The 288,358-nt window shown below is 44.1% G+C and overlaps 3 protein-coding genes, 2 long non-coding RNA genes and 1 other non-coding gene across 15 annotated transcripts; 2 read left to right on the top strand and 4 right to left on the bottom strand.

Annotated features, from left to right (window-relative positions):
• Positions 1–11,037: 11,037 nt before the first annotated feature.
• On the bottom strand, positions 11,038–25,906 carry LOC122237080. Its single transcript, XR_006215290.1, has 3 exons — positions 25,533–25,906; positions 24,995–25,176; positions 11,038–11,183 (listed from the first exon to the last, which is right to left on the bottom strand). It is a non-coding gene; the product is annotated as an uncharacterized LOC122237080 (long non-coding RNA).
• A 28,315-nt stretch (positions 25,907–54,221) lies between these two features.
• Positions 54,222–62,160, top strand: CA3H2orf50 (chromosome A3 C2orf50 homolog). The gene is made up of 4 exons (XM_042982498.1): positions 54,222–54,496; positions 57,918–57,957; positions 59,964–60,190; positions 61,833–62,160. Exons 1-3 carry the CDS (start codon positions 54,267–54,269, stop codon positions 60,153–60,155), a joined length of 462 nt encoding a protein of 153 aa, XP_042838432.1. The 5' UTR covers positions 54,222–54,266; the 3' UTR covers positions 60,156–60,190; positions 61,833–62,160.
• Positions 62,161–68,888: 6,728 nt separating this feature from the next.
• LOC107179503 lies at positions 68,889–71,493 on the bottom strand. 5 transcript variants are annotated; one of them, XR_006216022.1, is made up of 5 exons: positions 71,125–71,493; positions 70,956–70,998; positions 70,491–70,681; positions 69,291–69,399; positions 68,889–69,195 (listed from the first exon to the last, which is right to left on the bottom strand). It is a non-coding gene; the product is annotated as an uncharacterized LOC107179503 (long non-coding RNA). The 5 variants fall into 5 exon arrangements; XR_006216021.1 differs by having other exon boundaries at positions 69,291–69,319; XR_006216018.1 differs by having other exon boundaries at positions 68,889–69,399.
• A 77-nt stretch (positions 71,494–71,570) lies between these two features.
• On the top strand, positions 71,571–85,999 carry SLC66A3 (solute carrier family 66 member 3). Of its 4 annotated transcripts, XM_042982496.1 has the most exons (9): positions 72,288–72,460; positions 73,128–73,440; positions 74,841–74,908; positions 77,282–77,364; positions 77,466–77,535; positions 79,568–79,625; positions 81,690–81,810; positions 83,867–83,908; positions 85,293–85,999. In XM_042982496.1, coding segments are annotated over exons 1-9 (849 nt in total). In that variant the 5' UTR covers positions 72,288–72,458; the 3' UTR covers positions 85,385–85,999. The 4 variants fall into 4 exon arrangements, with proteins under 4 accessions (XP_042838429.1, XP_042838428.1, XP_042838430.1 ...); XM_042982494.1 differs by lacking the exon at positions 73,128–73,440 and having other exon boundaries at positions 71,799–72,460; XM_042982493.1 differs by lacking the exon at positions 72,288–72,460 and having other exon boundaries at positions 72,974–73,440.
• Positions 86,000–87,570: 1,571 nt separating this feature from the next.
• On the bottom strand, positions 87,571–224,955 carry ROCK2 (Rho associated coiled-coil containing protein kinase 2). 3 transcript variants are annotated; one of them, XM_042982491.1, is made up of 33 exons: positions 224,795–224,955; positions 168,083–168,164; positions 167,027–167,127; positions 154,011–154,148; positions 142,428–142,688; positions 133,606–133,750; positions 131,618–131,756; positions 127,718–127,809; positions 126,770–126,929; positions 124,779–124,839; positions 124,170–124,181; positions 122,783–122,862; positions 122,578–122,626; positions 121,841–121,976; positions 121,643–121,734; positions 121,157–121,403; positions 120,692–120,798; positions 117,871–118,030; positions 115,105–115,265; positions 113,827–114,011; positions 110,387–110,456; positions 109,342–109,445; positions 108,994–109,180; positions 106,715–106,808; positions 106,519–106,613; positions 105,591–105,770; positions 105,243–105,411; positions 102,836–102,906; positions 101,796–101,884; positions 101,321–101,399; positions 99,928–100,189; positions 99,627–99,840; positions 87,571–91,015 (listed from the first exon to the last, which is right to left on the bottom strand). In XM_042982491.1, the coding sequence occupies exons 1-33, from the start codon at positions 224,933–224,935 to the stop codon at positions 91,012–91,014; spliced, it is 4,167 nt and encodes a 1,388-aa protein (XP_042838425.1). In that variant the 5' UTR covers positions 224,936–224,955; the 3' UTR covers positions 87,571–91,011. The 3 variants fall into 3 exon arrangements, with proteins under 3 accessions (XP_042838425.1, XP_042838424.1, XP_042838426.1); XM_042982490.1 differs by having other exon boundaries at positions 87,571–91,011; XM_042982492.1 differs by lacking the exon at positions 224,795–224,955 and adding an exon at positions 169,392–169,534 and having other exon boundaries at positions 87,571–91,011.
• Positions 199,375–199,478, bottom strand: LOC122237470. Its single transcript, XR_006216084.1, has one exon. It is a non-coding gene; the product is annotated as a U6 spliceosomal RNA (small nuclear RNA).
• Positions 224,956–288,358: the final 63,403 nt, after the last annotated feature.

The following is a 288,358-nucleotide window of genomic DNA, read 5'->3' as shown; positions in this document are numbered from 1 at the left end:
GACAGTCAACACAGCAGCAGCTCAAGGGTGTCTCCCAAACCCAGGGTGGGGTGGTTACTTAGCAGTTACCTAGTCCAGAGTACTTACCTAGTCCGATCCCCCCAAACCCCGGAAGGTGGAGTCACCATCCTGCTTCTAAAGAGAGCAGGGAAGGGGGTGGGCGAGGACAGGGCCGGGTCCCGCTGTCCGGGAAGAGAGTGGGCTTTATCGCCGGAGACGGGAGGAGGTGCCTGGCCCGGAGGACTGAGCAGCACCAGAGGCTGCCCCAGAGAGGCCAGCGTGGGATGGGGTCGACAGTGAAAGCAGACACTGGCCTGCTGGGCCCCCACCATGGCTGAGCTAATGGGAAAGGCACGGGCGCCGTGGAGTTAGTCCCCAAAGCAGAGGACGCTTGAGGGCACCTGAGTCCTCCAGACTCAGAGGTTGAAGCCCTGACGCCCCTGTGACTGTGTTTGGAGAAAGGACTTTTAGAAGGTAATTAAGGTACCGATGCCTGGGTGGCTCAGTCGGTTAAGCATCTTGATTTCAGCTCAGGTCATGATCTCACGGTTTGTGAGTTCGAGCCTCCAATCGGGCTCTGTGCGGACATTGGGGAGCCTGCTTGGGATTGTCTCTCTCTCCCTCTCCGCCCCTCCCCTGCTTGTGCATTCTCTCTCCCTCTCTCAAAATAAATACATAAACTTAAAAAAAGAAGGTAACTGGGGCGCCTGGGTGGCGCAGTCGGTTGAGCGTCCGACTTCGGCCAGGTCACGATCTCGCGGTCTGTGAGTTCGAGCCCCGCGTCGGGCTCTGGGCTGATGGCTCGGAGCCTGGAGCCTGTTTCCAATTCTGTGTGTCTCCCTCTCTCTCTGCCCCTTCCCCGTTCATGCTCTGTCTCTCTCTGTCCCAAAAATAAATAAAAAACGTTGAAAAAAAAATTAAAAAAAAAAAAAAAAAGAAGGTAACTAACATCAAGGGTAATGAAGTCAGAAGGGTGGGCTCCTAACCTAGTAGGATTGGTGGCTTTGTAAGAGGAGGAACAGAGAGAGATTTCTCTGTCTCTCCCTCTCCACGTGCATGTTCTGGAGAGGCCATGGGGAGACACAGGGAGAAGGTCGCCATCTGGAAGCCAGATAGAGAGTGCTCACCGGAAATGGAATCCACCAGCACCTTGAATTTGAACATGCAGCTTCCAGAACTATCTGTTGTGTAAGCCCCCCAGCCTGTGGTGTTTTGTTATAACAGCCCGAGCCAACCAAGACCTCGGTGCAGACAGGGCTGCTTCACAGAGACACATCCGAGCCGCCCCGGGGCTTGCTGGGCAACCAGAGAAAGCTTCCTGGGGGAGGAGGGCCTTGGCTGAGAAATGGGGATGGAGAAAGGACGGGGGGTAGGGGGGTGGGGAGACCTCCCCAGGAAAATGGTGATTGAAGAGGCAAAGCCATCTTCCGAAAATATGTTCTGGAAAGATGCTGTGCTCTTTTCTGTGGTTAAAATTCCACGTTGTGTCAAGAAGATTTATGTTTCCATCTTAAAAAAAGAATCATGCCAGGCATTTTAAAAAAACCTCTTAAAAATAGAAAAATGAGGCGAAACGAGTGGTTGGAGAAGTAGAAGTGTGAAGCTGATGTGTTTACTGCTTTAGGCCAGAGGAAGAGTTGAGGGGGGTGGTTCGTGGGTCTCCCCTTCTTCCCGCCCCGAACCCACACACCGGAGGTGTGGTGCATGCACCTGCTGTGAAGAAGGCCTGCCCGGAGCGCAATGAGTAAGCAGCGAACCCATTTTCTCGGGTCTGGAACGTGCCTGTTGCTGAGGGAACCAGTTCCGAAAAGAAGGGAATCTGAAGTGAATGCCTTGTCTCCTCTGTTTTGCCCCAAAGTGACTGTCAGAGCTGGCTTCGCAGAGACGAGTAGAGTCTGGTTTGATTCCAAGTTAGGAGACATCCAAAGTTGCAGCCAAGTACGATCAAAGAGGCCAGTGTCTGAGCAAAACCCCAGACGGGTGTGTGGGATCCCCGTGCAAAGCAGGACTGAGGCCGGAGGGCCCTGAAGAGGGGCGACTGACCTTGGGGTCAAGGGTGGCACTGTCCCAGAAGGCCCGCGGGGTGGGAGGGTTCCCAGGCAAGCACGACGCAGACCCCTGGGGCCCTCCCGTGCGGCAGAGGATGGGGCAGCGGTGAAGAACCAGACAGAGAGCAGGTGTCCGTGTGGACACAGAGCGCCGAGTACCCGGGGCCCCGACCTGCCCTAACTCCCCTGGTACCTAGAAGCTACCCAGGAAGAAGGAGGAGGCCCCAGACTGACCAAACCTAGGTATCTGCCACTTCTGGCGAATGGCACTCTAAGTTTAAATTATAAATAACAGAATAAAAAGGAAGATTTATTTCTTGAAGACCGCTATCGGCTACATTTCATTTCGTGCAGCAAATTTTATTCTAAGTTCCTACCGTGGGAAGAAGCACATTTGGAAAGAAGGAAGATAACTCGCCCGTGGGTCTATTTCCTGCCCCAGAATCGGGTAACGAGACCAAGGAAAGGATTTGTTTCCGGAAAATGAGTAACAGAAGGTGAGGGTAGAAATGTGCGCGACTAAAGCCTCCTGATGGCCTCCTGGGTGCCATCCGGGTGCCCAGGGCTCCACAAGAACTCTGCACCTGACTCTCCCTGGCCAGGAAGTGCCTCCGGGTCACAGCCCCACCTCCCTTGCCCGGTAGACCTTTGCAGGTGGAGGCTGTTTGCTCCTCTCTCCGCGTTGACTGCAAAGTCAGCCTTCACTGAGTGAGTGTTCACTGTGTTTGGGGAAAGGGAACGCATGTAACGAAACAGCAGAAAACAGCATCACAGGTGTTTAAAAGGAGAAAGAAAACTGAAGCCTGTGTCCCTTGAATACCACCTGCCATAAGTTCACTCCCACAGGTATTTATATTAATTTGGGGCGCCTGGGTGGCCCAGGGGTTAAGCGGCCGACTCTTGATTTCAGCTCGGGTCATGATCTCATGGGTTCGTGAGATCGAGCCCCGCATGGTCTCTGTGCTGGGTTTCTCTCTCCCTCTCTGCCCCTCAGCCCTGCTTGCCTGCTCTCTCTCTCAAAATGAATAAAGAAACATTAAATATATATATATATATTCTTTCAATATACCCAACACCCTAAGGTAGATACATTAATTGCATTTTGCAGATGAGGAAACACGCCCAGGGAGGTTAAGTGGTTTTCCCAAAGTCACTCAGCTGGTAAACGGCAGAGAAATTCTTTGAACCCAAAGGTGTCTTGCTCTAAAAACCTTTGCTCTCCCCACTAAATTGGTTGCCCGTGACAACTGTGAAGGAGTGTCTGTGGGGCGAAGGGCCACTCACCTCCTCTTTGAAAGTCACACCCCCTTTTACAGGCCTTACTCATGGAATCGCACCCACCGAGCGTCTTGCTTGTGTAAGGTGCCCACCGCAGGTGCTGGGGGCGGGGGGGGGGGGGACAGTGGCGCCAGGCACACAGCCCCGCCTTCTGCTGCTTGTCTGGGACACCCGGGGCCCTGGGGCGGTGGGAGGATGTGGGAGAAGCCCCCTGACTCAATCACAAGTCCCAGAGCTTAACTTGAAACCCGTCAAGTAGGATCCGGTTCAATTAGCATAAAAGCAAATTAGCAATTACCAAGCTGTCAAGTCACAGCAGAGGCTCAGGAATTTCAACAACTATCAAGACATCATTTAAAAATATTTAATTCCACTTACATCATTCCAGCTGGGGAATCAGATTGCTTTTGCTTGGTTAGAGGTGTTCTTTGGGGAAAAGCATTAAAAGTTCCCAAAGATTTCTCCCCCCGCATAATGAGCAGACACGCGGAGAGCTGTGTAGACACGTTAGAGATTTACATGGAATAACAAAGCATATCACCCAGCTTTCTGGAGACAGTGTAAACTTTAAATAAGATTGAAAATCCATCATACCTATGTTTATCAGCTAATTAACAACATTTGCTGTCAGTGCCGTCTAATGCTACAACGCCTCAGGATCGTCCCTTTCTGCACTTAAACTTCTGAATCAGGCTTCCATGGACAGGTAGTCACAGGTCCTGGTTCTGTGAGGGCGAGCAGCTCTCTCTGAGGGTGTGTCCCCAGCATCCCTCTCTCTGAAGATGTTCCCAGCATCCTTCTCTCTGAGGGTGTTCCCAGCATCCTTCTCTCTGAGAGTGTGTCCACAGCACCCCTGTCTCTACAAGGGTATGGTCCCAGCATCCCTCTCTCTCTGATGGTGTCTCCCCAACATCTACAGACAGCAACCCTGTGAGATAGAAATTATTATCCCCATTTTACAGGTGAAGAAACCGAGGCATGGGATGTTTAAAGAACTTGACCAAGTAGTAGAAGCCATATCCAGACATAATGGCTGCAGATCTAGGAAGTACTTGGATGAAAAAGCCAACCTCAAAAGGTTATATACCGTCAGGCTCCATTCGGCAACGTTCTTGAAATGACAAAATTCTAGAAAGGAAAACAGATTAGTTGTTGCCAGGGGTTGGGTCGGGGTGCAGGGAGGAGGGAGGGGGGTGTCCTTATAGGACAGCGACAGGAGGGATCGTTGTAGTGTTGGAACCATGCTGTATCTTGACTATGGTGTCAGAGCTGCGGACCTTCACACGTGATAAGGTTGCACAGAACTAAACATGCACAGAATCGAGTACGTGTGAAACCGAGGTATCTGAATCAGAGGCACGGGTCTATGTCAGTATCATGGCGGTGCTATTGGACTCGGTTCTGAAAGATGCACCCATTAGAGGAAAACGGGTAAAGGAAACGCGGGATCTCGCTGTGCTGTTTCTTAGAATAACCTATAAATGTATAATCATCTCAAAATCAAAACTTCAAGTTTAAAAAATAGCATTTATAAAAAGTGCATGGGGACACCCATCAAATGTAGTATAGCTCTAAGAGGCTGTGCTGTGATGTGCAGAATTTGTAGTTGTTTCCATCTATCTAACAACATTTGTTTTTTAGAGAATGAACAACTGGGGTGGGGGGAGGGCGGAGGGAGAGAGAGAGAGAAGTTTAAGCAGGTTCCATGCTTAGTGTGGAGCCTGATGTAGGCTCGATCCTCTGACCCTGAGATCACGACCTGAGCCCAAATCAGGAATCAGACTCTCAACCGACTGAGCCACCCAGGCACCCCTTCTCTAACAACTTTCATGAATTCTATTTTAAGGTTTTATACATGCTGTGAACTTCCACTAAAAAAGGTATAATAAAAATAAATGCGTTTTGGCTTAAAAAAAAAAAAAGTGCTCAGAAATTTAGAGGAACGATTCCCTTCTTGCTGAAAGAATGATGAGGACGATGTTTGAGTTCGGTCTTGAAGGATAAGGATAAGGTGTGCCTTGACAGATCAGGTGAAAAGGAAGAATGTTCCATGGCGAAAGGACAGAAGCCAAGTTCAGACAATTCAAGACAAATACAGTTTGGGTTTTCGAGAACTGGTCCCATTCAGACAGGAAGCACAGTCCCAATCCGTACTTGCTTAATCTTCAACAATGTTGATTTTTTTTTCAGTTTTGGGGTAAAGTTACATTCAGTTTTTGTTTTCCTTTTGAACGTTTTTTTTCTACTTCCTTAAAAATTGCGTGTCTCCCCCTGCGCTTGTCCTCTCAATGCCCTGTTCTCGGCTGTCGAGGAGACTCTGCTCGTGGTGATGGAAAAACCATGGCTCGACAACCAAAAGACCTCAGTTCAAATCACTATTCCATCCCTCACTTGGGAGCTATCATCCATCCCACAAGTATCTGGACTTCAGTTTCCTCTTTTGTAAAGTGGAGATTATATTACCTACTTTGTAGGGTTGTTATGACCACCCAGCAGCATGGTACACGTCAAAGTGCATTGCCAATGGCAAAATGCTAAAGAGATGTGAATTGCTAATATTGACAAACTCATTCACACGAAGGTATGCATTACTGATAACAGCTTCGTACCCTGCTCTTTGAGGACAATCACTGTGGGAGACAGTACAGGCTTGGAGAAAGGCAGACCCGATCCAGATTCCCGATATGCCACTGCATCAGGGGGACCTCATCCCCTTGTGCAAACCCTCTCACGTTTCAGTTTCCTGATCTGTGAACAGGAGTAAGAGAACCTCACAGGGTTGTCGTAAGAATGAAATTGTGACAAGTAAGCAACATACATTAAGTTCAGCGAGATAATTTCTATAAAGTACGTAAAATATATGTCATTCACTATTACTATTATTATTAATATTTCAAAGGAGTGTCTTTTCAAGTGATGGGAAGGTAACCCCTGGGCTTGGCTTAGATGCATTCTACTGCCCAACCCACGCTCTTCCCGCCCCGACCTCACCTCGGTTTCAGCCGTCCATCTTCCTCCATGGTCCTAAAATGCCCACCTCACTCCTTGTGCAGAGGCCTCCTCAGTCATCTCTCGCTTAGTGAAGCTCATTCTCTAGTAGATTCTGCCGGAAAGCATTAGGGTGCAGCGTTCCCCAAGTTCTTGTCCGTTTTGAAAACTGTCTGACAGGGGCGCCTGGGTGGCTCAGTCGGTTAAGCATCCGACTTTGGTTCGGGTCGTGATCTCACGGTTTGTGAGTTCGAGCCCCAGGTCGGGCTCTGTGCTGACAGCTCGGAGCCTGGAGCTGCTTCGGATTCTGTGTCTCCCTCTCTCTCTGCCCCTCCCCCACCCACACTCTGTCTCTCTCTCTCAAAAATAAACCAAAAAATTTTTTTTAATTTTTTCTTGGATTATCATTTTGAATATTAGCTCTGTCTGTCTCATTTTATTTCTTTCCTTGGGGATTCCAGTAACACGGATGTAATTCCCTCCTTGACTGTCCTTCCCACAACTTACTCTCTAATCTTAGTTGTTTCCATCTTCTTAAAAAATTTTTTTTAATGTTTATTTATTTCTGAGACAGAGAGAGACAGAGCATGAGTGGGGGAGGAGCAGAGAGAGAGGGAGACACAGAATCAGAAACAGGCTCCAGGCTCCCAGCTGTCAGCACAGAGCCCGATGCGGGGCTCAAACTCATGAACCGTGAGATCATGACCTGAGCTCAAGTCTGGTGCTCAACCGACTGAGCCACCCAGGCGCCCCTCTCCAATTTTTTTCCTGAACTCAGTCGCCCTTTTCTTGATCTCTTCCTAGTTGTTGTTGTTTACATCTTTCTTCTTAGTTTTTGAACTTCTGATTCACCGTGGTTTTATCCTCAAATGCATCTTTGAGTATATTTAATTCTGTTCGAACTGTCCTCTGGTCTGGGGCGCTGCTAACACCGGGTGGACCCATCGATCTTTTTCGTATCGGTGCCTGTGGCGTCGGTGTTTTGCTGGACTCCGGGCTGAACTTCACTCTGTCCTGTCAGCGGGAAAGTCCAGGGGCTCGAGTGGATGTTTTTGTTTGGTTCGTTCGGCAGCGAGGGCAGTGTTTGCATATTCTCCCACGTGTGGCTCATTTTTCTTGCAGGACCCCAAACGTTCTCCTCTTGTTCCTGCCCCCCTCCAGCACCCAGTTTTTAAAAGACTCCTTCCTCTCTCCCTCCCTATTTGCCTTTCTAGCCTCAGAAGCTGGCTTTTATTATTTATTTAATGTTTTCTGCGTTTTGGGGGGGGGAGGGGCAGAGAGAGTGGGGACAGAGGATCCGAAGCGGGCTTGGTGCTGAGAGCAAAGAGCCCGACGCGGGGCTCGAACTCATGAACCGCGAGATCGGGACCCGAGCCGAACTCGGACACTTAACTGAGCCACCCAGGCACCCCTAGAAGCTGGCGTTTTTAAAGACAGCTCCTTCGAACTACACGTCGTTTTAAGTCCCTTCCTGGAGTCTGTGTCCTGATCTATCCAAATACAGTCTTCATGTTTTCATATTTAGGGTCCAGTTTGTCTTTGTGACGATGGCTGTGGACCAGCTTCAGGCTCCTCACCAGCACCGCTCTTCTCTCCTGCTTCTGTTTTTCCTGGTTTGACTTCACTTTCTTTTTTTTAAATGGTTATATATTCTTGAGACAGAGAGAGAGAGAGAGAGAGTGACAGAGCGCAAGCAGGGGAAGGGCAGAGAGAGGGGGAGACGCAGAATCCGAGGCAGGCTCCAGGCTCTGACCTGTCAGCACAGAGCCCGACGCGGGGCTCGAACCCCCAAGCTGTGAGATCATGACCTGAGCCAAAGTCGGAAGCTTAACCAACTGAGCTACCCAGGCGCCCTTGGACTTCACTTTCTACAAAGCCTGAGGTCGGGTGAAGATAGGGCAAGAACATGAGAAATTGTATTATTGGATTCGGTGGATTTTTTCTCTCGTAACTTATTTGGAAGAATGGGCATTCTCTGCCTTCGAATTTTTCTGACAGTGAACATACATACAGATTTTTCCCCAGAGCATTAGAAATGAGGAAAGACTCCCGAATTCCTTTCAAGAATCAAGTGTAACATTGGTACCTGTGCCTGATAAAGACGGGAGGAATATAAGATCGCTACGAACCAATATCACTCGTGAGTATCAGTGCAAAAATGCTAAATAAACTATTAGCCGGAAACATCCAAATACCACGTTAAGAAAACACTTAAGAAATGAACAAGCGGATTTCATCCCAGCAATGCAATATTTACAACATGTGGGGCTACACAGATTAACTACAGGGCTCAGTCGTATGGCATCTGCCAAGGCATCGTGAATATATAGAAAATCAGCTTGCCAAATGAAAGGAGGAATATGAATTATACATCCAAAAACCCACCCAGACAGCATGCAAAGCTTTTAGGAGACAATATTTGTCAAAAGTTGAGTTAGCGAACACATCGAAACGCACTTAAGGCAGGGTTTTGACTCTCGCTGGATGAGTTTCAAACACCTTTGGGTCCATATTAACGCTGCCTCCTTCTCTGAGCTGTGTTCAGATATAGATGTTGTCGTCCTCTTCCAGCAAGGACGGGGCCAACCGTTCTAAGGTGCCCCCTCCCCGGGCCCCGGCCTCCTGTGAGCCACATGTTCTCCTGAACTGAGCCACGTGTCCATAGACTAAGCTACCACGGTGGGACCTTCAGTCCTCCTCCCTCCTGTCTCATCTGGCTCACCCTGGTTTCCAACGAAAATGGCTCTAACAGTAGGAAAAGGCTAGTCCTACATTCTAGGCCCTGCTGTGCTTAGTAGGTGAGAGATTTTAAACAAAACACAGAATGGTCTACCTCCGCTTCCTCGTCTGTAAAATAGATCTTCATCCTTCACGGGGTTGTCGTAAGGCTGAAATGATCTAGTCCTTTGAAAGGAAGAAAGAACCACACGCAGAAAAGCACAAACATGCAAGTACATGGTCCTTGTTGCCTAAGGGGGACAGGGTGGCTGTCATTGTAAGCTTTGGGCCAGGAAGTCTGCCAATTACTACAGTTTAATCAAGAATACATCCTGGGGCGCCTGGGTGGCTCAGTCGGTTAAGCGTCCGACTTCGGCTCAGGTCATGATCTCACGGTCCGTGGGTTCGAGCCCCTCGTCGGGGTCTCTGCTGATGGCTCAGAGCCTGGAGCCTGCTTTGGATTCTGTGTCTCCCCCTCTCTCTGCCCCTCCCCTGCTCATGCTCTGTCTCTCTCTGTCTCAAAAATAAATAAAAACATTAAAAAAAAGAAGAATACATCCTAATCCCCCCCCCCATCTAAATTTACAGTTTAACAATAACTACTTTAGCCAGGAGGCTCTAACTGCTTTCATTCAATGAAATAAAATGAATGTCTCATTTCGCTCGTTCTTTCACACAGAGAAAATTCCTATCAACAATTACAGGAAGAAATCACGTGACAGAGACAGTTCTCCGGTGACTAATCTTGTGGAATACCTGTCTGTCTCCTCCTCGGGTTCCAGAACAATCTACCCACTGAGAACAAAGCCGACTGACATGCTCTTCCCCACGCAGAGAATGCACAGGCTGGTTCCCAAGGCTTGACCACCCACCATTTCTCCAACAAACAAAAGCCTGACAATTTGTGCAGTGCTCTTTCTTTCTTTCTTTCTTTCCTTCTTTCTTTCTTTCTTAGGTCAAAATACCAAGTAAAGATCAAAGACATTTGAATTTGAAATATACAAATCCTTGACATTTCGGATCGGGATCTCTGCCTGGGACCACAAAAGAACATTCAAGTCTTCTGACATATTTGTAGCACGGGGTAGGCTCCCTCGACCCTCGAAATCCCTGTCAAAAGAGGTGTGCATAACGCAAACCCGCCCGTGACCTGGTGGTTACAACACCAGATTACAACAGAGTCTCTTCAACAACTTCGTTTATTTAAAAAAAAAAAAAAAAAAAAAGTTTTGGGGGCGCCTGGGTGGCTCAGTCAGTTGAGCATCTGACTCTTGGTTTGTGCTCAGGTCACGATCTCATGGTTCACGAGTTTGAGCCCCGCATCAGGCCGTGCACTGGGATTCTCTCTCTCCTTCTCTCTCTGCCCTCCCCTACTCGTGCTGCCTTCTCTGCCTCTCTCGAAATAAATAAATAAATAAACTTAACCAAAAAAAAAAAAAAAAGTTTACTGAACTCCCATTATGTGGCAGGCACCACACTATGTCTCAGCTGCCCAGTGCAGAACACCCAGATGGGGTCCCTGCCTGCGGGGATCTGACCATCCAGCCTGACAGACTCAGGCATTAATCCAATAACTAGACAAGCGCCTCGCTCTCCCGAGGTGAGGGTGTCGAGGAAGGCTTCACGGTCTTCTTGGTTGCAAAATGGCTGCAGCTGTCTGGGCATCACACCCAAATCTCACAAGGGCTGGAAGAGGTTCCCTTCGGCCAGACTTGTTTCTCATACCTGTGTCAAAGCCAGTCACGGAAAAGAAGGAGACCTCCGTGACAGGACTGCACCTTCCTCTAATGCCATGGTGGCATCGAGGCAGAACCGGCCAAGATGAGGGAGAGAGAGATTTTGAATGACAAGCCAACTGCCCACTTCCCCCTACTGGGTTCCAGGCACTTCTTTTTTTCCTCCTTGTACCGTTTCATTTTTAGTCACTGTAAGCAAGGACTTTGAATGCCAACCGCACAGTCATTACAAAGGACTTTTGCTGCACCAAGAGAACAGGCGTGCCCTGTGGAGTTTATTACAATGGATTTCCATTCCATTTCATTTGTTTAGTAGAAAAGTCATATTCAAAACTCACATTTTCCTCCCCTCTGGGGGCCTCCACTGTTCAGATTCATACCATCAACAAGCAGTCCTAAAAGCCCTTCGGATAATCTAAATGAAAAGGAGAACAAGAAAGATTTCTGTGTTGTTTGTCTGTAATATCCTAGGGCAAGACTTGAATTTGTTTATTTGGAACAATACTGCAGCTTGCAAAGCCTATGAAAACTCTCAGTGCTATAAAAACATCTAGTAAATGCAGCTCTTAAAAACAAAATTAGTACAGGAACAGAGTTTCTTTGTTATTCTGTAGCTTTAAAAACACTAACAGATAAAGTTAATGTGATATCTTTAACTTAAAAGCATTAGATGGTTTTAGTATCTGGGCTTCAGCAGATGATGTTTCATGGAATTCGCAAATACGGTGACCACAGTCCATTTTATGAGAGTACTTTTTTAAAGTTGATTTATTTTGAGAGAGAGAGAGAGAGTACAAGCAGGGGAGGGGCAGAAAGAGAGGGAGAGAGGGAGAGAATCCCGAGCGGAGCCTCTGTCAGTGCAGAGCCCCACTGCAGGGCTCGAACCCACGAACTGTGAGATCGTGACCTGAGCTGAAATCAAGAGTCGGACACTCAACTCGGAGTCACCCAGATGCCCCAATATAAGAGCACCTTTTGTGTGTGAAGATGCCTTACCCAAGGACGCTCCCACCCCTCCCCCTGTTTATAAAGTGTTGCTTTTAATTTCCCGATGAACACCCTCCCACCCTCCCCTAAGCCCCCATCCCACCCCCACTCTCGTCCCCAAGACTCACACATGACTCCTCTGGACATCGTACCTGGTCTCTTAGCTCCGTTCCTTTGCCTAAGATCTCCCTCTGTCTAAAGTACCCCCCCACGTCGCCACTCCCTTCCTTGCTCAGATAATTCAGCCCATCCTGCTTCTTAGTCTCCGGGAACATGTCCTCAGTGCCCGCACCCACCGCCATCGACCGTGTGCTGGGACACTCGGCGAGTCCTCTTTGCCCCACATGACCCCGCATTGCACTACTACTCTGATAAAGCCAGCTTCGCCACGGACACTGCCCTGGGCCCCACGCTTTAGGGGTGCTGCTCTGACCTTCCCCAGCTACCCCTCCCCGTGGGTCAAGGCCAAGGAGATGCGCCCACCTGGAGCCCAGACCCCCCCCGACCCAGATGGTGCTCTAGGTGCCCAGGCTTCTGGGAACTCCCACTCAAATGACCCCAAGTATGCTTTGGGCCACCCTCCCAAAGGGGACACAGGCTGGTGGGCACACAGGCTCCTGGGGCCAAGGACGAGCCAGGCAGTGGCCGTTGGAGAGGCTGGAGGCAGCTGAGGCTCCTGACTCCCGGGCATGGGGAGAGAAGAGACGGGCAGACCTTGGCGTTGGGCTGGGGCTGGAGGTCATCGTACGGCCGCCTTTCCACACGAAACCCCGATTCACTCAGGAATTCTAAAAGCATTCCTTGCCTTCCAGGTACTCGTGTCAAGGCAGGAGAAGGGGTTCTGCTTCCTCTACCACCTCATAGTAGACGGACGGGCCACCGGCATCCTCTTGTGCCCCCGGCCTGCCCTACAAGCCTTAGGGGCAGGTCTGTGACAAGTCCCCTTGCGTGATGCCCGGTATGATGGGCCCCTGGGAGGGTTGTTGGTGTGGGTTGCCCTCCAGACTTCGGGGGATTGGCTGAGGTAACATTTACCTCCTGGAGTAGCCAGGTGGCCTTCCCCAGGGGAGACCAGCCCCCACCCTCCAAAACATTCTCTCGAGAACTTCGTTCTTCTCAACAGCGTTGACAAAGTAGCCTGAGTTCCAACAGCTTGGTGTTTAATATCAATTGTTTCTGTTTGAAATTTGCCTCGCGGTAACACTTAGGTTTCAGTTTTTGTGACGATAGTTGATTCTGAGGGAATTCAGTCTGCCACAATAGCTTCGATGGAAGATTTCTTGCGGTGCCATAGAATCCGCTGCCTGCTGAATGTGGGCATCGCGCGCTGTGCCCGCCGGGAGACGCGGCTGGTGGTCACCTTTTTGTAACTTGCAACACTCTGGACCAGGGGCTCCCAAGCGCCCGACAGACACAGAACCACAACAGAAGACGACAGAAACAGAAACACAACAGAGACTACACAGAACCACAAAAAATCGGTCTGGGGCAGGCACAGGGATCTGGGTCGGCCAGGATTTTGTGAGTTTGGGTTTTGTTTCGTTTTGGTTTTCTAGCTTCCCGGGCGATTCCAGGGGACTTTGTGTGGCGGTCCCTGCCCCAAACTAGCAAGGGGCCCGGGTTTCAATTCCGCAGACCCTCATCACATGCCAGGCCCTGTACCATTTGGTTGCACGCGTGACCTTCTTTTGAACCTTCCTGGCCATCCTGTGAGATAGGAACCCTTCATTCTCCTCTCCAACAGAGGAGAAAACGGAGCTAGGGGAAGGCTGAGTGGTTCTCAAGATCACAAGCCGAGTTCATGGTGAATCTAGGGCTTAACTAAAGACTTCTGGCTCCAAGGCCAGCGGCCTTCCGCGGGAGCACCAGCCAACGGCAGCCTTGAGAAATCGCTCAGCCCGCACTGCGTTAGCAAAAAGGTTTATGGCCCAGCTTTCTCTTCGGAGACGTCAGTTTGTCAGGATAATTCCCGGTCGCTGTGCATTCTCCACATTTAAGAAAAAAGCCTGGCAGCAGCACTTAGAAGTTCAGGTGGCTCCCGCCACGATGAAATCAGGGCTGGCCAAGGGAACCATGGCGTTTCTAAAGACGTCGGTCTCTGAGGCCATAATGGGCCATTAGTGAAGGGAAAAGCTCTCAGTCCCCTGACAACGCCGTTTAATGCAAGAACACGAGAAAGCTTTTACAGCTTCAAGAGCAAACGCACGAGGTTTCGCTTTTTCAAACGCGGTTCCCCCATGAAAGCTCTGCCCTCAGAACGGTCCCCAAAGGGTATTTCTTGCCAGTAATTTTGCAGTCGTAACGGCATCGGCTTGTTTCCTACGGTTGTTTTCAGAAAAAACTGGTGCACGGATCCTGTTTGTTCAAAGGTCCCTTGAGAGATGAAATCTGCTTTTAGGGATTGTTGCCATCCATCCCCCAAATAGCCTCTTCTCTCTGGCAGAAGGAACTGGGGACTCGCCCATCTTTCTTCCTGTCTCCTTATCGCCCTCTCTCCTCCCTCCCTGAAGGCCCGTTGTTCTGCACTCCAAGCACAAAGCACCCCTCTCCATTCTTCTTTGACGTGACCGTGACCCTGACCGTTTTCTCCGACCTCTTTTCTTCCTAAATATGCCGGTTTCTTGGCCGCTCTGATATTTCTGTGGAGCGATCGGAAGGGTCGTGAGGAGTAAAGTTTAGCGCGAAGCCTGAAGATGTCTTTGGGGCTCCCCCTTTTTTCCCATAAACACAAGCTCTTTGCTTGGATAAACATCTCTGGGTAGCTATATGGCTTTATACACAATGTTTACAAACTGTATAACTAGTCCTACACTATGCTTCTAAATATATATGTATATGATTATATCATATTCGTAATTAATATATAATATAATATTTAATATCATGCATACCTATATTTGAAGGGTATTGATTTGTATACACTTTTTTACACAACCACATTTCTGCATTACCTTTGTTTATACAGATTTTGGGGGGGTTCTTTTGGGTTTTTCAGCGATAACATGTGACAATAATGATCATTTTACCTCTTCCTTTCTACTGTGTTTGCCTCATTTCTCTTTCTCATCTAATTGGCATCAGCTATTTAACAATGTTAAATAATAGTGTGATACAAAGAACTTTCAGAAAATTCACCGTATGTCAGGCCACAAAGAAAATCTTAGTAAACTTCAAAGAATGGAAATTGTACAAGCAACATCCTCCGATCATAATACGACAAAAGTTGTGATGTCAGCAATACAATAAACAAAAAAATCTCTTCTACCTGGAATTAAGATGCATACTATTAAACAATCCTGAGGGCAAACAGAACCTACAAGATGAATTTACCCAGCTTCTTGAAAATAAAATGGACTGAAAACATATCAGTACCGATGGGATATGCAAAAGCAATTATCCAGGGAAAATGTATAGTATTAATGTCACATAAATAGAGTGCTACTCTGGATGACAGAGTAAGCTAAAAGAAAACAGAAGAAAAAATAAGGATAAAGCAATTTAAGGAGTTAAAAAAAGAAAAACAGTGGAAGTAATAATAAAAAATCTGGCTCTGAAGGTGAAAACCCTCAAAAAAAAGACAAATCATCAGCTAACCTAACCAGGAAAGAACTAAGCCATACACCTGATGAGTCTACTCCGAAAAGCACAGCCCCATCTCACTAGTGAACGTCAATGCAACGCCCTTAACTAGAAAATTAACAGAGAGAATCTAACAGCTTTTTACAAAACATTTGTAATCCAAAACTCGTTCATGTAGAAAACCCAATAAAATAGGAATTAAAAGATATCTCCTTGGGTGCCTGGGAGGCTCAGTCAGTTAAACATCCGACTTCGGCTCAGGTCATGATCTCGCGGTACGTGAGTTCGAGCCCCACGTCAGGCTCTGTGCTGACAGCTCAGAGCCTGGAGCCTGCTTTGGATTCTGTGTCTCCCTCTCTCTCTGCCCCTCCCCTGCTCATGCTCTGCCCCTCTCTCCTTCAAAAATAAACATTTAAAAAAACATATCTTCTTAACATGATTTCACATATATAATATATATATAACGTATTATGTATAATATATATGATATATTATATGTAATATATATATATGATCCAACATTGCATTAAATGGAAAACACTTGAAGATTTTCACTAAAGTGAGGAACAAGTCAAGGATTTGTCAAGGAACAAGACAAGACAGTGTTTAACACTGTATTGGAGTATTAGCCAATGCAATTAGGCAAGAAAAAAACAAGAAGAGGCATAAGAATTAGGGAAAAAAAAAGGTAAAATTCTCACTATCCACAAATGATGCGATTTTATCAGTGGAAAACCCCCAAACAGCAATGGAAATACTGTTACAAACAATACAATTCAGTTAAGTAGCAAGGTACAAAACGAACATAGAAAAATTGATAGCTTTCATACGTAAGAACAGCAACCACTTTAAAACATACTTCATTCATATCTAAAGCATTCATTCATTCAAGTCTACAGCCTTTGTCACAGTTTGTGTTCTCTGGGAAGCAGCTGCCAGGATGGAGTCAGAGTGCAGAAAGTTGAAAGTGAAGGAGGCTGTGTGGGAAAGGAAGAGCCCTCGGACCCCTCATCTGTGAGAGTCCCCACCAGCCCAGCAGGAGATCTGGAGTTAGCGTCATCCTGTGTTGGTCAGAAGAGTAGCCAGGCTATTCGAGTGGCCTGACTCAGCCGATGGCCAGGGCCCCCCTGAAAACATAACCGGCACAAGAGGTGGACTCAGATATTTTGTGATGTATAATAAGAAATATATATTTGGCCGTCTTCCTATTTCTGGCAGAGCTCCGATGAAACCCTAGGAATTTCCTAAGTGATGAGAGCCACAAAGTGTCTTTTGTAATGTTAACGAGGTGACTTTTGGCCCCACTGAGGGATCTGGCTGGTTGCCAGGCCCTTTCCAATCCATGGGATTGGAAGGTTGGAGGCTTCAAGCCCACTGCCTGACCTCCAGGGACAGGAGAGGAATATTGCAAATGTCATTATCAGAGGAACTGACAGCCAATGATTTAACCAATCATGGCTATGAAATGAAAACTCTACAAAATCCCCAAAAGGATGGGGTTCAAAGAGCTTCTGGGTTGGGGAACACATGGAGATTTGGGGAGAGTGGCACCCTAGAGAAGGCATGGAAGCTTTGCACCCCTTTCCCATGCTCTGTGCTTGATGCACCTCGTCCCTCTGTCCGTTCCTGAGTCATATCCTTTTATAATAAACCAGTAGTCCAATAAGTACAATGTTTCTCTGAGTTCTGCTAATTAATCGAACAAATTAATCCAACCCAAGAGAAAGTCATGGGAGACTCCCATCTGTAGAAACTCCCACCTGATCTGTTGATCAGATGCCCATATGACAACCCAGACTTGCTACCTGTAGAAGAAGTAGGGGCAGTGGCAGGTGGGGAGTGCAGTCTGGTGGGACTGAGTCCTTAACCTCTGGTGTCTGACACTATCTCCAGGTAGGGAGTGTCAGAACTGCGTTGAACTGTAGGACAACCCGCTGGCGTGAGAGAATTGCTCGGTGCTGGGAGAAAACCCACACACGCATTGGAATTGGGTGCAGCATCTTGTCCTGGAAAAAGTACCTGCTGGAGACTGTCAGCTCACCGCCTGCTTCTCACTGGAGAGACATTGAGCGGCGTGTTTCTGTGTCTTCCGGAACATCCAAAACCTACATGGGAAACAACACTAGAAAGCCCTCTCGAGACAACAAAAGAATGCGAACAAATAGAAAGACATCCTTTGTTCTGACAAGGAAACTCAACAGCATAAAGATGTTAGTTCTCCCGAAATTAAGTTAGAGGTGGAAATGCAGTCCAATAAAAATATCATCAGGGTTTTGGTTTGTTTGTTTGCTGGAGCTGAACAAGTTGATTACGAAGTTCATTTGGAAAAACAAACAAGCAAGCAAAAAACAAGCGAGTTTTAAAAAGTGCGATTTATCGGAGGAGAGAAGGAATAGGAAGGACAGAGAGACCAGGTTTAGGTGTCAGTCTTCCCTGAATCTGCGTGTTTTATAGATTTGATGTAAATATTTTGCGTATTTTGAAACAATAATACACTTTACAAGGCAATCCCTTAAAATAAGGGCAAAATAAAACAGATGACCCTCTCCATGTCTCTGCATGTGACCCAACCCCATAGAGAACACTATTCCAAGTGACTTTAAAGCATAGCATCTTGATTTTACCCACCAAGGGGGATATAGCCTCTGAACAAAACAAACACCCCCGCCGAAGAGGGCTTAAACCGATTTTTTGCTATTCATATCATTGGTCATAGTTTTGTAGCATTACTCTGAAACTATTGCGTGTGCATTTGTGGCATAAAAAAAAAAAAAAAAAGCATTAGGTTCAAGTCACTGAAACTGGAATTTTTGGAGTGGGAGAAGGAAGTGCAGTGTAAAGTCAACAAGCCTAACAAAAACTGCGTGAAGTCTGCAATTTGCTAGTGAGGGCCACTAACAAACATGAAAACAATGACTAATCCAGAAAGAAGATGCTCCCCCAGCTCCCAGTTGTGGTCACTAACACCATTTCTTTTTATTTATCTGTTTATTTATTTTTGTTTTGAGAGAGAGAGAGAGTGCATGAGCAGGGGAGAGGGGCAGAGAGAAGGAGAGAGAGAGAATCCCAATCAGGCTTCGTGTTCAGTGCAGAACCTGACATGGGGCTCGGTCCCACGACCTGGGATCACGATCTGAGCTGAGGTCAAGAGTCAGACGCTCAACCAACTGAGCCACCCAGGCGCCCCAATACCATTTCTCACTAAAAGGAAGCCAGGCCTCCTCGGAGGAATAACTGATTCCAGGCCTGGGACAGGCAGTGTGATGGAGAGCCCAGAACATATTCACACCAGAGGCAAGGAGTTGTCAAAGATTACTAGAGTCATGGTGAATGAATTACGGGTAAAGAGAATCCCACAGCCCAAAATTGGATAATTTGAGCATTAGCAAGGTTAGTCATTTCAAAAGAGCAAAACATACCAAATATGTCTAAAATAGTGAGTTCATAATGACAGGAAAAGCAAAACGTAAAATTCCTCATTGGTCACCTTTGGGGAATACTAAGAAACCAACTCTGTTTGGAAAACTGGCAGATTAAGAGACAGAGTCAAGCATTTATCCTACTGTTCCCATATGAAATGTACCTTGGGATAGCCAAAGAGTTGATGAAGGGAATATTCTTTCCACTGAAGGAAGCCAGCTTAAGAAGAAATGGTAGAGTTAGAATATTAACACTTAGCAACCTCTGAGGAATTAATAGTTGTCAGCAATAATCATCGAAGTTTGCTGACATCACAAAAAGAGACCGCCAGATACTATGTGCCTCCCGATGGAAATACGTAGCTCATCTATGAAGTAGGATTTCCCCCCCAAATTAAACCTAAGACCGATGAAATCTTTAGATCTAACTACCAATTTACGAGAAAAACAGTGGACAGGGGAACATGTCAAATGACACCATGGAGATGTAATCAGCGAAATGCATACCACGGGATATTGAACGGGACAAACAGTTGGATTTCCTCACAATAACAAAGAGTGGGGGTGAGGTGGTAGCAGGGCACAAGCCCAGATGACGAGAGTCCTAAATTCTTACGCTGAGAGTTCTGTCAGCCACTCTCAATGTACAGTTTTATTTTCTTATATGTTGAGTTTAAACAGCCTTTGGATTTTCTGTTCTTTAAAAATTTTGTAGCCTTGTCTTGTGAAGTCATCTGGACCTTGCATTATTTGTTTTGGAGGTAGTTTTTTGACTTTTTTTTTTTTTCATGCCACGTTAATTGATATGTTTTAGGTTTTAGGTTTTCTAGTAATTTCTAGTAATTTCTAGTAATTTTACCCCCCAACTCAGCTTTTGGATTTAATTGCCATTCTTATGTGTTTCCTGGTTCCTTTTATTTCTGCTTTTATCTTTATTCACTCCTTTCTGTTTTCTTTAGGATTATTTTGTTTTTATTTTGCTACTCGTCTGTCTTGAAAGTTTAACTTGGAAGCAGGACAAGGCACATCGGGGCTGCCTGTTTCAGAAGACAAAAGGACGCACGTTAACCGGGGGGCTGGCCAGGAGCCTCCGGCTTGCGTCAGCTGTGACATTCACAGAAGAGCAAATTCCGGGGGCGCCTGGGCGGCTCAGGTGTGTACGCATCCGACTCTCCGCACAGGTCACGATCTCAGTTTCATGAGTTCGGGCCCTGCGTCTGAGTCTGTGCTGGCAGCTCAGAGCCTACTTGGCATTGTCTCTGTCTCTCTCCCGCTCTCTCTGCCCCTCCCCAGTGCTCGCTCTCTCTCAAAATAAATAAGCTAAAAACAAAGAAAAAAACAAATTCTGGCTGCAGGCATGCGACTGAAACAGAGAGAGGAAGCGGAGGGACAATCATTCTGGTTCTAGCAAGTCAGGGCTATTAAGCAGCTCGTTCAGCGCGCGAGCGGCTGCCACGAGGTTGTACGTTTCAGATCAGTTTGCAGGGGACATAACTCGCGCCTGCGCAGATGCACTCTCGGATCAGGACGGAGGGGCAGGGACTCAGAAGCAGACGCCCTTCCTGGGAGATGGGCCGCCTCCGATAGGTCACGTGGCTCAAGGACTCCCTGATGGCCACCTGGCCACCCCCCACCCCCTGAAATGCCTGCACGGGGTTCCCCGGCTCGCGTGGCCGCTCCACATTCCGGCCTTTCTTCTCCCACGGGCCAGACTCCTTCTGTCTTTCACCCTGAGCCGGTGTCTGCTTCTCCGGGTTCCCAAACTAACCCCAGAGGTGCGAGGGCTGCTGCAAGAAAACAGGCAGTCAGGCAACCCCTCGGGGGTGGGAGAGTTACTCCTTAGACTGGATTCGAAGCGGGGGGAATGTTAAGACTGGCAAGCAAGAGTTCATGGACGGGGACACTATCTGGAGACACACAGGATTGTCTAGAGACACACAAGGGCCCTTGCCAGGGGATGTTAGGGTCCAGAGTCATAGGGACCCGGTGGTGACTGGACCACTAGAAGCCAGGAGGCCGCAATTCCCATGACCAGCAAGGCCCCTGGCTTCCTTCTTTGTGGTAAAAGACAGTACACAGTTTACCTTCCCCTCAGAGGGGATATCCAGGCCTCCCCCTGACCCATTAATGGGCCCGATGACTTCCCTGAAGGGGCCTTGGCCCTGAACCGGCACCGAGTGTGTCTGTAGGCATCTCTCCCAGCAAAGAGCTGAGGGGACAGTTAGCAGAGCTGGGTGCCCACGGGGGCGAGATCGACAGGCAGCCAACACCGCTGAACATTTACGTCCAATAAAACACGAGAATGAGGGAGCCAGGGGCTGAGGGCGGCCACCCTAATTTTAAAAATTATGGCCCCTTGGTCTGTTCCCCGGACCCGAACCAAATGTTCAGATCCCAGACCTACTAAGTAAGTGGCCAGTGCCCTCGGGGAAGGTCCCCAGGACGTCGTGGCAGATTTTGCCTCGATGGTGCCCCGAGTCCTTCCCCGTGGGGACCTGCAGCTCCTCACTCGGGTGGCTGTAGGCTGGGAAGGGAGACTCAGCAGACATGTTGAGGATGATGGGACATGGGGCCTGAGTTGACTCGGATCCCCAAAGATCCACCCTGTTAGAGTAGGGGCCTGTGTGAGCCACGTAACAAACAGGGTCCCGAGCAATACAGCTCACAGAGGCCCTAGGGGATCCACGTGCCCTCCCTGCAGTCACTTCCCTTATCGAGGTGCCCCAACTGACCGTGACCCAAACTCACCACCTGCCCTCCACACCTGCTGCTCCTGGATGCCTATCCGAGACCACCACTGTCTACCTGGTCACCCAAGCCATGGTGGGATGGCACCTGGGCCCTCCGGGTCTCTCCTCAAACCCCAAAAGGGACACTAAGCCCGTACAGCCCACGCATCCCGCAGACTCTCCCAAACCAGGGATGGCCCTCGGGGCCAGGCCTGCTTTGCTAAAGCAAGGCAGAGACGAGTGAAAGCAATGAATCGACGAAACACCTAGTCGATCACGGAGACCCTCCCTGTACAGCTGTTCGTCTCAGAGAGGGGCAGCTTTGTCGGTGCCTGGTTTTTAACCCAAGGTGATGTCACACAACATTCAGACAATGACCACATATGGCGTCAAACCCCTGCACTGGCGAGGCTTCTCCTTTTTACATGTCAGGCCTATTCAGGACAGGAGTTGCCTTCCTGGGGCAGACTGGGTGGGAGGTCTGCCCACACCCACGGAGAGTGGCCAGGGGCGCCTTCTGGACGCAGCTTCCTGAGCAGAATGTCCTCATTCGAAGCAGGTTCCATGGGCCATCCTCTCTCTCTGTTCTTTAGTAAGAACGTTAAAAAACACCCAGGCAAATTCTGGGCAGAGTGATTTCTCAGAGGGATTTTGTAAGTAGTACACGTTCTGGAAATGGATAATTTATCTTCTAGAAAGGGGCACCCAAAGCTTCCTGTCACTTAATGACAGCAGACAGCCCTCCCATTTGCTTCCCAGACGGAAAAAGAAAACAAGTCGTGAAATCGAGTGTCACTGCTGGGGTGCCCTGGTCCTATGAAGGGGGTCCCCGGCCCGGCCCCGCCCAGGACAGGCCCTCCAACATTCTGGACCCCCAGCCTCCCTGGAGCCCCGAGGGTGAAGGCAGTTGCAAAAGGAACCTTTTCCTGTTTGATCTTCTAATGGTTTCCGTTGGTTTCTAAGAAAGCTAGTGATACGTGTGGCTTTTCTGTATGCGGGCATTCTAACGAATTCCCTTACCGGCGCAGTAGTTTTGAGCTGATTCTCTTGAGGATTTTGTGTGTCTCCATCCGTGAGCAAATAACGATAATGTCATCTCCCCTTTGTCAGCGGCTGTGCATCTTAATTCCGCTTTCCGCTTCTCAACAACTGTTGTAGATCCCTCGAGTTGTTGGGAATGATGAAAAGGGGGCTGAGCGGCTACCGGTGGATGGGTTTGGAAACAGGAAGTAGCTGGGAGCGTTTGAGGTAAAGAATTAGCTAACACTTCAGTTCTTCCTGAACACTTCGGTCCAAAGCCCGTAAGCGGTGCTATCAGGCAGGTGGCCCTGCGAGGGCCAGAAGGAACTGCAGGCCCAGGGTAAGAAGTCAGGGGCCGGTCACAGAGAAAAGGGGGTCTTTGAGGCCTGGCGGAAGCAGCCTGCTTGGAGCCCAAGAGTGTGAAGAAGGTCTTCAGACAAGGAGATGGCCCAATACCAGTGTCGGAACCAGAGCCGAGTGAGGGGATGTCCACGTAATGGGGGTGGCATGAGATATCAGAACCCAAGCGAGGTCAGGGGGCGTCCCCACGGAGGGAGGGCCAGGAGGCAGCCCAGCTCAATGGGTTGGAGCCCAGGCAAGGTGGACACGGAGAAGGACATCCATGGCGGGTACAGCCTGGGCAGGGTGTCCAGCAGGGTGAGGAGACCTGCCGGGCGATCTCCTGGCACAGGATCGGAGAGGGGAGCATCTGCTTAGGGGAGGAGGCAGTGCCAGTGAGAAGAGATTGGTTACGTTGCTCTAATAGGTAAACACATAAGGATAACGGGAGGCCAGTCTTCTGTCGTAGAAGTTGAGTTTACAAATTTGGAAAGAGGGAAACCTAAAGTGAGCCCTAGGGGGTTGAATTGCATTGGAAAGTATCTGTGTGAACTTGGGGTTTGGAGATAGATGATAGATAGATAGATAGATAGATAGATAATAGATAGATAGATGATAGATAATAGATGATTGATAGATAGATAGATAGATAGATGATAGATGATAGGTAGATACATGATTGATAGATAGATAGATGATAGATAGATGATAGATGATAGGTAGATAGATAGATGATTGATAGATGACAGATAGGTAGATAGATAGATAATATTAGGGGTGAAGATGTCATTCGACTCTGCTTTCCCTTCCTGATTTGCAGTCACACTAACTCATGCACGTACGTAGGTTTTGAGTCTGCATGTTGTTTTTCTTTTAAAGTGGGTAATACCATGTAATCTTGTTTACAACTGGCGTTTTCCACTTCAGAATATCTTGGAGGCCAACCATCCGGGTCAACAGAAACAAATCTAGGGTGCCTGGGTGGCTCAGTCAGTTGAGCGTCCAGCTCTCGCTCTCAGCTTCGGTCATGATCCCAAGGTCGTGAGATCGAGCCTCACTGTCAGGCGCCACACGGGGCATGAGGCCTACTTTAAAAAAGGGGGTGTCTGGGTGGCTCAGTTGGTTGAGCGTCCAACTCTTGATTTCAGCTCAGGTCATGATGTCAGGGTCCCGAGATTGAGCCCCCCCCCCACCCTGGGCTCCGTGTTGGGCATGGAGGCTGCTTAAGATTCTCTCTCTCTCCTTCCCCCCCTCTCCCCCCCCATCTCTAAAACAAACAAACAAATAAAATCCGTATTTTAAAAAAAGCAGGGTGTTGGCACCTGGGTGGCTCAGTCAGTCAAGCATCCGACTTCGGCTCAGGTCGTGATCCCCCAGTTTGTGAGATCGAGCCCCGAGTGGGGCTCTGAGATAACAGCGTGGAGCCTGCTTGGAATTTTTCCCTCTCCCTCTCTCTCTGCCCTTGTCCGCTGCTCTTTCCCTATTTCTCTCTGTAGAAGTTTTCCAAACAAGGAATATATACCTAAATATCTTCAAACTTCTATGGCCTTAAGGAAGAACCACTTGAGAGCTGGAAATCCCTGAAAGTGTACGTGTCACTAACGAGCCGTCCCCGCATCCCCGAGGAAAAACTCGGGCTTTTATTTTCAAGTGCAGAACACCAGCGTCCAGCTGGACCTGCTGACGAGCCCCGTGGTGGGACTGTCGCCGTTCAGCTGTGCCGGGGCCCCCGCACCGACACCCCTTCTCGATAAAGGACAAATACAGAAAAACCCCAGGGCAAAGCGCAGGCCCGTGGGAGGCCCGCAGGTGTCATTACGGCCCCCGCTGCGCCCTTCTCGCCGGAGGAAGTGTGTGCTGTGGCCTGTTTTATTCAAAGAGGCATCTCTCTCTGCTATTGTCTGGGGTTGGCAGCTCTTTCTTCTAACAAATAGCCCAGCTGTTTCCCTTCCCAACTGTCTCCCTCTGACAGCACAGACGGTGGGGGATCCTGCCCCCGGAAGGCTATTTTGCGGGCGGCCACAGAGAGCAGTGGACAGAGCTCCCGAAGTCGCATCCAGGAGCAGAGAGGTGATGGCCCTGCTCTGCTTTAGGCTGGCCCAGGGCCCCTTCGGGTCCCTCACGGCCCCTCCTGGGGACCCCGGACTTCTCACCTGAGCGCCTGGCAGGGTGGCTTCGAGGGTGACGATGTCCTGTGGGCCCCGTCTCCCTTCTCGCCGGGGTGGGCGGGACGAGGTGGCCCAGCCGGAAGGGGAGGGGACCCGAGGGTCAGTGAGAGATGGCATCCGAGGCGGCCAGGGAGAAACTCCAGAGGAACGGAACGGGGCAGGCAAGTCTTGGGTGAAAACGGAAGACAGAGAAGGGGAGCAGGGTTTCAGGAAAAGCTGGAACAGGCAGATACGTGAAGAACGAGAGGGAACCCAACGCTGTGGGCCAGAGTACCCGGAGCCAGCTGTGTGGGTCAGCTGGCCAAAGCAAAACACAAGGCCACGGGGTCACCTCTGCCAGCCCCCATTCACCAGGCCAGTGTACTTCACCCCCGCCCCCCCCCCCCCAGCTTGAGCGAGGCTGCCCTGGGGCACCGTCCTGGTGCAAAAAGACTTGCCCGTGGGCGTCACCTCGCCCAGAAATGCCTGTGGGCTGCCCCTCCCCTCCTCCCCTCACCCAGACACCCCTTCACCAATGACTGACCTATATGGGGACACAAAAGGCCGGGGCGCTTCAGCCCTTCTTCCTCTCTTTCTCCTTTTCTGCTGCTTTGACGGTGGACATAATGGCTGGAGCTCCAGCAGCCAGTTGAGGCTGTGAGGCTGCCTTGCGATTAGAGGTGATGCGCAGCAAAACAGAAGACGGAAGGAGCTCGATGACTTCGTGCCATCACCACACCAGCCCTGGGTTACCTCATGTCTTAGCCCGTTTGAGCTGCTCTAACACACTACCAAAAACTAAGTGACTTGTAAATAAAAATTTATTTATTTATCTCTCATAGTTCTGAAGCCTGGGAAGTCCAAGGTCAAGGTGCCCAGAGATTTGGTGTCTGGTGAGAGTCTGCTGTCTGGTGTATAAACAACTGTCTTCTTGCTGTGCCCTCACATGGCAGAAAGGGCTATGGAACTTTCTGGAACTCTATTATAAGGTCATAAGACCATTCCTGTGGGCCCCACCTTCATGACCTAAGCACCTTCCAAAGGTGTCACCTCCCAATAAAATCAGGGGCACCTGGGTGGCTCAGTCGGTTAAGCATCCGACTCGTGATTTTGGCTCGGGGCGTGATCTCATGGTTGGTGGGATCGAGCCCTGCATTGGGCTCTGTGCTGACCATGTGGAGCCTGCTTGGGATTCTTTCTCTCCCTCTCTCTGCCCCTCCCTCCCCCACATAAAATAAACTTTATTTTCAAAAGAAGAACATAATATCAGCCATCACCATCTCAGTAAGTTAAATATTTCAAGAGCAAAAAGGATTACGTTAATTTATTTATTTTGAGAAAGAGAGAGAGAGAGAGAGCAGGAGCAGGGGGCAGAGAGAGAGGGAGAGAGAGGGAGAGAGAGAATCCCAAGGAGGCCCTGTACGGTCAGCACAGAGCCCAATACGGGGTTCAACCCACACACCGCGAGATCCTGACCTGAGCTGAGACCAAGAGTCGGACGCGTAACCGACCGAGCCACCCAGGCGCCCCTTAAGGGTGAAAAGGGTCTCTCTGGCCCAAATATTGATGATCCCAAGTGTTGCGTGGAAATGAGCACCAGTCTGGTCGCACGGGGGGCTGACTGCTCTCCCCCAGACCCACTGCCCCCTTTTCTGCTCCCTGTTTCTCAGCATCTTGGTGTTTCACAAAATCCAAGGAATAACTCGCTCTTGGCTTCTCCCGTGTTTTCCCCGCAAACCCCTCCGTGCACCCGTGGCTCGTGAACCCGGAGTCAAAGAGGATTGGTGGAAAAGGAGGGGTCCACCACGTCCTCGGGTGCAGGCGGCCCAGAGGCCTGGCCTCACGCCCCACAGTGATGGCTGGGCAGGGCCCAGGGCTGAGTGGGACCCGTGTGGCCGAGCAGGGCCGCTTGGACCCTTCCCAAAGCCGGCCTAGTGGAATATACAGAACGACGGAATTCTGATAGATGCCATGACACAGATGGACTTTAGAAACATTTAGAGAAATAAGCCAGACACAGAAAGACAAACGCTCTAGGGTTCTCAACGGAAGTACTCAGAGCAGACGAGTTCATAGAGGCAGGAAATACAGTAGAGGTTGCCAGGGGCTGGGGGGAGGAGGAAGGGAGGGCTATCGTCTGATGGGGACTGAGTTTGAGATGATAAAAAGTTCCAGGTATAGATAATAATGATGGTTACACAGCAACAGGGATGTTTTGAACGCCACTGAATTTAATCACTTACAAATGGTTACATTGATGATAAAATATTTCACCGCAACTTAAGAAAGATACCCAGGGGCGCCTGGGTGGCGTAGTCGGTTAAGCATCCAACTCTTGACTTTTTTTTTTAATGTTTATTTATTTTTGAGACAGAGAGAGAGCGTGTGGGCAGGGGAGGGGCAGAGAGAGAGAGAGGGAGACACAGAATCTGAAGCAAGCTCCAGGCTCTGAGCTGTCAGCACAGAGCCTGATGCGGGGCTCGAACTCATGAGCCATGAGATCATGACCTGAGCCGAAGTCGGACGCTCAGCCAACCGAGCCACCCAGGAGACCCTCGACTCTTGACTTTGACTTGGGTCATGATCTCACGATTTGTGTGTCATTGAGCCCTGCGTTGGGCTCTGTGCTGACGGCACGGAGCCTGCTTGGGATTCTTTCTCCCTCTCTCTCTGCCCCTCCCCTGCTTGCTCTCTCTCTCAAAATAAATAAACTTCAAAAAAAATTTTTTTTTCATACCTACTGGTCCAGGAACAGGTGCTTAGTCTTGGCATCAGAAATGGGGCGAGGGGTCGGAAGGGGGGAGAACGGTGTGCTGGGCTGGGAGGGCCAAGTCTGGGCTCATCACACGGCTTCCGGGGGACCTAGAGAAGCTGCACCTGGGTCTTTACCGTTGACCAAACTTGGCCTCCGGGTGCCCCCAGCACTGCCGAGGTACTTACAGTTCACCCAACAGGGCCATCCTCCACAGATTAGGCAAATGAGCACCCCGGCCTGTTCCTCCGCCCCCAGCAGTGACAAATGATCATTACTAAGGAGGAAAGCATGGTCCATTTGTCATTTCTGACATGAGAAGTCCAGAAGGTCCTGGTGACCGTGGAGTCCCCTTCCTCCAGGATGTGAGAGGCCATTTACCAAGCCTGTGCGGGATCTTTTATAGCCGTTCAATTTACACGAAGCCAGCACAGCCTGGGGACCGAAGCAATATAATTTTAACACTTAATTACTTCGCTTCCTCATTGACAAGACAGCTGCATCCGATGCAATTTGTCATTTCATTAGGCAATAAATATTGAAAACAGCAAATAAACCAATGTGTGCAAGCACAGCTCGACAGCCCGTGGGCTGACGCAGAGGGGACGGCGGCATTAGGGACCCTGCACCCTTCTTCCTCGAGATCAGATGCAACCGCATGTTTGGGTCCCATCGGCCACCATTTCCTACCACGGGTACATGATTTGGGGCAATTTTGACCCCACACTGCCGGTTCTTTCGTTTGAAGACACGAAGCCACCTTTCTTGGGTCCCTGACAGACAACCCATTGAAAAGGCAGAATTGTTTCCCCGCCCCACCTGCCGCAGGACTTTGTAACGCTCGGGGCATCTCCCGGCCACGTGGGAGGCAGAATTTCGAGGGAGGAGAGAATGGGGGGGGACTCTGGACACCAAGGAGGGAGAGTGATGACCTGGTGTGGAGGAGGCCGGGCTGGGAAGGATCAGGAGAGGAGTGATGGCTGATGGACGGTCATTCCGGACCAGGGGGACCACGAATATCAAGGGGGGGGGGGACCCATGGCCTGGCCTGGACAGCAAGGAGCCCCAACCAGAGCAGACGTACCGCTGGGGACCAGGTCGCTGTGAGCTGATCTCACAGGGTTTCAAAGCTCTCCAGGGACAAGGCCTGGACCGGGACCCTCTCCCTCTTTCACACACACACACACACACACACACACACACACACTCCGATACCCAGCTCTATTCACTCTCACAGCTCTTTGGGGTGACGGCGACAGGAAGAGCCCCTGACCCCCTCCCACCAGCTTCCTGTAGGCTGAGGAAGCAGGGCCAGCAAATGGTCAGCTCTCTCTGCCCCTCTACCCTGTTCAAGTTCTCTCTAAAAAGAAATAAATAAATTTAAAATAAAATGAAATAAAAGAACTTGTTTAAAAAAAACAACCCATTGACCCTGTGTTACCCATATTCTTATTATCCCATTTAACTCGGAAACAGCCATGTGAGGTAGGTGCCTTTAGCTCCGCCTGCCCAAGGTGACCCAGCCAATAAGTGAGGCGGTGGAGACTTGAACCCGGATCTGTATGTTTTTTCCCTTAGCAGAGCCAGCAAAGCCAGCGGCAGTATCACTTCTCCTCTTAAGCCTTCAACCCGTAGAGTGACAAACTTTCTTCAGACTTAGTGCTCCCTCCAACCCTCCACCCAAAGTCAGCTCACAGATCTGGTAGTAGTCATTTACACTTTAGTGAGAATTTAAGTCTCCGTGCTACTTGTCCCAGAAGCAATTTGCTGGTTCCAGCTCCGCTGCAATGGGAATTGTCTTAGACAGCTTGGTCTCCCGTAACAAAACACCATTATGGAGGCTAGAGGTCCAAGATCAGGGTGCCAGGACGGTCAGGCTCTGGTGAGACCTCTTTGTGGTTGGTAGATGAGTGCCTTCTTGCTAAATCCTCCTACGGCTGAGAAGGAGGGGCCCTCTGGTCTCTTCCTCTCATAAGACTCTCATCCCATCGTGAGGCCTCACCCTCATGATCTCGTCTAACCTAACCACCTCCCGAAGGCCCCAGCTCCGAATGCCAGCACTTTGGGGGTCTGGTCTGACTTGGGCTCAGGTCACGATCTCTTGGTTCACACGTTCGAGCCCCACACGGGGCTCCCTGCTGTCAGTGCAGAACCCACTGTATCAGACAGATCCTCTGTCTCCTCTCTCTGCCCCCGCCCCCGCTTGTGAGCGCTCTCAAAAACGAATAAACCTTTTAAAAAAACTTTTCTCAACTTTCTCTTTTATAGGTACACATGTAAGTTTTTACAAAAATGCTGAAGTGGAAACATATCAATCGTACCGATCATACTTTGTTGTATTGGTGGGTTTCTTTCTTTCTTTCTTTCTTCCTTTCTTTTTTTTTTTTTTCTTTTTACTTTTGGCTTCCTGCCCGCCCGCCCCCCTACCACCTTTCCCCACCACTGTTTCTCTGGAAAACCCAGCCTAAGACTGACTTGAGAACCCAGATTAATATACCCACAAACCCAAGTTGAGAACTTAGCGTGTATACATCCAGAGTATGATAGGAGAAGATAGGATTCAGTAGGCAGAGAGGGAAAGATTAGGGCCCGGGGTCCCTGGGTGGGGAAAACACCTATTTAGGAACAATGCTGGGAGTGTCTGACCACACTCAGGTGTAAGGTCCCTCTTAAGAATGCAGGGGCGCCTGGGTGGCTCCATTGGTTAAGCGTCCAACTTCAGCTCAGGTCGGGATCTCACAGTTCATGAGTTCAAGCCCCACGTCGGGCTCTGTGCTGACAGCTCAGAGCCTGGAGCCTACTTGGGATTCTGTGTCTCCTTCTCTGCCCCTTCCCTGCTCGTGCTCGGTCTCTTGCTCTCTCTCAAAAATAAATATTTTAAAAATTAAAAAAAAAAGAATGTAACAGACCCCACCTACTCCCCCTCTGGGTTCCCCTCAGGAGTTTGACAAAAGACCTAAGTGAGGCCATAGGCCACCCCTCATTCAATGGACACGGGCCAACCAGGAATGGACAACCCAGCACTCAGAGCTATCCGGCCAATAGGGGTAGGACCTGGGAAGGAACAAAGGGGAAGGGAAGGGGGACGCTGGCCAGAACCTTACAAAACAAGGACCCTTGTCCAGAGTCACGGGCATTCACTTTCCAAAGTCCCCTCTCTGTAAAAAGAGCTTTCGTACTACTCTCCCTTTCTAATCTTACATTCTAATAAACCTTTGCCTCCTGCTCATTGTATGCCCACCTCTCCATTCTTCGAAGCAGTGAGACGACAAATCCCGGGGACTGTGGTCAACAATCCTGCCACAATAGTTTCCTCCCCACCCGTGTAATCCCTTCCAAATCAACACACACGAAAGCCAGCATGCTCACTGGAGGTAAATTAGGAAATTTCTCAGAAAAAGGCTCTAAAAATTCAATCAAGTCTACTCCGTCTCTAACACCCCCCCCCCGTTCTTCTATCCTGTCCAACCCCACCATGTCCCCCAGGAAAAGACCCCTCCTCATCCCATCTGCAGCCCGTCTCTGACCTGTCTCCTCAGAATCACCCACCCAGCCCCGCAGCTCTTACCAAGCCCCGGCACACCTTCTCGACGCTCCCAAGGAAACTTCTGCCCGTTCTCCAAACACCAAATCATACTGAGGCATAACTTCTTATTTAATGCTTTCTTTTCTTTTAAATAACCAAATGGAAGTTTCGAGACAGCAGGAACCACGCCTCTCTCGGTCAACACCGATTTATCAGGCGGTGGAGGGGAGAAACAGGAGGGTCTGGACAATGGAGTCAGGGGACTCCGTCCGTGAGGGCGATTTCCACCTGGGAGCTCTGGCAAGATTATCCTGTCCTCACTGCCGTCGATCCCCGCGCGTGGGGACTGGGTGAAGCGGTCTCTAATCACAAGGAACGTCTGTCAAGAAGCTAAGTCTGAATTTAAGCCTCTTTAAAGATACGTGTGATTCCTAACTTGTATTAACTGCTGTGCGGACAGAAGGCTGGAAATACTTGCAAAACCAAATCCATGATTCAGGATGATAGCAAGCAAGAGTTTGGAAATCAGTGGCCTGGGTCATTCCTCGAAAATACTAGAAATTGAAATGATTGATCTGTTACCCAAAAAAGCACCCCAGAAAGAACACGGAGCCAAGCAGGAAGCCATCCTGAATTCAGAAATGTCCCCCCCCGCCCCGCCCCCATCAAGGAACGAGGAATCACTGTCCCTCATGACTGATTTTACAGCCCCTGCTTGAAAATTCCTGTGCAAAAGAGGACTCAGCAGTAGACCTGTTCTCCTGGAAGCCGGAGGCTGAGACCCACAGGAAGATAGAAACACAAATCAGCCGGGAACGTGATCAAAATCATCCTGGCTTTCAGACGAAGAGAAAGATTGGAGCACATCTTGGAGATTTGGCAGAAATGACTCTTAGCGCGAAAACCTTTGAAACAGACCCACATGATTGCAGGTGTCATGGAGGAAAAACCAGACGTTGTCTAATCCTGGGTTTTCTCATTCCGTGGAGTTTGCAACTTTCATTTTACGTAAGCTATTCTGCAGTTCTCTAGGGCGTAACTCAGATCTACTTTCTATGCTTGCCTCGGGTTTCTTTCTACATTGTGTCCATCCTTTTGTATCGATTGCCTTCGTCCATGTGAGCTGCATTCACTCAAACACTGTGAGTCAGGGGGCTTATAAACAACTGACGTGTATCTCTCCCAGTTCTGGGTGCTGGGAAGTCCACGATCAAGGCCCAATTTCTGATTCATAGATAATCTTTTCCTTACGTGAGGAGTGGTAGAAGGAGCCAGCGAGCTCTCTGGGGCCCCGGTTGTAAGGGCACTAATCCATTAAAGGCCCCAGCCCTCCGTACCACCACCCTGGGATTTAGGACTTCAACAGATGAATTCAGGGGTGGGAGGCAATGCAAACATTCGGTCTATAGCACGGGTTAATGCCCTGGGCTTTGGGATCATTTCTTTTTATGTCTATTTTATTTTTTGAGAGCAAAGCACCAGTGGGGGAGGGGCAGAGTGAAAGGGGAAGAGAAGATCCAAAGAGGGCTCTGTGCTCATAGCGGCGAGCCCGACACAGGGCTCGAACTCACGAACCACGAGATCATGACCTGAGCCAAAGTCAGATGCTCAACGGACTGAGCCACCCAGACACCCCAGGATCATTTTTGCTAAGTGATTACCTCTAATGTCTAAATCAAATCTTAATCCCTAAAATACCCCCTAAGGTATCTGAGATCGGTCTGGACACACCTAGACAGAGAACATTGTCTAAATTTATCGACTCCAACATCATTTCCACAAGACCCTTTTCAAAACTTACTAATGAAATGGCAAAACGTTAACATCAGTTTCAGCTAGCCCGCCTAACATCCAGCATGTTGTGGAAGAAAGAGTGTTCGATGTTTGCAAATAGGTGCAAATATCAAACTAGATTGTCTTTATCTGTGAAACTCTTTGAAATGTACAATGAATGGGAAGGCACTTTGCTGTTGACAAACCCCAGATGTTCCTCTCTGGTTTTTTGTTTTTTGTTGTTTTTTTTTTTTCCATTGCTCTATAAAAACTGATGGATTCCGAAATCTTCAAAATATATCTTAGTGCACAGGGGAGCCCCCAAATGGAGTAAACCTTAGCTATAAGACTGATGGTTCCACCATATTCGTTTTGCTGCTTCTTGTCCCCTCTCCCGCTCACGTCTGCATCATTATAATTTTCCTTAGTAAGTGCGTCTGACTCATCTCTCACCTAGCGGTACTTTTTAAAATTGTCCCCGCACAGAAGAACCTCTCAGATGCGTAATTAAGGAAATTACAAGCTTGTATTTGTTCAGTAATGGTTTTTCAGCTCTGTAGAAGGGTAAGGTAGCCCATAATGAATTCAACATTCCCAGGCATCTCTTCGACAATTACCAAAGAAATGAATCGAATTTACCATGGCATCCTTTGGAGCTGCATACACAGAAAAGAGACAGCTGGTCTGTGTTACACAGCACAGAATCCCCGGCACAAAATCTTGGGACAGTGCAGAGCACATAGAAGGCTGACATTTGAGGGGAACGAGGTAGAATTTCAAGGGCTTGATAATAACAAATTTTAGGGGCACCTGGGTGGCTCAGCCGGTTACGCGTCTGACTTTGGCTCAGGTCATGATCTTGTGGTTCATGCTGACAGCTCAGAGCCTGGTGCCTGCTTCAGATTCTGTGTCTCCCTCTCTCTCTCTCAAAAATAAACATTAAAAAATTTTTTTCTTAATTTTTTGCAATGTTTATTTGCTTTAATGTTTATTTATTTTTGAGAGAGAGAGAGCATGAGCAGGGGAGGGGCAGAGAGAGAGGGAGACACAGAATCCAAAGCAGGTTCCAGGCTCTGAGCTGTCTGCACAGAGCCTGACGCAGGGCTCGAACCCACGGACCACGAGATCCTGACCTGAGCTGAAGTTGGACGCCCAACTGACTGAGCTACCCAGGTGCCCCTAAAATTTTTTTTAATAAATAAGTAAATTAAATAATAATGAATTTTAAAGCACATTTCCCCCCATATAACTCGGTGTGAACCTCTCCCTTAGGAAAAGATTGCAAAACTGTGCTTGTAACTGATGAGCTCTACAGACACATTTTTTTAAATGTTTATTTTTGAGAGAGAGAGAGAGGGAGAGCATGCACGAGAGAGCGGGGAGGGGCAGAGAGAGAGGAGGGCAGAGGATCTGAAGCGGGCTCTGCACTGACAACAGAGAACCCGACGTGGGGCTTGAACGTAACAAACCACAAGATCATGACCTGAGCCAAAGTCGGATTCACAACCGACTGAGCCACCCAGGCACCGCAGTCCCGTGTTTATTTTTGTAACAGGAATGATCCAGAAAACAAGATTTCACCATGCTTCCTTGTCCACCTCCCCTGAAACGTCCGTTGTCTGTAATTTGGCCAAAATACGTAATACTGAAAATTCCAGCAAGTTCAATGTTACCATGTCTTTTCCCTCCTTGACTGATGGACCCTCTGCCAGCATCTCCTCCATTTAGTTAAAAAAAATTTTTTTTTATTGTGGCAAAATACACATAACATCACATTTACCTTCTTAACCATATGTAAGTGTATAATTCAATTAAGTGTATAATTCAAGGAGAGAGAGAATCCCAAGCGGGGCTCCTTGATGGCAACATGGAGCCCGACTCGGGGCTCGAACTCACGAACCGTGAGACCACGCCCTGAGCCGACCTCAAGAGTCAGACAATTAACCCACTGAGCCCACCCAGGTGGCCCCAGTATTTGTCTTTTTGTGACCGGCTTGTTTCACTCGGCATAATGTCCTCAAAATTCATCCACATCGCACTGCGTGGCAGAAACTCCCTCCTTTTGAAGGCTGCATAATATCCCACAGTAGGCACATGTCACCTTTTGTTCATCCACGAGGATGGGTGGTAGTTGGAGGGTTGGGAGGGTGAGGACTGAGTGCTCCCGGGCACGGGGTGAAGAAAGTGTTCTAGTCAGCGGTTGTGATGGTTGCCCAGCCTTGTGAATTTACTCAAACCCACTGAATCGTCCGCTTGAAACGGGTGAGGCTTACGGCGTGGATATTACAGCTCAACTGAAATAGGGCGACTGTCCCGGCCGGCCAGCTTGCACCAGCCGGGAAGGGCTCTCCTGGGGGTGTGGGGCCCAGGGAGAGAAGGATCAGGAATGGAACGGGATTCCAACTGCCCATAAGTAAGGACATGTTCCCCCTACCCCCACATCCGAGCCTGTCACTCGGTGCCCATCGCCCTCGAGGCACACACCTCTTCAGACAGGTCCTGCCCTCCCTGTACCTGAATAACCACCAGGTGGTGACGACAGCTTCTATGCTCCGGCTCTGCTGGTAGCCGGGCACCTGTCCATCTCGAAGTCCGGTTCCAGACCCGAGCCTCGGCTTCCCCGGCAGATGTTAGAAGTGCAAGATCTCAAGCCCCGCGTGAGACCTGCTGAGTCAGAATCTGATTTTAACGGGAATCCCCAGGTGACATGAGCCTCCTTCATCCTCCTAAGCCTTTAGCTTCTTAGGGTTAAAAAAAGGGGGATTCATTTCCCATTTATTCTTTTTTTTTTAATATGAAAGTTACTGTCAAATCGGTTTTCATACAACACCCAGCACTCATCCCAACAGGTGCCGTCCTCAATGCCTATCACCCCATTTCCTGTTTATTCTAACGCAGTATCATATTACCATAAGAAAGCTTCTGGGTAAGAGGCTTGCCTACGTGTGTGTGTGTGTGTGTGTGTGTTTGCATGCACAGATGAACACCTAGCAGGGGTCCCGGCCACTACAGAGAAAAGCAGTTCTCAAATGAATGGCTGTTCAGATGAATGATTTGCGAAGACCTAACATTTATTGAACACCTGTTAAGTGCCGGGTTCTGGGCTAGGGGATTTCACGCACATGACCTTTCTTAATCCCCATGCAAACCCTCTGAGCAGGCTGCTTCTACCAGATTTCCAGGTGGTTGCAAATCCATGAACAAACAGGAGCATTTGCTGGGTCTAACGGCACCCTTACCAACCGAGGAGCTGGGAGAAATGACAACTCAATTAAACTAACAGATGATTATCCTTTGGAGTGGAAATATTTCTTCTGGAACTCACCTAAGTGGGATTTATCCATTGCATATTGCAGTCGGACACGTCGACCACGATCTTCTTCTGGAACGTGATTAGGATACACGTGTCCGCTTTTTCCCACGACACCAAGAGAGGGCATTTTCCTTCCTGTCTTTGTGAGTAAACCTCAGCCTCATTTTCTGACCCACTAAGGTAACATTTACAAGTGTAATTCTTTCCGGGCCCCACACACTGCCTTTTCCATCCAAGAGCCGGGCAAAACGGCTCAGAATAATCCAGAAACAGAAACCTATTCTCTCTAGTCGTGTTGTTAGCAAGCCAGCCAGCATGTAGACTGCAAACCTTGGTTACTGAGCGAGAGAGATCGTCACCGCTGAATGAGGAGAGAGCCCACACGGTCCCAAATCCCTGAGTCGAGGGGGAGGGTGCGCGCTGCCTTGCCGTCCCCTTCGGCGACTCCACAGAGGTGGGGGTGGTGAATGATCTCGGGTGACCGGATGAGGGCACTTGGGACATCCCCAAGCATTCCAGCACCTGAGCCCACAGAGCCTTCACAGAGAAGACACCCCATCTGCTGTGTGCCCTCAGCCAAGTGACTCCAACTTGTGGCTCCAATGTCCCCTGGCCACCCAGTGCTGTGTGATCACCGCGACAGCTACCAATGCTTTTGCCAGGCACTGTACTGAGCTTCTAAACTCCAGAAGCACCGGGAGAAACACCAGTGTTCTTAGACGCATCCATCAGAATCACCCGGAGCAGGGCGCCTGGGTGGCTCAGTTGGTTAAGCGTCCGACTTCAGCTCAGGTCACGATCTCGCGGTCCGTGAGTTCGAGCCCCGCATCAGGCTCTGGGCTGATGGCTCGGAGCCTGGAGCCTGCTTCCGATTCTGTGTCTCCCTCTCTCTCTGCCCCTCCCCCGTTCATGCTCTGTCTCTCTCTGTCTCAAAAATAAATAAACGTTTAAAAAAAAAAAAAAAAAAGAATCACCCACCCAGAGGATCTCTTAAAACACAGATTAGTGACCCCCCTGCCCCCGTGACATGGCTGCCAGACTTAGGAAATGAAAATACAGGATACTGACTTACACTTGAATTTGAGCTAGGCAACAAATATCGTTTAATGTGTGTGTGGCCCCAATATTGGATGAGTAGTATTCACCGTCTGTCCGAGATTCAAATTTGCCTGGATGCCTCCTAATTTATCTGGCAACCTCACCCCCCAGGGTTTCTGAATCAGCAGGTGGTGCTTGAGAATCTGCGTTTTCCAGAAGTTTTCAGGTGACGCTGCTGGCCTGCGGGCCACACTTGGGGAACCCCCGAGGAAGGTAATGTTTTTATCCCCATTTTACAGGGGAGTAGAATGAGGCACAGGGAGGTTCAGCAACTGCTCCAGGGCCAGACAGCCGTGACTGGGCCCTGACAGCCTGGCTTCAGGTCTGCTCATCGGCCACCTGGTGGGTTGTTTCTTCACACACTCGCTCCCTTAACTCTGTTCTCCACACAGACCAGCGTAATTCTTCTAAAACTGAAGCCGCATCACGTCCCTCCTTTGCTCAAAACCCTACAGTGGCTCCCATCTTCCCCTGAGTAATAGCCATGTCCTTACTGTGGCCCCCGAGGGTATCCGATGTGGCCCTGCCTTCCTCTCCGATCTTATTATCCTTACACTGGCCTCCCTGCTGATCTTTGGACACTTCAGGCAGACTCCTGCCTCAGGGCCTTTGCACTTCCTGTTCCCGCTGCTTGAATACTTTTCCTTAACCCATCTCTCCCGGGTCTGCGCTGCAACGTCCTTCGTTGGAATCTTCCCCGATTACCCCACCTAAGACAGCACCTCCGTCTTCGTTCTCTATCCCTTCGTCCTGTCGTATTTCTTTTTTTAGGAAGGCTCCACGCCCAGAGAGGGGTTTGAACTCACCACCTTGAGATTAAGAGTCTCACGCTCTACGACAGAGCCAGCCAGGCCCCCCCCCCGCCCCGCCCTGACAGATTCCTTTACCGCACTTACGACCACCTAACTTTTTGCGTGGATCCGTCATTGCCCAACCCGCCATCGCCAAGAAACGATGCCGACGTGTTATAAAAAACAGAGTTAGGCATTTTATGCAAAATCGTCATTTGACGTCGCTATCAGAAATGTCTGAAAAACACCAGTCGTCATCGGCTTTGGGGCATAAACACGGAACTCAAGTATCAGGCATACGTCCCGGCCCCACGGACAAAAAAGGCCGTCTTCTTCATACGCAACCGCTTGCTCGGAACGTGTTAATCCACATGCATTGGTTGCCAGCGGCAGCTCAACGTTCAAGCCGAGGCCTAGAATTAAAACGTCTCCACTTTTCTTTAGCCAGTGGTAGTTCTAATTATAGCATTCGGGCGAGCATGCATATTTATTTTACTCATCTCTAGTCCTGGCTTATAATTACGAGCTGGTGCATTGTACCTTGGGAAAGGGGGCGACGCGTTGTTACAGTGCTTTCTGGGGCTGCATGTGATTAGAGCAGGGCGGTTAAGGAAGTTGGGGCGTTATTCATTCCTGTAATTATGCCGTCTTCTTACATCTAGTGTGTGTGGCCAGGGCTGTCACACACACACACAGGGAATGAACCCGCGAGTCTGTGTCCCACGGGAGGAGCACGCGAGCCACCTGCCCCCAGTTCCGGTCCTCCCCCTGCCCTAACTGCCCGGTGAGGTCAGAGAAGCCCTCCGAGGGGCTCACGATACCGCATTTGTGAGGCTTTATCTGACCTGCCGGTAGAGCAAAACGCAGGTGCTCAATAAATATTTGTAAAATGAAGGAAATGTGTCAATAAATGAAATCATTAAAGAAAAGCACTCAGCCCCATTTTGAACGTTCCTTTCTTTCTTTTTTTTTAATTAATTTATTTTTTTTTAGTGCTTATTTATTTCTGAGAGAGAGAGAGACAGAGGGAGAGAATCCCAGGCCGTAAGTGCAGAGCCCGATGGGGGGGCTCGAACTCACGAACTGTGAGATCGTGACCTGAGCCAAAACCAAGAGTCTTACTCTTAACCGACTGAGCCCCCTGGGGGCCCCTGAGTGTTCGTTTCTGACAGCATATCTCTTATGACAGCGCCCCAGAGTAGTCGTGATCCTACTATAGAGGCACAAGATTCAAATCCTGCTGCGTTTAGCGCCTCACTGCATGATCCCGCACAAATTACTGAATCTCTCTGGGCCTCAGTTTGCCTACCTGTCAAATGGGATGCGATGACGTTCACTTCACACGGCTACTGGGAGAAACGAGGGAGGTGATGCGTGTCGAGCATATGGTGTCAGATGTTCAACGGATTCTGTGATTCTGTGGCCTTACTTGTGCCCTCCCCCACTCTACCGACGCAGTCACTCAAAGCCGTTCGGAGGGCAACAATGAGCCTAGCCGGGTGGATTCTGGTTCCGGTCACACTGAGGGCCATGGTCAGTCTTACAACTGTCCTCGTTTCTTCCGCTCCCATATCCTCACCAACGTCTGTCATCTCCTGGCCAGGGCTCAGCTAGGAGGGGTGGTTCGATGCTGCCCTATAAGAAGAGCAGGGCTGGTCAGTGTTCCCCAGGCCACAGCTCTGAGAGACGGCCCTCGTGGCCGTGGGGCTGGCCACCCGGTCACACTGTCCTAGAAACCCAGGGGAGCACGCAGACCCGCATAGACCAGCCATCCACCCCCACACCTCTTCTTTCCCCCATTAACTCCAGACACACACAGGATTCTCCCCCAACTGCCTTTTAGTGGCCCTGACCTCCAACATGCCTCAAGGTAACCAGCACTTCCTGTCATAAAGAGCATTTCTGGATTGACTTCCCAAATTTGATCTCCGTGAGTTTATCACAATAATCCAAATACTAGCATTGTGTGAAATGAGCGTCATTCGGGGCTTCACAGAAAAGTAGAGAACAGTGTTTCTCAAGGAGTGTTTCTCACGGCCCCCGTGGGAACTAGTTTGTGTTTTCATTTGACGCAGATATGGGGGCGCCTGGGTGGCTCAGTCGGTTGAGCGTCCGACCTCGGCTCGGGTCATGATCTCACGGTACGTGGGTTCGAGTCCCGCGTCGGGCTCTGTGCTGACAGCTCAGAGGCTGGAGCCTGCTTTGGATTCTGTGTCTCCCTCTCTCTCTGCCCCTCCCCTGCTCTGTCTCTGTCTCTGTCTCTGTCTCTGTCTCTCTCTCTCTCAAACAACAACAACAAACTTTCATTCCATGAAGTTCTGCAAACATCAGGGTGTGGCAGCTCTGGGTCAATCGGGTACCGCCCCCCCCCCCCCCCCACCTGAGGACGGCTGCTGGTTCACACATACCTTCCTACTTCCTCACCACACGCCCACCACAGACTAGACCCTGACGTCAGGAGCCAAGGGCTCGACCTTGGGGAGCTCTCAGTCTAGGGGTGCAGGCTCAGTTCGCGTGCTGGGTAGGGGAGAAGTGTTCTCATTTCTTTCTCGCCTCAAATCCTGTCCCCTAACAGCTGTCTCGGCCTCAAGGCCGGGGCCCGAGAAGGTCCCACTTCGGGAAAGAGAAAGATGTGGGACAGAGGCACCCTCAGCTGCCAGTGGGAAGGTTCCGGCGAGGTGGGTGCAGGGGGAAGGGACAGAGGCAGGTGTGTGGGCAGGGGCCACCCCGCGGCTTGGCATTAGGAAGGCTCGCCGGGCGCTGTGTGCGGGCTGGGTGAATGCTGCAGGGTGAGGAAGAGACAGGGGCCCTGGCCGAAGAAGTCGTGCCCCCAAACGTGGCCCAGGCTCTGAACACGATCCAAAAAAGCAGCCTTGGGCGTCCCTCACAGTGAAGGCGCCATCAGGAACGGCCCAGGAGGTGAGGTCCTGGGAGGACCACGCTGCTCCGTGGGGACCCTCCGAGGCACGACCTCGTCCTGAGCCAAAGCGACTCTCATCTGCGAATAAGGGGAAATTCCACGTCAAAAATGCGCTGCAGGCTGTCAGTCCCTCGCCTTCCTTCTGGAATTCAGCATCAGAGCCTCCAACAGCTGTGTGCCTGCCCAACTAAAATATTAAAAGAAATGTATTTGTGTTACAGAATTCCTGTGCTTTGCCAGACTCACGTTGTACATTTTTGCGACCATTTTCTGGGCTCCCCGGAAGGCTAAGAAATACACCCAGAAGGAGAGCCTAGCCGAGGGGCCGCAACAGCACTACCGATTGGCATACCCAGCACAACGAATCCGAATCCGAGGCTGCCTCTTGTCCTCACGCCTCTGTCCTTGTAAAATCACCTTCCGGTTGAAAAGAAAAAAAGCGCACGGGAGCCCGACCCTGAGCCAACGGTGCCTGCCTGTCTACACCGAGAACTCCCCCGTGAGGACAGGAATCAGAACTCTCATCGGCCGGGCCCCCTCTGTCTGGCTTTACTTTGTCCATGTGGCTATAGCTGAAGTTGTGACTTGGGGTTACCACGCAGTTGAACCACTCCCCTATTTTGCAGATGGGAACACTGACGCAGAAGAGGCAGGTGCTTTGTACACAGCAAGCAATACAAGCAAATTAAAATAAACTATTTTTAAAAGATCGATGAGTGCATAGGTTCATGTCAGGTGAATAATTAAATTCCACAGGTGATAAAGCCAGCTGGAACCAGCTTCCCCAAGTCCTGCTCGGGCCATGCCACAGCATCTGATGTGTCCGGGGGCCGTGGGATTCGTGAAGGCGTGGCCTGGGGAAAGGAAGGTCCCCTGCCCCTCCCTTTCTTGCTCTGAAGGTTTCTCCCAAGTCCTATGCATTCCTCATGGGGGCTTAGTTTTTAAATCAACTCCGTCCTTAAACTTCACCAGATGCCCTGACTGATCTACTATTTAACTTCAACTGGGATCCACACATTCTGTTACCAGACTTCTCACGTCATAGGAAAGGCAATTTTCCAATGAGAAAGAGAGGGTAAAAATGTTTCCGGTCGCGCTAATTTTACATTTTCCGAACTAGCTTATGGCCCAGGAAAGTCAAAGAGCTACAAGGCCCCATCACAGATCAACCGCGAAACCAGGCAAGGAAGAAAGAGGTCAGTGGTGGATGTAACTAGACTGTATTATACTAAGCAAAATAAGTCAAAGACAGACACCATATGATTTCACTCATATGTGGTATTTAAGAAACAAAACAGATGAACATATGGGAGGGGGAAAAACAGAGAGGGAAGCAAACCATAAGAGATTCTTAAATACAGAGAACAAACTGTTGATGGAGGGGAGGGGAGTGGGGGGATGGGCTAAATGGGTCCCGGGCGTTTGGGATGATGTTGTACGCAAGTGTTGAATCACTGAATTCAACTCCTGAAACCAGGATTGCCGTGTGTTAACTAACTAGAATTTAAATATACATTTGAGAAGAAAAAAAAAAAGAGTGGTGGAAAGAATTAAGATTTTTACAGAAATAGAAACTAATGAATTGACCAAAAGAGCTTCAGTAAAGGAAACACCAAAGGAAGTATTTCAAAAAGAAGAAAATTAAACCTAGAAGAAGGACTGAAATGAGCAAAGATAGCAAATATGCCAGGAAAGCAAAACCAGCGCTGAGTAAATAAAAGTTATAGTTAATTTGAGGAGAAATAAAGACAAGGTGGAACTCAAATACCACGCAAAAATAACACGTAAAATCGGACGAGTGATTATAGTGAAAACATTCTAAAATTTGTATATTTTATGGGGCGCCTGCGTGGCTCAGTCAGTTAAGCATCTGACTCTTGATTTCGGCTCAGGTCATGATCTCACAGTTCACGGGTTCGAGCCCTGCCTCGGGCTCTGTGATAACAGTGCAGAGCATGCTTAGGATCTGTCTCTCTCCCTTCCTGTCTCTCTCATCAAAATAAATCAATCAACTTAAAAAATAAACAAAATAAAATTTATGTCTTTTGTAGCAAATGTTTGGGTGAAGGATAGAAGAACGGCAGAACTTTACAAACTGAGTTAAATACATACGTTAAGGACAACCACTAAAAAAAAAATTTTTTAAGGCAATTTTCCAAGAGCTAAAGAAGAGAAATAGCATTTATTTCAAAGTAATAGAAGAAATGGAAATTTTAAAAATCAGGCTAAACAGAAAGTAGGAAGTAAGACTGTGGGGGAAAAAATCAAAATATCAATAATTACAATAAAAATGGACTAAACTTGCTAGTTAAAAGACAGAATCTGTCAGACTGGATTTTTTGCTTTAGGACAGCCGTATGCTGTTTATAAAAGACTTACCTAAAACATAAGTGCTCGCATTTAAAATAAACGGATGGGGAAAGACATCACAGGCAAATATTTATCAAAAGAAAATGAGTATAGTTATATTAATAGGAAAAAAAAGACCATGTGCTTCATAAGACAGCAGACTTATCATCTCATGATGAAAAGCACACCAGAATGGTCTAACAGTCTTGAGTGTTACACATCTAACAACACAGCCTCAAAACAGAGAAAAACCTGACCTTTTTGGGCCCTCTTTCCTCATTCACAGAAAGAAAATCAAACACGCTGGAGAACCAGCGTTGTGAGGGGTCGGGGAACTGGCGCACGGGAGTCATTAGAGCAGACAGTGCTGCCTAGAGTAGGTGGCCATTGTCAGGGAGACACCCACCTTGCACGGAGGGACAGGGTAGACACATTACAGCTTCTGGAAGCTTCTGGAACACTCTAGGTCCAGAGGTCCTTTGAGAAGTTGATGAAACCGACAGATCTTCTCTGTACCCTAAAACTGCACCTACAGAAAACATCACAAATAATTTCAGGGGTACTGAAGGACACTCCTGAGATTTTTCAGGTTTCTGAGATAAGGACAGGAAAGTGACGCTCCTTGAGACCATGCCGCGGAAGGAATGTCCAGAGATGGGGGGGGGGGGGGGTCTCATCTTAGGGAAGAGGTCTGAGAGCCATCCTCAATTACAGAGAGGGCCATCATGAGTCTTGCTCTCAGCAGGTCTAGGGGGCAGAATTGAGACCAGTCCGTGAAGCTGACTGTGGCAGTGAAGCTTTCTTAGAGCGAGCTCAGGCTCGTTCTAAGAAAGGCATTGCCGAGAAATGCACAGGGCATGTCATAAGGTGTGGAGCTCTCGATGCAAATGGCCCAACAGCGGTAAGGAGAGGATGCTACAGAAGGAACCGCCACCTCCAGAGGGATGCCGGACCCCAAGACCTCAAACTCCCCTTCCAATCCCTTAGAATCCTATGGAGCCGACGCGAAAGGATCAGGTGTGGGGATAGCCCCGCCTCCTCGCTTCCTTCCACAACTGTTTACTAAGCACCCCACACATGCCAGGCAGCACTGTAGCTGGAGATGGACCTCTGGCATTTTGCCTTTAGTGAAGGAAACAGACAATGAACAAAATGACTTGAGAGTGGTAAATGAAAGCCGACAGGGGGGGAGGCAGAGACTATCAGAGAGCTGGGTGGGAGCTCGCGATTAGGCGGTCACGAAGGGAACGATTTTTGAGCTGCGACTGAATGACAAGAGCGAGCCAAGCACAGCAGAGAGCGTTCCGGAATAGAACAGCGTGCAGACACAAGGGGTGGGGGGCAGCTTGGTGGAGCGGGAGCACAGGTGGGACACAGGTGCAGTCATGAGGCTGTGGGAAAGTTCTGTTTTGGTGTGTACTGGGAAGAATGAGCCTGTGTTGGCTGAAATGAAACCCAGGCTTTGATCGCTGAGATCTGTATAATCACTGAGAGAGTGAAAATTAGCCCTGCTGGCTGGCAAACTGAGATAAACAAGTTTTCCAATGGGACACAGATGAAGCCAACAGAACAAAGGAAACAAAGAAACCCAGGCGAGGCCATGTTGCAGCTGCAGAAATGACTAACACTCTCCCTCGAATCGCCCGGCACAAGGCTCCTTTCCAAGACTTGAGTTCCTCCGTGGGAGCGCCCCCTTGCTGCAGCAAGCCACATACACCCACCACGGGGACTCCGGGGGTGTTCTTGTATCTATCTAGGGGGCTGCAATGTAACCAGAACCGTATTGACCAGCATTGTTCTTACTAGCCCGAGGGCAGTTTGCTAAGAACCTTATAAAGAATTTGTGACATTTCATGTTGCCTTAACCCTCTGCGGTGACCGCTATTATTACCTCCTTCTTCCCAGGAAATGGCACTGAGGCTTAGCAAGAAAACTAGAAAATAGCCAAGGGGGATTTAGACCAAGCCCACCCCCACAAGGGAGCTGTATTTCCACGGCTGCACATGAGCAAAGCTACTCTCAGCATTTGAGGGTTGGTGAGGGCGAGAGCTGGCGCTCCGATCCAGGTCTGACCCCTAAGTGCTTGCTCTTAACCAACATATTTTACCACCTTTCAGGGCAGAAAGCCAGTGAGTGAATTTCAGCCCTCATGCAAAATGCAACTGGCCTCCCCATCTCCGATTTCGAGTGCACTTGGTCCCAGAAATGTACAAGATGCAAAAGCAAATACATTCTCCTTCCCTGGAGGCACTAACCCCTCCACCAGGGAGGGCCCCAGAGTGCACACGCACCACTGGTGTTGGGGATCGGGAGCAAACATCTTTCTTCCAGTGCACAGCTGTGACACTTTAAGGGGCTTCCTCAGGTCCCGGCTGAGTTTGCGGTCTCCTGAGGACCCCTCCTGCTTTACAGATTCCCCACCAGTTTGTGGAACCCACGTGTGAGAGGCAGCTGTTGGCCTCTACCGGAATCAAAACAGGGCTACTATCGGCTAAACGATCAGCAAGAAATTGTGCACGAAATAGCCTCCTGCCCACGTTGGTTTTGCAGCCCGAAAGCTAACTCCCCCACCGTTTGCTTCAAATATTACTTCCTGTTCCGAACCACTGTCAGATCGTCTCCTTTAACAAGGCTTCCCTGCCTCCCTGGGTTAGAAGAGAACAGATTTCCACCTGAGCAGTGAGGGAGGGGCGACAGGAAGAACTCGGGCCCCAGGAGGACTTGATGGGGGATCGTTTCCAAGCTGCTCGACTTTCCAGTTTTGAGAGAGCGGACAAGCCCTCTGAGCCCATCCCCGCCTCCCTCCCGTTAGAACTGATGTACAGACGCCTGTCCTCCTATTTTCCCTCCTGCTTTGCAAACCCAGAACGGGGACACCTGTGAGTCGGTCCTCTTCCCCAGCCTTTGTCCTGGGAGGTGACAGCTCACTGCGGCCCTTGGGGATCTGCTCCTCATGCGTCCAAGCTGCAGGGCTCAGGCATTTCACCAGAAGGCCGCAGAGGCAGACCCGGAACCTGGCCAACAGCCAGAGCACGGTGGCCAACGGCTAGGCGTGAGGCTGAACCCAACGAGAGTCCCCTCGGCCGATGTGCAGCGAGCCCACGGAAACCACCACCCAGTGTCGCAGTGAGGAATGACGGGCTAAGTGTCGGTCTGGCCCCACCCGGGAAACTGGGAGCCAGTGCTCTCAAGTCCCGAACTCCCTGACGGCTTCCAAGTGAGGGTTTTTTCAAGGGCAACACCTGAGAAGGTGGGCGCCGTTGACTGGAGCCCCGTGAGGTCGTGTTAGAAAAACTTGTGTTGCTGCTTCATCCGGGCCCCTGGAGGTGATTCCCTGTCAGGAGATTTGCAGTGTGAAAAATGCCTCCATTCCTCACGTTGGGGGTGTCACCAGGTACGTCTGGTGACTATCTTTGCGGTAACGCGGATTCACTACGTGTCCTACGGGCTCCCATGAATGACAAGCAAGAGTCCCTATCTCTTGGGCTTAGGCCTACACGTCCCCCCAGTCGGGCCGCGGGGTGCTAGGACCTGACGAGATGGGTGCCGGCTTCAGTGGACCTGTGTTCCTCTGACTCTGAATTCCCACCGTCCCATCCGAACGCTCGGGACTTGTTTCCTCATCTGTAAAACAGAGAAGGGAAGACCCGTGTCTATTACGCAGGGCTCTCTAGAGAAAAAGATGTACAATTTAGACACGCAGAGTTAGGGAGATCGATGGCCAGATACATACAGATAGATCTGTTGTAAGGAGCTGGCCCACACGATCACAGAGGCTGACAAGTCCCCAGAGACGAGTAGGTGAGCTGGAGACCCACGAGAGCCGATGGCGTTAAGTTCAAGTCCAGCAGCAGTCAGGCAGGAAGAGTTCTTCTCCTCCTTCTTTCTTCCTTCTTCCTTTCTTCTCCTTCTTCTTCTTTTTCTCCCCTCCTCCTCCCCCCTCCTCCTCCCCCCTCTGTCTTCCTCTTCTCCCCTCCCCCCCTCCTCCTCTTCCCCCTTCTTCTTCTTCTTCTTCTTCTTCTTCTTTTTAGAGTTCTTCTTGCTCCGAGTTTTTGTTCTATGCAGGTCTTCCGGTAACTGGATGAGGTGCACAGGTAGAGTGATCTGTTTTACTCGGGCTGCAGATTCAGATGAGCTTGTTCTTAGGAGGCGAGCTGCCAGGTGGTGGTTGTGCTTCGCTGGACTTTAATCCTCGGTCTCTCCCTCCTCGGCCACTTCCACGTTCTAGACCGGATCCTCCCCCTGGAAGAACGAACTGAGCACGGACACTCGGCGTGGATGTGCCCCGCACGTCCGAGTTGGCAGGGCCGCTCACGTCCACCCTCCCATCCTGCCCTCACCAGCAGGACCAGGTCGGGGCGGAAGACGGTGGCTCGTCCACGGTCTCCCGGGGGTGGGGCTGGAGCTGGGACGGAGGTCTGGCGGACACAAGTCCCACGCTCTGTACCTGGCCAGGTGCTCCCAGCTCCCAGTCTCTCACCTGGGAGACCGTCGGGAGCAGCTGGAGGAGCTCGGGGGAGCCCGGGGGCAGGGGTGAGGTCTGGCAGAGCAGGCTCCTGGGGCTCAGACCTGCTGGGTCAGTCACGGGGGGCTCCGAAAGCCAAGGGCAAGGCAGCTGACCTGCTGTTAGAGTGTAGTACATCCCCTTGATTTGCAAAAAGCTCCTGTTCTCGTAACTCCCAATCCTATAAACCACTGGAACCACAGAGCTTGGGCTGAAGGGATCCTAACACCATCTGCTTCAGGCCCCCGCAGACCTCATCTGGGCCAGTAATCAGCCTCTAAGCACTGGTTCCGTTGTTAAATATCGAGATCCCGAGGGGTGGGGGAGAGGGGAAAGAGGGTGATGGGCATCGAGGAGGGCCCTTGTTGGGATGAGCCCTGGGTGTTGTACGGAAACCAATTGGACAATAAATTATATTTTAAAAAATAAAATAAAATTTAGCTCGAATTTAAAAAAATCGAGATTCCTTCATACCAACTAGTAAATAGCTGCCCCCGATCCGCCCCCCTCCCCGTCCCCACGACTCCCCTCTCACCTCTCACTCCTGCACACCTGCAGGCCTGGAGGCAGCCTCCAGTCCTTTCTGGCTGGTGCCTGGGCCGCACCTGTGGTTGACCATTTGGGTATCACCCCCCCCCCCCACCTCCACTCAGAGCCACTGCTGCCTGAGGGCTCCTTGTCAAGCACGGGCTTCCCCCAGGGCCACTGCTGAATTCCTTCAGGGACCCCTTCTCTGGACATCACATTCATTTCCATAGTATCTCGCCTGGCTTCTCACAGGGTCTGGGATAACAGAACAGGAGGAGGGAACCGCAGAGTTGAGAGCGGACGGAGGAGGCAAAGCTACATGCTGCCCCCTGCTGCCCAAGATGTGCATTGCAATCACCTCCAATTCAACTGCTTCCTCCTAAAATGCATTCAGCTGCCCATTAGTGGGAAATTACAGAATAAAGAAAATAAAGACGATGTCCCCGGAATATTTTTTCCAGTGCTTAAAGTGCCCCCAACTTCCAGGGATCCAGAGTCTTCAGAATATAAACCACTGAGTTTATAGGTAAAACTGTTTATGTGGGATGCTTTTCCTCTGCAAATATTAATTTAGGAAGAGATCAGAAATGGCAGTCAGCAGGGGCCCTGGTCCTGGCACCTCATTTCCTGCCCATGGAACCAGTAGGGGACATGGTTTCCTGAGCACACAGGCTCTGCACCAAATCCAGATATGATCAACCACCCCTAGGAGGCAGTTATACTCCGGTGAGAAATGCAGACATATTCTCCGACCTGAAGTGCTATGCAATTATTATTATTTAAGTAGGCTTCGTGCCCAATGCAGATCCCAACGTGGATCTTGAACTCACAACCCTGAGATCATGACCTGAGTTGAGATCAAGAGTCAGATGCTTCATCCACTGAGCCACCCAGGCTCCCTGACAATTATTATCGTTAACGTAAATGTCTATCAAGGAATATTTATATTACCTCCCAGAGCCTAGGTTGGTATAGAGTGCCTAACTGCTGAAAATTATCAAGGATGTTCGTGGGGAAAATGGGGACTAGTTAAGTGTTAGAAAGCGAAATCACGAAAGTGCAAAATAGTTAACACAGTGTGGCTGAGACCACTGTCCTCAAGAAAGGCCTGCTTGCAAGATTGGCCCTTCACTGGTATCTGGGAACCCAGATTTTGGGAGGGTTCCCTCCATTCCCTGATAATAGGCTCCCTATGCCTACGCTGTGCTACGATATTCCTGCTGAGAACCTGCTTTCCTTCTGGGAATCTGGAATTTGGGGACGTGCTACACGAGGTGCCTATGTGACTTGCCCCCAGTGAAAGCCCGGGGAGCTGACTCTCTAAGGAACCTACCTGGTCGACAATCTTTGACACACACGTTGCCACAATTCATTGCTGGGCGGTGTGGCCCAAGTGACTCCACAGGAGAGGGTTTAGAAGCTTTTGCCTGGTTTCCTCTGGACTTCGTCTCATGTGCCTTTCTCTTTCCTGATTCGACTTCCTTTCCTCTGGCCAAAATAAATCAGAGCCATGAGCACCGCCATATGCTGAGTCCTGGGAGTCCTCCCAGCAAATCATCGACCTGGGGGTGGTCTCAGAGACCCCTATCGACACCCAGCTTCCAGTTCTGGCGGGACCAGCAAAGCTGACACACTCATGCCTGGCTGGAGAGCAACATTGCCCTGTATACTGCGTGTCATTAAGATGTCCCTATCCTCTGCCTCCGTCATCCCATTTTGGGAATATGTCCTGTTGAAACAGTTCCACAGAAAGAGGCACAAAGATATTCACCGGAGCTCATGCTAAATCCGGAAACAAAGTAAATGCCCAGGAAGAGGGAAAATGGCTAAGTAAATTATGTCACATCAATTCTAAGAAACGGATTAAAGTGAGATGTATAAAGATCACGGAGAAACACATGAAAAGGTGTTTCCGATGTTAACTTTTTTGAAGCTGAATACAAAACGGTGGGTACACTGACAGCAAAGAAATAACAAACAGTAAGATCAAAAGGGACTCTTCCAAAGTGAAAATGGCCTGGGATGCCACGGGGGTGTGGACTTATCCACAAATAAATTAACCTTGACCGTCGCCGTAGGGATGAACTCAGAACTCTCTGGGGACTTGGTAGGAGCCTCTGGAAAGGTGTGAAAGGTGGCCCCAAGTCCTCTGGCTTTCATCTCCTTGGATAAAGCGTTCAGGGTGTGCGCCTGGGGGGAAATGGAGGTTGGGGTTAAGCCAAAATTTTTATCCGGGTCGGCGTTCCAGGGCACAAGAGGGAAGCCTAAACTACACAAGCAAACACTTTCCCCACCGCAGCCCCTGCTTCCTGGAGCCCCACCGCCCTGCCCCTGACCCTCATTTCTCTCGTTCCCAACAATCGCAACCCCATCTCTGCACCGGCTCCCTGAGGCCCCTGGGCGCTGCCCTGCAGGGGAGAGCTCTCCCTAGGGACCCGCCCTCCGCCAGCCAATTGGGGAAAGGGCGGGGTCTACAGGAAGTGGGCGGGGCTCCTCGGGCCAGCCCCACCCACGCTTGCCCCTGAGGCTCCACCCCACCCGGTTTAGCGAATTCTCCCCTGTTGCTGGCACTTGGCCCAGTGGGGCCCCACCTGTCACTGCACATCAGAGGCTAGGCTGTAGAGTTCTACCAGAACCTACGTTAAGGTCCTTAGGGTTGCGAGAAACCCATTAAAATACAGCCCCAGCAAACCCCCAAATCCAGGGATTTTTGTCCTGTCCTGGAGAGAGTTGTATATAAAGTTAAGTCTCAAGATGTGGGGTGTGGAAGGGGCAATGACTTGCTCAAGGACACCCAGCAAGTCATTGGAAGAGTCATTGGACACTGGAACCCAGTGTCCTGATTCCCTCCAGGCTGGGCTCAGTGACACCCACCCAGAGTGGATCTGAACACTTTTCCAGGTCAGTGACTGAGGAAACAGAATGTGTTCAAGCAGCACCGGCAGGTGAAATCTCCCCCAAGCCCCCCACATTTTTTAATTTTTTTAATGTTTATTTATTTTTGAGAGAGACACAGACAGAATGTGAGTGGGTTAGGGGCAGAGAGAGAGGGAGACACAGAATCAGGAGCAGGCTCCAGGCTCCGAGCTGTCAGCACAGAGCCCAGAGCGGGGCTCGAACCCACGAGCTGTGAGATCATGACCTGAGCCGAAGTCGGTCGCTCTACCCACTGAGCCACCCAGGCGCCCCATGCCCCCCACATTTTATTTTGAAAAATGTCAAACTCATAGAAGCGCTGAAAGAATGGTACCGTGAACACCTATATACCCATCACCTATATTCTACAATGAATATTTTGTTCTATTCGCTTTGTCACATTTCCATCCCTCTACCATCGGTCAGTCTGAAATGGTTTCTAAGTTAAATGAAAAGCCAGCCCCCACAGAAATATTCAACCTCTACACTCACCAAGCCCTGGTTCATCCTGGAAGCACCTGCTGGCCTTGTTGGTCCTGTTCCTTGTCTCCGGAGCATGTGGCCAGGGGACCTGGGCCAAAGTATCTGAGCAAACCACATGGCTATTCCAGGCTGTTCCAAGCTGCTCTACGTCACAGCCTGTGGTTGGCCTTACAAGAGGTGTCCCACGCGGCAGGCCGTCTCTAAACACGCTCATGGGGCCCCTTCCAGAGGTTCCAGGAGGTAGGAGCTGCCACTCCTTGGCAAAGCAGAGACCTGTCCCAGCTGTGCCGAGGGCACAGACACCAAAGAGACAATAGCCACCAAGAAAGCCTGTTTCTGGGCCCCCGGGGTTCCACCCAGTTCATCTTCATTGGGAAAAACGTCAAGGTCACTGAACGCCAGCCTGCTTGTCCCAGCTCTGGAGCAAGAACAGAGGAGAGAGAAGAGACAGACTCCACCCACCCCACAGCCTCTGCTTTTGGGCTGGTTTTGTTCCAGAAGGTCACAACACTCAGCCGCCCCCTCAGGCAAGTGCTGGCGGCTGTCACCCCATCTCTGCTCCAGCCCTCTGCGCCCCCCCCACCAACCAGTGTGGGCTTCACCGCCTCTCACCTGGGCCCCCGCGGTGGTCACTCCCCAGCTTCTTGTCCTTTCCTGATGCTTCTTTGCCCTGCAACCCCCTGGGGCTTCAAGCCAGCAGGGTCTCCCCCTTGTGCACTAACTCGGGGCACAGCTCCGACACCTGTGGCCGGGGGCCCCACTCACCAGCCTCAGACCTCCCTTCTCTCACCTCCCCCCGATACCGATTTGGAATCCCCGCATTTGTGCTTTCCCCAATCCCTGCATTTGTGCTTTCCCCAATTTTTCCACCTGGCAAGTTCTCTTCACCTCTCCTTGGTGCCTCTCTCGTGAAAACAGAATCCAGTGCGAGCTCAGGTGCATTGGCTGAACTTGTCCGCACACCCCGGGGCGCCCTGTGCACACCTCTGTGGAGTGTGGCTTTGTCTGCACCTAGTCGTCTACGAGTCTATTTCCCAGCTATGCAGAGCCGTGAGCGCCGCGCCCAGCTCCATCGGCCCCCAGAACAGCTTCAAGGAAAGAGAGGAGGGTCTGCCAGTGGCGGGGGACGGCCAAAAGCCGAGAGACCTGGGAGCATTAGTTCTGGGAGCAGAAGCCACGGGGGAGGGGTGTCTGAGGAGGCCAACTGAGCCACACGAGAAGAGGCCCGGGCCGCAGAGCAATCCGGGCCACACTGGGTCGGGGCAGAGTCGCAGCCAGAGGTTCAGAACCGGAATCCCCGCCTGCCGGTTCTCCTTGTTTCCTTCAGAGGATCCAAACTCAAGGCCAAGCCTCAGTTAGTGACTGAGTGACCTTGGGCAGTCACTTAATCTTGCTGGGGAGGGCCTCGGTGTCCTCATCTGTGGAACGGGGTTGGAAATACCTGCCTTGGATGATTGGGAGGGTTCGGCAAGATAACGGATAGTGCTTTGCAAACCCTCCAGCTCTGCGGAGCCAGAACAGGCACTCATCGCACAGTATCACTAATTTGCCCTTGCCTGCCACAGGCTCACACCTCCTCCAGGGAGAAGGGCGCATCACACCGGTACCCGGCCTGTGCCCTGTCGTCCGCACTTCGTCCACCTTCTCACGGGAGCCCTGCATCCACGGGGGAGCCGAAAGGATTAGTGTTGCCAGTTCCCAGGCTCCCAAAGGGGCAGGGGCTGCTCAGGGTCATGTGGCAGTTGGGAGGCTGGGCCCAAACCCCCACATCCTGTCTGGGAGCCAAAACAGGTGTCTTTTCTCACCGCCCCGGAAGTCTGGGCTTTGATCCCTCTCCGTATTTGATCCCTCTCCCCCTATGCCATATTGAGGTCTCCAGCCAGGCGGGCAGGGGACAGAACTGAGGGGCAGCTGAGTTGGGCCTCGCACAGACATCTCGCACGCGCACACACACACACACACACACACACACATACACGCCCTTCCTTTTCTTTCCTGAGCTCACGTGGGTGCCGCCCAGTTCCCAGGGCAACAGTCAACACAGACAGAGGCTGAAAACGAAGCTGGGCTCAAGGGCTGTCCCACCACTCTGAGCTTGGGGTCTTGAGGGGCAGACCCCTGCCAGGCTCCCCTGGGGTTCAGAGGGTGGGGGGTCCCAGGAGGGTTCCGAGCTCAGACAGGAGTCTCTCTGTCTCTCTCCCTCTCTCTCAGTCTCTCTGTCTTTTTGTCTCTTTCTCTCTCCCTCTCCCTCCCTCTGTCTCTCTCAGTCTCTCTCTCTCTCTCTCTCTCTCTCTCTCACACACACACACACACACACACGGATCCATGGGGAGTCACCCCCACCCTGGGTTCCAGAGAACCACATCCGCTGGGTACCGGCTCCCCTCCACCAGGCCGTCTGCCTTACACACCCCCACTGCCCAGAGCGGCCCCGCAGTGAGCAGGGGTCTCGCTGGCGGTCGCCGAGCCCCCCAGGCCCCCAGAACTGATGGTGTGCAGCAGGATCAACTGTGGAGGGAGCTCCTGGAGGCCGAGAGACGGGGCCAGCGGCGCTGGTGAGTGCTCTGCCTGACCCCCAGCCCAACTCAGGGTCTAGGAAGCTTCTGGAAACAGAGAGACAGATGAGAAGGAGTAAGCCAGGCAAACGGTGTTGATGGAGAAGTGCTCGGGGCCAGGGGGCCGGGAGCACATGCCTTGGCCGGACTTGAGCCGGAGGGTGGGAGAGGTGGGCAGGGGCCAGGTGACCCGCCTCGTTCATTCTGGGGTCCCGTCTGCCTTTGGAGTGACCCCTCTGGCTGGCGCTCCCAGGACTGACTGCGGGGGGCCGGCCAGGACACGGGGGGGGGCGGCTTTCTGGGGGAGCCCTGGCCCTCGGAACAGGGGAAGGACATCCCTGCAGGCACCACTCGGTCCAGATGCCGTTAGGAGGGCCACCTTGTCGGGCCGCGGCACGGGACGGCCTGGACCTGGCTCCCGGAGCGTGCACTCTCAGGACAGGGCGGCCAAGGAGCTAGCGGACAGACGAAAAAGTAGAGTGTGACTGTGTTGTGGGGAGAGAGGCCCTGGTGATGGTGCACAAATATACCGGAAACCACTGGACCACACACTGTAGGAGGATGAACCTTATGACGTGGATTTGATCTCGAGTGAACCAAAAAGGAAACCGGTGAACAGAAAGAAAAGAAACTGGCCCTGGAAAGGTGATAAGCTTTCCCTGGAAGGGCATGAGGGGTCTCCAGCGGTGAGGTCATAGCACAGAGCTGGCAACGTTCACTCGCTGGGCGGAAAGTAGCCAGGAGACTGAGAAAGGCTGCCAGAGAAGAAAGGGTCCCAGAAACCAAGAGGACAGGGTTGAGGGAAATCCAGAACCGTTCAGCCCAACAGAAATACGAGTCACAGGCGTACTTTTCCATATTCTAGTAGCGACCTTAAAAAATGTAACAAGAAATTAGGGAAATCCATTTTAATAACACACGTTTTTGTGTTTTTTATTTATTTTTGAGAGAGAGAGAGAATGAGGGAGGGGCAGGGAGTGGGGGGTGGGGGTGGGACAGAGGATCGGAAGGGGGCTCTGGGCTGACAGCAGCGAGCCAGATGCGGGGCTTGAACTCACGAACTGTGAGGTCATGACTTGAGCCAAAGTCGGACGCTCAACCGACTGAGCCACCCAGGCACCTCTTAACAACATATCTTACCGAAAATATTATCTTTTGGGCATGCAGTCAATATTTTAAAAAGAATTAAAGAGATACTTGTCATTCTTCTTTGTACCAAGTCTGTGAAATCTGGTCTGTATATTTTGCACTCACAGCAGACCTCGACTCACAGGTGCTCGGTAAACCAACCTCCTGGGGTTTTACAGACAGAGAAACTGAGGGCCCAAGAACACAGTGACCTCGTCAGGGCCACACAGCAAGCGAAGCGGGCTGCAGGCAAAGCCAGGACAGGGGCCCCGCGTTCTCTCCTCATACCCTGCTGCCTCCCGCTAAGTCTTAGCCAGGCTCTGAGGCCAAGGCCCATGCCTTCTGTCAACTCAAAACCAAAGCTATTGAAACATGGCTCCCTCGTGACAGGAAAGGGGGTGATGGTGGGGGGGAGGGTCAGGACACTTGGGGAAGATGGAAGGAAATAAACGGGCAGAGTGGGGAGAGTGCGGCATAGAAGGGCAGAGGGGAGACAGGCCCCCAGGGAAGGCTCGGGCAGGAAGGTTCCAGATGTCTCCAGATGGCTATACACAGGAGACTCAGTTCAAAGTCTGAGCATGGACTTTGAACAATCAGACAACTTGGAGAACAACCAAAAAGAGCCTCTAGAAATAAAAATCTGTAACGTGGAAATACAAAAAACACAACAGGAATGAGAATTCATAAACTCAGATAGACGCGTTGCAATTACTCAGAAAGACAAGGAGCGGGACCCCACGGAGGGATCAGAACCCTAGAGAACAGAACCAACATACCCTTCACCAGAGCTCCCCAAGGAGAGACTGGGAGAGATGAAATATTTGAGGAGAAAATGTCCAAGAACTTTCTAGAACCAAAGAAATGCATGCCTCCACAGACACTGGAGGCTGTGCTCCACGGCAGGAGAGTGAACAAGGAAGGAAGGCCCGGGATTCAGAAAGAGAGAATCCCCGGAGTGGAGGTCGGGACGGCAGGAGCAGGTCCTGGGCAGCAGCCCCGGTGGGCACTGGGCGACCCGGGCTCCTGGACGGTGGCCTCCGGGGAACAAATGTGAGAGAGACAGCTGATTACCTGTTGCATCTGATTGTGCAGAAAATCATGCCGCAAGGGGCTTCACAATTTTGTTGGAGGGTTTGGAATCAGTGATATGAACAGAAAAAGCTAAAAAAACAAAGGACAAAAAATGGGAGGGGCGTCTGGGTAGCTCAGTCCGTTGAGCGTCCGACTCTTGATTTTGGCTCAAGTCATGATCCCGGGGTCATGGGATCCAACCCTGTGTCGGGCTCAGTGCTGAGCACGGAGTTTGCTTAAGATTCTCTCTCTCCCTCTGTCTCTCTCCCATTTGTTCTCTTTCTCTCTCTTTCTCTCGAAAAAAGAAAACAGGGACAAGATGTGATTATGAACCCTAGAAAAAATTTTAAGCCGTACAAGGAACTGAGCTCATATGATCTTAGGTAGTTGTTCCATGAAGATCATTTACAGAAACCCAAGGATGTAAACAATACATATCAATTGAGCCAAAATCTAGCACAGAATAATTTTGGAGGAAGTGAGGGGAAGGAAAGGGGCAAGAGAGCTGACTCAAAATCTCCCATAATTGAAAGTCCACAGGTACGCTTACAGTTTCAAAAACTCAAGAAATGGCAACCTAGGTTTATTGTTCCAGAACATGGTGGCGAGACGCCCAAAGAAACAGCCAAAGCCGTGGAAACTTGACCCCAGGCTGGGGGCGCTCGGGGGCTGCTGTGAGGACTGGGGCACAGAAGCCTGTTTTTATTATGTCTTATGGAATTGTTCAACTCCTTAGGAACAGATTAAAATAAAAATTACCCTAGCAACACAGGTAACGCCCTTCTCCTCGCGATCCCTGTGTCTGTCCCTGTCCCCTGCCCCTTCCCGCCTTCCTCTGCGTGCGCACTGGACGCGCAGTGGGTGAGCGGAAACTGGTTTTTCTTCACAAAATACTCGGGGGCTCCCCTGTGGCCCTAAAGATGCAGAGGCACACGGTGGGGGGGGGGGGGGGACTTGCACCACTGGGTTTCTCACCGCGGGCTACGTCCCCTGGCACCGTTCATTCCACCCAAGGAGACGTCAGGAATGCTGGAAATATTTGTTCGTTCTACAGGACGCGCACCGGCTGCGTTTTCCGTGTTTGTTTCACTTGATCGCGGAACCTCCTCCATGACGTAACACGTGCATCAGCGGCCTCGACTCATTCCCTTGAGGCCGCGAAAGTCCCGTATAAAAAATGCCACAGGGAGATGTAACACTGCCCACGTGTTTTCCTTTCCAGGGCTCAGAACTGGAGTTTCCTGAAAGACTATGATCCCCTGGTAAGGCCAGCGATGTTCCTGTCTCGCACCCTCGAACCGGGAACGTCCCCGCACTCATCTGACATTGATTGAGGACCTACTGTGTGTTAGATGCTGGAATGTGCAGAGGCAAAAACAAAAATACTCTCTTGTTTCAAGACACTCGGGGCCAGGGGAAGAGAAAATGCTTTGAGCATTTAGGTGTTAGTTCTCCCCAGTGTTTCTTGATTTTATGAAGATGAACCAACTAGAAATGTTTTCCCCCGTATGAGGACGTCAGCCATGTGTAGTGAGGGGTATGCGGTGTTTTCCGTATGGAGAATGAGCTTGGGCGGGCATATTTGTAAACCAATTCCCCGCTTTAACATCGCCACCTCCGATCCATCCTCCATATTGCTACCGGAGTAATTTTCCCAAGCCACAAAACTGGCCATATCCCTCCCCCGCTTAAAATCCTTCAATAAATCTGCGTGTCTCGGGGTGGCTTACAATGCTTCTCGCGATCTAGCCCTGCCTGCCTCCCCACGCTGACCTACACGCTGTTTTGGTGAGGCCTCTGTGCATGCTGTTCCCCTGCCTGGCGTGCCCTTCCCACCTTGTCCGCGTGAGGGGCTCTTAAGTCTTGGTCATCCTTCAAGACCCCACTCAAGTGCCTCCTCCTGTGACATCTGTCCTTCCTGAGCGGGCTCAATCAGATCACTCTGTTCTTGACTGGCCAGCGTATCCAACCCCCTCCTTTAGTAGAGCGCGTCGTGTTTCAGTGCTCAGTTTCACCAGGCAGTGGGCTCCCTGAGAAGGGACAAAGATGGCTTCATCGCTGTACCCCACCCGCCAGCTGTGCCCTACCCCCCAGCGTCCAAAAAATAGTTGGCTCTCCGTTAATGTCGGAGGAGTGACCCAATGGGAGAATGAATCATGAGACCTGAAATCCTACACTGAGCTCCTGGTCTGGGCTCCCAGCCCCCGGAGTCCCCCTGCCAGGAGCTAGGTGTTAGCCACCCGATCACCGAAACCCGCGTCACGTCCAAAGGTGGGGCCACCCGGGCACGGGCCTTCCTCAGTGAAAGCCAGCATCCTATTATTTCACTGGCCCTGCAACTTCTATTTGACACAGGGTAGCACGGAGTTAACCCTTGTTTAAACAAGGGCTCACCCGATTGTTCTCAGCTCATGCATTTACTCACCTTTCGGTCACAGAAGTCACCAGAAACACGTGCACAAATGTCCAGAGCGGCACCCCCAGACTGGGAATCGACCCCCATGCCGTCGGCGGCAGCAGGGGTGAATGATGGGGAATGTTCGTGCAAGCCACGCAGTGGCACGCGGGGTAGCAAGGGCAAAGAATGCGCCGCAGCCACACCCAGAAAAATGTGGATGAACCCGGAAAACATTCAGGGAGAAAGGAGCCACGGTCTTTTTAAGATAAAAGATAAGACAAAGTTCAACACCGGGCAAAACCCGGGAATTAGAGAGGGAGCCCGGGACGCGTCGGGGGTGGAGACTGGCTGCGGGGTCGGGAGGAAGCGTGTCCGGGTCCTGTGGTCATTTCTCAATCTGGGTGCGGCTGCCCAGATAGGCCCACGTCGTGGCGGCTTGTGGAGCTGCACGGGCACGATTTGGGGACCTTCCTGCGTGTGTGTTAGACTTCGAGTAAAAGCTCACCCCGAAACCAACCCTCTGCCCTCCCACCGGACGTGAGGCAGTGTCTCAGGTCACGGGGATAGAGAGAGGAGTCAGACCCGGTCCCTCCCGGGTCCCTGGAGGTCAAGCATCAAAGCGAAGGGGTCAGGGGAGCGGCCGAGGTAGGGAGCCCCGGGTGAGGAAGACGCATTTGGCGATAGATGAGGAGTCTCGTGACCCTTCTGGGCTCCCAGGTCAGAACTGGGACGGAAGCAGCCGGAGAAGGCAGCCTGCTGAGGCCACCTGCCCCCTGCTCCCTGCGTCCCCTTCCCTGCTAAGGGCTTGGCCGCCTGCAGGCCTCTCCTGCTTTCCCTGCCGCCTGTGACACAAACTGTCCCCGCTCTCAGGGCGAGAAGAAGGCGCCTGTGACGTTGCCGGAGAACGTGCCTTTCTTTTCCGACGCAGTCCCCAGTTCCACGAACCAGGTTGTGGGCAGCAGGGTGGACACGCCCCTGGGGCAAACCCTCATCGGCATGGACTTCTTCTTCGTGGAGGGGGTCCGGAAGAAGAAGCTGGAAGCCGAGCTGCAGCCCGTGTAGGAGGAGGAGGGCCAGGGCCGGCGGGCCTGCCCCAGGTGGGTGTGCGAGTGGCGCGGGGAGGCCGCGGCCCGGGTCAACCGCCCACGCGTGTCAACCAGCCCCGCCCTCCCTCCCGCGCGGCCCTTGCGAGCGCCGCACTGGCCCATCTTCACACACGATATCAGAAGGACCCCAGGAACTCGCCCAGGGTCATAGAGCAGGCGGCGGTTGGGACTCCCTCGCAAGGCTGGTGATGGGCCCTGTGTGGCGTTGAACAGGTTGTTCGAACCCTCCGTGCCTCCGTGTCCCCACCTGTAGCCCGGTGCGTTTGTTTCCCCTTAACGAATGGCCACCCAGCGAGTGACAGAAAACAGCACATATGTATGATCTCACCGCGCTGGGTGTGCCCGGGCCTGGTTTGTTTCTGGAGGCCAAAGGCCTCTTGCATGTAGGGTAACATATCCGCGGGCCCCAGGGATTAAGACATGGGCGCCACCGGTGGGCCAGGTTTTCTGCCACCACATATAGAGGTAATAAAAGTACTGATTTTATAAGGTTGAAATGAGCTTCCGCTCAGAGCAGCCCCCGGACCATGGCCTGAGGGTGTGTTTGCGGAGGACGCCCCTCTTTTGGGAGGGAGAGTAGCATCCCGGCCAACCATCCAGGGAAGATGCGGGTCCCCACACAGGGGCCGCGGAGAGGTCCGCTCCCGGGTCAGTCTCTCCGTCTCCCTCGTCCCCGCGTGATGGTCTGTGAGGTCACGGTCAGGCTGGAGCTGAGCCGGGAGGAGCCGTCCCACGGAGCCCGAGCTGAGGCCCCGTCAGCTGCCCCTGGGAGCCTGTGACCCGGACCCACTCCAAGCCCTCTGTGCTCCGGGGAGGACACGGAGGGGCCTGGGCCCGGGCTCAGCCACAGCAGGAAAGGGGAGCTGGGCGCCTGGGGTCCGGATGGGGTCTTTTTTATGTTTATTTATTTCTGACAGAGAGAGGCAGAGGACGAGCGGGGGAGGGGCAGAGAGAGGTGGAGACACAGAATCCGAAGCAGGCTCCAGGCTCTGAGCTGTCAGCACAGAGCGTGACGGGGTGCTCGAACTCAGGAGCAGTGAGTTCGTGACCTGAGCCGAAGTAGGCCGCTCAACCGACTGAGCCGCCCAGGCGCCCCCGGATGGGGTCTTATTTCCATTTGAGAGAGAGGGTGAAGCAGGAGATATTCTGGGAACTCCCAGGAGGTGGGAAGGGTCGAGGTTAAATGCAGATGCGGGGAGAGGAGCCCAACAGACCAGAGGGAATCATCCAGAATCCAGAGCTTCTCTGCCTGCCCCTGGAGGGAGGGAGGGAGGCCCGGGGACAGGCGTGGGCTCCGCCACTCCCTGGGAGAACAGCCACTTAACGGACAATGCGATTGTTGAGCACAGGCTCTGCGCTTGGCACAGGACCTGAATGGTCTCTTTTTAAGGATCATTGTCACCATTTGAGAGGTTTGGAGACTAAGCCAAAGACTCCATTCCGTCCGGCCAGGGTCCCACAGCTGGCGAAGAGCCAGGCTGATGCCTGACTCACCACCCTCTCCTCTCCGGGCCTCAGTCTCCACAGCTATAAAATGGGGGAGGAGGGACTGATTGCCAGGACCTCGCCAGCTCAGGGCTGTACCTCTGGGCACGCAGGGGTGCAGGGGGTACCGAATCCTGCCGGTTTACAGGTGCATGCGTTGGTTGCAGTCGTGCTGAGTGACATCCCACTCCGTCTCTGGCTCCCGGGTCCCCATGATCTTGACTGGCTCGGCTGGACTTGGCTCGAAGCTGCAGGTGGGGTCCAAGCCCGTCCATATGTCTCTCATTATCTCGGACCCACGGCTTCCTGGGACATGTTCTCATGGCACACGCGAGGCTTCTGCGTGCACACGTCCACTGACGTTTCATCGGCTAAGCAAGTCACGCGGCCGAGCCCAGCCTCACGAGGGCAAGAAAGCACACTCTGCCCACAGCGGGAGCATCAGAAGGCAAATCTTGGCTGAATAATCGTCCCAACTACGATGCAGAGGATCTGACCAATTCCATGAGGGCCTTTGGGCAATAGTTAGTTCTTTGTAAACTGAGCTGGTCCTGGAGGAAAGGTCAGGGAGATGGGGGAGGGGAGGGCTTTTCTGGTGGATGGGAGAGACAGTGCCAGAAAGGGCTGCAAGGCACGGGGGGCGGGGGGGGGGGACGGGGGGGGAGGCAGCCGGGAGACCAGCGCTGAACAGAGAGCCCTGGGGAATAGCCTCGTTCTGCACCCGGCCTGTGCGTGGTACCATCACGGGAGACCCCTCCTCACGGCCGGCCAGCTGTACCTTCCCTTCCCTGCCACGTCTGCCCTCTTCTTGAGAGGATGCCTGCTTCTACCTTCCCACAAACTGGCCACATCACCCACTGGGAGCCAAGAAGATCGGGGCCACGGGGCATCTGCTATATGTCTCCTTTGGAGCGGCACGAAGAAGGCTGGATGGGCCAGGAGGAGAAGTGGGTACCAAGCCAGCACCAGCAAAGGCACCAGTAAAGCCGAAAGGGGCATTAGAAACAAGGAGATGAGGCCAAGGCCAAGGCCAGGAAGAAGCTGGATACAGCTAATGAGATAGTGAGGCTGAAGGGTTCTTTCTGCCTTTTTTTTTTTTTAAGTAGGTTTCACACCCAGCGCAGAACCCAGTGCGGGGCTTGACATCATGACTGTGACATCAGGACCTGAGCTGAGATCAAGGGTCGGATGCTTTGCCCACTGAGCCACCCAGGGGCTCCTCTGTCCTTGCTTTATCACTGCTTCTCTGAGCACCCCTGCCTCATTCTCCTCTCTGAGGCAGAACCAGATTCTCTCCTTATATGCAAAAAGAGAGAGAGAGAGAGAGAGGGAGAGAGAGACCACTTTCCAGGAAACATACAAGGTGAGTCCGGACTTCTTCCTGTTCCAGAAAGCGAGCAAGTGTTCAAAACGGGATGGGGGAGCATGGAGGGCATGGATGGAAGAGTCAACTCGAAGGGGCTCCCACTGGCCAAATTTGGGACAAGGTGACTTCCAAAATGGTGCCCATACCTCACTGCCCTTACAATTTCCAGGCAAAGCCAGTGCCCGCAAATCCCATCAAAGAATAATAATAATAAAGAAGCCATGTGTTCGTATCAATAAATGTTTTCGATCTTAAGCAGAGGAAGAAAAGCTCTTCTCTACTGGAAAATGTAGAATAAATGATAAAAACAGAAAATCACCGTTTTATCACCGACTTCAGTAAGAATCAGTAAAAGACACTAAACGCACTGGGTAAAGATTCACAGGGAGTGATAAAAGGTGACGTCTGGGAGACTCCCCTTAACCACGTTGTTAAACTTATCCTCACTAACAAGAGTACAGCTGACATCATGTGGTGTGACCCGCTTCCTGCCTGATGGGGCCCCCTGTGGAGGAGCACCCACCTGGGGAGCACTCCCCCCCCCCCCGCCCCCTATAACCTGAGCCACATCATGAAGACACGCTAGGCACAACCCAACGGGGCGGGGGGGGGGGGCGCATTCTGCTGAACAGCCGGCCCTGATTCTTCAAAACGTCAATATCAGGGTGCCCGGAGGGCTCAGTCAATCGAGCGTCTGACTCTTGAATTTGGCTCAGTTCATGATCCCAGGGTTATGGTCAATTGAGCCCCATATAGGTCTCCACGCTAAGCATGGCCTGCTGAAGATTCTCTCTCTCTCTCTCCTTTCCCTCCCCACCTTCCTCTGCACACTCTCTCTCTTGCTATAAAAGATTTTTTAAGTAACTAAAAAAATTTTTAAAAAGTCAAAGTCGTAAAAGACATGGGGTGGCTGAGGATGTGATCTACATTACAGGAGGCACAGAGCACATTCTGGACCAACTCCCACGACAAAGCAAAAGTCTCTAAAGGACACTTTGCAGACTAAAGTCAGAGGACAGGCACTAAATATTAGACAATAGCCCTGCACCAATGTTAAGTGTGCACGGCATGATAATCACATCAAGGTTATGTAGAAGAATGCCTCCCGTTCTTTTTTTTAAAATGTCTTATTTATTGTTGCAAGCGAGAGCGAGGGTGAGTGGGGAGGGGCAGAGAGAGAGAGGGAGACGCAGAATCCGAAGCAGGTTCCAGGTTCCGAGCTGTCAGCACAGAGCCCGATGCAGGGCTTGAACCCGCAAACTGTGAGATCATGACCTGAGCCGAAGTCAGACGCTTAACCGACGAGCCACCCAGGCGCCCCTGAATGCCTCCCATTCTTAAGGGATGTACGAGGAGTAGTTAGGGGAAAAGTGTCATGATGTCTAAAACTCCCTTGCAAATGGTTTGACCACAACAAAATGTGTGTGGTATATAAATAGAAACAAAGCAAATGTGGACAAGAATGTTAACAATTGATAAACGTAAGTAAAGAGCCTATGGATGGTCACTGAAGTGTTCTTGCAACCTTTCTGTCGGTTTGGGAATCTTAAAAACAAACACACACACATGTTGACGGTGGAATGGTCACAGCCAATGGTTCCTGGGTCGACGGCTCCCCTACTGAAAAGCCGGGATGATAACGGAATCCGTCAGCGCTCAGCCCCGAATTCCCCAGGAAGATGTGGCGTGACCAGCTTCCGGGGTGGGGGTCAGGCTGGTGTGACAGGCTGTCACCCGTCTAACCGTGTAGATGGGGAAGAAGCAGAGGTCTTCCAGATGGGGACAGGTGTTGTGGGCTGGAGAGATACCCCACTGGGTGTGCACTTAGCCCCCATCCTGGCAACTCCCCACCCGCCTAGGATACAGAGGAGTCCCCAAGGTCAGCCACTCGGATGGGCCAACATGTTATGGGATGTCCCAGCTGGGACCTGGGGCCCGGGGCTCCCCACCTTCCTGCAGGGCCCAAACCTGACTCCACCTAGAGCCACCCTCTCCCCCCGGCCTCAGGAGCAAAGCCAGTATTCACGAATCCCAAAAATACTTTGCTAGTTTGCACTCGGTAGGGAATCACCATAAATGAAACGCCTACTGTGTACCTCGCAGGAAATTTGTGAGGTGCGTATGATTATCCCCATTTTAAGACGAAGAAATCGAGGCCTAGGGAAGTTAAGGGCTTGACCATCTCGTGTAGCCGGTGAGGGCCATGCTGGGAAGACAGCAGAGGTTTGCAGGATGCCTGGGTCCCGCGTCCACATCAGCCACATCCGGGGCTTCATGCAAAGCAGCCAGGGCAGGGAGAGGCTCGCAGCCAGGGGGAGACCCTCTTCCTACAGCCCCACCGCAGCCGGCGGACCCCCAGAGCTGGCGGCTTCTGTCTTTGGCCTGGTGGTTGTTTGTCCCACACCAGAGAAGGAGAGCTGCGTCTCACAGAGCTGCCTTGGGCGGAGAGCGCTTCCAGAAGAGAAGGGGCAGGCTGGGCCCCGAGCTGGAGCCACTCTCCTGGAGCTGTTCCTGCGGAGCCAGGATGAGCAGAGGGAGAGCAGATGAGGAGGGAGAAGAGGGAACCACAAAGTGGAGAAAGCCTCATAGCTTCAGCAGATAAGCGGAGCACCATGATGCAAGCCACGCGGCAGGCCCTCTGCAGATTCTAGATGCTTGTACCATTGTCACTCCTGCTACTGCAAAGCCTTTGATGCTTGTGAGAAGGCTCCTGACTCCCCTGTCTTACTTCCTACAAGCAGCAACTGTCCACTGATGAGCAATCAAACCCCACCGCACATATGAAAGCAGGAACAGCTTGCACCCACATCACATTGTCTGAGAATGCGCTGGGTTCACTGAAACCGGGGGGGGGGGGGCACCTAGTCAGCTGTGTGGGTTCCCCTTGCCGTGACGCCTCCACAGCCCTGAGACACAATCCCGGATCCAGACAGAGCAGAGATGCTCCCCGTCGGTGCTCCTGAGGGCAGGCTCACCACCTCCTTCTCTTCCAGGGGTGTCTTCTGCCCCCTGCGTGGTGCCCGGCATGCTCGTGTCCTCTTCTGTCTCCATTCTCAGCCGCTCACGGGACAGAACCCAGAACTCAAAACCACAGGTCCACGGCCAAGTCCAGACGAGTCCTTTGTGTTCAGAGCAGCAGGGCACTCTGGAAGGGTCAGGGAGAATGGGTGCGGAGGGCGGGGAGTCCCCTTTGCCCCGAGATGGTCGCAGACACAGCCGTGGTGATGTCTCTGCCAGACTTCCTGCAGCCTTGGTCCTTGCAGCTGGCCCCTGGCCCTGGGGCTCAGACACTCACTCTCTTCCCCACGCCCTGGGTCCCGGGCCCTCTCCAGTCCGCCCATCTCCTTGCACTGGGAGCCCTGCAGCCTGTCTGAGCCCTCTGCGCTGGAGGGAAATGAGATGGGAAACTGTGGGGAATAGGCTTAGAAATCCCCCGGGCTTACACCAATGGGTTAACAAGGCATAAAGAATTACAAAGCCATAGGGTGCTCTCACCTAAGTTTGGGTAAATGAGATAAGACCCCCAGAATAGAGAGGGAGGGGCAAAGGCCCCAGAATAGAGAGGGGGGCAAAGGTCCCCGATACAAAGGTATATGAGGTAAGCAAGATGAGGCGTTCGGGGCAGAAGCGCCCCCCAACTTAGTACTATAGCAGGAAGCTGCTTACACAGGAAGGAAGGACCAAATTAGGTAAGCAGGTAAATAGGGTATAGACGGCTGTGCTTCGGGAGAAGCTGCCCAGAGCAAAGATGATGAACAAAAGAAAATGTGCCTTGTTAACCCTGAGGTTAAGTGTCCTACCTGTCTCATCCCTGAGGCTAAGATAAACCGAGGTGGTGCCTCGTGTCCTGTCCGCTGTAAACATCCTTCCACCTGACTGCTCAGTGCCAGGATTTTGTTTTGTTATTAACCCAAACCCCTAACCCTGAATATCTTCAAGACCCCCTTTCCCTCACGTCCATGGGTTAATGTTCACAGATTCATTGTTTCTCTGTGCACGGCCATGGCCATGTTTGTAAGCCTTCTGATCCTAATAAAAATGGGGCAAGGACCCTTACTCGAGGCTCTGGTCTCCTCCCGGACGTTAGCCATCTCTCGCATTTTAATCCTGCGTCCCGCTCTCTTGCTGGACAAGAGAGAACTTTAGACACACAGTCTGCGACAGGAAATCAGGGCTGCACCGCACGGGCTCTGGACAAAAAGCTCCCACTCACCCTATGGTGGCCTCAGCCCTCAACCTTCAGCTTCAACACCCACACATATCAGAGCGCCAACGGTTTTAAACCAGGTCCGCCCCGCATGACTCCCCCCACACCCTAGCATCCAGGGAGGCACGAGCAACAGAAATTTTGTCTTGTGTCCGAAGCTCCCCAGATCCTGCTAGCTTTGCCCTGTAGTCTCCGTGCTGCAAGCTGAGGGTGCGGCCCTGTGAAGTCACGGTCTGTGACGGACGAGCCACAATGAGGCTGGCCCTGGCAATCGGGCCTCTCGCGTGACCAAGCTCCTGCCGAGCAGGTGCGTCCCCAGGAGACCCAGAATGCAGAAGGCACAACCCCAGGACCCTTCCGCAAGTGCAGAGATACAGCAGTGGGTCCTTCTGGGACAGCTGGGCCGGGATGCCCTGTGGCAGGCCCCAGCTTCGAGAACACTGGGCAGCAGCGGAGGCAGCCTCCTGCGGTGGGGGACACACACACACACACACAGTTCGCCTCCCGGGGACGTTCTTCAGCGAGTTTTCTGTTCCTTAGAGACTCTTTCCAACATCTGCTTCCTCGTCCTGACGCTGCTCAACACTGGGTGACCATAATTAAGCTAATGAAAGCGGGGGTTGTGTGGTCTGTAACTGAACCTTCACCAACACATTCTTCTTGGCAGAGAACTTCCGGGCCCCTCAAAGTTCCAGAACGTCCCGTCGTCTCCTGGGACCCCGTCTGGGAGGCTCGCCCAGACTCATTTTGAATTTACCATAGGGAGCAACCTCACAAGCGTGCAAGTCTGTGACGCAAAGAGAAGTTACGTTGACCCTTTGGTTCCCACGGGCCGTGGCGACCAACTGAGCCACCCAGGCGCCCCTGGGTGTTTTTGTTAAAAGGAAGATCCTGGTTCAGCAGGTGTATGTGATACATAATATATATATATATATATATATATATATATATATATATATATACATATATATATATATATATGTGTATATATATATATGTATATATATTTCAATATATACAGAGTACTATGAATATATATATTATGGACTAAATCCTATCCCCCCCCCCAAATTCAAATGTGGAAGCTCTAACCCCCCCCAAACTGACTGTATTTGGAGACAGGACCTTTAAAGAGGTAACTGAGGTCAAAAGGGTGGATCCCTAGTCCGACAGGACTGATGTCCTTTTAAGAAGAGCGAGATGGGGGCACCTGGGTGGCTCAGTCGGTTGAGCGTCTGACTTTAGCTCAGGTCATGATCTCAAGGTTCATGAGTTCGAGCCCCACATCGGGTCTGCTATCAGCACAGAGCCCACTTTGGGTCCTCTGCCCCACCCCCTTTCTCTGCCTCTCCCCTGCTCATGCACATGCGCGCACACACACTCTCTCAAAAAAATAAACATAAAAAAAAAAAAAAAGGAGAGAGACCAGGGATGTGTACACACAGAGAAAAGCCTGTATGAGGACACAAGGAGAAGACAGCTGGGGAGAAGGGTCTCCCCAGAAACCAATCTTGCCAGCATCTTGCACTCCCAGCCTCTAGAACTGTAAGAAAATAAATTTCTGTTGTTTACGCCACCCAGTATATGGTATTTTGTTAAAGCAGCCTGAGCAGACCAATCACACACACACACACACACACACACACACACACCCCTCACCCTAGCTCGGTCTCCTAAGAGGGCAGATTCGCCTGACGCCTGAACAGCACTGAGCACATCTTATCCCAGGTCTTTGTTTCTAAACACCAGGCTCTATTTATTAAAAGGACTCGAAGCTCCTTAGGCGAATGGCTGGTTCGGGATGCCCTATGTAGTAGTCAGGGCACGACTGAGCCAGAGAATCGCAAAGACACACGGCTGGTGGTGCCAATCCAAGAGAGCCAACGTTCCGATGAGTGCGGGGAAGCCACTGATGTACCCACCCTGCGGAGGAGAAGACTGAAGGACCAGGAGGTTGAATGAATCACCTACGATCACACAGCTTATAGGTGTCAAAGCTGGAGCCACCAAGCCAACCCAGCGTCTCGGCTTACCCCAAGCTGGGGTGGAGGGACAGGGGTGCCTACGGAGAGTAGAAAGGGCGCTGAGCCCCGGGAACAGGGAAGGGCTCCAGCTGGTGCCGGTCCCTGGACAGGAAGGACGCTGCCTCCCCAAGAACAAAGGAAAGGGGTTTACGTCCTTGCCATGATGATGCGAGAAACGAAGGCTAATGAAAAATTAAGTTCCCTTCCTGCCTACAGCCCACTGACAAGTCCTTGAAAGGCAGAGTGACCTCCCTCTAGGAGCTCAGCTGCCTCCAGGGTGACACTTCGCTGGGGGCAAAGGAGAACCTTGGCTTAACTTTGTCCCAACCTCAAGGATACTGTGAGTCTACTTCCTTTACCTAAACTGCCCCAAGACATATGCTGGGAATCCCACTCCAAGCTTCTGGCCGCCGTATAAACATCTGAACCGTCTCAGGACTGAGGTTGTATTAAACGGTTTCCCTAGCAACAGCTAGCCCCTCAAGGTCCTGGAAACTGTAAACCTTGCTTCCAAAATATCTTAGAGACTTCCTTTATCCCTGTGCCCCTCCCAACCTGAGGGTATATAATGAGTTACCCTTCAGGGCCCCAGTGAGGCTCCTCCTGCCCACGGGTCCTGTCCCCGTGCTATAATAAAATCACCTTTTTTGCACCAGAGATGTCTTCAAGAATCCTTTCTTGGCGGCTGGCTCCGGACCCCTCGACCCCCACCATCACCCCAAAACTTCATCCACAGTAAATCCCCCCCATTCCCATAACCAACGCCCAAAATTCTCAGCTCACAGCTCGTTTTGTCTCCACTCCCACCCTTCCACGCAAGCCCCCAACCTTTTGAAGCAAATTCCAGACGATATTAGCTCATCTGTGAGTAGTTTTCCGGAAGATAAGAATTAAACACGCACACTCTTTATTTTCCTCTTAAAAGTTTCCTTCTGGGAGCGCCTGGGTGGCTCAGTCGGTGAAGCCACCGACCTCGGCTCAGGTCATGGTCTCATGGTCTGTGGGTTCGAGCCCCACGTTGGGCTCTGTGCTGACAGCTCGGAGCTTGGATCCTGCTTCGGATTCTGTGTCTCCTCCTCTCTCTGCCCCTCACCCACTCACGCTCTCTCTCTCTCTCTCTCTCGAAAATAAAATAAACTTGAAAAAAAATTTTAACAAGTTTCCTTCCGAACATCCTGTTTCCCTTAGCTTAGAAGGAGGACTCCATACCTGTTTTTCTTCTTCCAGGGTAAGGTTTTTGATGGCCAGGTGAGGGCTGGAGGCGCAGGGACAGACAGAAGGAAAGCCTCGAAGCCTGGCTGAGGTTCACGGTACCAAACCAGCCACCGTGGATTCCGGCGTTGCATTTTTGTGACTTTTTTCTGCTCCATGACCGGGACCTGCTTCTGCGATTCTGAGAGCTTGGAGAACACACCCCGCCCCTTCATTTTCTGCCGCGTCTACCTTCTTGGATCACAGAATCTACTTAACCGCCTTAAGAAAAAACTTTCCCTCTGAAGTGGTGAAGGGCGGGACTTCCAGGGGCCTGGAGGGCTAAGGCCCGGGTGGCGGGGAGGGGCGCCCCCCCCCCCACTCAGCTTCGGGAAAGGGCGGGAAGTGAGCCGACCCCGGGTCGTTCTGGCCCCTCAGTGACGGGCAAAGCCTGTGTCCCCAGGTAAAACGAGGAGGACGCACGTAAACGAAGTTGGGTCCTTAACGTCCTTCCAAGTTTTCATCTCTGAAATGCATAGTCAGAAAAACGAAGAAAGGAAGGCACTTAGGGAGTGCAAAACCCCGACACCACGGTCCAGCCCCCCCGTGAGGGGGTGCACGTCCGCCCTCCCGGGATTCAGCCTGTACCCACCCAACCCTCGGGAAAGCGGAACCGTCTGGGGGGGGGGGGTCTCCGGGCAGCTCGGCACCCCGCGAGCTTAACACGGAGAAGTGACTCCGCAGCGCGTCCGGTCTGCGGAGGGCACCGCCCAGCGGCCGCCCCGGGACAGGGCGGGGCCGGGGCGGGGCCGGGGGCGGAGCGGACAGAAGGGGCGGAGCGCTCCCCGACTGGGCGGCCCCGGGGCGGGGTCCCGGCGAGACCCGCACTAGGTGGACGGCGGGGTCCGGGGTGGTGAGGGGCGAACGCCGGCGGGGTCGGGAGCGGAGATCCGGACGGAGGAGCGGACCCCGGGCGAGGGTGGACCCGAGGCGGACCTGGGGGAGGGGGCGGGGCAGCGGAGAGGAGCCCGGGCGGGGCGGGGCGGGGCAGGGCGAGGGAGGGGGCGGAGATCCGGGCGGAGGAGCGGACCCCGACAGGGCGGACCCCGGCGGGGCGGCCCAGGGCGTGGGCGTGGGTGCGGGTGCCCAGGGAAGGCGGAAGGACTCCGCGCCCGGGGAGGCCCAGAGCTGAGCCGTTGCCCCTCCCTCGCGCCGCGGCCGCCTCCGCCGAGCCCCCACGCCCGGAGCCGGAGCCCCCAGCCCCGCCGGCGCCATGGAGAAGCTGCTGCTGTTGTTCTGCAACTGGAGCACGCTGGGCGTGTGCGCCGCGCTCAAGCTGCCGCAGATCTCCGCGGTGCTGGCGGCGCGCAGCGCGCGGGGCATCAGCCTCCCGAGTTTACTTCTGGAGCTGGCGGGGTAAGGCCGGGGCGGCGGGGGCGGCTGCCCTCCCCGCTCGCCTCTGCGGCCTGGACGGCCCGGGAGCTCAGGAGCGCGCCGTGGGTCTCAGCAGGGCCGGGGAGCGGGGCCGAAAGCGCCCGGCCGCTGGGGGGCACTCCCCGGGACCGCTCGCCTCCCCTGTTTATTTGCCGCTCCCCGCACGGACTGCGCGTGCCCAGCTTACAGATGGGGGAAACCGACCCCTGGCCAGGCCCTCACCCCGCCCGTTAGCCGCAGCGCAACCGCGCGGCTTGGAACTAGGCCATTTGCACCTGAGGCCCTCTGATACACGTCCGCCCTGAGTTCCCCCTCCCCCCGCCAATACCCCTTAGCTCGGGTCTCGGTTTCCTCGCGTGTAAAGCGAGGCGTTGATCCTCCGCCTTTAGAAAGTTAACACCTGGGTTGTGGGGATTCCGAGAATGGGGGGCTCTTTGGAGGAAGGGGAGAAAGACGAATCGGGCCACAGCCAGCCAGAGAGGAGCCAGTGCCGCTGGGAGAGCGCTTATCCATCAGAAATCCGGAGTGGATGCCTTGACTCAGTATTTAAAGATGTAAGCGCGAAGAGCAGAGTTCTAAAACTCGGTCGGGAGGCCTCGAGTTGGTGGGAGAGCGGGGCACGTGAAGCCCGGGAGTCTACCCGCGAGTGCCTGGCAAGGCCGGTCCTCCCCACTTTGCTCCTCGCCGCCCCCCTCCCCCCGCCCCCAACCGGCTTGTCACACGGCGACCGCGCGGGCGGGTCCTCCGCGGAAGCACGACCCCGGGGGGCCTGGGCTGGAAAGTAGCCTGGGGCAAGGGAGGGAGAAGAAGACCTCGGGGGTGGGGGAGGTGGGGGGTCCTGCGCCCGGCGCGCCCAGCGGGGGAGATGCTTTATCAAGAGGGAGTCGGCCGACTGGCGGGTGTGTGACCCCGCTCTGATTTGCAAACGACCCCACAACACTGGGACCCCCCCACCCCCACCCCCCCAGGCTGGGTAGCGAGGATTGGCGAGTTCTCCACCGCCTCGAAGTGGCCGCCGCGTCAGTTCGGGTGGGGAGGGGAGAGGGGGAGGAGCGGCGGGGGAGTGTCCGGGAGGGCGTGGACGGCCTGGGGGAGGGCCACGGTTTTTAACGGGTCCCTGAGCCTGGGAAGGTGGGGCTGGCCCATTGCGGGGTGAGTGGAAGCCCGACTGATGCCCAAGGAGGCGAGTCGGGAGCCTGCCCACACGCTACAACCCGGCAGGCGCTGCCAGCAGGTGTCGGCTGTCACTCTATCCAACCGTGCACCTCGCCAACACCTGCCCTCCTGGCAATGGACGTGGGCTCGCGTGGGCGGGGGAGCTGAAGTCGGCGCGGGAGGAGGCTTCGTGCGTGTCCCGCGGGGATCGGCCGGCCTGCAGCTCACGCTTCGTGGAGGCCCAGGCACGCAGGCTGCTGTGTGCGCGTGGCTGTGTCTAGGCCCGGCCGGATGCCACCCTCTCCCCGAAGCTGGAAGTGGTCAGGCGCTCCCTCCGCTGGATTCCGAGGTTTTATCTACACCTCGCTTTATCTTACCGGTGGGTCTGTGTGGTGGCGCTATTTTACTCGATCCTCAGGGCGCCCTAGGGAGTAAGCATTGTTTTGATCCCCAGAGAAGAGTAGCCTGAGGCGGAGGAAGTGACGCACCGTGCCCAAGTTCACCGGCAGCAGCAGGGCCCTAGGTTTCACCCGGGGCTGGCCCTTTCCATCCTGAAGCCTGGCGCACCCCCGCCCTCCACACTCACTGGGTTTTTCCGCTCCCTAGACTCGTCAGCAATATCGTGGGTGGGGGGAGCGGGTTGGCAACACCCTGCCCCCTTCCCTTTTCCTTCCCCAGCCTTCGCTGGTGAGGGCCCTGGAGAAGCTGGGGGGCACCGCAGGCCTGCCCGTGCCTGGTGCCCGCCTTGCCTGCCTGCCCACGAGCGCCCCCTACCGGGCCAGGAGCAGGGTAGCAGCCAGAATTCCGGCAGACAGACCCCGGAGGGCATCGCCATCGGGGGGACCCTTTATATCCTGGGAAGCAAAAGCCAGAATAAATTCTTGGGGGACGCCTACCTGCCTTGGGTCCTGATCTGTTAACGCCAAAAGCCCATTTTTGAGAGAACCGGGTCAATGGGAGCATAAGCTGTCTCTCAGTGAGACCAGAAAATGGCTTTGAATGCGGATCGGGGTGAAGTGTAAGAAAATGCCTGGAGTTTAGAAGTGCCTCCAGACGTGTGCAGGGCGACAGCCACACGCCCGCGTCAGCAAAGAAAAGGAGCTGACCAAACCTCCACTGGAGGCCCCACGTTTAGTGAGGGGGAGGCCTGCAGGGCAGACGAAGCGGGCTCAGCCGGCTGGGGGAGGGGGAGGCTGGCTGCGGGCCGCACCGTGTCTGGCGCAGAAGGCGGCACAGACGGGACCCCAGGAAGGGGGGGGGGGGTGGGGTGCGCCCTGCCCTGCCAGCAGGCTGCTCATTTTCTCCGTTGCTGGAACAGGTGTCCCAGACAGGTTTCGGGGAGGGGAAGCAGGGAGGAAGTTGGCAGGAAGTGCATAGCGGGCACCTCTCTGCCCAGGCTGTGCCAGCGTTCCGCCCGCCCCCCGCCCGCGCCCGGGTTCCCCGGCTGATGGGAGCGCGCCTGCCTCAGCAGCTCCAACACCCCTCCTTCCAGGCCTTCCAGGCGTGCCTCCTGCTCTGCCCCCTTGTGCCCTCCTGGGTTCCAGACACAGTTCTGCTGTCTGCACCTGCTCTGGAACCTTCCATGGGTGGGTTTTCAGACTCCCGATTCAGCCCTCCGCCCAGACAAGACAGCCCGGCGGCGCGGGGGGGGGACCCTGCATCCTCTCTCCAGGCCCAGCAGGCCGACTTCTGGTGTCCGGCTGAAAATTCCTTTGGAAGAGGCTCCAGCGGCTCTCGAGCCGCTGCCTCTGTGAGCACATGTGTAGTTTTTTTGTTCAGACCTCTAGCCTGTGTGTGGAAGAAGGAAACTCCAGTCACTTTGCAGAGCGGACCAGGAATGTTAACAGGTGTGTGGGGCCGCGGGTCAGACACCGTTCGGCCTGACTTTATTGTAAGGAGGGTTGTAATGTATTACTTTTTGATGAAAAGAAGAACATTAAAAATCAAAGAAGGACACCTAGCTGCTCCAGGCCACAGGAGTGACAGATGGTTGTCCTTGGACGTTTGGATCCCCGAGAGAGAGCGAGAGAGAGAGCGAGAGAGAGAGAGAGAGAGCGTGCGCACTGCAGCCTGGCCGCCCGGCCTCCCTGGAGGGCCACGGTGGGGTGGGGGTTGGTGGCAGGCACCACTGCTGGTGGCCGGGGAAACTCATGCGCTCGTCTTCGTCTTTTCCCTGAATTCTCATATGACCTTGGTTTCTTGGGCCTCAGTCTCCCCAAGTGGTCTGTAAAATGTGGAGGGCACGCTGGATGGCCGTGACCTCAGCTCTGACACCCTAGGGCTCGTGCCTGTCCTGAAGGTCTGTGGCTGCACTCTGGGGGGGGGGTGGTGCGCTCAGTGAAGAGCGAGCAGGTGGCAAAGACCCCCCAGCGCCTGCTCGGATGTACCGCCCGCTCATTCGGCAGGGTCGTTGTCCAGGCTTCCCGTGCACGGGCCCCGCTGGCTGCAGCCCTGCTCTGCAGGGGTGGGTGAGCTGAAGCTGCCCCCTCCCCTGGCCCCCTGGGCTCCCCCTCAGATGTGGACAGAAAGGTGCCGGAGGCCTGGTCTGGAGACCCCCGTGCTCAGGCCACCGCTGGCCTCCCCCCCCCCATCCTGTGACCCTCGCCCCCAGCTCAGCCAAGGTCGGAAACAGGATCAAGGGCACAGGCTCCCCGGCCCACTGGGTGCTTTGTGAACCCCCCCCCCCAAGCTGAGGAAATGAGAGGGGTTACATCTGGATGAGTGATGGAGGCTGTGGTTCACCTGGGGGATGAAACAGACTCTGAGGGGACAGCAGGGGGACTTAGGTCCTTAGGGAGCTGACTGGCTGGGCCGAGAGCTGGAGAGGCCGGAAGCTCAGGCCTTTTGTCCTGACAAGGGTCGGGTCCTGGGGTTTTTACTTTCCACCCCCCTCCCCCCCACCAAATTCCAGCCTCTCAGAACTAGAATTTTCTTTTTTCTTTTCTCTTTTTTTCTTTCTCTCTTCTTTTTCTTTCTTCTTTTTTCTTTTCTTCTCTTTTCTATTTTCCTCCTTTTCTTTTTTCTTCTTTTCTTTTTTCTCCTTTTTTCTTTCTTTTCTTTTTCTTTTTCTTTTTTCTTTCTTTTTTCTTCTTCTCTTCTTTTTTTCTTCTTTTTTCTTTGCTTCTCTTTTCTTTGTTCTTCTCTTTTTTCTTTTCTTTTTTCTTTCTTTGCTTCTCTTTTCTTTTTTCTTCTCTTTTTTCTTTCTTTTCTCTTTTTTCTTTCTTTTCTTCTCTTTTTCTTTCTTTTCTTTTTTTTCTTTCTTTTTTCTTCTCTTTTCTTTTTTCTTTGCTTCTCTTTTCTTTTTTCTTTTTTCTTTCCTTCTCTTCTTTTTTCTTTCTTTTTTCTTTTCTTTTTTCTTTCTTTGCTTCTCTTTTCTTTTTTCTTTTCTTCTCTTCTTTTTTTTCTTTTCTTTGCTTCTCTTTTTTTCTTCTCTTTTTTCTTCTCTTTCTTTTCTTTTTCTCTTTTCTTTGCTTCTCCTTTTCTTTCTTTCTTTCTTTCTTTCTTTCTTTCTTTCTTTCTTTCTTTCCTTCTTTCTTTCTTCCTCATTTATTTTGAGAGAGACAACAACATTGCCAGTGGTGGAGGGGCAGAGAGAGAAGGAGTGGTGGAAGGGCAGAGAGAGAAGGGGAGAGAGGGAATCCCAGGCAGGCTCCCCGCCACCAGCGCAGAGCCTGTCGTGGGGCCTGAACTCACGAAACCGTGAGATCACGACCTGAGCCGAAACCAAGTGTCGGATGCCCAACTGACTGAGCCCCCAGGCGGCCCTCAGAGCTGGAATTCTCTTAAGGGACTGATGACTGTTTATGCCTCTCACCTACTGCTCCTCCTCGACGGGGAGCACTCCGGACGGCCGCAGGGATCATCCAGGTGGTTGCTCCCCCGCTCAGGGCCGGCCAGCCTGGGGCCAGAAGCGCCGTCTCTTCTCGTCCTGGCCTGCCGCTCGGACCTCAGTGAAACTCACTTGTGCCACCATCTCCAGGGACTTGGCAGCGACCACGTGCACCACGCCCAGCTCCCAGTCAGTCCCGGATGCTCGAAAAGCTGCGGGCACGGTCCCGAGCTCTGTGTGCAAAATCTCCCCCCACCCCCTGACGTTTCCAGGTGCCAACCAGCAGGTCCAGGGTTTTGCACATGAACCCGGGCTCCTGGGCGCTGGCCGGGCCTCCCCGCCGCCCTGTGCTGGGCCGGCCCCAGCTCAGACGCTCCCCCTCTCTCCCCAGTTTCCTGGTGTTTCTCCGGTACCAGTGTTACTATGAGTACCCGCTGCTGACCTACCTGGAGTATCCCATTCTCATCGCACAAGGTAACCGGCCCCTCGGACCCCCCCCCCCCCCCCCCCCCCCCGGGTCGGGCAACAGCCCTTGGGCCCCCCCTCCCGCCTCCCTCACAGCCTTTCTCTTTCAGACGTCCTCCTCCTGCTGTGTGCCTTCCATTTCAACGGGAACGTGAAAGGAGCAGCCCCGTACATGGCCGTGTATCCTTTTCATTGTCCAGGGATCCGATGGGACTGGGGAGTCAGGTGCTTTGGCCAGAGCCGCGTTCTTGTGGTCAAACTGAAAAAGATCCCAAATGCGCGTGAGTGAATATGTACCCTGCCCGGGGCCTCCCCCCACCCCGAGCCCCGGGCGCCAGGCCCGTCCCAGCTTCATTCTTCAGGGGAGGCGGAGACATTTCTTCTTCCCTGAGAAAATGTCCCCCAAGTATGTGAAGTCATAATAACGGGAATGTCTGTCGTGAACTCAGGGGCCACTAACGCGCCCTCTCTGCCCGACAGTGTGGGCGTGCGGGTTCTGGACGGCTGGTTCAAAGCGAAAATCGTGGCCAAGACATTAGAAGGGACTTGGTGGTGGCGGGTGGGCGGGGCCTCTGGTCGTGACACAGACCTATGCTCACTCACGGTGCCTCTTCTGTGAACAGGGGCCGGGCTCTTGTTTCGGTTCTGTAAACCTTCAGAGGTTCTCTTGGGAATTCACGGTCCTTAAAAAGCCAGGAAAGCCTTTCCAGTGGCAGCCAGTTAATGCGGCCGTGTCTGCGAAGTGACCCGAGCGGGTTACTCGTACACCCGCAGGGTGGAGGAGAGAGGGAGGGCACCCTTCCTGTCTGCGCTGGGCTGGGCGCCTTCGGACGTGGAGGCTGGGGGACACCTGCTGCGGCCACCCCCTGGGTGTTCGTGGGCACAGGCCGGGAGCTCCCTAAGCTGCAATCGTCCTGTCCCGTCCCGCCTGTGAAATGACACAGTCTTGCCTACCTTGTGGCAAGGATCACAGTACCAGGAGCACAGGACAAGCTGAGCAAGGGGCAGCCTCACGGCAGCTGTCCGACTGGGCGGCTGTGTAGGGAGGGGACTGAGTCCTGACCCCCTGCTGTCTGTACCCATCCTCCCCACTCAGCTTCTCTCTGCACAGCTCTACCCAGCCAGTAAAAGGGTCTTGAAAACAGTACTTTGAAGAGGAAAAGCGTCGTGCCGTTTACTGTTTAAATAAAATACGACAATTTACCTTTGTACGGGTGGTGAGGCTGTGGACTGCAAAAGCTGGGCAGCTCCCTGGATGAGCGGGATACTTATAACCTCCTCCTGTGAGTGGTGATGAACCAGAAGTAGGGTTACCATAGTAACTGATTTTTTTTTTTAAGCATAAGTATGTCCCAAATATTGCATGGGTCATACTATACTAAAAGACTGTTTTTGTTGGTCTGAAAATTCAAATTTAACTGGGTGCCCTCTGTTTAAGAAACTGAGTTAGAGTGTTTTAAAAACAAGATTTCATCTGCCTAGGTTCCAGCTGCCGTTCTGGCGTTGACCAGGTTGCCAGGAATTCGTTCTAGTCACACCGGGCATTGTCTCTTTTGATCCCTCCATTTAAGTAATGTCATTCATTATAATCGTAGCGCGCTGGGTGTCTGTGATGTGCACCAAGGCACTGAGGGGGTAGATGGGGCAAAGGAATGTTAAGACCGTTTTGCGGATAAGCAAACCAAGGTCAAAAGAAGGAATGGGACTTGCCCAAGGTCACAGCAGAGGCTGGTGGTCATCTCCTCACCCGCCCGGCTTCTGGAGCCTGACTTTCTGTGCTTTTTGCCGCCTCACTGGGCGTGATGAAAATCCGCTCTCATTCTTCCTGTCTCCACCTGGGTTTACACTGGGGTTAGCAGGAAAGGGGGAAAGAGAGTTTTCACGTGACCCCAGTTTTGCAGAACGTGCCTGCAAAATGTTGAGCTGCTTCTTTAAATGCCTCACTTTTGACATCACCCTGGAGAGGTCTGCATGGCTGGGAATGAAGTGGGCGAGTAGAATCGTTTAGAACCACAAAGGCAGGGCGCTTGGCAGTTTTCTTCCGTGATCTGCTGTTATGTTGAGCCATTTTTGTCTTTTCCAAATCGGACTGGTCCTCGCAGAGCCTTTCCCAGGTTGGCTTATGTGCGTCACCTCCGTGCTCTTGGCGTGTCCCCACGGGCGCGGGGTGGGGGGCGGCCGAGCCACTGCTGTCTCCCTTAGCGCTCGGTAGATTTGTGGCCTCGTGGTTCGTCCTTCCCCTGCAGAAGTGGATCATCGATCTGGCCATGGTAAGTGCATCGCCCCTGGAGAAGAGAGACCGCCGTTCCTGCAAAGAACTTGATGGGCCGAGTGTTTAACCTGCTTATTGAAGGATAAAGGGGTGAAAATGCAGTCCTACCCCAATGTTACAAGACGTTAGTCCCACTTAGGCGTTGGGTAACATTTTCTTACTTCCTTTTTGGGGGGGCCATAGAGCACCTGGCTGGGGAGGTAATTAACAGCAACAGAACGATCAACGGTGGTAGAATGAGCCTAAAATAAAGAGCTTCTTATCAGGTTAATGATTACACATTGGCTACATACTCATTTTTTTTTTTTAATTTTTTAATGTTTTTTTTTAAATTTATTTTTGAGAGAGAGAGACAGAGCATGAGTGGGGGAGGGGCAGAGAGAGAGAGAGAGGGAGACAGAATCGGAAGCAGGCTCCAGGCTCTGAGCTGTCAGCAGAGTCCGACGCGGGGCTTGAACTCCCGAACTGCGAGATCTCGACCTGAGCCGAAGTCAGAGGCTTAACCGGCTGAGCCACCCACGGGCCCCACACTCATGATTTTTTTTTTTAACTTTGCCCCTCTCCCCCCCGGAACATTTTTGTCCTTGGAAAACGGTTAGCCCTGTGCGTTTATCCTACCTTGGGTAAGGCCCCAAAGTCCCATAGTGTGAGAATAGGACTCCGAGCGTGGGTCAGGGAGCATTTGAGCCCAGATCCTCTCTCCAAAGTGACTGGATGCCGCTTCTCCACCCAAAGGGAGAAGGAGAAGGATGGGCAGTCACCAGTCACTGCCTGCCACACCCAGGCTCATGAACTTCACCACCCCCTCCCCAGCGCCTTGGCTGTGACCCTTGCTTGGAAAGCGAACTTGGCTCCCTGTGACATTCCAACCTTGTGACCTACGGGGAGCAAATGGGCAGGGTTTTAGCATAAGTATGTCCCAAATATTGCACGGGACGTACCTATGCTAGAAATTACTTGTTGTTGATCTGAAATTCAAGTTTCCCCCGGGCGTCGTGTATTTTTATTTGCAAAATCTTTCCGGGCCTTGGTTATGAAGACTCCTTCTTCTTGATTCCGAAGATGGCATTTCCTCCTGAAGACGGATCCGGCGGAAGGTCCAGCAGACGCGGTTAGCGTATCTGCTCGGCAGTGGCCTTCCCCCTGACACGAGTGGACAGGGCCCTACCTAAGTCCTCGTGCCCAGGCTTTCCGAGGCCCGGTCCGCCGTGCTCGCGGTCCCGACCCGACTCCCCACCGGCCGGGGCTGCAGACGCCGTCTTCCCACCTGGGGTCAGTCGTCCGAGCCATGTGCTCCCGGCGTGACCTGTGTTCGGATCTGAGCACAGGCCCTTGCTCTCTGCCTGGAGGGCTCACTCGCCCGGACTTCTCCACAGTCCTCCCGTGTCCCAGCCGCCCCTTCCCTCCTCCGCCTTTACCAGGACGTGTTGCTGTAACCCAATAAGAACGGGTCAAGGGCCAGCCCCGCAACAGGTGCGGGGGACCGAGCAGAGCCAGACCCGATGCCCCACCCCCAACCCAGTCATGTTGCTTTCCTCCTGAGGGTGCACCCACCCATCTTATCTATCCATCCATCTTATCTCTCTATCCATCTGTCCATCTATCTATCCATCCATCTATCTTATACCTCTCTACCCATCCATCTTATCTATCCATCCATCCATGCACCCACCCATCTATCTTATCTATCTATCCATTCATCCATCTATCTTCTCTATCCATCTATCCTCTCTCTCTCTCTCTCTCTCTCTCTCTCTCTATCTTATCTGCTTTTATTGGCAGGTGGTCAGATGGATAAGCCTTTGTGGCCATGCAGTGATCCTTACTCCCACCTCCACACCAGCTGCACGCCCACCGGTTACCCACTGAACAGTGGGACTGGTGCATTTATAAACCAGCATCTCGCTGCTGCCTGCTTTTTCACTGAACCCGGGCTTTGTCCTCGTACAAACCGGTTGTCTCTTGTCCTGACAGTTTGGCTTCAGAAGCACGCTCAGTATATGGCGCTCTTGTTTCTTTAACTGAGGGACTGCTAACTTTCTCATGTTTTACCTGCAAACAGAATCTAAGTACTTTCATCAGCGTGGCCAGCAAGTTTGCTCAGCTCCAGTACCTGTGGAAGACCAGGGACTCGGGCACCGTGAGCGCCCTCACCTGGAGCCTCGCTGCATACACCTGTGCAAGTAAGAGCCAGACGCCGTCCACCCGTCACGGTCCCACAAGCTTGAATCCTGTGCACATAGAACCTCCAAGTGGATCCGTATTTATGATTCCGATGGCACGCAGGCTACTTTCCGGTGTCTGCAAGATCCCTATTCCACTTGCTAAAAACAAACGAGAAACACCCCTTTCTCCAAAAATCTGGCTGAACATCAACAGTCCTCTTTTGCTCTTTGAAAAGCATCAATAGGTTGATTATATTGAATCCACTAACTTGGTTTTAAAATATGACCCTTTCTGATGTAACAGATGAGAGATGAAAAGCATACATTGGCTTTTGAGAATGAATAGACTTTGCCAGGGTGTTTTCCTGGAGCCATGTTATTTGGTCTCAAGTTCAGAATTTCCACTGTTCATCTGGATTCTTGCAGGAACCTAAAATACATATATATATATATATATATATATATATATATATGTATACCTGTATATATATATACACACGTATACCTGTATATATATACCTATATATATACATATACATACATATATATACATATATACATATACATACATATATATACATATACATACATATACATATATATATATACACACGCTATTTTAGGTAGAAAACTTTAAAAATTCAGGGCTATGACGTTACTTAGATTTATTAGTTTTAGGTGTTTGAACTATGCTTCATGTTTCTTCTCCATCAGGGGTTTCTGGAAGGGGTCTTTACGTCCCAAGTTATGTAAAATTAAGGCTTCTTGGGTTTTATTTTTAGCTTGAGATGTTGAAGTGTTATGAGATATATATATATTATATATATATAATATATAATATATATATAGTTAGGAAATATATATACATATATACATGTATATATGTATATAAGTGTGTATATATATATATATATATATGTATATATATGTTTCTGGAATTGCTGATTTGATATATTACTTATTAGCTCCCTAATTTTACCTTCAGGTAATCTTAAGTGTTGTTTCTTAAATTTTCTTGTAGGAAATCTTCGGAACTTGTAACTTTAGAGACCATGTATTACATTTCCATCTGTTTTGCATGGTACTCTGTGCTTGAACGAGTCCTTAAATACATATTGGATACATGACAAACTGAGGATTATAACTTTATGGGGAAAAAGTGAACTGGCTTTAAACCTAATTTCCTAAATGTGTGATGTATGAGGCAGAGGGAGAGTTTTGTGTGGGTGGGTTCGGGTCAGGAAGGAAGGGCAGGCGTTGAGTTACAGGTAGTGTCCTCGAAATCCCATGTCACATCTCCCACACGTGTCTCCTGTGGCCACGAAGGAAAGCGCTATACCAGACAAACGAACGGAACAGTTCTAGTTAGACCTTTAGGGAAATCATTGCCCTTTGCTGGGCCTCAGTTTCCTTTACCTAGAAAATCTCTACAAAAGAAGGGGGTCAAGTTCAGTCATTTAAAAACCTTGCTTTTTGTTAGTGGAAGCCTTTCTTTATTATTATTATTTTTTAATTTATTTATTTTGAGAGAGACGGCGTGAGTGGGGGAGGGGAGGGGCAGAGAGAGAGAGGGAGAGAGAGAATCCCAGGCAGGCTCCGTGCTGTCAGCAGAGCCCGATGTGGGGCTCCAACTCATGAAGCCGTGAGATCATGACCTGAGCTGAAGTCGAGAGTTGGACACTTAACCGACTGAGCCACCCAGACATCTCTGTTGTTAGTAGAAGCCCGTCTTTAAAGTAAACCTTACCAGAAGTCCCATACATATGAGATTTTCCAAACGTGCTCTTTGGGGTGGGGGAGCTGTGGCTGGGCACACACCGTGGGTTCTCGGCTTCTCCCCGGTCCCTTGGACAACACTGCTTCTGCTCTTAGGAGAGCCTCAAAACCACTGGGCTAGGACGCGTGGCTGGCTTTGAGAGGTTTTATAAAATACAGTACCGATTTGGTGTTCCGTACTACCAGGATCTTTCAGGAACGGTTAGCATCTATTCCTGTATTTGAAATGGGAAGACGTTAGCTGAATACCGACATAGCTGAGAAGCAAGTTGACATTGTTGAATATCTTCTCTTACAGCAAGAATAATAACAACGATAATGACCACCGGCGATCTTACGAGTAAGCGAAATCTTTTTTCTTCCCATTTTTTTGGACTGCGTGCCCTTGGTGGCTCCTTCCCTTGTAAGTTGTCTCAGGGTTTCACGGATCAGCTGGCCCCACGTACAGTTAGAGGCCACGGTGTATTCCCGGGCGTCAGCCCCCGCTTACAGGGCTGAGCACCTACTTCGTGTTAGCGCCGGGGATACGGCCTGCAGCACGAGGTCGTAGACTGCCGTCCTCGTGACGCTTCCACGCCAGCGGTGGGTGGAGACGGACGGTGCGGTCAGCGCACAATTAGCTACTCAAGAATACTGGGAAATGTGTTCTGGAAAAGCAGGCCAGGAGGAGCACCTGATGGGGGAATGTGACCTGGCTGGAGGGGCCTGGGGAGGTGAATTTGAAGAGAGAGATGGGGGGACGGGGGAAGAGACGATGACAAGCCCGTGAGCGGGGGACACGTGGCTTAGCCATGGAGAGTGAACAGGAGGGCTGGGGGTGAGTGAGGACGGACTCTACTGAGGTGACAATCATTAGACCCCCACATCCTCCTTTTTTTTTTTTTTTTTTTTTTTTTTAAGGGGGACACTGTGATGGAGGAGAAAATACGTGGGTTGGTGTAAAAAGAACTTAGTAATTCCCTAGGCTGTTTTCCACTCCCCAGCCAAGCGTATACATTTTTGGAAAAGAATGAAAACAAATGGTGTCACCCGTTCTATGAAGACTAGAGACATGTCCCTGGTACACATACCGGTTAATTGTTCCTTGAGAAATATGGCTACAGGAGAGTGAGGCACCCCTGTCCCTTTGCAGAGACTGTATTTTGGGCTGCAACACCTTCTGTCAGCAGTGAGCAAAACACTAAAAGTACTGTGGTCAAACCATAAACTTGGGTCAAGTGGGGAAAGAGGTCTGAGTCTTCTCCGCAGGACTTGAAGAATTCTGTGTATGGGAAGAAGAATCCAGCCGTAAGGAAACAACAAAACGAACCTACGTATTACAATTTTGGAAGATTGAGAATGTTCTAGCTATGGTTTGCTTTGTAATTAAAGTGACAGCTGTTCCTGAAAGCGATCAGTGTATCTGGGGACAATCTTTTAAGAACAGCTTAGCTGGTATCTTACAAATGTTTCACAACCACAAAGATACATTAACTCTCCTCAGGAGAGTGTTCATCGAGTCACTTACGGTAAAGTGCTCTCCCCCCAGAAATATTTGGAACCAGCGTTGTTGAAAAGTTCCCACGAGGCGGTGTTGTGAACCTTATGTGGTAGACGGGGGTAGGGGCGGGCAGTGATTTAGGCTTTTAGGCTTCTACTCAGAGCGGTAGGGCAGGAGCGATTTTGCATTCGAACACGAAAACAGTACTCTTTAACACGTACTTTTTCTTTTTGATCGATTTCAGTTCTTACACGTTTCGTGATCATGCTTGCTTTAAACGTGTGGGTAACCACCACGGTCCTTCGCTACAGGAAGACGGCGGTAAAGGCTGAATAACAGATGCGCTGCCCCTCCACACGAAGTGGATGCCTAATAACTGAACCACAGCTCACTGCTGAATCAAGGTCTCTTAGAAGTTTAGTCAGTTGCTTCAGAAACGCTGAATTGAAGCCAGATGTATTTTGGACAGGAGCCACTTAAACACTTGTTGAGAAATGTTGATTTCCTTCCCACTCCTCCCCTTCGTGAGGCGGAGGCAGGTCTCAGACACCTGCAAGTCGAGCAGTCAAGACGACGCTCTTCAGCTTTCAGAATCTTCTAAGAAATAAATCCTCTCTAGAGCACAAATGATTATGAACGGAGTGGGATTTTAGTCAGAAGTGAAATTGTAGTAAATTACCAGGGTCACTTTCTGGGGCGTTTTTTTTAAATATAGATGTAACAGGATGGCCTTGCTGGATCCTAATACACGATAATGCCTCCTTAGGCTATAGTAAGGATATCGAGGCAAGCAAAAACTAATTGGCTCGAGTTTATATACCCAAGTAGTGCTGTAACTTCATATAGTGCCTTTAATTCCTAAGGAAAGGTCGATTGGCTGCAGTCTCTACAGCAGCAGGACGAGGCAGTCCCGATGAACTTTTTGATTCAAGCACCATGCTGCCATCTTTAAGAGTCACACCTTTGAAAAACAAAAATGTCCACTGAAAATAGGTGCAATAAAAGGTATTGCTGGGGTGCTGTCAACTTCTTACGGATTTTATTCTTGTTATATTCTAAACGTGATGTTAGGATTATTGGACACTGCATTTTACCGTAAAAGTTTATAAACGCTAGAATTTAAAAGCTCTTTCCCTTTATAATTGAATGGCATTGTTATATGTAATAAGTAAATGATGTTTATTAGAAAATGTTTTAGTGTCCTATGTAAGATAAATAAATCATTCTGTAGTTTTTAAAATCCTAGTTGTCATTTTTTTATTTACGTAAGCTCTACACTCAACGTGGAGCCTGAACTCACAACCCCGAGATCGAGTCACATGCTTATATTAACTGAGCCAGCCAGGCGTTCCTCACAGTTGTCAATTTAAAAAAAGTCCAAGTGAACCTTTTCTCATATGCAATTATAATCTAACCATTAGGAATAAATACAAATTAGGTGATTTGAGTCCATTTTATTTAAATATACTTATTAGAAATTTATCATTGCTTAAAGCTTCTCCTTTAAGAAAATACTATCTTAGGGGCGCCTGGGTGGCCCCGTCAGTTGAGCGTCTGACTCTTGATTTTGGCTCAGGTCCCCATCTCATGGTTCGTGAGCTCAAGCCCCGCGTCGGGTTGCATGCTGACAGGATCCTGCCTGGGATTCTCTGCCTTCCCACCCCCCCACTCCACACTCTCTCTCTCTAGGCCTGTCTCTCTTAAGTAAACTTAAAAAATAAAAAGAATACACACTCTTAGGTGAACCGTTCCCCATTTTTTTCCCCCTTTGGCAGAAAAGGGAACAAACATTTGAACTATTCCAGATATCCTACACACATTATCATATTTAATCCTACAACAATCCTGTAAGTAAAAGTCTCCGTTTTACAAAAGATGTAAACACTGAAGCTGAGTGGATAACCTGTCCCGGATCGGGCAGCCAGTAAGTACCCTAGATAAGAACCCACTGGTTACAGGGGCGCCTGGGTGGTTCAGGCGGTTGAGCATCCGACTTCGGCTCAGGTCATGATTTCGCGGTTCATGGGTTCAAGCTCTGTGTCAGGCTCTGTGCGGACAGCTCAGAGCCTGGAGCCTCTTTCGGATTCTGTGTCTCCCTCTCTCTCTCTCTGCCCCTCCCCCGCTCATTCTCTCTCTCTGTCAAAAATAAAACAACAACAAAAAAAGAACCTACTGATTACCAAAGAAATAACTTTCTTGAAAACTACCTCTCAGCAAAACAGGCACTCTGCATCTTTTCCTTATCCTGGACACTCAAATGAGATTGTTCGACTTGCAAGTCCCTCAAAATACCTAAATCAGGCCAGCAACAGACTCCTTATTGAAATTCTATTTTTATTTCTCCATGGACTAAAAGACACGGCTGAGCATTCACAGGTCTGTGACCTTAGTTATGATTGGTTTTGCTACACACCCATCTTTTTATATGTATCTTTCAGGGAAGGCAAACATTCTGGGTAAGTATCAGAAGGCTGCAGCATTCTGGGACTATTTCACAGGAAGAGTATGAAAATGCTCAGGTCTTAATTTCTTTTATTTAATTTTTTTAATATAAAAAGCAGGCATAAAATACAATTACATTACTACAAAGATGCAACAAAAATTTTTTAAAAAGATCGGGGGGTACGATTTTTGTTCAGAGGGGACAGCTGATCAAATATTTACGATTATCTAAACCATGCAATTCATAACTTAATACAATTCCAAACAAAACTCATTACTATGGGGAAGGGAATCAGGGACAGGCCCCCCAAGCATAATATTCAGCACTGTCACACAGCGCCTATTTTCAAAGTGCTTTGTGAATCAACTATGGTGTCTTCACACCAGAGGGAAACTGGAGCCTTCTTCCAGGGGAGGAGACGTGATTCAGTAGCAGTGTCGACACAGACCGAGAAACTCAGAAGTGACTTCCTCTCACAGAATACTGAACATGTTATTTAAAGCATGTTTCAATAAAGTAATACAGCGTCTAAGTTTCTCTATTTTACCACCAGAATCCTGTGGGAACAGATTAACAACAGCAGCAAAATTTCTTCAACTGTGGTTTGGCAAACCTAGAGTATTTCTTTTTGAAGGTCTACAGATGAACTGACACAAAAGACATCGTTCAGAGCCAGATTTGTGACTCCGGCACAGGTCCATTTTAAAACACTCACCTTATTTTAGATTTCTCGGTATCCTTTAGATAGCTAAAGGCATTTACAAATTGCAGATTTTTTAAAAATCTTGCTTCTAGACAGCACGTTTTAATACTTTTCAAAACCTCACTATACATTAATTTTTGACAGTAATACCGGCACCAGTTTTCCTTCTACTTCGGTCTCGCTATCCCCACTAAAGAAAAGTAAAAAATCCAACCAAGAAAATCCCAGTATTCACTACTTCTTAGTTCTCAATAGGAGGTATTTATGGCTCTAGGAGAAATCAGGTGTGAAGAAATAAGCAACTTTCGGTCTTGCATTTATCTGGGAAGCTTTGGAGCCTCAAGAAAAAGAGAAGCTGGCACAAAATCAGGTTGTTACACCGAGTCAATATTGTATTTAATGAGTGCTGGGAAGAGGACATTTGGACGGGGGTATGCATTCATGCACGTACGTGAAATGAGTAAAAGGGCAAAAAGCAAACTCTTACCCCAGGTCAGAATTTTTATTAAGCGCATTTCCATTAGCTGGAGAAGCGACCTAAACACCCTTACGTTAAACCATATAATGTGAAGAATCTCCATGGGAGAGATTTTTTCCCACCCCTCAGAACACTTTCTTTTCCCCAAAGAACTTCACATTAATTTTCCTTGTATAGTTGCAGCACACCATGATTCTCCGTATTCTCTAATATATACAGCATTCGAAATTTAAACTTTTGCCATTTTTACTCAAATATTTCAATTACTCATGTGTAAACTTCAAATTATTTCACCTTAATAAAGTTTATTAAAAATATATATATATATATACTCTCCAATTCAGAATAATATGATAGAACCTCCCATAGTGTAACAAAATCTTTATATAAAATATTAATTCAGTCTCCTTTTAACAAGTCTAATGAATGGAAATATTTATTCTATATAAATTTTATATAGTTCTCATTTTTAAATCTTAAAAACAAAAAAAAAACAAAAACAAAACAAAAACAAAACCCCAAAAAAACAAAAGCTGTGTCCCCAAGCCAGAACCGCAGAACATCCCGGGGAGGGAAATGGCATGCGTGTCCGGACTCGGCACAGACAGCGTGAGAGAGCGCAGGCGGGACAATGTGAGAATGACAAGATTCAGGTTTAGTCCGTCAGGCCAGAGGCCACGGTTCAATTTCCACAACAGTGTCTTTATTTTGGGGGTCTAACTCTTTAAACATTTCTACACTGACCCCAAGGGGAGTCGATGAAAAAGGTCTATTTCCTTCATTGGAATATTAGATGATGTATTTCAGTATCACACCAACTCTGTGTGTATATAAAGAGACTAATAAAAGACTACATACTTTTTTTAAACTTGATAACTTAGCATTGATGCATACTGTAGCAGTAAAAAACACATTTTTCTGGGATAATGAGAAATATGGCAGAAGTGGTCCTGCATAACCTACAACTTTAACATCATTTAAAAAATAAAAACCAAGTTAAGAGCCTCTGAGGCCACTTCTTCCTAGTCACCAGTTTTCTCAGCCCAATACTGAAATATTGCCATACTCAGTTGTGTGTTTGAGGGATCACATTTAAATATTTAAAATATATCTACAGTATGTCTTAGTTTTCTTTATATTTGAGATAATCTTAGAATCTTGAGTGTGAAAATGTAGAAATAGTCACAAATGTCTCTGCCAGAAATAAAAACACATCTAGGGTAGCCAGCAAATTCAAAGCGAAGCAAACATTTCCTACTCACACTGATACTGAGGTCTGTAAGCAGAGTGGGATGAATAATAAACATAAAAGATATATTAGTTCCAATATTATCCATTACTGTTTCTATCACAGGTACTTAAAAAAGATTCTGTTATACAATCAAGATAGTCTGACACTGATAACTATTACATGTAAAAATAGTGCACTATTTTTCTTTTGCAAAGCGAATTTGCATCCTAAGAGCTGGTAAACACTTTTTGTTCAAAATACAGAAAAAGGCGAGACATTAAAACAAATTAAATTAAGGCATTCAAAATGGGTAAAGTTGCCTATCATGAAGCATCAGGAAACTGACAGAAGTAGCTTCAAACTTCTCATTACAGTAACTGCTTAAACGTGATCATGCAGCTTCCATGGGGTATACACAGACGAGGGATACAAACTTCAACGTTATGGCTTTTATGCAGGGGCATCGTTGCAACCGCGGTTTGTTAGGATATCCGATTGCTGTATGTACAAAAATAAACGGGACATTCGAAGAACCCTCTTGCAGCAATACAGTACTATGTGTGTGTGTGTGTGTGTGTGTGTGCGTGGGTGTGTACGTATATATACATATATGTACATATATATACATACACACCCACACCCACACCCACACCCACACAGTATAATGGTCACTTCTTAAAGACGCAGTCTCCATCACTGCAGTGGAACCCATTCCCAGACTCTTCTGGTGAATGTGCTGGTGAAATCTCTCTGTTGAAGCTGAAAAGATGATTTCTTTAACTCTTCTCAAGCCTTTTGTGCAATGTAGTGTGAGTGACTGCCAAGAGAGCTTCATGGAACAGCTTTGGAAGAGTTGCACGACACTCTTACTCTATTAACCAATCACTGTTGGTTCAACATGTTGTTCCAAAGGAGAGCAGAAAATCTCCCAGATTTATAATTTATATTGCAGGAATAAAGGGAAATGTGTGTGTGTGTGTGTGTGTGTGTGTATCAGTCTCTCAGGAAAATATAGCTTTTTAAGAAATTTTGGGCCATCATATTTCAGTCTCGTTTTAACTGGAAGAATATGACCACCTTGAATAACAACTGCATTCACAGAAGGCAGCTAGCTGGAAAAAAAGAAAAAACAAAGTTAGTTGATACAGTAAAATACTTTAAGAGATTGTTAAATTCTTTGAAAAGGCATTCCATTTATATCATTAAACTATGTAGTCTTCCAACCCTATGCTTCTAACACCTAAATCATACATAAAACATATTTACTATATTACTTTTCTGATTTTTAGGTACATGCAATTATATTCTTATATTTTCCTACAAACACAACACACAAGTTTTAATACGGTTAACTGGCCATTAGGGTTAGATAATACGTCATGGAGTAAGTCAGGGGAGTGTTAAGTTTGCCTTGGAGATTAAGTGCTCCCGACTCATGTAGCTGAACGAACAGTGGACTTTTGGATCAGGTTCTATTGGACTATTTGACTCTTAGTCACATTTTTTTAAATCTATGACATGGGAACAAACACATTGTTACAGTAAGTATATGTAAAAATCTCTGTAAATCTTGGTTATAAACACCTCCCAATGATACATGATTTAAGTCTATTTTTGCAATATGCTCCCTTAGGTTAAGGCAGATATTACTTCTTTTAAATCCATTCTACGTAAAAGGTTTAATCATGAGGTTCGAATTTCCTTTAGCCACTGTTAACCGAAGTATTTTTTTTTTTTTTTTTTTTTTTGTAACCAAACTATTTTATTTGTTCTACAAGCACAAGAACTTTCACAGCATATCAGTAGCACTCTTCGGCAAGGGTAACATTATCTTTTCACAAAGCAAACGTTTCACAGCATCACAAAGAAAAGCCAAATCAGAAACAGCTATTTCACAGCACTTATTAGACTTAACAAAGTTTTTACAGTTTCAATTCTTGCAGGTTAGAAAGAAAGAGGAGGGAAGGAGAGAGGGATGAGGGAAAAGGAATCCCATGCTATGTTCACAAACTAGTACAGTTGTAGGAACTTGAAATCATTGTAAATTTCACTTGTCTGAATATCTGAATATAGATTCTTTGGAATGAAAAAAAAAAGTACTAGAATCAGCTTCTTTTGTTATGTCTACATGTTCTATTCCTAAGATAAAAAACAAATTCAACTGTATTGAAAATATGTAGCTAAAAAAGATTCTGAACATAGCATTTCACTTTTATAACTTAACATGGAAATTTCAGTTAGAAGCTTTTCTGAAAACTACTTTTCAAATATATTATTAAAAATAAAAACAATAAAATTCAAAAACTAGTCAAAACCAATGAAAACCCAAGTGCAAATCACATGCACTACTTGGAAATACTAAGATAACTCATTTTTCATTTTTTGATTTACCCCATTTATTTCTTCAGAAATCAAAAACATCGTCATCATCATCACCACCATCAACATCATCAAATGACCAATCCCAGTCTTTAAATGCCAAATCAAGCAATCTGCAATAGGAGGTTTGTAAATTTACACTCTAACACTTTAGAAGTAGCAGTTTAACATGCTAATTATCTAGAAATCACACTTTGTGCTCCCTTCATCAATAACAACAGTCAAAATTAAGAGGGTGGCACACAGGGAACTCTTCTTTCCCTTTATATATAAATGCATATGATGTACATATATAAGGTATGTATATGCTTTCCAGAATACCAGAGAACCAGATGATATTCGTGGATAAGATACAATCTTCTCCCCACTGGGCCCAGATGATGTAACTAACCATCCTGACGCCTACTTTGATTTGAGAACTATGAAAGCTCAACACCTGTCCACACTCCCTTCACAAAAGGACCCAGAGTACCAGCTCACGTTTTTCTAGAATAGCACCACAAGTCCTAGTTTAAAGAGAGAGTAACACTAAGAATGCAACTTTCTCGATTCTAGCAGGACCCTATTTGTTCAATGGGTCACTGACAGTGATGCTCTCTGTGAACAACTATGAACAAGAGAAAAACCACAGGTATACAGTAAAACTTGGATTGCAAGTAACTTGTTCTGCAAGATGCGCAAACATTTCTAATAAATTTTAACTTAATGAGCGAGCAGTGTCTTGCAATACAAGTAGTAGGTGAGGCTGAATGTCATGTGATCACAACTGAGCCAATGGTGTTCTCCCTGTCTCTCTCTCTCTCTCTCTCTCTCTCTCTCTCTCTCCCTCTTTCTCACTGTGGGATTGTGGGTGATCATCTCCCATGCTCTGATGCTTGGTCTCAGACCATGGTGTTTAGCAAAATCAGTGATTTTTCAGAATGTTGGAAGGTGCCCACAACTGGCACTAGTATATTTTTTGTCACTTCAAAGCATCTATGGAGGGGCACCTGGGTGGCTCAGTCAGTGAAGTGTCCAAGTTCAGCTCATGATCTCACAGTTTGGGAGTTTGAGCCCCATATGGAGCTCTCTGTTCTCAGCATGGAGCCCACTTCAGATCCTATGTCTCCCTCTCTCTGCCCGTCCCCTGCTCGCTCTCTCAAAAATAAATAAAAACATTAAAAAAAATTTAAAACCAAACAGAACAAAACAAAGCACCTACAGACAGTCTTTTGCTGTTCCACACAAGAGTAAGCTTAGGAATGCTTTGCTTCATTCTAGGCCAGACTGCCTGCAGATACAGACCCTTTCCTCTGCTGCTTTACTGCCAGTTTCATGAAATACAGTATATGGCAAGAGTTTAATAATAATGTACTGTAGTCAACATCAGCGCAAGCTTACACAATGGCCCCCATGCAGAAAAAAGATTCCATTGAGCCAACAGACTGTAATGATTCCATTAGTGATAGTGAAAGTCATCCTACACAATAACCCTCCTCTCTCGTCTCCCTCCCACCAGCCACAAAGGCTTTCAAAGGTAGGTAAATACAGGTTAATCTATTTTTCTTTATATTTTGCATTTTCTTTATTATTTTGTATTATATTACAGTACTGCAATCATTTTTATATGAATACTTTTGGGTTTTGGAACAAATCATCCGAGTTTCCATTATTTCTTACAGGGAAATTCACTTTGATATACAAATGCTTCAGATTACAAGCATGTTTCTGCAACGAATTAAGTTCACAAACCAAGGATTTACTGTATCAGCATCATAGCAACTTATCTTCACTGAGTAAACTGGACTTAGAGCAGGGATATATGTGGTCTTTTCTTTCCAATCTAATCCAATCATCTAATGCAACATCCAATGTAGTGTTAACTTTTTCATTGTTGTAACTGTGATGTTCATGAATCAACTTATGTCAAGGAACTCATATGGCCCCTAAAGTCTCATCTGTGACTTCAACTTTAAAGTTAGTTTGTAAACTTTAATTTATATGATTTACTCAAAACTATTTATAATGCATATTCACAGGTGTCATCCCAAGAGATTCTGATATAATTGGACCACAGGGGTAGTGAGGCCTAAGTATCTGCATTTTTAAATAACAAACCTGAAATGAATTCTAATGCAGCTAGTTGACTTTGGTACTCACTGACAGAGTATGCTGATGGATGGTTACCCTAATTTAAAAGTAAACAAACCCACTCAAATTACTCTACTTTAAAATGTGCTAACTATAGAACAATATATAAGAAAACACACAAATATAATTATTCACTTAGACACTTATCACATTTTTCTAGGCTTACACAGACAGTAACTGATAGCTAAGGTACTGCTTGGGAGATCAGTGGGCCTTCCTGATCAAGCCCCAGCTCTGAAAAATCCGCATTTTATATCCTTCCAAAACCTTTGAAGTGTGTGTGAAGTGTGCACCTGTGTTGTGTCCCAGTCTTCAAATTTCAAAAGTCTGGTCACTAAGCTGTTAGCACGATGTCTGGCAAGACTTCCCTTAAACATCACCACCCCCGCCCCGCCCCCAGCCCCTTCCAGTCAGCCATCGAATTATTGTCATTTTACCTTAAGAAAGCTTTCTCTAACTTGGTTTCTTCCCTCCATTTTCAATGTCAGTACCTTAGTGACTTTAATGTCATTAAAGTCAACACATACTAATCTCCTGCTGAAAGACTTCTATCTGAAGAACAAAATAGACACTCCTCTAGCATAGTGTACCCAGTCCTTTTCAACTTGGCTCGAAGTTTTCTCTCCAGTGTCAGCTTCTTCTCCCTGTCATACCCTCGCCCCATCTTAATCCAGCACATTATAAACACATAATACGCAAGTAATATTGACAACTCAGTGCCTCTACAAGTCAACATTTTGCCTACCACCGTCTTTTCCCTTATTATTTTGCCTGGAAAATTACTGATCTTCCCTTTTTGGAGACGTCTCTTGATGCCCTTAGGCAGAATTCTCCATGCTTTCCTTTGTTCCCCTCTAACACTCACTCATGCTTCTTATTATGAAAAAAAAAATTTTTAATAGTACTGTAACTATCTGTTTGATTTCCTATCTCCTCCCTTAAATTATCAGTAAGGATACACTTCAGGCCCATGAAAATTATTGCCAAAGACTGCTTTGGAAAGGGAGCATTACAACTTTGAGTTCTGCTAGAAGTATAGTAGACGGCCCATTTCTTTACATCTCGCCAATACTATGTTTCTTAATCCCTACCAGGTTGGCAGTTTTAATTTCTTTGCTTAATAATCAACTTGATCTCGTTTTTGTATTTATAGTAATGCTGCATCTGCATGTTCCTCAGTAATGTTTATATTGGGAAGAGGCAATCTTCTTTTTCTTAATGACTTATCTATATACAAAGATACTAACCCATCTTTCTTATACGTATTGCAAATACATGGTATTTTTAAAACTTACAAGGCTTTAGCTTTTGATCACTCAATCTCTAACTTTCTTCGCTTTTACTCCTAAGAAGTTCTCCAATCCAAGATCAGACACATATTCCCCTATTTTCTTCTACTTCATTGAATGGATTTATTTTTGACACTTCAAGTTGTATATAGTTTTTTTCGTTTTCCCCTAAATAAGCAGTCTGTTAACTTTCTAATGTTTATAAATGGAAAAGAACAAAACTAATGATGACGTAAGAGCTCCCCCGACACTTAAGTTTTAACAGGGCTGGCAATGCTTTATTTCTTAAAACTGGGTAAATGAGCATTTGTTGTATTTTTGCTTTATACTTCTATGTGTGGCTTAAACACTGGATTTTTAAAGAAGACCTCGAAAAGGAAAATAATTAAAGAGAAATGCCCTCAGCAGAGACCAGCATTCTGTGTCCTGCTTTGGAACAAACTAAGGATCTCTCCAAACTATTTTGATCACAAATCAGTATTTTATTCACAAATTTCCTACTTTTCTAGCAAGGTTTTGTGTTTTTTTTTTTTTAATCAAAATTATCAAGAAATCATTCCCCTGGAATAGCATTTCCACACATTCTGCCTTATAAGCTGTCAATTCATTTCTACTGTTATCGCTGTGAGGCAACGAGGTATTACAGCAGAGGATGTGGGATCTGGAACTAGACCATCCGGATCTGAACTCACGGCTTTGCTGCGTATTAGGTGTGTGACCGCAGGTGCACAGTGCTTCTGTGCCTCAGCCTCCACATCTGTTAAGTGGAGACATTAAGAGCTAAATCACAGGCTGGTTATAAGGATAAATAACTTATATAGTTAAAACTCACAGGAAGAGTGCCCGACATAAAATATGCCCTCAAAAATACTATTTTACATAACAGTCGCTAACACTTACTTAACCATCAACTTAAAACACTTGACTACAGAGAAAAGGAAGTGCTGCAAAGACAGTGAAGAGGAGAATGAGAACCAAGAATGTCACAAAAGCCAAAAGAAAACAATGTAATGGTGTGGTCACTAACAAAGACAACTACTGAGGAAAAGTTAAAAAAAAAAGGAGAGGTTAGATGTTTATGGGTGTTATCTTCTAGTGTACACATAAATACGTACACACTTATATATGCATATTCGATGGTGTCTAACAAAGCCAAACATTCAAGAACGACGCCGTGCCAATTAGTTCAAATAAAGCTGGGCTGACACAAGGAGCTGTGGCGTCTACCAGACGTGCTGTTCCTGATGTTGCTGAATGATCCTGTAACAGGCCTACCCTTTTACCTATAGGAAAGTTACAAATTTATGAGCAGAATGTTAAAGGCCATCAAGGCCAATGCTTGACTCCCCTCCGGAGCCGTGCGGCTGTCAGACTACACACACGTGACAGGCTGAGGAGGGCGTTCTTCCACAGTGTCACCCAGCAGTCACTCGACTCAGGCACCAAGAGTGGTGACAAGGCACTTAACTATTCTAGAGCAAGCCCAGCCTCCCAATTCTGGAAATCTCTGACTGCCTGATACCTTTCCCTTGCTGAGTTACAAACGTGCCTCTCTGTTTGGTTCTTGTTCTAATAGGTCATCCACAGAAAAGTTCTTTAAATCTTTACCGCTGTTTATGATCTCCCATCCTTCCAAATCATTTCTTCACAAGATTAAGTATCTTTAGTCCTTAGGGTATCTGGGTGGCTCAGTCAGTTGAGCGTCCGACTCTTGGTTTTGGCTCGGGTCATGATCTCGCAGTCAGAAGATCAAGCTCTGTTTTGGGCTCCACGCTGGGCATGGGGCCTACTTAGATCTCTCTCTCTCCCTCCCTCTCTCCCGCTCACATGTGCGCATGTGCACACTTACTCTAAGGAAAAAAAAAAATCCTTAGTTCCTTCACTTGCTACACGTGTAACACTTTCAAATGACCCACTACCACCTCGGTTACTCTCTTCTGTATACCCCCCAATTTGTGTATGCTACTCTTAAAATGTGACGCCCAAAATGAAATGGAAACTGGAGGGTGATTCACGTCAGACAGACACAGATACAATTCTATGAGTTAATGAAGCAATGGAGGCACAGATGTTAACAATGAAAATAATGCTGCAGATGCATAATAAAGTACAAAATTGCATCCTAAATGTGCCCATCTCTATGCTTTCAGCTTCAAAGAGTATATATTAGATGAAAAATATTCACAAAATACCCTATACATTTTACAGTCAGTTTTGATATTAGTTTCAGCTACATGCATAGTTGTGAGAGAAAGAAATCCCTATTACTTACTGTTGCTATGCAAAATGTATTAAAAAATCAGTGAAGAATGATTCGAAGGGCGGGGCCAGAACTAAAATAAAACAAAAAGCAACAAAAATAAAAAGTAAATGCGCCTCCAATAGACCATAATGCTGAACTGGAGGGAAGGGGATGACAAAGAAAGTATTTACCAGGAAGTGAACACGAAAACTGTTATGTGATTGAAAATATGCCCTGCCCCACTTGGTCTGAAAACTGCTTCATAAACGAATTCTGTATGTTATCACAAGTAGTGAAATCATTGACTTGTCAAATTGCACAGAAGAGTAAAATGTCTCAAAAGGATTGGAGTTCTTATTGTCCTGTCTCTGAAATCATTTGCCCTTCTAGAGTCTCAATCAAAAAGAAAGACAATAATACCTATCTGTTCTACTCCACAGGAATATTTTAAAGTTCCAATGACAGAATATATGGAAAGCTGAATGAGTGAACAGATTATAGAAGCACTTGGGAAGCTGTAAAGCACGAGATATTGTAAGCTATTGAAATAGCACAGCATCTATGCATTAATAGTTCAATATTAATAACAGAAATTTAATTTTTAGATGTTTTGCACATGGCACACAGAATGACCTTCAGTGTCTCTGAATTCTTTGAGCTTCTTCAGCTTAATTACATCATAATCGCTAATCTTATAGTATTTAATTTTCCCATACCTCACAGAAAAATTCAGCATTTTCACTGCTAAAACACCAATTCAACCTTGAAATACTAGTTTCAAGAAAAGTTTCACTTAAGAGGTCTGTGGTTAGAATGCAAAGGTCTCTGATAACACAGCCAGGGCACATCATTACTCATGCACTGAAGGCCCTGTGTCAGGGAACAAAAAGGATGCCCAAAACTGGATACCTGATCTCAGCGTATACTTTATCCTTTAGCTAACCAAATCTTCACATTCATTTCAATAAACAGCAATATTTACAAATGTCGTAGTAGCTAGTAAGCCAAGAAATGGTTATTCTGAATCAAGAATTAAATTACTATAATGTCGCCATATGAAAATGGTGCCATCAAAATGTTTTTTGCATTCATCATTACCTCTGGATTTACTTCCTAGTCCCAATTCTGCCTCAAATATAAGGCACACCCACTTTAACCATTAATTAATATCTGCATTTTTAAGGTTGATCTCTATTGCTCTTTAAATGAGAAACAAGTTATTATTCTAAACTTATAGATGTGAAATTAAAACTTAAGGAAGATTTTGATCCTGCCTCCCAAGTTGTCTAACATAAAAGAGGTTTGCAATATTAAACACAATATGCGTACCTGACACTTACGGATCTGTGTGTACATCCTGTCTACTAAATCACTAAATCAGTCAATATGCTTACAAAATCTCAAAATATTATGGTTATATACATAAACATGACAAAAATGAGCCCTTTATATATTTTAGGTTGAATTTAATATGTGTGTGATTTAGTAAACAAATCTGTGTTACATTTAACTGAATCAATGAATAAGATATATACACTAAAATAGTTTCCAACATTTGGTAGTCCACAGTTCATTAAAATACCAGGCAAAGGTACATTACAATCAGGAAAATTTGTAGTTGAACACAAATAGTGAAATATTAAAAAAGACACTGTAATTTTTAACCACATTTTTATGCATTACCTTGGTTTGTTTGGGGCAAGCTGTCGACTCGGCCGTCTAATAGACTGGTTTTGTTGTATCTTCATGGAAGTTCTAGGAGATGACCGTGCAAAAGGGTCTGGAGCTGGAGGCTTTTTAGGTATCTTTTTCACCAACCGACTAACCCACTTTTGCTGCTCTTCTGTAGAATTTGCCAATAACAATAGGTTCTTGGCCGTCGAAATATCATAATAAACTAAAAAGAAATATTTGGAAAAAACTAATGTGTTTAAATGGACCTGAATGTAAAGAACATTGATGGAACAAGTAATTTACTATTTACCTTTGCAAGGTGCTATAATCTCCTCCTTTCTGTCCATGTGATCTTTATGACATTTAATGTGGCAGCGGCGGCACTCTAACGCAGGGGGGGGTTTGAACATATGCCATAAAGGCTTCATACAAGCCTCACAGTTGGTTGGGAAATGATAGAGGGTAGGAATGAACTCATGTCCCTTATGGCAAATATAATTTGACTTTTCTCCCACGGGCTCCACGGGAAATTCTTGTTCCTTCTTACTTTCTCCTTCATTGGCATACAGAATCTATAAATAGCAAAAAGAATGATGAATGATTTCCAAACAGTTTTATGTAGTAACAATTCTTACAGTGTAAATAAAATAAAAATTAGCCTAAATTATTCAATGAAAAGAAAATGACATTCAAACATTAGTAGGTTCCGTCTAATCAAAAGCTTATATGAGAAAAGCCTTCAGACAGTCACTTGGTTCCCTTTTCAGGAAAAAATCTATCTTGTTCAAATGTGCCTCCGTATTTTATCCAGGAGATCTTACTGTGTTTCAGCAATTTTATCAGAATAGGCCAAAAGGTAAATTTTCGCTTGATGGGTATCAGAAAGTTTTTCTGGGAGGGAGCGTTCAAGTCAATCCCCCCCAAAGGGATGTGGCAATTATACAAAGTGATGCTCTACGATTCTCAAAAACTGACAACTGGGTGATAACTGCTAACATAGCTTTAATGGAAAGATTTGTATTTGGAGAGTTGAGGAAGAAAGAGGAAACGATGTATAATACACCCCAAATAAACATTACAAGTATCCAGAAAATAAGTGGCCAACTCTCCCACAGTACCCCAAGCACAATGGTTTTCACATAGAAGGAACTCAGTAATTGTGGGTTTGACTAGTTTTAAAACAAAAGTAGAACAGGGAAGCATTTGGCTTCACTTTAAATTGGAAGTCAAAGGGCTACTGGGTGCAAAATTCAACTTCACAAACAACTTTAACTTTATAGAGAGCTGAGCATAAAATCAGAAACAGAAGAGAAAGGGTATAGTTTAAAAATGTCGTAATGAGGGGCGCCTGGGTGACTCAGGTGAGCGTCCGGCTTCGGCTCAGGTCATGATCTCACGGTTCGTGAGTTCGACCCTCCCATCGGGCTCTGTGCTGACAGCTCAGAGCCCGGATCCTGCTTCGGATTCTGTGTCTCCCTCTCTCTCTCTCTGCCCCTCCCCCACTTGCACTCTTCCTCTCTCTCAAAAAAATAAACATTAAGAAAAACTTAAAAACTAAAATAAAAATGTCGTAATGAACCTTGAACAAAAGGAAAGCAAAGGCCAGAAACAGGATATAAACATACTACAGACTTTACCAAGACAGAGAGGAATAAAGATGCATCCAAACAGAATAAGCATGAAAGACACAGAAGGCTGTTTACCTGAAATATCCTTGGAATTTCTTTAGCATCTGCTCTATATACATCTGTTTGTGTAACTGGTCGGACATGAAATAATTTGCTATAAAAGATTTTTAATAAAGGAATAAAATATTACTAAAGGATCAAATTACATTAGTTATCCTATACTTATGTCAGAAGTTAAAATGGACTACTTTGACCCACGTTAGAGGGTCATAGGATACCTTACTTCTATTAATTCAATCACTCCTTGAGATTTTGAGTATTTCCAGGAAGTCGGAAATTTTCTAATTAGTTTCAGAAAACATGTTTTAGCTAACTCTATACCCCAGACTTTCATCTCTATGAGGCAAATATGAGAAAATGTAACAACAGTACAGTAGGAGCTATACTATATATATTTATGTATAAATAGCACTAACTTGACAAAAAGGTCACATTTGTCTCATACACTTTACAAGAGAAAGTTTCTAAATATTCTAATAAAAACACTTACTCTATATCTAAAACCATGTAAGGATTAGATTGTTCTTTATCTTGTTCACTGTCATAGAAAAGAATCTTCTTACTGCTTACAATCACATACTGTTAAAGAGGGAGAGAAGGAATTAATGACTAAAGTTAATCTATGTATCACATTTTTTTTCTTTGAAAACAAATTCTACAGCAACAAAAATCATGTAATACCTAAGTTAAATAACTAAACAGTTCTCATTATATCCTTAAAAGGTCTTCCTTAAAATAACAACAAATTTATAGTTTGCATATATATTTTTTAAATAAGCAAATCGGGAAGGATATTAATTCAAATATTTTTTAGACTGATTTAGCTTCAAAATTCAATAAGCACAGGTAGCCTTATTGCTATGGTCTGAATGTCTGTGTTCCCCCCAAATTTTTACGTTAAACCCTAACACCTAATGGAAGGGGCTTTGGAAGGTGAACAGGCCATAAGAGCAGAGCCCTCATGAATGGGATCAGTGCCCTTACAAAAGGGGCTCCAGAGAGATCCCTAGCCCCTTCCACCACGTGAGAACATAGCACGAAGTCTGCACCTGGAAGACGGCCTTTACCAGAACCCAAATATCCTGATCTTGAGACTTCCAGCCCCCAAGAACTGTGAGAAATAAAGTTCCATTGTTCATACACTACCCAGTCTATTCTGTTATAGAAGCCTGAATAGACTAAGATATTTACCAGAAATGAACATAATACCAATAATCATAGTAACAGAGGAAAAGAAATAAATAAGCCTTTCTATCATAACCACAGTTGTTTTCCCACTGAAACAGCAAAACACTGAAGTCAATAGGCTTCTGTTTTCCTAGCATCAAAACCTGTTTTATTATTAACAGCACATTAATGATGAAAGGCTTTTTTCACAAAGATACATAAAATCACATCATTCCAAATCAAAGTCCAAAGTTTTATGCGTCTAAAAGTTCTAGTTATATGTATCTTACAACTACAAAAGTAAAATGGCTAGAGCTAAACCAAAAGCAAAATAAAAGAACCACATTCAAAACTACCAAGTACCTTTTTAACCCATCCGAATTTCTTAGTGTTGTTTCGCACAGGCAATGAAAGCCATCCTTCTAGTCTTGATTCTATCAATAAGCACAAGATATGAGGATAAATAAAACAATTCTCCTAAGAAAATGAGAACTATAATGACATTTTAACAGAAAAGTCATAGAACAAATCAAATACGCCCCTCAGAATTTATCATTATATTATTATCTAGGCTGTAATAACGATGCAGGATCAGTATAAGCAAGTTATGAAATGCAAAACAAAATCCAGATTATACCACACTGGAACTATATACGCTATAGTTTATATGGTCAAATGCCCCCTGCTGATTAAATTTGTGCATCTGCAAAGTGCAGCAGAAAAGTTGCAAAAAAAGAGAAGCAGTTCTCTATTCTCACTGATACAACTATATGAGAAATTTTTTCCTTTGGAAGAAGGCCTAATTATAGATTTACTGCATATATATCTTCTTTGAAGAGAAAATCTTTTAAGTTAATAATTACATGTTCAGAGAAAATGGATTTTTTAAATGGCTAAAATAAAATTAAATAAAGTTGTGTAAATTACAGATCAAATGTGGTTAATAAGTAGCAATATAACCAGAAGATTTCTAAATTCCAAAACAGCAAAATTGGTAAAATTCTAGTTCAACAAAGGAAACCGCCTGAATCCTTAGAATTTGTTTCAAAGGCATCTGATCAGTATCATTTAACGAAATAACTAGGGGCAAACCAGCATTTTTGGAGGTTATTCTAATAATCACCCACTGGACTATGCTAGATGCTTTCCATAAATTGCGTCACACGAGGACACAACTCTGACTCCAGTACCTATATATACTCTCTTACATCAACGACCTTCAGACTCTATAACAGAAATGCTGCCATTAAAAACAGCCCATAGACAGGCACCTGGGTGGCTTAGTCGGTTGAGTGTCCGACTTTGGCTCAGGTCATGATCTCACGGTTCGTGGGTTCAAGGGCCGCACTGGGCTCTGTGCTGACAGCTCAGAGCCTGGAGCCTGCTTCAGATTCTGTGTCTCCTTCTCTCTCTGCTCATCTCCACTCACACTCACTCTCTGTCTCACAAATAAATAAACATTTATAAAAACAGCCCACATAACGTGAAATGTCTGGATGTGGTCCTACACCAACTTAAGGGACTTAATCAGATGATCTAACAATTTGAGTAAGACTGAAATTTACTGCTAAAATCTAAAACTTCAATACAATTACTTATGATTTATATTATATACTGTTTTATACCTGGGAAATGTGGCAACAATATAAAAAAACTACAGCTATTTCACTTTGCATTCAATTAGTAAGGGATTAAATTTTACCTCATATTCAGCTGCTCATACGCTAATTTCCCACTGCATTTACATTAGGCCTGCACTTATACTAACTTTGTGTTCAACATAGTGATTTTTTGTTGTCCATTTAGTTTTTCACTTCAACTCTAAGTCCTTTCAGGACCGAGACTGGGTTGAACTGTCTTTTAAGGCTTAACACAATGTTGGCCGGCTAAGCACTCAGTGAAAACCTATATACATCCTCGCAAACAGTCTACGTGCTTTTTTTGTACTTGTCACTCTTGATATGCAACTTCAGGAAGAATTTCTTGTTGGACGAAAATGGACGAAACAGATGGTAAAACCATATGCTCTTTAATGATCTGAAGTTGACAAAATAAGTCTATCAAATATAGTAGCAATGCCATGTGACAATACCTTTAAAAATTCTTTATTCATGCAGCACTTTCTTTTTAACGGAGACCAGAACAATTTGTTAGTGGATAATTAGTCGATGTTACAAAAACTTTGCAGAAGGACTGAAATTAAGGGGAGGGTGACAAACCCCAAAGGGGAAAGATTTTCAGGATATCACCTGTACCATCAGGTTCCGATGAAATGGGTAAGTAAGGCAAAGATTCTTCTTCTGAGTCAGAATCAGAGTCAAGAAGCATATGAGAACTGGAAGGCTTAGTGGCAATATTGAGAGAAGTAGAGGAACGTTGGTAGGTGAATGACAGGGATTCCATAGTGCGTGACTGAGTGATATGAACTAAACATCCAGCACGAGAGGAAGTAAGAATGCAGAAAGAAGTTAAGAGAAAATAAAATGAAAACCTGAAAAGAGAGCTTCCTGTAATACATAAAGAGCTAACTTAAGCAAACATGTGGAATTTTCTTTTGCATTGTTTCGCAAACATTTTTGTCAAAAATCAATAAACGCTGTAAGTCTAAACTGTCATTTGAATCCCCACTCCAAGGAGTAGGCTTTTCTTAAAGAAATGACAAACATTTTTCTCAAGAGCAGAATCATAGGGCTTAAAACAATCAACTGCTTTATCTTTAAGACGAAGTCGTTTAATAAAAATAGCCCAAGAGCTGAAAAGAAATCCATACCTGGAAAGCCATCATCTGCCTCAGCATCCCCTGGTCCACTGCCTATACTGGAACTATCCAGACCAATATGCAAGGCCTGGAGCTGGGACCGCAGCTGCTCAATGTCACTATCTTTACTGTCCAGGGCCATCTGCAGTTCAATTCGAATCTGGCTCTCTTCAGCTATTTGCTACAAGAAATTAAATTACATCAAATTAATCTGATGCCATATACCTCATAACTTCCTTTAATTCAATTAACAATTATGAAGTAATAGAAATGTCCTATAACCAATAAAATATGTGCAGACACGAAAATAATTCTTCTTAAAAAGAAGTCTTGGATCTAGAGTTCAGAAAGTATTCTTACAGCCTGCATTTCATTCAGTTCTTTCTGATACTTGATCATCTGCTGGGTCAATTTTTCACGTTCAGATTTAAGCTCCATATGTAGCTTTCTATTCTCTTTCTCTTTTCTCCGCACATCAGTGTCACTACCACGCTTGACAGGTTCTTTTCGATTCATGATCTCGGCCAACTTGTTCACAGCCTTAAAAACATAAACATAACTATGTAATAAAATACATCGATGCTTCTTGATAACTTACCAATAGCAAGTTACATGACCACTAATAATCTCCTTCCCTATACATACAGGGTGACAGAGAAACACTGTCTATATTAAGTAACGCACCCTCCATTACTCGTTACCCTTCTCCAACCTACATTTGTTTCTCACGCTCATGTTCTCTAAGAAATATAATTTAAAATGTTTAAGTTACATCAGGTTTGATCTAATGTCACTTTCTATTACTGTGAGTTTTTAGTTCCTAGAGAGACTTTTACGAGGCAGATCCACTTTCATCCTGGAGGACGAGAATGCTGCAGTGGCACCACATTAATAAAATACAGTGTGTTCAACCAGGGAACTAAGCATGTGGGACCCACAAAGATTCACGCAGCATGTACAACCATAAATGTTGGCAGAAGGATGCTCAAATGTTTACTCTCCCTAGTTTCTTAAAAGCAGAAAAACTTACCAGATTACAATAAAAAATTAGGAGGGAGTGTGATTCCATATGGAAAAATTAAGGAAACCGTAAGTAAACACTGAATTGGACAAAGCTAACCACATCTAGCTTCTTCTAATCTGGCAAAAATCAGGTCATTGTGATTGGTTCACAAACACTGATTCATTCAATGACTGCTACAGCCAATCTGTAATGCTGGAAGTAAAATGTAAAAGAGAGAAGAAACTGAAAGAATTCAAAATCACATTTAGACTTTATTACACATACTTGAGTTTTCAGTGTTCTCTCTGTTAATAGTTGCTTCTCAAATTGTGCTTTAATAGCGGCTGCACTTATCTCCTCATCTTTCAACCGCGATAGCTCTGAAATATGGAAAAACGCAAAAATTATATTAATAATTACAACAACTGACAAAACATTAGGCATATTTAAAATATAAACCTTATTCTTTGTTCATACATACGTTCTTGGGCATCTTTTAACTTGTTATTTAATTCTTCTTTCTCATTTGCAAGATTGGCAACATCACTAGTTAGTGTCCTGTTAGTTTCTTCAAGCTAAGAACGAAAGCGGAAAGAAAATCCTATCACAATTTACAAAATCTAAGTTATAAAGCAATAATTCAAAATGAAAATATCCTAGAATGTTGCTAAAATTCTTATTTTTCTAAGTACATCTATATCTATGCTTCGTGGCTTTGTGGAACCTTATCGAAATTCACCCTTGGTGAAAACTTCACTGACTGTGATAGACGTCATATGCACCCCAGGAAGCAAAAACATTGCCCTTCTCTCAAAGATCCTTAGTGGTATTTTTAATGAGAAAAACATTTAATAAACTAAAAACAAACAAATACCATAACAGATCTCTGCATTTCATCATGCAGAGTAAACAAATTTTTAACTGTAGTATTTCCTCCAGGACATTTTAAAACGAAATAAAATTTTACTAAAGACGCTGACATCCTTTTTTATTCTCTCCAAATCCTATTCCTATTCTTCCTTCCCCAAAGAAATTTTATTGTGAATTCTATGCTCATCCTTCCCATCAATGATTATATCCTTTTATTACAAACACATAACATATAGCGTGGTTTTATGTGATTTTAAATTGTCCATAAACAGCATCACACTGTATCCTTCTGTAATTGCTTTCACTGGAGATCATACTAAGAATTAAATTGTTGGGATGCCTGGGTGGCTCAGCGTTTAAGCATCCGACCTTCGACTTCGGCTCAGGCATGATCTTGTGGTTTGTGGGATGGAGCCCTGTGTTGGGCTCTGTGCCGAGAGCACAGAGCCTGCTTGAGATTCTCTCTCTCTCTTTCTGCCCCCCACTCTGTTCTGCTCAAGCATGTGTACTTTCTCTCTCTCCAAATAAGTAAACTTAAAAAAAGAATTAAACTGTTGATAAATAAAGATCTAATTAAATCATTTTAAGTGATACAGCAGTCCCATCTTCTACCACATATCATTTATCCATTCATTCATCTATTGAGAAGACTGACTGCTAAGACATTTGAATTTCTCGCTATTACAAACATTTATGCTGCTATAAAAATTGTACCTGAATTTCTCTACCATATTTATCTTAACATCAACTTTCTTTGGATTATATGAATATTTAATTTTTCATATTTAGAATAAATAATATTTAAATTGCCACATTATACACTATACTATACCATACTAAATCTATACTCCTCATAGCTTTAAATAAGAACGTCATTTCCCACACACCCTTCAAACGCTTGAAATGAGATACTGAATTCTGCCATCGTAATGGATACGAAATGGTATTTCAAAGTTGTTTTATCTAGCCTTTCTTAAAGAGTATTTAGGTTAAGTATCTGCTTATGTTTTTAGGGTTTTCTCTTTTGGCCAATTTTTCTTTTGGATTGTTTAACTTCTTCTCATTGAGCTCGAGAGCGCCACATGTGTTCTAGACACAAATCCCGTTTAATAAAAACATTACAAGTATCTTCTCCCTGCAGTTTGTGGACTTCTGCTACAGTAAGTTTCTGTTTAAAGTTTTTCTTTTTCATCTTCAGATCTTTAAGATAGCTAGAATTTATTCTTGTTATGTTGTAAAAGGTAAGGATCTAACTTCATTCCTTCCCACACAAAAAGAGTCATCCCAAACCTTTCATTGTATCTGTATCCTTTCCCACCGACGTGTCTGTCGACACTGCTCTCACAGACCAAGGTCTTTACGTGCGAGAGTCTACTTCTGGCCTCCCTACTTATTTCCACTGAACGGGAATAAGCGTCCCTGGCTCCGATGCCACACTTTCTAATCAATGTACCATTTTAATGACCCGGATAACTGATAAAACAAATTCAACTACTTGATGTTTTCCTTCTCTTTGAAACTCTCATTATAATTTTTTTTTTCAAGTTACATATGACTACCTTCATGGTAGTTTCAAGATTCTTCTGAACTAAGATTTGTTTAGCAAGAAAAAAATGGTTTATACTGTTTTCTGCTTTTGCTTTTTCCCTTTCCCTTTAGTCCTTTCACTCCGAATTTACCAACAGGCAGAGCCATTGCAAGTAGTTCTTTTTGTGAGCCTCTTTCTGCCAAATGACACTGAGAAGCTAGTGGTTAACTGGCTAAAACGTCCCAAAGCCAGAATATACAACTTTTCATTTCTGCCTGCAGTACTTTCCTAGCACTTCTAAGTAACATTTGTGATACAGTAATTTAATTAAAATCAAAAAAGGACTAAAAAACTTTACTTACAGATGCAATTGTAGCATCTTTTTCAGTGAGTTCCTGTTTGTGTCTAGCCATCATCTCTTTGATCTCAAGCTCTTTCATGATTTTCTCTTTTTCCAAATCAGAATATTGCTCTTCAGCAATTGAACGAGCCAGCTGCTCAGAATCTGCTTTGGTCAAGGTGATCTCCAGTTGAGCGGCCAAGGAGTCCCTACATTTTAATGATACATGATTTTAATGTTCAATTTTCACTAGGAAGTCCAAGTTTCTAATACACTTCATCGACAAATTCTTACTGAGGGCACAGCAGGTACTGTTCTAGGAGCTGAGTGCCCAGTTATCAACAAAAGAGATAAGAATCTCCTTCTGTACCTTTCGTCCTCGAATTCCTGTTTCTTCTGCTGTAATTCTTTACAAAGTTTGGTCTTTTCTTCACATTCTTCTTTAAGTTCTCTCACCTGTGTTTTATAGAGAGTCTAAACAGCAAAATAGAACAGAAGAAACATGTCACCGCCATTATCACCATCAGCAGGAACATTATTTCTACATTCAAGGTCTATCCACACAAAAAGTCAAGCTGAACACAAATATGTTCCTGAACACTGAGTAATGTTGGGCCTCCGAGCAAACTAATAGTTTAATGGGCTTTTCTAGTAATCAACCAAGTAACTAATACAAGTTCTGCTAATAACTTGGAAGCTTGATTTAAATTTTTTTAATTAATTATTTATTTTGGGGGGGGGAGAGAGAGAAAGCACGTACACACTCAGGCCCGTGTGAGAGAGTGGGGGAGGGGCAGAGAGAAAGGGAGACAGAGGATCTGAAGCAGGCTCTGTGCTGACAGCAGAGAGCCCGAAGTGGGGCTTCAACTCACACACTGTGAGATTGTGACCTGAGCCGAAAGTCAGCCGCTCAATGGATTCAGACACCCGAGCGCCCCAAGAAGCTTGCTTTTCAACTGGGTATCAGAACTTCTCATTAAATGACACAGATTGGTAGGATAAAGAGGCAGAGAAGTATACTACTAATTTAGACAAGGAAATTTTGTTGGCTTAAATGAAACAAAGGTGACATTACTACTTCATATTTTAAAACTGATTTTAAAAATGCAAACATTAAAATGACAATTTCTTCATGAAAATTCTTCCTCAAAAAGCAATGTTTTTTAAATCAACTTCACTGATGTGCTTAGAACTATTTTTCTAGCAATGATAATAGATTTCTGTTAAGCTATCAATAGTCACTTGCCCAGCTATTCTTTCTACATGAATTGTGTGGTACGAAACATCCTGTCCCAATCTGTCTGATGTTTGCTAGAAGAATCTATCCTAAAGACAAGAATCGTTTTCCTCATTCTGCAGCAAACTTTTAATTCTACAAACACGACAATCTTCAAACTAACGTATCCGGAACTTACTGAGAAGTACTGCTCTGCTTCAAGCTGATCTTGGAGTTCCTTCATTTGCCCGTCTGCATCTTGACGTTCTCTGCGGGGACATTAAAGCAAAGGTTCAAATAAGCTACCTATACATTAAACCAGCAACTCTTGAAATGTGGCCTAGGGAACCACTGGGCATCCCTGGAGCCTTTAAAAAAAAGAAGTCCCAAGAGGTCAAATTATTTTCGTAATACTAATCACCAGTGTGGTGGGTTTTTTTGTTTTTTTTTTTCAAATTCTCATTCTCTCACTAGTAAGTATAGACTTTTTTTTAAAGTTCTATAACACATGATGTCATCATTCCAACAGCTAATGAAATATGTTTGTATGCTCTTGTGTTTTAAAATTTTCTCAGTTTTGGGGCTCAGTCGGTCGAGCATACAACCCTTGGTTTTAGCTCAGGTCACGATCTCACGGTTCACGGATTCGAGCCTGCATCAGGCTCTGCGCCGATAGCACAAGTCTGCTTGGGATTCTCTCTCTCTGCCATTTGTGCTCCCACGCTCTCTCAAAATAAATAAACATTTAAAGTAAGTAAATTAAACAAATAAAATTTTCTCTGTTTTGATTTCTAACACAAAAAATATCATGATATATAACTCACATAAACAAAAATTCTGGGGGGCCCTTCATAATTTTTAAGAGTGTAAGGGGGTGCTGAGACCAAATAGTGATATATTAGAACAGTAATACTAAATTACATATTGTCACACATTCACTGTGATCAGCCATTTCTGCCCAACTAGTAGAATTAAAAGAGGACCTGAGAATTGGTCATCTTAGGATGAGTGAAGAAATAACTGAGAAGGGGCCAGAGGGGAGGAAAGACGCACAAGTTTTTATGTTTATTAAAAAAAAAAAAATTTTTTTTTAGTGTTTATTTGTTTTTGAGAGAGAGAGACAGAGTACCAGCAGGAGAGGGGCAGATAGAGACAGAAGAGGAGACACAGAATCGGAAGCAGGATCCAGGCTGAGCTGTCAGCACAGAGCTCGACGAGGGGCTCGAACCCATGAACCATGAGATCGTGACCTGAATTGAAGCTGGATGCTTATCCAACTGAGCCACCCAGGCGCCCCTAGCTTTTATGTTTAAATGTAGATGTTTAAATTGCACAGATTTGTACATTTTGTAAAAATTCACGAAGCTCTACATATCATTTGTGTGTTTTTTCTGTATGCATTATTACATATATGTATGCATATATCTTCAATAAAGAAATAAAATTAAATAAAAAATACATAAAATAAAAAGTGAGCCTCACAACCCATTTAAGAGGTTGTGTTGAAATAAATTCTGGAGTTTTGTTTTTTTTTAATGTTTATTTATTTCTGAGAGAGAGAGAGAGAGAGAGAGTGCAAGTAGGGGAGGGGCAGAGAGAGAGGGACACCTGAAGTGGGCTCTGTGCTGACAGCAGAAAACCCAATGTGGGGCTCGAAACCCACAAACTGTGAAATCATGACTTGAGCCAATGATGGAGGCTTAACTGACTGAGCCACCCAGGCACCCCAAATCCTAGGGTTACTAAGAAAACATAAAAATCACAATTATTCCAAGTCTAAGCTAAGGGGAAAAAGGCAAATTGTAGAAGAACACCACATATATGATACAATTAGAAAACAAAAATGCTCCAAAATCTACAAAAAACTCAACCCTACATACACTGTACAGATACAGAAGAGTAAATAACGAACTATCACAGTAGATTCTTTCTGGCGAGATGAACTACGTCTGCATTCATTAAGGGGAACATTTACTGTTTAGTCTGAGTATTTTATAGGGAAAAGACATTTAAATACCACCTAGATATTTAAAAATATACACAGCAAGAAAGACTCAGACCAAATGATTTAATCATACTGTTTTCAATCTGTGTGTTACTTAAGGCTTTTATTCTTATTCTCATTTAACATAATTTGGTCACTTTGTTTACTTACTGGCTCTTAAAACCTCCACATAAAGAAAGTTATCACTCATTGTCACTTTATGTGTTATATCTGTATTTTACTATTGAGGTGCCTGCTATTAAAAGCGAGGATTCTAATTTTTCTGAGTCAAAAATGGGAAAGATGCTGATTAATACTATATCAAAGGTCAATTTTTGGAATGATCTCATCGTCATCGGCTAAGCCCATTTGCAGCAAACCTCAGTATAATTTTAATATCCTTGAAGAGCTGCCATCATCCACTTACGTGTAACTTTAAACACCTAACATTTATTAGGTATTTAAGACAAGTACTTTTCAAAAAAATAACCCATTATACGTACATGGTTACAATGAAAAAGTACAGAATGGCACAGAAAAAAACGGCCAGAAAGGGAGCGGTCTCTCTCTCCACACGTCTTCACACCCTCAATTCACTCCCCTGGAGGAATTCACCTCGTTTCAATTCCGTTTTGTTCTTTTGGTAACTACCTCCACATCTCAGCTTACTTCTTGACACAAATTTAAACTCTTCTTTACTAGTTCCCTGCTGCCCGAGTGGGGAGTTAGCTCTTCCTATCCCTCACCTCTCCCCAGCTCTCCTAACACAGCCGTATCACTGGCCTCAGCCATACAGCCAAGCCTCACTTCCTGCTCCATCAACCACAAACCACAGCCTCCCCAGTCCGGGATGAGAACCGCAATACTCCCACCCACCCTTTCTCTTGTTTTTGAAATTTGACGAGAACACGTCCAAATGCGGGTCTTTCCTTCACTTATTTTCGGTTGAGTCCTTTCAATCTGAAGACTTCTCTTCCCGCCACGGGAAACCTGCTTTCCATTATTTCTCTAACAACTTCCTCCTCTTCCTTCCTTCTCTAGACTTCTCTGTCTGGTGCTAGAACCCCTGGGCCACACACCTTCTACGTCATGCCCTCTTCTTCCACAGTCGATGAAATTTCTTTGAATTTTTCTTCAAACCATCCTAATAAATGTATATGCGGTCATTTTTCATCTTTAACAGCTCGTTCTCATTCTGGCTGCCCTTTTGGCTTTATGCCGGCTTCTTGTTTAATGGAAGTACTATCTCCTAGAAGTTTTGATCAATACTAATTATTACTAATAGGCTTTTTTTATTTGTTTGTGCTTTCCTCTTCTTTCCTTAATATATTCCTCATCTGGGGGTACGTTTCCTTTTTCTTTATCACAGTCTTTCTCTTTAGTACTGAACACTTTCCTCAAATGCCTGGTGATACTTGGTTATTCATTTACAGAGGTGGCAACAGGTAGAAGTAGTAAAAAAAAAATCGTTGGGGAAGCAAATATAATCTCGAGGGATAACAGCGGCACTCAACACATTACTTAAACAGAAAAAGAGAGCAAATGTGGTCAAGAAAATGATCAAAAGAAAACCCGCAGGTAAACCAAAATTAAGATAATTTACATGTGGATACTCATATATATGAATAAAACTTTGTCTCAGACAATTTACTTACTTTCGAAGTTCAGCATTCTGCTTTTCCAAGCTCATTTTCATTTCCATGAGATGATTATTCTCCTGTTTTAACTGCTTTTCTGACATTTTTAGTGTGTTAACTTGCTGTGTTTGCATCTTCAAGTCATTTTGTGTAAGGCAGCGCTTTTGAGTTTCTTGCTCTATTTTTAATGTCAAGTTTCTGATCTAAAAAATAAATTGTATACTTGGTATATAAATAAATTACTTTGACTTTGATTTATTTTTTAATGTTTATTTATTTTGAGAGAGACAGAGAGAGAATGGGAGGGGGAGGGGGAGGAGGAGGAGGAGGAGGAGGAGGAGGAGGAGGAGGAGGAGGAGAAGAAGGAGGAGGAGAAGGAGGAGGAGAAGGAGGAGGAGAAGGAGAAGGAGAAGGAGGAGGAGAAGGAGGAGGAGAAGGAGGAGGAGAAGGAGGAGGAGAAGGAGGAGGAGAAGGAGGAGGAGAAGGAGGAGGAGAAGGAGGAGGAGAAGGAGGAGGAGAAGGAGGAGGAGAAGGAGGAGAAGGAGGAGAAGGAGGAGAAGGAGGAGAAGGAGGAGAAGGAGGAGAAGGAGGAGAAGGAGGAGAAGGAGGAGAAGGAGGAGAAGGAGGAGAAGGAGGAGAAGGAGGAGAAGGAGGAGGAGGAGGAGGAGGAGGAGGAGGAGGAGGAGGAGAAGGAGGAGAAGGAGGAGAAGGAGGAGAAGGAGGAGAAGGAGGAGAAGGAGGAGAAGGAGGAGAAGGAGGAGAAGGAGGAGAAGGAGGAGAAGGAGGAGAAGGAGGAGAAGGAGGAGAAGGAGGAGAAGGAGGAGAAGGAGGAGGAGAAGGAGAAGGAGAAGGAGAAGGAGAAGGAGAAGGAGAAGGAGAAGGAGAAGGAGAAATCATGAACTACAAGATCATGACCTGAGCTGAAGTCGGACGCTTAGCCGACTGAGCCACCCAGGTACCCCTTGATTTTGATTTTTCTTATCAATGAAGCTTGCAGCAAATATGATCATGCAAAACAGATTTTTGTCCTTAGGCAGCTAATTCACTTCACAGTAAAATATTTTTCGTATTTCTGATGTCGTACTTTTTAAAATAAAACATGGTCTTTAGGGTAAAAATAACTTAAAAATTTTAAATTATGATTCATTCAGCATATCATCCAAATGCAGTAAAATTAAAGGTTGCAGATTATAAGAAAAAAATTTTAATTATGAAACCAACATTATGGCTAAACCTACGTGGACTATGAATTCATTACATAGTTTATTATTACTTATTAGTAAACTTCATACTCACATCTTCATTTAGCACATCTTTCTGCTTAAGGAGTTCATTTATTTTCTGCTGTGACTGTTTGAGGTCACAGTCTAATATAGAGCATCTCTTCTCAGCTTCCAGCAACAGGTTTTCCACCTTCTGCTTTAACGTCCTTTCCTCTGAGAGGTTTTTCTCCATTTCTATTGCCACAAAAATGGACACAGTTGTGCATTCACATACCAAAAAAGCGTATCAAATACATGACACCATGCTATGAAAACTGTTGTAAATGATGCTGCCTTTTTTTTAATTTCCAATTTAATATTTTCATCACTCTCCCTAATGTGTTTGAAATGTCAACAGTTTCACGCTTCGAAATCAGGAGTTTTATTTCCAGTGTCCAGAAAAATCGACCACTCTGCAATATTGCATCTATTCTAACTGAAGTAAAATTGTGCCTTCACTTATGATTCTAAAAGAGGCTTACATCTTTTTAATAAAGACTTATTTCATTTTCCTGCTACCCTGTGCCTCTTGGTGTTACTTTTCTTACCCTAAAACATTCCAGGTAGATTCTATGACGTCTATGGCTCTTTCCATATTAGCATATCACTATGCAGAGAAGGACAATTAGGCTTTGGGGAAATGGCAAAGCACAAGCCGCTGGGACCGAAGTTCCTGAGGTTAAACCCTGTCTCCGACACATCCTACTTACTTACAGGGCACGTCAGTTAGGCTCCCTGAGGCTCAATTTCCGCATCTGCAGACTGATACCACTACCTGTTCTCCCTTACGGGGATGTGACGAAGATTCTTAGTTACTATCTGTGTGGCACTTAATAGCTGCTTGGCATACAAGAAGAATTTGGTAAGTGCTCAGTATTTAAGGACAATGTTAAAAAGACCTAAAGAGAATGTTCACAGTATTATTTTCCAAGAAAAAAAGCAAAAAGGGTATAAAAATTTCAGAAAATATACAAAATAGCATCCTGATTAGTAAAATTGTGGTTAATCTTTACTTACTTCTTTATACTTTCCTGAATTTTCTAAATGATTTGTAATGAACTTTTAATTTGTTTTATTAATCAGAAAAGGCTCTTAAAAGTGAAGAACAGGCAAAGTTTATGTCTAAACAAGTGATTTCCTATTAAATGTCAGTTATTACCATTAAAGGATTACCTTTTGATGTACTGATTAGAAAATCTTTTCAAATCCAATTGGGCTCCTCTGCTGTTTCATACCTAATGCTCAATATTGAATTATCGTATTATGAAGTTATATAAGGGAAAATTAAGCCTATGAATTTTCACTTTTTAATGAACTGCCTTCAAAAGTGTGGAAAAAACGAAACTATTCTTCACATTCCACTAATAACAGCTAATATTTCTAAGCATTTTCACGTGTCATTGCACTTGGTCTTCAAAACAACCTAAAACTCTTACCTGTCTAAGAAGAAACAAGGCACAAAAAAGGTTAAGTAACTAGACAAGGTCACATGACTAGTTTTCATTAGTAAGCCATAGTCTTAATCAAAGGAAGCTACGGAATGGCAGTGGAAAAGCCAAAGGCTTTTAGAGCCGGTCTGAGCACCAGCAACATTTAAATTTTGTGTACTCCTATAAACTACGAAAGTCACCATACATCTTATGTTAGTATTCTAAAAAGGAGTTTGAAAAAAAAAAAAAAATGGTAAGTACTATTACTCTGAATTGGTTCATTTTTATCAGTTCAGAGATAACACATGGACAGATATACTCACTTAAAAAAACAATCACTCTAATGTGGGCACAGAGAATAGACAGGGGCATAAGTGAACTTACTGAGTAGGTGATGAAAACACAGATTCCATGACTTGTTTTGAGTGGTGGTTACACGTGTGTCACTTGAATTACACCTCAAAAGAAATTCAACTCTATCTTCTAGGCCCCTGACAGGGAAACATGGCCCACTAATTTCCACTCTTGTAATTAGATTTTTCTAAATAAAGCACTCATTTCATCTCTTAACATCCTTAATTACTGCCTGAAACTAAACTGATTTTAAGCAAGAAAGCTCCAATTTAAATTTCATTCATTAATTAAAAGGCTATTTTTTTCCCAAATTATTCATAAATGTTATGCTTCAATTTAAAATAAAATTTCTGCTTAAGAGTTCTATGAATCTTTCACAAGAGTCTTTTATTAATTTCCTTTGGAATTTCAAATCCTTCATAATTATGAACAGTCAGTTAGGAAAACAAGAAATTATCCTAAGACAATTCCAAGATACAGGCTGGTTTGTGGAAAAGTTAACTCTGTTATTTTACCCTATATTCGTTAGGAGTGGATGACTTTGACCAGATCTAGCTAGTATCTTCATCATGACAGAGTTCAAAATATTCAATGAGCTTGTATTCTAGTTAGGTCAACTACTATTTCCAAAATACTTATTTTGCATAAACTGGCAACAAACTGGTAAATGTCAAACTAAATATTACAAAAACAGCAAATCCCCCCAAATCTGAAAAGATACATCTAGAACCTCATGCTCTTTATGCCTGCTACTATTGCTATCACTGAAATATTCATTTCTCTCTGATCCTTATATTTGGTTGAATAATTCGGTATTTGGGACTTACATCTTAGAAATGATCGTTGCCATAAAGAGAAAAAATGATATGTATATAAAGCTTCCCTAATGTTTTTCTTTCCGGTTCTTGATATTTGACAATAAAATATAAAAAAATGTTTTTCAAAATCAAGAGTTGACTACTGAATCAATTCTTAGGAAAATGCTGCAGAAAAACCCTCTTAGAAAAAAGGCATACCTTTCATGGCTTCTGATTTTGCTTCTTCAATGGATTCATAAATTTTATTTTTATCTGCCAGCCGTGCTTTTGTAGCCTTATGCTCAGCTTCTTCTTGTTCTAAGCTCTGCTGTATAACTTTTAGTTGGTATGTCATATCTATTTCCATGTTGTTCTTTTCCTATTAAAGATTTAGAATAGCAGCGATCAACAAAAAAGACTGGCTCACAATTTCAAAAACTTATAAAGCTGTTTTTTACAAGCTAAGAATGTTCAATACTTTCCCTCCCCCCTTCACTCAAACTTCTTGTAACAATGATCCACGGAATCCACCTGTTCACCTCCTGCTGAACCTACGGCCCCATCCCTCCACTCTACCGTTTGGGGAGCTGCACTGAGAGTGTGTGATCTCAATAAAGTAACACATGATATTCTCACCACCAGATTCGACAAACACTTTTCAGTAGTTACCCCATTTTGACTCACTGTTGCCCCTGAAACTATTTCCTTGACATACCTGAGTGCACTCACTTGGCTCCCCGCTTCCTGTTCTCATCTTTTCTGTCACCTATGAAGTTTTCCCCCAGCTATTCCTTAAATGCTGGTCTTCTCTGGAGGCAGCGTTCTTCAGCCACTTCAAGCTTCTATATCATGATTTCTCACCTTTAAAACCTATCTAATATTTCCCTTTGCTGTATCTGATGACAAATTTTCAGGATCCTCTACCATTTACCCTGATATTCCACATAAGAGACTTGTTTTAAGTTGGGACACTTTAATAATAGAAGTCAATCTATTTTCTCTATATCCTCAAAAGATTTTCTAATTCTTTGTTTCTATAGTTTGTACCATATATGTAAATATTTCTTTTGTTTTTCAAATAAATCCTTAACACTGAAAATGATTTTTTTCTTTTTTTAAGTTTATTTATTTTGAGAGAGAGAGACAGCAAGTGAGCATGTGCAGAGGAGGGGCAGAAAAGAGGGGGAGGGGGAGGGAGAGAGGGAGAGAGGGAGAGAGGGAGAGAGGGAGAGAGGGAGAGAGGGAGAGAGGGAGAGAGGGAGAGGGAAAGAATGAATCCCAAGCAGACTCTACACGGTCAGGGCAGAGCCCAAGGCGGGGCTTGAGCTCACTAACTGTTGAGATCATGACTTGAGCCAAAATCAAGAGTCAGATGCTTAACCAACTGAGACACCCAGGAGCCCCTAAAAATGAGGTTTTTCAATCCAACAACAGAGGAATCAACTCTGCCCTGAAAAACCATTGCTCTAAACAATCTTTTCCGAGATAGGCTCTTGCATTCACACGGCTTCAGCTACTTCTGTACCAATGACTCTCAAACATTTCTAGCTTCAACATAGTTTACTCCTTTACGAACATCCTAAGGCACCTCAAACTTAGGACTAAAATAGATTTTGTCATCATTTCTTCTAAAAGAGCTATTTCCCTTCATTCGTCTCTCCCCTTTATTCTTTATGAATTACTGTTACCATTATGTATCTTGTCACCATGTAAGAGCCTAGAACTCCTCCTTAAATACCACACATATGCCTTATCTAATCCATCACTAAGTGCCACCAAATATTCTACCTCCAGATAGTTCTCAGATTCACCCCCATTTTCCATCCTTTTAACCACCGTACTAGTTAAGTCTCCATCATCTGAATTACTGAAAACGTCTCTGACTAGTCTCCCCCACTCTTATCTTGTCCTCCTCAAATTTATTCTCCACACATGGTACACAACGATCTATCTTAAATGTATGTCTAAAAAGAGCATCTAATTTAAAGCCCTTCAGTGGCTGGGTCCGTTGCCTAGAGAAATTAAGTTTAACACAATATTCAAACTCTCACATGATCTAGCTCATGCCTAGGTCTGTAGCTCCTTCTGGTCAGTGAATTCCTCACACTTGACATGAGAACCACACTGCAGTCTTCAGGTGCATTTTGGCCTGATGTCTATTTTTATAAAATTTCACTGGAACACAGCTACACCCATTCCTTTACGTATTGCAGCAGAGCTGAGTTGCAACAGATTATATGGCCCTCAAAGCCTAAAATATTCATTGTCTTTTGCTTAAAAGATTAAAATCTGTTGACCCCTGCTCTATACTCCAGAACTATTGAGCAGTTAGCGTTAAATAAACCAGCTACGCCTTTTCTATTTCCCATCCTTATACTTTTGCTCCTGCTGTCCTGCCCAACTCAGAATGTGCCTTTACCCTGCCAACCAATCCTGCCCTGTCAGATTAGGGCTTCGTCCTGTGCGTCCAATATACCCTGTCCATTCTTCGAGCAGTCTGTTTACCACGCTGTGTTAGAATTATCCGTGTACTTTATTAGTGACTTTAGGTACTACTCCTTAGATTGTATTTTTTTTTAATCTATTATTTTTTTAAGCAGGCTCCGCGTCCAATGTGGGGGCTTGAACTCATGACCTAGAGATCAAGAGTCACATGCTCTACCGTCTGAGACAGCCAGGAGGCCCCACTGTGGGATTGTTAAAGGCAAGCAAAGACTGCATCTTGATATTTCTACCACAGGCGATACATTAAATACTTGAAAGAATGGATAAGTGAACAAAAATAACACCTTAACTGCACACAGCCTAAAACTCATCCCTGGCTTACAGAAGTTTTAAAGAAAAACTTTTCAATGCCAAAAGCCATTGTAACTTTCTATCATTTTAAAGATACGTTGTAGTCAAAATCTAAGTTTTCCTTGGGTCCCTAGGGAGAAACATCCACTGAAACCATACCGATACCCCTTATTTTAGAGTTAAGTTTTCCAATCTAAAACTCTTTGTCATCTTCCTACAAAATATAAAGCTGAACATGTTTTACCTTTTCCAAATCAGTAAATCTCTCCTGTAGTTGTCTCTTCTCCATCTCTACTTTTGCTAATAAGATTTTGCCGTTCTTTAAGTCTTCTTCTAGGCCAGATATTCTACCTAAAATTGCAACATTTTAAAAACAATAAGCCCACAAAGTATATATATGTTAAATTAAGAGTAAAAAATTTTGAGAAGTTTTATAATTGTTGGTAGAGTGCTTTATGGCTAAGTCAACTGGAACCCAAACCGTCACTTTGGGAGGTGGTTTTTGATAATTGAAAATATTTCACACTATTTGAAAGCAAACCTTCTATTCATAAAATTTTCTATCAATGCATTCCATATGTTATGCTTCACATAACAGAGTAGTATATTCAGAAACGTGCTATTCCAGCACATACATCCATCATCTAAAGTTATTTCCGAAATAGAAATCATCGAGATGAATTCAAGTGCAATCTCTACTTTATGATACCTTGTAAGTCATTAATTATCTCTGATCCGTGGGTTCGGTCCCTCCTTTCAGATTCCAGAACTGACTGAAGGTTGATAAATTCCTTTTCAAGTTTTAACTTGGCAGTCTCCAGCAGGCAATTTTTATCTTGAAGATCTCTATTGTTAGATTCCAGCTGCTGAATCTGTTTTGTACTTTCTGCCTGGGTTTTTCTTAATCGGGCTGCAGTATCAGATTCTGTTCTCAGCAAAGCATTGGTTTCATCCAGCTGTTATTTCATTCAAAATCAAACAGACAACAACAAACACGAGTGTATATAATGAAAATACTTCTATTTATCAGCCTGTTACAAACTAAAGTAAGAAACAAACCTACAAATAGTTTCCTAATGATTTCCCTTTAAAATCAGAGGCAAAGGCCTTTTTGTAACATTCCCAATTAAAATTAGTATTAGTAAGTTATCATCAAGAAAATTCAATATCCTATTACAAATGGAGATTGACCTACTTGTCTCTGGAGTTGATTTACTTTCTCAGTGGATATTTGAGAGTTCTGATTCCTTTTTTTCAAATCTTCAAGTTGATCCTTTAAACTGTTAACTGTGATAAAAAAAAAAAGCATTTCAGTGGCAAGCTTCAACAACACACACATACATACGCATTTAATTTTTTTCTTGGTAAGTATTTAATATGCTACACCACAAACCATCGTTTTCCAAATTTCGTTTCTTGTCTGCTTCGTGATCAGCTTTCCGCTGATATTCTGCATTTTTGTGCTGAAGAAGTGCCTTTTCTCTTTCTAATTGTCTTAATGCTGATTCCACATTTTTCCTTAAGGTAATCTGAAATAATGCTTAAAGTTACTATCGAAGGAAAGTATGGATACAAATCAAATGAAAACACAATTTTAGTATTTCAAGCAGATAAAAAAGAACTTTAAAAAAGGCCGTAACTGCTGTTTTGTTAAAACTGACAATAACGTTTTCCATTACTTTCAAAATAGCACACCTCTCTTAAATTATTAAGGCCATACTGTTAATGGTTTACTACTGAAAGTCAAACTTCCCATAACTTCCATTACCACTGAACCATCTTCACTTAATATAAACTATGGATCTGAAATGTTAGGAACAGAAATTTAAAAGAAGAAACAATGGTCACTTTCTGTTGTTAGGCCAAGTAATTGACACAAATGCCAATTTTTTTACGTGAAATATCTACACATTCTAAATTCACTCAAGTTTGCAAACCCGTAACAAAATGAGGCTTATCACCAAGGTTATCCTGTAACTTTAGTCCTGTTCGCCAGTGCAACATAAGGTGGGTCTTACTGTACATCAAGATGGGTGTTAATATGGTTCTAAGACACCTCTCTGCAGGGAAGGCAGGCATCACAATTTGCAGCAAACGACAATGTTAAGGAAAAGCATACAGCAACTTTACCTCCTCTTCTAGCTCCTTTGCTACCTTCTCAAGGCGAGTATTGACAGATCTAAAGGATTTCAAAAGAAACAGTGATTTACAATAAAAACATTTACTTAGTATAAATTCAAAGACGATCATATAATTACTTTATAACTCTTCCTTTTTGGTAAGACGTTTGAACTTAAATTTTAAAAGACAACATTTCGATATCTAAACAACATACTTGCACTTCTGCTCTAATTCTTCTTTGGCTTGTATCTCAGTGCTAAGGTGTTCTTCTAACGTGTATAGTTTTTTCTGAATCTGTCCGAAAACAAGAAACTATAATTATAAATTTTGGTCACATTTAAAATATGAGAGGCTTAAAGACAAGGATAAGCTGTTTTTTAAGCTTCATATAAGATCCTTTATAATGGTAGTTTTTGTACCTTCTTAATGTGACTTTTACCAACGTAAGGAAAAAAATTCTCCATCTCTTGCTTTCTATGTATGTAAACATGACATAAATATACGAGTGAGACGCTCTAATCTTGGCAGAATTCTTCTATGACGCCAAGTCTCTCATTCATTATGAATAAAGGATACCCTCTGATATGCTCCACTGTTCTTCTGCAGATTATTTATGTAAAAATACGGTCACACAGTGTACTTACAAGATGAAAAGGTCTATATCTGAAACAAATATTTGGAATATTTAACTGCACTTGCTCAAGAATATATTACTTCTCTTAAAAATGAGAATTTAAGTTCTTCTTTAGATCTTTCTACACAGTGCCAGGAACACTACTATAAGGAGTTACGGTCAATGAGTCTTCCAGGAATGGCGGCTAATTGATTATAAGTCATTTCCTTGCCATGCTTTACATCTTCTTCTAGGCCAGATATGTTGATCTTTAAACCAACTGCAATTATATTACGTATTAAATAATCCATTTTTGGAGCATCATTACCTTCATAAAGGGCTCAACTTTTTGAGTGCCTTTTATGCCTTAGGTCCCATGTTAGGCACTTTACAAATACTGTCTCATCAACCCTAACAACAACCCTAAAAAGGTGGTAGGTAGTGTTGTATGTACTCGATAAAGAAACTGAAACTCAAAAAAGGTGAGTAACTCTCTAGATGGCTTAGCTAGTAAGTGGCTGTGCCAAAAATCAATCCAAGTCTATTAGATTCCAAGGCCAACATTCTTTCTACTGATTAGGTTTCTTTAAGAAACTCACAGTTTCTTAAATATTTTATACATCTTAAGCAAAACTATCATTTTTCCCTAATAAGAACACGCAGGCCAATGAACAAGTCCTGTTTAACTACTTTTGGCTATTATTACATTAGTATAATTTGATCACGCTTGTTTTCACTTGTTCATTCAAAATTCTTACTATCAGTTGTATACCCTTAATAAATAAAAACAAGAAAATTACATAATAGATACTTAAACAATAAATCCATAGGGGCAATAATAAAAGAAATACTTGGTAGAAACAAGGCTGGGAACTTCTCTCTTAAGTAGATGTAGCACTCCAAATGCTAGGTGGAAAATGGCTCTATCAAAACATTGTCAGAGGGATGTGTTTTTCTCAGTTTTTCAACATAAGTGACATCAACATACCTCTTGGCTTTCCTATTTAAAACAAAACAAAAAAGAAATTTAAAATGTATGCATGCTTTATAAAATTCCTAAAATAAATCAGGCCAAAATTATCTAGCCAATCTTTTTACTTTCTATAAATTTTAAGGAGAAAATGTTAGCATCCTCATTAACGTGTATGCGTGCGCACGATTTACTTTTGTGTATGGTTACAAATTATAGAGGCCGCAAAATATTGTTAGTTTGATAAAATTAACCTTTGTTTGAATTCATTCCCACTCAAAATATTAATTTCTCCACAATTTCTGTACCCTTAGAGCTTATTATCTATATTCTTTTAGAGTACTAAGATTATAAAATTTTCTGAGATTGTAGATGTTGATAAACCTATCACTTTTTTGCTATTAAAACTATGCCTAAGAGCTATGTTTAATTCATCTTTTTACTAGCCACCTATCTTCCACAATACTACCTGTCAAATAAATCCATCATCTCAATGTTTTGTGAACTGTATTACAACAAAGAACACCAGAAAATGGTTCAAAAAGTAGCATCAAATGAACTTTTTAAACACATGGATATTACTAAATTAGTCGAACATGTGACTAAATAGTGAAAATTTATACGTACTTCATTTTTCCTTGACTGTATTGAATCATTTTCTCTGCAAGATGGAGAGTCACTTAATAACCTAGAGGGAAAGACAGGAGATAAATTCTTTGCATGTCATTTTAATCCATTTTCTAATATCCCCAAATTATTCTCAGAATTAAACTCCAATCAAAAAGATTTCTCTTTTTTACTTCAATATATTTTAAATGAAGCACTGTTTTCCCCTTTAGACATTTATATCATTCTCGATAATTTAAAATGCTGCACTTGTTCTGCCCCCCACTCTTATCTGATGTTCTAGTCTTTAATATTGTTGAGACTGGAGTCACTATATGGCCTATACCTTCCCCCTCTTCATCTCATTTTGAGTTCCTAGAACTATCTTATCTGGAAATCTTCTAGAAAAGAGACCCCTCTCCTCCTTTTCAAAGATAACATCTCTTGATTCCCAGGTCTTAATACATAAGTCATCACTTCTATTTAAATATCAGTATCTCACTTTAACTGGGTCCTTCCTCACTGCCTATAAATATGCTTGGGTTTCTCCAGGCACTCATATCCTCATCTCAGTGAGCATGACAAGAGTTTTTAGAGTACTACTGTTGGCAGGGTGTCCAACTCATCCTGGTCTACCTAGAATTTTCTCAGTTTCAGCATGAAAGTCCCTGGCCACATCCCAGGAAGCCCCTCGGTCCTGGGCAAACCATAATGGTTGGTCCCCCCTACCATTCCATACATGGAAGTACCAAGTTTCTCAAATATGTTTCTCCAATGTCTTTAATGCCTCGCTACGTGTCAAAGTCAAAAGTCCCTCAGTATAGCACACAATAATCACCTGCTGCTTAACTCCAACAGTTTTTAATCTTTACACCCAATACTCACTGCAGTCAATCAGTACTTACTGGTCTTGTGCCAGGCTCTGTGCTACATGGAGAGATTGTAGGCAAAACACTCGCAATCTCGTTAGGTCTTCCAAATGATCAAAATACAGCAATAAGCACCTTGTGTTTGAGCCCTAGGACCACACTACTCTGTCCCAACGCGTGCTAACAGGCCACACTTTGGCTTCCATGGTTCACCTGCCCACAGCTGTCACCTAACCTCCCCACGTCTCGGCCACTCAAAACCCTTTCTTGTTTTTACAAACGCCACCCCTTCCCTGAGGTCTTACCTGACTGCATACCCTCACCCCAAAGATGTGACTTTTATTTTTCTTCAGAACCATTCTATTTGAACCACCTCAGATATGTTGGTGCCTTTCTTTTTTTCCTTTTTAAAATGTAGGTATTTTTTAATGTTTTTTTTGTTTGTTTGTTTTGAGAGAGAGAGAGAGAGAGTGTGAGCTGGGGAGGGGCAGAGAGAGAAAGGGGTACAGAGGATTTGAAGTGAAGCAGGTTCTGTGCTGACAGCAGAGAGCCCGATGAAGGGCTCAAACTCACAAACTGTGAGATCATGGCCTGAGCTGAAGCTGGATGCTCAACTGACTGAGCAACCCAGGTGCCCCAAGATTTATTTATGAGAGAGAGGGAGAGAGAGCAGGGGAACAGAAGATCCGAAGCTGGCTCTGTGTGACAGCAGCAAGCCTGATTGGGCTCGAACTCACAAACTATGAAATCATGACCTGAGCCAAAGTCAGACGCTGAACCGACTGAGCCACCCAGGTGGCCCAGTACCTTTCATAAGGCAAATATCACATTCTACCCTTCATTACGACTATATTATTCTCTTATATCCGTCATTAGTTGATAAGTTCCTTCAAAAGTACGTATTTGGTCTTACTCTGTATCCCCCAAAGAATACAGAACAGTGCCTTGCATTCATTTGTAACTGAATACAACATTCAGAAATAATGGAATTAAATGAAAAGTAACTTTTGATAGTCCTTTTGAGAAACTCAGCAGTTTAAAACAAATGAACACTTTATCTTCTATAGTCCAGAGTATCACAGTAAGACAACTCTTATAGCACAGTCTTGAAAGCAATAAAAATGTAACAAACAAATCACATACAAATTTTCTCTATAGTAGGTAAATCCTATAAAAGGCAGCTGATTTCCCACAAAAGCTTTAGGAATTGGGAAGGTTTCTACATCTCCTTTATCATCTTCGATGTCATCAAAGTTGCTGCTGTCTATGTCACTGCTGAGTTCAGGTACTACAGGAGCTGCCGCTGTTAGAAGAAAAGAAATGAATTGTTTTATGCATAATCCAAATATACACTAGCCATCCAGATTTTGTTTTATATCAATTACAATATGCGATTGTGTGATACCAGCACATGACATATTAATAATATATAACTAATCAATAACATTATGATTTACCATAGAAAATTTTGGTAACATGGTTTACATTTTATCATTTCAAAAAATAAAAACCTTATTAACTATTTTATTACTTTATCGGATAAGCTTTATCTATAGATAAATCTAAACAAGGAGAGGAATATGGTATTATTATAGGTACTAAAATTGAAAGCAGCAGTAACTGCACATACATTCTTCAGTCTTCGGCTTTTTATACTCTGTAAGTAAAATATTTCTTACTCTTAAAACGAATTAATGTCAAATATATATAAAGTTAGAATGAATTACTATGCTTATTCTAGTATTCATCAAAGTATTGTCTCCATATAGTGATTTATTAATTCAAACTCATTCAAATTCAAGGCTATTTCCCTGATTCTGAAAGTTATCTGGATTCATAAAAAATGTGCCAAATTAAGAAATCTATTATAAAAGTATTAAGAAATATTGCTAATAAATACAAATTAGTTTAAGATATTGAGGAACATTAATTTAGTTATGAATATTGCCACAGAACAAATTTGAAATGAAACCTCCCAATTTAAAAGTAGTATCATTAAGAATATCAAACATGCTTATTAATTCAAAAGAGGAATCAATTTTTGAGATTTCAAATGTGATGGAATGGAAATATTTAAAGTTACTGACTTACTCTCTCTTATGTTATCCCAATTCCACTGATCATTCTTAAAGAAAGGATGTTGTTTGATTTCTTCTACCCCATTTCTCCCAAGTCGTACCTCCCTAAACAATACAAGTTAAGACTGTATTATAAAAAGATTATGAAAAAAACAAAAAAAAAATAACTCTTATCTTGACAAGGATCAAAATAAGGATCACAAATGACTTTGAGATATCTTTTAAAAAAATTTTTTTTAACATTTTATTTATTTTTGAGACAGGGAGAGACAGAGCATGAAAAGGAGAGGGTCAGAGAGAGGGAGACACAGAATCCGAAACAGTCTCCAGGCTCTGAGCTGTCAGCACAGAGCCCGACGCAGGGCTCGAACTCTCGGACTGCAAGACCATGACCCGAGCCGAAGTCGGCCGCTTAACTGACTGAGCCACCCAGGCGCCCCGAGATATCTTTATCAAAAGTTTCAAGCTTAAATGTTTTTCAAAAAAAAGCAATGCCAATTTTACAATATATGATCTCTCTAGATTAAAAGGACTGCATAGTAAATGCCATGAAAAAGGAAATGTATTTCCCTCTGTAGTTTGTATCAAACAAAAGTACACATGAGGCTTTCAAGTAAAAATATTCATCTGCATGGGCCAAAACTGCATGACCAACTTCATGATGGAAAATGAACACAGGTCTAACTTTGATACAGAAGAGTTATTCAAAGCCTCTCTAATAAAAATGTTATTTTAAAAATCTCTTAAAAAGAATTCACACATTGCTAGAAGCTATCAGTATTAACTCTGATGAACAATTTCATTCTTTGACCTTTTGAGTCTTCAATGAAGATTGTATGGACATAAAAAGCATCTTTTTTTTTTTTATATATATATATGCCCCTGGAGCTATGTTTAATAGAAACAAAAAAACCCTGTAAACTTTAGAGGGAAGTACTGCTAGCACAATGAGGGCATTAAATTCTTTTCAATAATGGAAAAGAAATTGAAAAGAAAATATCTTTTCTCCATTTACAATCATTCCTTGGACTGCACCACCACCCCGCAATAAATTGTTTAGGCAAATTTCTCATGAATGGTACTCCTTTCATTAACATGTGCTATATATCCTGTTTTATATTATACCTTTCAGCACAAATTATGGTCATCCTCATCAACCCATCTAGTCCCAAATCAAACACTATATAGGATCTGTTCTGAGTTTATCAGCATGGATTGGTAATCAGATATTAACAAATCTTGTAATTGATAAACATATTAAAATGATTAACCTCTCTAATGAGAAAAACTAACAATGCTTCAGATGGGAAAAAAAATCATGATATTCAGTTTGATGAGAATGAAGAAGTAACTATAATCAATGGATATACACCCTGATGTGACTTCTCTGGGTGTCAATTTTGCAACATCAACTCATTTTAATTAATTTTTTAATTACCATCCAAGTTAGTTAGCATATAGTACAACAATGATTTCAGGAGTAGATTCCTTAATGTCCCTTTCCCATTTAGCCCATCTCCCCTCACAATCCCTCCAGCAACCCTCTGTTCCCTATATTTAAGAGTCTCTTATGTTTTGTCCCCCTCCCTGTTTTTATATTATTTTTGTCCCTTCCCTTATGTTCATCAGTTTTGTATCTTAAATTCTTCATTATGAGGGAAATCATATGATATTTGTCTTTCTCTAATTTTGCTTAGCATAATACCCTCTAGTTCCATCCACGTAGTTGCAAATGGCAAGATTTCATCCTCTTTGATTGCCGAGTCATACTCCATTGTATATATAGACCACATCTTCTTTATCCATTCATCCATCGATGGGCATTTGGGCTCTTTCCATCCTTTGGCTATTGTTGATCGTGCTGCTATAAACATTGGGGTGCATGTGCCCCTTTGAAACAGCACACCTGTATTCCCTGGATAGATACCCAGTAGTGCAATTGCTGGGTTGTAGGGCAGTTCTATTTTTAATTTTTTGAGGAACCTCCATACTGTTTTCCAGAATGGCTGCACCAATTTGCATTCCCACCAGCAGTGCAAAAGAGATCCTCTCTCTCCACATCCTCGCCAACATCTGTTGTTGCCTGAGTTGTTAGCCATTCTGACAGGTGTGAGGTGGTATCTCATTGTGGTTTCAATTTGTATTTCCCTGGCGATGAGTGATGTGGAGCATTTTTTCATGTGTTGGTTGGCCATCTGGATGTCTTCTTTGGAGAGGTGTCTATTCATGTCTTTTGCCCATTTCTTCACTGGATTATTTGTTTTTTTGGGTGTTGAGTTTGAAAGTTCTTTATAGATTTTGAGTAATAACCCTTCAGCTGATATATGATTTGCAAATATCTTCTCCCATTCTGTCAATTGCTTTTTAGTTTTGCTAATTGTTTCCTTCCTTGTGCAAAAGCTTTTTATTTTGATGGTCCTAATAGTTCATTTTTGCTTTTGCTTCACTTGTCTCCGGAGACATACTGAGTAAGAAGTTGCTGTGGCTGAAGCCGAAGAGGTTTTTCCCTGCTTTCTCCTTGAGGATTTTGATGGCTTCTTACATTGAGGTCTTTCATCCATTTTGAGTTTATTTTTGTATATGGTGTAAGAAAGTGGTCCAGGTTCATTTCTCCGCATGTTGCTGTCCAGTTTTCCCACCACCATTTGCTGAAGAGGCTGTCTTTATTCTATTGGATAATCTTTCCTGCTTTGTCAAAGATTAGCAGGCCATATGTTTGTGGGTCCATTTCTGGGTTCTCTATTCTGTTCCATTGATCTGAGTGTCTGTTTTTGTGCCAGTACCATACTGTCTTGATGATTACAGCTTTGTAATATAGCTTGAAGTCAGGAATTGTGATGCCTCCAGCTTTGGTTTTTCTTTTTCAAGATTGCTTTAGCCATTCGGGGTCTTTTCTGGTTCCATACAAATTTTAGAATTGTTTGTTCTAGCTCTGTGAAGAATGCTGGTGTTATTTTGATAGGGACTGCAACATCAACTCATTTTAAAGTGTGTATCCTAGAATTCTACCTTTAAGATCTTATCCTCCAGAATACATGCAAAGATATGAGTACATGAGGACAGTCACTACAGGACTCCTTGTAACAGCAACTGGCTAAAAATCAGTATGGTTTGCTGAGAAATCACAGCACTTTTGAGCTCGAAATGCCCTCAGCTATCATTGATTGAATCTGACCCCATCATTTATGGGTAAGTAAAATTATTTTCCCCCAAAGTAAAATAATTTCCTTAAGATCATAATGCTAGTGTGTCAAGTTTGGACTGCAGTGCACACACCGGTTATAAATGTTGCCCTTTGATAGAATGACTCTTACCACAAATCTAAAAGAATTAAATAGAAGGGCCAAGGAAGAAACTGCAAAGAGTTTCTATCTTCTCTTTTTGAGGCAGGTTTTCACAACACTGTTCACCCATTTTGTTTTAAAAAAATATCAAATTTCCCAGGCAAACTTACTCATATTCAAATGCAGATATAAAAGGGCTGGAAAGGGGGCACTCCCAAGTCAAATACAAAAAGCTTTTGAGATTATAACCAGTCAAGTATGTATCTGCACAAAACACTCTTCTCTCAAAAGATGTACAAATAAGAGTCCTATGGCTTAATTACTTTTAAGGATAAAATGTGAATAACATAAGCCTTATTTCTTTCAAATACATTATCTTACCAAGTTCTATTTTTCTCTTCTTAGACACGAAGGTTAAGGTCAGAGTTAAGATTTCAGTGGGATTGCGCACACATAACGACGAGAGTAACCCAACACCAGGCCTAGCAGTAGGAAAAGCCTCACCCAGAATTAAGTGCAATTTGGATAAAGAGAATGAGATTTCGTATGCAAATAAGAGTTAGCTATGCTTCCGTTTCTACGAATTTAGAAGTTAAGGGCTCTCTACAAAGAAATTCAACGTATATTACCTATCTGTTAAGAAGGCACAGATGAGATTCTTCGCATGTTTAGAAATTTCTGCATCTTCTGGGAAACACAGTGAGTTTTTATGATCCATAATTTTGCTATATGTTCCTACAAGTGAATCTGCATAAAATGGAGTATCCCCTAAAATTCCAAGAAAGAAGACACGGAGTGTAACAGAGAATGCAAATTAAACACTTTTCATAATATTTAAATATGTTAACTTTAAATTTGTCAAGTGCATGGAAGGACAAATGAATTCAAGATTTTTCTAGGGCCATTTTTAACTGCAATAGAGTCCTTTAAATGAAGTCCAGTGCTAACTAACCTGAGCAGGCAGGCACCAGAGTAGGCTCAGAATACTGTAAATCAGTGTCATTCAAACTCATTAAATTCAACTCTCAGAGTTGAAAACAACAGCAGGAATTTAAATGGTCCCTCCAAAGGTGTCATGTGAGTTCCTCCAAAGTACATTATTTTCTAAATCCCTAGAAGACTTCAGGCAAATCTTAGAATATATTCTACTTTCAAAAGATCACAAAATACACCTAATGTATCATCAGTTTGGGCCAGAGGTGGGGAGAATGGACAGCTACCAGGGAACACACTCTGCATATAAAGCAATGGAGGGGCGCCTGGGTGGCTCAGTCAGTTGAGCATCGACTTCAGCTCAGGTCATGATCTCACAGTTGGTGAGTTCGAGCCCCGCATCAGGCTCTGTGCTGACAGCTCAGAGCCTGGAGCCTGCTTCGGATTCTGTGTCTTCTCCTGTCTCTGCCCCTCCCATGCTCATGCTGTCTCTCTCCCTGTCTCTCAATAATAAATAAACATTAAAAAAATAATAATAAAAAATAAATAAAGGGATGCACTTCAATAACAAAGGCCCAAAATAATGTAGGTCATACAATGACATGAGTTTAAGCATAGCAAGATCAGTACTACATACACAAGATGGTCACCAAGAGAAGGCAACTTATGCCACAAAAACGGTCCATGGCTAATTATTATTTAAATTTGAGACTTACCAAAATATTCTCTTTTTTTTTTTCAGTAATAATCATACTCAACTATCCCACAGATTTCACAGATTTTCCGCTATCAATTTTTTTAGGGACATCCTCTAGAAAATAAATTCTTCAATTTCTAAAAATATATTTTCAACTCTGAAGTTATTTCCTATAATGTTATCAGCCTTATCACACTTGCCCCAGAAAGTAGATTTAGCTATATCTGCCCTCATCCCCAAGCCAGATGATTCAGTCACTGGCTTCCTTAGCCACAAGATATTTTTGTGACCCCAGTACTTTGGAATCAGAAATCTTAAGAATGAAAGTGATGATATAAAAAAAGTTTTGGAATACATGAGCCTTTCAAATTTTGATTTGGTCACAGTGAAAGAAATTATTAAATATGCCTCTGAGTTTTCTGAGAATGAAATATTATTATAAAATATTTTTATCTTGATAGTCAAATTGGTCAATAACTATTAATGATTTTACTAGATTTACTAACCATAGATAAATACAACAGAAGAAACACAGTTGACAAGAATCAATTAGGTAACATAATTACATAAAGTAAAGAGTACTTTTAATCCTCTATTATTGCTGAAACAAATATTAACAGCTTTACATTTAAAATATTTACAACAAATACTTGGTCAAGAAAATCTGGGACTGGAGGCCCACTGCAGCTGTATACTTGCTTCTTATTCTAACACTGTCTTCATACAAAAAGGTCTACTGAAAGATTATTTCCAGCAGTATACTTTTAATTCCTTTTATAATCCACTAAATCACTGTGTCAGTACAAGGCTTGGTCTTAATTTTCCAATCACAACCTGTCATAACTGATAAAACTAATTCCACGTTTTTAAAAATTCCACTTCTTTCCACAGCACACAATTAATTTCCTCATATTTTCAAATTCTTCACTTAAAACTAAAGTGGTATCAGGTGGATTTTTAAAAACAGAAGTTGAAATATTTACTTACCCACCAGCATCTCAAAAAGGAAAACACCCACAGACCACCAATCACATTCTCGCCCATAGTAACCATCACCCCCTTGTGATTTGAGAACCTCGGGTGAAATATAATCAGGTGTTCCAACTGCTGTATCACAATGCACCATGCCTGTCTGGGTAGAGAGCAGAGACCAAGAAAAACAGTTGTATGTAAAACCATAGACACATAAATGCAACTAACTCATTTAATATTATATACACAGTGGCTACAAATTGCTACCAATAGAGCTTCATTGCTGATATAGCTTTAGGAGGACAGGAGGTAAATGTATCATGAAATGCTTAGAAGTGTCAGGATTACGGGAAATCAAGGGTAACTTTTCAACTCTAAAATACAGGAGGCTTCATCAATGAAAGAAGTAAAAAGTGGTACACTGCATGGGAATTCCATGCAAATCAACACCTTTTGTTACTTTTTCTTACACTACTAATTAGTTAGGAGGGCGGTTACAAGGAAGTACAAAACGCGATCTTAAGGCACTAACCTGGAGAAAAGAATTAGAAGTTTTGGTATTTTCAAAGGAACCGGCAGTATTTAAGATTACAAAGAGCCTAGTTTGGAGGCTGGATAAAAATGGTTCTTATTATTAAGAAAAAAAAATGGGGGAAATAGATCTAATGTTTAAATTAAAAGATCTTAACAGTTTGAAAGCTATACCACCAAGCTGCATATTTAGAAATACAGAGCTGTGGCATGAAGGTTATTTGACAAAATGGTAAAAACACCATTATCTGTGTTTAGTTTTGGTGTGTAATAAGATACTCCCTATCTGATGTCTTTTTGACAAGGATAAGAACTATCATAAATAGAAGTACGTGAGTGTGTGTTGTAGCATATACATATGTGTATGTTTGTATATGTGTGTGGGCTGTAAAATTAAATCAGTATAACAATATAACACTAAATAATACTCATTCACCTTTAGCTCTGTCCAAACTTGCTAAGATTTTATAGATGAATTTAAATGCCCTCCATTTCCTTTACCTGCCCAGTGAAAAGTATGTCACCCACGCTGCTCATAAGGAAGCTACATAAATTCCCCCATACTAAGTATTATGACTTTTCTTTGGGAAAAGGAAGTTCTACGTATTTTATAAATATGACTTATGTAAATGTATTTAATAGCAATAAAATGTTAATCATAGGAAATTAATTTCAAAAACAATCTTTTCATTCCTCATATTAGCAACAATTCAATCATTTTACTTACCCAAGAATATAGCAAATAGAGCATAAAAGCCATTTTAGTTTGAATACAAATAAAATAAAAGTTCTGAAAATAATGGGGCAAATTATGAGGGTGATAATTTGTATGGATCAGTACTTAGGATAAAAGATGAAAAAATCAGTACCTGACTTCAAAATGCAGAGCATAAAATCAATTTTTATCATGGACTATCCTAAACTTCTACTAGAGGAAACATTAAGAGGTTTACTTACTTACTTACTTATTTATTCATTCATTCATTCATTTATTCATTTTCTATTTGAGAGAGAGAGAGAGAGAGAGAAAGAGGGAGAGAATCCCAAGTAGGCCCTGCACTATCAGCCCGGGTGGAACCTGAGGCAGGGCTCAATTCCACAAACTGTGAGATCATGACCTCAGCCAAAATCAAAAGTTGGCCACCCAACCGAATCACTCAGGTGCCCCAGAAATTAGACTTAAAAAAAAATTAGTTAGCATTCAAAGGTTTAGAGGAAGGAGAGGAAAGGGTAAGATACAAACATAACTGGCATAAAGTTAGGCTGTAAAGGCTTAGATAAGTCAGGCTTGAAAGGAGAGCCCATGACATGACAGCTAGGGCAGAAAAAGAGCAAAAGTAAAGAAACAAGCATGACGTCATATAAAGCACATTCAAGAAACACAGTGAAGTCCCAATCAGCTAACAGTAAAGCTTCACAACAATAAAAACAGGAAAGGTAAGACGGAGACCAAGTTTAATAATCAGTTGCAGAATACTTTCACAGGACTGAAGAACTGAGTTAATAGCACCCTGCTTTTGGAAAAATATTCCAACCATAGTTTCTGACCAGCATATTGGAGGTTGAAATTTTTTTAAAAAAACATTTAGGAAAGATATTTTAAAATTATCTCCTGGAGAAGTTCTCATATTATATGAGTACAGAATCCACATTTATGACAAGTCTCTTAACGTATTCTAAAGAAATACAGGAAGGACAAACCAGAAACTAAAAAGACCTGGTTTACCTATGGGGTGGTGGGTGAGAGAACAGGGTGGAAAGAAGGAAGTATGGGAGTGGGGTAGTAGGAGTAAGGAGGCAGGGATCCTTCTCTGAGCATGCATTGTACAGTTTTAATCTTAAAACCAGGGAAATGTTTCACACGTCTTAAAAACTATAAATAAACAATTAATATCAACCAGGATGTGTGTGAGGGAGGTACACTAAATGGAATACATATAGTAAGAAATGAACCTGTTTTGTAAATTAACAACATAACCACAATAAATGGGGTAAGGATAAAAGAAATGACCTAAGTAACTTTGGAAAACAGTATCTTTAACATATACTATAAGGCTAAACACAAAAGGAACTGCACAAAAAATAATACATTCTAATTAATAAATCTGTTTGTCACAGAGGTAGGAATTGGTAATTCTGAAATAATTTTAAGTGTATCCTAGAGGTGAACAAGTAGGTAAATATAGTGTAGACAATGAGAGCCAGGTTTCTCATTGACTGAAAAAGCAATTATCAAACAGAAAGGAGGAGGATGCGAATGAACCCTGCGGTGTAGGACAAGAATCAGAATTATCAGTGTGAACTCAGAACTTTTAGTAGCCTATATATACAGACCCATAAGTACAGAATTAAATACGAATGTGTGTGCATGATTAACACATATAGTCTATTTGGTATACACGTGTCTGCTGACCAGGCCTAGAAATAATGACACTCCAGGGGCAAGAAGCACATCGAGCACCCAAATACTGATTTCTAAACACCATTCTTTTTGTTGTTAAGTTTTATTTATTTATTTTGAGAGACAGAGAGCGTGGGGTAGAGGAGGGGCAGAGAAGGAGAAAGAGAGAATCGCCAGCAGGGTTTGCACTGCCAGCAGAGAGCCCGACATGGGGCTCGAACCCATGAACCGCGAGATCGTGACCTGAGCCGAAACCAAGAGTCAGACAATCAACTGACTGAGCCACCCAGGTGCCCCTCTAAATCCCATTCTTGAATAAAAGAAATCTGAGCTTCTTAGAGAAGCAGCTGATTCCAGAGCTGGGACAGAGAAAATACAAGACAAGTCTTCGACTTACACTGCCAAAAAAGAAGAAAATGCTCCAAAAAGGAGGTGTGTCCAAAGGACATAGGAGTAACCTGAGGAGCTTTTGCAAGATAAGAAAACTTTGGAGTTTCAAGGTATGAGTAGGAATCTGCCAAGTAAACTGTATTCAACATCATATATGAAGGCCAGGAATCATGAAATTATTGATTTCATGGCATAAAAAACAACTAAATGTAATTTAAGACCCCTGAACCATAAGGTACAAAAGGTCAAATGATAGAAAATGAGGGTGAAAAGTGGAAGGGATCATGTCATCATAAGAAGCTTTGTATGATGGGGCGCGTGGGTGGCTCAATCAGTTAAGCGTCCGACTTCGGCTCAGGTCATAATCTCACAGTTTGAGCTCAAGCCCCGCGTTGGGCTCTGTGCTGACGGCTCGGAGCTCGGAGCCTGCTTCAGATTCTATGTCTTCTTCTCTCTCTGCCCCTCCCCAATTTGTTCTCTATGTCTCTCAAAAAATAAATAAACGTAAAAAAAAAAAAAAATTTTTTTTAAGAGAAAGAAAGAAAGAAAGAAAGAAAGAAAGAAAGAAAGAAAGAAAGAAAGGGAAGCTTCATAGGACAAGCTAAGGAGTTTGAACTTTATTCAGTCGATGACAGAAATCTAAGCAGGAGAGCAACATAAACAGGTACGTATTTTCAAAAACTTCCTCAAAAATACTTTAAATAGATCAGATTAAATGGCTGCTAAAATATATCTGGCGTTTTATAATGGATAAAATATCATAAATGGGGAGATTTACTAAAAACACAAAATCAGTCCATCACAAATCATGAGGTTGGTCCAGGAAACTATTCTTAAATGCTTCCTGTAATGGGGCACCTGGGTGGCTCAGTAGATTGAGCATCTGAGTTTCAGCTCAGGTCATGATCTAATGTTTCTTGGGTTCGAGCCCTGCATCAGGCTCTGTGCTGACAGCAGGGAGCCTACATGGGAATCTCTGCCTTCCTCTCTCTCTCCCAGTCCCTTCCCCACTCACATGCTATCTCTCTCAAAAATAAATAGACATTTATGGGCCGCCTGGGTGGCTCAGTCGGTTGAGCGTCTGACTTCGGCTCAGGTCATGATCTTGCTGGGTTTGTGGGTTCGAGGCCCGCGTCAAGCTCTGTGCTGACAGCTCAGAGCCTGGAGCCTCCTTCAGATTCTGTGTCTTCTCCTCTCTCTGCCCTTCCCATGCTCATGCCGTCTCTCAATAATAAACATTAAAAAAAACCCCAGACATTTAAAAAATAATAATAAATGCTTCCTGTGAAAGTGGGAAAACTTGTAAATGGAGTTCTTAATTATCAGACACATTAAGGCCTCAGCTTGACTGCTACACAGGCAGGAGTCTATTTGCTTCATTTTAATAATTAAAAATAAGTACTTGCACCAGGAGCTCCTTTCTCAAATAGGCACATCCCCTGCCTCATAACCTTCTTGGGCTAGCGGAAAGTCCTACTTCTTCTTGTGTTCTATCTAAAAACAGCCCAACTGGTTTAGAAGCCCATCTCCGTCCGCACTACACAGTGCTCCAGGCACAAAAAGCTGCCTGTTATTCCAGTTATCTCCTGGGGTACCAATTATTACTTTCATTTGGGCTCTGGTTACAAAGCTGCATAGCTTTTGAATGGCCTGTCCCGACCTCGTCCAAAAACCTGTTCTTCTTCATGTATAATTTTGCAGAAAATAGGGTTTTTTCAGAAACCCGAGTAGAAACACCTCCATTTTTAAAAACTGATGTCATTTCTAGAAGGGTTAAGAACAGTAACAATTTGCCAATTAGCTTTTAAAGAAGTATAGCCTCAATTTAATCAAATAGTATACACTAGAATATTCAGGGTTATAATTTTACATTATTTCTAGGTAATTTAAAACACTAATGTAAAACGTGCCTTAAAAGTTGGTAAAGTGGCTATGAAGTGCCTAATGACGAGCAAAGGAGAAACTCAATTTACCCAACACAGCAAGTAATTCCAATAGCCGTACTTCTCGGCTATCATGGAGATACACCTAGATATAAATATACTACACTGGGGCATTCACGTACATCTACATATTTTTTCCAGAGAGAAAAAGAATGACAGCATCAAAAAAACCCTGTATTAACCACAATTTATTAATGAGCGAACTTAATGAGATATACCATTACTCTTAATGAACTGTGACAGTAACAAATTAGTCTAGTCCTTGTATAATTTTTAGTTGTATTTTATTTTTGCATTTATCCATGGCATATTGTTTCATATGATGCCAGAAGAGCTAAAAAATAATTTGAGAATTTCGGTCAATATTGTAGTAAAGGGTTGGCAAACTTTCCTTTAAAGGGCCAGTAAATATTTTAGATTTTGTGGCCACACAGGATCTCTATCTACTACCTTCTCTCTCTCTTTTTTTTTTTCAACAATCTTTTAAAACTGGACAAACCGTTTTGAGTACAAGACAGGCCACAGGCCAGACGTGACCCACACCCCAGGGTGCTGATCCCATCCACAGACAAGCAGACGAAAGAGAATGAAGCCAGGAGCACCTCTAACAGCTTTGAGGCCATAATGAGAATCAAACAGAGGCAGATAAAGTGATGAACCTCAAATATGCAACAGCACTATTTACATTAACAGCTAAAATAACAAGATTATGAATTCTATGTACTACAGTTTTTAATAAAAAACTCCTTTGTTCTTCAACATACATAGTTGTTCTCATCATTATTATCACTTGAGGCATGGAAGTTTGGGGTAAAACAAACAACATTTTTAAACTTCAATATTTAAAAAATACCTATTTCACTACATGGAAAATAAGAATTTCTGTTCGAAAGACACAAACGGGTAGCTGACCGGAAGATCTGTGGAATCACTATCGAGATTACATAAGGAATTCTTCACTTCAACAAGTTGCTTTTAAAAGGGTCAAAAGACACACACAAGTAATTCAAGAGATAAACGACTGGCAATTACGTGAAGAAAAGTCTGCTATCATTAGTTATGAAAGAAATGCAATTTCTTTTTTAAGCTACTACCTTACACCCATGGAACTGGTAAGAGTTAGAGAGTGAGTAATAGGAAGGGGGAGTGACGCCACGGAGACAGGGTCGCTAATGCACTACCAGCAGGGGCTGTGACAATCACAGCCATTCCAGAGGTCAGGTAGTTCGTACTTTACGTATCCTCTGAGTCAGCAGTCCCACCTCTAGGCATGTATTAGAGGAAACCCTTGTCAGAATACACATGGGCCACACCTAAAGATGTTCAGCATCTAAGTTTAACTAGGTTCAACATGGCACTGTTGGTGGCAGGGGAATGGACGTGGCCTAGGAATCCAACATAAGGGGGAATAAGTGAAATTAACAGATAGACCCTACGGAATACTAAGAAGCAATGAGCTAATTTACATATATTAGAAAAGATATAAAACAGTGTTGAGCGAAGAAAGTTTAAAAAAATGACATTCATGCCATGATACCATTTATACATATGTACATCATACCAATAGCGTGCAAGAACTTATAGTAAACACATGACACTGGTTGTTTATCAGGGAAAGAGAATAAGACTGAAACAGAAAGGGGGAAAACATTATAAACTAAAAACAAGATGAAGCCTTTCTGTTGACTACTAACAGCAATAAGCGATGAACCAAGGATTATAATTAGCTCAGCTATATGTACCTGACTTAAAAAATAGTACATAATTATATAAACCACATTTTATTTTGTCTTATTAAGAGACAATTTAAGATATTTAAATTGCTAAATTTAGTATTCACTTACGTGCTTGTAAGATTATGCTATAAATACCATATTCTGTCCTGTTTCTCACACTCTCACACTCTATATACCCCTCTTTCCTTAGTCATTTTTATTCTTACTACCCTAAAAACACGTGACGTGACTTATTTCTCTACACCCTCCCAAAAGTTTTTGGTTTAATTAAAATCAGAATAGACTCATGGAAGTTCAACACATAAACATCACTCACTTTGTACAACAGACATAAAAAGGTTTAGCATCCTATTAGAAATTATTTTATACTTTATTTTCATTGAAGATAATTTTTACTATTAACCATTTCATACCACAGGAGGGAGCTCTGGGGACAAATGCTCCATCTATTAAACACGGACTCATGAATGCAGAACACGGACACAAGGACAAAATCCAGGAAGAAGACCAAAGGAGAAAGGAATGTTAAGTATTAGTTGAGTAGACAGGACGTACAAACCTAGATACGTGAAAATGGCCTGTGAAACACAGCACAAATTCTAAATAAGTAAGAACATTAGGAACGTGATCCATCAGGTTAGGATTGTAAGGAAGACTTTCTAAATGAGGTAAAATCTGAGCTGAGCTTGGAACATTACAGATCGCTGATGGGGGCAGTAGGATCGACAGGAGTGAATGCCACACAGGTGGCATGAGAAGAGGCAAAGAGAAGGAAAATCAGCTTACTTCTAAACAAGTATCTTTATAAGATATTCTTTTTTTCTTTGATAAAGTATTCTGGTTATGAAATATGAACAGCGATATAGGCATACTGGAAGGTTATAAACACCATACAGAAGATGGCATCCAGTCCGCTGTCCATTTACATTAACATTTAGAAAGTCTGATGGATGTAAGTCACCCCCCAAGATCCAATAGGGAAACTAAAAAACGAACAGGAATTACACGGTACACTTACAGAGAAAAAGAGATAAATTTTACAACAGGAATAAAATCAACATAATCGGCTATGACGTTAACACTACTGAATCTATTGATCAAAATGTGAATTGTTTACCAGGTAAAGTACACAACAGATGATGCTCCCAAATTTATTCAATGTGGTTGACGCAGACAGGGTTAGCAGGTGATAGGATCATAAACTTCTTACCTTAGCTTTTTTTTTTTAAAGGAAAAATACAGAAATAATAATGGTGATGGAAAAACCCATGTACCTTAATTTATATTTTGTGTCTTATTTCTTCACCTGGATCATTTTACACATGCAGTAGTTTCGATTGGTAGCAACTGTTTATCAACATTCTATGAGGAAGATGCCTCAAGCTATTTGCATTCTTATTTCTCTTATATTCACCAAATCCAATGCTACATAATTATAAATAAAGCACTCTGTAACAAGATGATCAGTTAAAAAAAGTTTTGTTTCAGTCACTAAACAGTTAGCAAAACTAAATTTATCTTTGCTCAAAAAAAATAAAGATTTGAAGTTTCTTTTATTTTTGTTTTTAAAAAGTAGCATTTTGGGGGGAGCCTGGTGGCTCAGTCAGTTCAGCGTCTGACTTTGTTTCAGGTCATAATCTCACGGTCCGTGAGTTCAAGCCCCATGTCGGGCTCTGTGCTGACAGCTCAGAGCCTGGAGCCTGCTTCCGATTCTGTGTCTCCCCCTCTCTCTGCTGCTCCCCAGCTCATGCTCTGTCTCTCTCTCTCTCTCAAAAATAAATAAAGATTAAAAAAACTGTTTTTAAAGTAGCATTTTTTTACTTGCTTATTACTTACTTCATCCATCTTCATACATGTGCCAAAATCTGCTAACTTGAGATGTCCATGTTTATCCAAGAGCATGTTGTCAGGCTTTACATCTCTGTGAATGAGACCCATGGAGTGTATGGCATCCAGAGCAAGAACGACTTCAGCAGTATAAAATTTGGCCCACTTTTCAGGTACATCGTAGTTACTCATAAGGTTTACAAGATCTCCACCAGGCATGTACTCCATTACCATGTATAGATACTTATCATCTTGAAAAGCACAAAAGAGCTGGAAAACAAAACGGGAAGGAAAAACATTTTTTTAGAAAAAAGAAAACCAAAAGCTTAATAGGAACAAAACCCAAAAGTATCATTACTGCTGAAAAAGGCAAATTATTTTACAACCAAGAGAGTTTAATTTTATGAAATCTTTGATTTTAGATTTGGACATCTTTAATGGAAAAGGAAGTATCAGACAAAACTTTGTATATGGTTATCTTCCTCATGCTTATTGACAAGAAATACATAAATGAGTCATTTTCCCTCTTAGAGAATACAAAAATCTATTTAAATAGAAATATTTTAAAAGAGGGGCGCCTGGGTGGCTCAGTCGGGCAAGCGTCTGCCTTGGGCTCAGGTCACGATCTTGCAATCCATGAGTTCGGGCCCTGCATCAAGTTCTGTGCTGACGCAGAGCCTGGAGCCTGCCTCAGACTCACTCTCACTCTCTGTCCCTCCCTCGCTCATGCTCTCTCTCGCAAAAATAAACAAACATTAAAAAAAAGAAAAGAAATATTTTTAAAAGAGAAACAGTAAAAATGAGGAACATACAAGGTAAAAAAAAAAAAAAAACCCAAAGAATTCATAATTAAAAAAAACAGCTTTCCGAAAACAAAACAAGTTACTGCACCTAATTCACAGAGAAGAAAGCGGAGGAGATAGAGACAGTTGAGAAAAACCTTTGAGATACCACATTCGATGGACAGAAGAAGAGGGAGTGAGCACCACACCACTGGAAAAGAGCGAGTCCCTGGTAGCCACAGTTAATAAAACAGGGCCTTCTCCTCTCCTATTCTCCACGATTTGCTCCTAAGCAGCATATGGCAGGTGCTACCAGCACCTAGACTAGAGCAGTGGCAGTGGGACCAGAGATATTACACCTAGCTAGGTTGCTACTGACCCCCCCAGAGAGACAGGAATCACAAATTCAGAAGAAAAGTTATCTGTATATTCCACCCACGTCCCACCCCACCCCCCCAGAAGCAAGCAACGCAAACAGAAAAGGTTTCCATAAATAGGGAAAAACTAGAACCGAAGCAATAACTCATGCTCAAAGTAAAGAAAAAGAATTCCTAGAAATCAATCATTTCAAACAAACAAACAACGTAATGGGAAAATGAGGAGACTTAAGCACGCATAAGAAGATACTCACATAAGAAGATATTCAAAGACGAAAAGGCATGAAATTTCATTAAAGAAAGGTAAATTTAAATCACTGTGAAACAAACACCGCTTCACAAGCACAAAAATGATCAACTTTTAAAAGTGACAATACCAAGTGCTGGCAAGGACAAAGGGAACTTAGAAACTAAACCTCTATAACCACATTGAAAAAAAAAGCTATTACCACCTACTAAGATAGACTACAGGTACCCCAAAATGCCACTCCTAGGAACAAACGCAGCACAATTAAGTACAAGAACATTTACAGGGCACCTGGGTGGCTCAGTCGGTTAAGCGTCCGACTTCGGGTCAGGTCATGATCTCACGGTTCGTGAGTTCAGGCCCCGCGTCGGGCTCTGTGCTGACAGCTCAGAGCCTGGAGCCTGCTTCGGATTCCGTGTCTCCCTCCCCTCAGCTCCTCCCCTGCTCACACTCTGTCTCTCTCTCAAAAATAAATAAAGATTAAAAAAAAAAGAAATTAAAAAGAAGAAACATTTACACTACTTGTAACAAATAAAATTTTGAAATATACCAATAAACTATGATATATACATGCAATGGAATAAAACACAGCAATGAAATTAATAAACTGTAGCAATCTAGATTAGATAACTCTTTCCAACATAATGCTGAACAAAAAAGCTAGATACAAAAGAGGTATTCAGCGATTTCACTTATATAAAGTTCAAAAAACAGGAAAACTAAAGATCATGGGTGCTTGTTTAGGTGATACACGAGAAGGAAAAGCAAGGAAATGATTACTAATAAAGTCAGAAGAGTGGTTATTTTCGGGGAACACACGGAGGTAGTGATTAGGAAAGAGTGCAAGAGAACTTCTGGAATTCTGGCAATGTTTATTTTTTGACCTGAGTAGTAAATACTTGGGTGTTGCTTTGTGATAAATCTTGTTGTTTGTTTTATGTATTTCTCGGTGTATGTCACAAATAAAATCTTTTTTTTTTTTTTTTTTTTTTTTTAAGTATGACATGGGGCACCTGGGTGGTTTAGCCAGTTAAGCGTACAACTTTGGCTCACAGTTCCTGGGTTCGAATCCCACATCAGGCTCTGTTCTGACAGCTCGGAGCCTGGAGCCTGCTTCAGATTCTATGTCTCCCTCCCTCCCCCTGCTTGTGCTCTTTCTCCCAAAAATAAACATGAAGAAAAAAATTTTTAAGACAAAAAAAAATATTTTAAAGTATGACAAAATTAAAGCAGGACTCAAAAGGAAATTTATAACTTCAAATGCATTTATAGGTATTTCTCCTTATCCTTTCACTATCCAATAATCACACAGGTCTCTGCACTGTAAAGTAAGGACAATAAAAATTAGGCAGATAAAGAAACTAGAAAAGAACAATATACATCTAAAGAAAACTGGAGCTATGGAATTTTTTTAAAGCAGTAAATAATTACAAAAAAAAAAAAAAGGAAGGGTGTTATTTTGTAAATAAAACAAAAAAACACGTTAAGACTAAAAAATGTACATATACTCTATTCAATACAAAAGTGGAAAAGAAGACGGATACCGTCACAGAAAATATAAACTGACAAGAGGTAAACAAAAACCTGAATTAGTCAAAAATCACATGAGAAAAATAAAAAGGATGATAAAAGATCTAGTTGGGAAGAAGGAAAGGAGGGATTGAGTACAGAGAAAACATCCGAGTTTTAGGACAGCAAGCGCTCTCTCAGAAGAAAGGGAGAAAAGATTGGGTAGGAGAGCAAAAAGTCTTTCAAGAATTCTTGTAATTTTTTAGTACTTCAAAATTAAAAGATTAAAATTAGCTATGGAAAAATGTTAAAATTTTCTAAACATATGTAAGACCAAAACCAAAGAATGCTTCCAGATGGCTTATCAGGCAGGCAAGAAAAGCCATTTACCAACAGCGAATTAATTAAGTTGTGTTCCATTGCATCAGCAGAAGAAATGTGTCCAGCAGAAATCAACTCGAGGCTATCAGTCTTTCAACAACAGTTGCTCAAGGAGTTGAGGGCACTGGGGGCAATATCAGTAGTCAGTTAAAAAACAAGGTAAATGATTTTGAGTGGTTTTTCTCAGCTCTTGGTGAGTCAACAGATGTTGCTGATACTGTGCAGTTATTACCCTCTATTGGAGGAGTAAGTGCCAAATATGAAGCAAAGAATTAGCCTCTATAAACAGTCTGCATAGGTCAACTACAGGCAAAAATATTTTCGAAGGAGCTGAGAAAACACTAATTCAGTACAAACTGAAGTAGGTGTGTTAACAAAAGATGGTGGTAAAAATATATGTGGAGCAGAAAAGGTTTTCACTGGACAAATTTACAAAGCTTGTGAAAATGTACGACATTTAAGTCTGGAGTCAGTCTCTGTAATACTGATCTTATATAAGAACTCAGTGGAAAATACATTTGAATCTCATGTCATAAATGAACACTATTAATGGTTGTTATTTGCTCTTTGTGGACTTAACCATCTTCATCTGTTTTTGTCAGAAACAGAAGATGTGTATCCTGACTCACTTTCCATACAGCAGTTCAATCAACGGCTTAGCACTGGTAAAGTTTTACTGCAATGATCTGAGCTTAGAGCTGAAACTGAAATTTTTCTCATCAAGACCATCCTCAACTACTATTACTGCACACTCAATAGCATGGAAATTAGCCTTAGCTGCAGCCTTAATAATGTTTCGTAATTAATACAACCTAAAATGACAAGGTAAAATAGGGCTTATCTACAAAACTTAAACTTTTGATGACAGCTAACACCAAGCCCCTTTTTATACTTCCCATTGCTGTCAAAATCAAAACAAGAAGTGAGCCCTCCACTCAAGTGCACAAATTTGCAAGGGATGTATTTTCTGAGCTCAAACTAGAGTCTCACAGTTCCAACAGGATTTTTTTTTTTCTTTTTGCGGTTTCATGTTTCAAAATCCACTTAAACTCTGTAATTGAGAAGCTTCTACCCAATCTGCAGTTGGAAGTAACTAACCTGCAGTGTGATGACATTGTTACAATGTAAATATCAAGAAAAGAATTCAACAGAATTCTATAAACATCTTCCAAGTGATAAATATGCTCAATCAGAATCCTCTGCTCGAGGTCAACATCAAGTCATAAATAAGGTATTGGTATATACTCGTAACAAGTGATGAAAATGGCACTTTACCTCTGTAGTCTTTCCCTAAAAACTCATAACCTGAATCTAAATAATGAGAAAAACATCAAATTCTAATAGAAGACTATACACATATCCTACGGTATTAACTGATAAGTAATCCTTAAAGTTGTAATGGTCATCAAAAACAAGGAAGTCGGAGAAATTCCCATAGCCAAGAGGAGCCTAAGAAGACACGATAACTAAATGTAGTAACGTACTATCTTGGATGGGATCCTGGAACAGAAAAAGAGCACAGGTAAAAATGAAGAAAATCTGAATCAATTATGGACTTCGGTTAATATAATGTATCAATACTGGTTCATTATTTGTAACAAATGTACAAAACTATGATGTTAATAGAGGAAACATTACGGGGTGGGAGGGTGGTGGTATTATGAGAGCTCTCTACCATCTCCTCAAGTTTTTCTATAAATGTAAAACTTTTTAAAAATAAATCCTATTAATAAATAAAAAATAAACCATATGCTGTTGGATAATAGTATCTGGCAGTACCTACCTGTGTGAAAAGGTATTTTCTAATAAAATATGTAAAATATCTTATTACACATTAGCATTAATAGAACATCTACAAACATTGACTGTGAACCCCAATTCAACAAAATGTTATTGCCCCAGAAAATAAATTCACTCTTCTCCTTAACAGACTTGTATTTTAAAAAATTGTACTTTTTATCACATTTTGAATTTCATCAACAATGTGTACAAATGTGTTTTCTCATTATATAAACTATCAACGTAAAATCTTTGATTTGTGGCCATCTTGGGCCACAAAGTTTAAAATATGTACTAACTGCCCCTTTACAAAAAAAAAAAAAAAAAAATTGCCAATTTCTGGTGTGACTGAACCATGGTAAGACTGGCCATGGTTGGTAACTGTTGAGGCTGACTGAACAGTACACAGGGATTCAATATACCTTCTTTCTACTTTGGGTTACATTCGAAATTTATCATAATAAATTTTAAAAGCTAAAATATTTGTCATTAAATATACTGAAAATTTTTGCTTAAAGATTTGCAAGCAAGGGGCACCTGGGTGACTCAGTCCATTAAGTGTCCAACTTCAGCTCAGGTCATGATCTCGCAGTCATTGAGTTCAAGCCCCACATCAGGCTCTGTGCTGACAGCTCAGAGCCTGGAGCCTGCTTCGGATTCCGTGTCTCCCTCTCTCCCTGCCCCTCCCCCACCACTCAAAAATAAACATTAAAAAAAAAAAAAAAAAGATTTGCAAGTAAGTTCAATTCAGCCTCAGGGAATGAAGAGTTTCTATTTTATATAAACTGTACCAAAGCTCAGAAAAAAGTGGTATGTTCCTCAACTGTTTATTAGGGTAGTCTCACCATGATACGAAAACCAATCAAGAAAGCCCATGTGTTTTTTTTGTTTATTTCTATGAATATAATTTATTGTCAAACTGGCTTACATACAACAACCAGTGCTCATCCTGCCCTCCTCAATGCCCATCACCCATTAAAAAAAAAACTTTGAATTAAATCAAAGGTCAAATGTCACTTATACACACAAACAATTCCTTAAAATATTAGTAAATCAAATTCAGTACTCTATTCAGAATACAAAATTATAGCAAGTGGCATTTTCTTTACATTTTATATTACCTTAAAAAAAATTTAGTGTACTATAGTAACAGATTAAACAAAAAAACCATCTTGAAAGCAGCTAAAGAAAACGTTTTTAAATACTTCAACATTATTCCTGATTAAAAAGTACTTGGTAAGCTAAGCACAAATAGACCAAATCCTTTACTAGCTTACTCAGAAAGCTTCAACAAACATCAGACTTAATCATTAAGTTTAAAATAATAAAAAAGATAAGGATAAAAATTTCTACTAATTCAACACTATACTGAAAGACTGAACCAATGTTATTTTTTTGGCACTTTATAACGTCTACATTTTTAAAAACCAATTTTCTTATGCCTGAGTTTCTTCTGAACATATCTGATGGCAAACAGTTTACTGAAAACCAAACTGTATACAGAGAGATATACTATCCTGTTATGGGAGGGCTTAATATTCCAAAATAATCCAAAGAACCAAAAATATCTATCAATTAAAGCAATGCAAGAAATAACTGTAGTGTATTTTTTTAACAGAATGAAAGGCTAATTCTAACTTCATAGAAAAAAATGATTAAGAACTGCCACAAAAATATTATAAAAGGAAATCAATGAGAAGACGTGCCCTACCAGATACAACGTGATTTTAGTGCAGGAACAAATAACAAACCAAAATAACAGAACAGAGTCAAAAGAAATTCATGTGTATATGGTAATTTAGTCAATGATATAAAGGACATTTCATTTATTTCATGGGAAAAAAGGCATTTCTACAAATGGTATTGGGCATGGCTGCCCATTTGTGAAAATCTCACACATAAAAAAAAAATAAATTCCCGGTGACTCAGAAATAGACTCCCACTCCTCTCAAAATTAAAATATAAAAAGTTAGGGGCGTCTGGGTGGCTCAGCTGGTTAAGCTTCCGACTTCAGCTCAGGTCATGATCTCACAGTTGGTGGGTCCGAGCCTCGTGCTGGGCTCTCTGCTGACAGCTCAGAGCCTGCATCCTGCTTCAGACTCTGGGTCCCCCTCTCTCTCTGCCCTTCTCCCACTTGTACTCTTTCTCTCTCCCTTGCAAAAATAAATAAACAGTAAAAATAAATTTTTTAATAAAATCAAATATAAAAATTTAAAGAAAGTATAAAGGAATATTTTTATAAATTAAGGATGGGGAAGGTATTCCCCAGCAAAAATCAAAATACAGAATGCATAGATGTGACTACATTTATGTTTAAAGATTCAATAAGCAACAGACAAGTAATAGTCCAAGAGAATATATTTCCAACATATATAACAAAGAATCATTATACAGGGTCCATTACCATTCTAATAAATCACTTTTATTTTTTTTTAACGGTTTTTTTATTTTATTTTTGAGAGAGACAGAGACAGAGTATGAGTGGGGGAAGGGCAGAGAGAGAGAAGAAGACAGAATCCGAAGCAGACTCCAGGCTCCGAGCTGTCAGCACAGAGCTCAACACGGGGCTCGAACCCATGAACCACGATATCATGACCTGAGACAAAGTCGGGTGCATGACACTTAACCAACTGAGCCACCCAGGCACCCCATAAAACAGTGAAACGACACAGAAAAATGGGATAAGCGATAAAGGAATACAAATTACTAACAAGCATATGGAATATCTTGAACCTCATAATTAACCAAGGAAATGCAGCTTAACACAATAACATCTTTTTTTCTTGAGGATATGACTAATACAAATTTTAAATAACTACAATTTCCAGTATTGGCTAAAACGCAGTGAAATAAAAATGTTAAATAATTAGAGTAATATAAACTCATACAAACCTTTTTTTACACAGTAATTTGGCACCATCTATCAAAGTGTCAAATGTGCACACCATATGACCTAGCAAATCCAATGCCAGGGATCGAGTCTAAAGAAATGTTCATCCATGTATTAAAAGATGGAGGTGTAAGCATGATTAATTCCACATCAAGGACAGAAAATGTACAAGATTGGTCTGGAACTTCCCACAATATCAGATAGCAAGCTATCAAAGACGGCTAAGTTTACAGCAAAAGGACTCAGGAACTGGGGTGTCTGGGTGGCTCAGTCGGTTGCACGTCTAACTTGAGCTCAGGTCGTGATTTTGCGGTTCTTCAGTTTGAGCCCCACATTGCGGTCTATGCTGGACAGCTCAGAGACTGGAGCCTACTTTGGATTCTTTGTCTCCCTCTCTCTCTCTGCCCTTCCCGACTTGTGCTCTATCTCTGTATCTCTCTCAAAAATAAACACTAAAAAAGAATTTTTTTTTAATAAAGAAAAGAAAGGAAAGGAAAAAAGAGGGGAGGGGAGGGAGGGGGGGGGGGGGGAGGGAAGAGGAGAGGAGGGGAGGGGAGGGGGAAGGGGAAGGGGAAGGGGAAGGGGAAGGGGAAGGGGAAGGGGAAGGGAAGAGATGGAAAGGGATGGAAAGGGATGGAAAGGGATGGAAAGGGATGGAAAGGGATGGAAAGGGATGGAAAGGGATGGAAAGGGATGGAAAGGGATGGAAAGGGATGGAAAGGGATGGAAAGGGATGGAAAGGGATGGAAAGGGATGGAAAGGGATGGAAAGGGATGGAAAGGGATGGAAAGGGATGGAAAGGGATGGAAAGGGATGGAAAGGGATGGAAAGGGATGGAAAGGGATGGAAAAGGACTCAGGAACCAACCTGAACAGGATATCATTTGCCAAAGGTGTCAAACTTTGAGCATCAAAAAGATATTCAAAGGACTGAAACATCAAACAGGTTTTAAGACTGAGTTCAAACTGATACATCACCCCCAAAATTGTTCACCTTTAGAGAATAAAAGGAAACTAATCCTTTATTTTGAAAACTGGTAAATGTAAGGAAAAAAATAAAGGATTTATCCTGTCCTTCCTGTCCTTCTCTACCCAGAAATTATACTACTAGGTAAGCAAATAGTAAATGGGGGAATATTTTTCTTTATAGAACTATTCCAGTCAATATAGTAAAAAAAGAACGACTAGGAGGGTAAAAAAAAGGCATGACTGAATTGGAGCATCACCATTCTGAAATCCTTAATAAATTAACGGACCTAGGCATTAAGCACATGTAGCTGGTAAAATAACAGAGAGAAACCAGACATTAGCCTAACAGAAAAAAAAAAAAACCACTACCCATGAAGTTGCCCTGCCACCCTCTCCAAAATCATACCTGATTCTGATCCTCTATATCCAATTACCAACTTACAAAGTTAAACTACACAAAGACAAAAGCAGCAAAATCCAGGTTTCTTCCACAAATAAACTGATGAGACAAAAGAAGAGGAGGGAAACCCTAGATTGAGAAACTTTAAAAGAGATACCTAAACTTAAATTTCAAAAAGCTAAAAGTAAACTGAAGTATTTAAGGGTACACACCTACTTAGCTGTATAAAACTATAAAGAAAAATAAGGAAGTGTTCACCATAAACATATGGACATTAGAAAAACAGGCAAAGAACACAGTAAACTGTACATAAGAGATGGCATTAAAAAGTCTTCTATATCAGCAAAGGAGTAAGTTTTTTACAATACGCCAATATTCCTCTATTAAATTCAAATCACACTAAGAATATATATTAAGAAATAGAGATGGGCCAAAAATATACGGTGTATCATAATTTATATAAGAAAAATTCTTAAAGCCCTTTCCAACAAGAGTATAGTAACAAAGTATGGGGACCTTCATACAATTAAATATTGAATAGTCATGAAAAAATAAGCACTGAGATGTGGGAAATAATCTGCTAAAATCGATTACAGTATATGCTATGACCCATTCATTTTACTGCAAGGTGGGTTCCTAACAGAAATGTGTGAACATATGTACCAAAATCCACATGAAAGAGCTCGTAACAGCACTATTCACAACAGACAAAAAGTAAAAACAACCAAAGTGTCCATTAACTGATGAGTGAATAAAATGTGGGATATCCACACAATTGATGATTATTCAGCCATAAAAAGAAACGGAGGGCTGACACATGCTATTCATGAATGAACATTAAAAACATTATGCTAAGTGAAAGAAGATATCACAAAAGACCACATACTGTATAATCTCATTTATACGAAACACCCAAAATAGGCAAATCACAGACCTAGAAAGCAGATTAGTGGTTGCCAGGAGTTAAGAGTCAGGGTGGATTGGGGAAAAACTGCCAATTGTTTCAGGGTTTCTTTCTGAGATACAAAAATGTTCTATAAATGTACTGAAACTCTGTAAATATATTGAAAATCACTGAATAATAAAATTAAATCAATAAACAGAAATAAGTCAGTCATTTTTACAAGTTTTCACACAAAATCACACATTTCAAACATATAATGGTGCATGGAATATCCTTCATCGTAGAGATAAACAAATGAAAGCCAGACTTATGTTACTTTTTCAATTGTACAATGTTTCACTACTGACTGGCGTCCACAGACCCATTAACTCTTTATCTCAATGAACATTTTATAAGGGTCCGCTTAGCAAAATTAAAGATCAGAACTAGAAACGGCAATGATTCTGTTACTATGAAAGCAATTTAAAGCTAACAGTGGAATAATTTATTACCATCATTCCTTAAGTAAATTATTATGATATACGATTTGCTACAAAAATTTTAGTTTTAGGTACACATATAAGAATTTCTATTCACTAGCTACAATAACAGAAATTAAGTGGAGAGAAAGCACTGAAGCTCAACACCGTTAAAAAAGCAATAGTAATGAGCTTTTAAATGACATCGTCATTCATGTGGCAAAATTTTTTACCCGCAAATTGCCTTCCACAAGCAAGGTATCAAACTCCCAAATCATTTAGCAAGCATTCTGAACATGCATTCGTACATACCTAATCTTACTCGTGATACTCGTTCAAAATGGTTGCAGAATTAGATATTAATATAAAAACATCTTTAGAGAAGCAAAGCTAATAAGGGATAAAATTGAAAAGGAGGCAAAATACAATTATAAATTCCTCACTTCACAAACAAGAGGCTGACTCAGGAAGCACAATGCTGTCGTACACAGTAGGTAATATATAAAGGACTCTGGGAGGATTTTCAAGATTTTTACTGTAGGAAGTTTTGGGTCTTTTTGAGACAGGCTGGTTCTTGTTCCTATTATGTAAATCGTGAGAAAGTGTAGGCAGGGAATAACGGCACACTGGTAACCGATCTAATTGTTCATAAAGGAATTTCTAAAAAGTTGCAAATAATACTTGATTTCACACACCAATTTAAGAATTACATGTCATGTCTATATGACATACTATTTAGGAACATTAAACAAGCATATCGAATCAGATCTTATTAAAAATGACAGCACTGTTACTATAGGAATGAGATACAGGACTTTCAACATACAAAATCACATCTCCTGGATAATAAGCACTTACAAAAAAAGGAAATAACCTTAGAAAAGTTTGTAGGCTTACCTGAACCACCCAGGGACTGTTGGCAAAGGCCATAATATCTCTCTCTTCCCAGAAAAAAGCAGAATCTGATCTTTTTATCATTTCAAACTTACTAAGAAGCTTCATAGCATAAACCTTCTGTGATGCCTTATGACGAACCTATAGATTTTTTAAAAACACAAAAATAATTTTATGAGAGAAAGGTGAACAGATCATACTATTATTCTATTATTAAAGACTTTCAAAGAAAAAAATGGGGAAGAATTCAGATAAAAGGAGTATAATTCACCAGAAAGGCATAAAAATTCTAAATATGTATGCATCTAATAAATAAGCTTTAAAATTCAGGAACCAAAAACTGACGGAACTAAAGAAAGAAACAGACAAATCCATAACTTAGGTTGGAAATTTTAACATCCCCTCTCAATATTCGATATAATAAGTAAACAAAATATCACTGTGGATATAAAGAAATTCACCCCAGAATGAACACTGCTTAATCAAAAGTCACGATTACAAAGGTTTTTGTATTAAGTTACATCACTTCTCATTTTAAAATATTTTAAAATTTGAAGAATCTTGATATATTTTAATTTTACATAAAAAGAATCCTATATGCAAAGGGTCAAATTTACGATGTGGGCCACACATTATATCTATCTTCTATATTAAATTACTAAACTGGAAACACAATTCCTTCTTTTTGAGAGTGTTAGGACATTTATAGAATGCTGAAAATAAACACATGTGAAAGCGATATGAAAACATGGGCGGTGGGCAGGGGATTAGGGCACAAAGGATCCTCGTCTGAAAACCAGAAATCCCTCCCACAGCAGATAGACCAGATTTTTAATTGATTTGTATCAGATTAGCAAACTATCTCAAAGCAAATTCCAACAACGCTGTTAAATGTTGCTTTAAAAAAAAATGTTTACAATATTATTAGAGGAGCGTGGGCAACCTGGGTGGCTTAATCGGTGAAGAGTCCAACTCTTGATTTGGGCTCAGGTCATGATCCCGCATTTGGTGGGATCGAGCCCCACATGTTGGGCTCTGAGCTGACAGTGTGGAGCCTGCTTGGGATTCTCTCTCTCCCTCTCTCTCTCTCTCTGACCCTCCCACACTCGCTGTCTCTCAAAAATAGGCAAATTAACATTTAAAAAATAAAATAAAAGATTATTAGAGATTGCTAAGGTACTCCTTCTATATTTATGTCACTCTTCAAATCTTCATTTATTCTAAGAACAAATCAGATTTTGAATGCTTCCTAACTTCATTAGAAAAAGTAATCCATTAAACATTAAGGGTCACGCAATCACTTTATACCATGGTATTACTTATGCTGGACTCGTACCGTGACAAGAGTTTTAAAAATTTTGTAAAGCAAAGCTATGACCAGAAACTAAAACCTCTTTGTCAGCTGATAGAAAATAGTTAAATATTTTTAATGTTTTATACTGAACCAAAACAAACCAGGAACAAAAGACCATTCATTCAAATACACAAAAATTTATACGACATAGGTATAATTCTCTGAAGATGAGAAACAGACTTACTCACTTTACTTTCGCCGATTCTTTATGAAAACTATTCCCTCTCTGTGCTTCCACAGCACTTACAACAATCTAGTTACGTGTCTGCTTCATAAACTCCTTTAGTCAGAGTATAAACTTTCATTTGCGGGGCTGCCTGGTGGTTGGCAAAATGCTGAATATGCAATTCAGCAAACTCAACAAAATTATATCTATTTCTATATGAAAGCTTTACATTTTCAAAAAATTTTTAAGTGTTTATTTTTGAGAGAGGGAGAGAGAGAGAGACAGGGCAGGAGTGGGGGAGGGGCAAAGAAAGAGGGAAACTGAGAATCCGAAGCAGGCTCCAGGCTCTGAGCTGTCAGCAGAGCCCAGTGCGGGGCTCGAACTCGCAAACTGCGAGATCACGACCTGAGCCGAAGTCGGCCGCTCAACCGACTGAGCCACCCAGGCTATCCCTGAAAGCTATAAAATTTTTAATAAATAAAAACTATTTTGCTTAGATGCTCTAGTTAATGAGGCCTGAGTTTCATTAATTACTGTGATAGAACACTTAACTGGCTCGTAACACAAGAGTCAGGAACCACCAGCTTGTAGCCTTTGACTTGATCTATAGAACAAACATTAAGAGGCAATAGTTGTATTCATGCCAAACAGCTATCTCATACTTTGAAAATTCATTAGCACTAGTATGACAGCGAACTACAATAAAGCGCTGTTACTTTAGGAAAGCTGCTTTCCACTGATCTTCCTTCTGAGGATGTCTCTTTCTGAAAGATTCTATTATAATCTCCCTCAGCATCTCTGTACACTCCCCTTTGTTCCTTCTCTATTCAATATGGATGGATAAACAGTCAGATATAGTAGCCATTCATTACCACACTGTACAAGAGTACTGCTTAAAAGCATGGATTTAGATGTCAACAAACCTTTGCAAAAATCCTAACTATTTGTGAACTATGTGGCCAACTTACTTAACCCCTCTAAGTTTCAATGACTTCATCTACGTAAGAATCTCACAGAACTGTTGCAAAGACAAAATGAGATTATGAACGGAAATACTTATTAGCACATAGAATATACTCTATAAAAATGTTAGCTAACACTACCATGTTCACTCTATTATGAACCTTTACCTGACAGACAAAAAAGTTGCTCTTATTCCAATGTTTCTATTTGTTAGAGAAATGATGTTTATATTCCTCATTTTTAATTTCAAAAGTACACAAGTACAAAAGCACTATCTAAATGATTCTCGCTCTCATGCACTTCCCCCCCTTTCTCTCTCTATATAATATAAAACACACTAAAAACAGGTGAAAGAGTGAACACTGGTTTTATCTCAACTGATAGAATTCTAGGTGACTTCTATACTCTTATATTTGCTTATTTGTATCTTCTACAGCAAATATGTACTTCTTAAAAAAAAACTTTTAGGTAGATGAAACGTTCCTAAATGTACTAGAGACAAGACATGTTTGGAAAATCCTGAAATGGACCTAGATCTCATGGAACATTTGCGACAAAAACTTTCAAAAGTCATTCTGTTTTGTTGTTTTTAAAATTTGTTTTATGTTTATTCATTTTTGAGAGACAGAGCATAAGTGGGGGAGAGGTAGAAAGAGAGAGGGAGACACAGAATCTGAAGCAGGCTCCAGGCTGTCAGTACAGAGCCCAACATGGGTCTCGGACCCACGAACCGTGAGATCATGACCTGAGCTGAAGTCAGACGCTTAACCAACTGAGCCACCCAGGTGCCCCTCAAAAGTCATTCTTAACAAAATGCCTCATTTGAGGTTTTCAAATTGATTTTTTTTTTTTTTTTTTTTTTTAGCGTTTATTTGTTACTGAGAGACAGAGAGAGACAGAACATGAGCAAGGGAGGGGTAGAGAGATAGGGAGACACAGAATCTGAAGCAGCTCCAGACTCTGAGCTGTCGGCACAGAGCCTGATGTGGGGCTCGAACTCACAAACCGCGAGATCATGACCTGAGCTGAAGTCGGTCGCTTAACCGACCGAGCCACTCCGGTGCCCCACAAATTGATTTTTAATATAAAAAAATTACAACTGGGGCTCCTGGGTGGCTCAGTCAGTTAAGTGTTCAACTCTTGGTTTTGGCGAAGGTCATGATCTCGCAGTACATGGGTTCAAGCCCCACATCAGGCTCTGTACAGACAGTGCAAAGCTTGCCTGGGATTCTCTCTCCCTCAAAGTAAATAATAAACTTTAAAAATCTATATATCAAAAATTACACTAGATTATTTTAATAAGACAATCCAGTTTGACAGACCTGGAGCAGTTAGTTTGTGTTGCTAAGGTTTCCACTAAAAACGCAAAAAGAGCGTCTTCATGCTTTTGTCTGGTCTGGTTGTGGCAGCCAAGACTGGATGAGGGAATACAGGAATCACAAAAACATGGAGGGAAGGAGATAATTCTTGCCAACTCAGAAATAACCTTGTAACCAGCAAATTCACTCCAAAAAAGGAAGTAAAAATTTGAGTTAACATGACAAGTGTTAGAAAATCATTTCCCTTATACTCTTTCCTTCTGGTTGATTCTACTTTAAAAGCTTAGTTTAAACCAATTAAATTAAAAGCAAGCCAGTGGGAAGGGAAAAAAAGAAGATCCTCATCTCACATCTGCCTTGAGTCCCGTCACTGATCATCTGTATCCCTGAAGCACACTGGATCCCAGGAAGCCTCTCAGCCCAGGGATCATGAAAGATCACAATTATTTCACTTCAATAAACACTTTCTATGTTTCAGGTTCTGTGTTGTACAGGATATAAAAAGACAAGAAAAATCCAATCACAAATATGATCTGGCTGCACACACATATTGCTTACCAATGTCTACAGCCGAACTGACAAATGGCCACATGGTGAGGGCTCTCCCTTTTTCCTTGCTGTTCTACACACATTCTTCTTAAACTGTGTACTTGACTAAACATAATCTCTCCAGATTATAGGCAAACTATTTTCATATAAGTGGCTATGAGCCCCAGATGGGAATGCCGAAAGTATCTGAAAGATACGATTCCTACTCTCAAAACAACACATAAAAGGATTCAAAGAAACAAACATATAAACTACAGCACAAGGCATAATATGGTAAATTACATAAATTTATGGAATTAAAAGATGCACAGGAAATATCACACTCAGATAAAGGGTAGGAAGAAGGAGAACAGGAAAAAGTTTTCTTTCAAAATGAACACAGAGAAAGACAGTGAAATATGATTGAAGAAAGAGACAAGAAAATAAGGAGCATGCTCTGAAATGAGTAGCATGCCCAGGATGAATAGCATAATGGAAAATAAGATTTCAAAAACAAAATTAGTGACATCTTAAAAAAGGGCCAAGAAGGCCAGGATGAAGTCTTCATGCTTCCTTTAGTAGTTAAGGGAGCCATGAAACGCAAATGAGAGATACAATAAATACATTTTAAAAAGATCAAATTAACAGCAGTTTATATTAGGCAAATCAGATCTGTATTTCCCACCTTTTATGTATCTCAGAAAGAAAACAGAAAACATGTTAGAAAAGCCCCTGATTCTACTATACCCATATCCAAAATGGGGGTTAAGATAGGAGTGATACATGAAAATACAAGAATATGAAGAATGGGGAAAAAACAGTCAGTCAAATAGTAATGTGGGTCCAGCTGAGCCTGAACAGCATGAATTACAGATTTAATAAGCACGGTCTTGATAGTTTCTCCATCGGCACTTGCCAATCCAAAAATCAACCGTACAATGGGGAAACATTATTACAGCAGTGGAAAACCAAAGAAAATACTAAGGAGATACTCATACCTGACTAGAAATCAAAGGGTGTCTTGGATGACAGTGATGACAGTGAACCAAAAAAATTAGGCTGGAGAAACGTTATGAGTAGGACTCACTAACAAGTTAAATTTCTTAAAATGAAGAAAAGAGAAATCAATGACTTCCAATTTTTGGCTTGAGCAATTGGATTAATAGTGGAGTCATTAATTAAGATGGGTTACAACTTTGTGGAAAAGTTAGGGAATCAAGCATTCTAATTTTACATGTTTCAGATGTGACACATCTTTTTTAATTTTTATTTTTTAACGTTTATTCATTTTTGAGAGACAGAGACAGAGCAAGAGGGGGCGGGGCAGAGAAGAGGGAGACACAGAATCCGAAACAGGCTCCAGGCTCCGAGCTGTCATCACAGCCCGATGCGGGCTCGAGCCCACGAACGACTGAGATCATGAGCCGAAGTCGGATGCCCAACCGACTGAGCCACCCAGGCGTCCCTTACATGTGACACGTCTTAATGGAGATATCAAATAAGCCACCACGGATAGGAGTGGACAGCAAACAAGAAAATTCTGAAGAGCAGCTATGAATCTGAGCCTTGACATCATATGGACTATATTTAAAGTCACAGGAATAGGATGAACGCACCTCAGGAGAGAATGCAGATCAAAGAAACAAGAGCCTGGTCTTTGGAACTACGATATTTGCAAGTCAGGTGGAGAATGAACCACTAAGGAAACTTCGGAAGAGCCAGGAACACCGGAAGAAGTGGTATTTCAAGAAAGGAGAGCAGAATACTAGTGAGAGATTGAGTAAGAGAAAACACCGTGCAACCAATAAGGTTACACAAAGTCTCTATTTCTGGCACAGAAAAATGATTACGACCATCCGACAAAGAAAACAGACTCTGGAGTCCTCTACCTAGGTTCGAGTCTCAGTTCAGCCACTTAGTAGTTATGTGAACTTTAGCAGGTTATCCATCCTGTCTGAATTTCCCTCTCTGCCAAATGGGCATGATAGTAACAACATCTATCTGAAGGAGTGTTGTGAAGGAAGACTGGTTACTCTACAGAAGTTGCTTAGAAGCCTGCCTGGAATGTAACTGCTATAAAAGTGTGTGTTATTATTTAATATTACATTAAAAAACCACAAATTACAAAGCCATGTATATGATTCCTTAACACACATATAAGACACTCATACATTACACAAATCTTTAGAAGAAACAGAAGTGAGAAAGCCATACATCAAAGTAATAAAAGTAGTTATCTCTCAGTAGTGGGACAATCAGTGATTTTAAAAAGCATAATGCTATCTCACTTCTACTAGAAACGTATTTGTCACATAAATAAAAGAATTTTTATTTTTAAGGAAGAATAATGGGCATTGATGCAATTTTTATAACTCAATAGGGAAAGGTTTTAACTTTTCTAGAATGAAAACAATTACAATAAAATATAAATACCCACTGAAAATAATTTGGTCCTAGTTTTGTATCAGTTCCCAATGTTTCCAACTATCAAAGCACTAAAAGAATACCAAGAGGCTAGTTACATTTATGTTTGAAAATGAAATAAAGAGAAGACATGATAAAAGGAGATTTTCACATTTTATTCTACCCAATTCTAAGCAATTTAGACCTTTGAGAGCAAGAATGCATTCATATATTAGTTGTGTAGTTTTAAATAAAACCACAGGAAAAATTTAATGAATACTTTTCTTAAGAAAAGTGAGTAGGCAACATCACAAACCCAACTAAACATGTGGCCCCAAACTCCAAAATAAGATACAACTTCAAAAACAAAAATGCTAAGGGCGCCTGGGTCACTCAGTTGGTTGAACGGCCAAGTTCAGCTCAGGTCATGAGGTCGCAATTCATGGGTTCGAGTGCCACATCAGGCGCTGGGCTGACACCTTGGGAGCCAGGAGCCTGGAGCCTGCTTGGGATTCTGTGTCTCCCTCTCTCTCTGTCCCTCCCCCACTCACGCTCTCTCTCTCGAAAATAAATAAACATAAAAGATTTTTTTTTAATGCTAAATGTATTTCCACTATTGAACAGGAAAACTTTTTATACATTTCCCCAATAAAGAATCATAAATAGGCAATTCCTAAGATACACGCATTACATTTACGAAGGTTAACTTAGAACTCTCTTTTAGAAGCTAGGCCACTATTTCTTTTTGACACTATAATAGTGGCCAGCTCAAAATAAAAGCTCCATGAATGCAGGTGCCTTGTCTGAGTAGTTGACCTATACGACATATTGCCAAAGCTTATAACGGTTACCTGACATTAAATAAACATTTACTAATCAATTAACAAAGGAATACTAAAGAACAATGTATATTCTATTACCAGAGATGAAGACTAAATATGTACCTTAAGAAGACATTTGCCAGACTAGAATTCATACCTTTCTTTTTCAGAGAAAAGTAGATTATGTCCTATGTAACTGTAAACAAAGAAATAAGCATGCATACCTGTTCAAAAAGGTAATTTCACTGCAACGTTCATCCCAACACACATACACATGCTGTTATGGGATGAACTGTGTGCTGTCTCCTTCTGACCCCCCATATTTTGAAAGCCAACCTCTAGCACCTCAGCATGTGACTGTATTTGGAGACAGAGCCTATAGAGAGGCCAGTAAGTTAACAGAGGCTATTAGGGTGGGTCCTAATCCAATCTGACTGGTGTCCTTCTAAGAACAGGCAATTAGGACACACAGTGACACAGGAGGCACAAGCAAGCACAGAGGAAAGACAATGTGAGGACACAACAAGGCAGCGCCATCCACACGCCAAGGAGAGGCGCCTCGGGAGAAACCAAACCTGCCAACACCCTGATGTTGAACTTGTAGCCTCCAGACCGTGAGAAAATTAAGTTTTGTTGGTTAAGTCACAGTAGGTGCTTTTTGTTACAGTGGCTCTAGCAAACCAACACACATAAATACATATAAAATTTAGAGCAACACTTCGGATTATTCATTTACCATTAAAACATTTAGGGGCACCTGGGCGGCTCAGTCGGTTAAGCATACGACTTCGGCTCAGGTCATGATCTCACAATTCATAAGTTTGAGCACCGAGTGGGGCTCTGCGCTGATAGCACGGAGCCTGCTTCAGGTTCTCGGTCTCCCTCCCTCCCTCCCCCACCCCCTCTCTCTCTGCCACTACCACTACCACCCCCACTAGCTCATGCATGCTCACTCTTGCTCGCTCTCTCTCTCTCTCTCTCTCTCTCTCTCCCCCCCCTCCAAAATAAACATTAAAAAATAGTTTAAAAGATTAAAACATTTAAATTTATAAATCCTTAGAAACTGGCAAAAGTGACAACAGACAGTATTTACTTAATACCTACAATGTGCCAGACCCCTGGTAAGTACCACACATGTAGAGCTTAATTTAGTCCTCAAAAAATTTCTTGTATGTTCTATTATTACTGCTACTCCGAGATAAGGAAATTAAAGCTTTGATGACAGAAAATCTATACATGATAGAATAGAAACAAAAGTAGTTGACTCTGACTATTCTTCCTAAGTATTGCTCTTAATCAACCTAATATACAGAATATTATTATTTTCCATAAAAATGAGATGTGATAAATGACCTAAACAGTAGAATCTAAAAATAGTGGTATCAGGTAAGATCACCCATGTTACAGACTTTTCATGATATAAAAACATAAATATACATCACCTCTGTAGATGGGAGAAAAAAGATAATAAGCTAAACCAATTCTGCCCACCTAGAATTATAGAACTTTTCAATCTATAAATAAATGCCTCTTTCAGGTGAAGAAATTTAGGCTCAAATAAATTAAATGACTGAGCACCTCCTCTTTTTTTTTTTAATTAAAGTTTATTTATTTTGAGAGAGTGTGTGTGAGCGAGGGAGGAGGGGGAGGAGGACGAGAGAGAATCCCAAGCAGGTTCCACACTGTCAGCTCAGAGCCCGACGTAGGGTTCGAACCATGAGATCACGACTTGAGCCAAACTCAAGAGTCAGATACTTAACCAACTGAGCCACCCAGGCACCCCTGTACTTTCTTGACTCATGGCATTCTTACATGCTATTCCCTCTGTATTTTGACTCCCACCCCAGTCCCTCTTCTTCATGTGCCTAACTTCTTTAACATCTAACTCAAATGTCATTTTCTCACAGTGAGGTCTTTCCTAACAACCCCACCTGAATTAAGCACATCCCTCCGTTATTCTCTCTCATGACATCCAGATCTTTTCCTTCATCGTATTTATCATAATTTGAAAATACTTCACTTATTTAAAGTAAAATTCCTACCTCTTCCACAGAAGTACCACTTTTAGAAAGATTGAGGCTATGTTATCGCATCTTTAGAAGCTAGCAAAGCTCCTGAAGCAAAACAGATCCTGATTAAATACTTCATTGATGGAAGGATACATGAACCATTTCATGTGTGGCAATTAACTGCTAATATTTACTAAGCACTTACTATATTCTAAGAAACTGTTCCAAATTTAATTACATCTATTTCTTCCACTAATGCTATGGGGTTTAAATGTTACTGTTATCTTCATTTAGCAGATAAGAAACTGAGGCAGAGAGTGATTAAGTAACTGCACGGTGTCTGCAGTGATTAAGTGTCTGCACGGACAGCTAGTCAGCAAGTCAGAAGTCAAGTGTAAGCAGTCTGACTCTAGCTCCTAAATACTTCAGTAGAGCTGCTGTGGCACACTAAAGTTACTTTTACAACGAGAATTTTCTTTGTAGAAACGGACTAGTGGGCCCTCTGTGGTAATACATTTTTAACCTGACCAAAAAAAGTATTCCGTAAGACAAATCTGCACCTACTAGTGTAAAACTTTCTTTGGATGACTAGAAAAACATAATCATAAAGATGTGCCAAATGTGGAATACTGCCTACACAGCTGTCAAACTAATTTATCTAACACATGCAAATCAACTTTAAAAGACGATGGAAGAAGCACTTGGACTTTTCATTTTGAATCTTATCCTTCTTTTCAAGACTCCCTGCCAAAGGTAACAGAACAAAGAGCTAACGCCAAAACAAACATGCTCCAAGTTCTTAGGTCAGGTCAGCAGATTAATGGAATGTTAAAGTGTTTCTCATTTTTAAAAACATGTGAATTTGTTTTATAGAAAATAAAATTCGGAATGGAAAGTTAACAACAAAAATAAAACCCTCTTCTTTTCCTTTTCTTTCTTGAACGTATTGAATTTGAATTATCAAACTAACCTAACACAGAACAATGACTACCCTGCCACAAAAACACGACAAGCCAAGAACTGTCACATTTCCTTCAAAAACAGAATTCCAAATTCTATTCTCTCTTATCTACACTGAATCCTGATTATGAAGAAACAATGTATTTATTTCAAATACTTGTATTATGAATTTATGTATCAAATAGGCAATAATTTTAATAGTGGCTAACAGGGAACACTATAACTAGGCTTATTTTTTTTTTAATTTTATTTAGTGTGTATTTATTTTGAGAGAGAAAGAGGGAGAAGGAGAGAGGGAGGGAGGGAGGGAGGGAGGGAGGGAGGGAAGGAGAGAGGGAGGAAGAGAGAGAGAAAGAGAGAGAGAGGGAGGGAGAGAGAGAGAGAGAGGGAGAGAGAGAGAGGGAGGGAGAAAGAGAGAGGGAGGGAGAAAGAGAGAGAGAGGGAGGGAGAAAGAGAGAGAGAGGGAGGGAGGGAGGGAGAGAGAGATCGAGTATGAGCTGGGGAGGGGCAAAGAAAGAGGGAGACACAGAATCTGAAGCAGGCTCCAGGCTCTGAACTGTCAGCACAGAGCCCAACGCGGGGCTCGAACTCACAAGTGGTGAGTGTCAGAGCCAAAGTCTGACACTTAACCAACTGAGCCCCCCCAGGCTCCCCAGGCTTATTTATTTTTAATTCACTTAATCCCCTATAACAAACCCATGACACAGGTATTATCATCTGTATTCTATAGTTTGGAACTCAGAGAGATTGAGAAACTTGTCTGTACTCACTATAATCTTTGAGTTAGGCCAAGGCAGAGATAAGATTCAACTACTTTGTATTTTCCACTATCTTGCAGGACCTGTCACAACTCAATTACCACGTAATCCAATCTCTGACCCTCCCCCCGCCCCCGCTCCCCCCTCCAAGCGCACTCTACCAGCCGAAGTTACACCACTTTCAGAGACTCAAAACAAAACAAACAAAAAGCACATTACCTTCCAAGGCAGCCCACTCCTCAAATCTACTCCAAATTAACGTCTCAATCCCTTCAACCACACCTCAGATGGCATCATTTCAAGTCCCTGAGCGTTCCATCCCTTGAGTACCCTCTACCAACATGCCTTTTAAGACAGGGCAACAGTGCACAGAGAATGAGTATTCCATTATGGCCCAATCATCTCAAAAGAGAGAACACAACACCTATATCAAAGCGATCCAAACTTCCTCTACTATTTTGGACAGCCACATCACCAACGACTCTTGCTTGGTTTACATTAAAGGAAAATTGTTCTTTAATTTATAATTACTGTTAAGGAATCTATTTCTTGAGTTCTTCACATCTAAGTACAGTTCTTTATTCTGGTTAAATTTCACTTTTATTGGCCAATGGCCTTCCCAACTAATGATTTCTGGATTTTGACTTATCATCTGAAATCATCCTCATACTTCAGTTTTAACTCATTTGCAAAATTATTCACCGCGTCACCACTGCCCCCATACAATAAATGCCTTATTAATAAAGTGGTGAATAGGAGAAGAGAGAACTCTAAAATCTGTCCCTGGGGATCTCTGTCCAAGGTACAATTCATGCCTTCCTCAGTCTCCTTAGGATACAGCTATTAAATTAGCTGTCTATTAAATTATATGTCTATTAAATTATAAAACTGTCTTTCCATATGCTTATTCATTGACATTTCTCCATATCCTCTTTAAGCATAACAGACTTTTTCAAATATCTTATAGATATATATCACACCTATTACACTACCCTGATCTACAAGTTCAATAAACCTATCAAAAAAAGAAGGAATGAAAGAGAAGCAAAAGTGACTTGTTCCTAAAGAAATTATGCTAACACACAGTGATCAGTGTTTTTCTCATGCTCCATCAAAAAACAGAAGAACACTACTGAGCAAAAGACAGAATTTGACCCCATAATTTAATCAAAGACAATAATTTGTAAGGACAAAAAGTGGAATTTCGTATTCGAGTGACAAAAACAGGAGTATTGTTACAGTTCCTCATTAATACAAATGACATTTATTACAAACATTTATATTTCCAGTTGGTACCACTTTCATCTGCAAAGATAAATTTCATATGTACTTTCAGTTATTATTATGTCTTTCAGTTACTACAATGTTTCTCATATTATCTAAATAAAATCTGTTAAGGAAGAATAAATGTTATTAATCTGAACATATTAAATAAAAACACAATAGTTCTTGGGGAATATTAACTGCTGGAAAGGTCATGTATGAAACCACACTGGCCTGATTCTAAATCTCAGTGTTTCAGAGTTACAAGAAACGTGGGGTATCAGTTTACAATTACCTCCTTTTACAGGCGAAGACACTGAGGGTTTTCGGAGATGGAATGATTTGACCAAGCTCACAAAACTAATTCTGGCATGGCTGGGCAGAAAAATAACATCGACTCAGGGGCTGTTGGTAGTATTTCACAAAACCCTGTCTTTAAAAATAATATAAAAGAAGAAAACAAATACTTCCTTACCAGCTGCACTTCACCAAAAGCACCTCTCCCAATCACTTTTACAACATCATAGTCTTCTGCCTTCATCTGTAGACCTCTGATTTTTTTCACAATTTTCTCATCTGCAATAAAAAAGATTACATTTATAAACAATACTTTACAATAATCACCATATTTGTAAACAAATTTTCATTTCAAGAAACTGGGATTAGTTTTTAGCTAAATCTGTCAGTGTCCAAAGGTTGCTATTTAAAAAGCTAAGATACATATTAACTTTACATGAAAGAACCAAAATTCCATGGTTTATTAACACATATAAAACAAACAGTACTGACAACCAAAAAGTAAGAATTAAGCTATTCTGTTGCTTGACAAGATGACAGCTGAACAATGAGGATCCACGCGTCCTAGCAGTGCATTCTGAATCACGGCCGAGAGCTGCTATGAAATTACTTGCAAGGCTAACCTTAGTAATAAATTTTCATAGTCTACTTCTTTGGGAAGTAGTAATCACATATTGTAGATATAGTATCTAAAGACAAGATTGTTTAATCATGAAAATAGCCCAGTCTCTAACAATTCCAACTTAAAAAGCTTACTACGATGATATAAAGTGTGTATTAGATTATCTTGAGAATTTATTCTTAGAATTCAACCTCAGCTACACCTTCACTCCAACATCAATGCTGGCAAATATTAAGTTACTGCATAGATGACAATAATTGTTATCGCATTATCTTTCATTACCTAGACCGACATGTCTACATTCATACAAACATAAGGCTCATTAAGTCTCCTAAGCAGTGTAAATCTAAGTCTTAAAATTGTTGGCATTAATTTAAAAGTTCTCTTTGAACTGCCATAAATAACCTGTGCTAAACTTAGTCTGAATAATTTATATAAAACCTTGAACTTTAACATACTGCAACTAGATCTGCAGTTTTTCTTTAAAAATAAAGAATGCAGCATTTAAGTGAACCAACTAGCAAACTAAATAGTTTATAGACTATAATGTTAATCACACATAAATCTCTTATCAAAAGTATAGTTATAGGATCAAATATGAAGGTTACTCACATCTATTTAAGAAATTATCTATATTCTTGTTTTTCCTCAAAGCAGGAAAATCCAAATCAAGGACCAAGGAATTTAAGCCATCCTGTTTAACAAAAAATTAAAAAAAGGAAAAAGAAAGTTGTTACAATTTCCAAATATTAAAAAAAAGTCTTTAAATTTTATACGTTGTTCTTGCTAAATAAATATCAATCTACTTTGATATGAAATTGTCCAATGGTTCCATATCCAACAGTTTTAACTCATTTCCTAACTTCTGCCAGAGAATATTATGAATGATTGTATCATGTTTTCCTTTGTTATTTTAGCCAGTAGAAAAATATCAGCTTAAAATACGCACCCACTATTATTTCTGCTAGTCAGATGTCTTCCTTTCTCTCTTTAAATGCCCAGTAAAATTTCACCACGCTTTTTTGACTTTAAGAAATGCACACAGGGGCGCCTGGGTGGCTTAGTAGGTTGAGCATCTGACACTTGATTTTGGCTCAGGTCATGATCCCACGGTCGTGGGATCGAGCCTCATGTTGGGCTCTGCGCTGAGCATAGAACTGTTAAAATTTTTCTCTCTCTCTCCCTCCCTCCGTTCTCCCTCTTTCCCTCTCTCCCCTTCTCTCTCTGCCTCTGTTCCCCATTCTCTCTCTCTCTCTCTCTCTCTCTCTCAAATAAGAAAAAGAGACAGAAATACACACAGACTAAAGAAATTAAGAAAATAATCCCATTTACAACTGCATCAAAAAGAATAAAATACCTAGGAATCAATTTAACCAAGGAGGTGAAAGACCTGCACACTGGAAACTGTAAGATATTCATGAAAGAAACTGAAGAAGATACAAATAAATGGAAAGATATTCCCTACTTATGGATTAGAAGAGTTAATATTGTTAAAATGTCCATACTACCCAAGCAATCTGCAGATCCAATGCAATACCCATCAAAATTCCAATGGCATACTTCACAGAACTGTAACAAATAACTGTAAACTCTGTATGGAACCACAAAAGGTAACAAATAGTCAAAGCAATTTTAAGAAGAACAAAGCTGGAGGGATCATCCTCCCAGATTTCAAACTATACCACAAAGCTATAAAAATCAAAACAGTATGGTATTGGTACAAAAACAGACACACAGATCAATAAAAAGGAAAGTCCAGAAATAAACCAATACATATATGGACAATTAAGCTTTGACAAAGGAGGAAGAACATATGGTGGAGAAAGGACAGGCTCTTCAATAAATGGTGTTGGGAAAACTGGATGGCAACATGCAAAAGAATGAAACTAGACCACTGTCTTATACCGCACACAGAAATTACCTTGAAATCCATTAAAAACTTGAACGTAAGACCTGAAACCATAAAATTCCTAGAAGAAAACATAGGCAGTAAGCCTTTTAACACGGTTTCAGTGACATCTTTATATGTATCTGACTCCAAAGGCAAGGGAAAGAGAAACAAAAATAAAGGAGACTACATCAAACCAAAAAGCTTCTGCACAGAGAAGAAAACGTACTGAATGGGAGAAGATATCTGCAGACCACATATCTAATTTGGGGTTAATATTCAAAATATATAAAGAAATCATACAACTCAACAACAAAAACCCAAAAATTTGATTTAAAAAATGGGCAGAAGATCTGAAGAGACATTTCTCCAAAGACAGATAATACATGAAAAGAGTTCAACATCACTAATAATTAAGGAAATACAAATCAAAACCACAATGAGATTTCACCTAATACATACTAGAATTACCAAAGAAAAGTAACAAATGCTGGAGAAGATGTGGAGAAAAGGGAACCGTCGCACACTGTTGGTGAGGTTGTAAAGTGATGCAGCCACTATGGAAAACAGTATGGAGATTCCTCAAAAAACTAAGAGTAGAACTACAATATGAGACAGATATTCCACCTCTGAGTATTGATCTGAAGAATACGAAAACACCAATTTGAAAAAATATTTACAACCCTAAGCTAACTGCAGCATTATTTGCAATAGCCAAGATATGGAAACAACCTAAGTGTTTATCAACAGATGAATAGTTAGGATAAAGAAGATAGTGTATATACAACGGAATACTACTCAGTTATAAAAATGAACGAAATTTTGCCATCTGCAGTAACATGGATGGACTTTGAGGATATTGTGCTAAGTGAAATAAGTCAGAAAGAGAAAGAGAAATACCCTATGATTTCACTCATATGTGGAATCTAAAAAAACCCAAATGAACAAAATAAAACAAACGCAGACCAGTAGTTACCAGAAGGGAAGGGGGTGAGGGGTGGGGGGTAAACAAAATGGGTAAAGGGGGTCAATTGTATGGTGATGAATGGTAACAAGACTTGTGGTGGTGATCACTTTGTAGTATATACAAGATGTCAATTATAAAGCTGTACACCCAAAACTTATACCATAAAACAAAAAGAGACAGAGAGAGAGAGAGAGAGAGAGAGAGAGAGAGAGAAAGAAAGAAAGAAAGAAAGAAAGAAAGAAAGAAAGAAAGAAAGAAAGAAAGACAGACAGACAGACAACCTAAGGAAGTTCCCATTCACTTAACAAGCATTGATTTTTTTTTTTTTTTTTTTTTTTGGCCTAATGCATACAAAGAACAGAACAGAAAAATCCAAAAATAAATATGACACTAACTATCCTTACACTCAGGGAACTCAGTCTCAAAAGTAAATTTCCCCTAAAAACATAAATACAGGAAAACACAATGTTCAGATTTCTTTTCAAGTTTTCTATATTTTCTCTACTTTTTACAAGCATACATTAAATTTATAGTCAAAATAAGAAAAAGTACATACATATAACTTGATGAGGGTTAAGAAAAACTAATAAGAAACAAAGTCTTTAATTACTCAAAGGATATGTCTACGAAGGTAACAATATTTCTAAAACACTATTGCATATACTGTCTCATCCCCAAGTAATTCTGAAGAGGGCATGAAGAAGTACTCTTCATTTTAAAATATAAACTAAGGCTTAGATAGTAAGTGACTTTGATTTGTCCAAGCTCATGCCATTAGGAAATGACATAGCAAACACTACTTAAAACTTAAAGGTCCAATACACTTAACTCATCCCTAGTCTCAATGGCCAGACTAACACCAAGAGGAGCTTGGAAGAGTAAAGAAGGAGCTCAAAGAACTGAAGGATTGCTAAAAAATAAAACAGCAATTAAAAAGCCTTTTAGGAATGTGAGTACGGTGGAAAATGGGAAAATTAGAAAGGCAACTTGAGTTTTTAATTTACTAATTACAGAGAAACTGCACATCCTATGTTTATTTACCATTCAGTTATACTTCATATTCTTAATTTTCATTCTTCAAATATTTTGTTCACATTTTATGAAAATATTATTTAATAACAGAAAGGGCACAGGTGTTAAGAGTAAACTACAAAATTTCTTTTATCAAAATTAAAATTCTTTATAACCAACCCACTGATATCATCAATGCAGACACATAAAACAATCTTAATTCTCCTGAACTGAAAAAAAATACATTAAAAATAATAAATATTCAACTTCCAGTGAAGCTGAGATTATTAAAGTCACACTTTGAGATCCCACACATATATACACCCACAATTTCCCTCTCCAGGACAGATGAACTGCTTCAAGGATTCCAGCATTTTAGCATACTTGGCTATTTTTAACTACCAAATTATTGCTATATCTTTTGGGCATAATTTTGCTATTGTTAAATAGCAATAAATTTATTGGTTTAAAATGTAAAATCTGAATCACTTATTTTTTTAGGTATACCCATAATTAATGGCTTTAAATCAAAGAAAGGTGCATTTATTTGGAAAGCCTTCTTCTGTACCTCCACAACCTACCTCTACAAGAATTAAAAATTTTAACTGACAAGGCAAAAGCTTCTATTACAAGAAGAAATTTCTTCTTCTGGTTCAGAGACTTTTCAAACAAATGGAATATGAACACTTTATACAGATATGATAAAAGTAACTGCATTAAAATCTCCATCTACACATTCGGGTGCCTGGGTGGCTCAGTCAGTTGGGTGGCCGCCTTCAGCTCAGGTCATGATCTCGCGGTCTGTGGGTTATAGCGTCAGGCTCCGTGCTGGCAGCTCAGAGCCCAGAGCCTGCTTCAGCTTCTGTCTCCCTCTCTCTCTCTCTGCCCCTCCCCCTGCTGTCTGTCTGTCTGTCTGTCTCTCTCAAATAATAAACATTAAAGAAAAAAATTAAAGTCTCCATCTACACATAACGATGAAAAAAGAAATCCTTTGGGAAAAACAAAAAAAGCTACAGCTTGACATTAATAAAAGGCTTGAATCCCTGCTTATCCCACATCCTCCCTACAAGTTATCACAAGAAGATGGGATCATGTAAAGATTAAATAGTCAAGAAGAAAATCTGGAAATAACTTATAAATGTTTCCCACAATATATCCTACCAGGGTAGAGTCAGAAAGCTTTTTCAGCAGTTGTTCAACTCATCAGTAATACCATTTTGGTTTTCTTAAGCCATTTTTAAAGATCAAATAATACCTCACCTGTGCATTGTTTTTTTTTTATATAGCATTTATTTTTGAATAATACTAGAATACTTTAATCTGCTAATAATTTATATCCGAAGAAAATGTATGGGGTAATATATATTTTAAAATGTACATTTATACTTGAGGTTTTATATTTATAAATTTTCACATCTGAAATGTATTCTATTTAGTATCACTTATTAAGAAACAAATTATGAAATTTTTTAAGACACCAGTATTTTCAGTATATGAAATTAATACTGAGATCCAATGGCTAGGTTAGCTCAGGACTTAAAAACCTGTGTCTATGATCGTCCTTGTTACGTACTTTCATATAAAGCCCAGGCAGTGAGATTTGTTTTTCAGTGTCTGTGATTTCAACAGATTCCCTTTGTAGAAAGTGATACTAAGCTGAGATAAAAAAAAGTTTTTTTAAAGAATAAAACTGAAAGATAAGCCTACTACCAAAACTCCAAAGCAATGAACAAAATTAACACTATTTGTCCCTTTCATCACTTCCAAGTGCATATAAATGACAGGACCACATTTAAAAGAACATTCAAAAACAAAACAAACAAAAAAGAAAAACCACCTAGCACTGCCAAAAAATATTCAAGGGCCAAAGAGAAAAATGCCAAATAATGAATAGGAACTAAAGGCACAAATATACAGAAGATTTAAGGGCAGGGAGCAGTAAAACCAATGGCGGAAAATTAAAAGGGCCTTGATGTGGTAAAGAACCAAAACCAGACTGACTACTGGGAAAACAGTAGCTAGAACGAAAATCTCAGCCCCAAAAGAAATTGAAAGAAGTCTTACTGCCCAAGTTCTATACAAAACTGCACAACTAGGTAAGTCAGATACAGCTTTCAATCAAGTCCTGAGCTAACCTCCGAAAACCTGCCCAGTTACTAAATCCTCCACATCTCTAATATTACTGGCTGAGAAAACATGAATCTCCTCCAATACTGGACTGTGGTTATCTACATGTGAAAAGTTAACATCAGAGGCAGAGGAAGGCAGAGAACAGGGCATTATACTACTGCCTTCCTGAACAAATAGGTACAAGCCAACACCCAATTTTTCCCATTATAATGATCATGGTGGAAAATATGTATGTAATGGCTTATTTTCCTAACTTTTCCTGAATGCAGAGCCTTTAAAATTTTAAATGCCAAGAAAGAATGAAGTGCTGGACTTGATTTCACTTTCACTATAAACTGCCCCTAAATATCTGTTTTAAAATATCCAAATAAATGGGGCGCCTGGGTGGCTGAGTCGCTTAAGTGTCTGACTTTCAGCTAAGGTCACTTTCAGCCCAGGGTTTGTGAGTTCAAGCCCCTCACTGGGCTCTCTGCTGTCACCGAGCCTGCCTCAGATTCTCTGTGCCCCTCTCCTGCTTGTGCTCTCTTTCTCTCTCAAAATAAACTTTAAAATAAAATAAAGTAAAACAAAATATCCAAATAAAATGCATTCCTCCCCTCTACTCCCCCAAAAGGAACAAGTTTGGAAAGACTTCACCAACTGGGAATGCCTGAAATGATAAGCAAAATGATAGAGACACTATGCTAGGAATTTCAATTGTTAAATGCAGCCCAAAATATCCTTTAACTGAAAATTGTATAAAATTATGAGTTGTCAGCATATGGATAGTATTTTTTAACTGGGTAAGATCGCTAAAGGAGTAGAGACAAATAAAAAAGGACCAAGGGACTGAGTCTTGGGATATACCAACATTAAGAGAATGAGAAGAGGGGACTAAGAAGGAACCAATAAAGGAAGAAGAAAATCTACACTTGTGTTATCTTAGTAGCAAGAATGAGAGAGTGATACATACATAGTCAATGTGACTTGTTTCAAATATAGTTATTTAAGGCTGTGAATTTAGAGTGTGGAGCTCATCAGTGACTTTCATAAGAGCTATTTAAACTATAAATTTGTTATTTTCAAATCACCATTCATTACCTTCTTACTACTTCTGTTTTACTATGATTGCTGTACTCGCATTTAAAAAACAAAACAAAAACCTTCTTGAAGACATTATTTTGGGTTCACACTCACAGACCTTAAATAATACCTAGCATTCCAACTTGACCATAGTCAATATAGTATCTATTACTAACAAAAGGAAGTTTTCTAGACTTGTTTGCGCCATGTACTGTGCAACGCATTTTTACATGCAGTCAGCATTTTAATCCTGATAACAAAATATAAGCTAGGTTACTACAGTTATACCCACATCAGTAGGCACAGAAACTAAAGTTATAAGGCAGGTTAAAACATCTGCCCAAGCCAACAGTTTACAAGTGACAGTATTAGAATTTTATGATACATTTATATTTTAAACATTACTGAACTTAATTAAAGTTATTCCTCTAATAGAACACTGAACAACATCCAGGTTTTAAAGTTAAGAACACAAATGAATTGGAAACATATTTTCTATGTATCTGCTATACAGATAAGTAACCAGGAAATGTTATTTAAATGAATTCTTCATACATTTCCTCCTTCTGTTACTGCAACTCCAAATACAAATACAAAACTAAAAACTGTGGGACCAAAGAAATCCAACTTAGCAAATAAAATATAAATTTTTAAGCCACCCATATGCACGTGGAGAAACTTCTGAAACTTAAGTATACTCCATATTATTTTTACACTATACCCTCTATCTCACCTAGAAAAATCTAAGTCATATTAATATATCTGCTATCATTTATCAACATCAGATGAGTAAAATCCTTAATGCTTATTTTACAATATTTAGTCTAAGATCTGTCAAGTCAAATTAAATTAAATAAACTAAATGTATCCTGTCACCTAACAAAAAAGAATCTTTAAAGAAAAAAAGTCATTGAGGAAAGTAAGAAATAAGAGTATTGGGTGAAAGTGTCTCACACACATTTTGCATCCTATAAATTAACTTCACTATATAAACTTGAGTAGCTAACTTAATGAAGCATAAGAGAAATTTTCCTATTTGCTTATATATATTTTCAACTACCTATAAGTTACAATAAAATGAGTTCTTAAAACTCCCTACTTCCTTAAAACAATATATATGGTACATTAATGAAGTAATACATTTCTAACAGTAACATTCATATTTAGAACACTTAAAGATGAGTAATTATGGGGCGCCTGGGTGGCTCATTTGGTTAAGTGACAGACTTTGGCTCAGGTCCTGCTCTCACGGTTTGTGAGTTCGAGCCCTGTGATGGGCTCTGTGCTGACAGCTCAGAGCCTGGAGCCTGCTTCAGATTCTATGTCTCCCTTTCTCTCTGTCCCTCACCTGCTCGTGCCCTCTCTCTCTGTGTATCTCAAAACTAAACATTTAAAAAAAAAAAAAAGAGTAATTATATCAAAAACGTATTTAAAATCTGAACTCTGAATTGTAGGGGGAAGGAGAACCTCCTTGAACAAAGAATACAATTTCCACTGATACTAAGCCTTTTTTTTTTTTTTTTTTTTTTTTAAATTTAAGAAAGAGAGAAAGCGCGTGAGCCATGGGGAGAGGGGTAGAAGGAGAGAGAATCCTAAGCAGGCCCCAGGCTCAGCGTAGAGCCCAATGCAGAGCTTGGTCCCACAACCTTAGGTTCATGACCTGAGCAGAAATCAAAAATGGACATTAAACTGATTGAGCTACCCAGGCACCCGAATCTTAAGTCTTTCCAAAGTCTCTGTATTTGAACAGGTTCCTGATTTCTAGAGCCCTTTTTACCCTCACACACCAATGTGGCTCAGCACAGCATTCTTCCAGTTCCTGACTTTATTTACAATTTTGAGGTTTATATTTTGTTCATCATTTTTTTTTTTACATTTTTTAAATACTGTGATAAAACATTATTTATCTTGATTAATGTCAGTTTGGGGCACCCGCTTCAGTTTTGTGCCTACGGCAAAGTGCCTCACAGGCCTAAGCTTGGCCCCGGCCCTGGTGCTAAGAGACTGAAATCTCTGAGACACTCATGAACAATTTCATATTTTAATTTTTTAAAACTGTGCAAAGAATCATAAGTTGATTTGATCAATGCTTTAGAAAAAGAATTAATCGAAATATTAAGTGCAGAGTTAATGGTGAGTATGCCCGTGTTAATAAAGCAGCTGCTGTGTACAGACAGCTTGCGTACCAGACACTGTGGCAAACACTTTCTATAACATCACTTCATGTAATTCACTGAATTTTCCAAGTAGACTGTAGAAGTAGGTGTTATTAACATCATTTTTTTTAATTGAAGAAATTAAACTTAGAGAACTTGTCAGAATCGCACAGTTAGAAAATAGCAGGGTTGGGATTGGGTTCAATGCTCCTTCAAGTAATTACTAGTTTGTTTGTTTTTTAAGTTTATTTATTTTGAGAGAGAAAGAGAAAAAGTGGGATCGGAGGAGGGACAGAGAAAGAGAAGAGAGAGAATCCCAAGCAGGCTCTGTGTTGTCAGCAAGGAGCCCAACATGGGGCTCGATCTCACAAACTATGAGATCATGACCTGAGCCCAAGTCAAGAGTAGGCCGCTTAACCAACTGAGCTACCCAGGAGCCCCAGTAATTATTAGTATTTTTAGTATTTTAACTAAGTTCTAAATTTTTTCTTCTAAAAATATTAAATCAACAGGAAGATATGAATCAAAGTACTATGCATAACGTAGTATATTGTTCAGAAACACATGAATAAAATTAAGATCAAATTGTACTTGTAATTACTGTACTTTGGTTTATAAATCAAAATTGTATATCTTTTCTTCTAAAAATAAAGTTTTCCTCCTCAAGGAATATATAGTATTTTACTACTCCCTATAGAATAAAACAGAAAATCAGTTACTTTCCTCCTCATTATAAAATATCAGAAAAGTTGTGGCGCCTGGGTGGCTCAGTCGGTTAAGTAGCTGACTGTGGCTCAGGACATGATCTCATGGTTCGTGAGTTTGAGCCCCATGTCCAGCTCTGTGCTGACAGCTCAGAGCCTGGAGCCTGCTTCGGATTCTGTGTCTCCCTCTCTCTCTGCACCTCCCCGATTCATGCTCTGTCTCTCTCAAAAATTAATAAACATTAAAAAAATATTTTTTTTAATTATCATGATAGTTAATACATCATCTGATTGAATCCTATTCCTAATTTAACACTGGTATTCAGTTGAAAAACTACTAGCAGATAAAATTAAAGTTGTTATTCTAATACTGATTGTAGATAAATCAAACTTAAAAAATATTTTGCGTATCTGTCACTCACAAAATTAAGTACTATACATAGACTTTGGGACACGCCCCACTAAAAAAACTCCGCCCATTCAAGGTAACAAATATATACAAAGAAAATAATTAGTATTATTAAGAATAGAAATGTTGGAGATGATAATGGCCAATAACACAAAGCAATGTTTATTATATCTTTGTGGATGTATGCACAGAGAAAGCGAGAGAGTCAAGCCACTCTAACAATACAGCTATGCCAGCAGTTTTCAAATTTTGAAGGTAAAGTTTTGTTTACTAGTGCCTTCTTTACTAGAAGGTAAAACAACTTGAGTCACATTTTCACTCAAAGACTAAGAACAATCCTCCAAATCTCTGTTTCCAGTCAATTGTTTAGTTAATTATACAGAGCCATCTCCTTCATTTTATAACTAGAAGTCTGCCCATATGATTTCCACCCACCAAGAACCTAAATATAGATGAGTTCCACAAGTTGTGAAATTAAAATTTAAGCTTCATCTCCAAACAGACCTTATCCATTTGATCGATCAATCACTCAATAAATGTTAGTTATTTTTATTTCCAGTATTTTCAATACCATACAAATAGATATTTTGCATTTAGAGATTACATTCAAGAGATGTAGGGGCATAAAGTGCTTTATATTTGGCTTTTTCATCTAAGCCTATCAGCACATCTTTGATACTAACAGACGGAACCAAAAACAGTTCCATTACTGAGGTGCCTGGGTGGCTCAGTTGGTTAAGCATCCAGCTTCGGCTCAGGTCATGATCTCATGGTTCATGAGTTTGAGCCCCGTGGTGGGCTCTGTGCTGACAGCTCGGAGCCTAGAGACTGCTTCAGATTCTGTGTCTCCCTCTCTCTCCGCCCCTCCCCCACTCATGCTCTGTCTCTCTCTGCCTCTCAAAAATAAATTTAAAAAACATTTAAAAAAAAGTTACATTACTAACTTAATGTGTTCCATAAAGAAAACTATTTTACTTCTTTAAATTTCATTTTCAACATCAGTATAATACAACATCTACATCACAGGGCTAGTCTGATAACTAATCATGTATTGTTGATAAAGCCAAGTGAAACAAAGGTTAAATCTGAAAATGACTAGTCACTATACCTATTTTTTGTTATGAATGTACTTATATTGTAATCCACTTAACAAACTCTTTTTATTCCCAAGTAGTTTTCAATCTTCAACTTTATACAGCTTGAAATTTTATTTCAGCCAATTAAAATCTAGGAATGATGACCTACAACACATAAGTGTTAGGAGCAACATTATGATAGCAAGAAATTCAAAGCAACCTAAAAATTTGGTAAAGAAATACTAAGATTTTATTAAGGCTTGTTAGAGCTATGTTAAGCAACCATTAAAAATGATGGTTATAAAGATTATGTAAAGACTAATATAAAATATTAATGCTAAAAGAAAGCACAGAATATATTGAATGTATGATCATTCTACTTAAGGGAGTACGCATATGAAAAACTTTGAATGGAAATGCAACAAAGTATAGAAATGTGATATGATCATGGAGTTATGTGGTTTTGTTCTTTTCTTCCCCTAAATTCTAACATTTTTTTGAGGTGCATTTTGTAACTGATAATATAGTATAAAATCTAAGTGTTCACTAAGTGTTCAAGATGTAAAGTACTAAAGAACACACTTTAACAAATTTAGATTTCAAAAAAGTTACTCATTTATTACCTCTAGCTTTCCTTATTTCTACTGAAACATGTCCTATTTTAAATTCTAAAACTTTTCACTGTTCTGCCTCCTACAAATCATATGTTCTTTTTCTCCCTGAGGGCTCTCTGGAATTCAAATAAATGTTGCTTCTACCCAAAGCTTGAACAGGAATTTTTATAGTGGTTAACAGATTAATTTGGGAAGACTGGACTTTCCAACCAAAAAGCAAGGTGGGTTGCTCCATCAACTTAAATTCTCTATTTCCCACAATAAAGTATTATTTACATATATTCTATATATTTCTTGTCCAGTCTCCTCCTAAGTATTTTACATTTTTGTGGTCATTATCACATTTAACTAGGTTGGGCATGTGAAGGACACCGAGCTCCTTTGAGAAAAAAATTTAAAATTTTTTTTAATGTTTATTCATTTTTGAGAGACAGAACGTGAGCGGGGATGGGGCGGAGAGAGAGGGAGACACAAAATCCGAAGCAGGCTCCAGGCTCTGAGCTGTCAGCATAGAGCTCCACGCAGGGCTCAAACCCATGAATTACGAGATCTTGACCTGAGCCGAAGTCAGACGCTTAACCGACTGAGCCACCCAGGCACCCCTGAGAACAAAATTTTAAACGTTCCCAAATGAAACATATTTGATATACCCCATTTCTTACTAATTAATGTTCAAATACATATTAGGTAATTAAAAACAAATGTGATTTCCTTAAAATTCTGTTTAAAACTTGTACAGAAAAGTAGTATAAACTTCATGAAAAACATGAAATGAGGGGTGTGGGGCCGGTGAACTTTATACTCCAGAACCCCCCTCATCCTGACTCAGGTGCTAATTATTACATCATAAGATAAAAATGAGTAAGTAATTCCTCTTCAAGTTTGCTAAATTTCAACCAAGGTTTTCTATTACAAAGACATCCTCCACTTTTAAATTCTTACTTGTGTTTGAAATGCTGGCAGGGAAGGGGTAACGTGAAGTCATATAACCTTATACTCTGTATCACATTTCCCAGGTGAAGAAAAATACGTTTCCTGTAACTCTTAAACTTAGATGAGAAGTGGACAACTGAACTGCTGGGTGAATGAGATGGAATGAAAGGAATTTCAAACACAACACTATCCTTGCCTATTATTAGAATTTGGTATGTCACTAGCTCCTAGTAGTATTTTTTTAAACTATAGACATTTAAATCTCTCATTTATTTTATTATTTTTTTAATGTTTATTTATTTTTGAGAGAGAGAGAGAGAGAGAGAGAGACAGAGCACTAGCGGGTGAGGGCCAGAGAGAGAGGGAGGCACAGAATCTGATGCAGGCTCCGGGCTCTGAGCTGTCAGCACAGAGCCCGACGTGGGGCTCGAACTCATGAACCATGAGATCATGGCCTGAGCCAAAGTCGGACGCTTAACCACCTAAGTCACCCAGGCACCCCTAAACCTTTCATTTTATATCCCACATAAAAGCAATCATTGGAAATATTCCAATCACATCATTATTCTGACACATATAATATCCTCAGTTTTCCAGTCAAATATTAATCACATCTAAATAATAAACTTCTGAAGGCACAACCAAGTTTACAAACCAAGCTCTCATGAAAATCAGAGGGCAAAAATATATACCCACAAATCACATTAGGACATCAATGTACATTGAGCGCCAACTCTGTGCCGAGGGAAGTCACTTTCTTTCTCATTTAATTCTCATAAAAAACCCCACTGTGAAAAGGAATGTAGATAATGGAGAAAAGCTGTTGGACGGAGCCATTTAGCTACATAACAGAAGCAGAAGCTCTAACCAGAAGCAGCTATTTCTACTACCCATACAACTACTACCACAAAAGAGCAAACTAAAAAGTGTTTGTAAAGTATACACCCTTTTCCTTCTAATTATATATGTAACTCTGCAGACTCAGTGGCCCCATACTTTTACTGAAAAAGTAAAATATTCTTCTCAACAGGGGCGCCTGAGTGGCTCAGTCGGTTGAGCGTCCGACTTCGGCTCAGGTCATGACCTCACGGTTCCTGAGTTCGAGCCCCGCGTCAGGCTCTGTGGTCACAGCTCGGAGCCCGGAGCCTGCTTCGGATTCTGTCTCCCTCTCTCTCTGCCCCTCCCCCACTCGCACTCTCTGTCTCTCAAAAATGAATAAATGTTAAAAAAAAATTTTTTCTTTTTTAAATTTTTCTCAACAGGAACTACAGAAGCAAGGTATATTTCATCCTCACCTAGGAAGCAATGTTTCTTCTCCTCATCTGAGGGGACTTTTTAAGTAACACTTCAACAATTAGAAAAAAATTTTAACCTTTTAAATTAAGTATCTGTCCCATCTCCCTCTCCCTTCCTCCCTCCTTCTCTCTTTCTCTCTCTCTCTCTCTCATCTACTGTATCTACACTCACTCCCCCATAAATAAAAGAGAAGATGAGCAAGTCTTAAGGGAATCTAATATACTATTTTTTGATCTGTTTTACATTTTGGTAGTACATACATTATTACTTGGCAGACAAAAGGTCGCATTGCTAAAACAATCTGAAAACCATACAGGCAAATCTAGAGTTTACAAAGGCTGATTATCAACTATCATTTCATTCATCACTCCTCTACATATTGCTCAATTTCTGGCAATAACAACACCCCAAATACAAATAAGAATTTCTTGTCAATTCAGATACACGTTAGTAACCCTGGTTTAAAAAAAAAAATACCTAAAAACACTGAACATCCTTAACTTGAACTCACAAATCACCATAACTTCTCCTACACTCAAAAGGAAAAGGTAATAATACAAACACACACGGAGTTAATTTTAATGATCAACTTCTATGGCTGATAATTCTATCTACTATCTATACCAGGACCTAGTACCGTATTTCCAAGTATCCACAAGATGCCAACAGACCTCAGAAATCTCCTAAGTTAGCTGTATGTACTCAATTGGAATATATAAGATGATCCACTAAGGTGCAGGAAGACGATATTACAATTTTGCATATTTAACCTTAAAACATTTTAAGTTCAATATAGAAGTTTTCAGTAACATCGCACTCTTGTTAGCTTTCACCGAAGTGTGAAATTCTACAGTTTATATGCATCTTACCTTATTATAGGTAAATATGACCTACTAAATTCTTTTAAATTCCCTAGTAGAAAGATTTCCAAGGAGATTTAAGACAATCCATTTTGGGGTGTAAACATATGCCAAAGCTTACCAGACTGTAAAACTTAAATATGTACAATTTATTACCGACCACACTTCAACAAAACTACCCGAAGATGAATGTAATACATGTATTCACAGATTTAAGATAATACTAAAATGCAAATTGTACGAAGAGAAAATGGCAGTGTTAATCCCTTATCTGCTCCTTATATAAGCTCTTATGGCCCAAATTATAAAGCTAAAAACGATGGCAAGCTAATCCTATCACCCCCCTAAAACTAAGTTACCTGAAGCCTACTAAATTGCATTCATAACCATTAATAACATATAATAAATAGTTCTGCTATAATCTGAACTTCTAAAACAATTACCTCATATGCAAATAGACAGAAGGGAATGATTAGAATGTTAAGTAAAATACATGATTTTTTCCAGCTTGTTAATGTTTTTAAATGACAGGCAAGCTTTCTCAAATTAAAAAGAAAGTCTTCGAAATATAAGACATTATGAAAAAAGCCAAAATTCATGCCAAAATGCTTTCCTAAAATATAAACAGTAGCTTCAAAGACCCCTACACTGTTCATGTTATTAAGCTATCAAGGGAGGTTACAAGTTCAGATGAAAAAGATGAGAAGACATTTTTCCTTTGTTAAAAAAAACAGAAACAAAAACAAAAACATGATAAAGAAGGTTATGGAAGTAAAGGCCTTTGTGGGCCTAAATCTCAGAGAAAACAGCACAACCCTCAAGATTTAAGGCTGCAGAAACTCAAATATCTGTGATGCAGTGTTGATTATTTTTTATTTATTTATTTATTTATTTATTTATTTATTTATTTATTTATTGTTACTGCTCTTGTTAGCGTTCTGGTTGCAAGTTGTGTAGGTTTTACACAGTCTGATCCTATCCCATTTCTTCTCCTAAACCTTGTTAGTTATGGCACATGATTGTTCCAGAACACAAAGCTTTTCAGAATTTGTATTTCATGTCTGTGACTGGACAAAACCAAAGCCACCACAACTAGAAAGATATTTAAAACCTAAACAACAAGAATACAGAAACAAATCTCTATAATTCTTTGCATAATGTCTCATGCCTGAATTCTTTCCGGCACTTTACCAATTTTCCTTTTTACCAAGTTTACCATTAAACTTAATGATAAATGTTTGGACACCTCTTTTATGTTTCAGTTTTTTTGTTTTGTTAGTTTAACATCAAAAGAAGGTGTTTTTCTTGAAGACTCACACACCACTGGGAAACACTAGTTCTTCTTACTAAGGTTTTTTTTTAAATGGCTAAAATATATGAAAAACAGTATGGTAAAAAACTAAAGTGCATTTTCTTGATAGCTGGTATCTTTGGAGGACAAACAAAAAATAATTGAAATGTTGAAGAAATAAGTAACAAAATAAATTCTACAATAAGAGAGGTTTACTATACAGTTGAAAGAAAGTACTCACTTTTTCTAGCCTGATCAGTTTAAAAATGGTTGTATACCGGGACACCTGGGTGGTTCAATCGGTTAAGCATCCGACTTCGGCTCAGGTCATGATCTCACGGTTTGTGAGTTCAAGCCCCATGTTGGGCTCAGCACTGACAGCACAGAGCCTGCTTCAGATTCTGTCTTCCCCTCTCTCTCTGCCCCTCCCCCTCATGCGCATGAGCTCTCTCACTCTCTCAAAAACAAATAAATAAACATTAAAAATAAATAAAACACTACCCTTTTAATGAATGAATGAATAAAATGGTCAGATACTATTACAATGAAGAAATATATAACTAAAGAAAATATATTCTCAACAGCAAACTAATGAAAACAATAGTTAAAAAAAACCTTTGTTAATAGTAACCACTGATACTTTTTATTTATTTATTATTTTTTTTAATGTTTGTTTATTTTTGAGACAGAGAGAGACAGAACATGAGTGGGGGAGGGGCAGAGACAGGGAGACACAGAATTAGAAGCAGGCTCCAGGCTCTGAGCTGTCAGCACAGAGCCCAATGCGAGGCTCGAACTCACAGACCATGAGATCATGACCTGAGCCCAAGTCAGTCGCTCAACCGACTGAGCCACCCAAGCGATACTTTAAATGAAATATAAAACTGCCTCTGGAACTACATGTGTAGCATCACAAATTGAAATTCATTCACTGCATCATTCACAGAACAAGTTTTTACAACTAAGAAGTAAAAACCCTTAGGAGGGCAAGGTAGTACAACATTTCATCAACACTAATATTTACGATAATAGATTAACAGAATTTTATACTTTGTGAGACAAAGTTTCATACAAAAGTTTTCTGGCTATCTGGTCACAATGAACTTTTAAAAGTTACGGAACTTCTGGATGAATGACTGTTTTTCTTCTATAAAAAAAACAAGTACTCCAACGTGTGGCCTTGCCTATGATAACAAGTACCTATTAATAGTATGCTGGCAGATATTTCTGGAAAAAAGTTAACAGATTTTGTCTAAGTAAAGGTGATATTTTAACAATCAAGAGTCTCTTGCTTAACCTGGCTTGCACATGTGCGCATGCTCTCTCCCTCTCCCTCTCTCTCTCTCAAAATAAATAAATAAACTTAAGAAAAAACCAACAAAACCACGTTCTGGGTGCCAGGTGAGCTCACTGCTATTGGAGTATTTCTGTGCTTAGACTCTTCCGGCGGACAGATGAAGGAAGCACAGGTGTGTGTGTGTGCACTCAATCTACATCTCTATTTGCATGTATCTTTATTGAAAACCATGTGTTTATTTAGACTGACAGCCCCACTTCCATTCCAATACCATGTGCTCATTCTAGCTTTTGTCTTTTCCCATATTTGTACCTCTTCTCCCAATAGCAAAAGCTCATTCCTTCTCCCAGTATTAAAAGTTATTAATTTGCTCAGTTCTTCCATATGTTGCCAGCTCCCTCCTCTTAAGACTTTGGTGTGGCTCCCACACTCCTTCTTGTGAAAGCCCCAGCTGCTCCAGAGCTACCTCGTACCCCACTCCCATTGACTTGACCTCTGTCATGATTTTAAAACCTTAAAAAGGGCAGTGTGGCTAGAGAAGATAAGGAGAGCTTGAGACATACAGATTTAAAAAAAAATTTTTTTAAGTTTACTTATTTATTTTGAGAGAGAGGAGAGGGCGAGTGAGTGTGAGCGGGGGAAGGGCAGAGAGAGAGAGAGAGAGGGAGAGAGAGAGAATCCCAAGCAGGCTCCACGCTGTCAGTGCCCAGCCCGACTCAGAGCTCGATCTCACAGTGAGATCATGACCTGAACCGAAATCAAGAGTCAGACACTTAACCGACTAAGCCACCAAGATGCCCCAGAGCATGGTCTTGAAATAGTACTCTCCTCTAAAAGGAATTAAGGATCCTTAGAGAAAGGACTGATTCTAGGACTAGAGCAGGAAAATTATAAAATGAGCCTCTAGCATCTTATGGCAAAAGTAAGGCTATGTTCAGGTGACAAAATGACATAAAACTATATACATGCATCCTATCAATGCAAATAACCTAATTTTGATAATGTAGTTATGGAAGATGTAAACATTGGGGGAAATTGGGTAAAGGGTCAAAAAAAGGAACATTCTGTATTATTTTTGTAGCTTCCTGTGAATTTATAATGATTTCAAGTTAAAGTTGTTACTGTTGTTGTTTAAAGTAAAGAAGTACACTGGGGCGGCTGGGTGGCTCAGTCAGTTAAGCAGCCGACTTTGGCTCAGGTCATGATCTCGCAGTTGCTGGCTTCGAGCCCTGCGACGACGGGCTCTGTGCTGGCAGCTCAGAGCCTGGAGCCTGCTTACCTTTCTGTGTCTCCCTCCGTCTCTGCCCCTGCCCCACTTGTGCTCACTCCCTGTTGCGCTCTCCCTCTCTCCCTCGGGTGCCTGGGTGGCTCAGTCGGTTGAGCGTGACTTCAGCTCAGATCATGATCTCACAGTCCATGAGTTTCAGTCCCGCGTTTGGCTCTGTGCTGACAGCTCAGAGGCCTGGAGCCTGCTTCAGATTCTGTGTCTCCCTCTCTCTGCCCCTCCCCTGCTTATGCTCTGTCTCTGTCTTAAAAAAAAAAAAAATTAAAAAAAATTAAATAAACATTAAAAAAAATACACAAAGATTGACTGGACCACATCAAAAGGGCATGCAAGCCAATCTGAAAGGGCTCCCAGTGGCAAATGGGGGACAATCTGAGTATTGAAATAAATGATGATAATAATGAAGTATAACCCATTGAATAAAAAAAGAATTTCTGGTATAAATAAATGCATACGAATTCTTTTTCTTATAGTAAAATGCCAACTAAAAAATGTAGAAGAAATATTGAATCAGAATATCAGTATTTGGCAATCCTCACAGTAAAAATTAATTTAGGTGAGAAACTTCAATGGATACTAAAACCAATGGGTGAAAGCAGGAACAGACAGAAACATGATTTTACACAGTCCCAAAGTATCTCCCCACAAATACTTATTAGTTACAAAGGAAGGAGGGAGTAAACAGAAACTTGGTAGACATCACCTTTTTTTTTTTTTTAAACTTTTTGTAATGTTTATTTATTTTTGAGAGAGACAGACAGACAGACAGACTGTGGCAGGTGAGGAGCAGAGAGAGAGAGGGAGGCACAGAATCTGAAGCAGGCTCCAGGCTCTGAGCTGTCAGCACAGAGCCCGAAGCGGGGCCTGAACTCACAAACCGTGAGATCATGACCTGAGCTGAAGTCAGATGCTTAACCCACTGAGCCACCCAGGTGCCCCAGCAGACATCACCTTTAATCAAGTGATCTAAGTTATTAACATTACCTAATGGGATAAATTGTATACCACAAAATAGGATTCATTAAGAACACAACATCATTTCTGTGAAATTGCAGCTAAAAATACCTATCTTGGTTCTAATCATCAGAAAACATTAGATGCACCCAAATTGCAGGATATTCTACAAAATGAGCGGTTTATAACCTTCAAAATTGTGAACAGCATGAAAATCAAGAAAGACTGGGAAACCGTTCCAAATCGAAGGAGATTAAAGAAACATGAGGGTTGGCTGTAATGCATGATCCTGGATTAGATCCTTTTGGTCTAAAGAACATTATTTGGGCAATGAACAAAACTTGAATGAGGGATCTCAGCAAGGTGATAAAAAAAGTTTTGAAAACTTTTTCTTAAATTGGAAAATTGTTTCCAAAAAAAAAAATAAAAAAAAAAAAATCACACCAAGGCATGTTCTTGACTCAAAGCCTTTGAATTTGCTATTTCTGTCTGAAATGATCACATCCATGTATCTGCATGGCTAACTCTCCTACTTCCACTGGGTTTTTAGTTTTCAGAGAAGCCTTACTATCTCAACTGTCAACACTATATATATTCACATCTTTCTCCTTGCTTTACTTTTTTTTTTCCTTATCATAAATCACTATCTTATATACAATTAAACTATTATTATATGACTGCCCATTAAAATGTAAACTGATGGCAGGGACTTTTTGTTTTGTTCACTGCAGCATTCCCAGGGCCTAATCCAGGACCTGGCACGGTATAGACACATATTTATTAGACCCAATGTACACAAAGTCCTTGGGACACAAAGGACTTAAGATACAATTACAAAATAAGTTCACTTTCTCAATCACAGCAAGTATACTGAAATAGGTAAAAAGACCTCTAGTGTTAATTTGATAGCTCTGGAGTATCATTTCAATAAATATGTCTGTAGCATAAACAAATGACCTAATGTCCCCCCTCTGAGCAGCTTAGTGAGCAAACTGGGTTTCCATCAGAAAGCAAGCTGTACGAATGCAGCCAGCGAAGACAACAATATTTACCAACAGCACGTGGAAAATACAGTCTAAACGCTCTAAACGCTGAGAGACAAGAATTAATTGTATCAGACTTGATTGAAAACTACGATAAATACACAAAGAAAGCAAGTTTTCTCCGGGAGGGAGGGAAGGAAGTCAACTCATATTCAAAGGAAGTCCATAGTGCAAACCAAGGGACATATATAACTGAGGTCTCTGATTTTATTACCACATTTCCTCGAGAAACTACCGAGACTATAATTAAACTAACCACAATGATCTCAATTAGTTTACAGTATTATAAAACATACCAAATGGTTTGTATTTAAGAAAAAAGTATAACCCAAAAATCTGCAAAATGATCTTATGGTTTCCACACATGGAGTGATCAAATCACTAACATCTCATTTGACAAATTTGTTTTTCTCCTATGCCACCAAATAATACAGATACCAAAGACAGAAAACATTATCTTCAAGAAATTCTTAAATAACATATCTGAATTCAACCCAATACTTCAAAAAATGAAACACAAAAAAGAACAACTATGTATGTGTGTGTACACACACATATAAATGTATTAATAGGCATGGTTTGATAATCATTAATTAAGTTACACACATGACCCCATCTATCTTACAACCAAACTGGTTCTCTGAAGGTGAATGAAATCCAAATTTATAAAACAAATTCTAATTTCCAATAGAAATAGTATTTGTAAACCTAAAGTTGACTACAACGCTGCAGCTCAGAAATTGAGAAGCTGAAGAAAGCTTCCAGAACTCTCATCAGATTGGGAACACAGAAATTAAAATTGGGGACTCACAAAGAAAAAGTCCAGGCTAAAGGGCTACACCCCAGAAATAAAGAAAAAACAGAAACAAACCAACCCTCAAAAGATTGAAAATCGACCTCAAATCTGTTCAATCATCGAGTAGATGAAGGTGGTGTGTCTCAAACCTGACCGACAGAAAACATAAATCTCCCTAAACAAAGTTAACATTACCTAATTATCTAAGCATCTTATCCACACACGATATCCAGCAGTCAAGCAAACATTAGCAGTCATACAAGATAAAACTAGAATACCATAAAACCAGAAGAAAATTTTCTAAAAAATCAGAGCCACGGGAAATTCAGAAATTTAACACAAACCTCAAAGTTGTTGCTACTAATGTGTTCAAAGTGAGATGGGAGAATTTCAGCAGAGAACCGGTATTTTATCAAATAATCAAATGATTGAAAACTCTCAAACTTAAAAACAAAATGAGTGAAAATTAAGGACTCAGTAGAAAGGGGTGAAGGTGAGTGGGAAGTACGGGCTCTGTGGGTATGGACTAAGTCGCGTGGATCAAAGGTACAGCACAGGGAACAGAGCTAATGGCACCTTGAGAGCCTTCTAGGATCACAGCTGGTGGCCAGACTTGGGCTGAGCACAGTGTACCATGTAAAGTGGCCAAACCGCTATGCTGCACACCTGAAACTAAGGTAGCATTGGATGTCAACAACACCTCAATTAAAAAAAGAAAGAATTCAACAGACAGATTAGATACAACTATGGCCTTTAGTGAACTGTCTAAATCCTTTAAAACATTTTTCTATTGCTATTTAAGGTTGTAAGGTGAATTTATATAAGCTCTTTTTTTTTAAGTTTATTTACTTATTTTGAGAGAGAGAGCATGCGAGAGCATATGAGCACAGGGGAGGGACAGAGAGAGAGAGAGAGAGAGAGAGAGAGAGAGAAGAAGAAGAAGAAGAAGAAGAAGAAGGAGGAGGAGGAGGAGGAGGAGGAGGAGGAGGAGGAGAGAGAGAGAGAGAGAGAGAGAGAGAGAGAGAGAGAAGAAGAAGAAGAAGAAGAAGAAGAAGGAGGAGGAGGAGGAGGAGGAGGAGGAGGAGGAGGAGGAGGAGGAGGAGAGAGAGAGAGAGAGAGAGAGAGAGAGAGAGAGAGAGAGAGAGAGAGAGAATCCTAAACAGGCTCCATGCTGTAAGCACAGAGTCCAACTTGAGGCTTGACCTCAGGAACCATGAGATCATGACCTAAGCCAATATCAAGAGTCAGATGCTTAACCCACAAGCCACCCAGGTGCCCCTAGAAGTTCTTTATATTAAGAATATCAGTGCATGTTCTGCCTTTTTAGTCATTTGTTTTTTCTCAGTTTGTTATCTTTTAACTTTTTAGTTTTGTTCATTTTCAGCAAATAAAAACTTTTTTTCTCTATAGATGCTTTCTTATCAATTATGTTTAAATCAAATGGGCATGTACACAGAATCATTTTATGTTTTTTTTAAGATAACAGCTCTTTATTTAAATTTTATTTTTAAAGTAAGCTCTATGCCCAACATGGGACTGGAACTCGTGACCCTGAGATGAGGGGTTACATGCCTGACTGAGGCCAGCCACGTGCCCCATTGTTTATCGTTTTTCATTTTGCCTTTATCCCCTTTGACTATTTGGAGTTTATTTTGGTGCATATTACAAAGTGAGAAAATACTCTCATTTTTTCCCCTCAAATACTTAACCAAGTTTTTAAAGGAAGTTTTTCATTATAATAATAAATTTTATTTTGTTCTTATTGTAAGGTTATATAACACTAATTGAAATGTGTGAAATAACAAAAATAAATGCTAGCTTTTTCCTACTACCTGCATAAATACATAAATATGTATTTGTAAGAATATCTTTTGATACCTAGAAGTAATTAAAACGACTCAAAACTCCTTCAGTACAGGTAATGGATAAATAATTTAAAATACATCCAATGGAGGGGGGCAACTGGGTGGCTCAGTTGGTTAAGCTCCCGACTTCAGCTGAGGTCATGATCTCGCGGTTTGTGAGTTCGAGCCCCACACTGGGCTCTGTGCTGACAGCTTGGAGGCTGGAGCCTGCTTCAGATTTTGTGTCTCCCTCTCTCTCTGCTCCTCTCCCCTTGTGCTCTGTCTCTCTCTCTCTCAAAAATAAATAAACACTAAAAAAATTTTTTTAATACAGCCAATGGAGGGGTGATGGGGTGGCTCAGTCAGTTAAGAGTCCAACTCTTGATCTCAGCTCAGGCCTGGATCTCACGGTTGTGAGATCAAGCCCTGAGTTCAGTTCTGTACTGGGGATGAAGCCTACTTAAAAAAAAAAAAAAAATACATCTAACGGAATACTGTAGAGATATTAAGAAGAATGAAGTAGACTTAAATGTATTAATGTATAAATATGAAAAGGGTGTACTGTTGACTAAAATACATTCTGAAAAAACTATCTAGTCAATAATTTGCATTTCAGAATAACAATGATGCTCTCCTCATCATTCAATGTAGTAATTACCACAAATGCCTTTGGATTTGCTGCTCTCTTTATACCAATTTTGACTATGTGTTTTGTCTACATGTTCTATAAAGGAATTTGATTCAGACTTTGCATACACTGGCTTTTTACGAAACAGTACTATTTAAAATATCATATGAATGGTTAAGGACTACATTTGCTGGCACTAATATAATTTTCAAAATATAGCACACTATATTCATGCATAAAATAAGGACTCATATCCTCGACATTTTATATCATCAAATCCAGTAAGTTTAAAAAACAAAATATTGGGGCGCCTGGATGGCGCAGTCGGTTAAGCGTCCGACTTCAGCCAGGTCACGATCTCGCGGTCCGTGAGTTCGAGCCCCGCATCAGGCTCTGGGCTGATGGCTCGGAGCCTGGAGCCTGTTTCCGATTCTGTGTCTCCCTCTCTCTCTGCCCCTCCCCCGTTCATGCTCTGTCTCTCTCTGTCCCAAAAATAAATAAAAAACGATGAAAAAAAAAAATTAAAAAAAAACAAAAACAAAAACAAAATATTAACTATACATATCGTTAATTTTGCTTTTCATGTTTCCTTTTATTAGAACACGGTTGAAATCAACTTATAAAAGTTACAAAGCTATATAATTAAATTTGGCCAGTATCTCAGCACCCATGATTCACTGTTTTGTGTTTGCCACTAAAGATGTTCTTCAAATAGCTAAACCATATTGTGGCAGTGATATAGCCAGGCAAATATGCTCAAATATGAATTCCTTGAAAAATTATTCATCTCCTTAAATGGCATAACCAAAAACTTTCTCCCATGAAAAGAGCTGTGAAAAAAGGAAAACAATTACAAATGAGACTACAGTCCCTAAAGGCAAGGAATGTGTCCAAAAAACTGAATTATTCTTTTATTAAAATTTCATACATATTCTTAGCTACAGGCAAAAATCTATGAGAAGGGATGAGCCACTTATCTAAATTCAATTCGTCAAACATAAATGAGTGACTACATGCCAAGCACAGTGCTATAAATTGGAAATACAAATGTAACTAAAATAACTTTATTTATATCCTGTCTTACTGCAAAAAAGATCTAAGGTAATCAAGACACAGTCCTTAAATTCAAGTGGTTTATACTCTAGTAGAAGTCATAAATTTAAACCAAATACACATTATAAAGCGTAAAAAAAAACAAAATTTAAAGGATTATATTCAAGTTATAGAACATACCCTTGTAATCAGTGCTACAAAACAAAGAGCACTATTACACAGAACATGATGTCCAACAACGGGCATGGTGAAGCAAATTATGATGGAAACCACTTAATTCAGTATTGTAGTACATTTGTTTAAAAGTTTAAGAAAAAAATTAACAGTATCATAGGAAAATCCTTATGCTACCATATTAAAGACAAAATTAAAATTAGGAAAATAGCAAAAAAACAAAAACAAAAACAAAACCTGAAAATGGTAGGAGTAATTATCTTTGGGTGGTTATAAGGTTTTATTGTTTACTCTTTACATGTTCTAATTTTCCATAATAACCATATATTACTCCTATAATCAGGAATATAATAAACATCTAAAAAAACAACCATAATTTTTTCTGGCAAGCCATTTAAAAGGAGCAAATCCTATTTGTCTGTTAACTAAGCAACACTGTATAATGACACTGAAAATTTCCTGCAAATAAAGTGAGAAAAGTTTCATCGAAATGTAGACTGGTAAGAAAGACTTGAGAGATATGAAAGACCTTACTTTTCCAAATGACCTCTGCTAGAAATTAAGACTAATAATTACATTATTAAACAACATAACTAAAATAATAAAAATCACATTGGGTACCTTCTTCAGGTCACACACAATCCGATTAGCTGCATTTCAGATACTCAAAAGATGTTCTCTCTGTGTGCTGTCCCATATGGTAGCCCCCAGCCACATGTGACTACCCAACACTGGAAATAAGGCTATTGCAACTGAGGAACTGAATTAGTTTAATAGTTTATAACTTAGCCACTTGTAGCTAATGGCTACCACATTGGCCAGAGGCGTGTTTAGACGCATTGTAAGAAAGCTCTCTTAAAAGGGATTAAGAGGTACAAACTTCCAGTTATAAAATAAGTCACAGGGATTAAAAAAAAAAAAAAAAATACACCGTTGGAAATATAGACAATAATACTGTAACAACTTTGTTTGGTGACAGATGGTAACTACACTCATCATGGTGGGCCCTGCGTAGTGTATAGAATGGATTGTCGAACCACTCTGTTTTACACCTGAAACTAATGTAACATTGTGTGTCAACTATAACAAAAGAGAGAGAGAGAGAGAGAGAGAGAGAGAGAGAGAAAAGAACCATTCAGTAAGACTACTCTCAACTGGTAGCACTCATACTTGAGGAACTGAAAAAGTAGGTTAAGTACTGGGAAAGAAAAAAAAGAAAAAAAATACTACATGTATCCAATTAACAGAGGTAAGTGGAAGAGAAGATAATGGTTAGTAGATCTTCACAGCTGAAGAACATTCAGAATTATACATTTATATATATAGTATTACCAATTTTAAATTATTTTCTTTGTTAAACTTAAATCTACAGTTTGTCAATTACTAAAGAGAAAAATCATGCCGGATTTGTAAAATTATAAATGTAGCATTAAGAAATTCTATAGCACAGTGAACATGTGACCAGCTGGGAATGCCAATTCTTCCATAGCGTTTAATTTCCTGTACTCCAAAAAAAGGAAAGACCCAACAAACTAAAAGGTTACACAAACAAGGACTTATTCTCAATAGTTCTGGCATCTGTCTCTTCCATCAGTGAATTTCTTTTTCAGGTATGCAATCAGTCTTCATTGCACTTAAGAGATAACAGGTTAAACAGGTTCTGGAACACCCAGGCTTTAAAAATATTTTGTCATAACAGATTACAAAAATTAAATTTCTTTAAGACGTAAATGTTTTATATGATCATATATTTCAAGTAGTTCTTGGCACTCTTAGCTCCTAGGATGTGATGTGTTTGTCCTATGAACACTATTATATAATAACAAAATACTGTAATAAGAATGAAAACCAAAAATGCATCAAAATTTCTCTGGGGCACCTGGGTGGCTCAGTTGGTTGAGCACCCAACTTTGGCTCAGGTCATGATCTCACGGTTCGTGGGTTCAAGCCCCACATCGGGCTCTGTGCTGACAGCTTGCTCAGAACCTGGAGGCTGCTTTAGGTTCTGTATCTCCTTCTCTCTCTGACCCTCCCCTGCTCATGGTCTGTCTCTGTCTCTCAAAAATAAATAAATGTTAAAAAAAATTTTTTTTAATTTCCCAATGAATTCAGAAACTTAGGATAGACTAGAAGATTCCACCTGTTTTCCTCAGATCATAGGTGCAGTAATTTAAAGCTAACCATACCTAAAACTACACTTTAACTGTGAAGACACTAGCATAGTTGAAAGACTTAAACAAAGGCTAGGTTGAGGCCTTCAGAATTAACCATCATGTGTGATAGAAACCTTTAAGACTGAATTACTACTAGTCTAGGGTTTACAGTGGTTTTCAACTTTGGAGATTCAGGGAGGTTTATTTTAACTTCTCATTCTTCACTAATAAGCAAAAGAAATAAGTGACCTGAAACAATTAGTCACTTGCACAGGGTACCTCCTAGATTAATTTACCAACCAGAGTGTCTCAGAAATAAAGATGTAAAAGAGAGGCATTAGAAAAGGTACCGCTTAGTGAAAAAAGTGTGATTTGGAGTCAGATTTGAAAGGGAATATGAACTCCATCACTACTACCAAGTTACATAACTTCTTTCTCTAAACCTCAATAACATCAATAAACAGAGACAATAATACAACACTGCAGGACTGTGATGAAAAAGACATGAAAGAAATAAAATGTCTGTAAAACACAAGCACATACATAAAAGGAATTCTAATGAAGGGTAACTGTCAATCTTTTAAAGCCATTAAAAAAACAAGTTGCCCTTTGCTACTTATTTCTAAAAACCTACCTCTTTGACAATATAAAAGAAATGATGGTAATTTTTAAGTATCAGTTTGAACTGGGGTCAGCTGCAAGTGACAGAAAATGCCCCTTAGTGCCTTTATGTCTGCTTTAAAACAGTTAAGGGTCCTTTCGAAGGACAGTGAGGTAATCTCTGGAACTGCCCCAGAAGCTGAAGCCGTCATATCCCCTCCTCTCTTTCACTTCCCATTACAAACAATAAAGGCCATTTGTACCATTCAAAAAAAAAAAAAAAAGAAAAGAAAAGAAAAGAAAAGAAAGTTAAGCGTGGATACAGTAGCTCCCATGATCATCAGAAATACGGCTCCTCGGCTTTGTTGCCATCAACACGAATACACTGCTTCCACCTCCTGATGACGGATAACAAGCACCGACACCAGCCATTAAAAAGAGATGACAAGAAAAGGATACGAGCTCCCCACAAGGACTCTGCCTCGACGCTACTCACAAACCCCTTTTGTTCACATTCTGTAAGCCAAAACTACTCATGTGGTCAACCACATACAGCAACAAAAACCGCTTTAAAAAAAAATCGTTTGTGGTGATGGTTACACAATATTGTGAACATAACACTAGTGTCACCGAATTGTACACTCAAGTATGGTAAACTTAATGTTACACACATTTACCACAATAAATAAAGAGATTTAGAAAACACTGAAAATGTTAAGCAGAGACATTTGATACATAAACAAGGACCCAAATAAAAAAATCTAGAGAGATAAAAATGTTATGTGTGAGATGAAAAAATACATTGGATGGTGTTACCAGGAGACTAGAAACTGCAGAAGAAAAGACAACAGAACTTGAAGACATGACAACAGAAATTATCCATAATGAAACCCAGAGGGGAAAAAAAGACCAAAATAAGTGGGTATCAGTAAGTTGTGGGCCAACATGAAGTAACCTAATATACATACAATTGGAAGTCACCAGAAAGGGAAAAAGAAGAGAAAAACACATGTGAATAGGGCTAGAAATTCTCTACAACTGGTAAAAACTAAAACTATACAGATAGAGGCTCAAACAAAGCCAAAAACAAGAAACAGGAAGAAAACAAGGCATATCATAATGAAACTGACTAAAACCAGTCAGAAAAAGAAACTCAGAAAAGAAAAATTATGAACAAAGGAACAACACAAGTCATAAGACAGTGGAGGGATATATTTAAAGTACCAAAAGTAAAACAAAACTAGCAAGTTAGTATACTATATACAGCAAAAATACCTTTCAAAAATTAAGGTGCCACTAAATAAAAATAAAATTACAATTTCTCAAAATGTGTGGGTGGCAGCAAAAGCAGTATTTAAGAGAAATTTATACAAAAAAATGAAAATTTAGGAAAAGAAAAGATCTAAATTCAACAATTTAGGCTTCCTGAGGAAAAACCCGAGAAAGAACAATTTAAGCCTACAAACAGAAGAAAAATAAATATAAATGAGAAGAACTTCATACTTATTAGGATGGCTACTACAAAAAAACAACAAACAAAAAACACACCTTAAAATTACAAGTGTTGACAAGGATGTGGAGAGATCAGAATCCCTGTGCATTACTGATGGGAATGTGAAATGGTGCAGCCACTATGGAAAAGTCTGGTAGTTCCTCAAAAATTAAAAATAGGATTATCATATGATCCAGCAACTCCACTTCTGGATATATTCTGAAAAGACCTGAAATTCTGTCTCCAATACAGTGCACCTGTGTTCATAGCAACATCATTCACGATAGCCAAAAGGTGGGAGGAACCTGTGTCCATCTACAAATAAATGGATAAACAAAATGGGTATACATACAATGAAATATTATCCAGACTTGAAAAATTCTAGCATATGAATCTAGCAAGGAAATTCTAGCATATGCTACAACATGGATGAATGAACCTTGAGGGCATTATGCTAAGTGAAATGAGCCTTTTGACAAATACTGTAAGACAAATACTACACAATTCCACTTATATAAGGTACCGAGAGTAGTGAAATTCATAGAGACAGAGAGTAGAAGGGTGGTTGCCAGGGGCTGGGGGGGAGGAGGGAATGAAGAGTTGTTCTCTAATGGGTATGAAATATTGTTTTAAGATTTTATTTTTAAATAATCTCTACACCCAATGTGGGGCTCAACCTCTGATTTCAAGAGTTGCATGTTCCACTGAATGATCAGCGAACAGTTTCTACACTAACAAACACTAGTGGGCTTTAAAGATACTGTAATTCCTTGCTCATCATCACCAACCTCTCCCTAATTCTGCTATCCAAACATAAAAAAAAGACAGACATTCCCATCATCTCCTTTTACTTTAAGAGACATGATTACCGATTTCCTTTTATCCAGCCAGACCTAGAAGAGAAGAACTGAAGATGTCACAATTTACATGAGCCGCTTGGCTACCCTGCAGTCTGACAGCAAACCAGTCTGAAAGAAAGAATAAGAGCAGCTCTCCTTATAGTAATCCTTTTCAATAATTTGGGAGATAATACTGCCTATCACCGGCAGTGGGCGGGGGGGGGGGACAGGCCAAAGCCATGCCAAAAAGAAAACTAGATACACGAAAGTCTAGGATTCAGATTGCAGGTTCATCATCGTAAGATTGATTAATTTGTAGAATTCCATACACGTCCATCTTCAAATGTTCCACACAAGCCCTTGAAAGACTTACAAACAAGAAGGGATTATTAGATAATGTACTGTTCTCGAACTATCCATCATACTGTAGATCTCCAGTAAGGTCCAGTAGACCATACAGAATTAATTATTCTCTCCACTTGGAGACATTAAAAAGATTAATTAATTAAAAACAATGAAAAACCCACAACTTACTTTTGGAGAGGCTCAACCTAAACCTAAGAAGATGTGGGGGAGAAAAAGTTGAACAATCACTGATTTTAAAAATACTCTAAAATCTGAAATCCTTTTAATGTTAGAACATTTTATATTAATTACTTTTCTAAAATAACCATCCAGCTTGTCCAAAACTAACAGCTACCAATTTCTTATACAGAGTTTCAAGTTTGTACTTTAGAAAATAAGCATAATAATGAGAAAAGGACACTACCTTAGAACTCTTAACAGCACAGATCCTTTCATAGCTCTTCCATTTATTAGCTGTATTTCTTTGAGCAAATTATTTAGCCTCTCCAAACCTCAGTGTCCTCATTCACGAAAATAGGAAGAATAGTATCTGCCCTACGTATTTCACAGATTGTCACATCAAGTGAGACAACACACAAAAATGTTAAAACATTAAATCTTTTCACTACAGAATAAATAAAACCTTTACTCATAGAATTGATGAGATTATACTAATGGGTATAGGCTACTCAGACTTTCTGACTTTAATACGACTTTAGCACAGACAGGTAACACATTTTTCATTGTTTGCAAAAAATGGGCAAGTAACTGTTCTACCTAGAAGGTCATAATATTTTTTAAATGTTTGAAACTAAGTATTTCTAAAGAAAGAATATTTTTAAAGAACATGTCATTTTGATGTGACTAGAAAATCAAACAGAAATCTAACAAATTAATAAAGCACTTCAGAACAGTGCCTGGCACATGGTAAGAACTACATGTCTCTTTTTTTATTTCCAGTAGAATTAACATACACTGTTATATTAGTTTCAGCAATATAGTGATAAAATACGGAGTGCTTCCCGAATCTGCTTGTTATCCTTGTGCGGGGGCCACGTTAATCATCTCTGTATTGTTCCAATTTTAGTATGCATGCTGCCGAAAGCAAGCAAGAGAACTACATACCTTGCTAACAGTATCATCACAGTAACTTTTAATGATATATCATAAAAGACCCTGTATTCAATGTGCTGTTTCAAGTACCTATCGTTAAGAATTTAAAATATCTATCTTCTGTAGTTGAAAGAAAATTTTATGTACAGCATTTATATTACCATTTTCCATTAGCTATATTTTATATGCACTTCTCATAACAGATATCTCACAAGAAGCATGAGTTCACACTGGCAACCCCTACTTGGAACGCTCCCGTAAGGAAATCCTCTTTTTGATTTCTATAAACCAACCATCTGTTATAATTAAATACATAACTAGGTCAGTTTCTAAAAAATATCATTGTAAATACATATTTGTCTTTTCCATCCAAAATCTGAGTTCAAACCAAACTAAGGACAATGAGGCAGAAGTATTTCCACATACTGCATATTAGTAATAGTTGGGGTTAGTACTTTCATTCCAGGCAGAGATCTACATGTTTAAAAAACAAAAAACAAAAAACAAACAAACAAAAAAAAAAAAAACTTGGAAATAAGAAGAAAGCAGCTTCAAATGAAGTTATTTATTAATATGGATAAAATTTGGGAGGAAGAAGAGAAGTTACAAGAGATAGGGTTGGAAAAGTGAAAACTCAGGTTATTACTCTTGAAGAAACTATTAGCATTTTGAACTTTTCCCTGAATAAATAGGAAATTAGTTATTTAAGTACTCTGAATTTTGGAATAATATGACTAGATCTGCATCTTATAAGAAGTAGTTTGGTGGGAGAGTAGAAAATGGATAGAAAGCTAGGAAAGAATAATGGGGAAGAGAATATCATAACAACCTAAGAAAAATATGATGGTCACTTGAAGTGGGAAAGTAACAGTCAGATGGGAGAGGAGTAAATCACATGTTGGAGGCAACACTGACAGGATTTGGGGACTGACTGAATGGGAAGTCAAGGATGACATACCCAAATAGCCAGATTTCTGGCTTGATCCAAGCTAGATGGATAGTGGCATTACTGAGTCTAAGATCACAGGAAATGAAGGAGATCTGAAAGCAAAGGGGGAAAAATAATATTGTGGATATGTTGATCTTGAAGTATCTCTGGTATATCCAAGGGGAGATGCCTAGCTGATGTAGGACGACCTAAAGCTCAGAGGTAAGCTTTCAGATGGAAAAACAGAAATTATCAACATATAAATGATAAAGAAAGTCCCCAAAATAGACACAAGCTTAAGGAGTCAAAGAATGAGTAAAAAAATAATAAGCTGCCATTTAGCAGTGGAAGAGAAAGCAAAGCCTGAGAGAAACAGCTGAAGATGCTCTGAGTAACATCATCAAAGCCAAGAGGAGAGGGCAATTTGAGAAATGTCAAGTACTTCCGAACATTTGCTAAAAATGACGGTGTTAGCAGCAAGGAAATCAGCATGATCTTGCAGTGAGCAGTGTTAGTGATGGGAGAGGATGGGAGGGAGATGATAGCAGACCAAGGAGTGAACAGAAAGTGAGACAGCAGAGTTTGTTTTGCTGAGGGGAAGGGGCAAAAGGTAGAAAGAATCGAGATTTCTTTCTAGGGGTCATTTGTTTTTTTTTGTTTTAGGTGACACATTTGAACAAGTTCAGCCAAATGAAAAAGAATCCAAATTAAAAGAAAGATGAAAGACAAAGAGAATTAAGCAACGGAAGGAGAGAATGAGATCCAAACACACTTGGAGAATCAGCCTGAGACAGAATGACGGACACCTCATGCACTGTAACAGAAGGAAAAGGAAGAACAAATGGTACAGAGGAGATAAACTTGTGAGTCAAGTAACAGGAAATTTAAGAGATCTCCTTTGATGGCTTCTATTTTCTCATGAAGGGAGAAGACCATCTGTAGAGCATACTTTGTTCAAAGAAAGAAAAGAATGTTTAAAACAGACCCTACGGAGAATGACAGAATTGCTCTGCCACCCTGACAGCTCTTACAAGAAACAGAGACCACAAATTCACAGAACCACCAATCTGCGTAGTAATTTTTTTCTCCATCAGAGCTCAACAAATAACCTTTTATGCAGGCCAAAGAAACAAACTAATCCAAAATCTAGGTGCAGATGCATACGACAGAAATTCAACAGGGCAAGGAAACCGAGAATCCCGGCAAGATGTCTGAAGTAACGGACAATGGATTCTTACCTGCTTATTACCTCAACAGCATCAATGAATACGTTTAATAAAAGGGTAAGAGCTCAGGAGCACGATGTTTCAATTAATGATCTCAAAGGTAACACTGATTTCAGGTAATGGTAAGGTCCAGAGTAGCTTCATGAGAGTAAGTAAACGAGTTAAGTGAAGAGCTCCACTAAAGATGAGAAAACTGTGAAGCCAGGTTCCTGGGTATTCTATTCACATTAACACTGATTCACCTAGAATGGTGGCACAGCCCTGCACGGAAAGGAACACTGAGTCAGGAGTCTGTGAATTCGATGAGCAAGCAGAGACCCCAAGTACAGGATACCCCAACTACATGAGGCTCAACAACGGCAATTTTAACAAGAAGGTCTTACCTTCTTGTTGCTACAAGGTACTACCTTGTAGTACAAGATAACAAGGAAACCGCCTCCTATCCTTTCCTAACTGGGATCTGTAGAGAATAAAAGAAGGTACAAGTTCCACTAGAGAAGGCTCTCCCTTAAGAAGAAGACAGGTGTTGGGGCGCCTGGGTGGTTGAGTCACTTGGGCGTCCGACTTTGGCTCAGGTCATGATCTCACGGTTCGTGGGTTTGAGTCCTGCATCGGGCTCTGTGCTGACAGCTCGGAGCCTGGAGCCTCCCTCTCTCTCTGCCCCTCCCCTGCTCCTGCGCTCTCTCTCAAAAAATAAACATTAAAAACTTTAAAAAAAAAAAAAGAAGACAGGTGTTACTACTTAAACAAAGATAAAAGTAACATTCAACATTGGGCGCCTAGGTGGCGGTTGAGCGTCTGACTTCGGCTCAGGTCATGACCTCGCAGTTTGTGAGTTCGAGCCCCGCGTCGGGCTCTGTGCTGACAGCTCAGAGCCTGGAGCCTGCTCCTGATTCTGTGTCTCCCTCTCTCTCTGCCTCTGCCCCGCTCACGCTCTGTGTCTCTCTGTATCAAAAATAAACATTAAAAAAAAAAAATTTTTTTTAAGTATCATTCAGCAAAGAATTTGAAGATGCAAGTGATTATGTTTAACTTTAGAACAAGGGTGAGAAATACTTGAAAAGGAAGGGAAGAACAGGTGAGGGAACAAGAGTGAGAAGAGATGTGTATAATGACTTGTATCTTGGGCAATACATGAAAAGGCAATAATGAAATGGGATTTGGTGGGATCACTTCATGGGAAAGTGGCTAAGAGGACAGGTTTTAGGAGTTCTCTAAAAGAAAAGGCATCAGGCCTCTCAAGAGTCAGCCAGTGCTAGCAATTAGAAAAGTCTATGTCTAGTGTGTCATAAGACTCATAATTCTTTGGAAGGAGCCAAATGAAGTCTGGATAATTTGTATTGGTTTAAGGCTACAAGCCAAGACTATCAGGCAAAAGTCCCACTGGTTAGGCTTAATCTGTAAGAATTGAGAAAAGCTTGCCATCTATCTTAGTAGAAATCAGTATTTGTCCTTGACCATAAGTAACCCTGTTTGGAGCTGTGCTGTTTCAAAACACCTCGTGGGGTATGATAAAGAAATAAAAATATCTCATTAACCAGATAAGACATTAGACTTAGACTTCAGACTTAATTCCTCGTTTGTAAAACAAAGGGGTGCCCTAGAACCATTACCATTAAGAGCCAACCCTCCCCCCCCCAAAAAAAAAGAAGACAGCACACCTTACATATAGACTCCCAGTTGGAATCAGACAAACCATTTAATAAAGCTTCCTAAACAAATACTAAATGCTACATACAGGCTCTGTGCTAGACACCGGGCAGAGACATAAAGATGATACCACAGAACTACATTTACGTCCAGCCATTACGTCGTGTACCTTAAACTTATACAGTGCTGTATGTCAATTATTATGTCAAATAAACTAAGAGGAAAAAAAGAAATTACCTTTAAAACATTTATGCCCCATTACCTAAAAACTAGTTTTAGTTTTAGTTCCCAAATTTCCAATAAACTGATATCCAAAATTTAGAAAAACAATGAATACTACATGGTCACAACCTTATGAGAGCCCACGGTCTGGTATATAAGAGGTAAATAATCATAATACGTGATGATTCTAATAACTTACAACAGAGAATATTATGTGGGCAGAGAAGAGAAAGAAAATCATTGCCTGGAGTTAGAGAAAGGGAGAAGAATTAGAGAAGACCTCACAGAGAAAATATATTTGAGATGGATCTTTAAAAAGAATTACAACTATGACTAACAAGTGCTCGATCTCATTAGTAATCAAATACTGAAATGCATCTTAAAAAACAAAAGGAGCTACTGAGTTTTCACCTATGAGCCTGGCAATTAATGTAAAAGATTCATGATATTCAACTAGCAAAGATATGGGAATATGTGTATTCTCACTACTATTGAGAGAGTTCAATTTACTTCTAAAAAAGGCAATTGAGATTATTTTGCAATTTTAAATGTGCACGTGCTCTACCAATTCCATTTCTAGAAATCTACAGAAATATTCACATATGCACAAAAATATTTAGTGATGTTACTGCAGCAATGTTTACAATAGAAGAACCCAACCTAAATGTCTATTAATAGTGAAACAGTAAAGTAATCATGGCAAATCCGGGAGCACCTGGGTGGCTCAGTCGGTTAAGTGTCCAACTCTTGATTTCAGCTCAGGTCATGATCTCATGATTGCATAAGAGCACTCTCTCTAAATAAATAAACAAACTTAAAAAAAAAATTTTAATAAAAAAATATTATGGCAAATCCAAACAATGGAATACTCCTTAAAAGAACTGGATGAATTATAGGTTCTGATTGGATTTACTCTCCAAGTAAATGAAAAAAAGCAAATATGATAGATATGACATAGTTGCATTTTGGTTACCAAAAAAAAACCCCTGTTAAGTATTCATGTTTTTTTATATGCAGGAAAAAAAGGAAAATGATATACCATTATACTGTTATAGGCACAAGAAAAGTGACACATGGATGTGTTCTAAAGTAGTTGTTTCAGAGACGCCTGGGGGGCTCACTGGGTTAAGCGGCTGACTTCGTCTCAGGTCATGATCTCACCGTTCGAGTTAGAGCCCTGCATCAGGCCCTGTACTGACAGCTCAGAGCCTGGAGCCAACTTCAGATTCTGGGTCTCCCTCTCTCTCTGCCCCTCCTCCACTCGTGCTCTTTCTCTCCCAAAAAAGAACATTAAAAAATCTAAAAAAAATAAAAAGTAAAAAATTAAATAAATACATAAAAGAGGCAGGTATTACTTTTGCAATTTTAAAAATGAAGCTTGTTTTTCTGTAAGCAGAGAATGAGAGGGAGCATTCCCATTGGAGACAGAGGCAGAGAGTATAAATAAAAGAACATAGCATATTAAGTCATGGGCAAAAGGATGATTGCCTCTATCTCTGGTCCTGCTCACTCTCTTCCTTTTCACATCTCTGAAGAGAGAAGTCTATTTCCCCAAAGCCCATCATCTGTGAGCTAGAAACCCCATCAGGACTTTTCCCTGCTAGAGGCGCCTGGCTGGCTCAGTCAGTGGAGCGTGCAACTCTCCATCTCTAAGTTGTGAGTTTGAGCCCCACACTAGACGCAGAGATTTTTAAAAACAGTCTATGCTGAAGTCTCTCTATTCTAAGAAAAAACACTGAGATATAAAAAAAGTAGAGGCAGATAAAATGCATTTCCTAATTCATAAATGCCACAACAGGGAAAGTATACAATGTATCATTATAACAGTAGCTACTCCCATATAGGTTTCTCCCCATATCCATTTTAATTATACCCAGATGCTATTGTTTTTCCTAGCCTACAGAAATACAAATTCTTATTCCACGAGGCTGGCAAAGAGTTGACAACAGACTTATGTAATAAGACCCTGCTCTGTTAGCCAGACCCACCCCAAAATCAGCTTTGAAAATTACATGACCCAAGGAAATTAAACAGTTACTAATTATAGTAGCCATCAATACAGAATGATAACATATGCTATTATGCTACTTGTATGTATTTTCCCACATGATAAAATTCTAACTACCCTGGTATACTTACAGACGAGAATCAGTATCAGAGGTAATACGGCATAATACCTGCAGTTTGCATCTTCCAAACCATTCTGCTAGCTGTTCCTAAGCTCACTTTTGTCACTAAAAGTAGGCCAAAAGTTGCTAAATTCAAGCCGCAGATAAAAACATCTGGTAAAACCCAAATGTTCTTTTAAGCCTTATTTAAAACACTTTTCCAAGTGAATAATGCAAAGGTTTAAAAATTTTGTCATGACTCTTCCTAGTATTTATAGTCTAGGATTTCTGAAATTTAACATCACTTAAGAACACCAGACTCTGTTTTCACAGTTCAATATCATACCTACTCTAAAAGAATAAACCTTAGCTGAGAAAAATTGACACCTGGAATACAATAAGCCAAAAAATGAATATATGCAAATATTCACCCAAAGAAACTAATTATCCTCAGTGAATTAAAAAATAAATATGCTAATTTTTATTCAGTGATTTGATGCTTTAGAGAACCTAACATGTGCCAAATAATGTGCTACCATTTTTGGGAAAAACAGGCTAACATCAGGAGACTGACTGTTTGCACATACCTTTCTGAAGACAGTTACAGACATATGCAACTTAGCCTATTTTACAGAGAGTTCATCTGTGTGTAAAAAAAAAGCTTAAGTTCGACACAGTTTACAGAACACTAATACACTAGAATTAGTTTCCCACTGAATTTAATCTTCACATCTCCTTGAGAAAGACAGATATAGTCTTATAAATTATCATAGTCAAGAAGATAATTAATAAAACATCTGATTAATTAATACCAGTCAGCTCTTCTGACCCCAATCCACTGTTCTTGCCAATATACCGCTGTTTCTTTTTCTAAAGAAAACACTTGAAAATTATCAAGGCACTTCCCTTCTTTTTTTTCCACCTTTACTACCCTAAATAAACAAACAAAAAATCTTAAGGAAAACAATTAATTATATATTAATACAGGTTAAACTGGATCCATTTTATGAACTTATTTTAATGGAATTTTGCTTACAAAAACTTATCTGAAATAAGTATGCTATTTTTCAGATTCTTACACTTTCATTTCACATATTTGTTATAACTTGAACCAGACTGGACGATTCTGTTTATAAGAGGAAAAAAAGTAGCACAGTAAAATATTATGCCAGCAACTTACATTCTCCATATAATCTTAAAAGATTAATTTACCTATGATAAAGGTTATAAAAATCCCCTCATACCAACTTTCCTCCAAAAATTGAGTAATTAACTTGTTAAAAATGTATTCAGTGTCTTACTTATGGCCTCCCTCTGTAGGAAATATCATATGCCAATTTTTACTAGAGTTTCCTTTTATTCGTTCTAAATTTAGTTTTATTTGTATCATCCCTTGTTCTATTCTGGAAATGTCTTCAATATGGAAAGCCTGTTTTCAGTAATGTCCTCAAAATTTTTAATTTTACAGCTTCTCCTTTTTAACAAAAATATATGCTTTTACAGAAAAAAAATTTGCATAAGTTGTCTTCCAGAACTACCAGCAAAATCCTTTGAGTGAGCTTTCTCATTCTTTTATAATGTAAACATCTTGCTTTTATGACTAAATTCTTGTTTAGCCAGAATATAAAAACATTAAAACATAGTCCTATTTTAATTTTAACTGTTGCAATCATGAAATACATATTCCATAGCTATAGCTGAATTAATGCCTCAGAATGCTTCAGCATGGACATGATATCACAAATCATGAAGTCTAAAATTAAACTGCATTTTGCTAACTTTTTAGAAATGTTGGAACATCGTGTGCAACACTGAGGTATTACGGATTAGGATTCTAATGACCAGATTGCAAAATGTTTCTAAATTTGAAAAAATACTTCCAATGAAATGTTAATAAATCAATCACATGTAGCAAACTTTTTTTTTTAAAGATTTTAAAGTAATCTCTACACCCAACATGGGGCTGGAACCAACAACCCCGAAATCAAAAGCCCCCCCACTCGAGTAAGCCAGCCAGGTGCCCCACATATAACAAACTTTTAAAGATAACTGAAGTGTATTAGTCAGTGAAAGAAGGACCACCCAGTTGCAGATTTGTTTCACATTTTAGTTATCTTATTCAGTAATAATTTGGAAAGGATGGACAGATTTTAAAGTATAAACTGCCACAAATCTTTAGAGCTTTAAAGATACTATATGTCACTCTATAGTCTCATAAATATTAATCAATATTGCCTTGACCACCAGAGTGTACAATCTTATTAACTACAAGATAGAATCTATAAAAAGTGAGCTGCTAAAGATTTCAAATACTAAAAGAAAAAACAAAAATCACAACTGCCATTCCTCTAATAGCTATAACTATAACAAAAATCAGTAAATGCAAATTTTCAAATTTCTAAAATACCTACATACTCCTTAACCACAAAATTAAAATAGACACACAAGAGGAAGTCTGATATAGAATGCTGAAGAGAATGAAAAATATGGACAACTTATCCACTATGTATGAATTGTCTGGTTTTCTCTAATTTTCAATGATGTGAAGAGACATAACTGCAAAGAATGTGCAGTAAAAAAATCTAAACAGGAACGTGTTAACACGAATGTTACATAATATAACAATAACCTGAAGGCTGCTCTGAAAATGAAATTTCAAAATAGTTTAATATAAGGACTTTGAATATTTTATAGCATTTTATTTTTTGCTTGCTTTTAAAGGGACCATAAAATAATTTTTGTATGCTTTTATTAATTTTTAAACACAGGCACATTCACAGATACACATACACCATGCTGTTTTAGGTGCTATGCTCTGAAGGACCATACATTTCTAGTGAAATTTTCCTTCTGAATAAAATCACTGTCAGTGATTAAACAGGCTGCCACTATTTTCCCTGTTGCCATTTATTAAATGTGAAACATCAAAATTATGTATTTTCCAGGCCAATCAATAAGTCTCTGTAGACTACATTTCTCATGAAAGAGTATGATGCAATAACATTCCTACATTGTAATTTTATACAATGTATATTTTACCACAATAAAAATTGTTTTTCATTTCTATTTGGTCTATCTTGTCTGATTCTCCCTTCAGAAAAGCTCAGCAAAGCAATTAAATTTCCTTCTAAAATAAGAAAAAGAAAAACCTTGGTCTGACTCCTACAGAGCCCTAAAAGAAGACAGAAAATGTGATGACCCTTGATATTTCAGAAAATCTGGCATCCCTCCATTCACCAGCCTTTTCCACATATACAATTCTGTGTGCCAAAGAGATCTGGATTATTTGTTGTTGGTTTTGTCAAGTCAGTAAAAGCAGCAGCACCTACAAGTTTCTCAAACTTTGATCTGCAGATTACCCTGCACTGAATCACCTGACATTCCTGCCCCCACCACAGGCCAATCTAAATCGGAGGATCTGACACCATTTCTACCAAGTACTCAGGGTGTGATTCTGACTTCCATCAGATGATTCTGACTTTCTAGCTTTATCCAAAAAATAAAGGAAGAAAAAGAAATAAGTATTCTCCTTTCCTCAGATACATTTTGGACCCAAGTGCCCTCTGTGCCAATCTTTAAATTTCAATATTGCACCTCTCAGCTCAGTGGTTCCCACTCTTTTCTGCACTTGAGAATCACCTGTGGAACTTTTAAAACTCCTGGTATCTCCAGGTCACATTACATACCTATTACATTAGAATGTCGGGGGGGGGGGGGGGTTGGAAGCCGGACATCAGTAATTTTTTTTAAGTTTATTTATTCATTTGTAGGGGGGAGAGACGGGCGCCTGGGTGGTTCAGTCGGTTAAGCGTCCGACTTCGGCTCAGGTCATGATCTCGCAGTCCGTGAGTTCGAGCCCCGCGTTGGGCTCTGTGCTGACAGCTCAGAGCCTGGAGCCTGTTTCAGATTCTGTGTCTCCCTCTCTCTGACCCTCCCCTATTCATGCTCTGTCTCTCCCTGTCTCAAAAATAAATAAAAAAACGTTAAAAAAAAAAATGTAGGGGGGAGAGACTAGGAGGAGCAGATAGAGAGGGAGAGAGAGAATCCCAAGCAAGCACTGGACTGTCAGCACAGAGCTCCACATGGGGCTTAAACTCACAAACCACGAGACCATGACCTGAACCAAAATCAAGAGTCAGGCGCTCAACAGACTGAGCCATCCAGGAACCCCAGGCATCAATATTTCTAAAGATCTCTAGTTGAGTGCTATGTATAACAAGATTTTTAAACCACTGCCTTAGCTATTGGATTTATCAGATATAAATTAGAAAATGACCTATAAGGGCCAAGACATAAACTGTATTGGTATTAAGTTTTTAAATTTCCAGATACATCTATGGATTTCCTTTTTATTTTAATCCAGTATGAAAATTTTTGTCAATGCATTAAATTAAAGGCACTTTAAAACTGCTTTTGAAAAAATGTAAGACACACTGTTTCACGTTGATGCAATTAAGATCACGCTATGCATCTAAAGTTCAGAGAAGTTTATCATTATTTCATCTGCACATTAATTTTGGTGATTTTATTTTAAGAAATATCATCATTGAGAAGCCAGCCAAGACAAAGAGTCAAAGTTCATGTCTTACTTAAAAGCGACTCCAAATGTCCTGTTAACTCCAGACAAATTTTGCTAAATTTAAAATAGCTACAATGTGGTTAGATTTTGCATGAACTCTTTCCCTAATTTCTGACTTGATATCTTATTTCTCTGAAAGAAAATAAGAAGTTTGATATATTGGGGTGCCTGGGTGGCTCAGTCAGTTGGGCATCCAACTTCGGCTCAGGTCATGATCTCGCAGTTTGTGAGTTTGAGCCCCGCGTTGGGCTCTGTGCTGACAGCTTGGAGCCTGGAGCCTGGAGCCTGCTTCAGATTCTGTGTCTCCCTCTCTCTCTGCCCCTTCCGCCTTCATGCTCTGTCTCTCTCTGTCTTTCAAAAATGAATAAACATTAAAAAAATTTTTTTTAAAAAGAAGTAGGATATACTTTCCTCTCATCTTCACTAATTCCAATATATGCTGATTATATGATCAATCAGTGGCCCTTAAAAAAAAATCTAATGATTCATACAAAAAAAATTTTTTAATCTGACTCTTTCAACACAGGCAAACTGGCCAATCACAACACATCATTTTTAACCATTCAACTTCAACTTGAACATCATCCACTATGCAATACAATAAAATATGGCCATATAATGTATATAAAAGTTCCAAATACTACAAACCATAACTCTGTAAGTTATCCCAAAACAGTAAAATTTTTCAAAATCATACTGATGTTTACACATTTAATACCTGAAATATTTTTGCAAGGGTTTCAATATATACACATTTCACTACATCTTGCAGGCCTCAGAGCTCATGGCAGTGCACTTTCCTTTTAGAAAAATAATTATCACTACAATCAAAATTTTAAAAATTCATGCTTAATAAATTAAAGCATCTTAAATACTAAAAGAATTCTTTCCTAAATTTTCCTTTCTGCTCAAAAAAGTCCCATTTGGAATTATCTTTAATAAAAACTCAAAAAATACAATCTAAACTAACAACTTCTATTTCAATAAGCATACTTTTAGTACAACCTCTAAAGGAATCATACAGGGCAAACTGTAGGGTCATATCCTGACACAGAATGCACAAATATGGCAGCTCCTTTTACATCTAAAAAGAACTCTCTTGGTTAAATTCCAGAACTCTGCTCATAATTTAATCCCACAAGTCAATATCCAATGCCACCTATGAACAAAAAAGAAGTAACATTTGTATCTGTATGTTAAATCAGAGGGGTACTGAAAGTATAAGCCAATAGTGAAGTGGAACACATAGTGTTTAAAACACTTTCTGGGGCGCCTGGGTGGCTCAGTTGGTTGAGCGTCTGACTTCGGCTCAGGTCATGATCTCAGTCAGTGAGTTCAAGTCCCGCATCAGGCTTGGTGCTGACAGCTCAGAGCCTGGACCTGCAGAGCCTGGACCTGCTTCGGATTCTGTGTCTCCTTCTCTCTCTGCCCCTCCCCCACTTGTGTTGTGTCTCTGTCTCTCAAAAATAAATAAATGTAAAAAATAAAATGAATTTAAAAAAATTAAAACACTATCATAGGAATCAACTTACAAAATTAAAAGTACGAATTGTTATTTGTTAATGTTTATTTGTTTTTGAGAGACAGAGAGAGACACAGCATGAGCAGGGGGAGGGGGCAGAGAGAGAGGGAGGCACAAAACTCAAAGCGGGCTCCAAGCTCTGAGTTGTCAGCACAGAGCCCAAAGCGGAAGTCAATCTCACAAACTGTCAGATCATGACCTGAGCCAAAGTCAGATGCTCAACCAAGTGAGCCACCCAGGATCCCCAAGAATTTTTTGTTTTTACGTAAAACAGAAAAGTTTATAAAGATGAATGTTGGGTCAATATGAGAGAAATCAGTTTATAAGCTTACTCAAGATGCCCAAAATAAAAAAAAAGAAAAAAAAGAAAAAAAAAACGAAAAAGAAAATATCAGCACAAAACATAATGAAGAAGCAATCAAAGGCCGTACATTTAAGTCAGAAGTACTTCAACTTGATCTGTAGCTTAGAAATAACTCAACTAGTAGAGACTTCGCTACCATTATCAGGGCCTATACAGCTAGCTCAGCAAGACTCATTCATTACTTGGAAGCAAAAGGTACCACAACAAGGTTTAAAAAAAAAAAAAAATGCTGAGTATTAATTGGGCCTTTCAGGTGTAAACACTAGCCAGTAGGATAATTCCACCTATAAAGGGCTCTGATCTATATCTATTTGTTTCTATTTATAAACACTGAAATTGGTCTGGGGGATGCAAAATGAAACTCCTTTTACTAGACCATACTCATGATACTTTGGTAAAAAATTAAAAAACAAAATTAACAAGCACATGAAGTAGTGCTCAGCATCATTTATCATTAGTAAATAAAATGCACTATCATGGTTACTGGTTATCATCACAAAGATAGGCAATGCCAGGCATTCTCTGAACATGTGGAGAACTAGAACCCTCATACACTGTTGGTAGGAATGGAAAACTGTACAGCCACTTTGTACAGTTTCTTAAGAGTTTAAGCATAAGAGGGGCGTCTGGGTTGCTCAGTCAGTTAAGCATCCAACTCTTGATTTGGGCTCGCGGAATGATGTGGCAGCTCGTGAGTTTGAGCCCTGCATCGGGCTCTGCATTGACAGTGATTCTCTCTCCCTCTTTCTCTGCCCCTGTCCTGCTTGTTCAAGCTCCCTCTCTCTCTCAAAATAAATAAATAAATTAAAAAAAAAAAAGTCAAGCATAAAAGAAGAAAAAAGGAAAAAGTTAAGCATAAACTATATATATGGTTTACATATATATGTGTGTGTATATATATATATATATATATATATATATATGCATACTACATGACCCAGCAATCCAACTCATTAAAATCTAGCCAAGAGAAATAAAAACACGTGTCTACACATATGGTGAATTCATAAACAAAATATGGTATATCTATACAATGGAATATTAGTCAGCAATTAAAAAGAACAAATTACTGGGGCGCCTGGGTGGCTTCCTCTCTCTGCCCCTCCCTCAAAATAAATAAACTTAAAAAAAAAAAAAGACCAAAATACTAATACATGCTACAACACAGATGAACTTCAAAAATGTTATGCTAAGTGGAAGAAGTCAGAATAAATGACTGCACATTGTATGACTCCACTTGTATGGACTTTCCAAAAAAGAAAAACTTACAGACACAGAAAACAAGTCAGTGGCTGACTTCCCTGGGAGTAAGGACAGACTGTAAACATGCTCAAGGAAATTTTGGGAGGTTAATGAAAATGGATTGTGATGTTTTCACAACACTATAAATTTACTGAAAATCAGTAGTACGTTGTATACTTACAAATGAGTGAATTTTAGACTATGTAAATTATACCTCAATAAAAAGAACTAACAAATCTAGTAAACATGATACCTATGTTCAACACCTGCTGACCACTCTCAACTGCCAGACTTCTATTTCACAGCTTATTCTAAGGGCAAAGAAGAGACTGAAACACGTTTATCAACTGCACTACATCTACAGCTTGTAGTTATCATTCAACCAACAATAATCAAGGACTTACTACAAGCAAGATACTGTGTATTGCTCTCCTTTGCTAAATGACGGTCACCTTTAGACACAGAAGAAAAACCATACTCTACACTGTCTTTTTTTCTACAGCTGTTTTAAATACAATGCAAAGGGAACAATAAAAATCAAGCATTTGGGTTTACTGAAGGATGGATTATTACAAACAATAAACTTTTTTTTTAATGTTTATTTTTGAGAGAGACAGAGACAAAGCACGAGCAGGGGAGGGTCAGAGAGAGGGAGACACAGAATCCGAAGCAGATTCCAGGCTCTGAGCGGTCACCACAGAGCCCGACGCGGGGCCTGAACTCACAAACTGCGAGAACCTGACCTGAGGCGAAGTCAGTTGCTCAATTGATTGAGCCACCCAGGCACCCCCCACTGTGAACACACTCACCATCATTTCATCTGCCCTTACTCATGAAGCACTGCTTCAACGCAGGCATCACCTAGGTATATAAGAAGGAACTGGATATATTTTACCAGAAGAAAAGTCAGGGGTTAGGGGAAACAGAAGAAACATAATAAATGTTAAAGGATAGGCAGCCCACACGAAGTGTCTTTAACTTCACCTAACACACTGAGTAAAATCAGCTAAATCCTTTCCAAAACAAATTGTTTCACCACAATCCAGAAAATGTCCAATCATTATTCACTTTTCCTGCTTGACCTCCAATTCTACCATTTAGATTTATCCTCTTTGCATATACAGATGTTTACTTATCCTCTTTCCTATAAATTGTAAGAAATAAGTGATAGGAACACATAACAATGTTTATTTAGGGAATACTTTAATATTTCTTTAAGCAGGGATATATTTCTACAGGTTATCACTCCTGTTACTTAAAAGAAAACTGTTAGTTCATTCAACAAATATTTACAGGGCACAACAACAGGAAGACAAAAAAGACACATGTCCTAAAAGAGCTTATATTCTGTTCATTAAGTAAACTCAAAAACCAGGAAATATATAAGAGAACACTTAGTGGGTGCCTGGGTTGCTCAATCGGTTAAGCCTCGGACTTCAGCTCAGGTGATGATCTCACAGTTGGTGAGTTCAGGCCCCACATCGGGCTCCCTGCTGTCAGCACAGACCCTAATCTGGATCCTCTGCGCGCCCCTCCACCCCCGCCTCTCCCTGGCTTGCACTTTCTAGCTCTCAAAAATACACATTAAAAAAAAAAAAAGACAACACTTGGTATATTAAGCATTCCTTATTACAATCATACAGGTAATTAAGATAATGCCAACCCTGTTCTCCTGTTTCCGTCTAAGGTACTGCTGGAGGAGGCTCTGCTATTCATCTACATGGCATTTAAAACCACCCCTAACAACAAAGTGTTAAAAATTCACTCCAAACCTATCATCTCTTGAAAATAAAGAAAATTTCTATCGGTTGCTTTATAACTAAAAAAGTCTAAACTCTTAAAGAATAAAGGAAATCAGATATTGAATAAGTCATCAATTAACTATAACAAAAAATTATAAAGCACCTCAGATATCTGAACAAACAACTCCTACCTTACCAAAATGAAGCAACAAACCATAAAATCATTCTTGGAATTAGAGAAACGTTCCCCAAAATATTATCAAAGATGAACCAAGAATGAATCTCAGTATTTCCTTTTTGCCTCTCTCTCTCTCTCTCTCTCTCTCTCTCTCTCTCTCTCTCTCTCACACACACACACACACACACACACACAGAAAGGAAGAGTGAGCAAGGGGGGAGGGGAGAGAGAGAAAACACAATAAATGCTAACTATTATGATCCAAATGCTTTCCAAAAAGATGAACAAGGGTCATCTGGGACAGCCAGTTGCAGAATTTACAAATATATCTCCATGATTCAATCATATTTTTAAAGAAAAAAAGTACAGATGAAAGGAAAGAGTAACTACAATCAAGGATAAAGAGGAGACAGTTTTAGTAGAGTCCCAAATGCCACCATGATTTCACAATTTAAATATTAAGCTCCAAATAATAGGCTAACTTGCCAATGGAAAATGTTATTTTGTGGGTTTTTTCTCAAAAGCTGTAAGCTGCCCTAAGTCATCCACATTCTCTTCACCAGTAACCTTTATCACTAACAGCTTATAGATATATTTTTTGAGAGTTAGCACAGAACAGGATTTTTAAGTATAGTTCTGCAGTAGTATTCCATAAAAAAACTCAAGACACCCAAATGAAAACCACATCTATAATCATTACCCTCTCTCTTCTCCCAAGCACCACTCTCCAACTAGACAGTGATAAGACAAGAATACAAAGATATAGGGGCACCTGAGTGGCTCAGTGGGTTAAGCATCTCTCCTGATTTAGGCTCAGGTCATGATCTCGAGGTTGTGATATTGAGCCCCGCGTCCAGCTCTCCGCTGAAGGCGGAACCTACTGGCGATTCTCTCCTCTCTCTGCCCTCCCCTGCTCATGCTCTCTCCGTCTCTCTCAAAATAAATAAATTTTAAAAGTAAAAGGAATACATACAGAGATATAAACAAAGGCTTCTAATTATTATTTTGGGAGCTCTAATACTTAGACGAACCTCCTGATAAAATCTTTGTACCCCTATTTCACAGTTTCCAACAGAATTCCAAACGTAATAAACATAAAATCATTAGAGTACTAAAAGAAAATTGAGGTATATGATACCATAATCTTGATGATGGAGGATGTCCTAAACATAACATCTAAGTCAGAAATCACTCTTTAGTGAGAAGATTGATAAATTTGACTATACAAAAGCTTCTATTATTAAGTGTAAAAAAAAATGGCAAAGCACATGTACAATGTAATTCTACTTTTTTTATATTTTAATTTTTCACACAGATTATACCAAAATGTTAATTTAACTCTACGTGGGGAGACTATATATGTTATTTGAATTTATACCTTTATTTCCTAAGTTTTTTACAATAAGAACATATGATTTTTAAAATTAAAAAAATTTACATCTTTCTTCCCTTCAAAAAAATAAAATCTAGGTTTTTCAGCCATGGCTGTCTGCCCATTTCCTTCAGGTAAAAAGATTAAAACTAAAAAATAAATAAACTGAGCATGGGTTAAATAACAGAACCCACAAATGAATAGAGCATGAGTTAAATAACATAAGTGTATCTAACAATTGAATGTAGTTACTAAGCAGTAGAGAGACAAATAAAAAAATCCACCTATCAGCATATTCATTTTCGACAATGGCACCAAACCCGTCCAATGAGAAAAGTTATTTATTAAAAATTGGTGAATTTGGTGGTGACTATAGTTAACAATACTGTATTGTATACTTGAAAGTTGCTACTAAAAAAATCTTAAATATTCTCACACTAACAAAAATAGCAGCAACCACATGGTAAATATGTGAGGTGAAGGATGTGTTAAGTAACTTCACTGTGGTGAACATTTGGTAAAATATACATGTGTCAACCGTACACCTTAAACTTATACAATGTTATATGTCAGTTATGTATCAATAAAGCTGGAAAAAAATGGTACAGGATAATCTAAACAACTGGATAGGGGAAATATGGGGGGGAGGGGTGAACCTTGACCCCTAACTCACACCATACACTAAAATTGGCTTCACATGTATCCTAGACCTAAACATAAAAGTTAAAACTATAAAACTTCCAGAAGAAAGCAAAACAGAGTATCTTTGTAACAGGGGGATAGCAAGCCTCTTAGGCAGGAAAAGCAATAATCATAAAAAAATTGACTGAAACAAAACTAACAAACAAAAAAAAACATGCCACAGACTAGGGGAAAAATTGGCAAAACATATTTGAGAAAGAACTGTATATAGGATACATAAGAACTTGTGTAACTCAATAATAAAAATAAAGGGAAAAACCCCAAATTTTTTTAATGTTTACTTCATTTATTTTGAGAGTGTGGGGGAGAAGGGCAGAGAGAAAGGGAGAAAGAATCACAAGCAGGCTCCAGCTGTCAGCGCAGAGCCCAACATCGGGCTCAATCCCACAAACCGTGAGAGGGTGACCTGAGCCAAAATCAAAAGTCAACGTTTAACCAACTAAGCCACCCAGGCTCCCTAAGAACCCAAATTTTTTAAATGAGCAAAGATTTGAACAAATATTTCACAAAGGAAGGTACACAAATGGCCAGTAAGTGCCTGAAAAAGTATTATCATTACTTATCAGAGAAATGTAAATTAAAATCACACCGAGATACCACTACCCACCCACAAAGTGGCTAAAATTTAAAAATCTCAGTGTTGGGGCACCTGGGTGTCTCAGCTGGTTAAGTGCCTGACTTTGGCCCAGGTCATGATCTCACAATTCATGGGTTCAATCCCCACTTTGGGCTCTGTGCTCACAGCTTAGAGCCTGGAGCCTGCTTCAGATTCTGTGTCTCTCTCCCTCTCTGCCCCTCCCCTGCTCATGCTCTGTCTCAAGAATAAACAAACATTTAAAAAATAAAGTAAAATAAAGTAAAATAAAATAAAATAAAATAAAATAAAATAAAATAAAATAAAATTCAGTGTTGAGGAGGAACTGGAATGCTCATTCACTGTTGTGGGAGTGTCAAATTATATGACCACTTTGGAAAGGGATCTGGAAGCTTTTTTTTTTTTTTTAAGATTTTATTTTTAAATAATCTCTACAGCAGCCAGCCAGGCGCCCCAGTCTGGCAGTTCTTAAAAATTACATAAACACCCACCTCTAGCAGCTCTTAAAAATTAAACACATACCTATCCTATGACCTAGCAAATCCAATACTAGGTATTTACCCAAAAGAAATGAAAACATGTCCTCATAAAGACTTAATATAAGATTGTTCTTAGCAAGCTTTATTAACACTCAAAGTACACTGAGATACCTGGGTAGCTTAGTCAGTTAAGTATCTGACTCTTGACTTCAGCTCAGATCATGATCTCACGGTTTGAGAATTTGAGCCCCCACGTCAGACTCCCATACTGGTGGCACGGAGCCTGCTTGGGATTCTCTCTCTCCCTCTCTGCACCTCCACTACTTGTGCTCTCTTTCAAAATAAATAAATAAACTTAAAAAAAAAAAAAAAAAAGCCTAAGTATATTATATATACTAGCCAAAAACTAAAAACAGCCCAAATATCTATTAACAGGAAATGGCTAAAAGACTATGGTTTATACATATAATGGAATACTGCTCTCAGTCCTAAGAAAGGAATAAACTGTTGATATACACAATAACATGGCTAAATCTCAACAACTACGCTGAGCTAAATAAAATAAGCCAGATACAAAAGAGTACACGCTACATAGGATTCCATTTATATGACGTTCTACAAGAGGCTAAAGTAATCTTTAGTAGGAAAAAAAATCAGAAGAGTGATAGAATCTAAGGGAATGGGATGTGGAATTAGCTGAAAAGCCATATAAGGAAGATTTCTGGGTTAGTAATAATGTTCTGTATCTTGGTAAGGATTTGTATTACACAGGTGTGTGCCTTTGTCAAAAGTCATCAATAGTACACTTAAGATCTGTGCATTTCATTGTATGTAAATTTAATCTTTAAAAAGCTTAAATAAATATTGAGCTCTACTCAACGGAATGCACGCTAGGGGCCCCCGGCTGGCTCAGGGAGGAGAGCGTGCATACACCTTAATCTTGAGGTCGTTAGTACAAGTCTCACGTTGTGGGGGAGACTGTACTTTAAAAAAAATTTTAACTTATTCAGGGGCACCTGTGTGACTGAGTCAGTTAAGCATCTGACTCTAGGTCTCAGCTCAGGTCTTAATCTCAGGGTGGTGAGTTCAAGCCCCATGCTGGGTTCCATGCTGGGCACAAAGCCAACTGGAAGGAAGGAAGGAAGGAAGGAAGGAAGGAAGGAAGGAAGGAAGGAAGGAAAAGAAGAAAGAGAAAGAAATGCATGCTGAAGTATTTAAAAGACAAGCATACTGATAGCTACAACTTAAATGAATCAAAAACAAAAAAACATACTGATAGATGGATAAAGGATAAACGTACTGATAGATAATAAATACAGCAAAATATTAATTAGTTGGAAAGTATACAGATGTTCACTATCAATTCTTTCAACTTTACTATACTTTGAAATTTTCCATAATAAAATGTTGGGGGAAAATTTTAACTCTACCCATTACTTTGTTATGTTGAAAATAGCGTATCTGAAAACCCAACAAATTCCACTCCTAAATATATACCCTAGCCTACAGATAGCCTAGTCCTTCACATGGACTCCAGTGATGTTCACAGCAACAATGTCCATAACAGTAGAAAAGAAAAGAATAACAATCTAAATATCCATCAAATAGAGTGGAGCACTGAAGACTGGTTTCCATAGCACTGAAATGAATAAACCACATTGTGGGTGCATCTTAGAAATAAAACTTTTGACTGGAAAAAGCAAGTCACAAAAGAACACACTACATACGTTTTAACTTTTTTTTAAATGTTAAAGAATTAAGTAAAGCTAAACAGTACTGTTTAGGGAAATATACAAATGTAATTTACAAAATAAAGCAAAGAAATAATACAAAAATGCCAAGGTAATAGGAGCGGACACAGAAAGACTGATGAAGCAGCAGCAACACCCAAACACAGTAACTTCAAAATGCTAGTGTTCTGTTCATCCAATTGGGCAGTGATTTCATGGATGTTTGTTTTTTATGCTTCATAATTCATATTTGAGCTCTATATTCTCTTAATGTTTAGAATATTTCAGAATTCAAAGTGGGAAAAGAGAACTATGAGCTCATGACTCAACCAAAACAACTTAGGTTTCAAGATAATTATTCACAATTTCTTTACAACTACAGTATTTAAAACATATAGAAGTCTACACTACCCTTATATTAGGGCAAGATGTTTCCAAATTCAGAATATTTTAGATTTCAGAATGGTAATAAAGTACATATACCATATACACTACATTCCTGAAAACCCTCTTTTGAGTCTGCAGTAGTACCCTGAAATCAAACACATTAGTATTTCCCCAAGGAAAGCTATTCCTACTTACACCAAGAGGGACAAACTGATTATAAATATTCTAACATCAGATCCGGTCAGAGGTTATCATCATGCAAGTTTTACCAAAAACTTGGTTTTGAGAGTTCTTTACATGCAGCAAAACTGTGGGTGAGGGACTGTGAACCTGTACTTTCAAAGACACTCAACTTCACCTAAACAGCAAATGCCATAAATTACTTTTTGAAACCTCCCCAGCCAATTCATTTTCTTTAATAATCATAAAAATGCAAGTTTTTAAAAATTTTTTTAAGTTTATTTATTTTTGAGAGCGAGCGAGTGAGAGAGAGAGAGAGAGAAAGCACACAGGCATGGGAGGGGCAAAGAGAAAGACAGAATCTAAAGCAGGCTCAGGGCTCTGAGCTGTCAGCGCAGAGCCTGATGACATCATGACCTGAGCCGAAGCCAGATGCTTAACCAACTGAGCCACCCAGGCGCCCCAAAAGAGCAAGTTTTAAGTAAAGTAATCCCATTGATGCTAAAGATGCCCCATTTTTATTTCACAAAGAAGAACGTGTATAAAACAATTTTTCAATTTTTATTTCACTTCACTTTTATATCTTTATGGTAGTTGCACTTATTACACGGTGGGGAAAAAATACACATAAAATTTTACTATAATTAGGTCGATAACCAGTACTAAGCTGAAATCTAAGCACTGTGGTAAATATTTTCATATAGTTTACCAGTATAATGAAATCAATCAAGTAAAGCATTTTGTATTCTAAGTCACTCAAGTTCACAAATAAAATTTTAATCCCCTTTCCCCATCAGCACCAGTCTTCCGTAAGTTTCCTCAAGCCTGAATCCTACAGGTTATTATAACCATCTACTCTTTTAAAAAATAAAACACATCAAAACCCAAAAGCAGAGCTCAGGAAAGACATCTTTCCAACTGCACCTGGCTGGCTCAGTTGGTAGATCTCGAGGTTATGGGTTTGAGCCCCACACTGGGTATAAAGATTACAAACTAAACTAAACTAAGCTAAACTCTCTCCAGCATAACGCTAAAGTGCAATTCTTTTTAGCAGATTATTTGGGGAAAACAGTATGAGAAGCTGAGTCCTAACAACAAAACATGGGTGTTTACCAAAAAGTTTCAAACACTACAAAAGCATACCACTGAAATCCCTCCCCTCCAAAAAAAGTATTATAGAAACAGACCTCTCTCAAAACTCTATTTTTAAATAATACCAAGCAGCCCACAACCTGCAAACACAAAAGGGATATACTCTCTTCAGATTAATCTAAGGACCCATGTAATAAAGCAGGGAGCCTCTGCAGAGAAAATTTAGCCTTTTAACACTGACATGGTCTTAGAATCCAGCTTTATCTATGCTTGATGATTGCTAGCACTTCTCTGATGGCAAATTCAGATTATAATGCTGCTTACTGAAAATTACATAGCAAGGAATAGTTGCCAATAAAACCATTTTCCTTTTCAAAGGAAATTTAAAGCAATTAACTATGCTAAAGGCAAGCACAAGTGAGCTAAATTTAACGAGCACAACGACGCACCAAGCACTGAGTTAAGCGCTTTGCGTGTAATCTCACGTAACATTTTTTCCTACAGATTTTACCGTCTAAGAATAATTATACAGTAACTTCTGGTGTATTTCTTCTCCATACTTTTGTCATCTTAGTACGCGGCTTTAAACGGTGCTCTCTGAACTCCTGAAGGAAGTAACTAAGACCCATGGTGTGTTGTTAAGTTTTTTCCTCTGTTAAAGAAAAAACTACTCGTTTTCTATAATAAAACCAACAGAAATGCCCTATTCGGTGAAACAGTCAAAGGTGACACGCAGGCTGCATCCCAACCACTCCATCATGAGCATTTCAAGAAGTATGTTTTTATAACACTCTTGTGGAGATTAATTCATTGGGTTTCTGTCTAGAAGGATAAAAAAGTTCCTGGAAATGAACAGAGTAGTGGTGACGGCTGTACCACAACGCGAGTGTCATTAATGCCACAGAACTGTACACTCAAAAATGGTTAAAATGGTAAATTCTATGTTACCACACACACACAGACCAACTCATTCTATCTTGCACAATGAAACACACGTAACTTAAAACTAACTACAACGCAGTTGAGACTTTTTTTCAGCTCATCAATTCGCAACACAAGCACTGCGACCTGGCTGCAAAGAAGAGTAGGGGCCAATCTGCGGCCCGGTTAGGTTCACTCCAACTCAGAACCACAACATTCAATCAACTGAAACAGCAACAGCAGAAGGTGTCGGGTCAGCAGCAGGTAACGTCAGCTCTCGCACCAACAACACGTCACCTTACTGAAAGCGCCAAGTGTCCCGGCAGGACTGAGCACGCCAGCAATGAATGGGCCCAACTGTTTACTAAACACGCGTGATGTTTCACTTTCAAAAACAGCCTTCGTCTTCGTGGTTGAGAAAACACCGTACGAAATGGAACGACGAACACGTCACGGGCAGAAAACAGCTTGGGCTCGGGCTCAGGCTCAAAATAACCTGGAGAGCCAACATCGGTAAAGACCCAAGAAATGACAGTGACGTGCAAAACCTTTCTATGTGGGGCTGAATACGAACCTGACGAATCCTGGAGGTTCGCGGCGCTATTTTTAACCGAACTTTCTGGCCTTGGGTCAAAGTTTTGCTAGCAAAATACCGCAGCGAAAATGCTGGGAGCGAAGCCCAGAGTCCCTGCTCCGGCGCAGGAAAAGCTGTGCCCTTCACGCAACCCCTCGTGCCCCCCGCCGAAGCCGGCCGAAGCCGCCCGAAGCCCGACCAGGGGGGCCGCCGTGCCGGGAAAGCACACCCACGGCCTCACACAAAACTCGGCGGAAGAAAGCGCCCAGCGCTCGAGCCAGGACGCGGCGCATCGCCGCATTCTGCTCCCCGCACAGCAAGAGACGCGCTCGTCGGGCAGTTCCTGCACTTTGGCCAAAGTGAGCACTGAGTCACCCTGCAAAGGACTCCAGGAACCGCAAAAGGTGACCAATGACTTCGGAAGAAAAGTCAGTTCAGCACTGGAAAGGGAGGAGGCACAGTTCTCAGCACGTACGGTCGCCCGGCTTCCCGACGCGGGGACTAGAACGGAACGTGGGTTCTGGGCGAGAAGACCCACCGCATCCAAGCACCACCCACGCAAATTCTAGTCCTCCGGGGTGGATCTAACATCCGGAGCATCTTTCTCACTTTCTCCGCCTCCCCAGGGTAAAAATCCACACCTCCTGTTCCCACAAAGAGCACACGAACCAAAGTGTCTGAGATGCAATCGTCTAACCTAACAAAACAAACATAAGAAATAAGCAATCCCCCCTCCCCCCCACGGTGCATTTCCAGTTGGTAAAAAAAAAAAAAAAAAAAAAAAAAAAAAATACTCCTTCGTTAATCGAGGGCCAGCTAGCGGACTTCACGTGCTCATTCACTTGTATTTCACGGGCTGTCTTGGGAGACAGACGCAATGAAAAGGAGAGATTGATTCTACTCGGCAATGCAGACTGGAGTCTTCGGCTCGGGCTCAACAACCTCGGGCAACTAAATTTGCAGAAGTTACAATGCACTAATCGCAACCCTGGAGGTTCAAGGACACCTGAAGCCACACGAAAACTTTAGCGACGCGTTTCAAGGTGGCAGACCGCGGGGAGAACGAGGACAGCTCTTTGTCATCCACCCCAGGTGGGGACTCCCCACAGCGAGAGCATCAGGTTTCTCCTCCGCGGCTCCGACCCCGCGTCCCCACGCAGCACGCCGCTCTTTCAAACTGGCTAGTCCGCTGAATGAAAGAGCAAACCCTGCACCCCACCTCCCCAAACCGAGAGGGCGGGCGGGAAGGAGAAGAGGGGTGTTCCCTCCCAGGGCTCCAGGAAAGGGGGCGGCCGCGGAGGACACCGGCGCCGGGAGGTGGAAGGGAAGGAATCAGACGTGGGTCCCTCCTGCTGGAACTTAGTCGCAGGAGTGTCTGGCCTCCGACCCGGGGCCCGGCGGCCGGAAGCTGGGCGGGGTGGGGCGAGACCTCCCTCCCACGGATGGGTGGGCACAGAGCGGGGATCGGAGGCAGGCGCTCGTAGAGCGGGGAGGGCGCCGGGGGCCCCGGCCACCTACCAGCAAGCTCTCCACGTTGATGGGCGAGCGAGGGTCTCGGATCAGCGCCTCCAGCTTCCTCTGGCGGCTCGCGCCCGCCCCGTCCCCCGACACGGCCTCGGGGGCGCCGGGCATTTTCCCCGTCGCCGGGGGCCGGCTCATGCCGCCGCCGCCCGGCCCCGCACTCCCCGCTCCCCGCGCTCCGGCCCGGGCGCCTCGGGGCCTAGCGCCGCCCCCGAACCGCCGGCCCCGGGCGGGGCTCCGCCAGGGCCCACCGCCCGCCTCTAGCCCCGGCTTCGGGTCTCCGCGCCGGTCCCGGGCCTGAGGCCGTCCGAGGGGCCGCCCGGCCCGGCCGGGAGCGGCGAGGAGCAGACGGCGTCCCCGCCCCTCAGTCAGATTCGCGCCGCCCGGTCCGCTCGTCCGCCGCGGGCTCCCTCAGGACTCCGAGGGCGGGAGCGGGGAAGCGGCGCGGCCACCGCCGGGCCCGGACCGCCCCGCCCTCTGGGGCTCCGGGAGGCTTGAAGCCCGGGCTCAGACAACTACGGCCGCCGCCAGGCCGCCCCCATGCTCGCCGCGGCCGCCTCGGTCCCACAAGCCCGCTCCCCTCGCACACTCCCGCGCGGCGCCCGTCTCCGGCCGCGCGCAGCCGCTACCCACAAGCCCCTCGGGCCGCGGCCGCCGGCGCGCGCCCCCGCTCGCCCCGCCCCGCCGCGCGCGCGCGCGCGCCGCCGTCCCCGCCCCCGCCCGCCGGCCTCCGCCTGCCGTCGCCCCTTCGCCTCCATTTTTTTCGTTTCCTCTAGTCTGCGCCGCTTCGCGTTTCTCCTTTTGGAGCCTCCTTCCTTCCCCGCTTCCTCCTCCCCCTCCTTGAGTTCTCCGAGGGTAAACTGCCGGCGCGCGGTCACCGCCTCACTTGACCCGCCGAGCTCCAGCTGGGGGAGGGGAGAGCGCGCCCGGCGCGGGGGTCTTCCGGCGGCCCAGCTCCCGCCCGCCCCTGCCCCCGAGGGCGACCCCGCGGCTTCGGGGGTCGGCCTGCCGCCCCCCCCCCACCCCCACCGTCCGGTGCCGCCGCCGCCGCGCCCGGGGGGTCGCGGAGGCTGGAGTCGGGGGGGGGGGGGGGGGGTTGGGCCGGCCCGCCCCCGCTGACTCAGCGCGCAGCTATGCGGGCCTTGCATCACCCGCGCCAAAATAATAGCGACCGCCAGTCGCTGCCCTCGCCTGCAGAGCTGTGCGCTGGCGAGGGGCCTGCCTGGGCCGCGGAGATTTCAGTGGAAAGGCAGGGGGAGGGTGCAACGGGAGTCGGGAACCGGAATCCTAGCCCTGGGATGGAGGGCCTGGAAGGGTTTTTTTCCGCCCCCGGGGCAGAAGTGCTGGAATCCGAAAAGGCTTTGTGCACGTCCCCGGCAGTCTCCCAGCCTGGGCTTAAACAGTAATCAGGAAGAGAACAAGAGGGCGATAGAAAACTGCTTCCATCCGCAGGCCTTCTCCAGGTCCTTGCCTTTGGGGGGACGGAAGATGGGTGGTTATAGGGGCCGCTCCCCCGCATTCCTGCCCTCTCGCGGCCCGTGCCATTGGTCAGATCCACCCAGGGCGCAATCTGAAAAATATGTGCTAAGAGCTATAAAATTGTTCATTGAGCCCCTTTGACCCAGTAAACCCATTTAAGGAAATACGTTTCTAAGGAAATGATCCAAAGGGGAGGGGAGGGGAGAACTTGCATAAAGATGTTTATAGCAGGGCTATTCAGAATGTGCATAATGACTAAAACCTAGAATGGGCCCAATTGTCCAACAATTGGGGAAGAATCCAAGCTCTGTGGCGTTAACAGAAAGAATCCTGGCAGGTATGTTGGATTTATGTCAAGCGCATGCAATTTTGGCAAGTACGTGAAAAGGTGTGTTGGAAATAAGGTTGAGTGAACAACAGATACAACATAGTTTGCACACACTATTTAAAACTGCAAAATGAGCAGCGGCGAGAACAAGAGAAAGACAGTCTTTGAGTGAATAAGAATTATTTTTTTTCTATAAGGATGCTTAGGAGAACATTAAAATCTCAAAAATTGGAAAACTGGAGTAAGATAGATGGGCCACTCCAAAAAAGCTACAATCTGTTATCCATTAAGTAGTAAGAATCTTAAGAACCTTTCTCGCAGGCACGTGAGAGATAAGCTCACAAATGGAGCGTCTGAGTCCTGAAGCCCCAACCTTGTAAAAGTGGCAATTTAATCAGTAAATTTTCCAGCAGCAACATCGTTTTGCTTTGTGTCAAAGCCACTTGGACTTAAGCAGGAAGAGGCCCTGGAAGATCCCGTACAGCCCTTTCCTCTCAGATAATAACACTGACTTCTGGTCAAAAGGTAAGTCCTTTAAATCTGTATGTTGAGTGACTCATTCCTGCCTCCGCAACCACACCAAGAAAACAAGAGTGAGCCAGACACTCTTGCTTATGCATTGGAGCAAAATAAGAGATGATCCGTGATTATGGATCTTTTTCCCTGAAGACAATAAAATACACAAAGCGAAAGCACCGTGTGGTTTGCAGTTTCCAAATTAATTTTTCGATGACTGGCTGTATACTTTTATGACGCTCCGCGGGCTAACAGGAAGTCATGGTCCCAAATGCTCTACATGAAAACCTTATTTGCGAAGAAAAGGTACTGATCAACAAGATACAGTTAATGGGCACCTTCTACAATAGGCTAGAAAAAGCCCTACTGGAGAAGATTTTTGTACAAGACCTCCACCATTGTTCACGTTCAAGAAAAGAAGACTGTTGATATGAGTTAAACCTTTTTTTTTCCCTTGGCCAATAGAACAATTCTCTTTTACCAAAGTAATGCACACATGCGTTCTTCTAAAAGTGGAAAGAAACCAGATATATATAAAACATGCCTCAAGCAACACTATCAACAATAGCCAAAGTATGGAAAGAGCCCAAATGTCCATCGATGGGTGAAAGGATAAGGAAGATGTGGGCTATATACACAATGGAGTATTACTCGGCCATCAAAAAGAGGGAAATCTTGCCATTTGCAACTATGTGGGTGGACCTGGAGGGTATTATGCTAAGTGAAATTAGTCAGTCAGAGAAAGACAAAAATCCTATGACTTCACTCACATGAGGACTTTAAGAGACAAAACAGATGCACCTAAGGGAAGGGAAACAAAAATAATATAAAAACAGGGAGGGGGACAAAACAGAAGAGACTCATAAATATGGAGGACAAACTGAGGGTTGCTGGAGGGGTTGTGGGAGGGGGGATGGGCTAAATGGATCAGGGGCATTAAGGAATCTACCCCTGAAGTCATTGTTGCACTATATGCCAATTTGGATGTAAATTAAAATAAAATTAGGGGCGCCTGGGTGGCTCAGTCGGTTGAGCGTCCGACTTCAGCTCAGGTCATGACCTCGCGGTCCATGAGTTCGAGCCCTGCGTCGGGCTCTGGGCTGATGGCTCAGAGCCTGGAGCCTGCTTCCGATTCTGTGTCTCCCTCTCTCTCTGCCCCTCCCCGGTTCATGCTCTGTCTCCATCTCAAAAATAAATAAACATTAAAAAAAATAAAGTAATTTAAAAAAATGAAACCAAAAAAAAAAAATTACTCTCCCAAATCTCTCTACACACTACACATTCTCCTGTCACTCAAGGCCTTTACCTTATATTCATACATATATGTTTGTACTTATACACAAATGTACTTTTTTCCCCACATTGACGGCATTATATCAGATCATAGTCTTTTGCAACTTGGTTTTTCCCTTAATTAATAGCACGTCTTAGCTCTCCATGTCTGTAAACAGATTTACCTCATTCTTTTGAACTGCTGTGCTATATTCCATAGTATGGACTTTTATTTACTTTTCTTTAAACAGCATAGTAGTTAAGAACAGATTCTGGAGACAGACTGGGCTGAAATCTGGTCTCTGCCAACACCCTAGCTGTCAGCTCCTGGGTTTCCTCCTGTGGTCTGTTGTTACAAAGTGCTTAGGAGAATGCTGCCCGTGCTTAGATGTTATCAGTATTTTCTCCCTATCACAACATTGTTGCAGTTGACATGGCTGTGGGTTTTTGTTTGGTTTTTTTGTTTTGTTTTGTTTTGCCTTCATGTGGACATACTTGAATAGCAGATTCCTAAAAGTGAAATTATTGTATCAGAAGATAGGCATACTTTAAATAGTTATAGATTCTTGGGGCGCCTGGGTGGCTCAGTGGGTTAAGCGTCAGACTTTGACTCAGGTCGTGATCTCACCGTTGGTGAGTTCGAGTCCCGCGACGGGCTCTGTGCTGACAGCTCGGAGCCTGGAGCCTGCTTCGGATTCTGTGTCTCCTCCTCTCTCTGCCCCTCCCCAACTTGTGCTCTGTCTTTCTATGTCTCTCAAAAAATAAATAAATGTAAAAAAAATTTTTTTTAAATAGTTAGAGATTCTGTCAAACTGGCCTTTAAAAAGGCTACACCAGGGGCGCCTGGGGAACTTGGTAGGTCACATGTCTAACTCTTGATATCTGCTCAGGTCATGATCTCACGTTTCATGAGTTCAAGCCCCACATCAGGCTCTGTGCTGAAAGCACGGAGCCTGCTTGGGATTCTCTCTCTCCCTCTCTCTCTCTCTCTGACCCTTCTACACATGCTTTCTCTGTCTCGCTCAAAATTAATAAATAAACTTAAAACAAAAGAGGCTACACCAGTGGGGCTCCTGAGTGGCTCAGTTGGTTGAGCGTCTGGCTCGTGGTTTCACCTCAGGTCACAATGGTCATGATCTTACGGTTAACGGATCGAGCCCCTAGTTGGGCTCCTTGCTGACCATGCAGAGCCTGATTGTAACTGTCTCTCTCTCTCTCTCTCTCTCTCTCTCTCTCTCTCTCTGCCCCTCTTCTGTACACTTGCAGACACATGCATGCACACACTCTCTCAAAATAAATAAACTTTAAAAACAAATAATAAAAAATAAAAAAGCTACACAAGTTAACATTCTCGCTATCAGCAGAGAAAACTACCTTTACATTTGCCAGTATTCACCGTTATAAACCTTTTTGATTTTTGCCAATCTGATGAGCAAACAAAATGACATCTGTTTTCAGTGGTATTCCTTCAATTACTACTGAAGATGAGCATTTTGTGTTTCTGTTTCTTCTGAAATTATCTGCTTATGCATTTTGTCCATTGGCCTTTCTTGTTGATTTATAGGAGCTCTTTATGTATTGTGGATATCCCTTTTTATTAGAATGTTAAAATCTGTGTTATAGTTTGCAAATATTTTCCTCCAGCCTGTTGCTAGTCATTCAGTTTTGGCTTTGGTACTTTTTGCCACCCAAGGTTTTTATCTTTTATGAAACCAAATCTATCAACATTTTCCTTGACAACTTCCGGATTTTTGTGTCCAGATTGGGAAAGATCGTAAACCCAGTTTTTAGGACACACAGAGGACTGACACTGTAAGAGGCTCTATGAACTGGCAGTTTCCTAGTAATATCAAACATATCTCATCCCAAATGAGCCATAGAAAAAGGGTCTCCCTATGTTTGCACTTCTCAGGGGCATTCCTGTGGCTCTCTCTGAGGTTGGCTGCTTCCTTTTTAACACTGTCTCTGATATATCCTGAGCACCGACGCACAGGTGGGAACTTGGACAAAAATTGTGTTCAATATGAAGGAAGAGTATTGGGAAAATAAACAGAGAATAAATGGAATTTTAACAGGCCAGACTATCAGTCTATACGGTTTTGATTCTACCATAAACCACTAGATAGATGTGCAGGACTTAGAAACTCCACCCCATTTCATCTGCATTTTTTCTGCTTTTTTTTTTTTTTAATGTACATTTACTTTTGAAAGAGAGAGAGAGAGAATGGGGAAGGGTGGAGAGAGAGGGAGACACAGAATCTGAGGCAGGCTCCAGGCTCTGAGCTGTTAGCACAGAGCCTGATGTGGGGCTCGAACCCATGGAGGGTGAGATCATGACCCGAGCCAAAGTCAGACACCTAACTGACTGAGCCACCCCAGGCACCCCTGTCTGTGTTTCTTTTCTGTGTCTCTTCATTCCCAGACCATTTCTAAGTGGCTGGTGTCAGTTTTACACCCACTACCCAAAAGTACCTTCCTAGCTCTCCTGACACTTCGTGGTCCAAATTCAAAGAACTCCAATCTGGTCTACCTGAGACACATCTGCTCTGTTCCAGTTTTTAATTTGAGGGCACTACCTCGTTCTCAGGAATTAATCCACCCTTCAGATGCAACCTCACCTTCTCCACCCATAAATAGGGCTGTGAAAGAACCATTTTTTGTCTTTCCATCTGGCACTTGAAATCACTCATTTGATGACAATAACTATTATTTTGAATAAGGGCTTACTGTGTGCTAGACAATGTGCTTTATCGAGATTATCTTACTTCTCAGAACACCTTTTGCTAATGGTAATATTACTCTGCCCATTCTCCAGATGATGTAATAGAGACTCAGATATATGATAATGGAATGAATTAATAAATGGATGGATGGATGAAAACAAGAAACTCTGAATGGCCTGGGCATCACCAAAACACACAACAACTTTTCTCATCTCGCTTTGCATTGCAGAACAACTCAAGCTGGCATTGTAGTGAGATGCTTCTGCCCCTCATAAGCCAAGATTTAATAATAGAATAAAGGAATCAACTCTCAATACAAAGGTGTCATTATAATAGTAAACTCCACTACTATAAAGGATACATGGTTTAATGGTTTATGAATTCAAGTTTCATCCTGGGTTTCATTCATGGTTCTGGTAATAACTCTCACCATGAATGAGAAAATTGCCATACCCTCTGTGAGTCAGTTTCCTCATACACAAAACAGAAATAATGAAGCTTGGTTGTCATTAAGGCTCCTTAAGATCTCTAGATGAAAGGTACTAGACGCATCCAAGACAAATTATTCACCAGTATGCTATGAAAGAAACTCAGAGGAGAATAAAGCTGGTCATGGCTCAAAAGTGTACTTGGAGGTAAATGGTAAGTCACTCCAAAAATATATGCATGTATATGTTTGAGAAGAGTGGTCCCAAGAACTGCAAAGCCCAGCTGTGATCCTGATCCTGCCAGTTTGGCAAGAGACCTCGATGTCATCTCTGGCGATCTTATTTTTCCCATTGGTGAAATGGAAATGTCCTCAGGATGCTTTCTGAGATTTCCCACTAGATCTTGTGTGATTATGCATGAAACCTTCAGCCTGGAATCTGGGCCTTTCTACAAGGTGTCCTCAGCCTCCCTTTCCAGGCATTTCTTCCACTGCTCCTCCTTACTTTTTCTCAAACTGAACCCACTTGGCTCTTCTCTTCTTCACTCTTTGGTTAAGCAAATTTCCATCCATGTGGAATGTCATTCCTCCTTCCCTTCTCCACCCACCAATCTTCTAACCCCCCTCCTCTGTTCCTTGAATGAAGGGCTTGGCTCTTCCTGAGCTCTGGATCCCTGGTGCCTGGAACAAAATATTTAGCAAGGTGCTTGCCTCACCTACATGAAAAAAGCAGTATCTTTATTTTTCTTTTGGTGTTTTGAACATCTCCCCAAATGGGTCTGTTATGTATCTGGAGTAAATTAGTGACATCCCATCATGGACCATCCACCACGCGAAGAGTCCTTTCCTACCATTCCATTCTTTAAACACTTTGGTCTAGCAAACTTTAAAGCACATAGAGCACACTGTTCCCAGCATGCCATCCCCCACTCTGAGCTTTGCTGGTGCCATTCTACCTCCCCAGCCTCTCCCTCCAGGTCCGCCCAGCACTAACCACCTTGGAAGTCACGCTTCCTCCAGGCCAGTCCCCCATGTGCTGCTTTCTTTCTAAATTCAGCTTGAGCATTGTGCTGGTTCTTTGGCAGATTCTTCCTACATAGAGTTTGGATTCTTCCTACATAGAGTTTGCAATCAAAAAATTATAAATGGCGGGGGGGGGGGGGGAAGGGGTGGGTGCCTGGGTGGCTCAGTCAGTTAAGCAGCCAACTTCAGCTCAGGTCATGATCTCACAGTTCATGAGTTCAAGCCCCGAAAGAAAAAAAAGAAAAACAGAGAGAAAGAGAGAAAAGAAGAAAGAGAAGGAACAAAGGAAAGAAAGGAAGGAAGGAAGAAAAAGAAAAGAAAAAAGGAAAGAAATAGCCTGTGACAACACGGGAGGCTGACTGCCGACGGCCACAGTCTTCAAATCTTTCCATTTCTTGTTGACATTCTCACTGACGGTGTTTGAACAGGGCCGGGCTGTTTACACACAGCCATTGTTTGCTGTAGCCCGGCAGAACCTGTGAGATAAAGCCGTTCAAACCTTGACATATATCACTCTGTCACCGCGACACAGTCTGGAGGAAGGGGGCAAGCTCGGCTTTCGGGGGCTCGCCCGCAGCCCTCACAGACGTGGCCTGAGACTTTGCGGCCAGGGTGGAGAGCCAAGAGTGAGGAAGGGCTCAGCAGAGTGGAGACGTTCTGGAACTGAGACACCGGCCTCCCAGCTCTGTCGTCGGAAGTGGCGCAAATTCTCAGAGCATCAGAGGCCTCAGCCCTCGAACATACCAACACACCGCACGCTCTCCTTCCCAGGCCCCATGAAGGTGATTGGGGCACCAACACTCCCCTCAGGGCTCACTGAGGGGCTCACTCTGGCGGCTTCCTTCGGTGCACTTCCTAGTGGTTCTCGGGAGCTCTTGATGGTCAATGTGGCTGGAATGTCCCCCAGGGCCCAGGGACTGTGACCGGAGAATTCAAAGATAAGTGAGACAAGGTCGCTGAGCTCATTATTTGCAGATGTCGGTAGGAGTCATGCACACAGGCCCTGGCAAGGAGTAAGCGCCCAGCTTGTTGATGGCTTAGCACGAAGAGTTGACTGAGTGAGCCTAAGGCCATAGATGCAAGCGAGTCCCGAGTCAGAAGAGAGCACAGGATTAGAAGTCTCAAGGCACAGTTGACCTTCCTGCTCCCCTACTTTCCCTCTGGGCATGAGGCTGGATACTCCTGCTTGGTCCAGATTCATTGTCTGCCCTGCTCTGTGCCCCACGGGCTGACCTCTATGAACAACCTCCCCTGGGCTCCCTGGCCGTACGTATTCTGGCTGGGCTCAGACGAAGGGGGTCCTTGGAAAGACACAGGGAGAGGAGACAGCGTGTCCTCCCCTCCATCCTGGCTCATCCTCTACCGGCAGCTCAGGACCCAACACCGACAGCTCCCCACGCACTGCACCCCGTTCTCTCTGAGCTCCAGCTCCCCTCGCCCTGCGGTCCTAGCTTCTCACTGCTACTGATGTCTGGGTGCTTCATTATGCTTTGTCTTCCTTCAGTCCTGTCTACACCTCTGGAAAGAGCTCCTTCGTGGAAACCACCTGAATCAATTCTGTTTCCTATTGAGACGCAATTTTTTCAGTAAATTCGAGCAAGTCGTGGAACTTCCTTTCCACTACGAAATGGGAATAATAGTCTCTAGCTCCATGCTTGAATACGGGCCTTCAATAAATGTTGGCTACTTGAATAAATGAAGGAATGGACCGATGCATGGGTGGGTGGGTGGATGAAAGAATATTTATGAGAACTAATGACAAGATGTTAATGCATTAGGTACGAAAATACCGGTTATTAAAATTCTTTTTTTTAATGTTTATTTATGAGGGAGAGAGATGGAGTGGGAGGGACAGAGAGAGAGGGAGACAAAACTCTGAAGCAGGCTTCAGGCTCTGAGCTGTCAGCACAAAGCCCGAGACGTGAGGCTCAAATTCACGAGCCAGGAGATCATGACCTGAGCCGAGGTCGGATGCTTAACCAACTGAGCCACCCAAGTACCCCTGGTTATTATAATTCTTAAGTGGAAAGTGAATGTAATAAATGGTATAAACTATCTTGATATCAAAAAATGGGCATGGGTCAGGGCTCCTGGCTGGTTCAGTCAGAAGAGCGTGAGTGAGACTCTCGATCTCAGGGTTGTGAGTTCGAGCCCCACGCTGGGTGCAGAGATTACTTACATAAATAAAAAACAAAACTTTAAAAAAATGGGCATGGGAATCGGGAATCAGGAAAACTGAGTCCCAACTTTTGTCCTTTTGTTAATTGTGTGATCTCAGGCAAATCATTTTCCCATTCTGTGCCTCTATTTCCACTCCCCTAAAACAAACAAACAAAAAAATAAGAGTCAGTAACCTCTAGGAGCTGTTCAGCTTAGACATCCTATCAAGTACCAAGCACTCCAAAGAAACAGTTTGAATTGGAGAAGTTAGGGATGTGCTCGGGGCAGAAGCAGGGACTTGAAGAACACGGTAGGGCCAAGAACAGCAGGATGCTCCAATGAGCAGAGCCTTGAGGGGACTGAGCAGGGAAAGTCTGGTCGATTCTGGCGACCAAAAATAAACATCTGGCCAGAATGGAAGTTGCCTGTGGGAACTCAAGGGACACTGAGCATCAGGCCGAGGAACTAACACCGCAAAAGGAAGGAAATGGGACTTCCTCGAGGTCCCAGAAGCCAACAGAGAACTCAGATTCTAGTTTCTTCTTACCCCTTACCAGGATCCCCGTCTTTATCTCCTGATGGCAGCTGCCTTCTCTCTTTTGCGAACCTGAATCCTTTCTCTCAAGGTCACTTGTCAAATTAAGAATGAGGGAAAATTTACCGGGGAAGGGAAGCCTTTGATGCGAGATGTCTTTGGCACTGTTCAAATCTTGGCAAAGGACCTGTTCCTGTCATTAGCCTACTTGCATTTTAAAATCCGTTTGTTCGCAGGAAAGTCAAAGGCAAGATAACCAAAAGAAAGTGATTTTTTAAAAAAACGACTGTGAAAATATAAATCCAGAAAGCATTTTTTTACTGGCACTTGAGCAAGAATATCACCCTGAAGGATCCTGGGCACTAAGTCAAAACACTCAAAAAAAGTGATAACATTTAACAATAAGAATACTAATGTAGGGGCGCTTGCGTGGCTCAGTCAGTTAAGCGTCTGACTTCAGGTCATGATCTCACGGCTTGTGGGTTCGAGCCCCGCGTCCGGCTCTGTGCTGACAGCTCGGAGCCTGGAGCCTGCTTCGGATTCTGTGTCTGCCCCTGCCCCGCTCATGCTCTCTCTCTGTCTCAAAATAAATAAACATTAAAAATTAAAAAAAAAAAAGAATACTAATGCAAAACTGTTTTGGAGTTCATAACCACACAGAGTTATCTGATAATGGGGTTAGCTGTACGAGTTTGGGCGTGTCCCTTCATCTTGGGTCTCATTTTCCCCCTATGTCAAATAGAGGAGTCAGACTCAAACGAAGGTGGGTTCTGGAAGCCTCTCCTGCCCGGGCAGGACTGGCAGCTCCCATGCCACTGCTCTCTCCCCTCTGTTGAGCACAGCATTCCTCGGAGGGCACAAGACAACTTGTACCACTTTGGTTCCAGCTTGCCTGACCTCTGTCCGCTGTGTGGCCTCTCGGAGCATGGGAGCCAGAGACCCGAGGCAGCAGCTCAGCCCTGGCACACTGTGGGGCTTAGAGCAGGCGTGGAAAGGAGTCAACACCAGCCTGCCGTCCAGCTGGGCCTCTGAGAAGGGGTCATCTAGACATGAGCCAGCCTCACCGCCCCTGCCAGGGACAGGACTCATCACCTCTGGTGGCTGCTTTCTGGGGTGACCACTCATCCGCACCCCACAGGGCTCACTCCGTGGTCTTTCCGAGATGCCCCTCTGTGGTCGGTGTTATTCCCCAGCTCAAAAATGTTCTCCACACCTCCTTGTTGAGCTACAGCGGTGTATCCCCAAGTGCCCCCCTCTCCTGTGAGATGCAGAACCCCCAAGCTGTGTCACTTGAGCTCAGAGAATGCCACTCTCTCTGCCTTTCTTCTGCAGGCAGAGTCCTGGTGTCCCCAAGATCCCAGAGGAAAGAGACCCGTTCAGGCTCATGGAGCCTGCCATATTTCCAAAATATATTTGACCAAAGGAGTCTTCTTAAGGAACTCCAAGCAACGGCCCTCAGAACTGCAACTCCAAACAATATGTTTGGGGGACCACTGCCCTGTGGGTTAAAATCCAACCTTTCTGGAGTTTGGGAATGGCTCACTTCCGGCTGCCCCCTGCTAACTTACAGCCCCTCTCCCCACTTCTCCTTTGTACCCCTGCAAGCCCAGTGCCATTGAGTTATCAGTTGGCAGTTGATGACTTCCGTGCAAGTGAATGTTGCAAAAATGGGAACTTGGAGAAAGAAAAGAGGAAAGAAAAAAAAAGCAGGGTCTTAGGCAAGGATATTACCTGAAGGATCAAAAGTCCTTGAAAAGTGAAGTTGTATGAACCATTCTCTCACTTTTTTTTTTTTTTTTGTCAATAAACCACGTGCATTTCACCTCTCCAGGCCTTTGTTCATGCTGTCCCCTCGGGCTGGAAAAGCTTCCCCTTTTATTTACCTAGGAAGAGCTCATTCATCTTGCAAAGCTTAGCTCAAACACCACCTCTTCTGTGGACGCTCCCCAAATTGCCTGCTAAGAAGTTATTACTTATTAGTGAATTCCCAGGCACTTTTCGAGAGCTTCTGTTAGAGTACTTTCCGTTCTGCTTGCCCTGATAGTAACATGTCATGGCTATCGTCGTGCTCCGGGCCGGTACTGGGTTGCGTACCAGTTACCAGTGTACTGGTTAGAAAAATAAAGGCAGTCTCCGTCCTCTGTTTCCGGCCCCTCTCTTCTCATCTGGGAGCTCCTGAACCATATTCTGGGAACCTTCTCCCCACACGCTGCTCCATTGGAATCTGTCTCAGCCACAGGGGTGGGATTTAGGCATTAACTTGCCTCCAGTGTGATGATCTGTTGAAAGCAGAAAGAAAACGGATCTGAGCCCTAAAAGGAAAGAAGTAGATCCCAAATTCAGGGGTTCAGTTATCTGGCATTCAGACAGTCAGAAAAGAAGTCGAGAATGGACAACAGGTCTTATCTGAGGAGGCAGAGCGGATGCCCCGGAGTCCCCGGCAGGAAAATCTAGGCTTTTGCTTGGGTTGTTTTCTCCTGGACCCGGTCCTCACAAACCCACGCCACATTAGACACAGCAGATAAAAAGTGCAGGGTGGTGATACAGACACAATGCCTGAGTCAGCAGGCTGCAGTCGCTGACTGGCTAGCAGATTCAGGGTGAAAGAGAGAGATTTGAGATGGTCTCAGCCTCTACGGATGTTACTACACTATAGTACAGAGCTGAGAGTCACAGGGGTGCCCGAATGTCCAAGAAACCATTGCATCACCTGCCGTATCCCCTCTTAGAGGGCAGCGAAGTGTATAGGAGCTATTTGGGAAAAGTCTATTTTTATTTTGAGGCAGGGGGAATTTATTTTGTAGATTACGAGCATTTGTTCAAACGGGGAAGATTGCCCCCAAAGTTCCTCACAGTTCATTCTTCTTGCTCTCAGAGGTTTGCTCAAACGTCACCTGCCTGAACACCTTGATTTAAATTCCAGCCCCGGGGGCACCTGGGTGGCTCAGTCCTTTGGGCGTCCGACTCTTGATTTTGGCTCAGGTCACGATCTCATGGTTTGTGGGTTGGAGCCCCGTGTCGGGCTCCGTGCTGACAGTGCAGAGCCTGCTTGGGATTCGCTCTCTTTCTCTCTCCCTCTCCCACTTGTGCTCTCAAAATAAGTAAATATACTTAAAAAAATAAATAAATTCCAGCCCCACTCACTCCTGGCATCCCTTAGCTCCTTTTCTTTCCACATTTTTCTTCATGCCAATTATCATCTAATATACTATATAACTGTATATCTGTATGGCTATTCACCTTCTCTCTTACCCCAAAGGAGTATAAACTCCAGGAGGTTAGGGTTTGTCTATTTTGATCACTGTTGTATTTCAGGGGAGCTGCATATTGGTACTAATAATAGGCATTCTTTATTGAATGAAAGTGTGAATGGATGTAGTTATTTGGAATGCACATTTAGATTTTTAAAAGACTCTATGGAAATACTGACTAAATGCAGTAGACTTACATGAGAACTTTTTAGACACAAGGCACGTTAATTCATTGGCAAATATTTATTAAGGTCATAATCTGTCCGGACACCATGCATTGGGGATTTGCTTATTTTGTTCACAGTCACACTTTTGAGTGCCCTAAAGCATCAAGTATTCTATATGCAGAGTCACTGACATGCTTCACACACACACACACACACACACACACACTTCCGGTTCCTCGTGTAGCTTACCTTTGATCTTATCAGCTAAGGTTTGACATGTCTGGTCTACGTCTCCTTCAGAAAATTCTTAGAAGTAGGAAATGATGATATCGATTAGAGATGCTAGTGTTTCCCGCGAATGAGCCCAGAATCAATATTTAACCAGTGTTTATTGTGATGTTGGAGGCAGATATTATATCCTGGAAAGTGCACAGAGCCGGAAATCTTGAGTGCTAGCCCTAGATCCATTGCTTCAGAGCTAAATAATCTTGGCAAGTAACTTAACCACAAACACCTAGCTCAGAATTTTGTTGTTTTTTTTTTTTTACAGGACTTTGTAAACTATGAAGTGCTGTACAATTTTAAGGAACTGTTATTATTCTGTTAAGAAATGAAAACTGCAGAGGTGCCTGTGTCCCTCAGTTGGTGAAGCATCTGACTTTTGATTTTGGCCCAGTTCATGATCTCCTGGTTTGTGGGATCAGGGCCTGCATCAGGCTACGTGCTGACAGTGCAGAGCCTAATCGGGATTCTCTCCCTCTCTCTTCCCCTCCCTGCTCTCTCTCTCTCTCTCTCTCTCTCTCTCAAAATAAATAAACTTAAAAAATAAAGAAATGAAAAGTGCATTACAGGCCACCTGAAATAGGGGTGACATCAGATGCGGATGATTAATGACCCTTGAAATGCCTGGGTGTCGATCTTGATATCTTGACCAATTTCATTATTATGCAATTTGCTGTGTAACCTTCCCATGTAGGACCTCAATTGCACCAGGTACAAGAAAGGATTCTACCTCGTTCCAGCATGCTGGGATGATCTCTCTGATTCTGATTGCAAATGACAGGGTCTGTAGGTCTGTGGCAATAAATTGGGATGGGTTCCAATTGATTTTGCAGCCTACCACGTAGTATTCCAAGAGCAAAACTGTAAACGTCCTTCATTCATTTATTTACTCGTGCGTCCGTTCACTCATTCCTTCCTTCCACAAATGCTCACTAAACATCGATTATGTGGCAGAGGCTGTGTTAGATGCTGGAGACAACCAGTGGATGAAGGCACAGTGCCAGCACCATCAAGGATCCAAGGTGAGTCAGGGACCCAGCTTTGTCAACACATCACGGTTGTATATGGTAGAAGCCATATCAATATGGTAGGAGAACATATCAATAAAGGGCAACGAATGCTGTGACCAAGCACTGGGCAGGAGGGCTTAATCTGGGAGCACTGGGGCTTAATCTGTCCGAGCAATGTGAGGAGGGATGGGCAAAGGAAGACTTCCCAGGGGAGGTGACATTTCAAGCTACATCTCTAAGGGTAAACGAGAACTATCTAGATGACTGGATCAGGGAGCGTTCCAAACAGAAGCCAAAGCTGTGCCAAGGCCCGGAGACCCGAAGATGTCAGTGTGGCTGCGGTTGAGGACCCTGGAGGGATGTGGCTGAGCCCTCCGGGCCTGGCATCTATGTAAAGAGTTTGGGCTTCACCCCAAAGGAAGCCATTGTGGATTTTAAGCAAGGGAGTGATGTGATAAGATTTGTAGTTTGAATATGTGTATCTCTATCCATGTAATTGACATATCCCATTCACCAACTTGGTCTACAAAATCAGGGGCGCCTGGGGGGCTCAGTCGGTTGGACGTCTGACTTTGGCTCAGGTCATGATCTCGAAGCTCGTGAGTTCAAGCTCCGCGTTGAGCTCTGTGCTGACAGCTCGGAACCTGGAGCCTGCTTCGGATTCTGTGTCTCCCTCTCTCTCTGCCCCTCCCTGGCTCACACTGTCTCTCTAAAATAAGTAACTAAGTAAGTAAATAAATAAATAAAGTCACCCTTCCTTAATATTCAAATCTTAATGCTAGGAGCCCTTACCTACCTAGATTAGAAGAAAGAGTATCTCTGAGATTCTCTTCCCTAAATGTTTCTCTCTCTCTTTTTTTTAATGTTTACTTATTTATTTGGAGAGACAGAGAGTGCCCATAGCAGGGGAGAGGCAGAGAGAGAGAGAGGGAGAGAGAGGGAATCCCAAACAGGCTCCCTGCTGTCATCCCAGAGCCCGAGATCAGGACCTGAGCTGAAATCAAGAGTCAGACACTCATCCGATTGAGCCACCCAGGTGGCCCCCCCAAATATTTCGAAAAACCTGCCTGTGAATCTGTCCTCACAGACATATCCTTGCTGCCCTCCCTCCAGCCCCCCGAGGAACATACACTTGGCTGTGTCCTCGGAGGCTGTCCCCATCTGTGGATGACCAGCTTCTGCCGGCGGCCTCCAGGGTGGCCCCCCTGCAGTCACTAAAGCAGGGGCTCCCGGTCTTCCTTGAAAGGTGACCGTCTATGCAGCCAGTGGAATTACAGGGGTCCCTTCTGTGGCCACGTGAGCATCTTTGGGGCCTACTCATTGCCTCTGTGGTGGCCGATGCTTGGCCTGCTGGGTCACCTCAGCGTAAAGAGAGGACCCTCCAGCCCATGTCACTTTCGGGAGAGGCCTCCGGGGGCAACTATGTCATCACTGACCAGCCCCTTCTATGCACGTAGGCAGATGGCCATGTATCCAAAGGCACGATGGGGCTACGTTAGGGGCAGCTCTGAGGTCAGCTGCGTGCTCTGCCCAGACAGCAGTCCTCTCTGACCTCAGGGTGGGGACCCAGTCCTCCTCCTGTCCCGGCGTCATTGCTAATTGCTTTCACTGCCTTCCAGGGTGAAGAGATCTTTCGGGTAGAGGTCGCGGTCAACACCACGCATTCACCACCTACTGTTGGTGGGCTGGCTGCCTGCAGCTAGTCAGACCTCTTGCTCCCACTGCAGGCGCCACTCCGAGGTCCCCAGGCAGGTCCTGGACCTGTGCCCTCCTCCCTTCGCCCTGAGACCGGCCTCATTTCCTGCCCGGGATTACCCACTTTTCAGAGCGTGTTTCCTTCAGGGACGTGGTGCCCCTCCCATAGCCTCTGCAGAGACTGACGTCAGCGTGTTTATCAAGCTAGGCTCAGGACCTACTACGTGTACCTCTGTGTGCGCGCAAATGTCCACATGGCCCTTTTCCCACATTTTAGCAGTGGTATCTCTGGGTCTCAGCGAGCTTTCCGATCTTTAGTATACTTTAGTGTTTTTCTTTCTTCACAATCGCTGTGCATCATCTGTTCAGGAACTGAATTTAGGCTTTGGAATCAGAGGCCCTTTAGGAAATCAGATCACCTGTTTCCTCATCTGGAAAGTGAGAAACAATAACGTTTCATAAGGTTGAAAAAAAATCGATACTATTTTAATATTTCTGATATTTTTATTACTTTAACTGGCACAGATGATTATGTATAAATACATAAACACGATTCTATAATATATCCTGGTGGATTTCAGATTTCCTCAAGGTGGAATCCTTTTCCCCTTCTCCTTCGTCTGATTCCTCCCTCGCCCTCCAGGCTGCTCTCCTCACATCACAGCTTTTGCTCAACCTGGGCCAAGCGCACATCCCACATAACCACAGGACACCCTAGAACGTACGATCTGTATTTTCCTCCATGATACTACAGTACGAAAAGCATAGCGATATTTACACTTCACTGAATTTATATAATCATACAAAAGGCTTTTAGTCCTTGTGAAGAAGAAACCCTATGACACACGATTTTATGCATTTTCCTTCTCTCGCTCAATGACAATTTCTGCAAATCCATTCTGGTCATTCGGTAAAGCTCTGACTTGAACGGCGGCATAATAGTTCATGATTTGAAAATAATATTTTTTATTCACCTGTTTCCATAGTTATGGATATTCGCCTCATTTCTGGTTTTGCCACAATGAGCAATGCTGTAACACGCACACGTGCACACACACACACACACACACACACACACCTTTGCTGCATAGGTGATTTTATTTCTTTGCAATAGACTTTGAGGAATGGAATTTCTGGGCGAAGTGGTTATAGCCAGTCAACAGTGTTTCTAGGGTATGCTAATTGCTTAGTAAGTGCCTGTAACATGGTAATTGCCTGATAAAATGGGCTCTGCTGTTATCCTCATTATTAGCTGAGGAGTTCTATTTTGGAAAAGTTTAGTCATTTATTAGATCTCCATTTAGATAGACGCCATTTACTTGAAAGACATGGGTTATCTGAAATAACCAAACCAACAACTGTTCTTTCTTTGTTTATACAGAATCCAAAGGAAATAGGACCTCACCGGAAATCTAAAATAGACATGAACGTTTCCCTCCTGGCATTTCAAATCCATTTCCTCAGTAAGGCAGGAACTCAGAAGCTACAGGCTTTGCTCCCGTAACCGAAGATTCTTGTTTTATATATTCTGAAAATTGTTATCAGCTTATTTGTGTATCTGATTTGAAAAACAAACAAAAAAAAGAGCTCATTAAGCCGTGTTCCCTGTCGTGAATAAAGAACCAATTTGTAGCCTCTGAATGAGGTTAATGAATAAGTTCCTGTGTCAACAGCCTCGCCCCTGCCCTCCCAGGACAGAAGCGCTCCGGGAGAACTCGGCCAGTTTCTGGTTCGAAGATTCTCGTGTATTTAGCCTCTCTCGCTGAACACGGGGGCTACACCTTATGAAGAGGGAGCAGTTGTACAAAATGCAGACTCAGGGGATTCCGGACAACAGCGCTCTTAAGCCGTTTGACCAAAATGTCGACGCATGACAGATTTCAAACTCCAAACTGAAATGGAATTTTGCAAGTTGGCCGGGGGCCAGGGGCTGGGCCCCGGACACAGCCTGAGCCCAGAATGTGACAGAGATTCACAGTTTTCATGAAATGGGAAACAGGAACTTCTGTCCGTCCACGGCTTGGTTCCCTTTTTGTCTGGATACCGGTGAGCCAAGGGAAGCCGCGGAGGCCCGCGTGGGTGTCCTTAGACTCTAAGCCATCAAACTGGGCTGAGCCCCAGGCCCCAGGGCCCCACCAGGAAAGAGGTGCTGCAGGGTCACGAGTCTCTCTGCCGCCGTCTCTGCTCCTGCTGGCCTCTCCTTGTCTATCTGGTCTATGCCTCAGAGAGGGCCTGACTCTTGATGTTCTGGCTTTCACACGCGTTTTGACTCCATGCTAACCCCTTGGACAGAATTCTGCCCCCCTGCTTCGATCCTCATCGCTTCCTAATTCAGCTTTTTGTTTGTATGCTGTGGATCTTCCCACCGTGGTCTAGCTCCAGTGCCAACGCGCTATGAATCCTGCTGGGTACGGGCTGCCCCTTGGAAGGGGGATTGGGCATTATAATGACAGGGTCGCAGAACCCAGTTCAGAACCCGAAGGAGGAAGAGCTGATTCACAGTTTATGCCAACTCGCTTTCCTAGCCTGTTCTACATCCATCACGCCTTGGCCTATAAAGGCTCTGAGGCCTGATTTACGGAGCGTCTACCACACGCAAGGCCAGGCCCGAGACCAGCGTTGTTAAGGCACAAGAATGTAAGACTATGACACATTAGGCTGAGTCCTTGTCTTCAGGGAGCTCACAGACTAGATTTGGAGACCAACAGGTGCAGAGGAGAAATGTCCCAGTTCAGTTTGCTGGCTTACTGGCCAATTGCAAGGGGAAGGGGTCAGTGGTGGGGGAATCTGAGAAGGGGACGTACCTGGGGATGCGGGCCGGGGCCCACCCTTGGCAAACGGGCAAAGGAAGGGAGGAAGTAATTACCAAGCACCTACTACGGGCCGGCAGCAGGGTGAGAGGCTTGCCTACTTATCTCTGATGACTCCCAGGACTGGGGTTGGAAGAGAAGAGGGGGAAGAAGGCGTTTCCAGCAGGTGCAATGAACATTAATGCACACTAATGACGGTAGTGACAGCATGCTCTGAGCTCTGGCTGACCCCTATTCTCGTCATCAGATGTTTGTATAGACAAAACAGGCTTCTCGGCCAGGGCAGGGACAGACTCCCTCTGCGTGCGCGTCACACGGGTAAGCAACAAGCTTAACGGGCTTACTCCACGGCCCTGACGAAATCCTTGAGCACCTGCAGGGCTCCGGAGACAGTGTAACTCACGAGACGGGAAGAGATGATTGAGGGTCCCGGGATTTGCCGAGGCCTCCGTCACACCCCGCAGCCAGGTGTTCCGTGGTTTCAAGACGAGTACGATTGTGGGAACTTTGGGGTCTTATTGCAAAGTCCCCCCTGAAATATCACGTCTCCTCCCGGATCCAGAAAGAAACGTGGTGAAAAATGACGAAGAGGAAAATAAGGAAGGCAGGCAACGCGTGGTTGAGTCCCTACTGCCTGTGTGTATTCCCACACTCTGTCCAACAGTGTTTTCCTGAATGTCTCCAGAGCACCCTGAAGACGGCGGTGACAGAAGAGACGGGGCCCCTGTGCTTACGGTCCAGGCGGACATTAGGGACAGCAGCACAAAGCAGTGTGCAATCCCAATGTTGCTACGTGAAAGATCCAGGCGCTGTGTGAGAGAAGGAACCCGGGAAGGCGTCAGGAGGAGGTGACGTTTCAGACGACACCCAAGCGATGTGGACCCAAGGGTCACAAGATGGAAGTAACGCTGCTGCCTCAGCCAGGCTTGTCACGCGGATTATTTAACGCACAGAAGGCAGCGGCCCCGTGCCTGGTGAGAACTGGAGGGGCCGAACCGATGTTTGCTGAATCTCGTTCGTTCAAAGTCCCTCCCGGGGTTCTGAGTTCCTCTCTGACTTTGACCCCAGGGAGCCCCACCCTTGCCGCAGGGGCCTCGTGTGGCCTCTCTGGCTACCTGAATGAGCACAGAGGAGCCGGGAGCACGGAGCTTCCCGGAGCCCCGACTGTGACTTCCTCGTGATGATGCTCGCGGGGCTTGGAGTCGGTGTCCCCGTCCGGGTCAGCAGAGAGGGCACATCCCGCTTCTCTCTGGGAAGAAAACTACCAGCTCTTTCCCACTTGGCCACGTTAAATGGCAATAACCATCATACTGAACTAGGGACAGATGCGTGGACATGTCTTTTCTGGAGGGCGGTCACAAGGTGACTGGTATTCATCGCGTCTGGGATTTATCCACCTGTAAGTCTGTGAGCCAGACAGGCGGATTCCTAACCATGCTGCTCACAGATGAAAAGACTCCAGGAGGGACGCGACATGCCCAGGGTCACACAGATCAACAGGGGCCCAGACCCGGGTCTCCTGATGCCCCTCCGGCACGCTGTGTTGCTGTTCAAGAGCAGGCCCTGGGGACAGGATGTGGGTGGAGAGGTGTGTGCTTGTTCCTCTTTCATGTTCAAGTGCAAACACCTCGTGCGTGTTGTCTTCTGTCTGGCACCAAGCTAGGCCGCGGAGGCGTCGGCCTCTTGGACGGCGGTGTTTTGCAGCCTGGAATGGCAGACAGGTGCCGCGGGAATGAGGGTGTCTCCGACCACTGCTGGAGGCTGACTCTGAATCCGAGCGTCCTCTGATCTGAACGGCGTGCCAGCCCTGTCCTAAGGCGGTTAACCTTTGGAACGTAATCTGATCTGCTGCTGTCCTGGGCGTCTGTGCCCAGGTCTCCCAAGGGGACTGCCAATGAAAAGGCTCAAATTCCTCCTTCATTAGCCCAAAGTTCCAGAACAAGAGGCAGAAACCCAGCCGTGACCAAATCGTCAGGGGTGAAGTTCTGCCTTCAGGTTTCCCCTTCCTGGCCGGGGGCTGAGTGTCCAGAGCTCCCAGGAAGGAAGCTCCCAGGACACTCCCTCGGGCTACCCCCTGCTGGATCTGGCAGGGGGTCCCTAACGCCAGCCCCTGTAGCTGCAGGCTTCTGTAAGCATTCACTGCCACGTTCAAGCTCAGCCTCTCAGGGTCTTTTGAATGCTGTTCCCTGTGTTTGGAACGGCCTTCTTCCTCTGGCTGGTCCTTTTCCAACTCGACCTTCTGATACCCGCAGGGGCTATCCCTTCCCTAATTCCTGTGCACGCCTGGAGTATTTTGCACTGGCTCCTAGGGCCTCAGAAACTTTGGTCATTAGCTCTCCTTTCTCTACATCCGATTGGACCATTGCACCCACAGTGCCCAGTCCACATAGCAGGTCTTCATAGCACTCAATGAACGAATGAGAGTGAATTTCCCTTCTATATCCTCAGCCACGGGGCACCCGCAACTCCACAGCCCCCGCTGGCCTTGCACCAGGGTCTGAGGCATCAGAATCAAAAGCCTCCGCAGGGTTCATCTCTGACCCCTCCCTGCAAATCCTATCCACCACCCCCCCCCCACCCCGGGGCTGTCCTCTTTACTGGTGCCTTTGACACAAACGGAAATATGTTGTGGTTTTCTCAAGTTCTGCTGCTTGCTTGCTGTCTCTCACTCTGCTGGTCAATACAAGACCATGATGTATGAGGGAACGTACACCCATAGGGGTGTATGGCAAGACAGGGTTAGGATGATAGGGGGAGTCCCAGCCACTGGTGGGTTGATCCTCAAGGATTTGCCGACGGCCACGCCTTCCCGGCCTTCAGGGATTTCAAAGATGAATAAATCAGTCCTTGCCCTCCAAGAGCTTAGCCTGGGGGTCTGGAGGTGGAAGATAGAATCAACACCAGCAATAGCCTGTACCGTTTAAGCACCTGCTGTATGTGTGTGTGTGTGGGGGGCACATAACAGTCACCATCTTTCATTTGTACGATGACCTTGGAACTTGTGAATTCGTACTATTTGATAGGCTATGAAATTCAGATAAGTGAGCTGCCCTATATCCCGGAAGCTTCTGGGAGTAGGATTTGAAACCAGACCTTGCCAAGGAATGGCCACAATTTATCCTTTACCAGGATGCCACTTCAGACCTCTACTCTTAGGAGTGTCTGTGTTCTTCTTCTCCCCGTCCTGACCATCCCGGGTTCTCTTCCCCTCATGGACCCTCACCCAGGAAAGCCGGCAGGACGGGCCCTCAGCCACATCTCTCAACTCTCTGGGCTGCTGAGAACACCTGTGTCTAATTCGGGTCGTGACTCAGAAGTTCCATTCCCGAAATAGGCAACACCGGGCCGCTCAAAGCTGTGGTCCCCTTCTTTGACCTCATGACAATAACCCCAAACTTCTGACCTTGCTTTCTGTGATGGAAAAAAAAAAAAAAAAAAAAAAAGGTAAGCAGTGGCACTGGGAACAGCTGTTCCCAGCCTCAACCTCGTACCCAAATTATGCCAACGGGTACAAACCAGTGTGCCCATTATTAAGAGACAAACTAAAAAATTTAACTCACTAGGACTTAGTAAGTGGCGGGGCACTTTGGTGGCTCAGTTGGTTAAGCATATGGCTTCAGTTCAGGTCACGATCTCACAATTTGTGAGTTCGAGCCCTACATCAGGCTTTCTGCTGTCAGTGCAGAGCCTGGAGCCTGATTGGGATCCTGTGTCCCCCTCTCTCTCTGCACCTCCCCCAGATGAGCTCTCTCTCTCTCTCTCAAAAATAAATACACATTAAGAAAAAAGACTTGGGGTACCTGGGTGGTTCAGTCTCTTAAGCATCCGACTTCAGCTCAGGTCATGATCTTGCAGTTTGTGAGTTCGAGCCCCGCACTGGGTTCTGTGCTGACAGCTTGCAGTCTGGAGCCTGCTTCGGATTCTATGTCTCCCTCTCTCTCTGCCTTTCCCCGTTCTCTCAATCTCTCTCTCTCAAAAATAAATAAACATTAAAAAAAGACTTGGGACGCCTGGGTGGCTCAGAAAGACTTAGTAAGTGGTGGGACTGTGTGTGTGTGCGTAGCTTGTCCACATCGGGGGAAAAACATTCTCTGCAGAGGCATCCCCTTTGCTTTCTCAAACAGGACGAGATCACACGGAGATGCCAATCACTTGGGAAGACCTGACCACCACCCACTCCAGGGTGAGACCCGAGAAGGAGGGACTTCCTCTTTTACAAGGTGATGTCTCTGGTGCACACCCCCGCAGCTGCAGAACTAAAAAAGTTCTATGTTTTCCATAGAGTAAATAAGTTTACAGTTAGAAGCAGAACTTTATTCTTGATACAAGCGAATAGCCACTCTTTGTTTGAGATTGGGTTTTGTTCAAAACTGACACCGCCAGGGGTACCTGGGTGGCTCAGTCGACTGAACACCTGACCTCAGCTCAGGTCATGATCGCATCGTTTGTGGGTTTGAGCCCCATGTCGGGCTCTGGGCTGACAGCTCAGAGCCTGGAGCCTGCTTCGGATTCTGTGTCTCCCTCTCTCTCTCTGCCCCTCCCCCGCTCATGCTCTGTCTGTCTGTCTGTCTCTCTCAAAAACCAACAAACAAAAACCAAATACCGGCCACCCCTCCCCTCCAAGGATCTTCAGGCAGTCAGGTATTTTAGGGGTCCAGTCCCAATGCCACGCTATGGCAAAATCCCACCATCGTAGATGAGATAGAACGTGACGCAGGGGGAGGCGAGCCAGCCCGAGATCGGGCTGTGGTCCCCTGCCCTTGTTCCCAGGGCTCACAAGGAATCTCTACCCTCATCTAGGCTGGCCTGAGAACCCTCGGTCTCTTCCTGCGGCTCATTTCTCTCTCATGAAGTGCTTCCTTTAGCAGACACAGCGCAGTGCTCTTTTTGAGGTCTCTCTGTGGCATTTCTGGAATGTCCTTCTTCCCCAGTTCTGCTGTTCTTTCTCCTTTGCGTGAAGGCAGAGAAATCAAGAGGCCTATTTATACTGGTCCGGGCTTCTGTGGAGCCCATCTCATTGCTGAGAAGCTAAGACAGTTAGTGCTCTAGGGACAACCTACGAATTGCCTGGTGCCTCTCCAAGGGGGTGGGTATGGAGTTGCCACAACCTTGAACTTGACTCGGGCTGGGTGCCGCCTCCAGCCAGGGGAGCATGGAGTTGCCCTGCACTGGGTGCCTCCCCCCACCACCCCGCAAAGCTGCAGGGTCCCCCTTCTTCTCCTCCCCTCAACTTAGGGCATCGAGAAGCCCACGGTCCACGTCGCAGGGTCAGTATCTCCCTGATGAGAACGGTCACCAGGCTCCAGACAGCCGCTTGGAGTTGACATTGTGCTTGTTCACGGAGCTCGCTTTCTCAGAGAGGTAGGTGTTACCATCCCCATTTTAAAACAGAGCAGCACATCCGTTCTGTATACGCTATCAGACTGTTCTAGATAAGCTTTGGAGTGCCTGCCTCCCATCATACTCCCCGTAACCTGAGAACTGTCCCCACTCACAGCCGTGCTCCTGCCAGTGTGACCTCGTGTCGCACAAACTTCATTTAATTCAACCAGAGATGGGCAAACGCCCCAAGCTAGGCCAGTCGGATATTCTCTCTCCAAGTTTAGCTTCTGGATTCCGAGATGCTTCTCAGGGGTGCCTGGGCGACTCGGTCGGTTGAGTGTCTCACTTTTGATTCCGACTCAGGTCATGAGCTCCTGCTTGTGAGATCGAGCCCTGCTTCGGGCTCTGCACTGGCAATGAGGAGCCTGCTTGGGATTCTCTCTCTCCCTCTCTCTCTCTCTCTCTCCCTTTCTCCCTCTCTCTCTCTGTCTCTTTCCCTCCCCTACTGGCTCTCGAGCACACGCACGCATGCTCTCTCTCTCTCAAAATAGATAAATCAACTTACAAAAAGAAAAAGAAAAGAAATACTTCTCAGCCTCTGTTAGGTCCTGAAATGGGAAGGACCGGTGATGACACTGCCATCTGCAAACAGAAGCGATGGAAGGAAGCTCGTTGTCCACAGAGCAAGAGATAAAAGTGTCCGACGATGACCCCCAGAAACCCAGAGAGACGGTTCTGACAGCTTCCCTCTTTGTAGTTCTAATCACTCTTGGGGTCCTTCGGTTTCCTGAAATACCCCTATATCTTTTTGTAACAGAATGTTCTATTAGGGCTTAGACTTACGTAACACAATGATCTATTAGAATGAAAAAAAATGTTTTTCTTTAATGGAAAAATCTACCAGCTGCTATCTGGAGAGACAAAAACAAAAGGTCACCACGGGGCAGGTCCTTGGTGACCTTGCTTACACAAGCGAGATGGGACTTGGCAACGCCAGCCCCTCCAGGTGGTCTGCGGAACTCTGGAAAGGACGGGGTCAGTTTGTAGAGTGACCTGGGAAACTCCGGCAAAGGGAAAGGGTGCTTCTTCCTGATATTTGGAGATGGGGTGGGGGGCGGGCTGTGAGGTGATCGGAGATGTCCCAGTCAAAGCTCGAGGACATCAAGGCTCTAAGTAGCTACGGTGTGTGGAAGAAAGACAGGTGGGGCCGGCTGCGATGTTTCCTTCCTGACTTCTAAGAGCATCCAGGTACTTCTGGGCGGCCAGCTTCGCCATCCAGGTTAAGGTCATGAGCCTGGGCTCTCCGGTCCCTCCAGCCCCCCGCTTCTGTCCCCGCAAGCTGCTGGCACATGGGGCCATCTGCACGTAGAAGAGGAATCCTCTGGCTTTGTCAAGTCAACATTTCTGTCTGAGAACTGGTTTCAGACTTCAAAGTAGACCCCCGTTATGCTTCCAATAACGTCAACTTTCTCGCTTAAACCAGTTTGGGTGGCACTTTGTCCCTGTGATCGAAGTGTCTTGTCTAAGTCACAACCAGTGGGGTGGGCGTGGGGTGCCGGACCCAGGTCCAGGTCAGCCAGGCTCAGATCCAAGGACTTCCCACTGTACCCCTTGTCCTCTCCGTTGACCTCCAGGGGAAGAGCCCCTCGGCGCCGCTCCGTGGTTCCGGCTCCTTGTTCTTAAAGAGGGTACCGCCGTGGCATCCCCTGGGCGCTTGGTCGAAATGGTGACTCTCCCCTGCCCCCGACCTATGGAATCAGAGCCTCATTTCAACAGGTTCCCTAGAACCTTCAGGTAGCACTGCTCCATATCCTCACCCTCCCGTCCCTGCAGGGCTGTCCCATCCGCCACTAGCTCCCTAAAGGACCACAGCCAAGCGCTTGTCCTCTCGGGGCTTCAAGAGGGCCGTCTTGATTCCGATCTGTGGAGGAATCAACTGTTGCCTTCGACAAGATGGTCCAGGGAGCAGGGGAGGAGCAGTGATTGCTAACAGATGTGGGATTTCTCGTGCGGATCGTGGAAATCCTCTGGGAGAAGTCAGTGGTGGTGGCTTCACAAAACCCGCTAAGTTGTGCACTTTAGTTTTTTATTCATCGCTAAAAATGGGGAAATTTTAATTTGTATACACCTTTGAAACACTATGACAGTAAAGCAATTAGAAAAGTGAAATCATTTTGAAAATATTGAGTCAAAGGCATATTTTTATTGTGAGAAATTTAAGCATTGTTTTTCTATATTTTTGTTTTATTTTTTTAAACTTTTTTTAAATGTTTATTTATTTTTGACAGAGAGAGAGAGAGCATGAGTGGCAGAGAGAGGAGGAGACACAGAATCCAAAGGAGGCTCCAGGCTCTGAGCCATTAGCACAGAGCCCGACGCGGGGCTCGAACTCACAGACCGAGAGATCATGTCCTGAGCCGAAGTCGGACGCTCAACCGTCCCAGGCACCCCTGTATATTTTTGTTTTAAAAAATTCTACATCTACCATACGTTGTACGCTTTAAGAGGGCACATTTTAATGGGATGTGAATTATATCCCAAGAAAACTATGAACAGCAGTCCTCACGGCTGCCCTCCAAAATGCCTCCCTGCCTCTCACCACCCCCACCCCTGCATCTTGCCTCTAATCTCCACATAACTTCCTTAGGCAACCAGGCCATCCGGGGAGAAGTACATAAATATTGCATTTCTTTGCAATGCCAACGACAGCTCGCCAGATATTGCAGAATATTTACTTTAAAAGAATATTAAAAAAAAAAAAATCTAGAAAACTGAAGATCTAGCTACTGAGACCCTGGGCGCCAGGCCTGGCATGCATCTTGGGGAATTCCTAGCCTTCAGATCCCAGTTCAGATGTCGCTTCGTCCAGGAGCCTCCTCTGACATCCCCGCCCCGCCCCCCCCCCCCACGCCCCACCAAGGTTGACTTCTGTCCCCAGACTCCCCCGGCAGACGCCCAGTAATATTTATTGAATGCACAACTCTTGCCTAAGCCTAGAGGCAAGAGTTGGAGGAAGGACGTTCAAGAAAACGAGAAAATTTGGTAAGGCATGAAACCTCGGTCTGTTGAAAGCTGAGCTCACGTTCTGACCGGGGTGGGGGGGGGAGCTTAGCCGCTAGCTTCCCTGGAGAACTGTACGTTCCCCTCTTTGCTGCCAGGTTGCAAACACTGATGACCCACTTACCCGTGCTCGGCATTCGAAGCCACCCGGGCAGGGCTGTGACGGGCATGGGCACATCTCAGGAGACGGATTTGATGTGTCATGTGTTGAAACGCTCCCCATCTGCCTCATTTTTATTATTAGTGTGCCTATGAGGCAGGCAGAATCCGTCAAAGATTAGCACTCCTCTGGCGTTTCTGGGTCAAGTGATAAAGCACAAATACTTCCCTTTCCGAAACTTTCTGAACGCCCTGGGATATCTCGACTGCCTTCACTCTCCAATCACAAAAATAAACACCGGCTAAACCGAGCTTCTCTTCCTGCCTTTGCCTTTGCAAACCTTGCGGTGCCCGAAATAGTCGTATTTTTGTGGCGGCACGTGGTGACATCGCCCGCTGTGATGAGCGGTCCCTTCCCCTCGAAGGGTCACCGCCCCTTCGGTGCAGGGAACTTGGCTCTCAGGCTTTGACGAGGGGGAATCTGGGGTGGGCCGCCGGGGCCTGGGCACCGTGGCTGGCTCCTTCTCCCTAAAAGTGGAGCGAAAACAGGTTGGAGAGTCAGACCGGGCCTCTGTGTCTTAGTTCATTCAAGCTGCTCTAACAAAAATACCGTAGACTGAGGGGTTTCCACGACCAGCATTCATTCCTCACAGTTCTAGAGGCTGGAAAGCCAAAGGTCAAGGTGCCCGCAGATTCGGTGTCTACAGAGAACCCCCTTCCTGGTTCACGGATGCCTTACTGTCCTCCATGGTGGAAGGGGTGAAGGAGCTCCCTGGGGTCTCTTTTATGAGGGCACCGATCCCATTCATGAGGGTGAAGCCCTCATGACCTACCCACCCCCTAAGACCCCACCTCCCGACACCAACACGCTGGGAATTCGATTTTCCACACAGGAGTTTGGAGGGGACACAACTCTTTCATCTACACCACCCGTCAAGCCGCTCACTGACCGTACAACTCTGGGCAGCTTGTTCTAGCTCTCTGAGCCCCAGGTTCCTAACTTTATTTGGTTGAGATGAGGAACAAATGAGATCACATATGAAAGGTGCTTGGCTCTGACCTGCCTTCTAATCAATGATAATCGCTATTGGCCTCTTTGCCCAGCAGGGAAAGCATGGGGCTCTCGCCCGCTCGCACAGCCCGACCCCTGTCACCCGGTGTCAGCACTGCCACCAGTGCTCTCGGGGCAGAAAGCTCAGGGAGGTAGGCCACCGGTCCCACGTGCTGCCCTGTGCCGACTCCCGGAGCTGGGCCACCGAGTGGCTCGTTCCTTCCTCACTCTTTTGTTCCATAAACATGAGATGGGTATACACTGTGGGGCCACGGGGAACGTAAACACCGGGAAGCCATGTTCCCTGCCCTCAAGTACACAGATCTTTAAAGGACACGTGTGACCTCACATAGTTGTGGACACTGGGAATACAGGATGCCATGGGTTGGAGGGAGAGAGGCCTGACATCCACCAGAATCTGCTGGGAGGGCTTCATGCAAGGAAAACCTAGTGGTTAAGCTCCTTGGAAGCTGTGGGGTTACGGTTCACAACCAGTTTGCAAACATTTATAGTTCATTTCTTCTGGCCAAGGGGGCGGGCCGGGCCTCAGAGACAGAAGGAAAAAGGACACTGTGGGCAGGGAGAGTCCCGTCTCAAAGGCATGGGGCCCAAAGCTGTACGTGTTTAAGGAATGGCCAGTAATCCCACGTATCAAGAGTGCCATCGGGTGCTTAGTGGGGAGAGCGTGAGGTGAAGTGGAAAGGGCCTTGGGGCAACGCTTCAGACCTGGTTCACCTGCTGCTTCTGAACGAGGGCCCGGGGGGCCTGGCTTCCCTCTCCAGGCACGTGCCGGCAGTAAAACCGGGCAGGGGCCAGAGAACAAGGGCTCGCGGACTTGGGGGGGGGGTTCTCGCACATCACCAAAAATCATTTGTACAAGAGAAATTGGGGAGGGTCTGGCGTGGGTTGATGACATTTTATTTTGCCCTTAAAGAGCAAATCGAACAACTCCCAGGGCCAGCGTTCCGTAAAATAAGCGGTAAAACCAAAAAAGGGAAGGAGTTTGGTTTCTTTGAACACTCACCACACCCCCGCCCCCCCTTATTCTTCTCACTGTGCTTAAGACCACCCAAACCACCGAACCGAATGATACATTTTCACGCTCTGACCCCCAGCTGCTGCAGCAGCATTTGGGGATCCAGGGTTACAGGGCCAGATGACGGCTTACGAGCTTCAGGGCTGACACAGAATTGAAGCCCTAAGATGCCACTTGTTGAAATATACCTTGCTTCTCTGTCAAACCATCTTCCTGGGCTACACCACCGTCTCCTTGATTCAAAAAGTCAACAGGCAAGGCCATATCCTCCCCTCCAATGCTCAGGTCCTCTGCTAAATCAAAGCTCATCTCTCCAAACGTGTCCCAGACGCCCGCTGGACTCTGTCTCCTTAGTTAGTGGAAGTGACTTAGTTCCCTTCCTGCGAAGTCTCAGCTACACTTTGGGCTATTGGAAGACCACCTCTGTGCTCCCGTTCTGTTGAGCTCTGATCTGTGCCAACCTTAGATTTGCAGCTTCCCGGTATCAATGACGCAAAGGGACACACTTAGGAATAAGCTACATCAGGGATACAGGGCGGCTGAGAAAAAGTCCAGGATGGACCAGAGGCCTCGATTTCCCCATATGTGTGTACGACACCACATGTTCTCTAGGGGGTCTTGCGGTTCTGACATTTCGGAGCCCAGCGATCCTAAAAGTTTATTGCTCTAAAGGGGTCCTGAGTTTGGGTCTACATCTCCCGGCAACTGAAATGAAGCGAGGAACATACTGGGTTACACAGTTTAGTTTTTCTGACAAAAGAATGCATACAAATTGATTTGCAAGAGCCGGACATTTTCCTGGAATAAAGCTCTTGCCAAAACTTCTGAGTGTCCTTGTAAAGAGACCCTGGATTATGGAACGGACCATGGCTGCCACTACAGTATTACACAAGACCCACAGACATTGTTCAAACAGATGATGCCTGGGGCGCCTGGCTGGCTCAGTTGGTGGAGCGTGCGACTCTTGATCTCGGGGTTATTGAATTCGAGCCTCACGTGGGGTGTAGGGACTCCTTTAAAAAAATCTTTTGTTGAGCCTGGGTGGTTCAGTCGGTTAAGCGTCCAACTTCGGCTCAGGTCATGATCTTGTGGTTCACGAGTTCGAGCCCTGCATCGGGCTCTGTGCTGATGGCTCAGAGCCTGGAACCTGCTTCGGATTCTGTGTCTCCCCCTCTCTCTGCCCCTACCCAACTTGCATTCGGTCTCTCTCTCAAAAATAAATAAACACTAAAAAAAATTATTTTTAATCTTTAGAAAAAATAAATAGTAAACAAAGATTATGCTTGTAGGGCATTTCCAAAAAGGCAGAGGTCACCGGGAACATCATAACTCAAGGAAGGCATTTCTGCCTGTCATGTTCCTGCACTCTCAGGACAAGTGCAGGAAGAACTTACACTTCAGAATCACAACAGAGCCCTCAGCGTGGCTTCACTGCGAGGACCTGGGGTCTCCATTTAAGGGCCGACATTTTATTTTGTTTATTTATTTTATTTATTTTATTTAAGGGCTGACATTTTATTTTAAGGAAACCAACACATGTAGCCATACACGTACGCATGCACTTATGTATACATGTTTTTTATGATTATAAAAAGAGTACTAATGTTCAGTGTAGAAGAATTTTCAAGGTAGAAAAGCGTGAAACAAAGAAAATGCCGGTAACAGCAATTCACAAAGATATGTGCCCTTCTAGTCGTTTATGTACATGTGATATATCTATACCTACATATCTGCCTATGACCCTAAGGTCATTCTCTGGGTCTTTTTTTCCTCCCTCAAGATGTTCAGTTAACAAAATTTTCTTCAATTGCGTTATGTAGGATAGTAGTTTGGCAGAATTGTAATATGTATTCCATGAAGAGAGAGAATTAGAGTCAAGTAAATTTGGGAAATGTTGATTTAAACAGTTATTTTTTTCTTCTTCTAGGGCTTCTTGGAGACTTTACTGTTCTAATATTATCATACATTTCCAAAGCAAGGATATGGGTGCAATATTTAACTCTGGAACATTTTCCTGCAGACATTATATAAAACTAGCATTTTACACACATAAGTAAGTGGCACCTAACATATGGTATATCTTGTAATAAGTGTCACCCATGGTGCCTGGGTGGCTCGGCTGGTTAAGCGTCCAGCTCTTGATTTCTGCTCAGGTCATGACCTCATGGTTCATGGGTTCAAGCCCTGTGCTGGGATCCGCACTGACAATGCAGAGCCTGCCCTCCTCTGCTTATGTGCTCTTTCTCTCTCAAGAATAAATAAATAAAAACTTAAAAAAAGTTAAAAATCTTTCAAGTCTATGATTTTTAATGACCGCATACTTGGCCAATGTATGACTATTCTAATGTCCTAGAAGTAGAATCAAGGGGTTACAAGGTTTAAAATCTTTAATACGTATTGCCAAATTTCCCTTCCAGGAGATTGTATTAATTCAGTAAGGAGTAGTTTAGAAGTCTAACAATTCAGGTTTTTTACCAGCAGTGGGTACCATTATTATGTTTTAAAAAATCTCAACTTGAAAGGCGTAAAATCGTGATTTTTAAAAACCTTATTATTTGTTTTGTTTCCCAGATGTGGTAGACAGACTAATGACCCCCAAAGATATTGCTCTGGACAATAGTTTGGTTTCACCGACCAAAACTAAAGACAGGCATTCCCAACAACCTGAAATTTTACTCCGAAGCATCTGTCCCCCGGAAGTGTGTGCTCACCGAGAGACATATGCAGAATATTCATGGCAGCATTATTCATAAGGACTCCCAGACTGGAAGGCGCCCCAAATTCCATCAACCGGAGAATGGGTAGAAACAGCCATGGGACGCCCCTCAGTGAAATACTACGCGGCAATGGGGCGCCTGGGTGGCTCAGTTGGTTGGGCGTCCGACTTCGGCTCAGGTCACGATCTCACGGTCCGCGAGTTCGAGCCCCGTGTCGGGCTCTGGGCTGATGGCTTGGAGCCTGGAGCCTGTTTCGGATTCTGTGTCTCCCTCTCTCTCTGCCCCTCCCCCGTTCATGCTGTGTCTCTCTCTGTCTCAAAAATAAATAAATGTTAAAAAAAAAAATTAAAAAAAAAAAAGAAATACTACGCGGCAAGGAAAATGGAAGACAGCATACGGATCCTTACAAACACAATGTGCAGCAGAAGAAAGCAGACACAGAAAAACCCACATACTTTGGATTCTATTGAAGAAAAGGTTTATAAACACAGGCACAACTGAGAGGTAATGAATGATGGAGTAAGTGTTTATCTTTAGGGAGGAGGAAGGAAGTCATAGTTGGGAAGGAGGCCATGGCGGCCATCTAGGGTTCTGGCAACGTGCCATTTCTTGACTTGGGCAATAAACAGTGACTAAGCTATACATTTATTCTGTGCCTATCTCTGTGTGTATGTTATGCTTCGCAGTAAAAATTAAAAAAGGAAAACTTGAGGGATTTTTAAAAAAAATGTACAGGGGTTTTTTTAGCCCACAGTTAATTCATGATGGTTTAGTTTTCTTTTTTAACGTATATTTTTTAGAGAGAGAGAGAGAATGAATGGGGGAGGGGCAGAGAGAGGAGACAGAATCCGAAGCAGGCTCCAGGCTCTGAGCTGTCAGCACAGAGCCGGACGCGGGGCTCGAACTCATGAGCTGTGAGATCATGACCTGAGCTAAGATCGGACGCTTAACCGACTGAGCCAGCCAGGCGCCCCTCTCCTATCTGCGGTTTTGCACTTATACCCCCGCATGAGTTTGCTAACAATGCAAAACCAAAGCATCACAGGCTGGGCGGCTTAGACAACAGAAACAAATTCTCTCACAGGTCTGGAGGCTGCACTTATGAGATCAAGACCTCAGCAAGGTTGGTGTCTGTTGAGGCCTGTCTCCTTGGTTCGGAGGTGACCGTCTTTCTCCCTGCGTCTCCTCCTCTCTGTGCGTGCCCATCCCTGGTGTCTCTGTCCAAATGTCCACTTCTTATAGGGACCTCAGGCAGATCGGTGGGCTTCTTCCTGTGTTTGTCCAAATCTCCTTTTATAAAGACACCAGGACCTACTCTTAGGCCCGCATCCTAATTTAATCACCTCTTTAGAGACTGTCTCCAAGTCCCGTCACATTCTGAGGTACTGGGTGTTAGGATGCCAACAAGTGAATTTGGGGGACACAGTTCAGTCCTCAACAACCACCCACATACTCATTGTCCTGTGGACAGACTTTTCGGGATATAAACAACGCTTCTGTGTGAATATTCTCACACAGGGCTATGTCGCATCTCCCAACTGGAGTTGAGTGGGCATACCTCAGAGTGGAATTGCTGAGCTCTTTAGGTTATTTAAAAATTTTTGGGGGGCCCCTGGGTGGCTCAGTCCGTTAAGCGGCCGACTTCGGCTCAGGTCATGATCTCGCGGTCCGTGAGTTCGAGCCCCGCGTCGGGCTCTGTGCTGACAGCTCAGAGCCTGGAGCCTGTTTCGGATTCTGTGTCTCCCTCTCTCTGACCCTCCCCTGTTCATACTCTGTCTCTCTCTGTCTCAAAAATAAACAAACGTTAAAAAAATTTTTTTTAAATTTTTTTAATGTTTATTTTGGAGAAAGAGAGAGAGAGGGAGTGGAAGGGCCAGAGAGAGAGGGAGACACAGAATTGGAAGCAAACTCCAGGGTCCGAGCTGTTAGCACAGAGCCTGATGGGGGTCTGGAACTCACGAACCACGAGATCGTGACCTGAGCCGAAGTCGGACGTTTAACCGACTGAGCCACCCAGGCGCCCCATCTTTGGGTTATTTATTGACTAGCCCACCCTCTTCTTGTTGACCCATGATACCATGTGTCATGTTGCCAAATCCACACGAGACTATGCCTGAGTTCGTCAGCTTGTGGGTCTCTCCGTCCTTCTGGACCAATGAATAAAGGAGGGGCCTCTGCTATAACCTGAATCATCTGCCCTCCCCCCCACCCCATTCATATGCTGAAATCCTAACCCCTCAGTCCCTCAGAACGTGAACCTATTTGGAAATAGGGTCAATTGCAGATGTAATTAATGAAGATGAGGTCAGCCTGGGGGTAACGTGGGCTACTGACCAATACACGTGGCGTCCTTCCAAAAAGGGACTCTGGACACAAACACACACACAGGTTGGACACTGTGTGAACATGAGGACGGCCATCTACAAGCCAAGGAGAGAAGCCCGGGCCAGACTCTCCCTCACAGCTCTGGGGAGCAGCGTGCCCCGCCGACACCTGGATCTTGGACTTTCAGCTTCCGGCCTGTGAGAGAATACACATGTTATTTAAGTCACCCAGTGTGTGGTACTTGGTCACAGCAGCTCTAGGAAACAAAGAGAGTGTCTGTTCCACCTTCCACTTTTCGTTCCCCATCCCTATCGCTCTTCCCTGCTTGCAAAGCCAGAGGTCACATAGGATGGTGATTTATTACCTGCAGGTTCAAGTCCGGACTGGCATCGCTCGGGGATCCCGCTGACCACGCCCTTGTACTTCTGGCCCCACGAATAAGAGAAAGGAAAGAACAACGCAGTGGACCAGGGCTCCCAGGACCTGGCTCGAGTCCTCAACCAGCCACAGATGGCCTGCGTGTCTTTAACAAGTTGCTGGCCCTCTCTGGGCTGTGGTTTCCTTAGCTGTAAAATAAGAGAGTTAGATGGGAGTTGCCAGGGGCCAGGGGAAGGGGTGAATGGAGAGTTATTGTGTCATGGGTGGCGAGCTTTAGGTTTTGGGTTTTTTTTTTATTTTTTTAACGTTTTTATTTTATTTTTTGAGAGACAGAGAGAGACAGAGTGTGAGCAGGGGAGGGGGAGAGAGAGAGGGAGACACAGAATCGGAAGCAGGCTCCAGGCTGTCAGCACAGGGTCGGCCGCGGGGCTCGAACTCATGAACTCAACATCATGACCTGAGCTGAAGTCAGATGCCTCACCGACCGAGCCACCCAGGTGCCCCTGAGCTTTAGTCTTCCAAGAGGAAAGAATTCGGGAGTCGGCTAGTTGTACCACACCGTGAACATATTTAATACCACTCAAACGCACCCTCACAAACGGTTACGATGGCAAATTTTACGGTATACGTACTTTACCACAATAAAAAAAAAATAATTGGGGAAAAAAAATAAGGCTGCTGGGCTTGGGACCTTCCGACTGGTCTGTTTATGACACAGCATTTAGGTCACCGGGAATAAAAATATCCCGCTGCCTTCTACTCCCTGCAAACTTGGGAGGCAAACATGATTTCAATTCTCCTAATTATCTGAGCCACGGATGGCTCTGTTCTCACCCTTGAAATGAGTTTTGGGGGGTTTTTGGTTTGGTTTGGTTTGGTTTGGTTTTTATGTGAGCCTCCGCTGGTTTTACAGATGGTTATCTGTGAAACTCTGCCTATTCTAAGACAGTGTGTGTGTGTGTGTGTGTGTGTGTGTGTGCACGTGTGTGTTGGGACTGCTTGTCGTAACTTCTTCTCCAGCTTCAGAAGGGTGTTGTCCGGCCAGCGTCGCTCAGGATGACCGAGTCCCCACAGATTTTGGCCAGATTTGAATGCGAGCCCCAGGTGATGTGTGTAAATCTGCCCCATCCCTAGCGCAAGGGTAATGGAGTCCTCAGTCACAGAACCAGTGCGTTCCAAAGGTTTCAGGAATAAACGTCAGTTCTGTGGTTCCCTGCCTGGCATCTGGCTTCATTAGGCCATAAAAAACCAGAGGTTGTGGCCCTTCTGGTTGGAACCGTCACGTTTATGATACCCACGGTGGCTGAGTGTTTATCAGAGAAAGCCAGCCAGCCACCTGACTCCTTGCTCTGTCTGCCTCCTTGCTCTGCCCCGGCTGGTGCCGGCCACGCGTGTTAGCTTTTCGATCTCGAACCAACCCTACCAAATAGGTATCACGGTGGCCATTTTCAGGCCTGGCTCAGAGAGGCTCCGAGGCTTCCCCAAGCTCACACAGCCCGCAGAGCCTGGTTCGGGTCCAGCCTAGACCAGCTGAGGCCTAGACCAGCTTGCTTTTTTTTTTCTTTTTTCCCTTTTTTTTTTTTTTTCCCTAGCCAATGTGGGTGACAGTTCTACTTGTTGAAATTTGATGTCGCGGTGAAACGCTGAGCTCTGTAGACTAATGCCTCTCACTGCTGGCTAACGTGCTCAGGTTTCGGCGTATTTCTGGAGGACACCGTGATCTGCCACCAGACCCTGCTTTTCCTGGAGAACTTGCTTCCCCCAGCTGCTGGGAAGGCTGTCCTCAGACAACTGAGCTGTCGGCTTCCTCAGGGTTTGCCTCAGCTGCAGACAGCTGGCTGGTCCGAGGCTCTACCCTTTGTGTGGGAGCCGCATCTACTGGGGAAGGTATAAAGGCTTGGTCAGCTCGGTCCGAAGGGAGACAGCTGCGAAGGTCACTGTGTTCTCTGTGGGCTCTCTTGTTGGGCCTCACCTTCTCCCTCTGCCCAGTCCTGTTTCCCTCCTGCCCCCTCCTCAGGGGATGGTTCCAGTGACGCTCCTTCACAGACATCCTGTCCCTAAACTCTTCTCCGAGCCGGCTTTCTGGGAGGCCCACCCTGTACCAGCACCCACCTCTCCCTGCTTCCTCATGACAGACCTTCAGAGACTGGCGCCCAGAGGCTCCTCGTCTCTGAGCTACGCCGCTGCACGACCTTTGGCCTGGCTCAGGCTTCTGGGTACACCGCCATCTTGGGCCTTCTCGCGGGTGATTCTGAATTCACGGTCCTAGGGGCCCAGGGGACGGCTGGGTTTCTGGAAAAACTGATGTCTGCCTGCCTTTGCAGGGTCTTTATGTTGAGGAGGGTCTGAGATGAGAAAAGTTCGTGACCTTGTTGCACAGCAGGTGGGAGTTGCCTTATTATTATTATTTAAAGTCTGAGGAGTGAGGGGCATCCGGGTGGCTGAGTCGGTTACATCGGACTTCGGCTCAGGTCACGATCTCACGGTTCGTGAGTTCCAGCCCCACATCGGGCTCTCGACTGACAGCTCAGAGCCTGGAGCCTGCTTCGGATTCTGTGGCTCGCCCTCTCTCTGCCCCTCCCCTGCTTATGCTCTCTCTCTCTCTCTCAAAAATAAACACACACAAAAAATCTAAAGTCTGAGGAGTTGTACCTTGGTGAACCGAATTCCTTCAAGGGGATCATAGCATAGTCTCTGCCCTCCATCCTGTGCCTCCCTGCTGTAAGGGATTACGTGGCTCAGGATGCTTTGGTTACAAGTGACAGAAAGAAACTTGACTTAATTTAAGAGCAACAACAAGCCAGAGGGGGGATTTACTGTACGGTGTTTCACCAAACCCAAGGTCAGAAGTGTTGCCAGGACTCAGAAAGCGATCCGGTCCGTGATCCGAGACCTCTGTCCCTGAATTCTGTACCTGCACACCAATGCGAGTGCCTGCGTGTGCACGTGTGTGTGTGCCTCCCCCCAGATCAAGGGCCTCGTGATGGTCAGTGGCTAAACATCCATTCCAGGCTTTCTATACAAGTATTTGAATGATATTAAGAAACTAACTCAACTCTTTCTTGGACCCAATCCTAAATTCCTGGGTGATACAATTTTATTGGTGGACTGTGGTCGGATATTAACTTCTGATGCAATTAGACACGGGTGCTGGGGGGCGGGAGGATCATGCAGTCCAAGCCAGCCAGGGCCCAGTCCTATGGCTGTGACCGACAGCCCTCAACGTGGGCACACCCAGCCAGCCTTGGAGAGCACGCTGTGAAAGATTTTAGCTGAGCAGCTCCCTGTGCTATCTGACCTGGGTGGAGATGACCGGCTTCAGGCTGAAATCGTTAAGCTCCTCTGCTCCCCGCATTGCATACGAAGGAACCAAGGGCCCGTGCTGACCTCAGCAAACCCTTCCCGAACTGTCCCCTGCAGGTGCAGCTGCAGAACCCCGTAAGGCATGGTCTTTCCTTCCTGGAGCACGCCCCCAACAGAAGACGGACAGGAGCCGCGGACACAGAACAAGCTGTGAAACGTGACGAGACCGCCTGTGTCTAATGAGAAAGGCGACCCGTTGTTTGAATGACTTAGGCGTGCCAGCCGTCCTAGATACATTATCTCCAAACCTCACAGCAAATTTGCCAGGAGGCGTTATTATCATACGGCTGTGTCACAGGTCAGAAAACCGATGCTCAGATAGGTTTGTGAACTCGTCCAAAGTCACACTGCTCGTCCGCGGTGGAATTTAGCATTTGATTCCGAGTCTGGTTAGTTCCAAAGCCAGTCGTCTTCCCAGAATGATGTATCGCTTTCTACATAACTAATGGATCACACAAGTAAAAACCTTAATAATTCATAAGTTGTATGATTCAGGAATGCCATTAGAGGCGAGGCGATGCCAAAACCGTTTAGCGAAACAGTGAAGCATTCCATCAGACTTGCGTCTGGACTGATTTCAGTAATTTATGGCATGGGAAGACTTGGCTAAATGAATTCACTATTCCCATCTTGTGCTTATTAATTGTTCTGACCATCATCCAGATGCTCGTGGTGACGCGGTTCAGGCTTAACGGCGCGACCCGTGGGAGCCGTGGGGGAGGGAGGGACTAGACGCTTTGCTTCCGGCCTCTCTGATTGAGGCGGGGAGACCAGGGCAGGCCCGGCCAGCGGCCGGGCGTGTCTACTGTGCAAGAGGAGAGGGGGTGGGTGGAAACAGCGCTGGATTTCGAGTCCAAATATCTGGCTTCCCGCTCCAGCAGAACTTGACCGTGCTGGAACTCAGGCAGTCGCTTGCCATCCCTGGGCTCCTGCTTCCTCTTGCCTAAAATGGTCTTAGTACATTCAACTTGCCTCCCTTTCTGCCTTGTAATAACAATGGTTACCGTTCACTGGCACGTATGTTTACTTTCCTTACGGCCGCAAGAGGTTGATCCTAACGTTAGCCCCATTAGATCCTATTATTGCCCCATGAGGCAACGAAGAACCCCAAAGGTGACCTAATGTGCCACACCCCAAGCCCACCTGCCAGGGTAGGACCTGTGCTCGGTGGGAGCGGGGGCAGAGGACAGATACTCTGAGTCCCACCGCCTCACTTGCCTCGGCATCACCGAGGCAACAAGCTCTCCCTTGCCGTTGCCAGGGAAACCGGCTGAACTCTCGCTTTCTCGCACCTTCACCATGGAGACAGCCAACTGGAAAGCCGCTCCTCGAGTGGGAGGGGGGGCCGCAGAGGCAGAGGCGAGAACGTGCCTCCAGACGCTCCTTGGTAGGTTTGAGAGGCAGCATCCGGTAGGAACCCAAGGCCTGAAAACTCCCATTCCGTTGAAGAATGTGGAGACGTGCCCGGAGCCTACACCGCAGTACAATGTCCAAGCCAAGATGTCCCTGGGGAAACATAGGTTAGAAGAATTGTTTTCTGGATTTACGTCTAGAGGCTGTCTTTCTTTGAGTCGGCCATTGTCCAGATCAAAGGAAACCCCCCAATTTTCTTGTCTCACAAACGCTGAAAATCTGTCTTCTCTTTGTCTAGTTTTGCTCCAACCTGCTGGGAGACACTGGGTAACTCAGTTCGTCTTCCTGGGCGTTGGTCAAATCGATCTGATGGGCTATCTCAATGGCTCTTGGGATTCCTGATTTCTAGACCAGTACAAGGTCTTTTTTTTTTAAATTTTTTTTCAAATGTTTATTTATTTTTGAGAGAGAGAAAGTGAGCGGGGAGGTGCGGGGGGGGGGGGTGGACAGAGGATCTGAGGCGGGCTCTGTGCTGACAACAAGCAGCAAGCTAGATGGGAGGCTTGAACCCACGAACTGTGAGATGGTGACCTGAGCTGAAGTCGGATGCTTGACTGATTGAGCCACCCAGGCGCCCCAGTACAAGTTCTTTAAGGAAGCACCGGGCTCCAGCAAGTTTTCCAGACGTTCGTTTTGTGAGATGAAGACATAACAATTCAATTGCACGTTTACTCTCCAGAAGCAGGATGGTGAGATGACTAAGTATGTTCAGTGAAGTCACAGGGCCACAGCTCAGGTCCTAGCTCCACAGCATGTGCTGTGTCTTTGTTTCTTTGGAGGTAAACTCGGATTCACACTAGCATCCACCTTGTAGGGTTCTTGTGTCGATTAAATGAGACACCAGGAGGGGCGCTTGGGTGGCTCGGTCACTTAAGTGTCTGGCCCCAGCTCAGGTCATGATCTCCTGATTCACGAGTTCGAGCCCCGCGTCGGGCTCCGTGCTGACAGCTCGGAGCCCGGAGCCTGCTTCGGATTCTGTGTCTCCCTCTCTCTCTGCCCCTCCCCCACTCACGCTCTGTCTCTGTGCCTGTCTCTCTCTCTCAAAAATAAATAAACATGAGAAAAATGAGAAAAAAGGTAAAGCTTTCAGCGCAATGCCCAGCATGGGGCAACACACAACAAAACTTATAAATACTATCACTCTCACCATTATTTCCCAAGGGAGAGTTTTTTTTAAGTTTTCTCTTTTTTGTGGGTAATTAAAAATTTATTTTTTATTTTTTTATTTTTGAGAGAGTGCGAGCAAGGAGGGGAGGGGAGGGCTAGAGGGAGGGGAGAGAGAGAGAGAGAGAGAGAGAGAGAGAATCCTAAGCACGTTCCTCGAAAGCTTGAACTCGCAAGGCTTGAATTCAAAAACCGCGAGATCATGACCTGAGCAGGAATCAAGAGTTCGATGCTTAACTGAGCCACCCAGGCACCCCTCATAAGGGATATGTTAACACCAAATGGAGATTTAAAAAAAAAAAAAAATGATGGGAGCAAATCTAAGCCAAAACGACAGGGTTTAAATCGAATACATTGGCTTTTGGAAGAAGTCTCTATATTGTCCTTATGGATTCTCTGCCCCACCAGAGTGGAATTTCTAGATTCAGTGACACGTAGGTTCTTTCTGCTCTAAGAGGCAATGCCTTTGTAATTCTTAACAGCCTGATTGGCCAAAGCAGTGTCCAGGGGCCCGAAGCTGAGGGACGAGTCAGGTGCCTTCAGGGGCCCTACCGAACCGGGGTCAGGTTCTGGCTGTCCCCAGCAGGCCTCTCTGTGCCCAGCCCGCGGCTTCTGGAAATGAAGAAGCACAGATGTGCAGTCCTTCGCCACCTTCCTTCCCGCGTCTGTTGGTGACATCAGGGTTAAGCCACACCAGCAACTCCCCGAGGCTGCGGGGTCCTGGCCGGGGACCCAGTGCCTGGAGGTGCCCCTGCTTTGTCCTGCAAAAGCCACTGCGTGGGCCGTAGTTCTCTGCTGTCATCCCGCCCCGTCCCCTCGTCCCCACCCTGGGGCTGCCGCACAGCCAGAGCGGAGGCTTAACTAGGGAGGCGTCTTCTTCCCAGTTAGTGTCCCCCTCTGCCTCGCCTGGAGGGGTAGACGCAGCAGGCTGAGAGCCAAGGAGCAGGAAGTAGGAAGATCCCAGAACCTAGCCGAGAGAGCGTTCAGAGCCAGGATGAGTAAGCAACTTCATCTGTGGGCCTTCATTTTTCTTTTCTGTAAAACAGGGGCAATCTTGTCCACCTGACCACAATGATGGGCTCACGATAATAACATTCATTCAGGAAGGGACCCAGGTTTTGTGGGACCTGAGGCTCATTTGGTCTGGAGGAGCCTCTTTAAGAAGAATAGAAACTTACAAGTACAAAATTAAATATGAAAGGGAATAGTTAACTGAAGAGAAAGAAGTCACAACAAATTGCAATTTAAGAAAGAAAGACCAGGGGTGCCTGGGTGGCTCAGTCGTTAAGCGTCCAACTTTGGCTCGGGTCATGATCTCACAGTTCATAAGTTCGAGCCCCGCGTTGGGCTCTGTGCTGACAGCTCGGAGCCTGGAGCCTGCTTCGGATTCTGTGTCTCCCTCTCTCTCTGCCCTTCCCCTGCCTCCGTATCAAATATAAATAAACGTTAAAGAACAAATACCATAAGGGCCCCCAAATCCAGAAAAGTAACATATTTTATTGATTAACTTATATGCTTTTATCATACTTTTTTCTGCCTTTTTTTTGGCTGTGTATACTTTGATAGCGTCCTCCTATGACCATGATTTTGTAACGGCATTTTCTTTTTTTTAAATACACTTATTTTTCTAACTTTTAAAGTTTATTCATTTATTTTGAGAGAGAGAGAGAGCAGGGGAGAAGGGCAGGGAGAGAGGGGGAGAGAGAATCCCAAGCAGGCTCTGCTCAGTGCAGAACCCAACTCGGGACTCAATCTCACAACGAGATCACAACCTGAGCTGCTAACAAGAGTCGGCCACTTAAGCGACTGAACCACTCAGGTGCCTCTGTAATAGCATTTTCTACAGAGAGTTGAAAGTTGATTCAGTCAATTCCCTAGCCCGGTTGATCAAAGTTTGGTTTTTCAGTGTGGAGTTTCCTCAAAAAATTAAAAATAGAACTGCCCTAGGACCCAGCAATTGCACTACTAGGAATTTCTCCAAAGGATACAAGAATGCTGATTCATAGGGGCACATGCACCCCAATGTTTATAGCAGCACTTTCAACAATGGCCAAATTATGGAAAGAGTCTAAATGTCCATCAACTGACGAATGGATAAAGAAGATGTGGTTTATATACACAATGGAATACTACTTGGCAATGAGAAAGAATGAAAGCCGTTTGCAACAATGTGGATGGAACTGGAGGGTCTTATGCTAAGTGAAATAAGTCAGGCAGAGAAAGACAGATGTCATATGATTTCACTCATATGTGGAACTTGAGAAACTTCACAGAAGACCATGGGGGGAGGGAAAGGGAAAAAAATAGTTACAAACAGAGAGGGAGAGAGGCAAACTCTAAGAGACTCTTAAATGCAGAGAACAAACTGAGGGTTGATGGGGGGGTGGAATCAGGGGAGAGGGAAAAGTGGGTGATGGGCATTGAGGAGGGCACCTGCTGGGATGAGCACTGGGTGCTGTATGTAAGCGATGAATCACGGGAATCTACCCCCGAAACCAAGAGCACACTGTAGACACTGTATGTTAGCCAAATTGAAATAAATTATTTTTTAAAAAAAGGTTATTTTTTGTGATTGACAGTTTTGAATAGATGTCAATAAGAACCAAATTCTGTTTGCAATTTTATGTTGTTAGATTGTGAAGAATTTTAATAATTGGAAGAATCTTCCACGGACATATTCTGACTTGCTTCTCCTCCACAACCCCCTTTTGCAGCCTGAACTCATTCATTTCACGGTGTGGCTTTTAGTTCTACGACATTCTGCCGTGATGCCTGGGTTCTTGCCATAACACAAGATGCCTTTACGGCTCTCAGCACCTAGGAAATTCTAAGAAGCTCCGTGCCAGAAATGGGGACAAAGACCGAGTGCAGTAAAACGTCGGATTGCGAGGAACTTATGTTCCGCAAGACGAGCAAACATTTCTAATAAAATTTAATTTGATAAACGAGCGATGTCTTGCAATACGAGTAGCACATGAGGCCAAACGTCACATGATCACAACTGAGCCAATGGTTCTTGACATTCGCTTCGATACGCGAGTGCATTGGGTTACGAGCGTGTTTCCGGGGTGAATTATGCTCGCGAACCAAGGCTTTCCTGTAATGTATTTTTTTATTCTAAATCCCAACGTCACAGTAAAAGAAGTGATTCAGAGGGTTCAGAGGAGTCTCGGGAGCCAGGACTATCAGGGGTGTCCGCCCAGGTGACCCCATCCCACGTGTCAGACCCATAACAAACCGGCTGTGGCTGAGTATTCAACCATCAGTGAAGCTTGGCCACTCCACCTTTGATCCTGAGTTTCATTTTTAGATTTTCCTCCTCTCCCATTGCAGGAGACACGAGCCTTTTTGGAGCTACCAAAGCGTCCTTTTGGCTTTCGCATTGAGATTTCTATTGTTTGTCAATTGCCCTCGGTTTTTCATTCTCTCTCTCTAGAAGGTCGGTGCAACCTGAGGCAACCACTGGATCCCACGGTCTTTATATATCTGTTCTGTACCCCTTGACCTTCACGCCCCACTACTTTTCCAAAGCCTGAAGTATTGTGCTGCTTGGGTTTTCCCACCATCGGAACATTCTCCCAAGTCGATGTCAGTGAAGATGATGACTATTGGCTTCCCCCTTGCTGCAGGACCCTCTGTGATCTGTGTACATACTCCCTGGGATCGAGTCCCCCCCCCAGTGATAACTGGTCGGGTCCCCAGACCACACCTTCTTGCCTGCTTTCTCCGGAGCATGTCAGGCTGGTCCTCCTGAAAGCAGCAGCTGAGACAGAGGTGGGAGTATTAGAGGTTTCTTTATTTTTTTAAGTTTTTATTTATTTTTGAGAGGGAGACAGAGAGAGGGAGCAGGGGAGGGGCAGAGAGAGAGAGGGACAGAGAGAGAATCCCAAGCAGGCTCTGCACTGTCAGCGCAGAGCCTGATGCGGGACTTGAACTCACCAACCATGAGATCATGACCTGAGGTGAAACCAAGAGTTGGATGCTTAACTGACTGAGCTACCCAGGTGCCCCGGGAGTATTAGAGGTTACTGGGGGTAATGCCTGTGGAAACTACAAGAGGGGAGAGCAGGAATGGGTGGGGAAAGACTCCACAGGGCAAATCGGAAACCTGGGGAAGGAGGTAGGGAAGGAGACAAGGCCACTAAACAGACTGAAATGCCTACCTGGAGTCTTAGCCAACCCAATCGGGAGCTGTGGTACGAGGAGGGTCCATTAGGGGCATCCAGGTGTCTCAGTCGGTTAAGCATCTGACTTCAGCTCAGGTCATGATCTCACGGTCTGTGAGTTCGAGCCCCGCATCGGGCTCTGGGCTGACAGCTCGGAGCCTGGAACCCACTTCGGGTTCTGTATCTCCCTCTCTGTCCTGCCCCTGCTCACACTCCATCTCTCTCCCCCTCTCTCTCTCTCTCTCTCTCTCTCTCTCAAAAATAAATACGCATTAAAAATAAAAGGATGGCCCATTAGAAGAGGCCCCCACTGGGCAACAATGGCCAGCTACTAGGACCCTGGCACACATTGTCATTGGCTGAGGGCTGCCTGGGAGTAGCATGGCCTTGGCTTGAACACCGGAAGATCCTGGGAGCTCAACGGTGACAGGATCCCAGCTAACCGCTCTCCCTGCGGCACGCTCTTCATGAAGGGAGTTCTCACAGACAACTTCCCTGGTTGCCACACCTGGGGTGTGGTCCAGAAGAGGCTGAAGGTCCCCGGGGCACTTGTCTCTTTGGTCCTGTAGACTCCTTACCCTAAGTGTAGGGGTGAAGCCAGAGGAGAAAAGAGCGGGACCCTCCAAAGTCTAGGGTATACCCGCTCTTGCCCTGAACTGAGGATGCCACTGCGTAGACGCAGCTCAACTTCTCCTTGGCTAAAGCTCTCAGACACCCACAGCCACTAGAGCGCCACCCAAAGTGGATAGAATGTAATGCAGAGTCTGAGCGGGAGACAGCGGTCTTAACTCACGGTAGTTTTAAAACATCTTAAATTTTGCATGTTTTAGAAAAACATGAATCCACGAATCCGTTACTTGGGTCTCTTCCAAGACCCTTGAAAGCAAGGGACTGCGAACCGTAAGCTCATTAGCTTCGTGGGAAAGCCATCTCTGCCGTAATTGCTATCACTTGCATTCTGGGAAGTTCCTGGTTCTTCTTTTTCAGATGGCAGCTGAGGCTTCCTACCCCAGGAAAGGGGTGCCCCAGGCGAAGGCAGACAACCAAGATGGCACGTCTTGGTTTTGAAGTTTTAATTATTGGCATGGTAGAGATTAAAAAAAAAAGTTTAAGAGAAAGGACTCTGGGCTGCCCAGATCTAGACTTTCGAGTTTCAAAATCCCAATCCTTGCATGATTGAGAAGATAAAGTCAATGCATGAAGAGTATATTTGGAAACAGAAGCATACCTGTCTCCTCAGAGCGGTTTCCCAACACCCCAAAGTATTTGTTGCTTAAAGATTCTGCGGGCCAGAGGCGGTGGCAGAGAAGGAGGCCGGCCAGAGGGCTGGGTAGATATTGCCATGTGACCCCGAGGAAAGGATCCTAGAGCAGGCCCCCAGGGGGAAGGGCACAACAGAAGCTCCAGATCCATTTGGGGACTTGGCTCCAAAGAGGACTTTAGCCTCGCTTCCCGAGCGGAGCCCTGACGTGGCACGTCTCAGAGAATTTCCCCACAGGTCCAAACGAGAGAGGTAGATGGAGAAGGCTGCATGCTGACAGGACAGAGACAGCCCCTAGGGACTGCCCCCCCGCCCCCAGTAGAACGACAGGACAACACCCAAAGGTTTCTGGGCTTTCCAGAGGGGTGAAAGAGAACGGGACCTAGAGGGATCCTACAGTTGGGACAGGCACGCGTGCATCTGATCTCAGGACAAGAGACCAGGCGGGAACAAGGATGCCTTGAGATGTCGGCGGGGAAGCAGGGAGAGAAACCACTATTGACTGGGCATTCTGGGAGTCCCGTGAGTGTGCGTGAAGGCCCCGGGGCAGGTGTCTCAGGGCCTGCGCTGCGCTGGGGTCCAGAACCGGCTGAAGAAACCACGAGCCGGCTGAGATAACGTTTCCGCCACCTGTCAGAAGAACGGAGGCCCCACATTGCAGTGAAATTCTAGAAACACAAAGTTTTGACCTTTACACACATGAGTTGGCCACCTGAGGTTTCATACCCACCACGCTGGGTCATAGCGAGGATTACAGGTGACCGTCGCAGACGTCCCCAAGGACGGTTTGTGCCACAAAGTATGTGCGCAGCAGATCATGGCAGGACGTTTTCCACCCCCCACTCCAACCCCCAGATTTGCTCTGCGCCGGCTCCCGGCTGTGGGAAGCTGACCTCACGGACAGGAACACAACATGGGCCGTATTTGCCCTCTGGCTTCCAGTTGGGTTTGGCCCACGGGAGGCACCAACCGACAGGAAATGGGAGGGGGTGGGAGGAAAGAGCGATGGGGTTTTCTCCTGCCTGGTGGCCCTCTCCCATGGGCACGCTGTCCCCAAAGTTCCAGAAGCTGCTCCCTCTCCTCGCCCCTGCAGGCCTGGGGGCGGTGGCAAGGGCTTTCCTGCTCTCGGTGGCCCCGGGATGCTTCACTCTCTTTACACACCGTTGTCAACAGTCCCTTCCTTATGCCCCTGTGAGTCACCTCTTTGAAGAGTGCCATCTGTTTCCTGCGGGGACCCCAGACGCTACAGGTCTTCCCGGTGTCACCTTCAGTTGAGAATCAGGCCTGATTTCCCGTGTGTGCGGTCCCTTCTGAGCCTCAGTTCCTTCAACTGTTAAATAAGAATCTAATACCCCAGCCTTTCCTACTTCCGAGGGATATCGCGAGACATCAGAACATCGGGGAAAATACTCGGAAAAAAAATAAGATGGTAACTATGATCCCACTGATTCAAACTGATAATAGTCGTAGGGTTCCTGCCCGTCGCTCTCCTCCGATCCCCCTCTCTTCTCTCCGCCACCGGAGCAGGGATCCCATCTTTGGTGCCTGGCAAAGCTGTTTCCCTTAGTTGTGAAGTCCCGTGGCCTGCGGAGAGATGACACTTTGTGACCAGACACGGCACACAGCTCTCACGGCCGCTGCCACCGCACGTTGACAGATGATGGCCGTGGGCCCCAGGCTGCGCTGCAGGCCCTCTGAGCTCTGTCTCCCACCCATGCAGCCTCTGGCTGTGTTTGCTGGGAGCTCGACATCCCCGCTGAAACCACAGGCGCGCCAGGGTCCCTCCCGGGGGAGCGGAGGGTGGGCCGGGCCTGACTCGGTGAGAGCTGCCCGGGATTCAGGCTGCTCCAAGCTCTGTCAGAAAGAAAATTGCCCGTGGCAACTTCATGGCCAGGCGAGCTGTGACTGCCCCAGAGCTTTCAGTTTTCCGGACCCACTTTTAAAACGTTTATTTATTTTAGAGAGAGAGACACCGAGCACAGCAGGGGAGGGACAGAGAGAGAGAGGGAGAGAGGGAGACACAGAATCGGAAACAGGTTCCAGGCTCTGAGCTGTCAGCACAGACGCCACCACGAGGCTCGAACCCACAAACCCGTGAGATCATGACCCGAAAGTAAGTGGAGCCTTTTACTCCACTGGTCTTTCTACAAAGCCCGTCGCGTCCACCAGGCCTGACGGGGGTGGGACACCAGGATCAGCAAGGCCGACAGTGGCCTCCTCGTGATCAAGGGGTCGCAGACCCATGTTGTTTGCGATCCAAACTCAATACCTCTGGAGCTACAGAAAGAACGATCGTGACTCAGTTTAGGACTGTGTTCTGTTGCATTAAGTGGACGCCTGCCTACAGTGGATGATTCAAGGAGGCTTATGTTTGTTTGTTTGCTTTGCTTTTCTTTTTCTACTTGTAAAAAGACCTAGAGCCAGGCAGCCCTGGGCTGTTGCAGCCGTTTAAGGAGGGGTTCTGACAGCCGCTCACCTCCAGGTATCCTTCCCATTCGCATCTGAGACCGAAGGGGCGAAGGGCTAAATGAAGATCTGACCAGGTCTACTTTTTTTCCCCCCCAAAATCTGACTCCCCCAAACTCTCCGCCAGGATATCACTAGCACATCTGGGTCCTCTGGTCTAGCCTGGGAATCTAAACCTCATTAATTCCACGGCGCTCATGGGAAAGTCTGTTCTGATCTCCAGCGCTGGGATCCACTTGAGCGGCTGGGACGTGGACCAAACTGACACTGGGAAATGCCTGGGTCAACTGTAATCAGATGTGTTAAATCCGGCAGGGAGGCTGGGCTTGGAAAGCTGGAGGGGGTTGGCGGTGGGAGAGGGACGGGAAGGGACAGAGATGTAGGTGACCCCGCGGTATGATAACACTGGGAAAAGGCGGGGGGCGGCGTGCGGTAATATCACCAGGCAGCTCAAAAGTGAAGGCTGCCCTGGGCTCAGGTCTGTCAAGAGACTGCTCCCTGAGCGCCGTTTTTCTGTCTGGCTCTATTTAATGGAAAACAATGCCTGTGGCCCACTCCCCGGGCCTTCTCCTCAGAAGCAGCGATGGGGGCAGGAGTGTGAGACTGAGGCCTTCCGGAGGCTTCCAGATTTAAACCAATCCCACAGACATGCGACAGAATTGCCTATAGAGAATTGTATTATAGCCAAGTGCCAGGGGATATATTTATCCGGGCCTTGAGGTTCTCATCTCTTTTTAAAGAAAAAGCCACACATTTGGCCAAAAGACAAAGTGGAAAAAATGTACTCTTGAACAAATATCCAGGATGGTTGCTCAGAATGTTTGAAATGATGAACTGTGTGGAAAAAAAAAAAAAAAAAAAGAGTGCCTGTGGCAAATTGTTAGCAGGCTATATTTGGGGGTCCAGATCCAGGGCCCCGGCCAAGGAGTCACCCAGCCTCAGTGTTTTTCCATGTCTATTTATAACTATCCACACATTCACACACAAAAAATGCAGTGGACATTCGACTCAGTTTCTAAATGACTAAAATGTTCTAATGTATCTGCTTACAGCACGTGAGAACCCGGGGTGCCGCCCGCAATCAGCCTGCCTTTCTGGCCAGGGGATTCATCAATGTGCCGAAAACAACAAAACACGATCCTCTGGGAATTTGAAAGTATGAAAACAACTTTTCCTTCGCTTCCTTTTTAAAAGACATAATTGACTTCAACAGAACTTGATTGAGCTCCCACCATGTGAACGGCTAACTTGAGACCTGCCTACGAGCAAGTCACTGTCTCCGGTCCCAAGGAATTGTCTGGGGAGGTACAGATACTGGAATAAAATACATTCAAAGGATGATCGGTGCCTTCACACAACCGTGGACGAGGGTACTGGGCCCACAGAAGAGGGAGTGTGTGTCATGAGCAGGTCAGGTCTCCCAGCGTCCTTTCCTTCTGCTCCCCTCGGGGGAGACACAGGGTTCGAGGAAAGTACGGCCGATGTGGTGCACGTGGCCTGGATTGGCCAATCAGAGCTCTCCATCTCCCTGGGCACGGTGATTGGCTCCCGAGTGCCATGCTCTCTAAGCTGGACCAATCAGAGTGAAGGTCAAGCCTTTGGCTGGGAAAGCCACCGCAAGCTCTCCTTTTTGTTGGATGTGACGGTAGAGGTCCCGGGAGCTGCTGAAAGCTATTTTGCACCCATGAGGCCAGTCAACCTTGGGAGGGGTTTGACTGCAGTAGGTGAATGAAGAGACAAAAATAAACTAGTTCCTGAATCACCGGAATGTTCCTCACCTGACACCATTTTTATTCCTGATCAGTCGCATGAGGTAATAAATTCCTGTCATTGCCAATGTCAGCTTGCGTTGGGTGTTTTTGAACTTCCAGTTTAAAGCCTCCTTACTAATATAGGATGTACTTCCTGGAGGAGGCGGTATATGACATAAAACTTGACAATGAGTAGGACTCGGACCTGTGAGATGGGAGAGGACAGGGTTATTCCCAGTGGCTGAACAGTTGCATGTGGCTGGATGAGGGATGAACCCTGTTGCAGCTAAGCTGACCCTGGAAAGATTGGGCTGGGTCAGGGCATGATGAGTCGTGAAGGACAGTAAGGAATTGGGTCTTAATCTTGTGCAGTGATTGTGTGGGTGTGATGGCGGGTTGTTCCCTGCCTTCGCAACCCCTTCCCGGGTACCAGGAGTCCACACATTACATTAGCATTTGCTATTCAGAGACTGGGGCTCAAATTTTATAGCAAATACATCTGTAAAGCCCCTATTTTGAAATAGGGTCTCATTCTGAGGGTCTAGGTGGCACAAATTTGGGGGGACGCCATTCAACGCACTCCGTTGACCAAAACCCAAAGCTAACTTATGCTCCAGAATTTATGCCATTTAAACCGTGGGTCATCCTCCCGATGGCTGTGCTGGGGCCAATGGTGAGCATTGCTGAGTAAGGGTCCTTACGAGGACCCTTAATACTTAGAATTGTGAACCCATCTAGGACTGCCCCCTTAATACTTAGAATAACTAATTTAGTGAGGACTCACAAGGTAAGACTAGTTCCCTAGAAGCTTCCTCTTCAAGTGCAGGTACTCCCCTTGGCTTCCGACAGGGCAAGGATGTACTTGACAAGTACCGTGAGAAAATAACAAAGGAGGGGCATGCCCGGGAGGTCTTATAACCCCGCTGTGCAGATTCGACTCAAAGAAGCAAAGCAAACTGCTCAGAGAGGAAGGAGCGCTCTGTCTTTTTTCTTTTTTTAATTTTTCTTTAATGTTTATTTTTGAGAGAGCGAGAACGCGCGCGCACGAGTGGAGGAGGGGCAGAGAGAGAGACACAGAATCCGAAGCAGGCTCCAGGCTCTGAGCCGTCAGCACAGAGCCTGACGAGGGGCTCGAGCTCAGGAACGTGAGATCATGACCTGAGCTGAACCGACTGAGCCACCAAGGTGTAAGGGACACTCTTTCTAACTCCACGCTTGTGTTTTAAAGCTCTCTGACCACTCTCTTGGCTCAAGAAAAGTAAAAGCCTGAAAGTTTAATGAATAACCTTGACTCTTGCTATTTTGATGGTCAAGCAAAGGGAGAAGAGGAGAAAGCCCCTGAGCAGTATATTTGAAAACCTGTAGGAGCATAATCCAGGGGGGAAGGGTCGGGGTGGGGGAGTAAGCCAACAGGAGATTGACCTGATGCCGGCAGGACATTTTGTTTCTGGGCTGATCCACGGCGAACAGTAGTGGGGGGCCAATGAAAAGCAAAGACTTTTAGGGGGACATTATTCAACTTCTACATAGAAAAAAAGTAATGACTCACGTTTTGAGAGGGACCCAGGAGAAAGACTTTGGATAGAGTCAGTATAGATTATTCTCTGAATCCAACAGGCTACTATGTTTTTATGGCTCAAAAGGCTAAACCAGGGGCAACTGGGTGGCTCAGTCGGTTAAGCACCCAACTCCTGACTTCTGCTCAGGGCATAATCTCACGGTTCGTGGGTTTGAACCTCACACCGGACTCTGTGCTGGCAGCACGGATCCTGCTTGGGATTCTCTGTCTGCCTCTCCCTCACTTGTGCTTGCTCTCTCTCTCTCTCTCTCTCAAAATAAATAAACTTTAAAAAATTGCCATTGCTACCAGTGGCTGTGCATTTCTTAGAGGATCTTTCTTAAAAACAAAACAAAAAAAGGCTAAGCCAGTTGGGACACGATTTCTGAGGGTTTTGGAAACGAACCAGAATATATCATCCTCCTCTCGTGCGAAATCCCAGTGCATTTGCGCCTGGCATTCTGGGTGCACTTCTGGGGGTTTGATCTCAGGAGAACTCCTGGAGTTGCTCATTTGTTTACCTGATGGGGGATAAGATCTCCGTATAAGGGAATTTTCCAGGTAATTGGAGATCAACCAATTGAGAACCATGGATTTGGGCCATTTGGGGAGGACCCTTCCCGAATGCTCCCTCACCTCCTGCACCTTCTGAGACCAGGAAGGGAAATGATGACTCAGGGCAGTAATAGCAACATCACTCATCATACTGCCCCTGTATAGCGATGCTATGGGGGCCGGACGGCACAGTGGGGCCGTCTGGGCTGTTGAGTCCGGCTGACCCGGGTTTGAATCCAGCTGTGCCCCCCCCCTCCACCCCCAGCTACGCCACCTTCACAGGACCTCTCAGCCAGCTCCTTCCTACGTAAAGCAGAGAGAATAATCCTCCCCTCCCCCCCCCCCCCCCCCCGGGACTGTTGTGGCGATTAAATGAGATCGTGTATGTGCATAATGTACGAAAAACTTTCAGGAGCATCCCTGACAAGTAGGATGCGCTTATATCATTAACATCATCACCGACGCACAAAAAAAATCTGCTCTTCTCATTGCCCCTGTACCGACTACCCCAAGACCGTTGTTTTCATCGAGTTTCACGTCTGTTCTGCGTTTTTTACGTGGTTTTTTTTTTTTTTTTTCTGAAGGGGGAGGCGATCTGATTCCTTCCTTACCTCCAGACCTCTCCCTGCTGAGTGTGCTTGTCAGAAATCGCCTTCCTCGTGCTTCCTCATTCCATTCGCTCATCAACATCCACTGGCGACAAAATCCAAGGAAGAAAATGCGTGCCAAGAAGGAGCTCCAGATACAGTGTTTTGAGAACTGAGGGAGAGGGGACGAATAAACGAACAACGGATGAGTGTGAAGGAGTTGACAAGGAGGTCGAAAGAGCGAGAGGAGACTGACAGAATACACTCCGTGAGCCCGACAGACCCCCCCTCCCAGAGCGCGCAACCGATTTCCCAGTGTCATCAGAGAGCGGCCTACAGCATCATAGGGTTTGCTTTTGGCACGAGAGAAAGGTCTGGAAGAATCTCGGAGGTCCTCGGGGCCAAATCCTTCAGGATACAGTTATGTGGACCTTGGTGCCTCAAAGTCAGCAGATCCAAAATACTAAACAGCTGCCCTCCTTCCGCACACGTTTCGTCTGTCTCAGAACATCAGCAATTCGGCTGGAAATCGGGGAGATGTTGGGGGATCTACCCCCACGCTTGATTCTTCTCTCTGGTCACTCCTCTGTCCCCCTCTGTTTCTGCTCCTCCCCTCCGGTCAGGGCTTCTTGGATCCTTTACTGAAAACTTGGCTCGTTCCTTCTAGTAAACGCAATGTGTGCCCTTAGGGAGGAGGGACCCAGAAGGAGGGACCACAGCCCCAAAAGTGCAGAGAAGAATGAGGTCTGGGAAAGGTCGACACGCATGGCGATAGGAGGCCACTTTGGTTGTGGTCTACACTGGTAGTTTTTGTCCAAAGTGCAGTTTGAGTCAGGGTTATACTGAAATATCTCCGCACGCGGTGACAGAGACTCGGACATCCATCCGCACGAGCATCAGATCCGAAAGGATTAAGTCTCCAGCCCACGCCTTTTATTTTGCAGAAATGGAAATTGGGTCCAAAGAACTAAGTGCCTTGCCCCAGACACAGCAGAGTCTAGAACCTCAGGGTCCCCGAGTCCCACAGAGCGTAATGCTTTTTTCCCCCCACGAAATCAGTGGTTCTCGGCGTGATTCATATTAGAATCACCTGGAGAGCTTTTTACAAAAACACCTAAGTCTGTCTTTCCCCCGGGGATTCTGATGTACCAGGCCTTGGATCGAGCTCAGCTAGCGCTCAGACCTCTTTTTCTTTCCCCCCTTTATTTTTAACCTCAGTTGAGAACAGCTGGGCAAGAACTGAACTCCCCCTTTTTCCTGGCTGAGCCTCTTAACCTTCTGATTGAGCTCCTTGAAGGGAAGTAAAGAAAACAATGCCTATCTCAATTCAAATGAAAAGCGGCGTGTAGTGTAGTCGGTGAATCAGAAAACACTCAAACCCAAATGACATTAGAGATAAAATAGTCCAGTAGATTTAAAAATACTTTTGGCTGTGGATCCCTTTCTCCAAATGCATCCTTAAGAGGTCGTCCGCCGTTTCAACAGTTCAGGCTGGAACTCACTGAGTTGCTGTGGACACCGGGGACGCCAGGATGGGCACTGGGGACAGCAGGTAGAGGCCGGAAGCCCCTCTCCCCCCCACCCCGGGGTTGTAGGGGTGAGTGGAGTGCCTCAGTGCCTGAGTGTCCCCGCCCACCTGTCCGGGAAGCTGGAGAGCCTGGGGGAGAAAGCAGCTAGGAGGGCCTGGGGGGAACGGGTTCTTCCATTCTCGCGTGGTGTGTCGGAGGTTGTAAAATGCACGGTTGACTTAATCACAGCTTTGCGGGGGTCACACCGGTATATGCTAATGTCCACAATTTAAGAAAAATTAATGGGTAGGAGCATACATGTCCCTGTACAGCTAATTACACGTACTGTCCTTTTATGGTATAGTGAATATTTTATTGAAACACATCTCAACTTTTTCATTGGACAGTAAAAATTTTTATTTGAGCCCATCCCGACTTTGGAGACGTTTATGAATTGCTGTTGGCAGGGATACATGCCACCCAGAGGACATGTGACCTTTATAACCTTGAACTTGATCACCTTCAGAATTGATCAGTATATTGAGATTACATATCTGCATTTCCTTTTGGGTTAAACTCCTAGTTGGATTCTTTTTTTTTCCCCCCCTTCTCAATGGAATTACCTATGACTGTTGCTAAAACAATTTTCTTGGTAATCAGTCAGGAGCTTTTTTTTAAATTAAAAAAAAAATTTTTAATGTTCATTTATTTTCGAGAAGGAGAGACAGCATGAGCAGAGGAGGGGCAGAGAGAGAGGGAGGCATGGAATCCGAGGCAGGCTCCAGGCTCCGAGCTGTCAGCACAGAGCCCGATGGGGGGCTCGAACCCATGAACGCCGTGGGATCATGCATGACCTGAGCTGAAGCCATGACCCAGGCACCCCATGGAGCTTTTGACTGATAGTTGTTCTAATGCCTGGAAAAAGTTACCTTTCTAAGCTAACCCTGCTTAGCTTAGAAAAATCTAAGAGAGGGGTGCCTGGCTGGCTCAGTTGATGGAACATGGGGCTGTGGGTTTGAGCCCCATGTTGCGTGCAGAGATTACTTAAAAATGAAAAAAAAATCTTTAAAAGAAAATCTATGGGACACCTGGATGGCTCAGACAGCCAAGTGTCCAACTCTTTTTTTTATGTTCATTTTTTGCACTGGTCTATGAGGGGTCATCTTTGGCATCGAAATGACTTCCGTCTCCATGTTGTGGTGCCGTGTGACCTTCCAAAGACATTTTCGATAAGAGTTCGGGATCCCCACTGAAACGAAGACCACGGTGTGGGACAGCACCGACGCAGAGGACTCGGCTGCAGATGACCGGCTGCAGGGGTGCGTCTCCGGAAGGACCGACCCTGCCCACAGGCGGGTGAGGACCATCACACCGCGGGTAACAACCTGGGCCTGGCCATCCCAATGGCTGTGCCTTCCTTTTTGGTGTTCCTTGCAAGATACACCCTCTCAGAGCCGTCGATTGTGCAAGAAAATACTAGGTAAATATGGAACTTGAACAGGGAGTCAAGGGAAGGAGCCTGGACATGCTGCGGTTTGGGCAGGCGGGGGTGTTGAGTCCTTCCGATTGACGCACGTCCTTAGTTTGTGGCTACCGTCTGCTTGCAATGGAGGGCATGTCAGACACGGTGACATCATATGTGTAGTGGGGATGAGGGATGAAGGGTTTTTCGATGCATCTTTCTACAGACCGTGTTTTTGGTTTTTAAGATCTTGCGCGGAAAGTCCAGGAAATCCCAACATCGAAAAGGAAATGATGCAGCCCCACTGTGCGGACTTGCCTTTGGAGGATGACGGGATGCCATCACTCTGGAGCAGAAATCTCCTCCTGCCCTTTGATGCAGGGAGAGCGAGCGCTATTTCTAAGACTCAACGCAGCTGGGACCGAGATGAGCTGCTGCCCCTTCTTGTGTGTGTGATTATGGTGGGTTGGGTGGGGAATATGACTTATTTCCATTTTCAAGGGTTGGCCTGAAGGACTGGAGTCCGAGAGTAAGCAGAGTCTCTTTAATTTGCAAGAAGGGCCGGCTCCATGAACGTGGGGTTGCCATTGTGAAATTAGATGCAAGATGAGAATTAATTCTGACCCGGTGATACGGTCGTAAATAAACTATTAATAGAACCATTTCCATTTTGTTCAGTAACTTTATATCTCTGAACAGAAAGGTCACATTGTTTTGCTCTCTAGTTGCAGGAGGCAAAGTTCTGGGGTTCTCCTGATAAACCCACAAGGCTTTCTGTGTCACGATGAACGCTGGCTTTTTATGCTTTTCCAGGCTAGAATGCGCGGTAGTGTGTTTCTTGGGCATCCTTCGCCATCGTTCGGAGCCACCGTCTTGGCCGGTGTGTGGGGACATCCCAGTCTACCCATGAAGAGGAAGTGGTCCCAGAGTTGAGATAAAATCCTGCATTACGTGGGCTGCACGAACCCAATCTGACCGCTTGACATTTCGAGTCTGAAGAATCTTTCCATTTCTCGGGTTCCGGCAGGAATAGGAGAACATCTTGGACGTTTCTAAAATTCAGTGACCTCTTTACTTCATTCCACTGGAAGGAAGAGTTAAATTTCTGGACCTCAGTTTTCCAAGGCTTTCCAGAATGGACATGTGCCATCAGCTCCCCCTGCAGGCCCGAGTCTTTCCTGCCAGGAAATTCCTGGAGGTCCACCAGGAAAATGGCCCTGGAGCGAATCTAAATCGCGTCTCACAGATGGAACACTTCAACTGCTGATAACTGACCCACCTTTCTTCTGGGAGATGCACGTTCTGGGAAAACATCTAGGTCTAAGCTCACTCGTACATACTATGCATCAGGAAAACACAGAGCCAAACGGAAATCCCAGGACCAGTTAGTGGGTTTCCTGCACGACACGGATTTTTTAATACTCTAGTCTCTCTCTCCTTTGTAAGCGCCATGGTCTTTTGGTAGATTCATTACAGATAAAATTGCCCCTGTAAGAACCATGCGCTAAGAAATGACATGAAATTATCAACAATAGCCAAACTATGGAGAGAGCTCAAATATCGATCGAATGATGAATGCATAAAGAAGCTGTATGCGTGTGTATATATATATATATATATATATGTATATATATATATATATATATTCTAGCTCCATCCGCATCATTGTGAATGACAAGATTTCATATTACCCAGCCGTCAAAAAGAATGAGATCTTGTCATTCACAATGATGCGGATGGAGCTAGAATGTATTATGCTAAGTGAAATAAGTCAGTCAGAGAAAGACAAATACCATATGGGTTTCACTCATATGTGGAATTTAAGAAACAAAACAGATGAACATATGGGAAGTGGGGGGGGGGAGACAAGAGAAGGAAACAAGCCACGAGAGACTATTTTTTAAAAGTATTTATTTATTTATGTATTTTGAGAGAGAGAGAGGCAGAGAGATAGGGAGAGAGAGAATCCCAAGCAGGCTCTGCACTCTTAGTAAAGAGCCCAATGTGGGACTTGAACTCATAAACTTTGAGATCACGACCTGAGCCGAAATCAAGAGTTGGAGACTTGACCAACTGAAACCCCCAGGAGCCCTAGAGACTCTTTTTTTTTTTTTAAGTTTATTTATTTATTTGGAGAGAGAGAAAGAGAGAGAAAGAGAGAGGCAGAGGGAGAGAGAGAATCCCAAGCAGGCTCCGTGTTATCAGCACAGAGTTCAATGTGGGGCTCTATCTCACGAACCATGTGATCACGGCCTGAGTGAAATCAAGGGCCGGACACTTAACTGAGCTGCCCAAGTATCCCACCGCAAGGGACTCTTAATGATAGAGAACAAACTATGGGCTGATGGAGGGAGGTGGGTGGGAGATGGGCTAGATGGACGGTGGGTACTGAGGAGGGCACTTGTGATGAGCCCTGGGTGTTGTATGTAAGTGAAGAATCACTGATTTCTCCTCTAAAACCAATATGGTATGTTAACTATCTAAAACCAATAGTGTATGTTAACTAGCTAAAATTTAAATTTAAGAAAAGGAAAAAAGAAAAAAAATGACGTGAATGCTTCTGGTGTGTTCAATTCGCACATTTGTTTCTCAAAAACTTTTGGATCGTCCCAAATTTTACATGGTCGTTTTTTAATTCATTCCTTTATCCGTTCAACTAATATTGTGGCAGGCGTTGTGATAGGTGACTGATAGGTGATGGATCTTGTTTGCGATACTCCGGATAGACAAAGGACGAAGACAGACTGAAGTTCTATCCTCATGGAGCTTAAGTTCCAGTGGGGAAAACACTTCGTAAACAAGCGCACGAACAGATGCATGATATAATTTCATGGGGAGGTGTTGCTATAAAAGAAAAATCAAGCAGGCTGAGGACTGGAATGACTGGGTGAGGTGTACTCTTTTTGAGAGAGTGATCGAGGTTGGTTCAGTCAGAAAGGTGCATAACATGGGACAACGATCCATGCCAAGATGTGGGTGAAGCGCATGTCAGGAGGGCAAACAGCACGTACAAATGCCCCGGGGCAGACAAGAGCTTGTGTGTTTCTGGAACAGCAGCAAGGCCACTGCTGCTGGAAAGGAGAGAGTTTAAGGAGACAGCGGTAGGAGATGAGATCCAAGAAGTAGGCAGGGCCCTTTATGTAGGCTCTTATAGCATATGGTAAGGAGTTTGGATTTTATCATGAGATGAGCGGCCTTGGAGCCCTTTGAGGAGTGGAGTGATGCGATCTGCTTTGTGGTTTTCAAGCTTCGCTGTGTGGAGAAGAGACCGGAGGGGAGTTAAGAGTGGAGATGGAAAACAGTGTGGAGGTTCCTCAAAAAATTCAGAATAGATCTACCCTACGACCCAGCAATAGCACTGCTAGGAATTGACCCAAGGGATCCAGGGGTGCTGATGCAGAGGGGCACTTGTACCCCAATGTGGACAGCAGCACTTTCAACAATAGCCAAATTATGGAAAGAGCCTAAATGTCCACCAGCTGACAGATGGATAAAGAAGTTGTGGTTTATATACCCAATGGAATACTACTTGGCAATGAGAAAGAATGAAATCTGGCCTTTCGTAGGAACGTGGATGGAACTGGAGAGGGTTATGCTGAGTGAAATAAGTCACACAGGGAAAGACAGATCCCATGCTTTCACTCTTAACGTGGATCCTGAGAAACTTAACAGAAGACCACGGGGGAGGGGAAGGGGAAAAAAAAAAAGAGAGAGGGAGGGAGCCAAACCATAAGAGACTCTTTAAAAACTGAGAATAAACTGAGGGTTGATGGGGGGTGGGAGGGAGGGGAGGGTGGGCGATGGGCGTTGGGGAGGGCACCTGTTGGAATGAGCCCTGGGTGTTGCATGGAAGCCAATCTGACAATACATTTCATATTAAAAAAAAAAAAAAAAAAAAAAAGAATACCCTAGAAGTTCATAAACTCAAAAAAAAAAAAAGAGTGGAGACAGAATCTAGTCGGGTAGGGGTGGCAGCAGCCTGAGCGAGAGGGCAGGGTGGCTGGGTGGTAGTCGTCGGAGGGGTGAGAAGTAGACCAATCCTGCAGGTGTTTTGAGGGTAGGGCCACGGGGCTTGCAGGTGAACCGGATGGGGGAAAGAAAGATCAGCAGCAGGGCTCCGAGGCATGTGGCCCCAGGACCTGGGCAATTGACTGGGTAGGCCGGGGGAGGAACAAGCGTGAGTGGGTGGGTAGAATCCGGAGTTCTGCTTAGACGAGTCAAGTCGCAGCCACTCATTAGTCACCATCTGGAGACGCGGAGCAGGCGGCTGGCTGTGCCCGCCGGGAGCACACGCGTGACGCAGGAATAACGAGGGGAGACTATTTCTGGGAAGAGGAGCTGCAGCCTGGGGGGTGTTGTGCCTTTGCCTTGACGGTCCGCTCCTTCCCCGCGTCCGCGTTTCCACGGCGGTCCGGCGGTGGGCCGGCGGGCCTCTAAGGGTCCCTTCCGCCGGGCGAGCGTGAGCTAGAACGTTGGCATTGAGGCCACGGGGCAGCAAGAGCGGGCTGCGCCTCTGTCTCGGGACGGAAGACCGACCCGAGGTGCAAACCCGGTAGCTTATCTTCAGGATCGGAACTGGAGACGAGTCTTTGCAAAGCAACCGGAGCGGCTGCCTGTTTCGAAAGCGGGGCTGTTGGGGAAGGAAACACTTCAGCCGCAGAGGGTGAACTCGATCAGAGCAGCACAGTTTACCACTCAGGGGGGTGGGGGGTGGTAAACCGGCTCTGAGGGGAAGGGCAGCGAAGGGCGCCCCGGTCGGTGCCCTGTCCCCTGTCCCCTGTCCCCTTACCACCGTGACCCGTAGATAGCACAGGTGCGTGCCGGGAGTATCGCCCACCAAGAAAGGACATGTCCGCAGAGGACTTTGTTTTGTCTTTTGCTTTGCTTTCTTTGACCCTGTCCTAAATTGCCTGGGAAAGTTTTCGGGTTGTTTAGTCTCTCGTGTTTCGGAAGTAGCCCTTTATATAAAGTGGAAGGAGACAGCAAGCGTTTGTATCTTGTCTCACAGATTTACAAAGCGCTGTCACCTCTCTGCCCACATCAGGGCATCCGCGGAACAGCCCTAGGGGCTGGGATGGCCACTACCCGATCCTGTTTTGGGACGGAGAGAGCCGGGCGCCGAGAGGTTAGACAGCTCGTTCAGATCCCACAGAGGAGATGGGGCTGAACTCATTTTCGACCCCAGGTTTTGCGAATCCCCAATTCTTGCCTCTTCCCATCCCTCCATTCAATGTGCCAAACCAAGGGGCTTGAGAAAGGTCACTCGGCCCCATTCTCGAACGCTGCGGTGGCACAAAGGATTCTTCAGTCGCTTTCGTTTCTGCGTTGGAAGGGGGTCGAAAATCACCCTGGTTGGGTTTTCCGTGTTGCCTGGTTAAGCTTTCCGTGTGGCGCGTCTGACACCGTGTTTTGAAGCACTTCAGAGAGAACCCTTCGTCAGCCCACCCCGTTCAGAAGTGCCGGCTTTCTCTTTCGAGAGGATCCTGGACAGGAGGGAAGATGGTCACAGCGATATCGCTGGGAGAGGGAAGAACTTCCAGTCCAAGTTCATGGTGTCGGAAGAGGCGGGCGGGGGGATGCTGATCCAGGACTGGTTCCGCTTAGTATGGCCACCTAACCAATGATCCCCACGCCCCTCCCTCCCCCCCAGCAAGTAAAGATGAAAATGACTTTGTGATGACTCTCACAATGGCTCCGCACCCTCCTGAGGTCTGGGGAGATTTAAGGACTGGAGGGGACTCAGCAGCTGGGACTGGAAACCCTGGAGCCCTTTCGCTCCCACGTTTGCTGGTTGACCCGGCCGTTGGCGGAGCCTCAGCTGCAGCTAGCCATCGGGAAATCCTCGTGTGGCCTTTCTGAGCGATTGGGCTTCCTCTCAGTGTGGGGACTTCTTACACGGAGACTCGTGGCTCCCCAGGCGAGTGTTCTGGAAAGCAAGGACCATGCCGCGTTGCCCTTTAAAATTAACCTCAGGAGTCCTGCGTCACCACTTTGGCACATTCTGTTGGTTACAAGCAAGTCACAAGCCCGCCTGGAGTCAAGGGCAGGGGACACAGACTCTGCCTCTCCATGGAAGCCTGTCAAGGTCACATCACAGGAAAACATGTGGAACAGAAAGCAGTGTCGCAGATATTTTTGGAAAATACCACCTGCCATTCCGGGAGGATACGTTACCTTTGGGTTTCGCCAACAATAACGAAGGGACGTTGTGCTCATCAACCAAACACCATGAAAGTATGGCTGGGGATGTGGCTTATGGCCAGTTACAACCCATTGGGTTTGAATGTTATCTCCCAACCAACCAACCAACGGGAACCAGTCCAGGAACAACCTGTCTACAGCAACACCTAGCAAGGGGCAGATACTGGGCTAAGAGACAAGGACACAACAGTGAATCAACAAGGTCTCTCTGTTCACAGGGCTCCGAGATCTTAAGCTCGTGTAGGGAAAGCTAACTGGAGTAGTAGATTGAACTACAGATTCCTACCTCCCTCCCCCTATTCTCATTCAGTTAGTTCCAGTGGCGCCTAGAACTCGGCATTGTAACAAGCCCCTGGGGTGGTTCTGGCATAACAGATCTGAGGAGGGCCCTTGGCGACACAGGAACAGACTGTCTTCCGTGCTATCCAGCCAGCCACAGC

The sequence above is a fragment of the Panthera tigris genome, chromosome A3 (assembly GCF_018350195.1).
Source record: "Panthera tigris isolate Pti1 chromosome A3, P.tigris_Pti1_mat1.1, whole genome shotgun sequence".
Classification (NCBI taxonomy): Eukaryota; Metazoa; Chordata; class Mammalia; order Carnivora; family Felidae; genus Panthera; species Panthera tigris.
This window is presented reverse-complemented; position numbering and strand designations above follow the sequence as displayed.

What these genes read in the sequence shown, in the direction of transcription:
- ROCK2 (XM_042982490.1), bottom strand. Translation starts at nt 224,935, where the DNA reads ATGAGCCGGCCCCCGGCGACGGGGAAAATGCCCGGCGCCCCCGAGGCC. An exon ending in GATAATTAATGACTTACAAG is followed by an intron (nt 120,799 to 121,156) that starts GTATCATAAAGT and finishes TTGCAATTTTAG; the next exon opens with GTAGAATATCTGGCCTAGAA. An exon ending in GTTAAAAGATGCCCAAGAAC is followed by an intron (nt 106,614 to 106,714) that starts GTATGTATGAAC and finishes TCCATATTTCAG; the next exon opens with AGCTATCGCGGTTGAAAGAT.
- SLC66A3 (XM_042982493.1), top strand. Translation starts at nt 73,078, where the DNA reads ATGCCCAAGGAGGCGAGTCGGGAGCCTGCCCACACGCTACAACCCGGC. An exon ending in CACCTCGCTTTATCTTACCG is followed by an intron (nt 73,441 to 74,840) that starts GTGGGTCTGTGT and finishes TTTTTTGTTCAG; the next exon opens with ACCTCTAGCCTGTGTGTGGA. An exon ending in GACCACCGGCGATCTTACGA is followed by an intron (nt 83,909 to 85,292) that starts GTAAGCGAAATC and finishes GATCGATTTCAG; the next exon opens with TTCTTACACGTTTCGTGATC.
- CA3H2orf50 (XM_042982498.1), top strand. Translation starts at nt 54,267, where the DNA reads ATGGGGAGTCACCCCCACCCTGGGTTCCAGAGAACCACATCCGCTGGG. An exon ending in AGACGGGGCCAGCGGCGCTG is followed by an intron (nt 54,497 to 57,917) that starts GTGAGTGCTCTG and finishes TTTCCTTTCCAG; the next exon opens with GGCTCAGAACTGGAGTTTCC. An exon ending in TGAAAGACTATGATCCCCTG is followed by an intron (nt 57,958 to 59,963) that starts GTAAGGCCAGCG and finishes CCCCGCTCTCAG; the next exon opens with GGCGAGAAGAAGGCGCCTGT.